The following is a 245,906-nucleotide window of genomic DNA, read 5'->3' as shown; positions in this document are numbered from 1 at the left end:
TTCACATTATTTTTCATTGATCAAAATTGCATTGAATAGCTGAAATCAGTTTAAAATTTCAGTAAATTTGTCAATGTACGTTTCTTAACAGATTCAGCGCACAATAAATCATAATTGTGGGTTGTGCAAAAAAGTTTTAGTGTTTTGTGTATTATTTTATTGTTTAAGAATGGGGTGCTCATCTCGCCCCATTTGAGATAAATTATTCTAATCTATTTAAGCTGGGCCAACATTTCACTGTGAATATTTTAATTTGCCCTAAACATTCTTTGATGACATTTAAGATGTGTAGTTGGTCAAGATTTTCATTAAAAAATACTTTTGTATTTTTTAACTTTATTTTCTAATGCTGATTTCTCATAAGAAAATCCAAGTTTTCACCAACTTTTGCTAATTTATCTGTATTTCAGATTTATATTATTTTTATAATATTTTTTCAGTCTCAAGTTTTTTGTTGGACTATAGTTTAACAGTGTGTGGGGTTATTTAAGGTGACTCGGGGAGGCACTACACACCGTGTTATTTTTCCTATCTTTTGTTTCTTTCTGCCATGCCTCGAGGTGTCGATAGCAATAGGTACCAACAGTTCTACGCTACGACCATCCTACTTCGGCATGTGCAGTCCATACTCACACCTATGCACTCACTCTTCTGCCATGTCTTGAGGTGGCGACTGCGGCTGCTACCCGCTGCGACACTCTTACTTCGACATGTGCAAACCTCTCATTCACTGCCCTGTCTTCAGCCTGTTTTCGCTCTAACTAACCAATCACAAGTTAGTCATGCTTGTCGACTGCTCCTCGGCGCGCCAGATTCTCTGCAAGCTGCAGGCAATCTAAGTGGTTGCAGTCGAAACTGCGTTCCACTTTTCCACCGCTTGGTACATCCTCGGGATAAGGGTATCCAGGGTTGTGTCCCGACCGCAAACGTCTAGCATAGCTTTTCTTTCGACGTCGGAACGAGGACATACGAGCAGTATGTGTTCTGCAGTTTCATCAACACCTAGGCAGTCAGGGGCAGACGGAGCCCTCGGCGTGCCCAAACCTGTGGAGGTACTGCCGGAAGCAGCTATGGTCTGACAGGAATTGTGTCAGATGGATGTGAACTTCCACATGGGGTCTCCCCACCCAGCTCGATAAGTTAGGTATCAACCGGTGGGTCCACTTACCTTTAGAAGAGTTATTGCCTTTTCGTACCTGCCGGATCGGAAGCGAAGCAAACACCAGTTTTACAAGGTTGCTGTCCGGCATTCTTGCACCATGCACTGCCACTCGTACCCTTCCGGCTTTAGGTACCTTCTAGATGCTGGATTCGCCATAAAGCTGGGTGAGCTCCTTAGCTGCCATACACCGTCTTCTTGCACACCGCCGAAGATGGTCCCCCCGTCTCTCCGAGTGCTTGCAAGTCCTTCTTGTGCATTGTCCAAGTTTCATGTCTGTACAGGACTACCGGTCTTATAAGCGTTTTGTACATGATACATTTTATGCGGGGATGAATCTTTTTTACCGAAATTTATTCTTGCGCCCGTAATAGGCCCGACTTCCACAGATATGCGAGTTCGTATGTCATGACTAACATTATTATCAGCCATTAGCAAGGATCCAAGGTAGACGAAGGTATCCTTGTCTATCGTAACACTGCTTCCCAGGTGGGCCCTGTCGCGCTCGGTTCCGCCCACAAGCATGTACTTTGTCTTTGATGCATTCAACAACCGTCCAACTTTTGTTGCTTCACATTTCAGTTGAGTGTACAGTTCCGCCACCTTTTTAAATGTTCGGACGACAATGTCCACATCGTGAGTTGCTGGATGGCATCCTTAACTTCTCTCAAAGTGGCGACTGGACCGTCCGCGCTGCGTCCTTATCTTCCTCCCCTGCACTCTTCGTCGAACCAATCGCTCCATCGACTTCGTCCCACAAATCCTTAAGAGGGATTAAAATCAAGAAGAAACTATGAAAACGACTACGAATATTGTTAAATATACATTTCACAAACCAAGAGTAGATAACATGTCGCGCACTTACTGCCCGTCCCTTCTGAGATGAATGAATTAAAGTTTCAGAGCTAGAAAGCCGAGCACGGATTTTTAGGCACAAATATGTGGATAAGACTCGAACAAGCCCGAGTTTGGCGACTTTTAATCGTGTTCAATATATTCTCGAAGCATAAAAGCTGAGTTATTCCTTTGGAAGGATTGGGTGGAAGTGGGAGAGCCCCGAAATTTAACCGTTTTTAATAAGAACACATTTTAGTTTACTTCCTGTTCGTTTGCACATCGTTCAAATTAAATATGAGTTTAAAATCGTACAGCACGTGGGTTGGAGCTAAAGATACATATAGTTACTGAAAATCTAAAATTAAATAAATTATCGGGGGGTTACGGTGCATTACTTTTCCGGATTGCGACAGTGTATAGCTCCGCCAAGCCCCGGTAACGATCCCAATGCCATCTAGATAGAAGTTTTTTTAACTATGTTGGAAAAAAAAGTTACCCAAATAGTGACTTTAAAGAAAAAAAGATACGATCACAAATTGAACGTCGAATTACGTAGTGTTTTGTGGTAGTGTGCTATACTGCCCCTGCTCGCACAACAGTCCCATTCGACTTTTCACTAGCCATTTTGAGTTAGCCCACCGAATAGTGTTGATTATTAATATACTTCCATAAATCATATTAACAATTGCAATTTTATATGTCCATGAGTGAAAAAAAAACAACTGTTGTGTGTCCTATATTGAAAGTATCCGCATAACAGCCCTATTAATAATTTATATGACCTGATTGCACAAAACTAAACAATGTTTCCAAAGTACTAAATTGTTCCACGGTAATCTATCGAATGACGAATAACTCGATGTTTCAATTTATAACAATTTTTTGAACTTTTATATGGAAGATGCGATTTGGAACTTCAATGGCTATTATATTATGCGGTATGGGACTGATATGCGAGTGGGGGCAGTACAGTGGATGCGATGCGAAATTCGATCATCAACATTTTGTGCATGTTCAAGCCGGATGGTTAATAGCCGAAATGTAGGAAATTTACTGTAAAATTAAAATTTCAACAGCTTGGCGAAATTAAATATTTTAATAGTTAAATGCATTGAATCAATTGTTTACAATAGTTGTGTGAAATCTTAGGGAGTTTATAAACTATATATTATTTATAAACCATATATTTATAAACTATTATTTATAAACTATATATATATATTGATCGATTGAAGCCAAAATCTCCAGAATCCGTTAAAAAACAGCTGATTTATTGGCTTTCGAGGCGGTCCCAAATTTTAAATTTAGGATTGACGACCTCAGCAAACGAAAGTGTTGAGGATTATAATAATAACACTTTATATTTTAAAACTCAGATAGTACAGATGCACAGCATGGGAAACATGTGATTCGTTAAATGTATGGGATGCAACTTCTTTCGTTGGGGTTTGAACCCACGACCCAAGTATGCTGTACAGGGTACAGGTGCTTTCTCAACTAAGCTACGTTGCCATCTGTTACTAAGCATCTGGCTCAGATATATTCTCCAACCGAGCTTCCACATCCATGTTATTTGGCGGTACATGACGGAATATGCCGGCTGAGATCTTGACATCAAGGTTCCACATTTTTTGCAAATAAACGGAAGAGAATTCTTCCGGCTTGTGCTCAGGGATAACCTTTTATAATGTTTATTTTGCGAGCATCCATAAATTACGTAACGTTTAGAGAGAATAGCGGGGTTGTTCAAAGTGTGACAATTCATAACATATGTAATATTACTCAGAGGAACGCGAAACAAAGAAATGCGGCACCGATTTCGTCGTTTCTTTTTGTCAACATGTTTAAAAAATTTTGTTAACATATTTAAAATCAAGGCCGATACAAATATTTAACAATACAAATATAAAACAATTATGTCCCCTCCCCCTCAGATTTTTTTGCCTAAAAATTATATTTTGAGGGTGCAACAAAATCTGAGGAGGGGGCAAATTCTACATAGGTGTATTAACAAACCCGAGAAGTTTTTTGATTTTTTTTTCATTTAATTATTTATTTTTTATCATTCCCCCGCCTTAATCTTCCTGAGACCAATAAGACATAATATTAATTAAATATTATTAACGGCCTAACAAGACATTGCATAGAAGAAAATTATTTCACATTTAGAGGAGAATTTTACAACAGACAAAAAGGGCACCAATGGTAATCCCCTGTCCCCTTTCTTGTGTGAGCTGTTCATGGCGAACCTCGAGAAGGATTTGAAGGAAAAAGAGGCTATTCCTGAACGAGGGTGGAGATATGTAGATGATATCTTCAGCCTCGTCAAGAAAGACGCACTCCCATCAATCCTAGAAGCCATAAACAGTGCACACATGGATATCCTGTTCACTTGTGTTGTGAACAGGAGAAAGACGGAAGATTACCTTTCTTGGATGTTCTGATAGTTAGAGAATCAAATCAAAAGCTAGACGGACACTCAAGTAGAACTAGTAGCCAATCATTGACAAACATAGAAAAACTCAAGGGGCAAGTAACTCTAAACTTTGTGATAATATTAATCATTGTCTCGCAATAGCATTTCGTGATATTTCTGGTATTCACGATTTTTGTCAACCAAAGAAACGGTTACTAGTTCGGTTGTTATGGCGTTTGTCAGTACACAGTGCTCCCCCGTATTGGAAACACCTGATTTCTACCTTCTACAGATTCTAGAAAACTTTCATTTCATTATTATATTTCGAATGGCATCAAACCACAACGTAGGCCCTAAAGATTGCTCAAAAAGTAATAGTAATAGTTGTTTAGTGATTTTTAAGAATTTAAAAGAGACTGAAATTATGTGTTGCCTAAAACTGGGTGGACTGTACGACTGGGTGGTGTTGTGTTTCATGCTTTTCCAACCAGGGCTCTTCGATCAATTTACCGTACACGGAGAACATTGGAGAACATATGCAATCTATCAATGATTAAATTGCGTTAATTGCAGGGAATGGATTTTTTCCGGTGACGTTCATGTTTTTATTTATTTTGATCAAGAGCAAAACATAGTAAAAAAATAAACAAGTCGAATATCGTTTTTATGATTTTATTCCATGCATAAATTTACAAAGACGAATGTCACTTTTTCGATTGCCTCGATCCCAGGCACATTCCAAATTATTAACAAGTGTTCACAGAGTGATGGCAGCGGAATGGTATTTTCGTCATCAATTGTGCCGCCGGCAGCGGATGCTTACGGAATCCTACTTCGATTTTGAGAGCAAATCCATGAGCCAGCTTTACGAAAAGTTTGGTATCCAATGACTGAGTTTGGGGAATGATGTACTTCTTCAGAACCGTGCACGATCATTTTGCGGGCACTACAAAAATCCGTAGCAATCCGTTGGCGATCAGCTCGATATGATGTTGCACCATGTTTGGTGACCGGAAAGCAGACTGCAAGCTTATATCCTGGGTTAGAGGTTATGATGAATGTTAATAATGAGATAAATTCTCTATGCGATAAAATCAATTGATGCGTTACCCGAGGAGCAAGCTGAGGAGAGTATACTGTCCGCTTCAAGTTGATTGGACATACTTGTCCTATCCAGGCCATACGCGCTACGCGGAACAAATTCGAAAAAAATCAAATTAAACGCGGCCTGGTCCGGTGCAGAAATAATGCTGAGTTTCAGGGCTGTAAAATGGAAACTTAAAAAGCTATAAAAGGAATAAATTTCAAGAAATCATTGGAATGCATAAAGTCATGATTATTTTATAAGCATCAAAAAGAATAAAATTTAAAAAAGCTTCAGAAGGGATAAACAATAAGCTAACTAGCTTTTTCAATGTTCTCCGTGTGCATTTAGATTTAAATTTAAGCTAACTAACTTATTTATTTTTATACGTGTAGATACGGCGTAGTTTTTCGCTAGTATTTGTTGGTATTTCTGGATACTGTCGAAAGTTTGGAGTTAGTTGCCCCTTGGAAAAACTCTATACAGAAAATCATTAACCACATTATCACCAATAACAAATTAATTGTGTCGAGTATCCGTAAACTTTGATAATTACTTAACTAGACCATTACGTTCTAAACTTAACCAACTTAAAACATTACTTGGAACCACAAAAGATCCCGTGGGCGCCTTGGGGAAATCTGAAGTTTTTAAAATATCATGCCCTTACTGTGACAAAATCTACATAGGACAGAAAAAACGAACATTAGACACGAGGTTCATAGAACATTTGGCAGAAGTCACAAAAGCAACCAAATATTATCATTTCACATCTAAAGTAGCAGAACATATATTTATCGAACCACTATTTAACTAAAGACAACATATCAATTCTCAGACACATCCAAAATCCTTGGAAACTTGACGTATCCGAAAGCTTAGAAATTGACAAACAAAAACATTTAAACTTACTAAACAATAATCAAGGAAACCTGGATCGGATTCACCTGGCTCTTGAAATTACTACCCACAAGACGACGACGAATCGATCCAAGCGACATGCCCGGCCCATCCTCCTAAATTTTTAGCTAATTAGGATGTAATTTGAGTGAACACGCGCGGGTTGAAGTTTGTATGAAAATTACTATGAAAACAGTAAATTTTATGGAAAACCGTTCCCCAACGCTTCCCATTAAGGTGTAAAAACATATTTACAAGGAAACAGGTCGTCTTTGTTGCGAAGCGATTTGATGCTCACAAGAAAAGTTATTTAAAGAAATACAGAATCGTGGGAAATTTAATTTAACACGTAAAAGAATAACATCAATATCAATAATGAGCATTTTTATTTTCTTCATAGCTTTGCTTCCAAACGACAAATCGCTTCGCAACAACCACTGCCTTTTAGCTTGAGAAGTATTCTGTGTCGTCAATTTATTGATTATATTTGAATAGTTCATGGGCCACCTCACGGAACGGTCTTTCACATAAGGGACAGTTTTCATAGTAATTTCCATACAAACTTTAAATAACGAAATTAGCTAAAAAAAATAAGAAGATTATTAAAATGGCAAATTCAATCGTTTAAGCATAGGGGGGGGGGTCAAAAAAGTCAAAATTTGAATCACTCTACTGCACTTTATATTTAAAGTTAGCAATCAATGTTTCAATCTTCAGTTTTCAAGTAGAAAACGGAATACATTTATGTTCATATAGCGGAAGTAAATGGAATAGTTAAGTATTTAAACCTTGTAACATTTCCCCTATGACGCTTAATATTAATTAATCAATAATTTATAATTACACGATCGTGTAAAAAAACAGGTTTCACTGAAATTTAAATAAAAATAAATTTAAATTCTCATGACGATTGTGATTACATCAAATTTATTTTATTTTTACAATTAGACACTGTTTTACATGTCGTTTAATTTTATTTTTTTTCTGTGATAGTGCAAATCGGACGTTTTTGAATCGATTAACTTTACGAATCAAACTATATGATTGAATGTTTTAATTAACTATATTACTTCCTCCTTCTTCTTCTTCTTCTTCTATGGTTCTACATTCCAACTGGACCTTGGCCTGCTTTTCAACTTAGAATTCTCGTAGCATTTCCTCAGCGATTAATTGGAAGCTTTTCTATGCCCGGCATTGCATGGTAGTATCATGCGTGGCAAGTATAATGGATACACTATGCCCATGGAGTCGAGAATTTTTCCCACCCGAAAACACCCTACACCGGACCGAGAATCGAACTCGTCATCTCCGAATTGGCAATCCTATTCCTTTGCATCCAGTATACCTAAATATGCTATTCATACTGTATTAGGCTAACTTTTAACTAATGAAATGCTAATTTGGAAGGATTTCAAAATGGTTCAAACCATGATACGCTTGTGCACTAGTTGAAACCATGATTCGATACCCTATAAGACATATAAACGATATACAAAACTCGAAAATCTTATGAAAATCTTGGGTTACATGCCCAAAATACATTTTCTTCCTATAAAATATTTTTAGTCATTACTATTGAGGACAAACGCAAGTTGTTTATGGATACGGAATCCATTTGATTATGAATCATTTATTTAATCTTATTCGCCTAATTTTAAAACAAGGGAAATAGGGGCAATATGGCCCACCGCACATGGAATGAACACACTGTCGTATTGAGATTTTTGTGCATGGTAGTATGAACTTAGATGACTTACATCACTCATCTCAGGAACTCGTCAAATTCTTGAACGAAAGAGTGACGGTAGCGCAGTTTCCCATATATTTGGGATGGAAGCCTCATATAAATTGCTATTCAAAAATACCAGTTTAAGTAATAAAAGCTGGTCAAATCCTACGCTGATTGCTCCGTAAAATTCGACAACTTTGTTATCGGCCACTCCAATCAGACAATATGAAATTTAAAATCAAAGCTATTTGTTGGAGCAAGATTTACTCGTATTACCCTGCTTCTCCCAATCGCTGCGATAAAGGTAATTCAATTGAAACTCGTACTGTTGGTAACGCGCAAAATCCCCTTCCATGCTGCTTAGTGAATGTACTGAAAGGATTCCAACAAGTACAGACTGCATACGTGGTGTGTGGCGTGGTTGCTAGGCTTTGAGTGTTTGGATAATTCACAAACATGTCGTTAAAGCCCAACCATGCTTAACTTCTAATTTTTCATTTCTTTTGTAGCCCTTAAGTGAAACGGACGCATTATGTTCCGGTTGCCAAAATTCATTTGTTTTTCGTTCTGTGGTATCCACTGGTATACATTTTCCGTCATTTTGGTCCTGCTAGGTTCTCTGGACAATCCTGCCAAAGCTCAAACAACCCAAAACATTAATGTTTGTAAGTAAACTGAATTTCATTATACCGGTCCCAGAAAAAAATACGAATAAGTTATTTCATACCTACTTATTGATGTTATTCATTTGCGTTATTATTAAAAATAATGTCAAGTTATAAAGTTTTTAAATGATTAAATGTTTATTTTTTTTATTAAATCTTCTTTGTATGGGAAACGACAGCTTTGGCAAGTTTTTTTTTAACTTTTCAAATTTTGCTCAACTTTAGATTAAACTTTTCATGTATATCAAATCGTTCGATTCTCTGAATGTTTAAACCAATAATATTTTGCTAACAATAACAGAACAAAGCCTGCCAAGGTCGTATTTTTTTAACTTATATGTACTTCATATATCCCAAAAAATAAAACGCATTTTGTCATTGACGTAATTTTCTGGCTACTTCGTACATAAGTTCCCAATCTCTTTCGTAGATGTATTGTACCTTGCAACAAAATGACAACTCTCGTGATCATTTTGTAAGGCTCTTATAGATGTATAAAATTTCTCCGCAGTACATACCTACAAATAGCACATATCCAAGCATTCACCGCAAGCATCGACCACGTGGCGGTCAAATTTTCAAAAATCTCGAAGTAGTTTTTTTTCTGGAGGTATGTTTTTCTTAGGGGCAAGCCAGAGTAAACGCGACGTGCGATGCGACGCGACAGTGCAATTTGACAGCCTGTTGATAATGATTGTTATTCTTTCACATGAGTCGCGTCGCATCGCTCGTCGCGTTTACTCTGTCAGGCACCTTAGGCGACTATCTGGCGCGTATTTTTTGTTGCGACTAAAAATGAGCGGAGGTGTAGATTTTTTTATGGGCGGTACAATACTTAGAAGCTGAATGAACTGATGAAAATGATAGAAGATCATAGTGTTGTTAGTAGATGGATGAAATTAGGCTGTGATTTTTCTTCTCCTGGGACATTGCCGTCTCGCAACTTCGTTCATCATGAGGCATACATGATAATACTTTTATGTCCAGGGAAGTCGAGAGAATTTCCAACCCGAAAATGTCCTAGAACGGACCAGGAATCTCTTAGAAATGGTCTTATTTTGTAGCCACGCATCTTACCACACTTCCTAGAAAAATCTTGTTGGTAGTGATTGTTGTTTAAAAAAAATCATAGTAAAGGGGTAGTCATGTGCTTAAGAGACGGACTACCGTGACTAAAAATTGGGACAGGCATCATCTATTAATACCACACGCGAAACGTGAAAAAACGTGAATTTCAAACGTGAATGAAACGTGAATTTCAAACTAGCAAAAATGCCCGTTGAACATGTTACATGGCATAGAAGTCAGTGATGTGGTGTGTTATTATCAGATTGGCTTAAGCCGTCTTCTCAAAGTGTAAACAAATTCCGGTTGAAAAATAGCGCAACTGAAAAGTTCTAGTAGAAATATACATAAGAAAATAGCTGAATATCGGTATGACATATGTTGAGCAGATTGATGGGCTTTGTCGCAAAATAATGTTGTACAGTGTGTTTATATACCCGTGTCCGGATGTAACCGAAAGTGATGTATAAGTGTTCGAAAGTGCCCCTTAAAATCGGAAGTGAAGCATGATTGATATTATAAATTCAGTAGAAAACCGAATTATAGCCGCTATCGAAATTGCATTTTTCTCACAATCCATACGTTAAACCTAATTTCGGAAGTGGTGCGCTGTATAGCACATCACCAAATGAAAACAGCGCACCACTTCCGAAGTTAGGTTTAACGTTTGGATTGTGAGAAAAATCCAACTTTGTTAGCGGCTATAATTCGGTTTTGCACTGAATTGATAATACATAATTAACCAATACGAAATAGAAAATGACTTATAAAGTAATCGAAAATCATAAGTGATCAAAAATAGCCCGAAACAAAAGTGAAGTGACCTTGGGTAACCGGAGTAACTATAAATGAATCAGATACAGTGGTTGGTTTCCTACCCGCCACTGCCGTATCCAGGCACTAACGTATATGTAAAAAAGGCCAGCAAGAGTTAACCACCTGAAGTTTGTAATGCGAAATAAATCTAACGCGGGTTTTCTCAACAGTAGGAACTTTTCACGAAACACTATTTGGTATTAGTTATGCAGGAAGGTGTCCGCTACTACGCCTGCTAAATAATTTTTCGAGTAAGGTGCTTATTTTCGATATATTAAACATTAGATGCCTTTCGCCATACTGAAAGTTAACTCCTAGTGTGCCGCTGTAAGCACGCTCAAAACAGGCGATTCATTACTCACAAACACAAACAGCGGAAGAGGTAAAAGTGAATGTTCTAGTGTACTTGACCTTATTAGTGAAGTGATCCACAAGTAGTGCTACCATGTGTGAATGCCTGAGACTGACTGACAAATGGAAGTGACCTGAATGAACGGGATTGGCCCATGGTTTTGAGCAAGGGCAAACAGCGATCGTCAACCAGCCGCCTAAGAAGGTAAGCCAGCTAGTGTAGGATTGGTAATAAATCTGCCCACGTGCGTAACCCTGCTTGCTCGTTGTTCAGCAAAGCTTGCCTGCCACCACTAGGTTTGCTAGTGTTCCAAAAGCAAGGATGAACCACATGCCTGTTTGTTTTGTGATCGTCGCCATTAACATTCGAATACGGTCAGTTGTTTCGAAACAAGTTTACAGCAAACGATTATTATAAAATCCATCGATTCTCAGCAGAAAAAGTATCAGCTGAATACCGCCAGAAACTAGACAAATGGATAAGTGACATCAACGTGCGCGACAAACTCAACGATCTAGGAAGATTTATCTATCCATTGATCAGTGAGCACAACATAATGGGTATAGGGTAGTGACATACAATACTCAAATGCAACCCAGAGCCTGTGAAAGGTTAGCAGATGGGAAGAGTGATTAAAGATACGGGACGTTTGTGTCAGCGTCAGGGTGCATTAGAGAACGGTACTACAAGAAAGGAAGAACAACCGAAAAACGACCCTTCTGTAGTAGCTAAAAGATATAAAGCACAAGAAAGACAGAGCAGATATGCGGAGAACAGAACGATATGCGGTTCTTTAATGAATCTGCAGGGAAGAACTATGACACCATCAATAGCCAAGAAGGGAAATTGTTGATACATAAAAGAGGCCGTCAATTGGAAAGTACTCTTAGAGTCTGCATTGAACGGTGAATGTGAATGCGTATTGGAGAATAAAATTAACTTTTGCTGTGAAGCTGTCTGCATCAAAGTTTCTGATAGTAAATACATTCTGGTCTACACTGCACTAGACTGTGGGAAGCAAGGTGTCCATTTTGAATCAATTTTCGAGTGCTTGCAAGCCCTCTTCGAGCATGGCCCAAGTTTCATGTCCATAGAGGATTACCTTATAAGCGTTCTGTACATGACACTCTGACGCGGGTGTAAATAATTTTTGACCACAGTTTTTTCTGGAGCCCGTAGTAGGTCCGACTTCCACAGCCGTTAGCAAGGATCCAAGGTAGACGAATTCATCGACCACCTCGAAGGTATCCTGAATTATTTTAAATAAAGGAAAAATAACTGTCGAATTAAATCAATTTTTTTTATTAAACTTGAATTGTTGAATTTTTGTAATGTCGTTTAATTAGGGCAAGATTTTAGTATAAAAATGCTCCAGATACTTTTTGCAGTTGAAAACTAAATTAATAAGAATCAAAACACAACCTTTAAGTAACAGGGTGCCACAAATGATATTAATGACTAAAGGACTTGTGGCAAACGAAAAATCCGTATCAATGATTTACACAATTTCGTATTCCATTCACACAAAACGAGCCTTTTCTGGCACAACATTAAGTGTTTATTTATTTTATTTATTTATTCTTATCCATCAACAGACTTAAAATAGCCCCAATGATGTGGGTAATAATATAAAACAAAAACAGAGTTACAAATCAGGTCAGCAAAAAAAGTAAAACAAAATAAAAATAGAACAGAAATAACAATCAACTACCTTGGTATGTTACACCCAACTAGCGACTGTTAGATTTTCTCACGATTCTGTATAAGAACCTACCAAAACCTGTATAAGAACTGGACATATGCGATGTAAATTATAAGATGTAAAAAATGTAAGTCGGCAAGCGGGTGGCAGTGGGTGGTACCCACACACCCCCAAACGGTGAACATGTGGTGCAAGCGAATGGGAGCTGTAGGGACCGAGTGTATGGGTGAGCACACAAGTAAGCCCCGCATGGTACGCATGGTCGGTAGTACTAGAATGACTGAAGTCTGGTGAGGCCTGGCAGGAGTGTCGGGGGATTGATGCTTCTGTGGCACCTCAGAAATTGGAGACGTGTAAGTTAAGTCCTTAGCCGTGCGGTAAGACGCGCGGCTACAAAGCAAGACCATGCTGAGGGTGGCTGGTTTCGATTCCCGGTGCCGGTCTAGGCAATTTTCGGATTGGAAATTGTCTCGATTTCTCTGGGCATGGAAGTATCATCGTGTTAGCCTCATGGTATACGAATGCAAAAATGGTAACCTGACTTAGAAACCTCGCAGTTAATAACTGTGGAAGTGCTTAATGAACACTATGCAACGAGGCGGCTCTATCCCAGTGTAGGGATGTAATGCCAATAAAAAGAAGAAGAAGTAGTTAAGTGGTGCCACTCCGTTGCAGGACGGGGTGACCAATATACTGATCGAGGACTATCTGGGCTACGAACTACCAACAGGGGGGTATCTCATGCAAGATACCCATACGGTGTCCCTGTTGGGTGTGAAAGTCCGGGTAGGTGAGCGTTAAATCACAAGTGATATGCCGGGTGTGCTACGCCCAAATAGATGCACAGAAGGTACACAAAGTGAAAACAAATGGGAGATGGGAGTATTACAACCCCCACGGAGTGAGAGACTGAATGTCAGGAGAGTGGTGCACAAGTGGTGTGAGCGAATGGGAGATGGGTGTATTACACGTAATACCCCCACAGAGTTTTTTTTCTTCCTAAGCAATGGAGGGGGAATCTGCTCAACAGACATCCTGGGTTGTCCAGGAACTGCTTTCTTCTTCTTCTTATTGGCATTACATCCCCACGCTGGGACAGAGCCGCCTCACAGCTTAGTGTTCATTAAGCACTTCCACAGTTATTAACTGCGAGGTTTCTAAGCCAAGTTACCATTTTTGCATTCGTATATCATGAGGCTAACACGATGATACTTTTATGCCCAGGGAAGTCGAGACAATTTCCAATCCGAAAATTGTCTAGACCGGCACCGGGAATCGAACCCAGCCACCCTCAGCATGGTCTTGCTTTGTAGCCGCGTTTTACCGCACGGCTAAGGAGGACCCCAGGAACTGCGGGGTTATTTATTTACCTCCAATAGCAAACGAGGGAGGCCGGACTGCATCCCCGACCCGCTAAACCGTTTCCGTTGCCGCCAAGCCCATCGTTTCTTCGGTACAACCAGAAAGTAATGCTTCAAAGGGGGGGCAGTGCATAACGCACCCTCGAGGTTAGCTGCGTGTCCTTGAAGCATCAAACATCGTGACTCGCTTTTTTAGAAGAACATCATGGTATCGTGCCAGCGCATTGCCGGCTTTCCAGGTGGCCTTACCACGCCCTATGTCCTCGGAAGGTGGGAAGGGTCGACTTCGCTCCTGCTTCCCTCTGCACGACTGGTATCAAGAATGATGATGCCGCGTGCACCCCAAATTGACCTCTCTGCGATAGGGCCTATTCGCCAGCACACAGAGGGAGTTGCCGACGCGGTGCCTACGCCTGCCCCAGCCTTGACGAGGACCCCTTTCCGTCCTCGGGCTCGGAACCCGCCAGGTTGACCGTCGCCGCGAAAGCGACGATACCATGTTGTTCTTCACGCGGCCACTAAAAGGATCGAGTTCGACCACAGGGCACCAGTATGACCCATGAAGCCGACTCCGAACCCTTGGACCACCTCTTATTTGCGCCTGAACTAGCCATTCCTCGAGTCCACGCGCCACCTTCTGTGTAGCTCCGAGACAATTTGAACGATAGCCGATAAAACGGCGTTCCAGCCAACTTCATCTTTACACATCCTCTGGACTAGGTTGTCCGGGGTAGTGTCCAGACCAAGTGGCAAGCATGTGGTCACGCATTGTGCGAAAACGCGGGCACACGAACAACACGTGTTCCGCCGTTTCCTCTAAACCTGCGGTTTAGGTACTGTCTGAAGCAACCATGGCCTGTAAGGACCTGGGTCAGGTGGAGAGTAATTTCCCCATGGCGCCTCTTGACCCACGTACCTATCTCCGGTATCAACCTATGTGTCCATCTACCCTTAGTGGAACTGTCCCACGCACGCTGCCATTTTACCATTGAGGCCAACCTGATAGTCCTACGGATGCCTCTCGTGCCGCGCATTTCGAAGCACTCTATGTCTTCACCGATAACGATGTCAATAGGCATCATACCGGTGATGACTCAAAGTGCATCGTGCGACACGGTACGGTACGCGCTCGCAACTCTTAGGCACATGAGCCTATACGTACTTTCTAACTTCGTTCTGTAGCAGTTAATACGCAGGGCCGTGCCCCAAGCTGGCCTCCCATACCTCAGTATGGACAGAGCAACGCTAGCCAGAGGCTTGCGCTTGCTGGCATAAACCGCAGAGCTATTGGACTTCATCCGGGACAATGCCACTATAGCTGTGGAGGCACGCTTGCAGGCGTAATTGACGTGGCTACCAAATTACCCCCAAGAGTTTGATGGAGCGTTCAGAGGTGACCGTGCAGTTGCCTGCCCTTATCACCGCTTGTTGCTCCGACTTCCGGTTGTTGACAACAGTTGTTAACTCCACAATTGCGATCGAGTGGGCTGGAGTCAACTCCACCTCTTCGATCGATTCGCCGTAGACCTCCAGCGTAATATCGTCAGCGAAGCCGACGATTACCACGCCCACCGGGAACTTCAACCTCAAGACACCGTCGTACATGACGTTCCATAACACCGAACCCAGTATGGAACCTTGCGGAACCCCTGAGGTTATGTCAATGCACTTCCGACCCGCCTCCGTGTCGTATACCAGTACTCGATTCTGGAAGTAGCTTCCGAGAATCTTGTACAGGTACTCGGTTCCGGTAATACCCACAGAGTGAAGGACCAAATGTATGGGTGAGCACACAAGTAAGTCTCGCATGGTACGTGTGGTCAGAGTGACTGCTTAGGCAGTAGTGTGATCCGGCTGTCATTGACGGATTGAGTGAAGTCCCGCTAGGCCTGGCAGGAGTGGGTTGATGCTACGGCGGCACCTCAGAAACTGAGACTCAGAAATAGGAGACATGAAAGGGTCTGCCTCGTAGCTGAGGTAGGAGCGGTATAGGAGCCACCAACCTAGGGTTGCCTCCGGCTTGGTAGACAAGTGGTGCCACCCTGTTGCAGGACGGGGACCATTCTGGGTGAGGACTGTCTATGTTGTGAGATGGCAGTCTTGTGCACAGGTGATGCATGGGGAGTACCAGGAGAGTTGAGGCGCATACGTGCACTTGTGTACGTCATGTAGGGGGCGCAATGCCTAATAGTCATCCCCCGATGTATTGCTAAATTGCGGGCCGGGAAAATGACTGGAGAGGAAGGAGTTGGTTTTAAAGGGTCGGGAGTGGTGATCCCATCTTCACACTACCATCGTTCTTCGCAGACATAAACAGACGAAGACAATGACTATGCTTGTTTAAATGTTTTATACCTATTTTGTATTGTCCCTTGACACCATCTTTTAATGTTCCCTTTTTTTAAAATACTCTACATCATTGGGGCCAAATGTAGCCTGTTGATGCAACAACAATAAAGACTACCTGGGTACTCCCCAGGTGTCTGGATGCAGATTTCTGTTACCTTCGTTAAAAAAATAAAACAAATGATATTTGTGTAAGAATCTAGCATTTTCGTATATGCCTAGTTCTTATACAGGTTTTGGTAGGTTTCCTATACAGAGTTTGTTAGAAAATCTAACAATCATCACAATTGGGTGTACTCATTTTAGTGTAACCAACGACTAACGATTTTAGATGAGTTCATTTCACACAGTACAATACAAAATAAAATAACAACTGTTTCTATACTTATTTAAAGGCTTTTCCAATTGTTTCGATGGGCAGTTTATATTCGAACATTTTTATCATTTCGCCATCGAAACAAGTAGAAACAAACCTTGCATCATTTTACTACAAGTGCTTGCAAGTCCTTCTCGGGCATGATCCATGTTTCATATCTGGAGGAACCACCGGTCTTCTGAGCGTTGGTTCGGGTGTGGATCTTTTTAAATCACAATTTCGTTTGATCCTTTCGTATTTCACGACTAAAATTATTGTTATCCGTCGCAACGATCAACGGTAGACCACTGCGAAGCTATCCTCGTCTAACGTAACATTGCTTCATAGGCGGACCTGACGCGCTTGGTTCAGTTCACTAACATGTATTATGTTTTTGACTCGTTCATTACCAGCTCAACTTTTGTTGCTGCAGGTTTCAAGTAAGAGTAAAGATCTTTGGTGCCGCTTTGAAATCAATAAACAGATGATGGCGGTATTTCTTCTCCCGAAAAAAGACTGGTCTGCTCTTTGCACTCCTCGTCGAACCAATCTTTCCGCCGTCTCCATTTCGTCGCCATGCGCCAGCACGCTGCCATTCTCAATACCGGCCCAATTGAGCTCATCAGGCTCCGGCAGGGTTACCTCAAGGTGCTCCGAATACGCATTGGCGACATCAGGTTGCTTCAGCCACTCTAGATCGAGAGTGGTCGTCGATATCGAGCATAGTTGATGACGGATTGTTTTGGGCGAAGTTTTAACCATCACCAGATAGTGTTCAGAGATAAGGCCACGATAGATCCTGTAATTTGCGGCTAACTATGCGATACACTTTTGTGCAGGGTCGAATTTTACGTACTTAGAAGACTTTTGATTAGTAAAGTGGACAGCGACACAATCAAGTCAAACAAAGACAACTCCACCTAGGTACATATCGTACCCATCAAGACATGGACCAACAATGCACACGGCGCCGACGATCCAGCTACGGGCTGAAAGTTTCTTTAATAGAGATAGAAAAAGTTGTCTCTCGTATCCGATGTGAGATCGGCGCGAAACTTATAAATAATCGACGCGAGAGCTTATCAGTTATCGAGAGCAAACGAAAACCAGGATCGTAACATCCTTAGCGATGCACAATTGATTAAACTTATATAAAATTCACAATGTTCTTATATAGCTGTATCCTTTTTTTATGGAAATTCCAGTGTTCGTAAATGAAGTTGGCAATGATTTGGCGCAAGTAGCCGTGGATGTCGCGTTGAACTACATAAGAAAGAACCCAAGTCTTGGACTATCCGTTGAGTTATTAACTGTCGAGGGAAACCGTACAGACAGCAAAGGATTATTGGAATCCTGTAAGTTTTCGACCAATATGTGAAATGTAATACCAACATTCTCTCCATAATAACTTATTTCTGGTTTTCATTTATAGTGTGCTCCAAATACTCTGAAGCACTTAACACAAACCGGCCTCCCCACGTCATATTCGATACTACGCTAACGGGCGTCTCCTCTGAAACGGTAAAATCCATCAGTGCGGCCTTGGGTATCCCAACAGTTTCGGCATCCACTGGACAGGAAGGCGATTTGAGACAATGGCGATCTCTATCTACAGTGAAAAGCAACTATCTTCTACAGGTTCAATAATCATTTTTTCGATTACCTTCAATAATACTATTTTTCATTAAACAACTATCCTACAGGTTATGCCCCCAACAGACATCATTCCAGAGGTTATCCGATCCATCGTTACATACATGAATATCACGAATGCTGCAATCCTGTACGACGAAACATTCGTCATGGATCACAAATACAAGGCATTGCTGCAAAATTTCCCAACTCGACATGTGATTACTGCTATCGGAAACGACCGGGATAGGGCAGAGCAAATCGAGAAGCTTCGTAACTTGGACATCAACAATTTCTTCATATTGGGGTCGTTCTCTTCGATTAAGAAAGTGCTAGGTGAGAACGGACAGTTGATGTTTCTGTGGATAGGACTGACTTTTTTTATTCCAGAATCCGCAAAGAGAGAATTTTTTGAGAGGAACTTTGCTTGGCACGCCATTACACAGTACCAAGGAGAGTTATCCAGCAATATTGAAAATGCTACTATCATGTTACTTCGGCCAGTCTCGGACAGCAAGAGTAAGGATCGTTTGGGGGTTATTCGAACAACGTATAACATGAAACAGGAACCGCAAATTACAACGGTGTTTTACTTTGATCTGGCGCTACGCACTTTTCTTGCTATCAAGTGAGTAACCTTTGGGGGTGTTTTTGATTTTCGTAGTGTGCTGAACTGCGTGATTACCGCTTGATAAATTAATTTTGCTTTTTAATTTAATTGCTATTCAGGAACATCCTGCAAGTTGGTGCATGGCCTCCAAATATGAAATACTTAACCTGTGACGAATACGACGGAACGAATTCGCCTAACCATACCATCGATCTGAAATCGGCATTCATAGAGGTGACGGAACCTACAACTTATGGACCGTTTCAATTTCCGAAAGGCAAAACAGCATTCAACGGGCACAGTTACATGAAGTTTGACATGGACATCAGCGCTGTGACCATAAGAGGCGGAGCTTCGGTCAGCACCAGGAATCTGGGTAAATGGGAAGCTAGTCTGGATAACGCGTTATACGTGACAAACGAGGACGATATGAAAAATCTGACGGCTGACATTGTATATCGAGTTTACACCGTGGTGGTAAGTGTGGCGTTGTCCTATTTTATTGCTGTATCTGCGAATCATGGTTCTAATCCATATATTTTTATATAGCAAGAACCATTCATTATTCGCGATCCTACGGCCCCCAAAGGTTTCAAAGGTTACTGTATCGACTTGTTGGACGAAATTGCTAAAATTGTTAAGTTTGACTACGAAATCAAAGAGGTAGAAGATGGCAAGTTTGGCAACATGAACGAAAAGGGTGAATGGAACGGCATCGTACGTAAATTGATTGATAAGCAAGCAGACATTGGCCTTGGGTCTATGTCTGTGATGGCCGAGAGAGAAACCGTGATCGATTTCACGGTTCCGTATTACGATCTGGTGGGTATATCCATCATGATGTTGCTACCAAGTACACCGAGTTCGCTGTTCAAGTTTTTGACCGTGCTGGAGACAAACGTGTGGCTTTGTATCTTGGCAGCGTACTTCTTCACCAGTTTTCTGATGTGGATTTTTGACCGATACAGCCCATACAGTTATCAGAATAATCGCGAGAAATACAAAAATGATGATGAAAAGCGAGAGTTCAACATCAAGGAATGCCTCTGGTTCTGTATGACATCATTGACTCCGCAGGGAGGAGGTGAAGCCCCGAAAAATTTGTCCGGACGTTTGGTGGCAGCAACGTGGTGGTTGTTTGGGTAAGTTTACAAGAGGCCATTGAACGAGACATACAGATCCGGATATTAATATACTTGAAACATTCAAAGATTCATCATTATTGCATCGTACACTGCTAACTTGGCTGCTTTTCTGACGGTATCACGATTGGATACACCGGTGGAATCGCTGGACGACCTCTCAAAACAGTACAAAATATTGTACGCACCACTGAACGGCTCCTCGGCTATGACCTACTTTCAGCGAATGGCGGATATAGAAGCCCGTTTCTACGAGTAAGTAAAGTAGGGTAAAGTAGGGTTGTATGTTCTACTGTTCCAATGGATCTGCATTCTAATTGAAACATGGCCTGCATTACAACTTAGTGTTCATTTAGCATTGCAAGATTTAGCAAGAGATCCTCCACGCACTTACTAATGACAACAGTCTGAGGCTGGTCAATTTTGCCGCAGCCATAACCAGAATGGCTATTTGTAGCACCTATTTTGCACAAGAGTACCAATATTCGAGAGTACATTTGGAGACACCCAAATGGCGATACTTGTTCTCTAATCGATCATGTTTTGGTGGACGGTCTGCATTTCTCAGATATCATTGATATGAAGACCTTCCCAAATATCGACTCTGATCACTATCTGGTGGTATAAGGACCGGATTTAGCCGGAAGGGGGCCCCGGGGCCGACGGTATGTGGGGGCCCCAAAATGTACAAAAAAGATTGGTTTTGGTACATAGGATTGGTGGGGGCCCGGGGCCACGGCCCCCCCGGCCCCCCCATAAATCCGGCCCTGGGTGGTATGTAAGATTCGGGTAAGGCTGTCCAGCATCACGGGTCCGCGACGTTAGGCATAAGAACGTTAGGCATGAGTACGTTAGGCATTATGGACTTTAGGCATAACGGGCGTTAGGCATAATGTACGTAGGCATATTGGACGTTTGGCATAATTTTACCTTCTTTATGTAATGGGCTGTTCTTTGGGCCATTTTATGCCTATCGTACTTATGCCTAACCTCCTTATGCCTAATGCAACGTACACACCAGTCAAGCAGTTTGACGAACATTGACTCCACCCCAAGAAAACGCTTCGGTTGCTGCTTTGTTGGAACGTGTGTGAAGTTGTTCGAACAACCATTTGACAGTTGGCAGCTCGGTTGGGAAAAATTAAAACGTTTTGATTTTGGTTTGAGTTGTCGAGGGTGGAGTCAAGGTTCGCCGAACATGTTTGAACATTTGTATTGAAGTTGCACAAACCCCCATATATGTTTTGATGGTTGGTGCTCAAGTTGGCACTTCGGTCGTTCGTGTGTGATATTGTTGGTCGAATAAATTGATTGTTCGTGCCGCTGTTGGTAAAACTTGATGGATGTTGGAATAAACGAAAGGTGGAGTCAATGTTGGTCAAACTGCTTGACCGTGTGTACGTTCCATAATGTGACATACCCCAGCATCACCGGTTCTAGGGGTAATGGAACGTACACACGGTCAAGCAGTTTGACAAACATTGACTCCATCTCTCGTTTATTCAAACATCCATCAAGTTTTACCAACAGCGGCACGAACAATCAATTTATTCGACCAACAGTATCACACACGAACGAGCGGGGGTTTGTGCAACCTCACTAAAATGCTCAAACATGTTCGGCGAACCTTGACTCCACCCCCGACAACTCAAACCAAAATCAAACCGTTTTAATTTTTTCCAACCGAGCCACCAACTGTCAAATGGTTGTTCGAACAACTTCACACAAGATGAATACACAGCTAGGTGTTGCAATGTGCTTAGTTTGTGGAAGAGAAGAAGGCGGGGGTGAAAAATTCATTTTCAGTGCAAAACGACAACAAACCGGCTGGCTCTCCCATACTAAAATCCAAGATGGCTGAATCGTGAATTTGGCAGATTGGAACACCTAGTGGTGTATTCATCTTGACTTCACACACGTTCAAACAAAACAGCAACCGAAGCGTTTTCTTGGGGGCGGAGTCAATGTTCGTCAATCTGCTTGACTGGTGTGTACGTTGCATAAGAGAACTATGTGGTCAGACAAACCATGTAAGGGAACAAACAACGACTGTTGGGCCAGGGCGTTGCGGGATAATTCGCACATGAGCTCGACAAACGAACCGAAGAACTCGCAATTGGAGAAAAATTGAATGCATTATGACAGTAATTTAAAAGGGCGGTCAATACAACAACCAAAGAGGTACATACGTGGTACAACACAAAAAAACAGCGTAGAGGCTGTTTTGATGTGGAGTGCCGAAGAGCGACAGATGAGATAAATCAGATCAGGAGTCGCATGCTTGTCGCGGCTACACACCAAAACAGATAATGATGTAAAAAACTATGGTCAGCTGAGAAAAACTCTACTGGTGTAAGAGAAGGGGACATGAACTCTATAGGCAAAGGAAAGCTTTTTCAGAAACGACGCACGAAAGTTATACGAATCGATCAACAACATGTGCAAGAAAAAGGTATCAGTGCTATGTTGACCGCTCGAGCATGGGTAGCTGCTAGATGAAAGGAGTACTTTGAATTGCGTTAATGTTGAATGAACAATCGGGCAGAGAGGGCACAAACATAATCTGGATTAGTAATGATGGACAAGCAGTGTAATCACGAAGCTAGCCGAAGTGAGGAAGGCTGTCCGAGACCTAAAGAACGGTAAGGCCTGACTGGGAAGGACGAAATTCTGGCCGAGCTTTTAAAAGTTGGGGGTGATCGGCTGAACAAAAGTCTCGTCTCGCGATCTGGAAGAAAAAGGCCTTCGAGCCGACTTGATATGTTCTACAAGGCAGAGACCTTTGATGGCGAGTACTAAAGTGGTTTTCGAGATGGACGATCAACAACGGACCAGATCCGGACTAAAAAAATATCAACACCCATTTAAACACATTATGCTGTCAGTTTTCAAATTTGTGCTGTGATTTTGTTTTGGTTCATTTGTATGGATTTGACAGTCGGATTAACGAGAGAAACCTCGATAGTCCGGCCATACATTTGTCGGATCAGCGGGGGTATACTGTATAATAGACTCTGGTTTGATCTTCTTGCCAACTGCCAAACACAGTGAATTGGAACGGACGTTCATAGAAAGAAACTTGAATTGTTCGACTTCTTGGAACGTCACAATGTGGATGTAGTAATTGTGACGAAACATGGCTACAGAAAAAAACATTCATTTTTCCACCCAAATCTCGCGTGCGTTTGGTTTAATCGAACCTCCAGTGATGCTGAAAGAGGAGGTGTCCAAATTTCGGTCCGAAGCTGGATCAAATTTACACAGCTCAATGTTTTAACCTAGGTCATCAGAAGCGTGTGTGTCTCAAAGCAGCTAGTCGTAACTACTTTATTCATTTCCCAGATTCTCTCACTTTCGTCGTAATCTTTCAGATCCGACTGAACAGAGTGTACCTAAATTTCGAAGCTATGCCAGTAATTGTTACCGCGGTGATCAAGTCCATGGCATTTATCGACCAGACACAGCTGGCTGGTGCCCATATTTCCCTAATTTGTCCGAAGGAAGTTGCTTAAATCATACTGAGGCTTAAGTCTAAAAAGTCTCCAGGTTAAGATAACATCTGAATCTGTGTGCTCAAAAAACTGCACCGAAGTACGCACATTTTGATCGTTAAAATCTTCTCCGCTTGCATCAATTTTGGGTAGGTACTTTCCGAATGATTTGTAGTGATGAACTTATATATTCCATATAAAAAATCTTTCTAATAAGATAAAAAAAATCCGAATGATTGAAAACACGCTGTTTTGGTTACCATTCCGAAGCCAAACAAGGAATCTACGAACGCGTCCAACTAATAGGCCAATAAGTCTATTGCCCACATTCAGCAAACTGCTCGAATGAATGTTTTTGAAACGTATGGAACAACACCTGGAGAACTGCTACATTATTCCTGACCAACAGTTCGGCTTTAAGAAAGGGCACTCATGCTCACCCCAACAACATAAACGTCGCGGGTGGGCTGCGGGGACCTCCGTATGTAGGTAGATATAGAGGTCATTGCGGTTCACGCGTGGCGTTTGTTATCGGGGTGCTCGTCTCCTACGCGAGTTTATGATACAGACCGATAGGTTACTATCATAGCATTCGACGGGTGGAAAGGTTACCACCCTTGAAGTCGATGTTGGGTTGAAACGTCGAGTGCGTTAGCATAGGCGTGAGCCTTATCAATAGTCCTCCCCTGATATATTGCTTAATTGCGGATCGAGGGGGGGGGGGGGTATACGGACTGGCGAAACAGTTTTTGGTTTTAGTGGGTTCGGTGATCCCATCCCCACACTACCTGAGTTAACATCTTCAGGTGTCTGTTTGCAAATTTCCATTTACCCTTGCTCAAGAAAAAAAAAGTACGAAATGAAATAAGGAAATTTTACACTGTACATCCTAAAAATGATCCGTTCCTTCCTGGTAAAGCGCAGCTATCACGTGTCCGTGAATGAGCAATCATCCAACCGGCAGAACGTACCATTGGGGGTTCCAGAAAGTGCTGTCTTGAGTCTTTACAACATCTTTACTGAAGACCTGGTGATGCTTGACGATGTTAAATACTTGCTTTTCGCACCCCAAGCATCACACTAAGCATAGAAGCGTTTTTGTGGCTTGTATACGACCAAATCTAGTTATACGTAAGCCATCGCAACAAAATCTGTCTGAATTGTGCTACTCTGGTGACGAGACCGCATTCGTTGCATCTCTCAAACTCCAATCGGCCCAAATCGCGATCGAAAACTACCAAAAAAAGTGGAAGATGAAGACCAACGCTGATAAGTCGCCGGCAATTTTTTCTACTAACAAACGCAGCCCACAAGCTTCCACAGAGTGAAATTACCATATTCGGACGCCAAATCCATTGGTCGGATGATACGAGACACCTAGGTCTTAATTTCGACCGCAAACTCACGTTCGCCACCCATATCAAGAATACCCAAGTAATTGCGCCAAACTCACCAGATTACTGTACCCGCTGGTAAACAGGCGCTTATATCTAGACGTTAATTCAAAATTGCTCATCTACAAGGCAGCATTCAAGCCGGCAATGGCTTATGGGTTTCCCGCCTGGTATGATTGCACAGCGAGCCACAAGAAGAAACTTCAGGTAAAGCAAAACTGAACTCTGAAGATGATGCTCAACTTGGGCCTTTTCCACCCTACTGAAAACGTCCACTAGTTTGCAAAAATTTGAGGAATCGATCAATGTCTCCATCTAGTACTTCCAATGTTATGAATAGGGTGCACCACTCAGCGAACCCTTTGCTTGAGACTTCGAACCTATAGTTCGGTAGTCTGTTATATTATCCCAACTAGCAATTACAAGTTTTTTTTAACCTTTTTCCATCAATTTGTTTAAATGCTTAACTTTCAACCTAAATACCACAGTTTGCTTCTAGAATTATTGAGCTGCTTGAAAGGTAGTCCACAACTCAGCTAAGAATAACAACTGCACAAAAGTATTGAATGCTAAAAAAAGAAATAAATTGGATTTGAAATAAACTTTGTCAACACTAAGTATTTGAAGGCCATGCAGAGAATGGGATAGCCCAAACGGTGTTGGTCTCATCGACAAATTCATATATCTTGAACATTCGGTTCAAAATTCCGCCAACAAAACCGTTTTTTTTAGAAAAAAATGCCTTATATGGATGAATATAATATTCTTACAGCAGTTTAGAGTATCTTTTAAATAAAAAAAATATTTTGTTGTAAAGTATACTTAACAGGGTTCATAATGCTCACTCAATCTCAGGAGCACATGATTTTCCCTCACGAAAGTTTTCGGGGAGAAATCGCTTTTCGGGAAAGAAAAACAGCCTGGAGAGTGATAACAATTTTTCGCTCACTTCGATTGCCGCTAAACGTTGGTTTGCTCTTTTCTTTCATATTCGAGTCTTTTCGTGGCATCATCAATGCAAATGGTAGTAGCTTATGGAACAAATAACTTAACGCTTTCATACAGATAGCGTGGTGGTGTGGCTAAAGTAAGCGCATACCCACAGCTATTATTGTTACTATTCTGGGTTCGAATCCGGCGCGGCCATACAATTTTGTAATTGTTCTGCGATAATTCTCGCGAAAAGTGAGTGAGAGATGAAAGTAATGAAACGAAAAAGGATTTTCATCTAAAAGGCAAGATTTTCGTTCATCTTCCAATGCTAATTCTAGAGAAAAGATTGATGGGGAAAGATGATCCTCAACATGAACAACGAAACAAGATTTTCCCTTGGCCCGAAAAACGCTGGCTTTGGTCTCATTGAAACGAAAAGTCGAAACCCTGATACTTAATGCAATGAAGTTTGTTTTGTAAAAGTAAAATGTAAATGAAAATTATGTAAAATTGAGATATACGTAATTGAAATTTCAATGATTTTCATTTACATTTACATGATCTGGTACACATTCTGTTACTGAAACTTAAATTCAATTATGAATTCCGTCGTGGCTAATTTTCATAATATTTTACGGTGTAGATCATCAGTTTATTTAACATTGCTCTAAATTCATTTTCATAATTTACAGAATATGGAAGGAGATGTCCCTCAACGATTCACTGACACCCGTGGAACGCTCCAAGTTGGCGGTCTGGGATTATCCTGTTAGTGACAAATACACCAAAATGTGGCAAGCAATGCAGGAAGCAGGTTTACCGAACAGCCTTGACGAAGCAGTTGAACGCATAAGAAACTCAACGTCGGCTTCTGGGTTTGCGTTTCTGGGAGATGCCACCGACATACGATATAAAGTGCTCACAAACTGCGATCTACAGATGGTCGGAGAAGAATTTTCTCGCAAACCGTATGCTATTGCAGTTCAGCAGGGATCACCATTGAAGGACCAGTTTAACAATGCGTAAGATTTCGACCATTACGAACTTCAGAATAGATCACGAACTGATCTAGTGTTTTTTTTTTACAGAATCCTCATGCTCCTCAACAAACGACAGTTGGAAAAACTAAAAGAACAATGGTGGAAAAATGATGACATCCAAAGCAAATGTGAGAAACCGGACGATCAGTCCGACGGCATTTCGATCCAGAATATAGGAGGCGTTTTCATTGTAATCTTTGTTGGCATTGGTATGGCATGCATCACACTGGTGTTCGAATTCTGGTACTACAAATATCGCAAAAATGTGAAAATCATCGATGTGGCCGAAGCTACAGATGAGAAACTAGCTCAGAAACCATCCAATCTAATGTTGCCAAATCTGAAAAGCGAATTCGGTCAAATGAAGGATGATAATCAGAAAACGCAATCGCTGCGGACTCGTACCCAAACCTTGGACAGCAACAATTTTAAGTCTCGATTTTAAGATATCGAAAACTTCATAAGTAGTAACGTGTTGTTTGAACTGAACGGATGGAGAGAAAAGATCTTGAAGAGTGCGCAACTTTTCTATCTCCAACAGTAAAATTCTAATATTCGAAATTTCTCCAGAACGTGAAGACTGTATTTTCAAATGCGAATCGCAGTTGGATAAAGGGTTATTGTAAAACGCAACACCGTGGCCTAACTGCAACGACTAAATGCATTTACTGTAACATCACTATTTTTATGTGGTAAAATGTGTTGCTTTCAATAATCCATTGGAGAAATTTAGAACAAAAAAAAACGCATTGGATATCAATTCTAAACACCCAGTAAATTTGTATAAAAAATATACCTTTGAGTCCCAGTTAACATGTTTGAAATGTGAACTGTGATTGTAACAAATTTTAAGAGACTGATTATGAAATCGTTCGTAATTTTCTCTTTGATAATCTTTACTTCCTGTCTCTACAAACATAAATGTCCCAAATTGAAAGGAATTTTGAATCTGGAACATTTACACACTTATTTTGATTTGCGTATGAATCAAAGAACGGAAAATTAATTAAAATGTCTTGATTAGCTATGTCATGTCGGTGCTGAATTTGTCTACACATTACATCAAATTGTTCATATGCTGTTGCTCTCATACTGACATCGTCCCAGATTTTGCGCTAAATCATGGCTACACATTTTTAATCAATGAAGGTGAGAGGAATAGCATGAAGGAACTGGATAAATCTGGGTAGCTTGCAAATAAAAAGAAAATAAAGTATTGTTTGCTTGTAGTGGCAGAATAATGATTGTCTAAACTGGCATTGGAATTGTTATCCAATTAAGAATCCGAAAAGTGTAGCAATTTAAATATTTTTGTTGTATTGAAAAATCCTTCCGGGAAGGATACAGCAAGAAGGAAGGAAGCCTCACAAATTAGGAAACATATCTACCAGATTTGTGATCCCCGTTCTTAAAACGACCGGATTCCCGAGAGTATGTTAGTTGGTTTCACGCGAGTTTTCGACAGTTTAATTCAGATAGTGGAAACTCCAGGAGAAGCGGTAGTATGGATTCCTCAATGAAAGTTAAGCGATTCACTAACTTGAAGTAAGTTGAAATGGTGCTAGAAAGTCAAAGACGAACTCGAAATTAATTGCAATTTATTTCCAGTTCTATTGATTTGATTATGGTTATAACTATTTGGGATCTAGCACATCTAACACATTTCTTTAAACTGTTGAAAATTAGTGGCAAATTACCACACAATTCGGATTTCGACGTTTCATTTGATTAATATTAATTATGAGAAGTAGTAACGTGTTGTTAAATCGCTACTAATATTATCCATTTGTTGAAGTATAGTAACGTGTTTTGCAAATTGTTTAGATAAGTTGAATAAAATAGCTATAAGTTCATCGAATTCAATGCCCCTTGATGCTTTTAAGAGTTATCCGAAATTTCCTGTGTATAATTTAAATCAAACATTCCATGATTATGCAAAAGATAGGATGGCAATGAAATAATCAACCCGCTTCTTGACTAACTAACTTGACTAAGTACTTTACAAACGACGCCACTTCGACGATACTTGACACATACGCGTGACATACTGTCGAAATGTTAGCAAAAACCCAATGAATGCAAGATGTATAAAAAGAATTTCATGGTTATTCATGTTTCTTTTAAAACCTCTATTCAAAATGCTATCAGTAATCAGGTGGGATTCGTTTTAGAAAGAGTTAAGTGCATGTCATTGCATATCATAATTGTGGTTATACTTAGCCTTTTGGAATGTGCTTTGTAGGGTATGTGGCGGGACTATCATCAGCATCATGTCCTCCTCCAACTTATTGTATCCCTCATGTACAACAAGATTGATTGTCCAGATTAAGGTTTATTCTTCAAAGTGATGTCGCTTAAAATAGAATTAGTAAAACATAAGTGGCCACATAACCATTTGTGGCCCACAGTCATTAGTTAATTGTTTTAACTGAGGTTTGATATAATTATGATGAATGAAATATAAAAATAATCATATTTGTCTAATTTATATACCATATGAAAGTATATATCATAGATAAGATAATCGGAAAATATTGAAGCGTTAAGTTTATTAAGTCAAAAGATATGAGCTGGCGAAGTAAAAAAGGCTGATAAAAATAAATTATTCCTAACTTTGGTTTGTGCGATATGAAGCCAATTTTTCTCCAAATATGAGGTTTTGCATACCATTTCAAAGCTTATAACTTCTGCTTTTCAACAGTTTGTTCTTTTTGCACGTAAAGATTAATATCAAAAAGTTGTAGAAGAAAAATTATCTTTATATTAATTTTTCGCTATAAATGGTCCCGCAAACCTAATGTCCCCAAATGTCCCCTCATCTGAAAATTGGGTAATGAAATATAATCCTAGTACCACCTTATAGTAAGTGATTTGCTTGCGCATATTTGCGCTTTTACAAGAAATCTACAAACAAAATTTTCTTGAAGAATGCGGTTTTTATTCTCTATACTGCCGTGAATCGCATATTTGTCCCATATGAATAGGAAACCCAGCAAAGATGGGACAGAGATGCGATTCACGGCAGTAAAACTTGTAATGTTTACATCAGCCCCCTGAAACGGCTGTCATCTGCATACAATATGATTGAAGCCGAAAACTTGGTGCTAAACTTGGTGCTAGCTGTCAAGCAGCGGCTTTAAGCACGGAACACAGTGACGCATGCGACAATATCGCTCGAGAAGAAATTTAATTCGAATAAAAAAAAATAAACAGTTTTTTTTAAAGCGCTAAAATATGTTTCATTAATGTATTGAAATTATCTCTATAGCTGATTCGTTAATTTCAGATACACATGTTTGGTTATAGCGCAAAAGTTATCAGCACTGTATTTGTCACAATAACAAATACCAAATTATTATTAACTAGTTGACTGCCTCTGATCGCATATTTGTAACAATCGACAAAAGTAGGCATGGGAGAAATGGAACGATGAAGTTTGTGATACGCATAAGTATGCAAATCTCAATAAATTTCTAAAAAATCCCAAAAAATGCACAAGCACTTTATTCATTTAAAATCTTCGGTAAAAACATTTCCATTACTTGGTATTTGAATGCAAACTAATTGCAAAATTTTTTGTACATATCGCATGGCGTACCGTCAACTGGGGGGAAGATGATCATTGAGGTGAAGATGATCATTTGATGTGTCAGTCAAAAGTGCCAGATTTTTATATGAAACGGTAGTCAACAATATTCTCCGTTCAAGTAATGTTACGGCTAGGTAGAAATCCGAGTTTTTCGATTATAATCATGAAAATGTATTTTGTGGAAGAAAGAGAGAGATAGTCATAAATGACGCTATTTTCGTTTCAAATATTGACTTCGTACACTTCTTTACGTAGGAAATTCAACATTCATACAAATAACCTAGTGTATTTTGACTACTAGGTCATAATGATTTTAGTAGAGCTGTCTTGATCAACTTCACCCCAAACCAGATTACTCAAAAAATGTGTGATAATTAATTTATTTTAATAAATGCGAACGCATTTCAGAAAACTAAAGTTGTTGATTATTGCAACGGTATAGCAGTACATGTTTTGAAAATATTTGTTTCGATTTAAAATGTAAACACACATTGTTATTGCATGTTTTGTCTTAAAAATGATCATCTTCCCCCCAGTTGACGGTACCGACAATAAACTTTTTCAGTGTTAGGGTTATGCGGTCACTTTGCTTAATGTTACAAAACAACTTGGTATTTTTTTCGAGTTTTTTGGAACAAACTTTCTTATTTCACCTGGTCAACTGGAAGAATTATCAATTTGGAGATGATCCATGAGCTTATCTCAAAATCGACAAAAATGCAAATCTTACAAATATGCGATCATGGGCAGTTGACCCAGCAGACGTTGTCCTGCATAGTAGGCGAAAATGCGCGTTGTGAACTGCCCATGCAAAATCCCCATACGAATCTTTATTTTAGTCTTTCACGATTTACTCAACTATACTAATGATTTTCGACTGAGGAAATATCATATAAACCCGTCGGAAACCGAATGTAACTGCTGAAGGAATGCATAAAATCCATCCAGTCGTTTTCGAGTTATGCGGATACGAACAGAGACCATTTCATTTTTATTATATAGATAACAAATTTGTCAAGTCTGCCTGATATCCATGTCGATATCTTAACGGTTTGATAGATGTCTGAAGTAATTTGACAAATATTTGGCATTGTGATAAAGAGTGGGCCTTTAATTTCTAATGCATCATTCTGTTAAAAAAACCATTTTTTGCAAGTAGAAAAAATAAGACTGCAAACCAATTAACTGATTGATCAGCAGTGATTTATTTTTCCTCCAAATTTAAGAACACTATTCTCGTTGGAATCTGAAGCAAAATAAAAAAACGCTGGTATCTCCCGCAGTTTGCTGTTCATGCTTTTGAATCTGAACTTAAATTAATCTGAGGCAGCTGCTGTGAGAATGCATGTTTCGAATCTTCTATATACATAAAATGAATTTCTGTCTGTCTGAACCTTATAGACTGGGAAACTACTGAACCGATCGGCGTGAAAATTTGTATGCAGAGGTTTTTGAGGCCGGGGAAGGTTCTTAAGATGGTTCGAGACCCCTCCCCGCTAGGGGCGTTCCCATACAAATGAAGCACCAATTTATTCATAACTCGAGATTTGATCAGAGAATAAATCAATTTTAGGCGAAACGAAGTTCGTCGGGTCTGCTAGTTCATATTAAAATTCAGATATCAATCAAATGTCAACAGGAGGGTCCAAAATATGCAGGGGTCCAAATCAAGTTGGTTACTCTAATTTTTCGGTAAATGAGACGGAACTTAATGTTTGGTTTCATTCTGATTCTGATAAACTTATTTCTCGAAGGACCTTAGCCTTAGCCGGCCCTGTAAACATACTGTGAAACAATATTAAATTTCCGGTCCAGGCATCCCTAAATTGTCAAAATCGAATGATAATTGTGGCCATCTACAGCATCTTACGGCCACTTATTTTAAGCTCTTCTAGTGGAATGTCTAGAAGTAGTTTGATTTAAAACGGAAAGCAGTACGGGGTTTGACTTTTCTCATACTGTGTATGTGTGATATCACAAAATAAAATTTGAAATCGAAAAATTGCGTTTATTATGCAGCGGAAGGAAAGTCCAGCCCCGTACTGCTAACCGCTTTTAATCAAATTGCTCCTAAAATTTTTGAGAAGAATTTTAAAACACTTCCCGTCAGAGTGAATGTAAATAAGAGTGGCGACACTGTCAGAATTGGAGCAGAATTCATCTGTCATTCCCATACAAAATCGTGTTCCAAAAGAGCAGGAGACCTGTCAAATGCGGCACATGTCGCCACTCTTAATTACATACACTCTGCTTCCCGTATGTTTCCTCGTGCATTTTTTTTTTCAAATATTATCCTTAGACTTTTTCTTCTTCATGCAACCCAGAGTGTATGGAACTAAGAGTGGCGACATGTGCCGCATTTGACAGGTCTCATGCTCGTTTGGAACACGATTTTGTATGGGAATGACAGATGAATTTTGTTCTAATTCTGACAGTGTCGTCACTCTTAATTACATACACTCTGATGCAACCTATATTCGCCAATAATGATAAATTCATGAGGACGCTGATGATCGCTGCGATGACAAACGGCACAAGACAAACGTCAGATAGATTACAGCTTACCAGAACATGTTGAATTGTGGCGGCTATCAAAATTAATTTATTGTTTTTTTTCGGTATTAATTTCGGTTGATTTTGATGATAATTATTTGTGGCAGCTATAACCGCACGTAAAATGCTGGATAAATGACGAAAACTGAACAATATAACTTAAGTTATTGAAATTTAAATTTTCACGATCGAAAATCATTTTGCGATACATAATTAAATACCCACGCGAAGTGTACGGTACAATATGAACGGAGCTTTAAACTTGAAGAACAGCACTAGCGCCACACCAACGAACGGTGGCTTCAAGAACTAGTGCTTGTTTCACGGGGTTGGATTACATAACTGAGATATATGTCAAATGACAATTCAAGAAAGAGACGACTATGTCGTCTCTCGTATCGCCTTTTCATGTAAAGGTTTCCTAACGAATAATAAAGATAAGAGCCGTCATTCCTATTTCGGTAACCAATCTGAAACCATTCCTTTAGAGCTCATCCGAAAGTTTCATCGCGTTAAAACCTACTTGACCATACAGTACAACTTGGCGACGAGTGGATAAATTTCCTTCTTCAAGAGTGAAATATAGTGGAAACACACCGACAAGTCGTGTTACATCGATCGAGCATTTGGTGGAAGCTGTGGTGTATCCTAGTGGATAGGTGTTACAAAACGACGGGCTACGACAATCAACAAGGCATCCAAAGCAGTGTGCTATACGGTGATATTCGAGCAGCTGTTAAACCGTGGGAATCAGAAAGCGCGATACATAGGGTAACCAGCGCACAGCGTTTTCCTTACGAAGAGACGCGTGATACTACCGGTAGTAGGTGAGATTTTGGACTGCTTGGTTGAAATTACAATAGAAATGGCTGTGAACATGAGTACAATAATTGAACCCTACCGCAAGGGCACACGTTTTGGTGAATGGGTAGAACGCTTAGAGTTTTATTTCTCATACAATAACGTGACTCCAGATGCTAGAAGAGCATGCTTTATAACGCTTGGTGGTCCCGTGATTTACCACGAGCTAAAACTATTGTCCCCGACAAATAATTTGACAACGGTGTCCTATGAGGACATGATAGAGAAACTTCGTGGTAGGTTAGACAAGACTGAATCTGACTTAATTCAAAGGTTGAAATTTAATAACCGAATTCAACAGCCAGACGAGACGGTCGAAGATTTCGTCCTCTCTGTCAAATTGCAAGCCGAATTCTGTTCCTTTGGAGATTTCAAGGAACTGGCTATAAGGGATCGAATTTTAGCAGGGGTCAGAGAAAAGTCACTCCGGGAGCGGTTATTGAATGAGGAAAAGCTCACCCTTTCGACAGCAGAAAAAATAATTGCAACATGGGAGCTAGCAGGGAAAAACTCCAAAAATTTGAATAATGATGATGGTCATTGTGGCCAAATAGCTTACTTGGCGCAACTGTCTCCGTCGGCTAGAGTCGGAGTTACTGCTAGAAAATTGTTGGCAACCTACAACGCAGCGAGGGCAGGCAGTAGCAGAGATCCGGGTAATTCACCTAGAGTGTCGGTGAAGGATAGGCTGGGTCATAAACCGTATGTTCGACAATATGATGACAATAGCAGAATCAGAAACCAGAGTTGGAGGCAAACAGAAAAATTTCCCCCTTGGGAGTGGAGACAGAAACCAAACTATGCAGACATGACTTGCAATTTTTGCGGGGTAAAGGGCCATATCAAGCGAAAATGCTTTAAGTTAAAAAATATGCAACGAGAAACAGTTAATTCAATTGACACACCGAATCAGCAGAACTGGAAGAACACATCGTAGACTTGTTGAATCGGATGCGAACGGAAGACTTGGACGATGAAGATGCAGGTGGAAACTGGAAACGTTCGCCTAATGGCTCATCGCGACCAGCTGCGACTAGCGACTGACCGTATGCTAACGAAACCAAACCTAACCGTTTCTCTTACGAAGTGCAATGGAGAGCTGCCTGCTGGCAGTCACGAAGAAGTATTCGAAGGGTTCTCGGAGACACAGCAAGATGATTCACGGAAGAGAAGAAAACGGAAGCGTTCGGAAGCTCCTATGGGCTCTACTCCTGTTCGACGATCGAAGCGAAAGCGTACGGCAAAGTACCGTGCTGTGCCCTTATTCCAATCAGCGCCTAATTCCGTTCACGCAAGACAAAATGATAAATAATAAAGAGTTTTTGTCTACAAATAGCAGAAAAATATCCTTATACTTTTCTATGGTTATGTATGCATGAAATGAAATAAAAACCAGCGTCATTTTTAGCGATTAATAGTGAAAATTTAAACAAAATTTGTTGGCCGTCACTACGAGCGCCATTTTGACTGTTTTCTTTAACCCACTTGCTAAGAACGTCTGTCATAATATTTAAGCATTTACAAGTGAAAATATGTCCTGGATTTCAAACACAGCAGCATAACAAGACAAAACAGGTAACATTATAGCGTATTACCAAATTGTTGCCTGTATTTTCTCGATAGAAAATGGTGAAAAGTGAAAAATATCTTGACCGGAATAAGGGTACCTCTAAATCTACTCGTTCCTTATTCCGTTCATTGGGTTTGGAGGATGGATTCCGAAAGTTCTGTGTTTTATAATCTAATCTATGAGCAAGAAAAGGTACATCGTACATGAAGCCATATGAGTGGTGAATGGTGAATATTTGAAATTCTATCCCACAAGCAGGCAGACCGAAAGGAATTCCGTTAACGACAGGTTATGGGACCTTTTTCAACTCGTGCCGGGAAAATACAGTTTTTTCAGTTGATGATTTAATGATGATTTATAAAGTGAATGCTGGACAATGTTAAGAAAGGGTTTCCGGAGAATACAGACAGTTTTAAACAGCACAATCCATAATTGTGGTGTTCTTGTTTAAAAGCTTTATCCGGAAATTTCTTGGCGAATTTCTATAAAAAAAAAAACACTGCCCTCTCTCAGATGCAAATAAGGTTATGTTTTACCGAAATGCGTGAATACTTCGTAGAAGTAGGGTTATCCGGTACTATAAAGAACAGGAACTTTCAAGAATATTCAATTTCAACGAAACAGTGGTACGAACAATTCCAAACGAACAGAGACATTGTTTTGGAAGGTTCAGGTCAGAATTAAAGGTCTAGTATCCAGGCTCTAGTCAAAATTATGTTGAGGTTAAAGTGTAAAACTCCGATAAGGAATAGTATCTGGCCAGTCAAAAAACAGTCAACTTGGCTATACTAAGGAAATATCATTCATTGTATTTTAAATTTGGAAGGAAATTACATTTTAAGCTTTTTATTTGCAATATTATAGTAAATGAAAAGATGGATTTGTGAGAAAAATGATGCCTGGTATTAGCATCTTCAAGAAATCAAATGTTTTTCGGGTGATTGGAATTAGGAACACGAATGAACGGAATTAGGAACAATGCCATTTCAGATGATTGGAATTAGGACCACATAATTTGTCAATGTTTTTTTCACTAGTGGAGCCTAAGTCTATGAATGCATCCCAACATATTTTATTTCAATTGTATATATCAAATGACACTATGTAGCGAAATTGCAGCTTCAAAATACTAAACGGGTATTTTTAGAGCTTTTAGACATAGCGCATTGTCTTAGGTGAACGGAATAAGGGCACAGCACGGTACTAATTTCCATTATGGTACGTACTAATTTCCATTATGGTTGATTGATACACATGAAGTGTTTTCTAAATTGAAAGTGAAGTGTTTAAATGAATTATCATTTGTATTGTTTAGAGTCATAGTATTATAAGTTGAAACGAATGCTTTATTCCTCTAGACCAACAGCAGCTTTAGCGCCACTCTCCAGGGGGGAGGCTGCTGAGGCGTTTTGGATTGCGCGGCTAAGACTCAATCTATTCGCGCGGGTTGATATGAGTTTCAAACACCGATCTCATTCTGACTTTCCAATCATGCAGCAAACCAAACTCAAAATCCTTTCATTTCCTGAATTCAAACCCGAATGAGTGGAGATTTAATCTAATTTAGGCGGGAAATAAAATCGGAACCGAATCAGACTACTTCAAGAGAAACGTCAACTCGAATCAGTTAAAAGAAGATCTTTTGTTGATGGTACCATGGTTCATATTTTTAGACATTCAAATCATCCAATTTTGCCTATTCTGATCTTCAGTTGACGTCAACACTAACTGTTCTGATGGTATAAAGGTTTTAGATCTTATTTCTAGGAAACTTAATAACTAGATGGGTCTGACCTTGTGGCTTCTACGACGAAAGCTTCTTCGATGAGCGGTAAACTTTGCTTGCGGGCATGCTGGGCTTCAACGGCAACGGTTCTGGAACCCACACGTCGATATTCACCGTTGGAAGCGCCAAGAGCTGCGGCAAACACGTGGCAGCTACACCGAGGCGTACGCGTGATAGTTACACCGTCGCAGAGTTGCGAAGGCATGCGTTTGGGTCTTAGTTGGCGTCAGTTCTGCCGATTCCCACGAGATGGCGTACAGGGGTATGCACGTGATGCTGTGTTACAAGCGGTAACAGCGACGGTAGCTACGGGTTCAAACACACGGTGGCGCTGAGGGGGCTCGGAGGCGTATACTACAGGCGTTACCCGGCCGACCCACAGGCTGAATGGTGGGTGGTAACTTTTGGTGGAAAAGCGTGGCTCCTGTCCGTTGTAGGTATCCGTAGATAGGGGAATGTGACCGCGTGTTGGACTCGTCTTGCGTCACGCCGAAAACTGAACGCTCTGCATAAACACCCACGTTGAACAGTGGGGGTTTCTGTACCTAACAGCTAAAGCTACACTACCTATTAAGGGTACTTTGAGAGTAGATTTAGTTTCTCACTTCAATAAATTGACCTAATTTAGAGTAATTCGTTTAAATTAAATCATCAGTTATTTGTATAAGCTGTGCAAAAACTCACTTCAACGACCTAGTGCAATTTGCACACTTAGCACTTTTAGGTTTAAGTTTTTTTTTCCAACTTTTCTAGAACGGCCACTTATTTCAACTTTTCCGATCAACGAGTGAACTTGAAATGGTCTGATATAATTTTATACAAACTCTCGACCGTCAAAACCCGCACACAAAGCCTACATCTCTCGACCTTGTAATCAACAATTAAATTCATATCCCTTCTCATTTGCACCAACGGGTTTCTCTTCGCTGCTGTGGCTATTGTCCGATTTTGAAATTTTGCGAAAAACAAAATAGCGAAATGGACAAAATTAGCAGCGAGGAGTGAGGTGGTTGCAGATGCCCAGAAATCTAAATGAGATCTGCCGTGGTACTCGTTTAAAGCTTTAAATCAAAAGCTCAACGGTCTCTGCACCCACAGGTAGGTGGCGCATCGGCTGCGTGGAGGGCTATATTTTTAAACATTCGTCGCATGATATGTATAACGTTACAAAGTAAATCATAAATTTATAAGATCAACGTTCTGAATTTTAAGAAAAAACTTCCTATAAAGGGGAGAGCTGAGATATATGTCAAATGACAATTCAAGAAAGAGACGACTATGTCGTCTCTCGTATCGCCTTTTCATGTAAAGGTTTCCTAACAAATAATAAAGATAAGAGCCGTCATTCCTATTTCGGTAACCAATCTGAAACCATTCCTTTAGAGCTCATCCGAAATTTTCATCGCGTTAAAACCTAACTTGACCAAACAGTACAGTAACGAACAACATTATTATCAGAAAGATGTTTTTTTTGACTATTTTATAAACTGCAATATAAGGCAAGTCAATTAATTCACCGATCAGATTAGAACGAGCTCAGTGCAATTAAAATATAAACGCAATACTTATCTGCAATTCACAGAGGATGTTGGGATTGTCCTTGAAGTAATCTCGTTGTGAACACAGACTTCCTGTATTGACGGTAGTTGTAGGTAGTATTAGTTATGAATACCACTGCTGATACCGGACTACCGGGATACCGGAACTCTCAGAATACCACTGCTGATACCGGAACTATGAGATTTTCTTGAATTAAATTCTTCATCATTGGTCGTCTGGAAAGAGGTAGATAAAAGAATTGGGCCGCTTTCACTTCCGGCCCGCAAAACATTAGTAAGTAATTAATCTTACTACAAAGACAAAAATACAGTTCGTATAATTCTGCCTTATTAATGGTTATCATACATGCATATCTGCTATTTAACTTAGCTAAAAACATATCCTCAATACTTAATAAAACGGTAACTGTATATAGTTTCTATTATTGTCCATATATACCTACTTTTCAATCTAGGATTCCAAATCGGATAAATTAATTCAGTTCCTAACTAAAAGCTTATCCTCAACGCTTTGGCTGTCAATAGTCTCCACAATATGAACCCTGAAGGTTATAACTTGTTCAATCCTACATCTGTTTATATTAAAACTCAATCCTAACTGCCCCGAAACCGCTTTCAACACACAACTGCCCCGAGCACAGCCACTACATGTGACCCACAGGACCCCAATCGTGGACGGCCATATATAGGACACTATACCATTACAACGCAGAGCTTACACTCTCTCCTGGGCTGTGTGACGCTGAAAACAAGCTCCTAACATTTGATACCTAAAAATATAAATAATTAAACTAATTACACCTAATCTACACCTTTGGTCGATCCCGGCTGACATCCGCATTAAACAATGTATTCCATGAGTGCTGATCACTTATGATAACGCAACGAATCGGAAAATAAATGCAGGTGTAACGCAAAGTTTAACTCCTCTCTTGCGCTAAGTAAGTAATCCTGAAAACCCAACTTCTAAAAATTTGATTCGTGGAAACAAATTACCTATACTGAAATTGTTGCGTGGAAAAATAAGTTATACTATTAGCTAATTTAGTTAAACCCTGACTACCCCATATTATCCAGTGGCACTTGGTCCTAACATTCGTTTTCTTTTTAAATTCTACAACATTTCATCATGCTTACCCCTCATATTAGTCATATGTACAACGAATGCTTGACTATTACTATACTAAGTATAGTAAAAAGTAATCATGGGACCAGCCACCACCTTAAAGAGTAACCGGTAAAGGGTTGAAAATTCAACAATCTTAAGTATTAACTACTTTTCAAAAAAAAAATAAGATCTATTTTGTGTGCTTTTAAAATTCTAGCCCTAAAGTGGCAGAAAATATTTAACATAAAATATACTCAATAGTAATGTTTACTCTTCTACACCTACCTGGGCAATTTGTATGATGCTGTTTTTTACGATGACGCTTCCACGTGATGCTGGTAATAATGAGATCACTTCAGGACTTCAGGATCAGAAAGTTAGCTTAATGTGTTTCGCTCGACGCCCTCATGTATAACGAAATGTAGCTGCCTTGCACAAATGTATCAGTTTTTCTCAACTTTAGACACACTATTTCATAAAAGTTGAATAAGTTGCATAAAAGTTGAAAGATTTCATAAATGTTTCAGTATCAATCATCGTTTTGGTTTTCCAAAAAGTAATCGGCCCACGAATTGTTGATGATGAGTATTGCATCTACTGGCAAACTTCAAGCTTGATTTCGGAATCAGTAACTTTCTATATTCGAGACATGTGCGTTCTGCCATCATCAAATCATGGAGTATTTATTTCAAAATTTAGCATCACATAAGCGCTAAAACGTAAGTACTACAAAGTTCCCTGGGCATTGTTTTGTTTACAATCCTTTGTTGAAATACACTTTTTCCGGTACAGTACCCTTTTTCTCCATTTCTTTATAGAACTCCGGCTCAAGTAACCGCATAGTGCTTGTACTTAAAGAAGCAGTTTGCGGAAATAGTGCACATGCCGTGGGCACCATCGCAGTTAGGCTGTAATAAAAAAAATCCAAGAATGTTAACTCCTAGTAGGGGAAAGTGGGGCAAGATGGCCATCCTAAGCGGTATCCCTTGTAAAATAGTGACACTCCTTCAAATTCTTTTGATTTGTCCATGAAACACCTTTATGATGACCCGTCTTTGACATAAGTATCAATAAACACTGATTAATAACGTTTCAGTATCTTATAAACTGGTTTTAAAAAAGGTGTTTTTATTATGCCTATATTTACCATATGGGGCAATATGACCACCCCGTAGGGGCAAGACGAGCATGGACCAAAAACTATATCAAAAGAGTGCTAAATTTATTTAGAATAGGGGACACATTTCTTGCACTTCTATGGATTATGTTCAAATGATGCTTCGTTAAAAAATGGCGTATTTCATGTTGAATTCTTAACAACTGGCACTACGACAATATCAGAATTTGCCTAAAACTAAATTTTACTGTTAAAACCATATCCTTTGTTTTAAATCATCTCTGATTCGTGCAGAAACTATTTTGATCATTTTTTAAATGCATTTAAGGTTTAGGCGACTCTTAATTATGGAGATGACCTTGTTCCTATATAGTTGGCAATACCGCCCAGGCCGACGTATATCCAAAGATTTATATCCTATCCAACCTAATTACTGTGAATCTCCTCAAATTATTATTGTATATAGGCTATAGTTATATAAAATCTTCGGTAAATATCAATTTGTCCTGAAAAATTATTAATTTAGGCTTCAATTGTTAAATTATGGAACTAGAAAATTATAAGAAAATTCGAATTTCAACTAAACCATCTTCAAATCAATATTACAATAGCAAGTGAGTTTGTCAAAGTGCATTTTTCAGATGTATAGCCCTTTTACATTCTTGTGAACCATCCCTTGTAATAATAATGTGAATATAATGGTAACTTAAGGCATAATTAACGTTGGCCGTCTTGCCCCATATGGCCATCTTACCCCACTTTCCCCTATAAAGCCTTAATCAAACTTTGGTTGTTACTTACAAGCATCCAACCACCATTACTTGGAATGGAGCATGAAGGAATGAAAGCCGTTTGAAAGATTTGTATGTTTCCAGTTTCTCCATGATGATCGGAAGAATCAGCATTCCAGGCGCGCACATGGCAATGCGAGAAAATATCACCTGCGGAAAAAAATGTTTCGATTATCATATTTTTTACATTCGGATACGTGTTTTGAACTAGAAGCGAATTCACATTGTTTTAACTAATTCCTTCACATGTTGGAAGTCCTCTACTAAACGTGTAAAAAAAATCATGCGGTTTCCACTTTCAATTTCCAATTTCCAGCACATTGTTCATGGATTAATCAGGTATTAGAATGTCGGGTCTGGCAGCTCATAAATTTGGAGATCTGTGAATCGCAAGACGGAAAGACGGAAAAAAATCAAGTAGGACATGGAAATAGGAAAGGGACAAGAACTTTGGGAAACCCGAAGGACAGGCACGGTTAACACTAAAGTAACCAAACAGATCTTAGAAGGACTGACCAGGATTTGAATAACGTATGCAGGTGTATCATCATAGTCCTTATTTAATTACCGAGAAATAAGCCATCTTAACTCGGCGTACAAATTTATATCCCGTATTCAGTTCAACAGAATTAGATTGCTTGAAGAACCCGAATTGTCGTTGTAAATACCAGGCAGGTTTTCGCGAGGGCCGATCGGCGACGGATCAAATGTTTTTCCTGAGACATATCGTTGAACAATTCCGGCAGTACAACTTACAGAGATAATGTGTTTAATAATTTCAAAGCATCGTTGTACAATTAAATTAAACAAAATGAATTATGACAAATTATGTAAGAACATAGTTTTCTCGTGTCACGTTGAAAATGAAGTGTAAGGGTTGCGGATGAAATTTCGACATCGTTTGTAACCTTAGATGGATTGAAGCAGGGTGATGCACTCTTGAATCTACTGTTCAATATAATAGCACTCGAGGAGTGACTAGGAGAGCCTGGTGTGAAAAGAAGTGGTACTGTTATCACAAGATCGCATATGCTCCTGGGCTTTGCGGGCCAAAAATCAGAATATGATTTCAGTAAAATTAATAGCTGAACTTCTTCTTCATTGGCACTTCCACAGATATTACCTGCAAGGTTTCTAAGCCAAGTTACCATTTTTGCATTTGCAGGCTAACACGATGATAGCGGACCGAGAATCGAACTCAGTCACCCTCAGCATGGTCTTGCATTGTAGCCGCGGATCTTACCGCACGGCAATTTGAACTGTTACCAGCAAATTGACCTTTAACTGAAATTCTGTAATCTCCTCCTTAATAACAAAGATTCCAGCAAGTCAGTTGCCGTATGTCATTGAAGCTTGTCAAATGTATATGAGCAGTTGTCCACGCTGGAGGAGGGGGGTATCTATACCTGACCAAAACCTGTTCACGTGGTATATGGACAGCCCCTAACCAGTTTATGACCCGTAGTCTGCGATCGAAGAGTTCGCGATTGAACCTGTTTTGTAGCGGACGCCGATACGGGTTTTATTTCTGTTTTGTGCGGTCGGAAAGTAAATTAATTAGCTAGCGATTGAACGTGTTTCGTAACGCACGCGGATCGCAGCTACACACTAACATTTTCCTCCTTTCCCAACTAACTGTGTTGAAACGTGTTTTTTGAGAATAGGTGGTAAATCTCAACCTTTATTTACTTGGATAGAAGTGCAATTTACATCAGTTCTAATCAAACAAAGAGTCTAAGCACAGTCAGTCTAAGCTAAGCCTAAGTCCCGTAGTCTGGAACGAAGACGAGATCCACGCTGTATACTACTTTGATTCTTCCGGTGGCTTTATACGGCCATTATATATTCTTTATCTTCTTATTGGCATTACATCCCCATTGAGACATTGCCGCCTTGCAGGTCGCAGGGTCAAGTGGAGGTGTAGAAAACAAGTTAAAAATATGTTTTTGACGTAAACTACGTCTAAGGGGAAGACTAGGATACAAGGTGTAAAATGAATATTTCAAAATTTAGAACCGTCACGAAATCATGTAAGATTTGTAACATTAATAGGTCCTTTATCTTTCAATGGATTTTAAAGATTTATATAGGTATCAATCGATTCGCAAACTCTCCACCAATTTGCCAGTGGGATTAAAACTTTTTAATATTAACGCTAAACTATTAAATTTTTTAGTTCTTTCATGCATCATGCATCTCCTATGCAGCGCGTTCCAATCCTTGATAATTGCCTACCTTTAGGGTATTATCAATTGTTGAACAGGGGCGTATGAATTAGGTGGCCCAGCTGCTAGACAACGGGGTCCCTACTCCCTCACAGAGTGGGAGATGCTGCTAAAGCTGGATAGTAGTGTCGGTGGGATAGTTCCTTGTCTTTTTTATAGGGCGGAATAATTGGTTCAGTCGTTCAGTGTACTATATTTGGTAATACGTAGTTTACGTCGAGCGGTCGTTGTCTTGTATACAACCCCGACAATTTTTTACGACTCAAACAAGCGATTAGGACAAATGATAACAAACTATTCATGTGAAAGATCTCTTGTTGTAATTGAGTGTGGGGAATGATAACATGAAAATACAAGCGGTTAACATAACAAATAAGCTTTTGTTTGAACCTGCTCTTCCTATATCGTAAAACAAATGATAATTACCTGACTGATTCCTTTAGCTGCCGCCACTCTACTTTTTCCAACGTTGTTACCATTTTCATCCTGCAAATCAATGCCATAAATAAGCTCATTCTGCCGCATAAGCGGAATATTAATGCAATTTGCCACGGCGACAGCTACAAATGGAACGTAACGCTGGAAAAAGGGACTAGCCGTTCTCATCAGATAACCTTTGTACCCAACGGCGGCGACTAGTGCCGAACTCGTTGCTGTAACATAGGATACTCCTAGTTGTGTAGTGGTTAAAGACGAATTAGCATTTCGGTTAGTGTAGTTAACTAATGCATTGAAAGATTGATTGACCCACTGCCAGAAGATAACAGCTGTATTAGTTCTGAAGAGACAAATAGTGAACTGCGGTTATTCAATTTTTTTGCACTGAGACAATAAGAAATATCATACCTATAGAACTGCAGCATGGCACCAGTGATAGCCATTCCTCCGGGCATTTGGAAACTCATCCGTCCGAAAATGTTCTGCAATTCTCCGCTGTCAGGATGGAATGCGCTTTCGTATAGTTTTTTAGCGTGATGAATCTCTTCTATAGATACGTTTGGTGGTAGCAGTTTATCCTGTCTGAAATATTTTTCAACACATTTTATTAAGCTTCAAACCAATTCTTTTTATTTTCATTAGAGTGTATTGTTTGCCTGTATTCAAACAGTTAGATCATGACAATTATGGAATTCCGATGAAAGACAATAACCGAAAATAGATCGTTTTTCCCGACGAATGCAAATAAATCAAAGCTAAGTTGAAAAAATCTCACATTTTTTGGGTGTCTTACGAAAGGCTGATACACATAAGACTGAATTCCCAGAAGTCTGAAATCTCGAAAGGTAGAAAGTATTAGGAGGCTGAAAAAGTATCATAAGGCTGTGAAATATCAGAAGGTTGAAATGCATCGATAGGCTGAAGTAGCAAGAAAAATAAGGAAGGAAGAAAGAAGAAGAAACCAGAAAGAAAAAATAATAAATACAACTCAAAGGACAAAGGAGAAGACAAGGACAAAAAAGAATGAAGAATAAAAAAATAGAAGAATCGATAACAAATGCCAGAACCAGGAACAATAAAAAAATCTTGTCGAGAGAAGTTCGCTTTATTTCAGTTCGTGCCCCTATTAACGTCAAATGAGAATTCAAGCATTAAAAATTCTTTCTCTGTTTCTTTTGTTATTACAGACTGTCAGGTTTGTACATTTTCAGCCTAAGGTGGAGGTTCCCATTTTTTGCATAGGGCGATATACATAACCATGGTCCTCACAAGCTACAATTCTCACACTTCCATGAATGACAACAGACCGCCAGTTAAGGGTTGTGTACTTAGCTGGTAGTGTATCCTGGGCACTGTTGTCCTTCTGAGATCAGCTAGAGTGAGGATGTGCGACCTGGGGTTATATCTAAGACGTGGTGGTTTGACAGTGGGCTCTGTTGAACTTCTATAAAAAGCACCATGTATTCGCAAAAGCAGGCCCTATCAAAACGACCGTGTGCCGCTCAAAGCGCACCAGCCTAGTCATGGAGTGGGGAAACTTTTATCGATCCTACATGACCGTCTGTTCCTTATGTTAGGAGCGGTTCAAAACAGCGTCTGACCCATAGCGGGCGGCTGAACAAGAAATGCGGTGTCACTTCAGCTAATCCTAAGATGGCAGCACGTGGCTAGGGGTCGCATCCCTGGTAAGGCGGCATACCAAAAAATCAACAATCAACCCAGAAAAATGTAATAGAAATATATAGGATAGGGTGGGACCCATCTAATGCATATAAATCAAAATTCTAATTCAACTTTTCGACATGGCTCTATAAAACGAAAAAAAATCCTTCATTTCAAGTAATTAAAGAAAATGACTAGGTGGCTCAACTTAGTATAGAGAAAACTTATTTATTGTTTTTTTGGATATGCCTTATTTTGTTCTATTTGATGCCCTGATGCTCTGAACAAATTTTAGCCAAATAGATCCAGGTTTGATTGTAACGAAATCTGGTCACATATAAATTACAGTAACTTATGTGGGACGTGTGCGCTGCTAGGGCTAGGTATGTTTCACTCTATCAAAAATTGCTGAGATAAGATGGGTCGAACAACACAGCAAAATGGGTCTGCATACTTTGACTTCTACAAACAAGTTTTCATTGAATTAATTGAATTACACACAGATAGATAGGCTTGAGGCAGCAGGGACTATGTCCAAGGGCTGGGGCTTTAAACCAATAATTACGAATAAAATAGAAGTTAATACGACTCGATACAATCTGAACGACGAATAGAGGATCACGATTGGAAGCTTGGAACGTGGAACTGCGCGTCACTAGGTTTCGCAGCTTGCGACAGGATAATCTACGAAGAATTTCATCCACGCAACTTCTACGTTGTAGCGCTGCAGGAAATCTCCTGAACAGGACAGGAAGTGTGGAAAACTGGGCATCGAGCGGCTATCTTCTACCAAGAGGAAAAAGCGCCAGCAGGAAGATCGAGACCATGAAGAGACGAAGCAGCTTTACCGCGCTAAAAACGCACGAAAGTATTATGAGAAGCTGAACCGTTCATGTAAGGGTCACGTGCCACATAGGTGTAAATACATAAACGGGAACCATCTTACGAACGAGCATTAGATGAACCGAAGGTGCGGCAGCACTACGAAAAGCACCTGAATAACGATGTGGCAGAGAATGATGGCGGCATGGTGGCAAACATGGGAGCACACGCGCAGGGCATACGTTTTCCGGTTCCCGATCTCGAAGAAATCCAAGAGTCGATTGGTCTACTGATAAACAACAAAGCTTCTGGGATTGACCAACTACCAGGAGAGCTAAGTAAATAAGGTGGTGATGCACTGGGTAATTATTAAGGTTTTGGAGGATGAGATTCTGCCGCAGGCATGAATGGAAGGTGTCGTGCTGATGTCGATATGCTGGATTGCAGCAACTACCGGTACTCTCCCAAATTTAATACCGTAGACCAGCGGTTCTCAACCTTTTTGATGAGTGGTACCCCTTGAGGTTTTGTCATTGCTTGAGGTACCCCCTAAGATTTTTTTTCTGCAAATTCAAACTGTAGCCGAATTGTGGCGTAATTTTTAAGTTACATGCAAACACACAAGGAAACTTACGATCCACAATGGTTATTCGCACTGTTTCTTCTTCTTCTTATTGGCATTACATCCCCACACTGGGACAGAGCCGCCTCGCAGCTTAATGTTCATTAAGCACTTCCACAGTTATTAACTGCGAGGTTTCTAAGCCAGGTTACCATTTTTGCATTCGTATATCATGAGGCTAACACGATGATACTTTTATGCCCAGGGAAGTCGAGACAATTTCCAATCCGAAAATTGCCTAGACCGGCACCGGGAATCGAACCCAGCCACCCTCAGCATGGTCTTGCTTTGTAGCTGCGCGTCTTACCGCACGGCTAAGGAGGGCCCCCTGTTCGCACTGTTTACTTAACTTTTATCCAAAAATATATAGAGTATCTGTTCCCATATTAATAACAACCCGTATGTTAATCCCAACTGTCGATAAACCAAATAAAAAATTAATTTATTTACAATTTCTCACATCGTATTTATTTATTTCTTCGTCTTGAATTATAAAACTCCTCAGAATGCTTCTTATCTAATATTTCTTATTCGATTCTTAAAAACTAGTTTAGACACATTAAAATCAAAAACAGCACTTGCACTATTAAACGACCGAAAACAGTTTTCCAGAGGGTTGTTAAAACCATATGACGTCCTGTGACGCTGAATCATAATAAGATCGCGTTCACGCAGATGCCGAGAAGGAGCGTAAAACGTAACGTTTTGCAATAAATATGGACACTGCACGACATTTTTTAAAATATCAAAAACAAACAGCCTTTGCAGATTAGTCCGACGAAGCGCAAGTGTCTCCAGCCCTATAAGTTTGCAGCGGCTGGAATAGTCCGGGAGGTTTACAGGATCATTCCAGGGAAGCCGACGGAGGGCGTATCTGATGAAACATCGTTGAACCTTTTCAATCCTGATAGATTGTGTCACGTGGTATGGGGACCACACACATACTGCATACTCCAAGATACTTCGCACCGTTGAACAGTATAGTGCTTTGAGTGCATAGATGTCCGTGAAGTCCTTTGTATTTCGACGAATGAAACCCAATGCAGCAAATGCTTTCGCGGTAGTCATGCTGATGTGCTCATTAAAACGAAGCATGGTATCAATGGTCACCCCCAAATCGCGGATCAAATCTACACGTTCTAATTGAGTGGGACCTATCGTATACCCATTTTCGATACGTGTATTTCGGCGAGAAAACGATATAGCTTTGCATTTGCTTATGTTGAGAGCCATTCCATTTTCCGAACACCACAGTTGGAGTTCGTCTATATCGGCTTGAAGCGCACAACAATCGAGATGCGATGAGATTACTTTAAATATTTTTAGGTCGTCAGCATACAGTAAATGGCCCGATTTTAGCCGACTACATAGGTCGTTTATAAACAGTACAAAGATTAAAGGTCCAAGTACACTTCCTTGCGGGACACCGGACGTAATGGTGAACGCGCGTGAACGAGAGCTATTCAATCTGACGAAGGCCTTTCTTCCACTTAAATATGAGTGCAGCCATTGCGTTATCCAGTCGGGAAAACCCAGATATTTGAATTTCTGAATAGTGAGCTCGTGGGGAACTTTGTCGAAGGCCTTAGAGAAGTCGAAATATATTGCATCTACTTGATGTCGAGCCTCGATCTCTTTCGAGATATAATTCACATACGACATTAGGTTCGATGTGGTCGATCGCTTCTTCACAAAACCGTGTTGAAAATCGGATAGCAGTGGCGATGTACACATGTACACAATAATGGATGGAACACATTCTTGAATGTTTGGAATATTATTCAAGATTTTGTTTAAGTAATGTTTTAATTCACAGGAATCAAATTATTAAAAGATAAAATTATAAAGCACTTTTATTTTCATTTTCCTACCTCTGAACTGATGGTTTGATGCACTGCTCGATTGCTACTAGCAGATTCATCTGTTTTCACGCCGTTGTTTTCCACTCAATTTCAAGCTAAAACAATTCTATCCCTTCAAAATTCACTTCACAGCACATAAAGCACATCACATTTTTCCTATGAATATAATTATATTTTAAAAACCAACGCGATTTCCTATAGTTTAATATAGGTTTATTTCAAACAACGTCTAAATTATCCTTGTCCGTATTCCAAACTGTTTACATGGCTTGCAGTACTCTCAAAAGTTGCCGAACTAGATTTTTATTTCAAAGCGCTTGAACGAACTTTTACGGTGAAATTCAACTCTTGTGTTTGTAAAATAAATTATATCGAAACGATAAATTATGACAAACACAAAATTGAAGTGATAAGATGGAAAACTGCAACAAAAACAGCAATTTTGTAATTATATTTCAACTCAAATACAAAAGATTGAAGAAATCGGCATCACTGCAATCATATCGTTACATATACACACAAGTAATAGTGTGCGTATTTTATGTTGGAAACAGTATTATTGATATAGGTACAGGCATAAGATTAACTATTTTCGAATGTTATTGAAATAGGTGCATGGCGGTGATGATGTTTTTTAGCTAAATACTTCTATAATGTGATGAAAATTTCATTTTTAAAGTTACCAAATTGATTTCAATTAAAAATTACATGAGCCGAGCATAATTATTCTCATGTTTCTTGATTATTATGTGAGAAATCAATGCATTTCATATGCGCATTGCCTTATTGTTATTGATATAGGAACAGATACCCTATGAACCTGTTCGTTATTCAGAGATATTCCTCTATTTAATTTTCAAATTTATTCTTAGACTGCCAATCACACTTCAAGAGTTTCTAAATTTCGAGCTGTTGAAATTTGAAAATTAATTTTCGATCATTTTTTGGCGATGTTGACAGAAAAAAAAAGAAAATAAAAAAAAACAATGATCAGTTAAATATAAGAAAAAAAAATTGAATCTTTATAAATCGTTTGGGACACAAATTAAAATTTCTAGGGTTTTGTTTCTTTGAAAATTTGCTTTTATTGCCGAACTTTGATTCTAATATGTGAGAGTGAAACACCCAAACGTTCCACGTTTTTAATGACATAATTAATGACATAATTTAATGACACATTAAAACATGTAAACGTTTTCTTTAATATGACAAACATACGTCGTTGGTAAAGGTGCACAGAGGCCTCTATTTTGAATGTGGTCAATTTTAGCGCATTAAAACTACGGAAAACATTTTAAAATAATGAACAAAATCAATACCTGCTGAATCAAAATCCGTTCGTTGTAAATTGATTTCAAATCAAAATATCAAAATTCGTACAGCTTTTATTAGACTGAATGTTTAAAAGTAGATCAATTCACTGGACCGCCACTTTAATAGTTCAATACGCACCTTGCGAAGGGATTTTATTTATATTGCGCTGATCTTACTCTATTCATTGCGATTTGCAGTTTAGGCACAGTCATTATGGTCAACACGCAAACATATGACAAAAGAAACTTTGCGTTTACTAGGTGCCGATTTGTTTCTGATTTGTGTTTCAATTACAAAGCCTACTTTTTACTTCAATGCCCAAAAAGTTTACTTCAAGTATTTTAACAGGATAAGATAAATTATTTACCAATAAATTACTTCAAACACCCTTTTTTATACATATACATATAGATATCTCATAAGATGGATTGATTTAGGTGTTGTATACCTCTCGGTACTTTCCACTTAACATTGTTTCTAAAAAAATAAAAAAGACAGTAGCGCCGTCTTCGACCAGAGGTCGTACAGACTGAACACTCAACACCTAGCATGAGACAACGGACATATAACACCCAGTGTACCAGTGGAGAATGTTTCGATCGCGAAAAGTTTTCTCCTTACCGGGGCGGGAATCGAACCCACACTCCATGTGTCCGTGGGTATATTTCTAAACTCTAGAACTGAGACATTGATGTTTAATTCAAAAATTTCAAACATCATCTATGTGCCAAAATGTGTTGTGGATGACATAGCCTTAATTTCGAAGAAAGCTTGCGTTGTGCTCCACTTTGTTATTTATTATGCTAAAAGAAGCTCTCAAAGTACCAAAAAATACCCTTCGGACGGTAAATTCCTTTTTAAAATTGACACTGTGAATTATTCAACAAGCTCATCATTTGCACAACTGCGTTAACATTGAAAATCAAGGATTTTTTCATCATTTTTTTTAAGTTCAAATGTTTACCCTGAGACAGATCCTTGATAAATTCCGGGAGAACAACTTGCAGACACATCATCTGTTTATTGATTTCAAGGCGGCGTACGATTCAGTGAAACGGAATGAATTATGGCAAATTATGCTTGAACATGGTTTTCCGGCGAAACTGATACGGCTGATTCGAATAACGTTGGACGGATCGGAATCAAGTGTAAGGGTTGCGGATGAAATATCGACGTCATTTGTTACCTTAGATAGATTAAAGCAGGGTGATGCACTCTCGAATCTACTGTTCAACATAGCGCTCGAGGGAGCGATTAGGAGAGCTGGTGTGCAAAGAAGCGGTACCATTATCACAAAATCGCATATGCTCCTGGGATTTGCGGACGATATCGATATTATCGGGATTGATCGCCGTGCCGTGGGAGAGGCTTTTGTGTCTTTTAAGAGGGAGACAGCGAGGATTTGACTCACGATCAATTCCAGCAAAACGAAGTACATGGTCGCTGGCAATCAACGTGGGTTCATTAGTGGTGGTGGTAGTGAAATGGTGTTGGATGGTGAAAGATTTGAAGTGGTGGAAGAATTTGTGTATCTTGGAACATTAGTGACGTGCGATAATGATATTACCCGCGAGGTGAAAAGCCGTATTGCAGCTGCAAATATGGACTTATTATGGACTTCGTAACCAGCTTAAGTCCCGTAGTCTGCAAACGAAAACAAAACTCGCGCTGTATACTACTCTGATTCTTCCGGTGGCTTTATACGGCCATGAAACATGGACGTTAAAGGAGGCTGATCGGAGAGCTTTCGGAGTTTAGGTGAGCGTTAGGTGCTGCGAACAATACTCGGCGGTAAACAGGAGAACGGTATCTGGCGGCGCCGCATGAATCGCGAATTGTACCAGGTGTATAAAGGGCTGGATATTATTAAGCTTATTCAACACGGCAGACTACGGTGGGCTGGTCACGTTGTTCGTATGCCGGATGAACGTCAAGCGAAGATAATATTTAGTAGAGAACCCGAAAGAGGCCGCAGGCTTCGTGGAAGGCCGCGTAAACGTTGGCTTTTTGCAGTTGAAGAGGACCTGAGGGCGCTCAATGTTCAGGGCGACTGGAAGCGATTGGCCCAGGATCGAGTCCAGTGGAGAAGGATACTCCATTCGGCTTAGGTTCATCGAAGAGCTGTAGCCCATCAAGTATCAAGTAAGTACCCCCTGAGACCAGGGAAGGTACCCCCAGGGGTACATGTACCCCAGGTTGAGAACCGCTGCCGTAGACTAACACCAATTGCAAGAGTGTTCATTGGGCAATGTCAGGCGGGATTCATGGGCGAACGCTTTACTACAGACCAGGTGCGTAATTGCGAGCATGATGCCAGTCGGGCTGGTCATCCGGGTTTCGAGCTGCGTGGCATCAGAGGAGTTCGCGAACGCATCAGGTTGACTTCGGTTGCCAAATGTCAGCGCGAGTGGGATAACTCTTCTAAAGGTAGGTGGATCCACTGGCTGATACCAAGCTGGGTGGGGAGACCTCATGGAGAAGTTCACTTCCATCTGACACAATTTCTGTCAGGCCATGGCTGCTTCTGGCAGTACCTCCACAGGTTTGGGCACGCGGAGAGCCCCGTCTGTGTTGATGAAATTGCAGAGCACATACTGTTCGTATGTCCTCGACGTCAAAAGAAGAGCTATGCTAGACGTTTGCGGTCGGGCCATAACCTAGGATACCCTTATCTAGAGGATGTGCCAAGCGATGTAGAAATGGAGTTTTTACTGCAACCACTCAGATTGCTTGCAGTTATCAGAGAATCTGGCGCGTTGAACAGCGAAAGAGCGAAAACAGGCTGAGCGCGAGGAGTTGAATTAGAGGTTTGCACATGTCAAGGTAATAGTGTCGCAGCGGATGAACCGCAGTCGCCACCTCGAGGCATGGCAGAACAATGAGCGCATAGGTGTGAGTATGGACTGCAAATGCCGAGGTAGGAGGGTTGTAGCGTAGAACTGTTGGTACCTATCGCTATCGACACATCGAGGCATGACAGAGGAGAGTAAGTAGAGTGAACATCCAAGTCAGTCTCACGTGGTATGTTAAAGGTGAGCACTCAAGTCAGCCTCGTATGGCATGTCAGAAGTGAGAACCTAAGTAATTCCCACATGGTGTGTCAGAAGGAGTGGCAGGGTGTATTGAGCGTGATGACAGGGGATCATGTGCGTAAAAGGTGAGCATCCAGTAAGACTCATATGGTGCGTCAGAGAGAGTGTCAGGGTGTGTCAGAGGGTATGTTAGAGAGAGCACCCAAGGAAGCCTCATACGGGATGAGTGCCTGTGTGAGCGTGAATGGGCGAGTACATTAAGTACTGCCCATTCTCCAGAAGTAAGGCTAGGATGCAGTTCCTGGGGGAACCAGGGTATTAGCAGACAAAGTAACTCAAGTAACCTTCCGCTACTTGGGTGTGTTTATTGGATCGGCCTTCTGTCAACCGCACTCCCTTAGAAATAATTGCAGGTGTCTGTTTGCAGGTTTGCCTTCATCACTCTATAAAAAAAGACCAGGTGTTCACCGTACGCCAGACATTGCATAAATGCCGAATACAACGTGCCCACAAAAAAATATAGGCTACAGCAATCCCTTTGAATGGAGACGTACCGAAAAAAGTATCGCATGTGTAAGTGTCTATGATTATATCCGTGCCCCGATCACGGAACGCAATATTTGAAATCGTTCTGGTGGATTTGCTGGCCCATTTGGGTGACGGATTATTAGAGTTTAGAATTAAGACAAACATATAATCAAAGTTAAACAATTCACAACCGTGTATGTTAGCCTATGACTATATCCTAGATATATTATTTTATAGTAAAAGTCTAACTCATTTCCCGAAATAAACTCATATTAAACGAACAAGATAGTTATGATATGAGAACACACTGTGCCATATTTCGTAATTATGAAATCTTTACTGTCACTAACCGCAAGTCGAGCACATATGTATATGGATCCCATGTACAGATGTGCTCGACTTGCGGTTAGCGGCAGTTTACTTCTATGTGATAAATTGTATTTCAGAAATCGGGTGTTTCTGTTTCAAATAATCATAGTATAACCAAAGTATCTGTTTGGTGTTATGTTCAAATTCTTATATGAACAGAATAATCAGTTTTTAAAATTACTTTATCTTAACTAATGAAAGAAATTAAAAAAAAAATATAATAACTTACCGTACTTTCAAAACCAATTCCTTGGCTTTATGCAGTTCTTCTTCTGGAGTGAAACATGTTCTGGCATCCGTCACCCATAAAAAATGCATAAACCGGCCGGCAAAAGTCTTCAGGTCCCATAACGGTTTGTCAATATCGATTTGTGCCATTTTGTGACCTAAAAAACATTATGATGATTAAATTAATGATTTCGTGTGTGTTACTTCTACGTGAAGTTAAACGATTTACAATGATATGACCAGTGGAGATATATCAGCTTCCACACTGATATTCTTCCCTCCCCCTTCATACGGGAGCTTGGCAGAAGGAAGGTCGTGTGATATGTGCCAATACAAATATTGCCCTCCGCTCGCTTTCAAATCGACTTCTATAAAAACATTCTTCATGCCTGCCGTATCCTAACGGAACTATCAATTCTATACTTTCGCCTCTAATGCTATCATGAACATGTACGTCCGAGTTTGGAAGATGATATTAGCATTTCCATATCATCATTATGATGATAATAATTTATTTTCAACGATAGAAGCCTAACAAATTAAAAAAAAGTCCTAATATTGAAAACACATGGACTTTGTTCTAAATGTTCTAAATGCTTATTTATGTTATCCCTGGAATCTAAATATTATGACAAACAATTGATTTGTTTTGGTTACATCATGAGGTAAATATATTCGTGCTGATGGATTACGATTATGTTCAGCAAGCAATGTGAATACAGTAAGATGTGTTAGAACGACAATGCAATATAACAGTAAGCGAATATTAATTAAACGTCTATGAATTTGTATTACTGACTAGTTGTCCTCCAGTAAATGATATTGAAAATTTCGTTTTCATCAAAATGTGTCACTATTTATACGATGTAGATAATCATAGATGCAAAATATGCCCTTCAAATGTATGGTTTTGAAGAGTTCGTTAATCCAATCCCCACATCGGGGATAAATTGGTCCTATTTGATACACAGGTATACGGCAGAGCATATACAACAGTTGCATAATAGCTTATTTGTATCCTTAAACATCACTAAAAATTATTACATAAAATCCCTGGTTAACTGACTATATCTTGTTAATTAAATTTCTTGATACACCATGTTTCGTATCATTTCTTCATAAACTGGATAACATACATAATTTGCATATTTTTTCTCACTATCAAATCGATTAAATTTAAAGCATGTACTAACGAGTGTACTCATTTTACCATACTTACAGTTATTATATTATGAACACACTGTTAAAATGTTAAATTATTACTTTTATAATAACTTTCACGAAAACTATTTGATTACTTTATGATTTTCACTAACAATATCGTTTTATTCTGCAGACAGTTTCGATGCACTGTCCTCCCTGTCAGACAGAGCACTGATTTATTTGGGCGAGCTTTCGAATAATGGCTTGATGAAAGCTCGCCTAAAGGTACACAGAAAACTTCTATAATCTAGTATGCGTGGCGAAATGACGTCAAATCACTCATCGAACACTTTTGAACCAATTTGAGAGAGCTGTACTGCCTTTGATCGCATATTAGTCCCATATGAAAAACATCAAAGGGAGAATATGAGGAACTAACATCAAGCCCACTTGTCCTATCTTGAAAATGACCGCATATGAGTCCCATTATCAAGTAAAACAGGAATAACATTTTTTTCGTTTTTTTTGAACAAGCATTATATTTAATACTACGTTTAGACAGGGCAAGTGAGTTGAACAACTCAGATAAATTCAATTGACTCGCCAAAAGATGAACTTGTTCAACTTTCTTTTCGTTCAATTCAAGCTTTCGATTCACTAATAATACTATGATATTAGATTACGCTTGATATTAGAAATCACGCGGAATTATTATGTTGAACATTTCCACTCCTTATGCAACGAAGTGCAAAAATCCGCTACTTGGGCATTTTACCCTTTACCCTTACCCTTTAACTTCACTTTTTCAGATTACTCTATCAAATTTAACACCGTCTGACTTTCTGACTGACTGAAATTGTGTCAACAACAAAAATAAATATATCAAGACAAAATTATTATATTAATCTAATTATATTAATATATAATAATAATATTAATAAATTTTGATCTCATAGTCATAGACAGTTTTTATAATCAAATTTGTGTAATGTAACTATAGTTAAACTATTGAAAACAATCAAGTAACTACTGATTTACAATCATAAACTTTTTTGCCTTTCTCGTATACTAAGTATACGTAAAGGCTATATGATCGCTCCAAAAACAAACTTTTTATAGAAGGCCCGGAGACCCATAGTGTTATATACCGATCGACTCAACTCGACGAATTGAGGTGATGTCTGTGTGTGTGTGTGTGTGTGTGTGTGTGTGTGTGTGTGTGTGTGTGTGTGTGTGTGTGTGTGTGTGTGTGTGTGTGTGTGTGTCTGTGCGCACCAACCCAAAAAAAATGTCACTAATTTTTCAGGTACTTATCCTTAACCGATTTACTCGCAACAAGTTGCATTCGACGCAGGATACTCTACCATTGTTTCCTATTGAAAATTGGTCAGATCGGACTATGGGATCGGAAGTTTTGGCCAAAATACCCCTCTTTTATAGAAAAATTAATTAAAAAATGTCACTCATTTTTCAGGCATTTATCCTAAATCGATTTGCCCGCAACAAGTTGTATTCGACGCAGAATCGTGTCCCATTATTTCCTATTGAAAATTGGCCAGATCGGACTATGGGATCAGAAGTTAAGGCCAAAATACTTTTTTCACGGAATAATCGCGTGAAAAAGTGTCACTCATTTTTCGGGCACTTATCGTCAACCGATTTACTCGCATTTAGACGCAGAAAAGTGTCTCATTGTTTCCTATTGAAAATTGGCCAGATCGGACTATGGGCTCATGAGTAATGGCCAAAATACTATTTTCATAATGCACGAGAAAGGCACCATCACCGCTAGGTGGATTAATCAGGGTTTTTCATTAGTCTTCAATGCGGTCTTGAATGAGGTTAGCGTTGGTTTCTCTTTCGTTTCGAGCGGCAAGCCGTTCCAGCAAGTGGTTCCAAATACCAGCAAGCTCTTGCCACTTGACGATGTGTGTCTAGGGATGATGAAGTTCTGAGTACGTTCTTGCTGTCCTCGTATCAGGTGTTGCGAAATGTAATCTGGTTGGTTACCGAAGTATTTACGATTTTTGTTTCTTTTTTTCTTAGTTGTGGATCTTTAAGCTTTGGAAATAGTCTTATTTTGGCCGCAGATACGGATTTGGCATCAGAACTTTAAGATTCACATGCATACTCTTGCCCCAACCGTTCCTGCGTACTTTTACCCCACAGTCCCAAATTTTATTCAAGTAATGGTTTTGACTTCTTGGAAAACCAACCGGATTGGTGTTCTGCACTATAAAGTACTCTATGCAATAGGTTATCGAAATGGTATATGGTTCACCTGATTGAACGTATGTATATGATAATGAAATACTAGTTGCGGAATAACAATTATTTTTAGCAAAATGACCAAAAAAATATCTTTCGCCATACCTCCCTTGTTGTTTATTCAAATCGTTCACAATTACATATAGTTGGCCAGAATACCTGTCAAACTTATGCAGTGCTGCTAGTTTATTCTTTTTTATTACTTCAAAAAATCGAAAACGTACTCTTACCCCACGCGCACTCTTGCCCCACTCTACTCTATATGCAATAAATGGTCGGGGTTCAGCCAAACCGCACCAAGCGGCTTTTCGACTGACTTGTGATATTTTGTTCGTAAAAGGAACACGGAAATAGTTTCATATCAATTCAAACGTACATTTGCAGTAGGATATCCTCAGTTATGGGGTTAAGGTATAGATAGTATATAGAATCTATAGATGAGTGAAAGCATGGCTGAGTCGATTTTTTGCCCGTGCACACGCGCATATGACGTCACAGCCCTTAACGTTTCCATTGAAATCGTGACGTCATGCTCGTCATGCTCGACTACCTCGACAGTTCGTTTGGAGACAGAGGATTCACAGACAAACAGACATAACACATTGAACATTCACTCATCAAATTCATCGTCATTTAAACACTAACGACATCTGTTGATTTCAGTTAGTTGGGCAAATCACAAACCAGATGGCGGTAATGAGCATATGTCAAACTCGAGCAAATCCGATGCGCGCGCCACTAGTGACCGATTGGCCAACTAATGATTATTTGAATTGACCAGTAAATCAGTGAACGATGGAAATTTGACGAGTGTTATGTCTGTTTGTCTGTGGAGGATTTATCTTCGCTCATCTATATATTCCACTATCTATAGGTTGAGGGATATCCGATACGATTTACGATCAATTAAATCAACAATCGGTAATTTTTCGTTGGCGCTTGGTGCGTTTTGGCTGAACCCCGACCAAATTGCCCCCAAATTGATTTTAAATGCGTTTTCAAACCAAAATGATTTTTTTTTTTCAAATGAGTGAAATGATGCGTTTTAGCATGAAAAATTCAAGCGTGATGCATTCCTTTAAAATCGCAGACGATTTCGTTCGCACGGGAGCGCTCGTTAATTGAGATTTATTAGTGATTTTACCAACACTGGTCGAAAGACAAAGTTGGGTTCACCATGATCCACTGTTGTTCGATGTATTAGTTCTGTTGAGTCTGGTCTGGGTTGGTCTAAGTTTTGGAGATGTCTATGACCTTCGCTAAAGAAGACGTTGAGTTCATCAGCGTTAGTTTCTTTGACAGATGAGTTCTTCTTCGTATTGTGGATTCCTTCTCTTCGCAGGTTATACCATCGACATACCTCTCGACGTTTTGCCACGGAATCCCGCAATGATTTGCTTCGGAATCCCTCGACGATCTGAATCCCACTAACGATTTGCTTCGAAATCCCTCGCACATTGCTTCGGAATCATTCGACGATTTGCTTCAGAATACATCGACGATCTGCTTCGGAATTCCTCGAAGATTTGGTTCGGACTCCCTCGACGAGTTGCTTCAACATCCCTGAAGGAACCCTTCGGAATAATTGGAAGATTCTTCACGGAATCCCTGGAGAATTAATGGTGGCCATTCGATTCGCTAGTGCGTACAGAACAATTTTGTCGGAGGCAGTTTTCGTTATCGCCAGAATAATCCCAATCTGCATAACTCTATCAGAGGATATCGAGTGCTACCATCGGAGAAGAACCAGTAATGTGACGACAACGGTGAGACTGGACTCTACGGTCAAGTGGCAGCAGAAGTTGAGCAATGCGGAGAATGGTGGTGGACTTATGCTAAATGTGTCGACGTGGGTGAAAGAAGGGGGTGAATTTTTACCTCACATAGTTTCTGTCCGTACACGGATGTTTTCGTCAATATCTGCACTGTTATGGCCATGCCGAATGCGTCAACGTAGAGGACTCTCCAGAGCACGTTCTATTGTCCGAGGTTGCCGGAATTTCGCAGAGGAATGCCTGTCAACCTGTTGAAGAAAGAAAAAGAAAGCAATTCGGAGAAGTAGGGAACCGTCAGTGCGGACGTCATCTACCACCGGAACTGTTGAACTACCTCTGCGATTGGAAGACGAAGTCGGCGCAATGCATGGAAGCGTCCTCTGCGATAGCCGTCAGTAGTTTGGGCGGTAGTTTGTGGCACGATCTCCGAGGAGAGATCGAGATAACGTAGCAGTGGATCAGCCAGCCAGTCGGCAAACTAGCATTAGCAATGGGCCGGAATTTTAGAAGAAGTGCATGAGTACAGAACACATCCCCCCGCTTCCCCTGGGGTTTTGTAGCTACAATAATGTTGAGAAAATGCTACTGAGCTAACTCTCCTATGTCGTTCGGATATCTTAATTAAAACAAAGCTATTACAGTTATGTACTATATGTATATACAATAATTTATTGTTCTGGTATTTTGCCCTCTATACTAGTCAACATTGTATTGCACTACGCTCATGATCACTTTGAACTATATACGGATAAGAAATCAACAATCAAACACAACAATTACTCAATCTACTTCAGTAATAATGTATATAATACTGAACTGTTTTGTTTTCCTCTATTACTTTTTTTCAAACCTATGCATCATTAGTTTCCTGTAGACGACTATGACATACTTTACAAATGCGAACCGGCATACGAATCCTCAGCTGGAATATAGTGGAGTCGAGGTGACAACACTTTCCACAAAACTCCTGCCCACAGCTACGACAAACATTCTTCCGGTCGTATCGGCTGAAACTGTGAATAAATAACTATTTTTTATATGTTTTCGCAATTAGTTTAAAATAGGGAAAATTACGGCTTTGGCAGATTTGTTCTATTATTAGAAAGGATATTATGTTACTAAAATTTCCTGAAAGTTGGCTAGATATGCTTTGACACGGATATCTCTAAAGAATTTACATTTCCTTTGAGGCATTATAACTCACGAACGGATAGGCCGATTTGCAAGATTTACGATTCATCTTAAGCCCTGCTGTGTTTATATATCCGAAAAGATAGAACATTTCGCTGGGAAAGTTGAAAAATTGATCACAATTTAAAGTATCTCTGAAACATCACGCGAAAGTGTATAGTCTCCTGTTTCATGTCGTGAGTTAACTAAAATGTTCTATCGGGGGGACGAAGGTTATTATGGTGAATGGTATACAAACCATTTACGGATGCAAGAGAAAGCTCCGAATTGCAGCAAACGCTTCAACTTTCAAACAGTTTCGGAGTCAAATCATGTCCTCATTATCTCTATAAACGCACATCGAGGTCGTGCTTTGAAATGTTGATTCGAAAATGATATGAACAACGATCAATCTTCGGGATTTGCATTGAACCTTGGAAGGTCATTGTCCACTTTTTCAAACTCCAGTAACATTCATATTGGTTTCAAACTGTGGCGTCTTGTACTCTCACTTTTTACATGTTCACCGACACAAGAGTAGAATAAAGCAATGTTTTGTTGGTTATCAGAGTCTACTTTTAACATGTATTTACGTGCAAAAATTTCTCGAATATGATTTTTGGACTAGGCAGCTTGTGGTTATGGAATAGCCACTAGTTTCAAAGCAGTTTTGTAGAGTAATTCGTGGTCTTATTAAAAATCAAAAGCGTTACTTAGGAACAAATACATACAAGTGTTCCCCGACCGCTCATTATATTGGTACAAAGCAAAAGAACTACACGTCTAATATGCGGAAACAACGACCATCTAGATTGGAAATACATTGAATTAATTGCTGTAGGTGTAGAGAAACTGAAAACCGCATACTTTTGAAAGGAACATCTTATGAAGTTCCTATACTAAAATCCAACTTATTAAGATCTATTCAGTGCCGAACTCATTAGTAGGTTTTATGAAAAATAGACAAACAGACATCTGATAGAAGTATATGACATCTTTATTACAAACACTTCAAAATTTGTGATTTCAAATGACAGTCTTGAAAAACTAAATAATTTGTCAGAAAGTACATTTTCTATTTCTATTTTCTAGCAGTTAAAAAAAACTCAAAAATGAGAAACAAGCCAAATTTTCTTCCATTCATTTCGTTACGATAGAATGAAAATGAGAGATAAATGTGTTATGTATTATCATCATTTTTTTTTCAGTAATTAATACCCTATGTGTCAAAAACTGATATGAATACCAATTAAATTTTCAAATACTAGTGGGGGATAATAGTTTTCTAAGTGGGCTAAGCCCCATCACCCTCCCCCCTTGTTTACGCCAATGTATTTTCTATTATATGATAATAAAAATTAGATAATTAAAAACAAAAAATCTCTTACGTAATAAGTGTACAGATTACATCACCTACAAAATATCTGTGTAAACCAAACAAAAATCCTAGTTTACCATTCATATTAGGGCATCAGGTATCAGAACGCCGGCTCCAGGGGTACCATTCATCTTAGGGTAAGACGGCATACCTAATATGCCCCCCAAGACAATATTTAAATAACTTATTACTTTTCAACGCAATTAATGCGAACTTTGTGTTGTTTTGTAGCCCAAAAATTCGCGTTGCCTGTAGTCCAAAAGGACGTAAAGGCATTGGCTCTGTCATATGAAAATATAACAGATAACACGTAATAAAGCTTGTTTGAAAAGTAATGGAAAAATGGCTTTCAACAAGTGCCTGGGCAAAACGTCTCCTTAATCAAAGACGTTTTATATTCCTTCATTAGTATTTTATCTATCCCATAATAAAAAGGATGCAAACCATTATGTGCTTGTCATTGAATAACCAGCACAAGCCCATTTAATCAGGTTTGAATTACATTTCGATAGTTTCCATATCATTTGGAAGCAACTGCTGGAAGGGAATATTTTCCTGCCTACACCGATTTAACCAGTGAAACATATTTTCGAAAAATATTTTTGAAGATGGAAGTCATTTTTCCCAGAAAAAATGCTTGCGATATAAATGTTTGACCCCTAGGTACTAATGTGGTTTATTTGTTGGCCACCGGGCGTAGAAATTAGTTACTATGGTTAAAAACTTAATTTGTGCGTGTGAAAGATTTCATTCGAAAAATGTAGTGAAGGCTACCCTAGGGTAAAACGGGGCAATATGAGCATAATACCTTCTCGACAAGCATGTTTTTTATATTACAATACGACAATTCTATTTGATGTCTCTTATCTAACATATGGACTAGATAGAACGCGAATATTGAAAAGAACGATAGTCCCGATAAATGTGACTTAACTAAAACTCTGTTTTTGACTTGTTCAAATATACTAAAGGGCAAATAGAAAATCACCTTTTCTAACTAAAATGTATTAGAGCACCAATATTAACAAAAACGAATAGCTTCTAATGTACATTGGCCATATTGAAACAATAAAACTGTTTTTGGGATCGATAAGTTATTATTTTTCATTGATACCATTAAACTGACATTGAATAACGGAAATCAGTTTGAAATTTCAGTAAATTAGATAATATACGTTATTAAACAGATTTAACGGATAGTGAATCATAATTGTTTGTTGTGCCAAAGAGGTCTTTTGTGTATTTATTTGATTGTTTCAAATTAGGGTGCTCATCTTGCCCGATTTGAGATAAAATATTCAAATCTTATTATGGTCAAAAATTGCACTGTAAATATTTTAAATGACTCAAAAGATAAGATTTTTATTAAAACATATTTTATGCTTTAAAAAAAAAATAAAAATCCATCTCCCTTTCTTCTTTTCTCCTTATTGGCATTATATCCCCCACTGGAACATTGTCGCCTCGCACATTGGTATTCATTCAGCATTTCCACAGTTCAAATGCAAGGTTTCTAAGCCAAGGTACAATTTTTGCATTCATATATCATGAGGCTAACACGATGATACTTCTATCCCCAGGGAAATCGAGACAATTTCCAATCCGAAAATTACCTAAGCCGGCATCGGGAATCGAACCCAGCCACCCTCAGCATGGTCTTGCTTTGTAGCCGCGCTAGGCTAAGGAGTGCCCCTAATGACATCTTCCATACACAATCAAATCCGGAAAGACTGAGTTGTGTAACAGCTATGCACAAACTTCATTAGCAAATGCACTGATCAGAAGGATGTTAGCCTCTTGTCAATTTGTAGCCACCTCTAGACCCAACCACATTGCATAAAAAGAGCTCGCCACTCAAGCCCAATTCATCTGGAATTGGGAAGTGAGTGGTATCTAACTGATGATATAACACATAGATATTAGATCTTAATGAAACTTATGTAGAACTATGACTGAGTGCTCACGAACTTGTATCTGTCTGAACTCAAATGTTGAGAGTATTTGGAATTGGAACAATTTTGAACTTACCGAATGTGGCATCCATTACAGCGATCACTAGGACCTTGCTTAACCCAGTTATCCGATAACACCTTTCCTGGTTGATCAGCAACACTCCAAGAGAAGATTCTGCCCCTCGCATCGCCTATAAAGCACAAGTAATCTAGCATCTGGCACTAACCGAAAATTTCATCGATAATTACCTACGAAAACCGTCCGATGATCATTCGATATAGCCAAGGAGGTGATGCTGGCTGGTTCCACATTGTCCTTTAGATCATAAGCAGTGTGCATACTTAGCTTGGTACGGAATATCAATTGACGTTGCCAGCGGAATGTTTTCTTCGTCTTCTGAGTGTCTTCCTTCGTGAGAAATTGCCCGTTGACGCTTGAATCGTACTTATCTAGATGGCGATCAATGGAGACGGCCTTTACATTCGCAGTTATTTTGCTGGATGATTGTATAGAAGTATTGTGCGAGTCCTCTGTGTTGCTCTTAGATGGTTGGTTACTGTCATGTATTGTGTATTGTTCATATATGCTACTAGTGGAGGATGATCTAACGACAGCGCCTATTGAATTAAATTAAATGTATTTTGGTGTTACTAGTGCACAGTATATACATACAAAGAAATGGCCTTAGAACAATTACAGAAAATTGTATCATATCGAATAGAACATATACAAACTTATTCACATTCAGCCCTGACACCAATAATTTTGTAATATAGGAGTTATCACGCCTATGTAGAGAGTAAGGGGCTGTGAATTCGAGTCCACCAAGATAATTGAATTCTTTCTCATAAAATTTGATATCAATTTGACTATTTTTGAAACATGTGTTATGCATATGCAGTATGCACATTTAGGTATAAGATCTTTAATGAACACTACTCCGATTAGATACAATTTGAATTAATAACCAATTGTTCGACAGCCAATGTGGTTGTATACTAAAAAAAGAAGTTAGAAGCATGCAAAGGAGGTACCACACACATGTGCATATTTTTCTACAATTTTTATTTCCACTTCATAATCCCAACTAAAAAAACACATTAAATAAAAAAGGAAATAGTCGAATCCTACCTAAATCTACAAAAGAAGAACATTCTCCATCCGATCCTCTATTATCGCCAAATTCTTCTTCGTATAGATGACTTTCACTACAGCTTTGGCGTTCCGTTGGTATTTGCACATGGTCTAGGGACCACATCTAGAAAATAAGATAATATTTACAAAATCGTTTGAACAATCATCTCGGTAACAACGGTGGTACCCTGACTACCCCATCGGTTGAACCAGTTATGATCACGTTATCATTATCCCATTCGTTCTTATGCGAAAACGTTACACACAAAATCTGCTGCATCCGATCAGCACAGCCGATACTCGTGTTAACCTTTGCCAAACAGTCTCCATTAATAGTCCAGACATATAACCAAGTAGCAGAACACGTAGCGATATCACCCTGTAAATTATTATTAGAAGTTTTTCAGGTGGTCATCGCAAATATTTGCACATGTAGTAAAATGAATCCATTAGACATTCGATTTTGAAACTGTAATCTACCACTTACCGTTAATTCATTAATGCTAACCGCAGCCACCACTCCCACGTGGTTTAACAGCTGACGTACATACTTGTACCTTGACATGTCCCAGATTATGGCCGATTTGTCCTTCGATCCCGACACTATGATGTTGTACGCTGTGCTTGCCGCCAACGATGTCACCGCGTCCGTATGCCCGTGAAGTGTCTGCTTCACATACAACTGTTTATGCTTAAAATCTATATCACAGACCGTTAGAATAGAGTTAGTGCCTGCCATTATTATTGTTCTAGCGTTCGGACAAACACATGCGAGGATTTCGCCCGAATCTGGGGCTACATTCTCGCACACGAACAGCGCACGATCTGAGTCATAAATGCCAACACGAATGGAATGATCTGCGTAGCCCCAGGCAATGTAACGGTTGTAGCTCGGTGGCATTAGAATTTTATTCTGCTCGACAGCTAGCACTAGCTTTTCCATCTGTATAATATGTCCTACAGGGCCTTTCACCTCTGAAATGGGAGATAGTTATCAGTGTTTTATTTGGAGAACACTATACGACCATACTACCTTTGATTGGTTGAGAGCTTGGCTTTAAGTTCTCTAGATTATGGAAAAACAGTTTATCGGTGTAGTTTATTGATTGTTGCAGCACTAGACTGGAGTCTATTATAGTATTCTTTGAAGACTGTCCACGTTTTGCTGGATGAGCCTTTCGGAACAATTGTTTGGGAATTTGCCCAAAGTTATTGATAAATCCGATAGTGGCATTTTTTTTCAGCGGGTCTTCGATACTGAAAAAATGGAATGAGTTATTGCTTCAAACAAACTACAACGGTTCCATAAATTTACTTGTATATATCAACATTGCCTTCGTAGAATAGATGATGAAACACATTACAAGCTTCTACGGCTGCATGCCCTCGTTGTCTATACCCAAATATCAAATCAATCCACTGAAAAGAAAAAAAAACACTTGTTAGTATAATTCCCCACGCAACACTAAAATGATTCATTTAGCGATTCTTTGTTTTTTTTTAAGAAAAGGAGTTTTACTAATCAATTGATATGAAGGTGTGCCAATTTAGGACCTGCTTCAAATATGGTGCTTCCATCGTAACTTAGGAAGTCTTGTAAATGTTGGAGAATCCAGCGGAATTTTGGAAAATTTTGGGTTGTTTTAAGAGATTGTGAAGAATCTGGATTGGGGCCATTCTTAGTAATGCGATAAGATATGCAGCTTCAAATCAAAACCATGCTGAAGGTGGCTGGGTTCGATTCCCGGTCCGATCTAGGAAATTTTCTCGACATCCCTGGGCATAAAAGTATACGTGTTAGCCTCATGAATCATGATATACAAATACAAATGCAAAAATTGTAACTTGGCTTTTAGAAACCTCGCAGTTAATAACTATGGAAGTGCTTAATGAGCACTAAACTGCGATGCGGCAATGTCCCAGCGGGGGATGTAATGGCAAGAAGACGAAGAAGAAGAATCTGGAAGTTCCTACGTTATCTTGCAAAATTTAGAGAAAACCTTTGGCATTTTGGAAAAAAAATCCGTGTAACATCCATATTGAATGGCATAACGAGTTGAATAGCCAGGGGCCATTTGGTATAAAGAGCATTTGGTAAAACAAAAAAAAAAATAATCACAATGACTTTCAGGTCCACGACCATTATTGGGGAAAATTACCATTTAGCATAAAAATTAAAAGAATTATAAAATATCCAAACAAATGCGCGTTTTACAATAGTCATCTGTTTCTAAATGATAAAATTAAGTATTATTCTGCTTTAATCCAAAAAAATGCGTATTTTTTCACTAACAATTCCAAAACCTCCCGTGGCACCTATGAGAGGTCGTAGAGTTCTCTGCATCTTTCTTAAGTAGGCGTCCAACTATCCTCAGCATTCAAAAGGACGTGGCCAGGACGTATCTCGACTATTGGAGAGTGCATTGCTACTCACATACAATAGTCTTGACTTGTCCCACCTACGAATTTGTGCGAATTACTCAATGCTAATAATTAATCTATCAACTAGTCATTATTTTTTGCATATATCTATTTATTAAATAATTTAGAAATTAAATTTAAAAATAAAATTTAAAACAAAGCAGCAGAACATCTTTTTATGACTGCTTTTCATGCAAAATTTATCAAAAAGCCCACAATACTTCCATTTGATCGCTTGAGATAGAAAAAGGCCCTTTGCTCTCTGTCTTATGACGATCACGACCTTTCGTAGAACTGAATTTCGTACTTTTAAAGAAGGGGTCAGCTACTATTTTGCCTTATTTTGGGTAAATGTGTAACTTTTGAAGAAAAAATCATACACTCTTCGCCTTACTCCGTGAAAATGCGTACTTTTGAAGAAGGAATCATATACTTATTCCAAGCAAATGTATACTTTTAAAGAAGACGTAATCTACTCTTTTGATTTATTCCGTACAAAGGCGTACCGTGCTGTGCCTTTATTCCAATCAGTGCCTAATTCCGTTCACGCAAGACAAAATAATAAATAACAAAGATTTTTTGTCTAAAAATAATAGAAAAATATCGAATGCTAAGTGAAACAAACGAAAAAACAGCCAACTTGGCTAAACTAAGGGAGTATCATTCATTGTATTATGATTTTGAAAGAAAATAACATTTTAAGCTTTTTATTTGCAATAATAATTAATGAGAAAAATGATGCCTGGTATTAGCATCTCCAAGAAATCAAATGTTGTTCGGGTGATTGGAATAAGGAACATGAATGAACGGAATTAGGAACAATGCCATTTTAGGTGATTCGAATTAGGACTACAGAATTGGTCAATTTTGTTTTCACTATTGGAACCCAAGTCTATGAATGCATCCCAAAATATTTTATTTTCAATTGTATATAGAAAATGACACTATGCAGCGAAATTGCAGCTTCAAAATACTAAACGACTATTTTTTAGAGTTCAGAGTTTAGACATAGCGTATTGTCTTAGGTGAACGGAATTAGGGCACAGCACGGTACTTCTAAAAAAGGGGTCATCTATCTTTTTGCCTTATTCCAGGCAAATGTGTACTTTGAAAGGATACAAATATGAAATACAAAAACATCTTTTGTTACATACCAGATGAAGATGGCGACTAACATAGTCGCTTTCCAAGGCTTCGCGATGTATCCTAATAAATTCTCTAGGATCATCTTTGGCCCACGGAGGCAACACAATATGGTTCAAAATATCTCCGTTCTGTTTCATCCCAAAATCAAAGTTGTTATCGTTGATCAGAAACTCCGGTAGGTAGAAGAATTCCGGAATCAGTTCTTTCACGTCAGCCATATTATGTTTAGAAGCCGAATGCCAAGCCTCTTTGATACTGTGAAACATCCGATCAGCCAAATCAAAATGTCCTCCTTGCAGCCGCAGAAAATGTTGTGTAAACGGTTCCAGCCGAACCAAGTACGAACAAACGATCATCGCCGAGCTGTAGTGCGTTCCGTAAAAGTACGGTGGTGTTTCGCCATGTGGATCATCCCACTCTTTGTAGCGCTTTTCAAACTGTTCTAGACGGTCCTTTGATTGAGCGCCCATTGGTTTGGAAAAATCACGGAACGATTTCGGATTGCTCAAATCCAGTCTGTCAGAGTCATAGTCAGCCAGAATCCATGGAAATACGGGATATTGCATCAGATCGTTATAGGACCGTCCCGCCAATGTATTCAAGTGCATCAGATATTGGAAGTTGGATATTTCGCCTCGCTGCGTAAATTACAAATCATTAATCGAGCTTATAACAATTGTCTATGGTAGAAGTACGTACCACCCAACGCTGTGTTACGGACGTTTCTCCGATCAAACTGCTAAATATACCAGAGGACTGCTCTACGTTAGCCGACCTGCTTTGACCTGCCACCGATTGTTGCGCATTATCGGCAATTGAAGTCGCTACAGACATGAGCCTTTGATACACCTTGTTCCTTACTTTCCTTGGGAAGCTCAGCAAAAAATTCCTACCATCTCCAGAAAACACTTCCAGCGCAATTGGTTGCAAAAGATATCTTCTTTTATGTACCTCTCTTATTTCCTCATAGGAGAATTTAGAATTCTGTCTCAATTCGTGAGAACTGCAAAAGAAACATGTATTCAATATAATACACAATTGACACGAAAAAAGAACTTCGATTACATTCTGGTATTTCCCGGATTTGGTAGAATGGGTTCGTAGCTTCCGAGTGGTATCGAATCAATATCACGGATCTCTCGATTCTTCATTAAAGTAAACCCATCAATAACGTAGCAGTGTTCTCTGCCAAATAGAAGTAAGCCTTCGAATGTATCCAACCCTTGTATCCTTGCACATCGAAATATGTGAGATATCTGTAAAAAAAAAACAAAAAATGAGCGTTGAAGATGATTATTATGAATTAGAACAACAAATATTGAAACAAAGACTGCAGGAAAACCCTAATTGGATTCTTCACATAAGCCAACGTATAAGTGAAATGTTACCTTTTCTTTTTCCTCAAGCAAACGGAGAAGTGTTTGATTGTCCGGGGTCGCAGATAATTCCTCGTCATCATCTTCCATATCATAATGTTGATCATTGTCGTTAGTCCTATAATGATAGTTGATTATCTCAAATATAAGTGTCACTCGTTAGTTGAATAAACATACTTGCTCTCTAAATTCGATCGACTAGAATTAGCTAAACTCGAAGATTGGGCTAATGGATTTTTAACCCCAGATTCCTGCTCCATTTGAAGAGAAAGAACTTTGGGCATTTGTTGAATACTGTTGTAGTACTTTTTACTGTCCAGACTTGTTGCCACTTTATACTTCAATTGACGCTATTGGCAAAGAAATCGTAAACTAAACAATGTGAATACAACAGGGGGAAATTTTATACTTACACTAGCTTGATCAGAGAGCTCCAATTCTGGCCGGTATGGGTAGTGGACATAGAAGAGATCATTTTTCATCATCTTTTTACGCATGCGATGCGGCCCTTCCGTAGTATCTAATATCCACTTTGTAAAGTTAATTGTACCCTTCGGGCCCCACAATCCTCTTTCTCGAAATAGTTCAGCTTCAGATTGAAGCCATTCCTGATAAACATACCGTTGAGTATGTTGAGCCATATGCATATGCTGAGAGCTTCGCAGCTCCCAAAAATCCTTAACTAAGCATAAATTGACTAGATTTAATTGGTACATCGTTTCCGTGTCAATTTCAGTTTTGCCCTTGTTTTGTTCATCTTTTTTCACCTTTGTGCGACTTGCCAGTCTCGTTAGATTTCCTGTCACCTTTTGAATCTTCGACTGTATATTATTATGTAATTCCCATGGTATTCGATCCTGAGCTCGTTTCTCCCCATCTATGTAGCTAAACCAGAGTTTGGTGGCAGATTCCAAAATTTGCTCCCTAGTTATTGTCATGTCAGGTGCTTTTGTGTTATTTATTGGTGGCGTCAAACTAATCTTGAACACCTCCTCGATTGCTGGCTTCTTGCAGACGTACAGTTCTTCCCAGACTCGAGATGCAGCATTTCCGATTAAGTTTGTGCCTTGGTGATGATTAAGTGAATCGTCCCCAACGTCATTTGAGTCATTGACGGAATTGATGTGCCAAGTAGTTGTGCGATCGGCATCTTTAGAATCTTTGATATCCAGCAGAATTCTTTCTTTAGCCGTTAACTGCATTAAACAGAACGTGAGGCATCCGATAAACTCTGGTTCATGGTTTCCTGCACCGAAGATCATCAGTCTATTTGTAGTAAGTTTGTGGAGTGCTTCCATTACCATCATTTGATCAGGAACGGTGTCAGTAGAGCGCGACAAGAGATACAGAATGCAGCGATTGAGTGAATGGTAAAGGTTGTCCAGTGAGATAGCACTTGATCGTCTCCTTGCTTGAGTTATCAATTTTATGACAAATTCGAATATTTCATGTGGGTCCTTATTTATACTTCCTTGCCATAACTTATCCACAACTCTAGCAGTTAGGTAAAACACATTAGGGGCTATATTTTGCACATGGGATTGCAGTAATGGAACTATCGGAAGAGCGGCCTGTTCCCCTACCAAAATATCAGCAGCCAGCAAGTGATCCATCAGGGTGGTTATGATTTCCGTCAAAAACTCGCATCTAGCATCGAATGAACTATTTTCCGGATACGCGTCTAGAATACAGTCAACAACCGGAGTGCACTTTCCGCTGTACGCCAAGCTTAGGGAATCAACAGCAACGACGCGTAAGAAATCAATAACAAACTTACGAACCGGATGTTCCGTCAACTTATGGCTTTCTTTTTCGGAGAAACGTTTCTCTATATCTTGATAGGACACCAACTCTCCAGATGGGGATGAAATACTGTTCGTTTCGGAATCGAATGATTTGATGCGATAAGGAAACATGACACCTATTAACGAGGTGATCACTTCTGCCGACATTACGACCGGCATGAAATCCGGCAGATTGTGATACAATGAGAAAAGGACCTGTACTAACGTATTCGGATGGTTATGAAGCCATTCGGCATTGTTTGTGGTGTGAACTATTTTTCTAATGATATTCAATAGTATGCATACGGCTTCCGGACATAGCGACATCTTTGAGGCAGACGATGCTGAAAATAGAATTAGAACGCAAGAGTGATTTATCATTAATACCGTACGAAGAACAAGTCGAGTTTTTGAGTAGTTAATAATGAATAAAGAATAAAAAATAAAGATAGAGAATAAGGAATACAAAATAAATAATATAGAACAAAAACAAATAAATTATGAAGAAAGACGAAAAAAGGAGAAATAAAGCAGGAAGAAGAAAGGCGGATTAAGGAAGAAGGAAAAGGAGCAAAAAGAGGAAAGAACCAGGAAGCAGAAGGAAGAAAGAAAAAGAATGAAGGAATAAGGCATAGGGGACAAAAAAGAGAAGGCGGAAGGATAAATAAGGCACAAGAAACAAGGAATGCGGAAGAAGGAAGAAGAAATAAGGCACAAGGGACAAGGAAGAAGGAAGGCGGAAGAAGAAAGAAGGAAGATAGAAGAAGGAAGGAGGCAGATGAAAGAAAAAATAAGTAAGAAAGAAGAAACAGGGAAAAAGGTGGAAGAAGGTAGATAGAAGACGGAAGAAGAAAGACGAAAATTTGAAGAAGGAGCAGGGAAGAATGAAGAAGCAATAGGGAAAAGGGAAGAAACAATGAAAAAGCAAGAAAAAAGATGGAATAATGAAGAAGGAATAAGGTAGAAAGAAAAAGGTAAAGGAAGAAGGTAGAAGGAAGAAAGAAGGAAGAATGCAGATGAAAGAAAAAGGAAGGAAAGCAAAAAGAAAGAATAAGGAAACAGGCTAAAGGATAAAGGAAGGAAGAAATAGAAAGAGGAAGGTAGAACGAAAAATTAATAAAAAGGAAGAACAAAAAAAGAATAAATAAAGAAGAAGGAAGAAAAGAGGAGAAAGAAGGAACGAGGAAGAAGGTAGATGGAAAACCGAAGGTTGAAGAAAGAAAGAAAAAGAGAGAAGAAAGAAGTAGGAACAAAGAAGAAGGGAGAAAGAAAAAAAGAAGGAACGAGGAAGAGAGAAGAAGAAAGGCAGAAAAAGCTAAAAGAGATACGAAAGAAGAAAAAAGAGGAAGAATGATAAAGGAAGAATAAAAGAAGGAACAAGAAATTAGAAAAAAAGAAGAGGAAAGATCAAAATAGGAAGTATAAAGACGGATGAGGGAAGAATAAGAGGAAAGAAGGAAGAAAGAATAAAGAATAAAAAATAGAAGTAATCTTGGCAAGAAACAAAAACCCCAAATGCAATTTCTGTTTATTCATGTTAGAAAAAGACTTCTGCATGAGAAGATTAAGGAATTCTACACCAGACTGTAGAGAGAAGCTAAGCGTCTGGCTGGACAGAATGCAGACAAATCCTGTGTACTACAGAGGCTTCTCTGCCCTTAGTCCGAATGAACTAGACCCTCGTTGTTCCATGAACCAATGATGTCAGATTGTCAGATAACATAACTGGGGAATTTAAGTAACACAACGTCACTAACTGAGAAGATTATAGGGTTAGGCGGGGCAAGATGGGTCACGGGGTAAGATGGGTCAGGGCCGTTTTTGAGCATCGTGTACATTTTAATGTGGAGATTATGACTTTGTAGGAGGAATAATTTGGTAAGGGGCCCTCCTTAGCCGTGCGGTAAGACGCGCGGCTACAAAGCAAGACCATGCTGAGGGTGGCTGGGTTCGATTCCCGGTGTCGGTCTAGGCAATTTTCGGATTGGAAATTGTCTCGACTTCCCTGGGCATAAAAGTTTCATCGTGTTAGCCTCATGATATACGAATGCAAAAATGGTAACCTGGCTTAGAAACCTCGCAGTTAATAACTGTGGAAGTGCTTAATGAACACTAAGCTGCAAGGCGGCTCTGTCCCAGTGTGGGGATGTAATGCCAATTAGAAGAAGAAGGAGGAATAATTTGGTTCTACTTTAACATCACTCGATTTGATGAGAAAATTTTATTTTGGTAGAGTATGGCAAGGTAAAATATTTTTCAGCATTGTTTCTTATGCAAAACACACTTTCTATAAAACGTGTAATCTCGTCGAGCAATGTAAAATTTAAACATTTTTAGTAACATAGTGAACGTATTATAAGTAATGTAGGTGATGTTATACTAACTGCGTTGAAATAAATAAATTTGATCGAAAATTAGACATTCTAACATGAACTTACGAATGGGGCAAGATGGGTCAGCACATACTGAAGGGCATAGTTCGTATTCAAAACATATTTTCCATTGCTGGTTTAAGCATTTTAAGGTTACTTTTGACATAATGATGTTAATTTGTTTATTGAAAATGTCTATTTTTTGTTTTTAAGAAAGCAATACTTGAACGGCTTGTTTTCATAAGAATTTGCAGACATTTTTAAATGTAGAGCCATTTCTTCATCCAAAGCTAAAAAATTATTTTTTATTCAATATAATTATTGGCAATAAAGCTATCTATCTGTGTGTAATTCAATATTGGGAATAAAAACAATATTAATTGCAGTATTTCAAGGTGACCCATCTTGCCCCGCTGTTTGACCCATCTTACCCCGCCGTTTTTTGATTGACAGAAAAATAGACTTCTACTTAAATGACTCGAAATGGAATAAAAAGCGGAGTTTTGTTATTTCATACCCCAGGCTTACAGATTATGAACTATTTTTATAGATCCATGTTGAAAAGTTGAATTAAAATGTTTCTGTTTTGAAATACTCAGGGTTCGCCTTAGGCGACCCATCTTGCCCCGTCATACCCTAAACTTGTAGTATCTGATCCTCTTGCTGATTATGTACACATTTTTTAAGTTTTTTTGCTATGTCCAGAAATCCGTTGAATTGTTTGTCATGAATATAAGATAAATGTAATCTACTTGAAACAAATACTCACCACCAAGGATTCCTGAAACTGGAGCACCCCACAGAAAAGTCCAGATGCGGTCGAGATCTACATTGATATGCTCCGTACCTAGTAATTTCACAGGCTGACCCATAATTAACGCCGTTAGAAGAAAATATATCTCAGGAATGCTGACGTGGTGCTGCAGAAGCCACTCTAGATATGTAAACCCCGAACAGTTCATGAACTGTGACTTGGACTCATCGCTAGTTTTCACCAAGGCAGAGGCTACCAGCTCCTGGGGCTTTTTCAAGTTAGTCGATGCGGTTGCGCTTTGAGCCGTCGACAGCAGCAACATGTCTTTGTTGTGTGACACAACTTCGGTATTCTTCATGTAACCACTATTCATGGTACCCTCGCGGAAACGTCCAATGATGGTATCGTTCGCACACAGAACAACCAAAATTCGCATAGCCCATATGACTGTGGTGCTGTTCAAGTGTGGTTGCATGAACATCATCAACCAGTCCAAACCAAGCACCTTCGAAATTTCCTCTGATAACACGGCATTAACTGTGTTTTTCGATGTGAAAAGCATACTGTGCAGAAGACAGAGGCCTTTATTACGCAGGAGTATCTTTCTGAGAGTTGTATTATTTTTATACAGCTCTTGATCAAGGATTGTTGTGTTTCCTTCGTTCGTGTAATCGGCGAGATTAGCAGTCTTGTCTTTGTCATCACCTGCCCCTGGCTGAGAATATGAAATGTAATTAACAATATTTTTGGTTTAATATTTCTGCTTACCTGCGGTATTTGATAGATCAAACTTTGTCCAAACAGTAGTAGATCAGATATCCGTGGTTGAGGACCAAGTAATATTTCCAATAGGCCATACAGAACCTCACGTGTATTTTGATCGTAAACATCCTCGACAATGTGTAACAGTTTTGATATGCACTTGAATGGGAAGAAGAGAGTATAATAAAGTATTGGCCCAGAAGCTGAAGTATTATGTACTTAGAGATATGTTTCCCATGTTTAACCCATACTATCTGTTCCGTACGGAATTACTGTACCGTGTACGCTACAAGTGAGTCAGCTAACGCAAACGTAAGTATATGCGTTTCAACAGGAAGCGAGAAGGACGAAAGAGGAAATTTGAAAACGGCACGGAAGCGCGCGCAACGGAAGGAGAACAACAATTTTAAATTGTGTTTGCCTCTATTTTTGTGCATCACTCTCAGTCCGAATACCAACGAATCTAGATCGGGATGCACCCCATGTTTAGTGTTTTCCCCAATGCGCTTAGATAAAATTTAAAGTTTTCTAAATACCATTTGAAAAGGGCAAAGACTAGAGTGTGCCTATTACAGAGGGATCACCCTTCTGAACTCGGTGTACCCAATTCTGTCGCGTGTTCTGTTTAACAGACTGAGACTACTTGAACAGGCTTCGTGAGGGCCGATCAACGACTGATCAGATGTTAAGCCTGCGAATGATCTTTGATAAATCCCGGGAGTAAAACTTATGTAAGGGAGTAAAGAAATAAGCTGTGGCAGATAATGTCCCGACATGGTTTTCCGGCGAAACTGATTTGACTGATACATGCAACGATGGATAGCTCGAAATCAAGTATTCCAATTGCAGATGAAGTGTCAACCTCGTTTATGACCTTAGACGGTTTGTAGCGGGGTGATGCACTTTCTAATTTATTGTACAAGATTGCACTCGAGGGCGCTATTAGGAGATCTGGCGTGCTGTGGAAGAGCACTATTATCACATGGTCGCATATGCTCCTGGGCTTTGCGGACAACATCGACCTTATTGGAATCGATCGCAGAGCAGCTGTGGAGGCTTTTGTGCCACTGAAGAGGGAGACAGCTAGGGTAAGCTGAACCATTAACTCTACCAAAACAAAGTACATGGCGGAAGGTAGAGATAGAGGAAGACCTACTGGAGTTGGTGCTGCGATAGTGCTTGATGAAGCAGGAAAAAGGAGGAAAAAACAAGGAGAGGAAGCAGAAAGAAGAAAAAAAGGAAGAATGAATAAGGTAGAAGAAAATCAAAAAAGAATGAAGGTAGAAGAAAAAAGATGTAGGAAGAAGAAATAAGGAACAAGGAAGAAAAAAGAACTTTGGATGAAGAAAGAATTAAGATAGAACAAAGAAGGAAGAAAGAAAATAGAAAAAGGAACAAGAAAGGGTTGAAACAGAAAGAAAAAAGATGAAAGCAGGAAAGGAATCTATACCTATCCTATACCTTTAAATTTCTTGTGCTGTACAGACAAAAAAATGAGAATTCTTATGAAAATTGGAAGCCTAGTAGTCGCAAGAAGGTTTTGGCTCATTTTAGTGTGTGTCCTATCAACGTAAAACATTTTAATTCTCCCACAAAAATCGGTTTACACGATTTTTCAGCCTTTTGTTATTTCAGCCTTATGTATTATAATTTTCCAGCCTTTTGTGTTCAGTCATATAAGTTTTCAGCCTTTTGTGGAAGTCCCGCCAAATCGCAGGTTATTTTTTTTACTTGCAAGCGAAGTCATCAAAAACTTCCACAAAGCGAAATATTTGATCGGGGTTTCCCAGTTCCATGTTCGCACGAGGTTTAATATTTATACCTCCGACTATCAATATACCAGAAGTTAACCTTCGCTCTCACATAAAGCGCAGTCTGAGTAAATGCGACAAACATTATTCGCTCATAAACCGATGTTCACATTTGGATATCAAATCCAAGATTCTGTTGGTGAATAAGCAAAGCTAATAAAAAGCAATTTTTTCAAAAAATAAAATGAAGCTAAATCAAGGTAAACCAATCGAAATCAGTTTATTTATCATGAATAACAACATGAAGCGAGCAGCAAATAAACCTTAGATATATCATAGTGTGTTAATTATTTATCATTTTTAAACGCATACCTGCATATCTCGCATTATACGAATATTTGTTCTCTTCTCGCTAGATTCCGATATCAGTTCCAGGAGGTGTTCTAACAACGACTTCAAAATGTCATTTGGTGCACCAAGCCAAATCTCAAAATCGCACAGTAAATCCTGGAATGGAATAAATGTTAATAATAACAACACCTGATATTACGTCTATGAAAAAACCTACTTGAAAAGACATAACATTCGGTATCGCCGATGTTTCTTGGCCACTATTGACTGTACCAACCAAGTTAAACGTTAGATGTAGAATATGTGAGTTCAGCAGATGTTTCTTTCTTTTAAATATCATAGCCAGGGTTTGGTAATAACGTTTTCGATCCATTTCATTTTGAGTCGATTTGTTCGATTTGATCACACAAGTCAAAGCTTTTACCCCGGCATATAAACTCTCAACGCTCTGCGACATTGCAATAATGCCCAACAGCACACTACAGCCTCCTACGGTGTAGATGATAGCCGATACTGGATTCGGACTAAAGCAACGAATGCCTAGATAACCGATCATAACGCCGCCTAAGGTACGAGCCGGTCCCGCCAGATGCCCGGCAGAATTGTGCAAAATCTTTATCGGGGTAGCGTTATCGTGGGAGTTCATTCCCAACTGCTTGGCAATCGCCTTACAGTCGACTCGGCTGTACACCTTTCTTATTTTCGATAAAGTTAAATTAGATACCGCCCTCGCATTCATGCCGAATATAACGCGCTCTTCTGGAACTATCGGACTGACAGATTCATCCACAATCTTCTCGGCATGTGGGGCCTGCAGCGATCCAAGGTAATGAGGACCTAGAGCATATATTTTGTTCACTGTAGAGTTGTTGAACACCTGGAATGATAGATTTAAAATGATTTGAACATAACAAATTCTACTAACAGTGCGCATAGAATAAGAATTTTGAAAACAAAATCTAATGTAATTTAATACACATTTAAAATTTCATATTTTTAATACACGTACGTCCTCAATGAGATGACAAACACCTTGCTTCCAACAAAGCCTGGAATACTTTCTCCAGATCGGTGGCGTCCCGATGTAGGCAAAAACTGACGAAGCAGGATTTGAGCTGCTAGAGTAATGGCTTCCAGGGCATGGCGATATGTATTGAATCTTTTGCGTGTGCATATGATGGCCATCTATGTAGAGTGAGAAGCTGGTACTTTTTCCAACCATTTTATTCAACACCACAACCAAATGATGCCACTGCCCTTCGATGAGCAAATCTGGACACCAAACTCTAGCACTATACTCCTCCAGGCAATCTGGTTCCCATTCCGCGACATCTGCAAAAATTCAAATATTTTATTGTTAATCGATCGTCCCTCGCTACGCTAGCATGCAGTTCCTACTTTGTTCCATGAGAATTTCTTGCGTTGATGTTATTATGGCTTTGTCCTTCGCAGAAAGCGAAATACTCAAACAAATGTAATTTTCCTCACGTGGCTTATTTACGGTGCGTACAATAGTCAACAGACGGATGCCATGTGGATCCGCGCGAGAGTCACTGAACTTTTCCACGCAAAACCATGTCGAGAAGCTCAGTCCACTGGATGGGGGAAAGTTCCTATCGCCTGTTCCGATGCCTCCTATAGCTTGGCCATCAGCTTCCAAACCAGCAGTAGCCGTTGTAGCCTGTGGCGAAAGGCTTGGCAGAAAAATACATCCAAATCCTTCAGAGTTCATGTCCATTTCTACGAACGGTGGTAGAGTATAAGAACCATGGGCCCGAAAATCTCTTGGGGTAGTCATCGACACCAAGGTCTTAATGCGAGTCAATGGTATTGATGCTATACTGGAAGCATTCCTGTCACTGATACTTTCCATTGGAAAACCCAAACGAAGAAATTCCCGAAATTCCTTGGGAAGCAACGCTTGTACAGCCAGACGTTCGAAAATGTACTGTAGAGGCAAATGAAGTATGTGTTGCTCTTCCAGTAGCGCTATCCGACACACTTTCAGCAAGGCGCCTGCCATACCCACTTCGCATAATATCTGTTGATTGCGTTCGCTTCGCACAAGACTTTTCAACACTTCAGCCAAGAAAAATTCCAGTGCCACACTGAGTTCTTCATGTCGACTATTGTTCAACGAAGGAAGAAGCAATAACATACACAGCACTGTTCCGGGATGCACAATAGTTGGTTCCGTCGCTGGCATAGACAAGTTTAGTGTGGAGACTGCTCCTTTTGTCAAATTTCCGGCCTTAAAGAATAATCAAAAATAGTATTTAAGCATGTATTGGAAGGATGAGTAAGTAGGTGAATCATTCAATAAAAAGGTTTGTCTGATTACAATTACATTTATGATTTGCAGTACAGTATGGTTAGTGGAAGATTTTGTACATGAATTTGTAACTCTTTTCAGATTTTCCTATTCGTAGAAAAAAGTCTACCCAGAGAACTGAAAGAGTATGCTCTTTCAAAGAATTCTTTTTCGTAGGAGAGTGGAACTACCTACTCACAAGAGTTGTAAAATTTGATGCAGAAATTATTCAATGTTGAAATGTTGGAATATTTCATATAAGACAAATATTTTAGAGTGTATTATTCACCAACAACCACAGCGTTTTATAAAAGATTAGTTGTGGTTGAATATTTAATTACACATATTTTACTCTTTAAAGCAGTTATCAAAAAAAAATTATCGAAATGTAAAAAATAATAATTGCTCAATGCTTTTTTTTATATTTAACTTTAAATCACTAATAAACACGCATTTAAGTCTATATTTTGGCCAAGGGAGATTGGTCCGTGCAGGCAGACGACATAGCGCGCTCGTACTCCTCCCAATCCGCTTCACTATGTTTCCTTCGGCGCCTTTTGATGTCCACGAGAGGGAGAGCGTTGGTAGAAATCTGCACAGGGTAGTGGTTACTACCGTAGAGATCGATAGCCGAGTTCATCAGTGCCCGTTGAAAAAGGTGAGGGCCCGTCGTTGAGTGTGACGAGGTACACAAAACCTTCCAGAAATGCTTCAGCTAAGACGGAGCCTCGAAGGTCGGACCTGGACCCTCCCCACATGGGATGGTGAGCGTTCATATCCCCAAGGAGAAGCAGGGGGGAGTAGCGTTTTCAACGAGGTTGATGATGCTTGATGAGCTTTTCGAATTTATCAATATATTCATTTTTCCTTTTCCCTATTTCCCTTCACTACCAAGGCCTAATGGAACAAAACCGGAAACTAATATTTGTATTAGGTTTGTACTCTCAAAAACGCGGTGAGCGCTAGTCCCATTTATGGACTCTATCATGATTGTCCTTAAATATGCCGCCGCACAATATAGCGCACAAGGGAAAACTTTCTGTACATATTTTTATTTATCTATGGCATCTAACCATGAAAGCAGTAGATATTTAAAAAAAAAAATGTAAATTGAACCGACTAATATTAATCATTAACTGTTCTTAACGGTAGACAGACTTACATTATCGTTATTGTCAACTCGAGACGATTTGGAAAGACTTGCGAGGGTTGAAATATTAATCGAGTTAGGGCCTTCGAAGTTATCCAAGGCAATGTTGTACAAAATACGGTAAACTACGCATGCAAAAGATAACGACAGAGGCTCGGGTAGTGCAGCACTGCAAATATAGCGTATTAGTAGAGCAAATACGTTAAGAACAAAAATTGATTATGTTATGCTTACCCCGGTTCTCCAAGATTGCGAGCAAATATATCGCTGAAAATCCGATTGGTCTCCTGTGGTGGCTTGAAGTGGGCTCGGATTTCTTTTCTGAGTATCGTTGCCGTGCTGAAGCATCCCAAAGAGCGCAGTGCGTTGCAAAACGTTGTAGTGCACAACTGGAAAAAAATTAAATAAATGCAAACGTTGAAAATACATTAAAATAGTAATAATTTATTTGGTTGATGTAACTGAACATTTTTCCTGAAAAACCACCCAATTCTTGCATGTTACAACTGTAAGTAATACAACAGTACTTTGGCTTAAACAAAAATTAAATACCTCTTGCTGGAAGAACTTGGCATTTGCCGGTTCGAAACGCATGGCCGTAGCAAGCGCTTGACACACCACATAGAAGAATTGTAAAAACGTGTGATATTCACATTTGTCGGCTTGATCGGAGAAAATGTCCTTCAGCGATTCAATAGTTTTTATCAGGTGGTTGAACCCGTTAACCTACAAAAAACGAGTTCAAAGATACTGTACATTATACTATGAAACAATTATCAATACTACCTTTCGGAATATGGTCCGCGTTCGATGACTATCCCGCAAGCAAGTTACAAGAGACCGGAGAATTACGATTTTTAACCGAACTTGACTCATCGGAGCTGCCTGCATAGCCTCTAGTAATCGAAGCATATCGTCATCTCCTCCGGAATTTAAAATCATCTCTTTGATTATTTCTGTGAATAAAAGATCTTCAAATTACGTAACATGTAAAAAATAAATATGTTACGTACTCAAAACGGTGTTACTACAGCAATCGAACTGTATCATGTCGTGTATACATTTAGATCCGCCGCTATCCCGAAAAACCGTAGCATTGCTATTATTTCCGCTCAGCAGAATTATCAATGCTTCTAAGATCATTTCTCCTAGCACCAAATTATGATCTAAAAATGTGAAACACTCATAAACACAATGGTTCAACAGTAGGTATTACCCAATTCGTTTACCTTTAGCGGAATTTGAATTGTCATCAAGCTGCGTCATCTCCAGCAATGCTTTGTATTTTTTTAGACAGTTAACGAAAACTTCCAAAATTCCTACTTCGCGGTATACATCGCAGAAGAGATTACTGTGTCGTAGCAGATTCAGAAGTGTCTTCATGCACAATATGCTGCACTCAACGGAATGGTTGGATTTCAGCAACAGAGACAAAGAAATTAACTCCTTACACGGAACAAAGTTCAACTGAAACACTATGAACTCCAGTAATCCGAAAAACTTCTCCCTGACTGGAATGCTTTTCAGGTGGATTATTTCCGAGAATTGACAGAGAGTGTTCTGAGACTCCAAGATGAAGTAATTTGCATTATCAGAATGATACACGCTGGATATGGCATCCAAGATTATGCAACATAGAGTTGTATTGTCCGATTTGAGAAAAACCGTCTGCAAAACCTGGAAAGCGTGAAGATTTCGAACACAGGTCCCTCTTGATGATACCTGTGGCATTTTGAAACCTTGCATTTGAAAGTGAGAATTGTTGTTGAACGTGACTTTCAGCTCGTTGTACCCACAGATACAGAGAGAAGCTGTCATGAGGACTAGATTTCGTATTGCTGCTTCTGTATCCACAGATTTCTGATCCTCTTGGTCCAACCTGAAAGTAAGAATAGACGAGTTCTGAGATTTGAGGAGAATTATTTGCTAAATGCACAAGGTTTAGGAATATTGTTTTAGTTTGAGTAATTTGTAGGTACTCGTGTTGGAATGTGACATAAATGAGTAGATCGAGTGTTTTGAAGTTTCATTTCTGGTAGATACATCTTCTTCTTCTTCTTCGTTGGCATTACATCCCCCATTGGGACATTGCCGCCTCGCAGCTTAGTGTTCATTAAGCACTTCCACAGTTATTAACTGCGAGGTTTCTAAGCCAAGTTACCATTTCTGCATTCGTATATCATGAGGCTAACACGATGATACTTTTATGCCCAGGGAAGTCGAGACAATTTCCAATCCGAAAATTGCCTAGACCGGCACCGGGAATCGAACCCAGCCACCCTCAGCATGGTCTTGCTTTGTAGCCGCGCGTCTTACCGCACGGCTAAGGAGGGCCCGGAATCCGGGCCCCGGATAGGTACATATTTCATCCAAAATCTAAATCAGATGGATTTCATTTTGAAGTAGGACTTACGTCTTTCTTTACTATACTGGGTGTCATTTAGATTTTTGGAAATCGAGAGCGTTACGCTGGAAGGGAAGTTTTTGAACGCTACTAGCGCCTTTATCTTTCGATGGATTTTTAAGATTTATATATCAATCGACTCGGACCTTTTTGCCTATTTTATTAAAACTTAAGATTATTAACGATAAGCTATTGAAAATTTCAATTCTTGTCAAAGCCAGTAAAAATTTCATATGTAACCAATCCCGTGCATTCCTAACACGGACATCAGAATGCGATATCAGATCAGATAAAAGAAGCAGTGCCTGCCGTGTGCGAGTCATTACAATTTGTGACAGCAGCGCGTACTGACGTGCTCATTTCGTTCGTTCGTTCGCCGTTTACCTACACAGTGACAGCATGCAGTCACCAGCGGTAGAACTGCCGGTTGGTCTGCGAATATGCATGAAAGAAGTGGGTGCATTTTTTTGTCATTCTGCGCTTGATGATGGTCTGATGCAGTGGTGTCGGTTGCGATGGATGCAATCGCTCGGAGTTCACGTAGCTCGGAGTTCGTAGAAGCCGATGATGGCTGAAGCAGCGAGGGCAGCGGTGGTGGATGGAGAAGAAGAAAATTAGAGAGATTTGGTCTCTCATCCACGAAAAATGATTGGTTTCATAATACACGAGTCATGTCATATGACTGACCATATGTTAAGTTGAAACTTCTCTCTCAATAGTGTCAATAAGAATTGACTTTCATTCAGGGTCGTATTTCCAATAAGATTATATTCCCTTCCCAATACCAACTCTGAGGAACTCACTGAATGGCGGGATTTCAATGGAAAGTGAAACGCTTACCCTTGTTGAAGACCCGAGTAAAAGCACGAGTGAATTAAAGCCTTTTCTATAAACGACTTCAAAAGCCCTCAGGAAGAACACAATTTTCGAAACGATCTTAGAAGGAAGAGGCCTGATGGCTCCTTCAATTCGAGCCCGGAGAACGGAAACAAGAAAAGTGAAAATTTTACCAACTAAAGGAAATGCTCGTGTAAATAATTCGCCTACCACTTTTTAAAATTGAACAACATTTTTGGTTTTATTGGACCTATCGGGCCCTAAGGACGTCACTAACTCTAGGGTATACTTGCGGTTGCTGGCCGGTAGTGGTCTGTAGGTTGCTCGTGGTGGCGGCGGCGTTTTGAACGGTGGTGGCGGTACTGAGGGCGGCGGCCTGGAACAGGCGGTGGCGTTTTTGTACCGAGGGCGGCTTTCTAAACGGTGGTGGCGGTTGTATACTGAGGGCGGCTGCCTTATACAGGCGGCGGCGTTCTTGACGATGGCGGCGACCTTGTCCAGATGACGGCGGTGACCTGGTACCGCTGGTTGCGACGTTCTTAAGGATGGCGGCGACCTTGTCTAGATGACGGCGGCGGCCTGGTACCCCTGGTAGTGGCGTTCTTGACGATGGCGGTGGTTTGTTGGTGGCAATTGTTGGCAGGTGGCAGCCAACGGGCTCTCGGCGGCGGCTTGATACAGATGGCGATCCTTGATCGAATGACGATGGCTTTGGACGGATGTTGGACAAATGAAAACAAGCGGCTGAGGAATCCGAAACAAAATGGCGTCGGCTATTCACACGCACTGGAGCTTGGATTGGTCGGCTGGTCTTTTCTGTTGTGCCATTGGCGTATTGAGTGGTTTTTTATACTGCAGTTGCGCTTCAAACGGCCGACCGAATTATCCTCCGCGTTTTCTGTGGGAAAAATGGAGTGGTTCTCGAAAGAAGCCCCAAAGAAAAAAAGGCCCGATGTTGGACCTGCCACATAGATTAGATACCCAGTTGTGACGTCCTTTTTGAATTTTCTTTACATGTTCAGTATCTATTAGTATAATTTACCTTTTTCCTTTGTATTTATATAGTTTTAACAATTTTTCCGTTTCTTTTGTTGTAACAAACTGTATGTACTAAGGAATAAACAATACAAAAATCTTCTAACCTCAACTTTTTTAACAATAGCTTCTTTTATTCACTTTTAAAGCCGGCACTAACCGTTTTATTTTTATTTTTCTCACACAGTACTATTATTTTACAACCTTTTAATAGCTTTAATGAGCTTTATCTACAACGAACACAAAATGATTAGTAAGATTTTCACAATTTAAATTATATATTCACTCCTAACCGATTTAGAAAATTACTCTACACACGTCGCGCACTGCTTCCTCTAAAGGTAGAACAGAAAAGAGATTTTTCCCGCTTTGGCTGAGTATTGAATAATTGTAACGATCGGTTACAAAGTTGTACTTGGTACTAAACGTCACGTACATTAAAACATGGTTATACTATAACAGTTCTGATTCCACAGCAAAAAATCAAATACACTGATGAAAATAAAAATTTGATTAAAATAATTACTTTCATTTTTTTTTTTCAGAAGGCATTAGCAATTTAAGATGCACAATCAGCAATAGTGTTAATATCCATTTTAGATTAGACAGTTTCGCTGTATTACATGTAAATCTTTTTAAAAAGTCCGAAAAAAATAACTTCCAGAAGAATATTTAAATAAACTTTATCTTATTCTTTGTTTTTCGTTTTCTGAGAAATTGTATTATTAAATTTGACGTAGGTGGTGGCTGGCCCAATTATTACTTCCGGTCTTTTACTATACTTAGTATAGTAATAGTCAACCATTCGTTCTACATATTACTAATATGGGGGGTAAGCATTATTACAATAGAAAATTTACAAACATACAAAAATAAACACTTAACAACTTCAACAAATTAAGATATCTGACGATCTCTCTGTGCCCCGAGAGAAACGTCCAATGTGTTGCCCATTGCGAGATGTGACGAGGTTTCCTTATATGATTTTGGTCCATCAGTCAAATCCCGCAAATGTGTTCTCTTTGCGTTTTGCACTTTGTCTACAACAGCCAAGTAGTTGTATTCATAGCTCTATTTGATGTAGGATTCAGATCCTATTTGGGCACCTTGAATTAATTTGTGCCATGTGGCATCAGCAATATAAAGTCTGTGTCTGTTTCCTCTATTTATAATTTTATTGCCTATCTTCAGGCCCAAACACAGAACATTCAGAAATGGAACGTTCACAAATCCACTTAAACAATTGTTACTAACATGTAAGATAAAATGAACCGTAACACAACCTTCAACCAACGGGAACGAAATTTTTGTGGATGGTCTAGAAGCATCCACAAAAATTTCGTCAATTTGATTGGAGGAAAGGTGTTGAGGAGGACGATTACTTCCTAATCTAACTTAAATTATGCAATCTCAAACAGATCAATCCATGCAATGATGGAACTTCGAGCATTGCTTTAGGTTACAGAAATTGATCTCTATAGATTGGGTTGGTCCAATGACGCGCTCGAAGAAAGGAAACACGGTACTACTGGTGATCGTTGACTGGATAACCAAATTTGTAATTGCAGAACCATTTCGCAGTGCTAATGCTCAACAGATGGTGTTTTTTTTGGAAAGCTACGTATTCTTGCGATTTTCTACCCCAAGGATAATTGTTTCAGATTCAGGATCACAGTTTCTGTCACAAGTGTTCCAGACACTTCTTAAACGCTACGACGTCACGCATATGAGAACCGCATTCTACACGCCGATGTGCAACGCAGCTGAAAGAACTAACCGAACGTTGATTACCTGCATCAGATCGCTAATTGACGGAGATCAGAGAGACTGGGATCTACACCTACAACAAGTGGTTTGCGCAATCAATACGACAAAACATGACACATTAGGATGCAGTCCATACTTCTGTAACTTCGGCCGAGATCATATAATCTTCACTGACGCTTATCCCATAGCCGAGATGAACATGATCCAGGATGGAAAGCAAGCACAGGAATCCCGCTGGAGAACCATCAGCAACATTCAACAATTCGTGACAAAACGCATCCATTCAGCACACGAGGATAGTAGGAAACGATACAATCTACGAGCAAGGAACAGAAATTTCGCGATAGGAGACATCGTTTGGCGTCGTTCCTTCGAGCAATCATCAGCGTTGGATCATCGTACCAAGAAGTTAGGACCTAAGTTTCACCCATGTATTGTTCGCCAACAACAAGGCAGCAACAACTATTTGGTAGAGGACATCAAAACCTCAAAACTTGGCGTCTACCACGCCAAGGATATTAAACCGGACTAAAACAAAAAAAAAATCATTCAACAGCTATGAAAGCAGCAGCAAAAAGCTGCTAACGATGAGCGATACGCCAAAGAAAATACATATGCGGGATAGACTTGAGGCCCCAAAAAATCTAACGAAACCTCGTCATCCCGCCACTGTAATGAAAGCCAATCAGAACCACAAGAAGAAGAGTAAGCAGATAACGATAACAGATCGGACGTCAGCTGAAATGGATTGTAGCAACACACATCACGCTCATCGGACTTCGCTCTTGAAACCCCACTCACTCACTAATTCTCACTCCTCGCAAAATATAAAGTGAATCACGCAAAAACGATTCAAAAGCACACACAAACTATCAGTATTAGCGTTATTGCATCAATGCGATCAGTATTATCGCCGTCGTAATTGCCGCGATCAATATCCGCGCCCTCAAGAAAAGCGCGATCGAAACAAGCGCTATCAGAAAAGCGCAATCGATATTAAAGCGTAATCAGATCACACGCTGTCAGAATAAGCGCTCTCGAAAACGCGCTATCGAAATACAACTTGAAATTAAGCACATATAGGCCTACCCTAGAACTACCAAACTACCAATGAACGGATGCCGATAGAAGCTCATATTAGTTTTAATTGATGTAGCATAAGTTTCTCCGTGGTGGTTACTATGGTCGCATTATCATCCTGCATATTTCTGGCACTGAATGCAGTGTAGGCAAGAAAACACCCTTCCGTATCTTCAAGATTCCTTTCGTTATTTACCTACACTTAATGAAACTGTCGTCGTGGTCCAAACGGGACATATTCTGTCGAGACAGATGAGACATCTAGGATAAGTCATATCATCTACCGGCCCTAGGGGCAAACAAGCATTACGAAATTTTCGAGAACACTGTTCTCGAAAATTTCTTTTCTCTTTTGGTGGAGTTGTATTACGATATTTTTTTCAACTTCGCAATACTTTGCTATAATTACAATTGCACCAGCCCTGAATATAGTTGTGCATGAGCCGATACGACAACACTAATTCTCCAAACTACTACGCTCTCACAAATGAGATAGTCCAATATAGCACACTAGAGCCAACCGCATCTACCTTTTGTTAGCTGCTGTCCTCCGAGGTGGTCACGATAAAGTGAAACTCCAGCAAAGTGCACGTGAGCTAAATAAGTTTCTAATAATCCCATCATTCCCACTGACGACGGAGTACCATCGACGGGAAAAGCATTAGAGGTCTAGTGTTCCACACGATCGGTGTGCGACACACCCAACGCCATTGCTGGACGTGCATCTTCCATCTAACATTCGAAGGGCTACAAAGGAGGCAGCAGCAACACTGGTAAAACGCGGAAAGTGATCGCCAATCGAAGGTGATCTAGTCATCTCGAACGACAAGAAGGGCTCTCAAAAGAGGGCCCTATTGTTGAGATTGCTGACTTCTACAACAGTCTGTCGCACGTGACCAACTCGGCTGGCACACGATTGTACATCGCATGGTCATTGGATGCGGCCATTCATCGCATCGGAGACAAATCTCGGCTCGTAGTGAGTGCGACCGAGCACACGGATCCTGCATACCGGCACCGGTGGAGACAGGTGTGAGGAGATTGCATGCTGCATTTGTGTCGTGGTGTGAAGAGCGTGGAAAGGGGACGGTCCGAGGAGTGATAACCCCATCGAGGTGTAGTTCTGCGTGGTGAAGACGGATCATCGTTTGCTTAAGCATGTGTGAGAGAATGCAGTCGCAGCATTAAAGCAACGTCCGAGCAGACGGACCACCAAATCAAGAACGGAAACCGGCGAGGGGCGCGGGGCGTCGCCAGCTAGTGAGAGGAGATTCTAGAGAAAACAATATCAGGTATGGTAGTTCTAAGGCCTATGTGAGAAGAGCAATATAGCAATATGAAATGCAATTGAATAGTTGTTGTGCTTTTTTGGCGAGTCGAGTCCATTGGGTTTACCGTCTCTAGTCGTGGCTTTGTAACGGCAATATTGGCGCCCAGCTAAAAACCCATTTTAATTTAGCAATCTTTACGCGATTTTGTCAGCGAGTCAGTGAGTGAGTAGTGAAGTGGTCAAATCAACCACAATGGAAGTGGAGCACTTAGCAGAGGAGGAGTTGGACTTCGAGTTGGCATTGAGAGGTGTGAAGGATCCGACAAAGTTAGCGATAGAGGTGAAATTTACCAAGCTTAGGAAACTGGTGGAAAAGGAGGTTAAAAACAACGACGCTCCGGCTTCAGCGACACATTTCATCAGTGATGTGGACAACATTTATCAGTGCCAAGCAAAACTTACACCTCTTTTCAAGTCTATGGAGCAGGCACTGCGACAGGGCACGTTGGAGGAAATCAAAATGAACCGATCCAGACTGCAGCACTATAGGTGGAGACTGAGCATGATCACGGATAAATTGATCACAGCGAATGCAAACAAGTCAATTACAAAAATCGAAACTTATCTAACCAGAGCCGAAGAGATTCTCAGCAGAAATACCCCAGCAGATTTGGAGACAACTGGAAAAGAGGATATACTTCCCTCGGATAAGAAAGATCTGTACCGAATCAAAAACAGTTTGCCTGATTTGGAAACCACGGAAGATGCAACGACTTCAGCGGAAAATGCAGACTATCGGAACTGCAAATTACAAATAGAGCAAACACAAGCACAATTGCTCAAACAACAAGAACAATTGGACCACATAATCCATATGTTAACACAATCCAACATACAACAGCACTCTCAAACTTCACACACAACCACACCATCCACAGGAGCCATCCATCGTAGAACCGTAGAAGATAGAGTACCATCATCCTTCGAGGACCAACATAGAAATCAGACGTCATCGGCTGGTTCCACGCCAAGTTTGGATAATCCAGAGGAGCCAGTTGATCATAGTATACCACCTAATCTGGTCAACGAGATGCTTCGTTTCTTTGTCAATCAGAATACCCAAAGCAGGACTCAAGGCACAACGAATGACCAGAATCAACACATTCAACGTTGCTCACAGCCAGTTCATAAATGGCCCTTCCAGTACGCGGGATCAGCGAACATCATTCAACTTGGTGAATTTCTTGGTCAAGTACACACATATGCGGACACCGAAGGAGTGGACGAAAGGACTCTTGTGCGATCCATAAAACACCTTCTCAAGGGACGAGCATTACAATGGTACAGTAGGTCGTACCAGTCATTTCGGACATGGAATGATTTCAAGATGCTTATTAAACGAGAATTTCTTCCTCCCAACTACTCGGAAATAATCAAGCAGGACTTATATCTTCGATTCCAAGGCCCTAACGAGCAATTTTCAAACTTTTACCGTGACTTAGTCGCAGTTTTCGAGATAGTTGAACCACCGATGCTGGATTCGGAAAAACTATTCATCATGAAGTCGCACCTCAACACGGATTTCATCTCCATTGCTACAGCATCACGTGCCGAAACGGTTGAGGAACTTGTTACCGTTTGCAGAGACTTCGAGATATCACGGTCGTACTCCATGAGGAACCGAGGCAGCACGCTGGCGCGGCCAACGCCAACTAAAAATGACAACCAACCGCAAGCACGTTCTTCCCATCCATCGTTTATGCAGCACCAATCCAACATTAGAACAAACCTAGGACGACAGCAAGTCAATATGATAACGGATGATCATCCAATCCAGGCAGGAGATTACGTTCCAACCAGCGTTCAACGGGAGCTACAACAGCTAGAACTTGCACTCAACGAAGAAGAAGAGCAAGAATTAGGGGAAGAGGTAAATGCACTACAAGCTCAGGTGCACTGGACAAGATCTACATCTGGCAGACCCGCAACAGCCACAACTGTCAATAATCAAGAGAATCGACAATCCTCGATAGTATAGTGGTCAGTATCCCCGCCTGTCACGCGGGAGACCGGGGTTCAATTCCCCGTCGGGGAGCCATATTACAATAAAAAATTTACAAACATACAAAAATAAACACTTAACAACTTCAACAAATTAAGATATCTGACGATCTCTCTGTGCCCCGAGAGAAACGTCCAATGTGTTGCCCATTGCGAGATGTGACGAGGTTTCCTTATATGATTTTGGTCCATCAGTCAAATCCCGCAAATGTGTTCTCTTTGCGTTTTGCACTTTGTCTACAACAGCCAAGTAGTTGTATTCATAGCTCTATTTGATGTAGGATTCAGATCCTATTTGGGCACCTTGAATTAATTTGTGCCATGTGGCATCAGCAATATAAAGTCTGTGTCTGGGATTTTCTCTATTTATAATTTTATTGCCTATCTTCAGGCCCAAACACAGAACATTCAGAAATGGAACGTTCACAAATCCACTTAAACAATTGTTACTAACATGTAAGATAAAATGAACCGTAACAGCATGATCAATTGTTATAGAATTTAAAAAGAAAACGAATGCTAAGACCAAGTGCCACCGGTTGACACCAAGCGGGCCAGTGTAATGTGGGGTAGTTAGGGTTTAACGAAATTAGCAAATAATATTTTATCATGCAAAATTTTAGGATAGTTTCTACGCATCGTATTATTAGAAGGTTTATTTTCAGTATTACTTAGCGCAAGAGAGGGTTTAAACTCTGCGTTACATTGCATTGATTCCCCGATTCAGTGTGTTACTTTACTAAGTAATAGCAGTTTCGGGGCGGTAAGGATATAATTTTGATAAACAAAGTTGATTTGATTTATTTTTTCCTGGTGGTGATAAACTGATAAGCTTTATTAACGTCTATCTCCCTTTATTTTGGTTACGATCTTTCGGTATCATAAGTGATCAGCACTCATAATATTACTCAATGTGTGGGGCATGGAACATATTTACGACGCGTATCAGCCGGCTGACCCGGGATTGATCAGGAGTGTTAGGCTTGGTGCGGTTATTCTAATTCAGTTTGATTATTTATATTCTTAGGCAGCAAATGATAGGGAGCTTGTTTTTCAGCATGGCGCGGCGCAGGAGAGGGTGTAAACTCTGCGTTGTATAGTGTGGTGTAGGTGGTCCTCGATTCGGTGCATTGCTGCATTGTCATGTTAAGCATAGTTGTCCCATGTCGTCGGGGCGATGGGAGGTACATCGCCCGTGGTGGCATGGGGCGGCCGTGCTTTGGGCAGCGGTGTGGTGCTGACATTTTCGGGACAGTTAAGCTCAGTTAACTTAACATAGAGTTTTAATCTTGATTTTTAATATTTGTTAAAATATTTAATTATATTGTGTTGTCTAGATGTAAGATTCAAATCTTTATTGTTTTATTCATTAAATTAATAGGAGCAATGTAGCAATGTGGTGTAATACACTTGAGATTCGAAACGGTTAGACCTGGGCTTAAAAATCAAATATTCTAATAGTAGTGGAAAATTCGGTAGAAAATATGTTCTCCAATTAATATCGTAAAAAAGGTCTATAGAACAATCACTAATGCTTTGGGGCCAATGATGGAGGCCCCCCCATTATTTTTTTGTTTCAGACGACCGGCTTTGAAGAACAGCAACATCCAACATCCAACAACAGAGAGGCATGATGGAGTTGGATACATGGATCTAAGAGATAATCGTTATCCATCTTCGTGGAGTTACTATACTAATCATAAAATCATTGTCTCGTTTCAGCAAACGTAATTCTTCTCAACTACATTTCCCTTTCCTATCAACTCTCTTTTCTTTTAATGTATCCGATACTTGTGGGACTGGTTAAACCCAGCGCCTGCTTTTACAGCAGTAAGCACGCATGTTAGCAAAAGGAATCAACGAAATTGGTGCTGTATTTCTTTGTTAGGAAAACGGAAAACTTTGTTCGGAAATAGCACATTTTGCCCAAGTTTGAAAATTTTATAAATAGCACACTGTCATCAATAAGAAATCTATAAATGCCCTACATTTGCTTGAGTAAATAAGGGCTTAAAAGTTAGAAACAAACCAATTCTAAGTATGTATTTAATTATTAGTTTTATATCCAGAAGTTTTGAATAAATAATTTGCTAATAATTCTACACAGCATGGTAGTTGTCGTTTCCAATATCAATACTATAATCAAACCCCTAAGGGGCCTTCCTTAGCCGTGTGGTAAAACGCGCGGCTACAAAGCAAGACCATGCTGAGGGTGGCTGGGTTCGATTCCCGGTGCCGGTCTAGGCAATTTTCGGATTGGAAATTGTCTCGACTTCCTTGGGCATAAAAGTATCATCGTGTTAGCCTCATGATATACGAATGCAAAAATGGTAACTTGGCTTAGAAACCTCGCAGTTAATAAGGAAGTGGAAGTGCTTAATGAACACTAAGCTGCGAGGCGGCTATGTCCCAGTGTGGGGATGTAATGCCAATAAGAAGAAGAAGAATCAAACCCCATAGATCCAAAAGTTAGAAGTTAAATGTAAATACGCTACGTTTATACAAGTCCTACGTCTACTCGCGGTTATGTTCAAAACATTATCCATTGTTCGTTTTTTCCTTCAAATGTATTTAATATTGATTAAAGTGACATAATTTTCAAGGGCGATTGTTGCAAATTAAATTTAATGCAGCAATTAGGTAATAGGGTATGTCACGGTATCAAACTATCAGGGCTCCAACATTCTCAAGAACGATACAGTTATTAGATGTTTCTAAGGTATCTACGCTATTGACTTTTTTTAATTACTTACTTGATTAGAAAGTCAACCAGAAACAAGTATCCTTGGCATGATTTGAAATCATCCAGCAATATTTGAGACACATCACTGGAATCTTTCAGGAAGCAGAATACGGAAACAACCATTTCAACTACCTCCAGAGGCTGCAATTGCGATGATCGTTGCATGTTATCCACACATAGCGACATGCAACCTTTAGCTGAAAATCACAACTTGATTGTCGTATCTGCTTTAGTATGCTAACAAATAAAAGCTGTACTTACTATGTAAATAGTCCACTACTTGATTTGTCAATCCATGGCGAGATAAAGTTGTCAGAACTTCGGATGCCGATTTTCTCCATATAACATTGTACGACGGACATTGAGACGTGATAGCCGAGAAAAGCAGGAATAAATCATCCATCCGGGCTAATTCGTCTGCCGGATAAGGGTGCGAGCATAGGCGTACCAACACCTGAAAAATGAGGCAAGCATCAATAGCGTTGTTAACATCTTAAATAATGTTTCATACCTGTACAAATAGTTTCTGTAATAATATTCGTCTTTCTTTGCTTGTAAATTTACTAATTTTGCTGTTATCATCCGTTTCACTAAGCTCGGGCAAGTCGAAGAATAAATATAAGCATTTGACAAGAGTAGAGGGAATCGAAGCATTCGTCATTATCTGTAAAGAAACAGTTTAGAAATGCGAACATATGGTATGGAAAGTACAATACCTGTATGAGTGCTTTGTCACCAGCCGACATGATGTTGATTGTTGTCAATAGCATCCAACCATTACTGATTTCTTCATTTTCGTCAATTTCTAAGAAATCAACTATTTTTTTAGAAGCAGCTTCTGTACTTTGATTGGATCCACTGTAAAGAGCAACAAAACCCCGATTAAACATCTGGCAATGTTAAATGGTAAAAAGTATAGTATATGAGAAAAGTCTTAAATAGCACTGATAGATAAACAGATCTTATTATATATATTTAGTTATATTTTTTGCAAGAATCCCAGTCGAACGTAACTTTTTGCGAGCAAATCGTATGCTTAATACTCATTGAGTATGTATCAAAAAGTAAGTTTTTCAATACACTACCTTCAATACAATCACCCGCTTTAAACCGACTTTAATGTAATTAGAAATGAATCTTCATATAACAATCACGATGTAAATGCTCTTAACCTTGATTATCTTGTTGTTCAATAATACATTCCACTTACCGTCTTTTTATCTCCGTAACCATCAATTTAGACACATGTAGACAGAACTGTTGCACATCCGGAAACTTCTCCACCATCTCCCTTGGGTGACTGGTATCGAACATTTTGATGAACAGGGGCAACATATTGTATATGCGGAACTCCTTCTCCTTATCTCCGAGGGAATCCTTGCACTGAGCAAATTCTCCGAACAGTTTCTTCAAATGCATGATACCCAGCTGCCGAGCATTTCTTTCGTCCTCGCGGACATTGCCACTGGCGGAGGGAATCGAATCCATTTTCTTGATACTCATTTCAGTATCACTTTTTCAGATCCTTCTGCAATGGTAAACAAATGAAAATATCGGTTTTTCCGTTCGTTCAGCAGGGAAATGTACTTACCAGCAATCTTTACAGATTCATTGACAACTGAAAATCACACTAATCACATTTTCTTCAGTATTCTGAGGCTTATTTTTGGCGAAAATTTGAAAAGAATGATTTTTGTGCAAATTTTGCTTCGATAGTCTTTTATTTATTGATTTTTTCGAGTCCGATAAATCGCACCACAGTTGACTTCAATAGCCATATGGAGTTCTCTCATTAGTATGAGTTTTCGCGTAACATTTGAAAGAGGCTTCACTCATATATTAACTTATAAGTTAAGCTTTCAGAATTTTAATAAGGCAATCCGTTATTCGGGTATTCCTCAGCTGATCAACTGATGATTTAATCTTCTCAATATCGTCCAATCAAGGCTTTCCTTTTTATTTGGCTTCCAAGCCCTTATAATATAATAAAATTCTTCATATAGATGAATTTCACCAAAGTTTATGATATTTATTTTGGAGTCTATTATTATCAGAGATTCAAGATAAATATGCAATAAAATTAATCAGCGTTTGCAGAAATCGATCTTAAAATATAACGAACAACGATAAAAGAGAGGCAAAAACCTTTTCGGATCATAACAAGCCATGAAAATAAAACTATCGCACTTGTATACAAGTTGGGGAAAAAACTGATTCGGATAGGCGGTTTTATCAAACCGAACGCTTCTCTTTTTCGTTAATGAGCTCAACTTCTCTGAAGGTTGAAGGTTAAACGATTCAGCCAATCAACCTGAAACATAATGAGTCAATCGAATTCACCGAAGGTCTTTTTCGATCATGTCTGGACCACATAATTCACATACTTTCTCAATTTGTCCGTTCCTGTGTTTCTTGGCCAGCTTGGACAGTTGTTGCATTTGATTGTTATAGAAATCGCTGCATTTTCCTGGAGTTTTGGATTGATAATTGCCATCAGCTTCTATTTCGATTTCGATCATGAATGAATAAAATTGAAAAAAAAAAATAACCTGTCGAAATACTCCGGTCTTTCCAAATAATGATATGGAAGTTCCTCCAACAATTGTTGCATCACCGTGACTACAAGCACAGTCATATATTGTAACGCTTTGCTCTCGCTCATTTTATGTTGGGGACCACATTTTTTTCGCACAGCTTTGTAAAACAAGTTGAAATGCATCATCAGAACCGGTGCCCTCTGCAATTGGGGTTTATTTAAAGAAATTTATCATGGGTTGTAGCCCCCCGAATCAGTTCATGATTGACAACTGTTTGACGTCTAGAATGCGTTGCAGTTATCGAACGGCATTCGTTAACTGAAAAGTAAACATTTTGCAGTTATCGAACGGCTACTGTAAATGCTTCCAATATCGAGTTTATTAGGGTTTAGTTGTTAAAAAATGTTGTAGCTAAAAAAAGATTTTCTTTCAAATTAATGAGAAAAATTAATTTGTTTTCTATTTGCATGGTATAGTGTGAAGGAATTCAGACGAAATTATTCAATATTTAACTTTGAAGGTGTTTGACGAACACACTTAAAATAAATCGCCGAATTCGGTAAAATTTTACCGAAATCTCAACAGCAGAACTGTTCGGTAAATAATTTAACTGAGTTTCGGTGATTTTGACAGTTGAGCAATGGAAAAAATTACAAAAAATCTGTAAAATAAATTACCGAACAGTTCTGCTGTTGAGATTTCGGTAAAATTTACCGAATACGGTGAAATGAGTTAAGTGTGAATGGTTAATCTTTTTTCTAATCTCTTTTGCCCGAATTGTCCGTGCTTCCCCTAAATACTTTGACGATACTTTTTTGAAAACTACTGTGGCAGAAGCATGATAACAAACGTCACAACAAAACTCTTCTGGAACAGCAAAAAAAAGTAAACATAGCTGTTTCTGATACATGGTGACGAAGGATATAGAAACAAGTTTTTGGCTGATAAAATAAGGCTAATAATGAATTCTTCATTTCCCTACGTTCATAGTTGTGATCTCAATCAAAAGTTACAGATAAAGATGTGAGTATACTGAAGAATTATCCGGAGTATAAACTTCAAAATGTGTTTCTTTCGTAGTGGCACTTTGGAAGGGGAGCGACGAGCTCACCCCTACGAAAAGTTGCTGCAGCAGCCGATCCTTAAATTTTCCGGGTTGAACTCCGAAAAATGCCCTCCATTAAAAGTCAGTGTCCAGATCTATGACGAAGGTAAAAAAGTGGGCCTTCCTGTAACATCGTCGTATAAGAGCTTCCTAACCAGATGGAGGTGAGTAATCCAAGGATTTGTATATAATACATACCCTGTTGATTACATTTGTATCCTTTGGTCGTGTCGTGTTTGTTGCAGTGGTTCCCAAACCACTCTCAGGAATTGGTTTTTAATGTTTTTAATACACATACAATGTGTGAATGTACCTATCTTTCCTAAAATGTAAAATAAATGATAAATGACAGATTCTAGGTGGTGGCAAACGGTTACCGTATTAAATGCGTTTCTAATTACAGTTGGAACGAGTGGTTAACTTTGCCAGTGTTGTTCAGTGACTTATCGCGTAGATCAGTGCTGGCAGTTACAATATATGACTGTGCTTGGAGTCATGGTGATGCAACAATTGTTGGAGGAACTTCCATATCATTATTTGGAAAGACCGGTGTATTTCGACAGGTTATTTTTTTAAACATTTTATTCATTTCATACGCTCAATGAGGCGATTCACTTTTAGGGATTATACGATTTGAAAATTTGGACCGAAGTAGAAGCTGATGGCAATTATCGATCCAAAACTCCAGGAAAATGTAGCGATTTCTATAACAATCAAATGCAACGACTGTCCAAGCTGGCTAAGAAACACAGGAACGGACAAATTGAGAAAGTATGTGAATTATGTGGTCCAGACATGATCGAATTTTTTGTTTTTTGTTTGTCTTTATTAAGGAGACTTTCAGCCGAGGCTGGCTCGTCTCCGATGATCGAAAAAGACCTTTGGTGAATTCGATTGACTCATTATGTTTCAGGTTGATTGGCTGGATCGTTTAACCTTCAGAGAAGTTGAGCTCATTAACGAAAAAGAGAAGCGGGATTCTCAGTTTCTTTATCTAATGGTAGAGTTTCCACAATTGACACTTGCGGATAAAACGGTGAGTAATACGTGAAAGACGTTAATTGCGTGCACATTGAACTTAATTTGTATCATGAACCTAATCATTAATTCATCTGCATTGCATTGTTTTTGTTGCCACTTCTGTAATTCGTTGAGACAATGGTACTTGTTGTAGAAACTAGAAGAAGGAGAAAATGTTTATGATTAATTTTTAAATATTCAAATACCTAACTCAAATCAGGGCTTTATTCTGCATTTTAATATTTTAATACTCGCATTTATTCTCAATTCGTATTTTGTTTTTCAGTGCTCCGTTGTATACTACGAACCAGATGGAGATAATAAATTTCTTTTCGTCTCCAAACCTAAATTAGTTACTGTTCCAGACACTGAGACGTTGCAAGTGAGTTAACTCATCATCCAACGATAAACCAATTTAATTGCTTTGGGATCCCTTCCCTTTTTCAGGAGAATTTAGTTGAACGAAAACATCATCGTTTATCGCGTTCAGCAAGATCTGGACTATCAGACCGAGATGCAAAGCCAACGGCAAGGTTTGTACAAGTATCCACGATATATCATCCTTCATCATCGTTAGGCTTCACACTAAACTTATTCACATCTTCTAGTGTTCGTGACTTGCTGCATTCGATAGTACACCGATATTCACCGACATCCACGCTGAGTAGCGAGGAGCAAGATTTGATATGGAAGTATCGTTTCTACTTGAGTGCGCAGAAAAAAGCGTTGACTAAGTTTCTAAAATGCATCAACTGGGAGACAGGGACTGAAGTGCGCCAGGCCCTGGCTCTTCTGGCCAAGTGGGCTCCCATGGATGTAGAAGATGCCTTGGAACTGTTGAACTCATCGTTCAACCATCCCACAGTGCGACGCTATGCAATTTCCAGATTGGATCAAGCACTGGATGACGATCTGTTGTTGTACTTGCTCCAGCTCGTACAAGCGCTGAAGTACGAACATTTCGATGAAATTCTAGTGAGTTGTTAGTTGAGTATTTAATGCGGGACTTTAAAATAGTCATCTGCTTCGTTCCAGAAATCTTATGCTAACCTTCCATTGGAAAAAGATATGTTGAAATCTGTTGAAGAAAACCCAGTGGACACTAATTTTGAAGTGTTCACGGAATCAGATGGTGAGTAACGGTATTTTTGAAGTCACAATAGACCGATTGGAAAGCATACGCTAAATAACACATATGTACCTTATCATTCTGATGTGCATAAAAGTTGCAAAGATTAGCCTTAATAGTTACACAGCCGGCCGCTCTACAATTGATTTGCTGTATTTATCACGGACAGCATGGCGAAAAGATTCATAACAGCAGAGTAATCACTCCCTCTATATACCGTGACCTGGCCTAATTCCGCGCATACCGTGGTTTTCATCAAAAATCAGTACCTGACTATCACGGACATCATATTATTTGGTGAAATGTTCAAACAATATGTTTGAACATTTCACCAAATAATACGATGTCCATGATAGCCAGGTTCTGATTTTTTATGAAAACCACGGTATTAGGCGATGCGCGGAATTAGGGCAGGTCACGGTATATGGCAGCTGCTTTCAATAAGTTAAAACCACTGCATCGCTGTTGCTATTGACAAATTTCAAGTTTATTGACTTCCGTCTTTCGACCTAATTTATTAAACGAAAAACGATATCAAAGAATGATAACATGTGCATGATAATTGAAAGGTGCAGCGCAAGCGGGTTTTACGTGAAGATGACATAGGACTACGAAGTTGTATGTAATGGGTGTTATGTAACATAAATCTAATTGTATTAGATTTAAATTCTGATTTAGGTGTTCGCTATTTACTATGCCTGAAACTCGATTTATGCATATGCACAACATGTGATAGATTTAGTTCGGAAAAGGTATTGGAGGCTGGAGGGTAACCACTCCCTTCGGTGGGGTTTGATCCCACGAAACCAGTACGCTAGAGAGGTGCTTTCCCAACAAAGCTACAAAGGACCTCCGTCGTCCTCCGCAGCTTAGCGGGTACTGATGAAACTAAATTCCCAGCACCAGGCACGTAGCCGAACTCTCGCAATCCATTTTCAGAACTAACTCTTTCATATGTATTTTTGTACAATGCCAACCAAGTAGGATGAGTATTTAGTATTATCTGGCTCCTACACACTTGCTCCATCAACAACTGCGCTCGATGAAGTAGGGTTGTGTCAATTGATTATATCGTGTCTCTTCAGCCTTCCAACAAAATATAACAGTTTCTCTCTCTTTCGGACGTGTACGAACAACGTACGAATCGTAACCAGTTGGACATTGTCCTGATGATGGGTGACATCGCACCAGAAACCGGTCGACAGATAATGTAAATTTTAACTTTTGTAAATTTTAACTCGACTCGACGACGAAGTCGAGTCAAGTACGAGACACTGAAGACGACCTTACTGTTGAGGTCGAAATACGTATCTGTCAAGATACAATTAAGTGGTGGAATTAAATGGGATTGTACAAACTCGTCTTATGACAAGTGTATCCATTGTGTTTGGCCCATTACTCTCCCATCTTATTCCGGGCAAGTGCATAATTTGAAAGAAAAAAAGTAATTTACTCTCTCGCCTTGTCCCGGGTAAGTGCGTTTGTTGTATTTAGCGCATTAACATTATTTGTTGCTAAAGATATTTATATCCGTTCCATAAACAGTACATATATTAAAAAAACCCTGATTAATCCACCTAGCGGTGATGGTGCTTTTCACGTGCATTATAAAAATAGTATTTTGGCCATTACTCTTGAGCCCATAGTCCGATCTGGCCAGTTTTCAATAGGAAACAATGGGAGAGTATTCTGCGTCGAATGCAACTTGTTGCGAGTAAATCGGTTGAGGATAAGTGCCTGAAAAATGAGTGACATTTTTTTACTCAATTTTCTATAAAAAATGTGGTATTTTGGCCATAACTTCCAAGCCCATAGTCCGATCTGACCAATTTTCAATAGGAAACAATGGTAGAGTATCCTGCGTCGAACGCAACTTGTTGCGAGTAAATCGATTGAGGATAAGTGCCTGAAAAATGAGTGACATTTTTTTACTCAACTTTTCTATAAAAAAAAGTGGTATTTTGGCCATAACTTCTAAGTCCATAGTCCGATCTGACCAATTTTCAATAGGAAGCAATGGTAGAGTATCCTGCGTCGAATGCAACTTGTCGATCGGTATATAACACTATGGGTCTCCGGGCCTTCTATAAAAAGTTTGTTTTTGGAGTGATCATATAGCCTTTACCGTATACGAGAAAGGCAAAAAAGAAATAATTGCTTATACTGAAAGTCATCTCTATTGAACATTCCGATTCATTCCGTTCACGTTTTGAGCATGTTAAAGTGATTTTCAAGCTTTCTAGTGCATAAAAACACTGTTTCCCCTAAAAGTCGTTGTTTTACAAAATGTTTGAATTTATTACAAATTATTGCTAATTTATTATATTATCATCTCAATTTATCATAAGTAAGCATCAAATATCATCGAAAACATTTCGATGTTCGAATAACTTGTTTCATTGTTTGAATAAATTGTCTGAAGAAATCCTCACGTGTAAATGTTTGACAAAAATGTTCAGTTTCAAATTTTTTAAGAATTTTGTAATCCGTAATGTGTCTTAGAAACGGAAGTTTGTTATATCTCTATAAATAAAAATGAAATGGTCTGTGTTCGTATTCGCATAACTAGAAAACGGCTGGATGGATTTTCTTTATTCCTTCAGCAGATATGTTAGTTACTATTTCCGACGGGTTCATATGATATTTTCTCATGCAAAAATCACGAGTTAGGTTGAGTAAATCGTGAAACACTAAAATTAAGATTCGTATGGGAATTTCCCATAGGCAGTTTACAACGCGCATTCTCGCCTACTCGCCTGGATTGTTGAAGTATTATGATCCGATGGTCATGGGGTTGGAAGCATCAGATCAAGCTTTGAAGGCAGATATCGTAAAATCGAAAATACTGCACGATGTTAAAATGGAACAAGGTCCACGGAGCGGAAGAGATAAAGGAGCACTCTATACGAGACGAGCCAGCCCAGGGCTGAAAGTCTCGCTAATAAATACAAAAAAAGCATTCTATAGTGGAACGGAACGTGAACAACAACGACGACGGAAGAATTTTAGCTCGGGGTAAAACAAAGATGATCGCACGTGTTACAATTGTCAGAAAGTGGGACATTATGCAGCAAATGGTCCTGAAAAGCTCAATTCAAAGAGCAGCAAGGGAAGAGCTATGTGTGCGGTTCAAGCAGTTGGTAATGTGGACCAATGCGAGTGGTACTTCGATGGAATCGACAACCCGAGCAGCACAAGTCAGACAAAAATGGTTGCAGCAACCTGATTGTGTCTAAATCTGGTCACATATGAGTTGCAGCAACCTATATGAAGCATGTGTGCTGCTAGGGAAGAGAAGCAAGAGATCTCGTGTCAAGTTGGAACTGCAAACAAGAGTAATATTACAGAGAAACAGACGTCTCACTCAACACATGTCCCATCGTTCACCTTTTTAACGGTTGATTTAATTTTTTTGTAGGCGGTCAATCGGCCACCGATGGCGCTTGCATCGATTTTGCTTGCGTTTGACGTTTGCGCACTACCGCCATTTGGTTGTCGCTTGGCCAAACACAGTGATTTTAGCATTGGGCGACCATGTTTCCGTATCGATGATTTTGATTGCATTTTGTTCTAAGTGAGACGTATGTTTCTCTGTGGTAATATGATGGCGTAATAAAAGGTGTCGTAGGCAGAGGGTAGTATGCGGTGCATCGCGCCTCCTCAGCATGTAGTATGAAGCGAATGTAAATAAACAATCCCACATTTTTTTTGACGTAGGATTACGTCTTTCTGGAACATTGGGGAGTCATTCTGCAGTTTCAAATTAGAGACCGTCACGAAAAGTAGTCAGGAATAACTCAGCCGTCTTTCAACCGATTTTAAAGATTTTGGTGCTAATTGATCGACGAACTCTTTAAGATTTTGCTCAACTATCGAAAAAATGCATTCAAAGTGCGGAACTATTGTAAAATGGAATTTTACTAGGCACTGAAAATCGGTAAACCAATCAATCGCGTAATTGCATCGTAAGCACAGACATCAAAATCGTGCAACCTGCGGGTTCGGCTCCAATCCTCAGTTCAACTAAATTTTCTCGGAGAGCGGGCACAACTATGACGCCCGTAGGAGCAGTCTCAGCAGAAAGTGGAACATCGAGAGGCCATCGCTAAAAGCAACAATCTTCGGACTATCGTTTAGTTACTGTTAGTGGCGCATTTTGGAAAGAAAACCGGTTCTTCTCAGGACCAAAATTTTATTAGAAGATAGAGTTGATTGCAAAAATGGCAGCGATTACGGTCCCCGCATACCAGTGGCGTCACTGAAAATGTTTAGTAGTAAAATTCTTCTTTATTTAAAACATGTTTTGTTCTACAATCATTTTATACATGTACAGTGATCGGCCGGCTTGGCCCTCCAACTTCAATTTCAATTATTGTTATTATTATTATTATTATGCTATTACTTAATTTTTAAAATACAATGTATCATGACGGCCTTTAGGAGGCGCTGGTGTGTTTTTAAAATTTGATAACCTAACTACTATGTACACTAATATTTACAATAAAAAATTTGATAACCTAGATTGGAACTAGCGCCCTAATTGGTGCCTGATCCGAATGCAAGCAACGGACCCTAAACTTTTCTTTACACTCACCAAAGCGTTCATGTAAGGTTTTTATTCCGGCCAGACGGTGGACCTCGGATGTTCTTGTCCTGGGAGGGTGTTGAGGATCATCCTCAGGAATTTGTTTTGAACCCGTTGAAGTTTGAGGTGGTGGGTTTTAGCGCAGCTCTCCCAGACCGGCATGCCATATTCGATCACAGGGAGGATGATTTGCTTGTAGACAGCAAGCTTATTTTTCAGGGACAATGACGACCGGCGGTTGATCAAAGGGTACAGTAGTTTCAACAAGACGTTACACTTTGTCACCGTTTTGTCAACCTGTTGCCTGAAAATAAGCTTGCTGTCGAGGGTCAAGCCAAGGTAGCCGGCCTCATTGGCCCATTCCACAGTCGTGCCATTGAGGATGATTTTACAGTCCCCAGGCGGAACAAGTTTAGGGCATTTGGAGTGGGGGAAAATGATGACCTGGGTTTTCGCCGCGTTGATACAGATCTTCCAGCTGGTGAGGTACTCTGTCAGGGCATCCAGGCCTCGTTGGAGTTTTGCCACTAGCGCTCTGATCACTCTACCGTTGTAGACGATGGATGTGTCATCTGCGAACAGAGACAGAATGCCGCCTTCTGGAGGTTGTGGCATGTCGGAGGTGAACAGATTGAAAAGCAGGGGCCCGAGGATACTGCCCTGGGGAACGCCTGCGACGATGTTGTGCGCATTGGAACTCGCTCCGCTGATTGAGACACGGAATGTCCTTGCCGACAGGTAATTGTTAATGATTTTCACCAGGTAGCTGGGAAGATTGTAGCGTTGTAGTTTGTACACCAGGCCATCATGCCATACATTGTCAAATGCCTTCTCGACATCGAGTAAGGCCATGGCGGATGTTTTCGAGACAAACTTGTTCCGTCTGAGGACGTTGGTAACTCGGGTCAGTTGGTGTACAGTTGACCGACCGCGTCGGAAACCAAACTGTTCCTCGAGCAAGATGTTGAGATTTTCGGCAGACTCAAGTAACCGGTGATGAATAGCTTTTCGAATAGCTTGGATAATCCTGAGAGAAGGCTGATGGGTCGATAACTTTTGGGGAGGAAGGATCCTTCCCAGGCTTCCGGATGGGGATGACTTTCGCTGACTTCCAGGACGATGGGAAGTAGCTAAGCCGGAGACACTGATTAAAGATCAGCGAGAGGTGCTCAAAGAACGGAGCACTCATGTGTTTGAGCTCGAGATTCAGGATGCTGTCGAAGCCTGGGGCCTTCATGTTCTTCGACGATTTGATATAGGCCGTCAATTCGTCAGCTGAGATCTCCAACTCCTCCGAGAAGTCGTTGGGAATCAAATGGATGATGTTAGCATGCTCGTTGACGGCTGCTTCGTGTGGACTGACGATGTTCTGCCCAAGATTGTGTGAGCTGACGAAGTGACGACCTATTTCAGCGACCTTCTCTGCAGGAGTTATCAAGCGATCCTTAGAACCATTATTGTCTAGTGGGATCAAAGGTGGAATGGGCCGAGGCTTGGATTTTAGTATTTTGGTCATTTTCCAGAACGGCTTAGCATAATCTGGGAGAGTGCGGATCTTATTCGAGAAATCGTTATTTTTGAGGTCCACCATTCTGGACTTGATATTTTGTGATTCGATTGCAGCGTGTTTAAGCTCAGGCAGTCCAGTACGCTGAAACTGCCTGCGAGTGACATTCCGCAATCGAATCAAATCTTTGGTGAGTGTATCGATGTTTAAGGAGTTGCTTACCTGCCGAGCCGTCGGTACGTGTTGCTCTCGGGCCGCCGTGATCGCCTCCTCGATAGCGCACAGCTGGCGGTCGATACTTTCCGGCGTCTCCGGACGCACCTCGTAGTCGACGGTGTTATCGACGCACTGCTGGAAACGCTGCCAGTTCACTCGGTGGTAGTTCCGCCGTAACTGCTGGTGCCGATTGACCGAGGAGCCCAGTTCCGCCACCACCGGATAGTGATCCGAACTGAGCTCCTGGTATACAACCGGCTGCGAGACGTGGTCACTCAGGTTTGTTACGTAGAGGTCGAGCGTTGCGTGGGCACCGGACCGACTCAGCCGAGTGGGGGAATCCGGGCTCAGGATCGTGTAGTGGCCTTCCTCCATGTCGTTGCTCCAGATGGCGCCGTTTCGATTGCCGCGACTGTTGCCCCAGGCTTGATGTTTGGCATTCAAGTCGCCGGCAATGATATACTGGCCTTGCCTCCGCGTCAGCTTGACGATGTCCCTCCGAAGGGCAGCCGATGATCCATCGCCGGCTTTGGCTTGCGTTGGACAGTACGCCGCGATGAGCGCGATTGTGCCGACCGAAGTGGTGATTTCGACACCGATGGCCTCGATGACACTGAGCTGGAAGCTTGGAAGCAGACGACAGTTGATGTTGTAGCGAAGAGCGATGGCCACACCACCTCCCTGGTCGGCCGGTCGAGTCGCACGATGCGGAAGTCCGGGATGTTGACGTTAACCTCCGGTTTTAGGTGCGTTTCGGTGATGAACGCCACGTCTATTTCCTTCTCCTCAAGGAAATCCTTCAGCTCGATTGATTTGCTCTTTAGCGAGCAAGCGTTCCAGTTGACCAGGCCCACCCTAGCAGCCATTTTCAATGATGAACATGCCAAGTGTGAAGACCTGGTCGAATCGGTTTGCAGCCGCGCAGTCGAGTGGCGAGCTGCGCGAAGATCGGCATCAGTTGCTCCGGAGTGTACAGCGGGGCAGATTCTTCCGGTGGGACGGCTTCGTTCTCCGACTGCCGACGGAACCCAGGAGGAGGAAGCGGGGGCCATTCGCTGGTGGATGGTGCCGACGATGCTGGAGCTTGGACCGATGTAGCTGCCGCTGCCAGTCGCTTGTGCGGCTGTAGCGGTGGGAGTATTGGAATCACACGACGGGGAGCCGGGATGGCTGGAAAGTTCACCTCGTTGATTACAGGAACACGGTTCTTCTTCGGAATGGTCCTGGTGGAAGCCTTCTTCCGGATTTCCAGGAACTCGGCTCGCTTTGGGCAGCCCTTTGTGGTGGCCCGATGTTTGTCGCCACAGTTGGCGCACTTGGGATCGGCCACCTCCATTTTGTCGCACTCGTCAGTCGGATGGGGTTCGCCACACTTGTTGCAGCGCGGCTTCATGCGGCAGTTCCTGGTGCCGTGCCCGAAATTGAAGCAGTTGGTGCATTGCGTGACATCGCGGTGTACTGGCCGATATCGCTCCCAGTCAACGACGGTGTAATTTATAACGCCAACCAGCTTCAGGTCCTTCCAGATAGTGGAGCCGTGCTCCAGATGGATCAGGTAAAGCTGGTCGCGATATTTCCTCGCCTTGTCGTGACGAGCGATCTTGTGGACGGCTACTGGCTTCAGTCCGCAACTTTCAAGCTCTGCTTGGAGCTCTTCCTCCTTCATGTCGTGAAGTCCTCGCAGCAAAGCCTTGAGCGGCTTCGTGCCGGGGTGGTCATGAGTGTAGTACTCATACTTGTGGACCTCGAGGAACTCCACGACGGATTGATGATGGTCCCTGTTGGCCGGCATCACTTTCACGCCCTCGCTGCAGAGCCGAAAAGTACATTTCAGCCCCTTAGCGATCAGCTGGCGAATTTTGGGCGTAAATCCGGCGGATCGCCCTTCACAAACACGGGCGGGCACTTCTCCTTCCGCTCCGGTTGCACCTGCGGCAGCTGCGATTGCTGCTTCTTCCTCTTTTCGGCGGATTGCCGGCGTCATCAAGCGGCAACGGCGAGAACACGTTGCTCTGCAAAAGCTGCTTGGAGGGGTTACCCGCGCCTCCAAGAGCAGTGCGCTTAGGCACTTTTCCAGCGACCGAATCGGCCACCGAGTCTCCCATGACGGGTCCGGGAGAAAATAACGCCAACGCGACAAGCGAAAACGTAAACAGCGAACGAACGAGAAAAAACACTTCGAAAAAAATGCACGAGCAAAAAACACGTCCGTACGTGTTGCTGTCTCGAACTGGAATCTGCGTGTCTGCTAGATGACTGAAAATGTTTTCTTAATAGTGACTATTTAGCAGAAAAGTGAAATTTTTACGCAAGATACGGACTATCGTTTGTTTGCTATGATTGATTAGAAAGGCGCATTGTGGATCAAAATCAATTCTTGGCAAATGTACTATTGAGAGGTAGAGCCAAAATATTTTCTTCAAAGTGCACATCATAACCGCTTGGCGACGGTAGAAAGTTGGAATCTGCTATCTATTAAAAGTGCGGGAATTAAACAATGATGACGTCTCACATCATTGAGTTGCGTCAAATGTGATTTACCCAAGATTCTGATTTCGGCGTACTTGCTGTTTATTATTGGAAAGGCGCGTCATTGGAAACAAAATCATCTTTTTACACGGGAGAAGGTTGAACCGAGACAAAAATCTGCAAAAAATGCAAATCATAATCGCTTGGTGACGGGCAAAGTTCTTTGGCTGTAGCAGCCGATGCGCTCCTTGCATGGAGACGTTCCAAAACAATGTATTAGGATGGATGACTTCTATCGTGTTCCAGCGGCAAATTCTTAATTGGCTGACAGTGCATCAGTAGTGGAAATTCATTACAAAATTTTGATTTCCGGCGTGCACGGTACGAAAATTCCTCTCCTCTTTGAGTGAGACTGTGGCCCTGAAAAGGGCCGTTTTAAGTGAAGCTACTTCCTCGTTCATTCATTAGGAGCTGACTTACTTGGTGACGACTTTGGAACCCTCCGAAACGGCGGGCTTGGCCAGCTCGACACGCACGAAGATACTCGACGCCCTTCTTCTCAGCCTTTTCACCGTCGGTGATTTCTGGTCGGCGCTGCGATGTAATTGTCCTGCCGAATTTCCGAGAAGTAGTAGTAGTAGTTTATTACTACTGATGAGACGCCCTTGATGATGTTTCTTCTCAGCCTTTTCACCGCCGGTGATTTCTGGTCGGCGCTGCGATGTAATTGTCCTGCCGATTTTCCGAGTAATAAATTGTCCTGCCGATTTTCCGAGAAAATCAGACTTCGGCTGGTCAGAATACGTTTGCATGGACTTCGAGGCCCCGCCCTTTGAGCGCCGTATCATTGGCATCGGCTTGCTTGCTCCGCCTTTCTTTCGTTCGATGCCAATGCATTCGTACATAACAAGGGCCTCTTCTTCTCCTTCTTCTTCTTCTTCTTTACAAATCAAATTGCAAATTATGATCGCTTGGCATCGGCTTGTTTGCTCCGCCTTTCGTTCGTTCGATGCCAGTGCTTTCGAACATAACCAGCGACTCTTCTTCTTCTTCTTCTTTACTTTAAAAGTGCAAATTACAATCGCTTGGCGTCGGCAGCAGCGCAAGCGCTCTTCGGAGGGATGCTGCGAAAATTGATTCGCATGATGGCGTATGTCGCGTTTTAGCGGTAACTTATCGAGCGGCTGACATTGGGGTCGGTAGCAATGAAATGAAATTTTTCTAGATTCTGCTTCGGTTTTGTTGCTGCTTGTGATTGGGAAGGTACATTATTGAAAACAAATGGGTTCTTTTCAGAATCATAATTTCACACGAGAGAAGATTGAGCCGAGACAAATGTTTTCAAAGTACAAATCATAAGCTTTATTGCTGCTTGTGATTGGATAGGCGTATTGTGGAAAACAAATTGGTTCTTATAATAACTATCATATTACATGGGAGTATTTTGAGCTGAGACGAATTTTCTGCAAAGTGCAATTCATAATTGCTTGAGAGCAACAGAACAACGCCGTATTTAAATAAATATGAAAATTGCTAACATTTGCGTAAATTTTCAATCGAATATCATCTCTAATCCCAGCACCTACTAAACAGGGTATTCTTGAAATAAACATTTTCTCACCAGGTTCAACTTGGCATTCAATATGCATGCATTCTCTAGCACAGACATCACTTTTCAATAGCTAACGTGATGCAATTTTCATATTTTTTCGATATACAGTTAGTGTCTCGTATCACATCGGTGAAGTGAGAAACATTAGTTGTGCTTAGAAGAAGTTTATTCGATACTAGTGAATACAGTGCGATGTCGCAATACTTGGCAGCGAAGTATAAACGCAATTCCAGGAAGCGTGAAAGGGATCAACAATCGGACGCACCCTCAAAGCTTCCAAGGACGGACGCTGAACGGGCACGGAGTTATCGGGCCAAGTTGAAAGCGGCCAAGGGTAGTACGTTGTCGGCTACCGGTTGGGACGCTGGCGAAGGGCCCTCAACTCGAGGTAGGAAGTTATTATTAGCAGCAAATGTGTAAATACATATCAATAATGTGAACTAATCTTCAAATTCTATGATGACAGTATAGAAATTTTGCATTTTATCATTTTATATAGCAGATTTATCTATAAATGTGAAATTATCAACGAATATTTTCTATTACCTATTTTCTATTACGAATACCTCTATTTCTCTTTGCTTGTCGTCGAATGTATTACATTGTTATTACACATTATTTATATATTATTTTCAATAAATGTAGCATTGACAACATGGTAAGTACTTTTAACGGCTGAAGTTCTTCAAGTACTTCGAAATATATACTGCAAATGTTTACTTATTAGCTTATTTAGCCTGAATTGTTTGTTGGGTTTTTATAAATCGCTAAACGATAAATGGAACAATATAATTCCAATCCCAAAAGCCCAAAAGTTCTTAGATATTCAATTTGTTAATATAGTTCCGAATTCATTCACTTGGTAGGTTACATTAGCCTGCCAGTAGAGTTGAAATCACACAATCGGTAAGATTTGGTCCTTTGATTTGGTGTTGAATTAAATTTGCAAATCGATTGTGTTTGAATTTTGCATTCATGTATTAATGGATAAGATTTGAACCGAATTTCTATTTTGTCTTGAGTTTGAATTTCGATATATTTTTCGGACATATTATTTAATTGTTCTGAATTTGAGTATGATTCGGATTAAATTTGAATTAAATAGTTGGAGCTTCTCAAATATTATTTTTATTTAATGAATTATTGGGTCGTATTAAATCTACGGTGTCTTTTACTTGTTTATTATTTGATTCAATTGAATTTTGAATTTAATATTTGGAACAATAACATATTAGATTCCAGCGAATCGCAAAATTTTAACAAATAGATTTTTATGACATAAAGTTAAGATTTACTTAAACTTTTGGATAGTGTGTTTTGTACAAATATATCCTAAACACATGCTACTTGAATTTTATATTACTATGCTATTGTTGTTTATAGTACGCTTGGCAATAATTTTTCATTTCATCTTTTATGTTTTTAAATGTCTTATTGTACTTGGTACAGTCATTTTAAATGCGAATGCATCTGTCAATTATGTATATCTGTCTGTCAATAAGGATTAATCTTCCCGTGTTACAATTTCTTCGAGTAGAATTCAACTTAATCCGTGCTGATACGGTCGTAAACTCTGATCATGAAGATTCCGACGCCGGTGAAAATGTTGTGATGCAGTCCGCAAGAGCAGATGTCGATGATGAGCGTGGTGACTTTGAAGAAAACGTGTCTGCTGTCGATGATGATGGCGAACATATTTCTTCGCTTTTAACACAAGACAAACCCAATTTCGATCGGGCTGATCGGGAGTTCCAGAAACGTTTCGTGGAAAACGATTTCGGTTGCGCTTGTGATGTGTGTGCTAGAATCTGGTTCAGGAATGATTTGAAACCAATCTCCGACTCAAATGTGCCGTGTTACTGGCGACAAATTATTTCGAAACGGTGGAAGGATTTTTGGCGTGTGCTACATGTCGAACAAGCCTGAACCGCGGATCAATTCCCACATTGTCGCAATCGAATGGCTTTACATATCCCAAGTTTCCGTCCAATTTGCCTCCGCTAGACCCTCTCACCACAAGACTGGTGTCTCCCAGGATCAATTTCATGCAGTTTCGTCGTTTGCGGCATACTGCAGGTTTGTGGAAAAGTTATTTTAACTTAAATGTATTACATCAAATAAATATATGATTTTCCTAACCTATTTTCATTAACATGCAACAGGTAGTTTGGCAATAATCGGCCAAATTATCAACATTCCAGTCGACGTGGCCCAGATGGTAGGCGAACTTCCCCGCCACCTGGATGACGACTATGCTATCAACGTGTGCATCAAGAAACACTTCATACACAAATCAAGTTACTTGTCCGGCTACGTGAAGAAAGGTACCGTTAAAGCATGGCTGAACTATCTGGTTACTACACCGCTCTACAGGCGGAATGGAATTGTTTTCAATGAAGAAAACTTGGCTGCGATCGGACAAACAGAGCAGACGGATATTTCGGAGGAACGTAGGGCAGTAGACCTTGAAGTCGTCGACGAGATGAACGAGGTAGAAATGATGATTGGACAACAACATACGCTCATGTGGAATGAAGACAAGTGTCTGGAACTTGCACCGGCACAAAATCAGAAACCGCTTTCCATTATCTACGATGAGTTTGCTGAGGAGCTGTCTTTCCCCGATATTTATCTTGGTCATCCGAGATGCTTCAACCGTGAAGTCCATGTGACAGCGTTCATGATGGCTACTAGCGAGGTGCGACGTCGGGATCGGCGGGGCGCGAGACCGGAGCATATTTTGTATATGGCCATGAAAATCATGCGGCTGCGGGTATCGGAAGGATTGAACAATACCTTTAAATGCATGGGCACGGCCAACATAACAAGGGCGCAGTTGCAAGATCGGGAATTTTGGAAAGCTGTATTGAGCGTAACCTCTCTTTTCTGAAATCTATTCCGAACTCCGTTCAATATTGGCAGCAAAGAAAACGGGATGTTTTCGCCATGATCCGGCAGCTGGGGAAACCCACGATGTTTTTGACGATGAGTGCAAATGAAATTAGATGGCCTCACCTACTAAGCATTCTGCGGAAGCTTTCTGGTGGCTCTAACATTGCGGAAATGGACGATATTGTGCAACAGTTGTCTGCACTCCAGCGTGCTACACTTGTCAGCGAAGATCCTGTCACGTGCTGTGCATATTTTCACAAGTTGGTAAACATCTTTCTGCGCCTTCTGTCATCGACCAGGTTGAGCCCGTTCGGCAAATACCACGTTGTAGATTATTTTAAGAGGATCGAGTTCCAGCATCGTGGCAGCCCGCATGCACATATTCTGCTCTGGCTGGCGAACGATCCCCGTGAGGATGTTTCCGAAAGAATGCCCGCTACTGTTGAGTTGATCGATTTTCTGTGCTCCATCAGATCGGAAGATCTGCCTGAGACCTATGGCAATCAGGTGGGTTTAAATTTCGCATAGTTTCTAGCAAGTAATCACTCACAATGTCAAACCCTTTTAGGTTCATAAACACACGTTTACGTGTTTCAAGCGAAACGATAAACGTTGCCGGTTTAATATTCCGTACTGGCCAATGGATCAAACCAGAATTCTGATCCCCATTACAGCCGGGGATGGCCGACTTCAACAGCTAAACAGAAAGGCAGCAAAACTGCGGGAAGCTCTTGAAACGAAGGTCTACGATAGCCTTGACGCGTTTCTCGTTGATAGCAGTTGCACGTACGATTACTACTTGGACGTGATTCGCTCTTCCATTCGCCGACCAACAGTTCTGCTGAAACGTTCCATGACGCAGCTTTGGACCAATCCATTCAATCCTTGGATCGCTGAGAAGCTCAAATCCAATATGGATTTGCAGTTTGTGCTGGAGGAGTTTTCATGTGCTGCTTATGTTGTGGAATACGTAAACAAGACCAACAGAGGCATAAGTAGTTTACATCGTGACCTCATAAAGCTCCAGGAAGAGCATCCAGACCAAGACTACAATGGATTGTTGAAGAAGGTCAGCATAAAATGTTAAATTCCGTGGAAATGTCTGCCCAGGAGGCTGCTTGGTATTTGCTTCGGCAACCGATGTCAGAAGCCAGCCGCAAGGTACCATTCATCAAATGATATAGTTTTCACAATTTAGAATTCAATTTCGTTTTAGGTTGAGTTTATTGCGACAATGTGGCCACAAGAGCGAATAAAATCCAAGAAGCGGAACAAACAGATGGACGAAGAGGATCTCGACGACAATTCCACCGATGTGTGGACGCTAAACATCATCCAACGGTATGAACTGCGCCGAGGAATGGATGATATCTGCTTGGCGGATTTCGCAGCATATTATTCGGAAGAAAGATCCACGAAGCATTCATATAGACTCCGTTTAGTTCCCCGTGTATTGCGTTGGTGCTCATACAGTATGGCGGAAATGGTCGACTATAAGCGTGAGATGGTTCTCCTCTTCCTACCGTTCAGGAATGAAGTCTGCGATGTACTTGATCGGAACAAGTTCCTGAAGTTGTATGAAGACAACGAGGCCGCCATTTTGGCAAAGCACAAGGAGTATGACTGCGAAATGAACTTGGATCAGGTTGTGGAGGAATACATCCGCATATGCAGCGAAGACGACGAGCAGCAGGTGATTGCCGACCAGAAGCGCGATGAGTTCGTCCGCACGATCGTCATGGAGCCGAATGATGACGATATTCACAACTTGCCAACAGGACCCTTGGCAGCTGTCGTCAAACAGCGATCAAATGTCTTGTCAAAGCAAGAATATTGTGAAATGGTGCGTGCCACGAATGCAGAGCAGCGGGATTTGATTGTGCAAGTAATCCACAGCTTGCATTCCTCTGAAGAAAACTGCAAACCAGTGCAAATATTCTTCACTGGCCCGGCGGGCTGTGGCAAAGCGTTCACTTTGCGCATTCTAATGGAGACAGTGAACCGGTACAGCCAAGCTCATAATAAGCAGCACAACGCTTATGTAGCATGCGCATCCACTGGAAAAGCAGCGGTTGCAATAGGTGGAACAACAGTGCATTCCGCATTCCGGATTTGCATGTCGCGTAGGCAAAGCTCAAAGCTGAGTTTCGAGGCATTACAACTGTACCGGAACGCCTTCGCCAACGTGAAGCTCATCATTATCGACGAAACAAGCATGCTGGGTGCTGATGTCCTCAACACAGTACATGTCCGGCTTCAAGAAATCACGGGGAACTACGACGATCCATTCGGTGGAATGCCGATCGTATTTTGCGGCGATCTTCGTCAATTGCCACCGGTCAATGCGCGGGCGGTGTTTAAACCGAGCATAAACTCCATGCATGGCGCCGTTTTATGGCAATCTCTCGACTTCTACCCATTGGTTCAAGTTATGCGACAAACCAACGAGCAGTTCTCCGGCATTCTCACAAAAATTGGCAACGGTGAGCGGATGTCGTCTGAGGAAATCGAGCTTATTGAAAGCAGGTTCCGTACGGAGGAGTGGTGTCGGCAGCATGTCCCTCGAGGGATCCGGTTATTCCATCGGAACGCTGATGTCGAACGGTATAACTGTGTGGCGTTGATGGATCGAGAGGCTGTCGAATGTACTGCAGATGACCTATACTCTGGTTATAAGGACAATTCCCAGCTGGCCAGTGCTCGCACAAAGGTGCATAAGATGAGTGTAGTAGAGACTGGTGGCTTACCGTATCTGTTGCGTCTTGTTCTTGGTACACCTTATATGCTGACCACCAACGTGGATGTCGAAGATGGCATCGTGAACGGAGCGATCGGAGAGCTCATGCATGTTGAGTACAACGAAGGAAACTCGCAGCAACAGGCAATCACGAGGCTTTGGATGGCATTCGAAAATGAGTCCATTGGGAAGATGTTGAGAGTGAAGGCCAGACCGCTGGTGTATTCGAGACCTGGGGTGCTACAAACAGGCTGGACTCCAATCGTCAAACGATCGGCGAACGTAACCCTTAACGGTGATGTTAAGTGCAAAAGAGTTCAGTTTCCCGTTGTAAGTGCGTGTGCCCTCACAGTCCATAAGTCCCAGGGAGGCACATTCTCGGAAGTCGTATATAATTACGATAAGGGTCAGGAACAGCAGCTAGTTTACGTTGGTCTTTCCAGGGTTACATCAATCGACGGATTGTATCTGACGAATGCCAGTAACTCATTCCGGTTCCACCACGGAAAGGGTTCTATGACCCCTAGAATGAACGACCTTCGGACGGAACTTGAACGTTTGAGTAACCATCGTATGCGCACCATTACAGACGATATCATGGAAGCTATAACCGCAAACAAGTTGGCTTGTACGTTGATGAGCATCAATGTACAAAGTTTGAATGCACACTCGTCGGACATTGCAACAGATCGGGTGCTTACCGCCGTTGATTTGCTTGCAATGAGCGAAACTTGGCTTGACAACGGCACAACCACAAACATCAATGGATACCTTTGTGTTTGTCAAGAGAAGCGTGACGGAACAAGAGCGGGAGGAGTGGCAATATTTGAACGTGCTGGTTCGTCGACTATGGCCGTTTCTCACGCCATTACGAAGCTCAATGAAAGCTATGACCCAGCATTGAGTGTAGCAGACGAATATGGGGACTGCTGTGCTGCAGAGGTTTCAATCATGGAAACCCGCACGTTACTGTTTGCGGTATATATTTCACCAGGTATAATCAAATAGTAGTTGTGTTTGTATTTAAGTGTGTTGCATTAAATTTTGAATATTTACTAGGCACCACCCTGAAGCAAAAGAAATATTTCTTAGTGCGCAACCTCATAAAGTACACCCATGTTGCCATGCCCGTGGTAGTGTCGGGAGACTTTAATATTGATGTGACGAAAGAGGAGAACAGAGATTTCATCTGGTTCATGAAGCAGTTTCTCTATCTGGATTGTGCTTCGGATCCAACTATAGCGACTACTCTGGGTGGCACATGTCTCGATCTAACGTTCACCCGGAACGTAAGTGTGGAATGCAGGAGATACTGCACGTACTTCTCCTACCACCGGCCTATTTTGTCGATTCTTGCGGTGTCCCGAGGTAAAACTAATGATTTAGAATTAAACATAGTTCTCTTCATCAGTTATGTTATTTTATTCTAGAACCGATGCCATCCCAGTGAAGTGAATTAACGTCACTGATCGTCGTTGGTCCGCTAGTTCATCTGCCAAAACGTTCGATTTCAACCAGAATGACCAATCATTGACATCAGCCGGACAGTCCGTAGCAAAAATAGATAATTGATCCTGAAAATGAAACTTGAGTATTTGGTAATTAAATTTATATTTAGATCATAATGTATTTTTAATATGAAACATTCTTTCCGTTTTGTTCTTTTCTTTGTTTTCTACAGATTCAGCCCAACAGTGGATTGATGCATCCTTTAACATTCATCGGGACCACGGCGTACATCACTTCAAAAGGCTTCAAGCCAACATAAACAAACGGCCCTTTTCAGGGCCACCAAATATTCATGGAGGAAGATGTTGTTGAGGCTGTTGTTTACCGATCTTCTGTTTCTTTAATACTCTGCTTATAGTTATAAACCGAAATGAGTTTATAGTAACAATCGGGTTTTCGCCCATTTATTTCCAGGATATGCGACATGTCGAGGATATTCCAACCCAGATTGAATATACAGCCCCATCTTCAAAAATCAGCACCAAGAAACATATTTAGAGTTTCAAAATAAAATCTTCTACACTTACGTAATCCTACGTCCAATTGGCGGTCGTGTCTCGGATACAACCTTCTACTTTTTCTTTTTGTTAGTCAGCAATAGTGTAGGTTAGCTAACATCCTACAAGATTCCAATTCGAACACTGTTACACTTGCCAAACGGGGTGGCCCGCCTTTTCCAAGCGGTGTGGCCCAGATAATACATCTTATGGAACGTACACACGGTCAAGCAGTTCGACCAACATTGACTCCACCTCCCGTTTATTCAAACATTCATCAATTTTTATCAACACCGACACGAACAATCAATTTATTCGACCAACAATATCACACACGAACGACCGAAGCACCAACTCGAGCACCAACCATCAAAAAATATATGGGGGTTTGTGCAACTTCACTACAAATGCAAAAACATGTTCGGCGAACTTTGAATCCGTCCCGACAACTCAAACCAAAATCAAACCGTTTTAATTTTTCCCAACCGAGCCGCCAACTGTCAAATGGTTGTTCGAACAACTTCACACACGATCAAACAAAGCAGCAATCGAAGCATTTTCTTGGGGGTGGAGTCAATGTTCGTCGAACTGCTTGACTGGTGTGTACGTAGCATTAGGTAGGCTTGATTTGTTCGTGGATGACAGGCTTACTCCCCCCTGGTCGTAGGTCTTTTCTTTTTTTTTTTTCTTCCTAAGCAATGGAGGGGGAATCTGCTCAACAGACATCCTGGGTTGACCAGGAAGTGCGGGGTTAGGGATCACCGAGGGAGGCAGGACTACATCCCCGACCCGCTAAACCGTTTCCATTGCTGCCAAGCCCATAGTCCCTTCGGTACAACCAGAAAGTAATGCTTCAAAGGGGGGCCAGTGCACAACGCACCCTCGAGGTTAGCTGCGTGTCCTTGCAGCACCGAACATCGTAACTCGCTTTTTTAGAAGAACACCATGGTATCGTGCCCGCGCGTTGCCGGCTTTCCAGGTGGCCTTACCACGCCCTATGTCCTCGGAAGGTGGGAAGGGTCGACTTCGCGCCTGCTTCCCTCTGCACGACTGGTATCAAGAATGATGATGCCGCGTGCACCCCAAATTGACCTTTCTGCGATAGGGCCTATTCGCCAGCACACAGAGAGACTTGCCGGCGCGGTGCCTACGCCTGCCCCAGCCTTGACGAGGACCCCTTTCCGTCCTCGGGTTCGGAACCCGCCCGGTTGACCGACGCCGCGAAAGCGATGATACCATGTTGTTCTTCGCGCGGCCACTTGTTCGATAAAAGGATCGAGTTCGACCACAGAGCATGACCACCGGTATGACCCATGAAGCCGACTCCGATCCCTTGGACCACCTCTTATTTGCGCCTGAACTAGCCATCCTTGAGTCCACGCGCCACCTTCTGTGTAGCTCCGAGACGATTTGGGCGATAGCCGATAAAACGGCGTTCCAGCCAACTTCATCTTTACACATCCTTCCAACTAGGTTGTCCGGGGTAGTGTCCAGACAACATGTGGCAAGCATGTGGTCACGCATTGCGCGAAAACGTGAGCACACGAACAACACGTGTTCCGCCGTTTCCTCTAAACCTGCGCACACCAAACACTCGGGCGAGGCCGAGCAAGCCAGCTGCGTTACCTGCACTGTGATTTTGCAGCACGCTTAAACGCCGGGCACATCGAACCCCCCATGGGGTGCTTGCTATTCACAGCTTTGCTGGAGCAAATCAAACAATTGGGAGGGTTCGTGCAGCATTGTGCCTTATGTCCCTCCAATCCGCAGCGTCGGCAGAGATTGCTTCTGTCAGGGCCTTTGCAGTCCCATTGATTGTGCCCCGGTTCCAGGCACTTGAAACAAACTTCGGGTTGCTCGTTTATGCCCACAGGGCATACCGACCATCCCACCTTTACGCTCCCTAACTTGACTACATTGGAGGCGTCCGCTGCAGTTAGCCGAACCAATGCTACCTGCGTCCCTGCCGGACCTTTCCGTAGCCGAACGGCTGCGGTGGACGTCTCCACTTCACACTGTCGCCGCAGTGCCGTGACGAGCTCTTCGACTTCGGTGATCTCGTCCAGGTCTTTAACCCTTAGATTCACCTCCGTAGTGAGTGCCCTCACCTTGACCGTCTCGCCTAGAACTTCCTCCGCCAACTTCTTGTAGGCGGCGCCCTTTTGCGAGACGCCCCGCTTCAGCTCGAGGATCATCTCGCCCATCCGGGTACGTTAAACTGCGTTAGCGTGACTGCACGTTTGATGTGTGAAGGCATCGAATTGAAAACATTTATACCTTTAAAAAACAAAGAGTTTTGTGGAGCGCCATACAAAAAATAGGGTGTTCGCACATTATCCGCGTGTCTAGTATTATATCTATGAATATCACTCCCTCTTTCAATTCGATCACTCAAATATCGAGGCAGTAAACCGTGTTTTAATCGACAGAGCATTCCATACTTCTTGGCTATTTTCTTGATAACATTGTCAATATGTATGTCAAATTTTAGCTTGTCATCAATAATCACGCCAAGATATTTAATATCGCGGACGCGATCAATTGTCTCATCATCAATTTTAACAGAGACATCCTCATTTACTCGGGTTCGCGAAATTACCATGTATTTTGTTTTATTAATATTCAATTTCAATTGCTTGTATTTCAACCATCTACTTAGAGAGTGTAAATCCTCGTTCAAGCATGAAACGGCTGCTTCGATGACGCAAAGTCGATGATGGCGTCCAGCTGATCCGTCGCCACCTCGAAGGCCGAAAGCCCATCGCGTTTGCGGTTCATCGCCTCCACAAGCCATGGGCCGTCAATAACCCCTACCGGCGTTTTTTTAGCCGAGAGGAAGGTTGAGTGACCCACGCTGGCGCTGCCCACTGAGCTGCCGACTATTGCCTCTGGCCTCCTAGGCGGAGACCTGAACAACCCACCTCTTGCGAAGGAGTTGTCGCCTACACTACTACCACTAATTGAAGAATTGACTTGGTTTTCCATTTTGGTCCCACGAGTTGCTCGGGAAAAGAGGTCCACCACGCCAGAGCCCAGCATGACGCGGTAAGGGACAATTACTGTGGAGGGTGCCCAGGTACCCCACAGGCTCCGTTAAAGGCCTAGCTTATTATTTCACCCCCTGGCCATGCATCCCCTCGGCACGGGTCGCTTGACGCCTTGGGATTAGGGGTTAGGGACGATGGTCCCGGTCTAACTCGCAGTGGCCATGGGGAGGGGTCGTCAAGCCCTTGGACAAAGTCCCTGCTGCCCCTCCTGGTCGTAGGTCTGGATTGCGTTGAAGGTTCCGTTGAAGTGCAGAATGTACTGGAAGTTCCGGGTTTGGCTGCGAATCTATTATCAGTCAGCAAGATTTGTAATATGCGATTTATTGTTACGTTTAGATAGAAAAAGGAGAAGTATTTGCTTCGGGCACAGCAGTTGGTGGATTATATCAATTGAATCATCAAACTCAGAATGCTTTCATGTCAACAGAGGTAATGGTATGGCATAGGAGACTCGGTCATTTGAATGTTCAATGTTTGAAGCAATTAAGCAGAAGTCAAATGGATTCGAATTGAAGAATGTTGAGGATTGAACTGCATATGTCTCCAACTCCAAGGCAAACACTCTCGCGAAATTGTTTGCCGGTAAGTGAAAGTAGAGCAACTGAACGACTGAAGTTAGTACATACATATTTATGCGGACCATTCGAAGTACCATCCTTGGCGGGCAGCTGATATTTCGTTACTTTTATTGATGATGCGACTAGGAAGGTTTTTGTTTATACACTGCAATCGAAAGATCAAGTTTTTGAGGTATATGAGGATTTCAAAGTAATCCCAAGTAACATTTTTATGATTAATTATTTTAGAGCGTCTTAGGGGAAATGATACAAGGTTAAAAGACTACTAAAGTGAATAGTGGAAGTAAATGGAAGAATAATAGTCTTTTAACATTTTTAGTTTTATGATGGTCTTGGAAACCATTATTTGCTCTACATGACTTCTATAAAACCTGCATAAAGCCAGAATGTTACTTGGGAATGGCTAAACGACAAACTGGTTGAAATTTGAAGACTTTGAGAAGCGATAATGGACGATAGTGATATAAATCAGTCGGTATTAATTGTGATCATAGGTTGTTTCAACAGGGTTTTATAATGCCTTTTACTTTCACAGTACCTACGCCATTCTGGAATACATTGTTGTATTCCATAGAACAACATGTCAAGTAAAGAATTCAAGTTGATAGATATGCAAACTTTCCTTCCAATAGCGTGTCATAATAAAGTTCCATTCTGAATTATTGTATGCTGATGCCTACAGTTGCCTTTGTCATTTTTAGAAGGGGATTCAATGCATCTGGACGGTCACGATATGATAGGATCTAAATCTACCATTACAACCGAGAACAATTCTAATGGTAATGAATCTAATGTGAATAACATCGAAGATGTACCGGTACCTTCCAACCTTGCAATGTTTCTAATCCAACGAGCGTGCAAAAATTCCACATTGGCAAACTATCTATATTGGTATTTGTCGATAGAATGTGAAGAGGAAACAATAAGGAAGCAAGACGAGCGTGTGAGGAAGATGTATCGCACAGTTCTGCAGATATTTTTGCGACAGTTGTCAACAGGTGCGTATGGATGTCACGTATTAAGCGTTTTTATTATCATATAATTCCGTTAAACAGGGAGTCCCGAACTCAGAACAATACATCGCAGCTTGAAAGAACAACAAAAGTTCATCGATAACCTTGTAAAACTTATCAAAATTGTCGCCAAGGAACCAGGAAATCGAAAGAAAAAGACCGAGAAATTCCAAACGCTGCTCTCTGATACAGATTCATTGAAAATCAACTTCTCCAAATTTGAACCACTATCGTTTCCACTGGATCCCAACGTTCGCATACGAGGAATAATTGCCGAAAAAGTAACTCTATTCAAAAGTGCGCTGATGCCTTCAAAGTAAGTTCGATTGTTTTGGAAGTTTTAACTTCCAAACTGAACTAATATCACAATTCGCTTTCATAGCTTCATGTCAGTATGTATCCGAAATGCTATGCATAAAAACAAAAAATGTGTAAAACTTATGCTTTTATGCATCAAATTTTATTGTTTTTGTCCCATTCTCCCGCAAAAGAGCATACTTCTCCCAACACTTTTCCTCGAAAAAGCATACTTTTAGTTTTTCGTGTAGGGAAAGAGACCCCATTACCCATACCCGCACATAATTAAAATTATTATGTTTTTCTTGTACGGAATTAATGCCGTACAATGCGTCTCCACTTCACAGAAGTTTTCGCGCTCACTTCCAAAGTTCGGAGTAAAATACCGTTCTCATGCTTCCCAAGAAACATTTTAAGTTTTATAACGCTCTTGAAGACCATGATTTACTCTTTAAGAGTGTTATAAAACCAGCATAAAACCACAATGTTACTAGAGTTTCCTTAAATCTCTTAATTTCCAAGTAAATCCGGATTCCTAATTAGCTTAGCCTAATTAGCTATGTAATACCATTATTTTTTTATTTATAAGACTTTATTTCATAACACAAGGGTCTACATGCAAGATAAATTAGTTTCTATCCAACATATTTTTAGATTAACATTTCTGACCACTGGATCAACAGAGTATGTAGCGATCTTCAAGCATGGCGATGATTTGCGACAGGATCAACTTATATTACAAATGATAACTCTAATGGACAAATTGTTACAGAAAGAAAATTTGGATTTAAAACTAACGCCCTATCGCGTACTGGCCACCAGTTCCAAGCATGGATTTATGCAGTACATCGATTCAATCACAGTGGCGGAGGTTCTTAATACCGAGGGAAGCATTTTGAACTTTTTCCGCAAACATCACCCATGCGAGACAGGACCGTACGGCATAGTGGCGGACGTAATGGAGACGTACATAAAAAGTTGTGCCGGCTATTGTGTCATTACATATCTGTTAGGTTGGGTTTGAACGTATTACATTTTTTAAACTTTTCAACAGCAGTTTATTCGCAGGTGTGGGTGACCGGCATTTGGACAATCTACTGTTAACGAATTCCGGGAAGTTGTTCCACATTGATTTTGGGTACATACTTGGAAGAGATCCCAAACCGATGCCTCCGCCGATGAAACTCAGTAAGGAAATGGTGGAAGCGATGGGCGGTCTCAACTCTGAGTACTACCAAGAGTTTAGAAAACTTTGTTATACCGCCTTCCTGCATCTGCGGAGACATGCCAATGTTATGCTGAACCTCTTCGGATTGATGGTGGATGCATCCATTCCGGACATTGCTTTAGAACCCGACAAGGCTGTTAAGAAAGTGGAGGATAACTTGCGGCTTGATTTGTCAGATGAAGAAGCTGTGCAGCACTTACAGAATTTACTCGACATTTCAATTACCGCTGTGATGCCTGCTTTAGTCGAACAAATTCATAAACTAGCGCAATATTGGAGAAAATAGTTTTATTACGTGTTTTGCGTATAAATAACATCCTGCATGTTAACACTTCTAATAAAGTATATTGACTGAGAGTATGAGATAGTTGAATGTGCTTTTACTTATTGACAGAAATATTCTAACTTTTTAACTTTGCCTTATCGAAGCGGTGGTAATTGGTTCCTGGTAATGCCTACCTTCGTTCTACCTTATACCGGGTCCCAATAAAGAAGATAAAGAAGAAGGTAAACTTTTCCTAAAAGCTCATACTTCTTAACGCTTTGAACTATTTTTTAATTTAATAATAATAAAAAATCGAAATAAGCCTGAAAAAATATGAGTTATTTGGGAAAGTTGACCTCAAATGAGTCAAAGACTGAGACAATGAAACGAGAAACACTCCCGGCCAGTAAATAGTAACAGATTTATATCAGAACTTGTTATTCTTTTACAGAAGTTTTTCATAACAGCGGTTGTTATAAAACATGTACCAATAGTAGTTAAAATAACAAAAAATGTTACAAAGTCTCTTTTAGTTTTAACAACAATATTACTAAATATGTTATTAATTGAACAAAAATATAACCCGCTGTGTTACATAAAACGTGGTGAAAATAGCTTTACTATAACAAATTATGAAAAGATTATGATTATCCATAATGTAGGCAATTAACTCATCCAGCTGGTTTAACTTTGATTGTAGTTATACTGAAGGTTTTTTTTCTAATTCCTATCTACCAAAAATGTAGGCAATTTTTGTTCGGTAAAAATAAACAACACATTATGTTATAATCATGTTATAACGATCATGAAATTTTCTTTCCTCCATCTTTGGCAGAAAATTTATAACAAAATTATTGCAAGTATTGTTATTTGTAACAATATTGATATAATTGTGATAAAATTGTGTTATGACTAACTGGTCTAGCTGGGATCGCTTTTTACGCGGTTGTTTATATACGGCTTGCGGAGATTCATGCGAATTTTCTAGTTTACGCGGTTTTCGGTATTTACACGGTTTTTTACCCGTATTTTTCACAAAATTCGTTTTCTACGCGTATCTTCAAAAAAGTCGAAAGAACTCGAGAAAAACCGCCAAAAATCGATTTTGTAATTTGCAAAACTACTTTAGTTCTCGATAAAACAGGGGGTGATCAAGTCTCCCTGGAGATTAAGTCTCCCCACCTTCCTCTATATAGGCCTAGGTTCAAGCGCCGTTACTCGCCCTCTGAAACGAGAAAGAAAAGAAACAAAAGCGATGAAAAAATAATCGATAACCATAAGACGATAAAAATATAACCATTTTACCTACAACAATTCCATATTTTCCGTACCTGGAATGGTTCCCCGAATCTCGATTATCCCCGTCAAAACACAACTTATCTCCAACACACTTGCATTGACTATAACTTATAAAAGAAGGGGGGCAATATGCCCTATCCAAGCAAAAACAGCTTGATTATCCTGATGGTAACGATTCATTTTTAAGTATTTTTACCTTATGCAAGAGTTAAACAACGTATTTCACCGAAATCTATCTGTTCGGCAAATAATGCATGAATCACGAGTAGCACATGTACAAAAATGCAGACGTCGCGACGGCAGGCTTTTAAAATACGGCACAATCCAGTGGGCTGGACATGTAGTGCGTATGCCGGAAGAGAGAGCATAAAATTGATGTTTAGCAGAGAAACTGGAAGAGGTTATCAGCTCCGGGATAGACCCCGCACTCGCTGGCTGTGTGCAATCGAGGAAGAAGTGCGTACGGCCGACCTGTGTTCAGGGAGCGGACTGGTATATTACATTACATTCGGTTTTGCTCCGGACAACACGGTTTGTACGACCAACATAAGTAGGATTGTGAAGGTATATCGTATGTAAATATATGTGTGAAGCCTTAAAAGAGTCTTGATTCTACCGCCATCCCTATGTTCTTCTTTCATAAACGATTTGATCACTTTACTCCTCCACTACTCGGAAATTGTTGGTAGCCACAAATGGGTGTCCTCTTCGTATCAACTTCACTAGCATTGTACCACTTTTATATTACAATCTTACCCCACCTTGTGTGTTTTCTTCATACATTTAGTCGTTTCTTAGTAAGCTTTGTATTCATTAAATCTCGGACTCTGCACCCCTACAGGAGTTCACCCCTCCCATTGCTATTTGAAGTAAGACATTCCCATAAATAAAGAAAACAAAATAACAAATGTCGCATTTTTGGTTTGTCGGTTCAAGTCTCTAATTTCAGCCCAAGAGACCAACCACGATTCTTCTCATTCAACTGTTATCAAATGTAAACATTTTCGCGGGTTAACATTTGCATCGGAACCATTCGGATCCCCAATTCATTACCTTTCTCTTCAATTCTTCTTGCCCATGTACCTATAGGGGAGAACAATGCATAATGCACCCCCGGGGCAAAATGGCCTCACTCATAAAATCACGCATATAATCTTTTGTAGGGCATTATCACATTAGGACATGTCACATTAATTAACGGATATTATTATTACAATTCAATATTAGTTATTCATTGTTGAGCTGCAGTGGAAAACATGAGCAAAATCCTTTAATTATCACTCAAATTTAACGATTAGCGAATCTTTTACCTCACCCGTAAGATTGTCGACCCAATCCATTAAGACAAAACAAACAACCATGCGTTCACCATTATTTCACATGTAATTGAGTCATTTTACACCACCATTCGGGCGTTTTGCCCCAGGCTCATTTTTATAACATAACATACTAGCGTAAGAAACCCAGCTTTGCCCGGGTGTTGCAAACGTCACAATGAAGTATTTGCAGCACCGCACTCTAGATCAATTTCCGTGCGTTTGTTTTGTTTTCCTCAACAGCTGACCCAAAATTGTTTTCTAATGATTTTTTTTACATTTTTCCGTTAAATTCATCAACCTTTTGCATATACAAACCTCGCGACTCCCAAAACGAATCGATTAGGGAAAAAATATTGCAAATCGGTCAACCCGTTCGCGAGTTAAATCGTCAGGAAGGAAATCTCAACTCATTTTTATTATATAGAAGATTTTAAATGCGTTTTTTTTTTTATTTTTTATTTTTTTTTCTTTCTTTTTTTTTATTTGCTAATTATCTAATACATGCATTCATCTCTTAGACTAGGTGTTCCGTGTTTTCTTAACACTATCATCCTTATTTGCTATGTTATATTTTTAGTTATTATTAATGCATTTCAATTGCCTCTGGCAGTTAGAATTGTCCCTTTGGTTGAATTGAACCATGTAGGAATTACAATGTTTTCAACTTAAACTAAACTTAACCTAATTTATACTAATGGTACAAGGAGCTAATCGTTGCAATAGAAGATTGCAACGATTTTTGTCTAAAATTGGAAATTATTTTGTTGGACATTTGTTGTAATGTCTCAATATTAGAAATTCTATGAAGTTCATTGGTACTATACCACGGAGGCAACTTCAGAATCATTTTCAGAATTTTATTTTGAATCCTCTGAAGTGCCTTCTTTCTGGTATTGCAGCAACTAGTCCATATTGGCACAGCATACAACATGGCAGGTCTAAAAATTTGTTTGTAAATCAAAAGTTTGTTCTTAAGACAAAGTTTTGATTTTCTGTTTATAAGTGGATATAGATACTTAATATATTTGTTACATTTGGCTTGAAGGCCTTCAATGTGATTTTTAAAAGTTAATTTTTGATCTAGCAGAAGTCCTAAATATTTAGCTTCGCTAGACCAATTAATTGGAACCCCATTCATAGTGACAATATGTCTGCTAGAAGGTTTCAAATAAGAAGCTCTCGGCTTATGTGGGAAAATTATAAGCTGAGTTTTGGAAGCATTCGGGAAATTTTCCATTTTGCAAGTAAGTGGAGAAAATATCCCAACTTTTTGCAATCTACTACAAATGACACGAAGGCTTCGCCCTTTGGCTGAGAGACCTGTGTCATCTGCAAACAAAGATTTTTGACACCCTGGTGGTAAATCAGGTAAGTCAGAAGTAAAAATGTTATACAAAATGGGCCCCAGTATGCTGCCTTGGGGGACACCAGCCCTTACAGGTAATCTGTCAGATTTAGAATTCTGATAGTTTACCTGCAGTGAGCGATCTGATAAATAATTTTGGATCAGTTTAATAATGTACAGAGGAAAATTAAAATTCATCAATTTTACAATCAAACCTTCATGCCAAACACTGTCAAATGCTTTCTCTATATCAAGAAGAGCAACTCCAGTCGAATATCCTTCAGATTTGTTGAGCCGAATTAAGTTCGTAACTCTTAATAACTGATGAGTGGTTGAATGCCCATGACGAAAACCAAATTGCTCATCAGCAAAAATAGAATTGTCATTAATATGAACCATCATTCTATTTAAAATAATCTTTTCAAACAGTTTGCTTATTGAAGAAAGCAAACTGATTAGGCGATAACTAGAAGCCTCAGCTGGATTTTTGTCCGGCTTCAAAATTGGAACAACTTTGGCGTTTTTCCATTTATCTGGGAAGTATGCCAATTGAAAACATTTGTTAAATAAATTAATCAAAAAGGATAAAGAGCTCTCAGGAAGTTTTTTGATAAGTATGTAGAAAATACAATCATCACCCGGGGCTTTCATATTTTTAAATTTTCTAGTAATAGATCTCACTTCATCCAAATTAGTTCCCAACGAAGGGTCAAAAACATTCTCTTGATTGAGAATGTCTTCGAAGCTTCGTGTAACCTGATCCTCAATTGGACTAGTGAGACCTAGACTAAAATTATGGGCACTCTCGAACTGCTGAGCAAGTTTTTGAGCCTTTTCGCCATTTGTTAATAAAATTTTATTTCCCTCTTTAAGCGCTGGAATTGGCTTTTGAGGTTTTTTAAGAATTTTCGTTAATTTCCAAAAGGGCTTCGAACTGGGATCCAACTTCGAGACATTATTCTCAAAGTTGGTATTTCTCAGAATAGCGAAACGTTTTTTAATTTCATTTTGCAAATCTCGCCAAATAACTTTCAACGCGGGATCGCGAGTTCTTTGGTATTGCCTTCGCCTCACATTTTTAAGACGGATCAGTAGCTGAAGATCGTCGTCAATAATAATGGAGTTGAATTTAATTTCACATTTAGGAATTGCAATGCCTCTGGCTTCGACAATTAAATTTGTCAAAGATACGAGAGCATTATCAATATCACTTTTGGTATCGAGAGGAATATCAACATCAAAATTCCTATCGATATACGTTTTATATAAACCCCAATCAGCCATATGATAATTGAAAGTAGAGCTGATTGGATTAAAAATGGCTTCTTGTGAGATTTCAAACGTCTCAGGAAGGTGATCAGAGTCAAATTCAGCATGAGTTACCAATTGGCCACACAGCTGACTTGAATCCGTTAAAACCAAATCAATTGTCGAAGGATTTCGAGTGGATGAAAAACAAGTTGGGCCATTGGGATATTGGAAAGTAAAATATCCCGCAGAACAATCTTCAAATAAAATGTTGCCGTTGGAATTGCTTTGAGCATTATTCCATGAACGGTGTTTGGCATTGAAGTCACCAATTACAAAGAATTTTGATTTGTTGCGAGTCAGAATTTCAGCTTTCAGCTTTCAACAAATTCTTTTGCTGCCCATTGCATTGAAAAGGCAAATAGGCTGCAATGAAGGAAAATTGGCCAAAATTTGTTTCAACAGAAACTCCCAAGGTTTCAAAAACTTTGGTTTCAAACGAAGAAAATAATTTATGTTTGATACGTCTATTGATGACAATGGCGACCCCACCACAGGCGCTGTCAAGACGATCATTTCTGTAGATAAAATGATTTGGATCTCGTTTAATGGAGAGTCCTGGTTTTAAATAGGTTTCAGTTATAATGGCAATATGCACATTATGAACTGTTAGGAAGTTGAATAATTCATCTTCCTTACCCTTTAGAGAGCGGGCATTCCAATTTAGAACTTTCACACAATTATTTAGATCCATTAAAACGGAGTCCGATAACAATTCTTTTGTGTGTACTTTATACCAACCTGAACAGCTTCTGGTATGGTATTTGCTTTGAACATTGCATCAATCATGTGATGCAATTGTTCAGTTAAAAAATCAAAGTCGGAAGCAGTCATGCTACCTGAATCGGCAACATGACCATTATTTTCCGTTGGGACATGGGTATAAACCTACCATGGGTATTTTGTCTACCAGCAGCGATGTTTGCATACGTAGGTACATTCGAAAAATTGGAATTTACTGAAGTGCTTGCTACCCGTTGACGAGCGGCAAAATTTGTTTGTGAATTGTGGTGGGTATGAATTGCTCGACCGGTAACCGGTTTCGAAATTTGAGCGTTTGAAAAATTTCTACCCGTCGAATCTGGGATCCGATTGGAATTTCCCGTCATCAATTTTGCACGGGAATTCAAAACTTTTTTACGTGAAGGGCATTCCCAGAAATTGGATTTATGATTCCCCCCACAATTTGCGCACTTAAATTTATTGGAATCTTCTCTCACAGGACATGTGTCCTTGGCGTGAGAGGTTCCACCACAAATCATGCATTTAGCATCCATGTGACAATGTTTGGTTCCATGACCCCACTTTTGGCACTTACGGCACTGGGTGGGGTTTTGGAAATTTCCCCCAGGCCTGCGGAAATGTTCCCATGTAACACGGACATGGGACATAATACAGGCCTTTTCCAAACTTTTCATATTATTTAGTTCACTTTTGTTAAAATGAACTAAATAAAATTCTTGAGAAATGCCCTCTGGGAAGTACCAGAGTGGGATTTCTTTTTCATCTTAATTACTTGGACTGGTGAAAATCCAAGTAATTGAGAAATTTCAATTAATCTCATCCAGTGATTTATCATCACTGGGGAGACCTTTCAAGACGACTTTGAACAATCGCTCAGTTTTGTCGTCGTATGTGAAGAATTTATGGCGCTTCTCAGTTAAATACTGAAGAAGACGTTTGCGATCGTCAAAGGATCCCGGCAAAACGCGGCAGTCACCCTTCCTAGCAATCTGAAATGAAACCTTGATCCCCTGAATGTTACTCAAAATCTCATTCCGGAAGCCAGAAAACTCGGCAACAGATACCACAATTGGCGGAATCCTTTGCTTTTTCGCATGAATCGAATCACCTGGGCCAGAGGTATATTCGATTTGCTCAATTTCATCATTAATCAAATCGAACTGATTGCTCAGTTCGATTGGAGAAGAATTATTTCCGATATTAGAGTTAGAAGGAATATCTGAATTCTCCAGCTTCCTTCTATTTTTTCCGCGCTTTGGCAGGACGGTCTTGAAACCTTGTTTCTTTGAAGGAAGTGAGAATTCAGAGACTCCCCCTTCCTCTTGTTTTTATTAATGCTCATGGCTGAGCGTGGAGACGTGACCTTCTAAGAGGTTTTTTCCCAGAACGGTGTCCCTGCAGGATTACCACCGCTTGTCGGAATTTTACTTCCGCAAACGGGTCCAACGTAAAACGAAGGCACGGGTCCTTGCAAAGATCGTAACGGGATCAGTGGGTACAAATAGCGCTAAGAAGCACCGTTGAAATTAAAATAGCTTCGGGTAGTATTAAAAACTTCCTTCCGCAAAGAGAGAAAGAACCGCACAGCACGAAAGCACGATGCGGTCTGATTTTAAATGCGTTAGAAAATCATAAAAACTTTGTTGTTCTGAGTAGGAGATCGTTGTAAAAGTTAGCTAGTTTTGTATATTTTGTATATACACGTTGAAATGGTTCGACTCTCTTGTTTATATACGTGGAAACATCGAAAAAGCTTAAGTGATGCATTTGAACCGACCGAGCGCTTGGTGCTTCAATTATTTTAACTTTTCTCAGCTATTTTCACTATATCGTAATCTTGACTAGCGGTAGATTGTCATCGGCACCCGTGGAAGCTATGTTCAAGCGATTTTAACTATTTTCATAGTTGTTGGGCCACGGCCCAGCATAAAAGCACTGTCAAAATCCAAAAAACAATATATCTACATAAGGGTTGCTGATGTTTAATCATCTTTCTCTTTCAAGCGCATGGGAAGGATTGGATTTGTTTTCATCGGGAAACGTTTCCCGATGAAAACAAATCCTATTCTGCCTATGCACTTGAAAGAGAAAGATGATTAAACGTCAGCAAGCTCTATAGTCATTAGCTAGGTCGAAAAGATGCTAACGCATTCCAGTTCGAGACAGCAGCACGTACGGACGTGTTTTTTGCTTGCGCATTTTTTCCAAGTGTTTTTTCTCGTTCGTTCGCGGTTTACGTTTTCGCTTCGTCGCGTTGGCGTTATTTTCTCCTGGACCCGTCATGGGAGACTCGGTGGCCGATTCGGTCGCTGGAAAAGTGCCTAAGCGCACTGCTCTTGGAGGCGCTGGTAACCCCTCCAAGCAGCTTTTTCAGAGCAACGTGTTCTCGCCGTTGCCGCTTGATGACGCCGGCAATCCGCCGAAAAAGAGGAAGAAGCAGCAATCGCAGCTGCCGCAGGTGCAACCGAAGCGGAAGGAGAAGTCCCCGCCCGTGTTTGTGAAGGGCGATCCGCCGGATTTACGCCTAAAAATTCGCCAGTTGATCGCTAAGGGGCTGAAATGTACTTTTCGGCTCTGCAGCGAGGGCGTGAAAGTGATGCCGGCAAATAGGGACCATCATCAATCCGTCGTGGAGTTCCTCGAGGTCCACAAGTATGAGTACTACACTCATGACCACCCCGGCACGAAGCCGCTAAAGGCTTTGCTGCGAGAACTTCACGACATGAAGGAGCTCCAAGCAGAGCTTGAAAGTTGCGGACTGAAGCCAGTAGCCGTCCACAAGATCGCTCGTCACGACAAGGCAATGAGATTCATTCGCGACCAGCTTTACCTGATCCATCTGGAGCACGACTCCACTACCTGGAAGGTAGGGACGTTCCGATACTTCAAAATATCGATATTTGATTCGATACGATAATCGAATCAAAGTATCGATATCACCGATATATTGGAATGAAAATATCGATATATCGAATAATCATATGATATTTAAAAAATTAAAATGTTTAGTATATTTTTTGTTGTAATTATTCAATTACTATCGTATTACCGCGTTATCTCTTTACAATAATGATCAGAATAGATTTTTTTCTATTACTTAATCCAATCTGCTGCTGACCTCACTATTTTCCGTTCGTTCGAAAAATCAACTAAAGATTCAAGAAATTTGCTAAAATTCCACTGACAATTTTTCTATATTTCTTCTCGGCTTATTCTGATTCTTGACAACACAAAATTATCTCCTCAGAATTTCCTCGTAGATATATTCTAAGGACAATCCTCACGGAATCCAAATTTAAATCTACTCGCGTTTTAAGGACACACCACTTAATACTGAAGTAACGCACAACTGTAATTTTTATTATTTCGGCTTTGCTGCATCGCAGCATGCGTGAATTAAAAAAAATTAAAGTTGTGCATTGCTGTGGTGTGGTGTGCCCTTGAAAACGCGAGTGCATTTAGTTTTGGATTCCGTGAGAAATGTCCTTAAGAGAATTCTCTTTAACTCCTACGGGGAATTATTTCGAAGTAATTTTTAAATATTTTCCAATTCTTCTAAATTCTAAATTCCACAAATTACTTCCTAATTTCTATAGTAAATTTATCTAATTAGTCATAGGAACACGTCAAATATATCATTGAATTCGCATAAGAATTCAAGGACCAGTGGTATGACAGATCTTGCCCAACCATCAATACAAAGTGTCGAGTTGCCAAAACTATTTGTTATGGCAGTGCACACCTCACACCATCCTACCGAGAAAAATCCTCTTAACCATTAAAAATACGACATTTTCGATCCAGTTTGAAGTATTTTCTTTAACAAAACACAATACAATTGTTATTTTTGCGTTACTTTATTCTGATTCAATATATCGATATCGGAAGCAAAAATATCGATATGACCGATATATTGAAAGAAAAATATCGATACAAAAATATCGGATATCGAAACAAAAATATCGATATTCCGATATATCTAAAGTATCGGAACGTCCCTACTGGAAGGACCTGAAGCTGGTCGGCGTTATAAATTACAACGTCGTTGACTGGGAGCGATATCGGCCAGTGCACCGCGATGTCACGCAATGCACCAACTGCTTCAATTTCGGGCACGGTACCAGGAACTGCCGCATGAAGCCGCACTGCAACAAGTGTGGCGAACCCCATCCGACTGACGAGTGCGACAAAATGGAGGTGGCCGATCCCAAGTGCGCCAACTGTGGCGACAAACATCGGGACACCACAAAGGGCTGCCCAAAGCGAGCCAAGTTCCTGGAAATCCGGAAGAAGGCTTCCACCAGGACCATTCCGAAGAAGAACCGTGTTCCTGTAATCAACGAGGTGAACTTTCCAGCCATCCCGGTTCCCCGTCGTGTGATTCCAATACTCCCACCGCTACAGCCGCGACTGGCAGCGGCAGCTGCATCGGTCCAAGCTCCAGCATCGTCGGCACCATCCACCAGCGAATGGCCCCCGCTCCCTCCTCCTGGGTTCCGTCGGCAGTCGGAGAACGAAGCCGTCCCACCGGAAGAATCTGACCCGCTGTACACTCCGGAACAACTGATGCCGATCTTCGCGCAGTTCGCCACTCGGCTGCGCGGCTGCAAAACCCGCTTCGACCAGGTCTTCACTCTTGGCATGTTCATCATTGAAAATGGCTTCTAGGGTGGGCCTGGTCAACTGGAACGCTTGCTCGCTAAAGAGCAAAATAATTGAGCTGAAGGATTTCCTTGAGAAGAAGGAAATAGACGTGGCGTTCATCACCGAAACGCACCTAAAACCGGAGGTGAACGTCAACATCCCGGACTTCCGCATCGTGCGACTCGACCGGCCGACCAGGGGAGGCGGTGTGGCCATCGCTCTTCGCTACAACATCAACTGTCGTCTGCTTCCAAGCTTCCAGCTCAGCGGAGGCAAGGTCAGTTTATCATTGCCGGTGACCTCAATGCCAAACATCAAGCCTGGGGCAACAGTCGCGGCAATCGAAACGGCACCATCTGGAGCAACGACATGGAGGAAGGCCACTACACGATCTTGAGCCCGGATTCCCCCACTCGGCTGAGTCGGTCCGGTCTCTACGCAACCCTCGACCTCTACATAACAAACCTGACTGATCACGTCCCCCAGAAGTTATCGTCCCATCAGCCTTCTCTCAGGGTTATCCAAGATATTCGAAAAAGCTATTCATCACCAGTTACTTGAGTCTGTCGAAAATCTCAACATATTGCTCGAGCAACAGTTTGGTTTCCGACGCGGTCGGTCAACCGTACACGAACTGACTCGAGTTACCAACGTCCTCAGACGGAACAAGTTTGTCTCAAAAACATCCGCCATGGCCTTACTCGATGTCGAGAAGGCATTTGACAATGTATGGCATGATGGCCTGGTGTACAAACTACAACGCTACAATCTTCCCAGCTACCTGGTGAAAATCATCAACAATTACCTGTCGGCAAGGACATTCCGGTTCTCAATCAGAAGGGCGAGTTCCAATGCGCACAACATCGCCGCAAGCGTCCCCCCAGGCAGTATCCTCGGGCCCCTGCTTTTCAATCTGTTCACCTCCGACATGCCAGAACCTCCAGAAGGCGGCATTCTCTGTTCGCAGATGACACCTCCATCGTCTACAACGGTAGAGTGATCAGAGCTCTAGTGGCAAAACTCCAACGAGGCCTGGATGCCTCACCAGCTGGAAGATCTGTATCAACGCGGCGAAGCCCCAGGTCATCATTTTCCCCCACTCCAAATCCCCTAGATATGTTCCGCCTGGGGACTGTAAAATCATCCTCAATGGCACGACTGTGGTTTGGGCCAATGAGGCCGACTACCTTGGCTTGACCCTCGACAGCAAGCTTATTTTCAGGCAACAGGTTGACAAAACGGTGACAAAGTGTAACGTTTTGTTGAAACTTCTGTACCCTTTGATCAACCGCCGGTCGTCATTGTCCCTGAAAAATAAGCTTGCTGTCTACAAGCAAATCATTCTCCCTGTGATCGAATATGGCATGCCGGTCTGGGAGAGCTGCGCTAAAACTCACCACCTCAAACTTCAACGGGTCCAAAACAAATTCATGAAGATGATCCTCAACACCCCTCCCAGGACAAGAACATCCGAGGTCCACCGTCTGGCCGGAATAAAAACCTTACATGAACGCTTTGGTGAGTGTAAAGAAAAGTTTAGGGTCCGTTGCTTGCATTCGGATCAGGCTCCAATTAGGGCGCTAGTTCCAATCTAGGTTATCTAATTTTTATTCTAAATATTAGTGTACATAGTAGTTAGGTTATCAAATTGAAAAAAAAAACATACTAGCGCCTCCTGAAGACCGTCATGATACATTATATTTTAAAAATTAAGTAACAACATAAAAATAATAATAATAATTAAAATCGAATTGGAGGGCCAAGCCGGCCGATCACTGTACATGTTAAAAATAATTGTAGGACAAAAAAATGTTTAAATAAAGAAGAATTTTACTACTACTAGGTCGAAAAGATGACCCAATCACTGAATTACGACTAAAGGCTGGTTTACAGTTCGAAAAACGTGTCACGGGATTCGGTCCCCCATGCATTTTTAAAGGAGAGCGATTTGGGCACGGAACAACGAAATTCCCACCCCTTTGAAAATACATGGGTGACCAAATCCCGTGACACGTTTTCTATAAATCATCCTTAACCAAGATAATAATAATTTATTTCTTATCTTATTCTACAGTATAACCTGTTCGGTAATCCGATGCGACTCTGTTTGTTGCATTTACACATTGCACATGTTCCAGCAACTAGGTATGAGAGGAATTTGTATGCTGGCAAAGAAAAGCTCCAGCATCACGTGTAAAGCGTGAAAAGCTCTAGCCCCTCCAAAGATGTGTGCGTAGAAAAGTCTGAGTCCTTTATCATCGTATCGATCAAAACAACAATCATTTTCCTTATCGAGGTGCAGCGGTGTTTAGATGTGCAGATATTTTTTTCCGGAGTCGTTTTATAATAACGTTCTGATTAGACCTGAGCATCATTTATGTTTTGTCGGTTTTGCAAGGATTTACCTATTTTTAATGTTATTAAGTCCGTTGGTGTGAGTGATAGAGAGACTCAGTGATAAGAAAATGTTACGGAAGCTCGAGAAAAAATCATCTGCATTCCATATGCGGTTTTCGCAGTACTGATAAGCTTAAGGTATCGTGTTTTCTTTAATCATGTTTTACAAACCCCTTGGACATCAAACATTAATAAAGTTTTATTAGAAAATGTGAAATATAATTCGCTTTCGGTTAGTTATCAAATTTATGTAAAGGAATGTGAGATAACTACAATTCATGAAACTGATAAAAATTGCATGCACATAATGCCGAAGAAAGTGTGAACTTGTCCGGGCATGCGTCCTTGATATCCTTTTTGTGTGAGTGTTTACACATAGGACGAAAGCGTTTTCCATACCGTAGGAGAGCTCTTATATACTAACAAAGATGATAAGAACACATAAACTGGGAGGTGATCAGTCTTATCAGTTCACAAATTTTCCGAAAATTTTCTCTTGAAACGCATTTTCCTGTTCGATTGTTGTAACTAAATGTATTCTGTAATTTCAATAGGTGAGTACTTCCTTGGCATATTCGTTTCTATTTGTGAATGTCGTGTTATCAATTATCATGAAAAAGGATGCTGAAATGAGAGTTTTCTGCAGCTACAAAGCAAATCTAAGAGACAATGATATCAGCTCAGACATTTTGGCGTGAAAATTTATAGTCCTTGTATGAGAGTGCGATTGTGTGATAAGAACAAAGCGGCTCCCTGAAGTGGCTGCGATAAGAAACCATGTACGAAGAAAAATGTTCAATATTCATCCCAAGGATATATCGAAATGGATGATGCGAGATTGAAAGGGGAACTGTGCGGTAACAAATTCGGTCATTTGATTCTTATCAGTACGGAAATACAAAGCCAAACAGATGGATCATTCGAATCATTTTTGCAGCGCTGTTCTCCGTGTCAGATTTATTAATGATATCAGAAGATGAGATGCCTTTCATTTATTGGCATCTTCTGTTCGTAGAGCGGCAAAGCATTCGTGCACAGCTCGCTGCTGAACTCAAAAACGTGCAAAGTGTGATGTGTTTGAACATAGCAAATGCAATTATACGGCAAAACGTGGTCGTATAGTAAATTGATGAGGATTAACAGCAGTATTGAAAAAAGAACAAATTTAGTCAGATCCTCATTTATTGGATTTGCTTTGAAATATATGATTGCATCAAGTGCATCAATCTCTACATAATTATGAAAAACTATTTCAATAAAATTAATTTGCTGTGTCTCTTTGTACAGTGGGACAAGATGGTAAAGTAAATCGTGTAGTTCAGGTTCATTAAGTCATAAAAGTTGAATATAATATCAAATTCGAATATGCTAATGGTAAGATTTCTCAAAAATACTTTCAAGATAAAAAATAATAAAAAACCAAAAACCCATTTGATTTTTTTTCACAAATGACTGTAAAAAACACTTTTCCTGTTTCATGTATTTCATGTGAACGTTAATTATAATAAAAAGATCAAGTTCTGATCTATATTATTCCCCGGGCGGCAGGCAGGCGGACAAACATATTTTCTTCATTTTTTCGAGCCAATAAGATGTTTTTAAGGCTCTTTAAAGATAGGACACTATAATGTGCCCTCTATTAGTAATCAAAGTAAATATTTAAAGGTATCAATAAAAAATTATTTAGGCGGGGAATACCGAAAAATCGTCTTTCACCAATGATTGTTTCACTTTTTTTTCTAAAGTAGATACATAAGATAAGAAAACCCAACAATTTCAGATCCCTACGAGTTATAGTTATTGAGATATTAGTTATAAAAGTTGAGAGAAGGTAAATAACGCAGAAAACATCAAAATCTTGCATCATTTCACACCATTTTAAAAGTTTTTTTTCTGAGACAATACCATATAAAGCATTGTAAAGGTAATTAAAAGACCTATCATATCGTATTAATAACAATCGTAATATGAAAAAGAAAAAAAAATCAATATAATAAAATCAAGATAATAAGATAATAAATAGTTTGAAATTCAGCACATTTTTCCTAGCATTTCCCGCGAATATCATATTTGGGATGTATATTTTCAGATTCCAAAGGAAAATCTTGCGCAATTTTGAGAAAAAGCGATTTGAAAAAAAGTTTTGGCCATTTTTATGCAAACAGATTTCTTATAGTCTTTTTTTGCGATGGAGAGCTTCTACAACGCTTCTGGTTGCCCTTACAAGTACATTACAAAACAAAACAATTACTTACTTACTTGTGGGTGTTGTACACGGTGGTGCAAAGGGCCGAAATAAAAGATTTCCATTCTAAGCGATGTCCAGCTATCGCCTTAATCCTGTTGACAGGTTAGATTTTGGTCAACTTCTTTCATTTCTTATTTGAGGCTTCGCCGCCATGAGCCTCTGCGCCATGTCCCGCTGAGTTCCAGTATCATGCTTGTTTACAGATTTCGTTTCCGCTCCTACGTAAGGTGTGGCCGATCCAGTCCTACTTTCGATTCCGAATTTCTGTTGCTATCGACATCTGGTGCAAACGATGATGGAGCTCGTTGTTTGAAACTCAGTTGTGAGACCACCAGGCACGAATTATGAACCGGACATCTGTTGATGAACCCCATGATAAAAACCGCGGAAAGCCATCTTAGATTTATTCTTCTCAAAGTTCCTAAATTTTCATCGGCCACTATGTTACTATGCTTACTAGTAAGTTATACCATGTTCGCACTACGGCCTGAATAACATGTTATCCAAATTATTGACAAAAGAAAGCTCATCAAGATAGCCAAATAACATATGATGATGATAACATGATCCGTAATATAGGGTAAAATGCCCAATAGTGGACCCCCTAGTAGCGAAATTTTGCTCTTCCTGGCATAAGGAGTGGAAATTTTCAAAATATTAATTCTGCGTGATATCTAATATCAAGCTTCGCATCTCCTCTTCACGATCCATACATGAAACACGCAAATACTTGAAATTAACATTTTAAAGTCTGACTGAATTCGCCCTATAGTAGACCCCCTGGGGGTCCATAATGCAACGTACACACCAGTCAAGCAGTTCGACGAACATTGACTCTACCCCCAAGAAAACGCTTCGGTTGCTGCTTTGTTGGAACGTGTGTGAAGTTGTTCGAACAACCATTTGACAGTTGGCGGCTCGGTTGGAAAAAATTAAAACGGTTTGATTTTGGTTTGAGTTGTCGGGGGTGGAGTCAAGGTTCGCCGAACATGTTTGAGCATTTGTAGTGAAGTTGCACAAACTCCCATGTATTTTTTTGATGGTTGGTGCTCAAGTTGGCGCTTCGGTCATTCGTGTGTGATATTGTTGGTCGAATAAATTGATTGTTCGTGCCGCTGTTGGGAAAACTTCATGGATGTTTGAATAAACGGGAGGTGGAGTCAATGTTGGTCGAACTGCTTGACCGTGTGTACGTTCCATAATAGGAAATTGCTTCCCTATAGTCGACACTTCATTTGATTTTTATGTTCCGTTTCGGGACGTTCTTCTTCCCTATTATGGACCCTCCAAAATATTCCTTTAATGGACACTCTCGTGTTTATTTTTTATAGAATTGTAAAAAATCATCTATTTTTACTTTTCATATCATTTCCAATACATGTAATCAAATCATAGAACTGTAAGGTAGGTTCTCCCGATGGAATTTCATAGCAAAATGTTTACATTGTGCTGAAATAATGCAAAAATGGCTGGAGGGTCCACTATTGGTTGGGTGTCCACTATTGGGCCCTTTATCCTAACAAAAGTAAAAATGTAGCACATTAGACACAATCTGTTGAAAACAGCGAAACTTTGATGCGTGATTTGATGACCTGAAATGGGAAATGGGAAGCCTCCCCATTTTTATTTTTTTTGCTCGTCCTTCTAATTTTTCGGACGTATCGATATAGGGTAAATCACTACTTGGGCCTATGGACCCGATTCCCGGCTCACTGCACAGAAAACTAAGGATTCATACTTTTTGGAAGCCGTAGGTTTATGATTGATAACTTGTAAAAAGTCTCCCATTTATTTCGCACAATACTCAATATTTTCCAGCTATTTATTTCAGTCCTAATTGGTCCAATTATAGAAAATAAAAATGTAGATTCCGAACATTCGCTCTCCGTTGCTACACCACTGAGCCAAAGTGAATCTTTCCACTTTTACAAAACGGTATTTTCATATAAACACCTACCTGAAAATCGTCACAGTTCTCGATACAATCATTGCTTCAATCCGTTAATCACCACACAATAATTCTAAACTCGCGCACTTTAATCTTTTCTATTTGTTCGTTTCACTAGAACTAATATAAACATATTAGAATATATTTAAAAATGTATCCTCAAACCGAACAAAAATTCACTCCGGCCTAAGAACTTCTAGCCGCACCGTGCTGCCAGAAGGCCAGGAATATTTTTTAGTATGAAAAAAATTCTTCATCGTTTATGGGAAAACTATCTCATTAGTTGACGCTATCATAACGCTATCATTTATAATTAATTCTCTCGATTTCAAAAAGTGAAACAAGTATAGTTTTTAAGCGTTTGGAAGTAATTTGGATGAGTGAATATATCTTTTCAACCAAATAAAAATTATTATAAATAATACCATCTGGCATCATGTCGGCGTTGAACGTGCATATTTTTGTTTACGTCGCATTTTCTTCCGTCCCGAGAGAGAATGAGAGTAAGATGTTGAGAGATTAAGCGAAATTTTGTTTAGGCCGGAAACTGGGTTGGATGTGGGCCGGATATGCAATCGCTATGACTGAAATGAGTGCTGCACATCATTAATTTAAATCAAATGAAAGCTTTTTCTAACGATATTTACCAAGAAATGCTATTTTTAATCAGAAGTGAACCCCTTTGCAGTACTGCACGGCCCACGAAATTCAGAAAAAGTTGCTTCCTGTCATAAATATCAATTAAATAATGCAGTCGTATGCATGTTAGGCCGGGAATGGGGTAAGAAACCCTATCGGAATGTCGATGTTTCAACGCCGATATTTTTCGGCATCGATATTTCGACAATAAAAACATCGATTCGGCAGTATCGATATTTTCCCGAAAAACGCCCATTCCTATACGGCCTGAATAACATGTTATCCAAATTATCGACAAAAGAAAGCTCATCAAGATAGCCAAATAACATGTTACAAGGCCCTAGGGCGAACATAGTATTATCCATTCATGTGCATAAAATTCATGATTTCTCGCTTAACTTTTCAAAAGGTACTAAGTAACATTTTTTTCATGATTTAATCTGAATAATGCAATCAACGTATTTCATGTTTGATTGCAATACTCAAATTAAATCATGAAAAAAATGTTACTTAGGACCTTTTGAAAAGTTAAGCGAGATTTCATAATGTTGGGATATTGCTCCTGGGCGTCATCCCATAGCTACTACAATTCCATGAAAAACAAAGCAATGAAAAGGAATTTGATTTGGTTCTTATTTTTGTGATTTTTTGTGCAGCTAGCAAAAAGTAACGATGAAATTTGTTTTGTATTTGTTTGTTTCGATGTAATATGAACATGTGAATGTATCGAAAATTTCGTGCAAGATCGGCACAAGGAAAATGATATAAACTTTCACCTGACAAAGACCCAGGTCGAAATTCATAATATATCAAAAGTAATATGTATTTCAAAATTTGATTTCTGAAAATTTTCAGTCTTTTAGTTGTGTCTGTATTGCACGAAACCGTCGATATGTTCACTGTTCAGTGAAATGAAAAAAAGGAACATTTCCCTCTATGAATATACTTTGAAAAGAAGAACCATTTTTTTAAGTTTTCTAAAGAAAGTTATTTTCTAAAATTCTTAATAACGTTGCTAAAGTTTTCCACAACAACAGAGATTCCTACAGTAGACTCATAAACTTGGTGAGTCGAAATAATTCTAAGCTTAAGAATTAATTAAATAGTTTTCTATCATAAAAAGTTCCCTTTCCGCATAAAGGTTTCCCCACACTCCAAATAATCTAAACGTTGTTTCCACATGAATTTTCAGGTACATTTTACGTGCACACGTAACAACAAATGCGACGCGATTCTACATCTTGGCGACAGCGATTCTGCCGCCGTTGGTATGGAAAATAGATGTAATAAATTATAGAAGACGATTGTCGCTGCGGTTCCCTTTGTTATCGTTCCCAAACATGTTGGGTACCTATCTGTCAAAACGTGCTGATTTTTCCTTTGTTGACATTTAGTGCCCTATCTTCGTCAGCAAAAGATGTTTCGCCAGTGACGACAGCGACAATCTTCCTCTATAGTTTATTACCTCTATTGTATGGAAACGTAAGTAGACCATTGCCTGCAGCGACCCAACGATAGAATCGCGGCGTCTACTTGTCGCCGTCGCGACGATGAAATCGCTTAGATCTGGGGGAGCCTTAAAAATCAACTTTTGTCGCTGCAACTGAATTTGAAAGTTACTGTTTCTACTTGCCACTAAGTCACTATTTTTTCCGTCAGCGTTGGTCACTAACGTCACTATTTTGATCAACATTGATCGCTAACAGCGCTGTGCTTCGATACGATTTTTTTAATGTCTCTTACATATTTCATACAGAATAGATATATTAAAATGAAAGGGTTCACAGGCGTGAAGGGAACAATACTTACAACGGCACAGCATTATGAAGAATAATTTTCTTTTGCCATTAAAAGCTATCATTTTGTGCCTTTTGTCACTGAAGGATTCTGAACTAAATAAAAGTGTTTTTTCATTAACTAATAAGCATTTTACTTCATATTTTCACCATTCATATCTTAGAGGCTTTTTTGAAGTTGACCCAAAATCGGATACAATTTACAAAATACAATTTTACAATTTATTTGATCATAAATCAACAGTTCATATTAGTAGCCTTTTTTCCGTTTGTGTAAACCAATATAGTTACTTCGGAGAAAATGTAGCTAAGGTGTGTAGCTTTCAATTGATGTTAATATTACTGCAGAATTTTGACTTGAAATAAAGTTTTGAGCGTAACACGAAACTAGGCCCTCAACCAAAGACACTCCCTTATACATAACAATGAATTTCTGTCTATTTGACCCTGATTACTTCCTTACTTACTTATGAATCCTGTACACCTCCGGCGGTGCAAAGGGCCGACTTGAAAGATCTCCATCCTGAGCGTTGCCCGGCTTCACTTTAACCTGTTGCCAGGTTAGATTTTGGTCGACTTCTTTTATGTCTTTATTAAAGCTTCGCCGCCATGAGCCTCTGGGTCTGCCTCTGCTGCGATGTCCCGCTGGGTTCCAGTCTAATGCTTGTTTACAGATTTCGTTTCCGCCCCTACGTAGAGTGTGGCCGACCCAGCCGCATTTCCGATCCCGAATTTCTGTTGCTATCGGCCTCTGGTGACAACGACGATGGAGCTCGTTGTTTGAGATCCAGTTGTGAGGCCACCAGACCCGAATTATATACCGCAGGCATCTGTTAATGAACACCTGCAGCCGTTGAGTGTTCTCCACTGATACACACCATGTTTCGCTATCTTTCTCCAGGTATCATCGGTTTGTTTTCTCCGGGTGCGCAGTTCGCTCAGATTGTTTTTTTGGCTGGTGGCGATGAAAGCATTCTTGATGGCGGTCCATTGGTCTTGCACGCTGCCACCTTCCGGAATATCTGCAGCACGCGTCACCAGTTCTTCAACGAAGGACTGTTTCACCGTGGCAACTTCCAGTCGGCGTGTGTTGAATCGTCCTCCTGCCGACGAATTCGCGCAATGCGCAGGCGTATTTCGCCGATGAGGAGGTGATGATCAGACGCGATATCGGCACTATGTTTATTCCGTACATCAAGAAGGCTCCGTTTCCATTTTCGGCTGATGCAGATGTGGTCGATTTGATTTTCTGTAAAGCCGTCACGGGAGACCCACGTGACCTTGTGAACCGGTCGATGAGGGAAGAGCGATCCCCCGATCACTATGTCGTTATTACCACAAAATTCTGCGAAAAAATCTCCGTTTTCGCTCATTTCTCCGAGACCATGGCATCCCATAATGCGCTCATGGTTCGAGTTGTCGGATCCGATCTTCGCATTGAAGTCGCCCAAACAGATCTTGATATCACCCTTCGGAATTCTATCTACGACGGCATTGAGTTGGCTGTAGAAGTTCTCTTTATCTTGCAGATCGGCAGCATCGGTTGGCGCATAACATTGGATTATAGTAAGGTATCTGACCCGTGTTCTAAATCTGGCAACGATTATTCTTTCACTTATAGGTTCCCACTTCATAAGCGCAGAGTGTGCCTGAGCGCTTAGTAGGAAACCAACTCCGCGATGCCGGGGAGCGTGTTCACCTCGTAAACCAAAGTATAGCAGAACTTGTCCCGACGGCGTTCTGTGTTCTCCAAAGTTTGGCCAACGGATTTCACTCGGTCCCAGGATCTCAAGCTTCATGCGGTGTGCCTCATTGCCAAGTTGTGCCAATTTACCCTGCTGGGCTAGGGTTTAAAACGTTCCATGTTCCTATTCATATCCGTTGTTTCGCGCTAAGAGTCGTCGCCGTAAAATCAGTCCGTATTCTTTCATTATCGGATTCTCGAACAAATTGATGTTTCGGGAACAATAGGTTGTTGGCCCAAGGCGAGGCTCAAGGTTCCCTATCCACCGGGATGGGGCTGCCATCTTAGGTATAGCTTCCGGGGAATAGCATTTCATACTCAGCCGCTGAATGCCAGAACAGACGCTGTTTGAGCCGCACCTCCTTGGTGAACAGACGCTCGATCAGTTGGGTCAAATTGTTTAAAGTCCCACCCAACACCAGGACTAGGCTAGTGCGCTTTGAGCGGCACACGGTCGTTTTGATAAGGCCTGCTTGGGGACACATGCAGCTTTTTATAGAAGTTCAACAGAGCCCGATGTCGAACCCCACCCTCCAATCTAGATGATGTCAGAAGGACAACAGTGCCCAGGCTACACTACCAGCTAAGTATGTTTCGATTTTCATCAGATTCAGTAAATCTATTTGCTTCGCGGACGAAATGGACATTGTCGGCCGAACATTTGCAAAGGTGGCAGAACTGCACACCTGCCTGAAACGTGAAGCAACAAAAGCTGTTCTGATAATGAATGGATTGGAGACAAAGTACATGCTTGTGAGCAGAACCGAGTGCGACAGGGCCCGCCTGGGAAGTAGTGTTACGAAAGACGGGATACCTTCGAGATGGTCGATGAATTTGTCTACCTTGGATCCATACCAACGGCTGATAATAATGTTAGTCGTGAAATACGAAGGCGCGTCATCTGCCAGGGCAGCAGGGACTATATCCAAGGACTTGACGATCCCCCCATGCCATCTGCGAGTTGCGCTGCCTGCCTAGGATGTAGTGGGGTTTGACTGTAGGCTCTGTTGAACTTCTATAAAAAGCTGCATGTATCCGCAAATAAGCTCCACCAAAGCGACCGTGTGCCGCTCAAAGCACACAAGCCCAGGTTCTGGTGCTAAGTGGAACGCTGAACAGACCTGACACGACGGCCCTCCGACGAGACATGAGGTTTGCGCAGGTCCAATAAGCCGCCTATAAAAACAACCATTACGAACGGCATAGAAGATAATACGACTCGATACAATCGCAACAACCTAGGTGACGAATAAAGGATCACGATTGGAAGTTTGAAACATGGAACTGCAAGTCACTAGGCTTCGCAGGTTGCGACAGGATAATCTACGATGAATTACATCCCCGCAACTTCGACGTCGTAGCGCTGCAGGAAATCTGCTGAACAGGGCAGAAAGTGTGGATAAGCGGGCATCGAACGACTACCTTCTACCAAAGCTGTGGCACCACCAACGAGCAGGGAACCGGCTTCATAGTGCTGGGCAAGATGCACCAACGCGTGATTGGGTGGCAGTCAATCAACGAAAGGATGTGCAAGCTGAGGATAAAAGGCCGTTTCTTCAACTATAGCATCATCAACGTGCACTGCCCAGGGAAACTCGACGAGAGAAAGAAGCGTTCTATGCACAGCTGAAGCAGACATACGATGGATGCCAATCGCGGGACGTCAAAATCGTTATCGGCGACATGAACGCTCAGATAGGAAGGGAGGAAATATATAGACCGGTCATCGAACCTGATAGTCTGCATCAGGAGCATAAACTTTGCAGCCAACGATGCATAAACTTTGCAGCCTCCCGCGGAATGGTAGTCCGACGCACTATCTTCCAACGCAAGAATATCCACAAGGCCACATGGAAATCACCTAATCAAGAAACGGAAAATCGACCACGTTCTAATCGACGGTAAATTCTTCTCCGACATCACGAACGTACGCATTTACCGCAAAGCGAATATTGAATCCGACCACTACCTCGTTGCAGTATGTCTGCGCTCAAAACTCTCGACGATGTACAACACGCGTCGGAGTCGTCCGCCGCGGGCTAAACATTGGGCGGCTACAAGACGGTAGACTACGCGCAGCGATGCGCCCGGATCAGAGAAACGACTGGTATGACGGCGAATGTGAGCAGTTAGTTGGAGAGAAGCGTGGCGCAGCATGGCGAGATTGCTGCAATACCGCACGATGGCGAACGAGGCACGATACAAACAGGCGCGGAACAGACAAAACTCGATTTTTCGGAAGGAAATGCGCCAGCAGGAAGATCGAGACCGTGAAGAGACGGAGGAACCGCGCGAATAACGCACGAAAGTTCTATGAGAAGTTAAACCGTTCGCGTGAGGGCCACGTGCCACAGCCCGATATGTGTGAGGACATAAACGGGAACCTTTTTACAAACGAGCGTGAGGTGATCCAAAGGTGGCGGCAGCACTGCGAAGAGCACCTGAATGGCGATGTGGCAGACAACGGTGTCGGTATGGTAATGAACCTAGGAGCACGCGCGCATGCCATACGACTTCCGGCTCTGAATCTCCAGGAGATCGGCCGACTGAAAAACAACAAAGCCCCTGGAGTTGGCCAATTACCAGGAGAGCTGTTCAAACACGGTGGTGAGGCACTGGCTAGAGCGCTGCCAAGGTTTGGGAGGATAAAATTCTGCCGTAGGAGTGGATGGAAGGTGGCATGTGTTCTATCTACAAAAAGGGCGATAAGCTGGATTGTAGCAACTACCGCGCAATCACATTGCTGAACGCCGCCTACAAGGTACTCTCCCAAATTTTATGCCGTCGACTAACACCAATTGCAAGATAGTTCGTAAGGCAGTACCAGACGGGATTTATGGGTGAACGCTCTACCACAGATCAGGTGTTCGCCGTACGTCAGGTATTGCAGAAATATCGCGAATACAACGTGCCCAGACATCATCTATTTATCGACTTCAAAGCCGCATATGATACAATAGATCGGGACCAGCTATGGTAGCTAATGCACGTAAACGTATTCCTGGATAAACTGATACGGTTGATCAAGGCGACGATGGATCGGGTGATGTGCGTAGTTCGAGTCTCAGGGGCATTCTCGAGTCCCTTCGAAACGCGCAGAGGGTTACGGCAAGGTAATGATCTCTTGTGTCTGCTTTTCAACATCGCTTTGAAGGGAGTAATACGAAGAGCAGGGATTGACACGAGTGGTACGATTTTCACGAAGTTCGTCCAGTTATTTGGTTTCGCCGACGACATTGATATAATGGCACGTAGCTTTGAGAGGATGGAGGAAGCCTACATCCGACTGAAAAGCGAAGCTCAAAGGATTGGACTAGTCATCAACAAGTCGAAGACGAAGTACATGAGAGGAGGAGGCTCATGAGAGGACAACGTAAGCCACCCATCACGAGTTTGTATTGGTGGTTGAAGAATTCGCGTGGACCCTCCGCAGACTGCTTGGTTGGCGACGTGCAGCCAATGGACCGAGCTGAATGGAGAAGACTTTTATGTACAGCACAGGCCATTCGGGCTTTAGTCTGGTAATAAATAAATAAATAGAATCATCTGTGGAAGTCGGGCCAACAACGGGCTCCAGAAGAAACTGTGCCAACCAAATGTGTCATGTACAAGACGATGATAAGACCGGTAGTCCTCTACGGGGACAATGCTTGAGAAGGCTTGCAAGCACTCGTAGTATTCGAGAAGCGGGTGCTTAGAACCATCTTTGGCAGTGTGCAAGAAGACGGTGTGTGGCGGCGATGGATGAATCACGAGTTCGCCCAGCCTATGGCGAACCCAGCATCCAGAAGGTAGCTAAAGCCGGAAGGGTACGATGGGCAGGGCATGTTGCAAGAATGCCGAACAGCGAGGTGGTATGACCAGATACAGAACGACTTGGCGAGCGTGGGACGCATTCGAGGATGGAGAAAGGCGGCCTCGAACCGTGTATTGTGGCGTCAAATTGTTGATTCAGTGTTATCTGTTTAGATGTAAGCTAAATTTATTTAATAAATGAATTGAATCTAAACGACTTCGATTTGGCTGATGGTATTACTCTACTAGTGCAACAGCGCTCTTATATGCAGAGTAGGCTGATCGACCTGGTCGAACGCTTCTCTACGGCGGGTCTCAGAAAAAATCGTTGAATGAGTGAAAGAACGGAGACGAAATTTGCAAGCAAGCGCTGGACTGGGATCCGGCACGACATCGCAGCAGAGGCAGACCCAGGGGCTCGTGCCGACGTGGCATCAAAAGTAAATAAAGGACAGGTGGACAGGAATCTGACCTGGGTGAAGGTCAAGGCTAGCAGGCGTCCTGGATAGAGATCTTTTACGTTGGCCCTATGAACCCCTAGGGGTGCTGCAGACACATTGTGATGATGATATATAAATGTAACTACTCTCGAAAGAAAACAGCGAAAAAATTGTTGGTGAACGTTGAGCTTCCGGTTAATGGCCGGTCAAGAAGGGGAAAGACGGCTTTGGCAGGTTTTGTTCTATTATTGGCAGGGGGGTTATTGTCGACCAAATTTTATAAAATTTGGTCACAATATTCTTGGATATGCAAAGAATGCTTAGGCCAAATTTGAGCATAGTCAGTCATACGATATGTAAACTGTTCTCTAAACTTTTACATTTCTTTGTCAAATATGACCGCAACATCTTATTCACAATTAGTTCTGTGGGGTCGATACTGTTACTGCACCTTAAAATACTTTTCTCATGTCAAATGCTTGATTTCCATAAAATATTAAAAGTCAAGAAATATAAGAACGATTGACTCTCCAGTTAAAAAAATATCCTTTTTTGAAACTCCGTTTTGGGTCATATTTACCCCGACATCTTACTAAGATTCAGTGATCCTAGCACAACCTAAATTTTTCGTTTTGGTATTTTGATGGCAAAGCACGGAAAATTGCAAAAAGTTTCGCCTGCCAAAAACTCAGGTCGTAACTCTAAATCAAAAGTTATGTACATTTCAAAATTGACCGATTTTTCGAAAAGTTAGATTTTTTGAAGTTTTGTTGCTGGAACATACAAAATTCAACACATGTAGAAAGATCGGTGGAATCCGAACCTAGCATCAGTTTCTTTTTTGAGCCAAAAATTTGGAACATTTTTTTCTGAACATTTGCAGTTTTCGAGTTGTGCCTGTATTGCACGAAACCGTCGACATAGCTGGGGCCTCCAGTTAGGCTTGCGAGCAAAGGCGTATGATTGCCAATCCGGAGATGACAAATTCGTTTCTCGGTCTGGTCCAAAGATGTTTTCAGGTGGGGAGCATTCTCCGCTCCCTGTGCATAGTGTATTCATTGTGTTTTTCACACAAGATACATATTCATGCAATTGGCGGGAATCGAAAAGCTTTTAATTAATAACTGTGGAAATGCTTATATGTAGAACACTAGGTTGAGAAGCAGGCCTAGTTCCAGTTGGAATGTAGATTCATTGAAGAAGAAGACAATACACCTAGCTTATTTTCATTATTTTATTTATTGAACTCACATTGTGTTTTTCTATTACAGATTATCCGACATTTCAATCATGTGCAACTCACCAAGCGTCTCCATAGATTAGAAAATGAAGCAATTGGTGTTGATCATCAATGTTGATTTTATCTTATGTTTGTTGAGCTATGTGTTAAACGTCAATGGACGAGAATTGTTACACCATGGTTTTAATAGAAATCACCAAAGGTACCATTACTACAATCTTGATGATTGTGGCCATGAGATAAAATTTGTCGAGAAACACGGCAACAAAAGCAGCCGGCATGTCCAGAATTATCTATGCCAAAGCATGTTTACGTTGAAGCACAAACGGCACGGATTTCAGCAATTCCATAGGAATCGATACTTCGTACGCCACGGTGGGAATGCCATCGTAGAGGAACGAAACAACACCAAACAACCCCATGTTATCCACTGGCCGGTTAAGCGAGAGGCTGTCGTTGAAGGGGACCTAATTCTGGGTGGCCTGATGATGGTGCACTCCAGAGAGGATTCCGTAACATGTGGGCCTATCATGCCACAAGGTGGCATACAAGCGTTGGAAACTATGCTGTACACGCTGGACAAGATCAACGTCGACAACCTCATACCCAACGTCACCATTGGGGCCCACATTCTAGACGATTGCGACAAGGACACTTACGGGTTAGAGATGGCGGTGGATTTCATCAAAGGGTCAATCAGCAATATAGACGAAGCAACCGACTACAACAATTGCAGCAGCAAAGGCCACAAGAAGAAAGTGATTTCTGGTGTGGTTGGAGCTGCTTCATCAGTGACTTCCATCCAAGTGGCCAATCTGCTACGACTTTTTAGGATTCCACAAGTGAGTAAACATGCATTATAGTTTTACGCAGTTTATACTCAATTAATCAATGTGCTCAAATCAGAAAATTTTGAATTATTATCAGAAAAACTGTACCTTCGTTTTACATATTTCCGACATCTATTCAACTTCTTTTCAATCGCAGGTGTCATATTTTTCCACTAGTCCTGAATTGAGCAATAAACAGCGATTCGAATACTTTTCTCGAACCATACCTTCTGACCATTATCAAGTTAAGGCAATAGTAGACATCGTTCGGCAACTGGGCTGGAGTTATATATCTATAATCTACGAGGAAAGTAACTATGGCATAAAGGTAAGTGCTTCATGTGATAATTTGTGGGTTTGTGCAGTGTTATCAAAGGTCTTTGATCAATATATTCAGTTTGGTTTTAATTCGCGCTTGATAAGAGTAATGCATACACCCAGCCACACTATATGTCTGATTTTCAGATAATGTTGTTAAAAAAAGCTTACGATTTTGCAAGCTTATATTTAGTGTATAAGAATCTAGCAATTTGCTATGCGCTGTTTACCGATTTTGTTAGGTGCTTATACAGAATTGTAAGAAAGATTAACAGCAGCAGGTTAGGTGTACGTTTCGAGAATATGCAATTCTGTGCAAATTGCGAAAAAGGCAATAGGTGGTGAGGTTGTGTTGCCGAGAATCTCATGAAGGAAAAACGCCTTTTCACTGACATTTCTTGAAAAGCAACGCCCACGCGTATATTTTTCACATTTTAGTATAAAGTGCATAAAGCATGGAGGCGCGTGGTACAATGATTGTTGTTTGTGCAAAAGTGTTGTTCCATCCAAAAGTGGAAAATTTCAATTTAGAAGCCTTCGTAATACTTAATCTAGTTTGGCTAAAAATCGAACTTGTTTTATTTTAACATACCTACCTTACCTTTGTATTTTCTAGGCTTTTGAAGAGTTAGATGATTTACTTGCCAAACACGGAATATGTATAGCGATTAAGGAGAAATTAGTTAAAGATTCAGGTGTGGCAGAGAAAATCGCTTATGATAACATAGTGATTAAATTGCTCACAAAACCAAGAGCCAAAGGTGGGTAACCCTCGCGTAAAATGTCGAACCATATTCATTATAACTCACTCATTTACAGGAGTGATAATTTTTGGTTCTGACCAAGAAGTGGCTGAAGTTATGCGAGCAGTTCGGCGACAGAATGTGACGGGAGTGTTTTCCTGGATTGGTTCTGATGGTTGGAGTGCGCGGAACCTGGTATCCGATGGTAACGAAGCCGAAGTCGAAGGAACTCTCTCCGTTCAACCACAAGCCAATTCTGTTATAGGTTTCGAGGAATATTTCTTGAACTTAACAGTAGAGAGCAATTCTCGAAACCCGTGGTTCATCGGTAAGTTTGGCTAATGCACGTTGTTCACCAGCATTCAGCTAATAATATTTTGGTTCAACAATTTTAGAGTTTTGGGAGGATCATTTTCAATGCAAGTATCCGAATTCGCCTCCCACACCATACAACAAGGAATACACAAGACTTTGTTCTACAACAGAGAAGCTAAGTAGACACACCTTGGACTTTGAAGATCAACTACAATTTGTGAGCGACGCAGTTATGGCTTTCGGATATGCATTCAAGTAATAACTGTGAGTAAATAAGTCCGACTATAATTCTGACTGTTATCTGTCTACACTACAGGAATATGCATCAAGAGCTGTGTGGCAATAAGCCAGGATTATGCGATGAAATGAACCCTACCAAAGGAGCAGACCTGCTAAAGTACTTAAGAAAAGCGGATTTTATAGGCCTAAGCGGCGATAGGTTTAATTTCGACATTAACGGCGATGGACCGGCCCGTTATAATATTATTCATTTCAAACAAATGGAACCCGATAAGTACAAATGGATCAAGGTCGGCGAGTATTACCAAGGAGAACTGCGCTTGAATATGGAAGGTAAAATCATTCATAAAATGATGTTGAGTATGTCAAAGCCAACATAAGTTGGATAGGCGGAGTAACAAGAACTATCCTAATCTCTACAGTGTATTTATTCAGTTAATTATTTGTCTTGAAATGATCCGTCAAATAACAAACTGTGTAAGGGGCCGTACATTCATTACGTGAGCGATTTTTCTGCGTTTTTAACCCCCTCCCCTTATGTAAGATTTATTTTATACAATTTTTTTTAACCGTGTGGAGCGTATGATAATGACAAACCCCCTACCTCTCAAAACATGCAAGTGACTTCAGCGCTAAGGAAAATGCATAAGCGACGAACCTAGCCTATTTTGTGACAATTCGTCGAACTTTTGTCAACCAATCAACTATCGCCTGTCATCAGTCGATTGTTGATGTAGTGAACTATAAATGGGGCACATGAACAGCCTGATACAACTTTAAGGCTCCTCCAGACCTAAGCGATTTCATCGTTGCAATGGCGACAACTAGTCCGAGATTCCATCTTTGGGTCGCTGCAGGCATTCCGCAGTCGCCAAGCGATGGAATCGCGTCGCGTGCATTTGGGGGAACATTTACTGTCGACTAGTGAATTAATTATGCTTTTTCTTTTGTATTAGTTACATTTTATTATCAATTCAGAGCCTATTATTCAACCATATGTTTTTAAAATATGGTTACTCATATAAAGCTGTGTCAGAATAATGTATATATTATATTGAATTTGATTGAATAATTTCATGCGATTGTTCGAAATAATCTTATTCCAGATATTCAGTTCGGTATAAAGAATCCAAGTCCACCGGAGTCAGTCTGCAGTCGACCATGTGAACGTGGTCAAGCAAAAAAGTATGTCGAAGGCGAAGGCTGTTGCTGGCATTGTTTTAACTGTTCTCAATATCAGGTAATTGGACTCTAGTACAGATTAATCAGTTTAGGATTGATGCGTAACCTTTTGTAAATCTATCAGATACGAAATCCATCCGACGAAACACACTGTATAAACTGTCCCAGAGGAACCATACCGGATATTTACCATGAAGCTTGTCAGCACATACCAGAAGATTATCTTAAACCAGAATCACCCTATGCAATTGGAGCAATGTCGTTCAGCAGCCTCGGAATCGTGATGACTCTTTTCGTGGTTGGAGTTTTTCTAAAGTAACGCAATTTATTTACGTCTTTCAAGAAAACACATGCCTATAAACATCATTATATTATTTACAGAAACAACGATACACCAATAGTTAGGGCTTCAGGTAGAGAGCTAAGTTACGTCTTATTGAGTGGGATTCTCTTATGCTACGGTGTCACATACGCATTGGTATTCAAACCGAACGATATAGTATGTGGCGTTCAAAGGTATGTGGAAGGCTGCGCGATTGTTTCAACACGAAAAATCCATCGCCCTTTCTTATTTTCAATATCATTCACCATAGAACTAGACAGCTACCAATATGTAAAAAATGGGCGTAGATAGCACCTTTTGCATCTGGCCGGTTACATTATTTTCACATTCAAACTGTACCTTCACAGATTTTGGTCCGGCTTTTCGTTCACCGTAGTTTACGCAGCGCTGTTAACCAAAACCAACCGAATCGCACGAATATTTAATGCAAGCACCAAATCCGCAAAGCGACCTTCCTTTATTAGTCCCCACTCACAACTAGTTATATGCGGCATACTCATATCCTTCCAGGTAAATAGTCTTTAGAATAATTATTAGTTGTTACCTTCACCACCACTTTTTGTTTTTTTTTTAGATATTAATAAACGCCGTGTGGATGGTTGTTTCCCCAGCCCACGCCATGCATCATTATCCCACGAGGGAAGATAACCTGGTGGTTTGCAATTCGTACACCGATGCCTCGTACATGGTTGCATTCTTCTATCCCATATTCCTAATCATCGTTTGCACCGTGTATGCCGTGCTCACTCGGAAAACACCAGAGGCATTCAACGAGTCGAAATACATAGGTTGGTTCATCGATTCCTGGTCGTTACATTACACATGGTTTTGTTTTACGTTGTTTACATTATCTCAATTTTTAAATCATCTAAAAATTGTATAGCCTGTTGATTACCATCAGAGTTTTCAATGATTTCTTATTGGAAAATTTTGGGACCATAAAAGGAAGGAATAGACCTCCTCGCGTAATAAGAAACAATGGGAAGGGGAAAGGCCTGTCATTTTCTCATATTTACCCCTAACGTATTCACCCTTTGCGTAAATTTCCGATCGTATAACAAACTTAGTAGTAAACGGAAAAAACCAACCTAAAAGTTTTGCGAGAAGTTAAAACACTCACGCAACCCGGAAGGAAGGACAGCAAAAGAATATCAATTTTTGCAATTAATATATGAATAACTGAATAGCAAAAGTTCAACTAAATGGACGCAGTGTTTCTACGCCCCAAAAAAAAAACGATTAGCAAAATCTGATATTAGTTAGTTTGATATAGTTGCCAGGTTTGCCACTACTTTCTGGGAAATGTCTGGCATGTTTCAAATTCAAATTCTGGCAAAAATCTGGCGAAAGTTTTTGGTAATATCATTATTTAGATTAAGTGTTTCTTACTAGGAATGTCACCTAATTAATGTAACTAACATTGAAAATATTATTTTTGGAACCTTTTAATGCTTTTGCTTTATGTTTTCAACATTTCTAGACCAACATTTGAAAAGGGAGTAACAGACAAACATTGGGTTCGATTCCCGGTGCTGGTCTAGGCAATTTTTGGATTGGAAATTATCTCGACTTCCCTGGGCATAAAAGTATCATCGTGTAAGCCTCATGATATACGAATGCAAAAATGGTAACTTGGCTTAGCAACCTCGCAGTTAATAACTGTGGAAGTGCTTAATTAACACTAAGCTGCGAGACGGCTCTGTCCCAGTGTGCGGATGTAATGTCAATAAGAAGAAGAAGAAGAAGAAGGAGAAGGGATTAGCCACGAGCCACAGGTTGAAATGATTAAAAACACAAAATGGAAACTTGTCGTCAAATGATTTTCGGGGGCAGGGTAGGTAGGGGTTTTGAAAATGTTCATCAACATACAGCAATACCTCGATTTTACACACTTCTATTTTAAACATATTTTACCTCGATTTTAAAAACATTTCGAACCCGATTTTTTAAATATTAGAATAAAATACAGCATTTGTATAATACCATTCAAAAGTCAGTATTTCGGGCCCGGAATGCCCGATTGAATGAACTTTTATGTAGTTTCCGAATGATTTATAAGGAGTTAGCTGGTTAGGTTGTGTACATTGTCATGAAAAACGTGTGCATGTTATCAAAGGCGACTGTGATATGTTTGAACGCGCGTCAAACCACACATCACAGGCACTTTTGATTGCATGCGCATATTTTTCATGGTAATCAATGAATTCCAAAGTTCAAAATCCAACGCCAATTTATGCAACAAGCGATTGAGCTGAAAATTACAGAGATTGTTTTTCTCACCCAAAGGCACAATCCTGGGGGGTGCCCCATAGAATTCGACAACTTTTCATATTCTGGGCCAGTCTACTGTATCAAGTATCAGGGATCAGAACGTCGGCTCCACGGGCACGTTCTTCTCAATTTGGGAGATTTGTGTCATCGCCTTCACAGCCTTTTTCATCACACACCTGACGGAAAAGGAAGTGAACAAAAAGCAAAGGAATGTGGATGGGAGAACAAAGGGAATGTTTGGAAAAGGGCCCTTGAAGAGGGCATATAACGCAAAAGCGTACAAGAGCTTATAGATCCTTACCAGAACGGGTTATGAACAACAAAATACTCTGAAGGTTCAGGTTTCTGAAGTCAATTTCACTAAGTAAGTGTTTACCAAATATTTGGAAGCGCAATTGTGCATAGACTAGGCAGTTACATATTAGATGATAATAAGATAAGATAAGAAGTTCCATAATCGGATTCACAACTATCACAAACAGATGATTCAACGCGTTGAATATTTGCCATGTGATAGTTCAGTCGGCAGTGACCTGTGAAGGCCTTGACTAAGACACTGCAATTCTGTTTAGACAGATTAGCTAAATAGCTTGCTACTACCGGAGATGGCTCCCGGATGTATAATTTTGTTTGATGACATGAATCCAGACTACTCCAATGCCATTTGTGCTGAGTGACAGACCAAGAGTTGATCAAAAGCTTCACCCAACACTTGGATATTGGAATAGCTGGCTCAGGACCAATAAAGTCATGCGATGCTCCATTACGAGCTAACTCATCAGCCAATTCGTTTCCAGCTATGGAAGAATGGCCAGGTACCCATATAAGGTGTAAAGTTTTAACTGAATTCAGTTCCTCAATTTGAGTTCGACATGCGATTACTAACTTCGACCTTGAGTTGGCCGAGGCGAGAGCTTTAATAGCTGCTTGGCTATCTGAACAGAAGTAAATTCTTCTTCTTCTTATTGGCATTACATCCCCACACTGGGATAGAGCCGCCTCGCAGCTTAGTGTTCATTAAGCACTTCCACAGTTATTAACTGCGAGGTTTCTAAGCCAGGTTACCATTTTTGCATTCGTATATCATGAGGCTAGCACGATGATACTTTTATGCCCAAGGAAGTCGAGACAATTTCCAATCCGAAAACCGCCTAGACCGGCACCGGGAATCGAACCCAGCCACCCTCAGCATGGTATTGCTTTGTAGCTGCGCGTCTTACCGCACGGCTAAGGAGGGCCCGCAGAAGTATATTACTTTGCCCATAATGCGTTGCTGCAGTGCAGATTGCTCTCCACACATGATGGCAAATATTTCCGCTTGAAAAACAGTGCAGTGTGTACCCAGTGAGTGTGACTGTTCCAATCTCAACTCACGCGAATAGACGCCTGCACCTGCTCTACCTTCGAGGAGGGAGCCGTCAGTGTAACAAACAATGCTGTCCGCATACTTCTCTCCAAATAGCCAGATGTCCACTCATCCCGCGAGGGGAATCGTGTTGAAAATATCGTATAAGGAAAACTACTAACGTGTGTGAGATCACTTGGAGCAAGGAAAATTTTGTCCCAATTTACCATAAGCGGTAACAACGAAGTGTGTGTAGAACTGCGGTTTACATGATTCTCTTCCATAAAACCGAATACTCATAGTCGGTAAGTACAAGAAAATGCTTCTTGTTTGAGATGTATGTGTAGTGGGGCTACGTCGGAGAGAACTTCGAGAGCAGCCGTGGGAGTTGAAGAGAACGCACCAGGCATTGCCATTAGGCACATCCTTTGAAGATGGCCTAATTTAGACTGAATTGTCCCCACTGCACCCTTTTTTTTTTTTTTTTTTATTTTGCTTATTTCATCTGACTGTGTCGTCTACATGAAAACTTAAAACTAAAGGTCAGTTGATAAAAAATCTGTTTAGCCGTTGACGAAACTCTGATGAACTGATGTTGAAGTCGAATTGGTCCGACACCTCGTTGAAATGGCGGATCATAGCGACAAAGCAGCTATTGGCAGCATAATTAGTGTTATGCCTTTCTTCAAAGAGCAAATCTCGAGGTCGAAGGGATCGTGAGGGTGCATACAAAGGAATTTTTCCAACAAATCTGGCACGTCGTACTCGGATAGCAGAAGTTTGGCGATGAAAACGGCTTGCGCCACGTTTCTCCGCTTATCAAGAGCATCTAGCCCCAGCAGACTACAGCGATCAGCATACGGTGGTAAATTCAGCGGGTCCGTCCATGGGAGATGGCGCAGGGCATATCTTACGAACTTTCGTTGCACAGCTTCGAACCGATTTTGCCACCACTCAAGACATCCATAAGCCAAAATTGGTCGTACAACTGTTATGTAAATCCATTTGATATATTTGGGTTTAGGACCCCAAGTTTTACCAAAGATTCGTCGGCATTGGCCGAAAGCCATACACGCCTTTTTGATTCTGAACTCAATGTTAGGAGTCCAGGAAAGCTTTGAATCCAAAATTAGACCCACATACTTTACTTGATCAGTTACATTGATTTCAGAACCAAAAAGATGAAATGGACGAATACCATTACGGTTACGTTTTTCCGTGAAAAGAACAGTAGATGTTTTATTCGGATTGACCGAAAGGCCATATTGGCGACACCAACTTTCAACTACCTGAAGAGCATTTTGCATCAGGTCGAATAAGGTAGTAATGCACAAACCCACTATCAATGTTAGATAGTCGTCGGCAAATCCATAGGTAGGAAAACCGCCATTATTGAGTAACATCAATAACGTATCTGCAACGAGATTCTACAAAAGTGGAGATAATACTCCCCCTTGAGGGCATCCGCAGACACTTAATTTCCTAATCGCTGCTTGACGTAATGTCGAGTAGAGATGTCGGTTTTTAAGCACCTGGTGAATCCATTTGGTAATAACATTAGGTAGCCCATGACAACGCGCGGCTTCCAATATTGCATCGAAAGACACGTTGTCGAAAGCACCTTCAATATCTAAGAAAGCACCCAAGCACGATTGCTTTTGAGCGAATGCTTTCTCGATATCGTACACAACCTTGTGTAGAAGAGTCACGGTGGACTTTCCAGATTGGTAAGCATGTTGATTAACATGAAGAGGCATGTTTGTCAAACAGTCATCACGATTGTGATGATCGATAATACGTTCTAAGCATTTCAGAAGAAATGAGGTCAGACTGATGGGTCTAAAACTCTTTTTTTTGCGTGTCAAATAAGTGCTCTAACAATTCTTCATCAGAAGAAGTGTAGTTGCCTTTTGGCTTGCGAATTTCGCCAACTTGGAAATCCTTGGATCTCGCAAGAATTTTATTCAATCGACTGGCTTCATCGACTGTGATACGTTTGAACGCGCGTCAAACCACACATCACAGGCACTTTTGATTCAAGAGGCTCGGAAACCTTTTTTCAAGATCCTTTCAAGAGGCTCAGATGCCTTCTTCCAAGAAGCTCTAAAGCCTTTTTCCAAGAGGCTCGGAAGGCTCCTTTCGATAGCCCTCTTTTCAAGAAGTTCAGAAGCCTCCTTTTAAGTGGTTAGGTTGCCTCCTTTCAAGAAGCTCGTATGCCTCCTTTTAAAAGGCTCAGAAGCCTCCTTTCAAGAGGCTCGGAGGCCTTCTTCCAAGAGGATCAGAAGAAACCTTTCAAGAGGCTCGGAAGCCTCCTTTTAAGGGTCCCAGAAGCCTTTTCCAAGAGGCTTGGAAGGCTCCTTTCGAGAAGCTCTGAAGCCTTTTTCCAAGAGGCTCGGAAGGTTCCTTTCGAGAGGCTCGGAACTCTCTTTTCGAGAGGCTCGGAAGCCTCCTTTCAAAAAGCTCGGAATTCTACTATCAAGAGGCTCAGAAGCGTCCTTTCAAGATGCAAAGGAAGCCTCCTTTTAAGTGGCTCGAAATTCGTCTTCAAGAGGCTCGGAAGCCAATCTACAAGCCTTTAATCAAGAGGCGTGGAAACCTACTTTAAAGGGATTCAAAAGCTGAAAGGAGCTTCCCTTCAAAGGCCTCGGGATTATTTTTTCAAGAGGATTGGAAGCCTACTTTCGAGAGGGGGTACCTCAATTAATGCATAAGTTTGAAGGGGTACCTCTCAAGAAAAAGGTTGAGAACCGCTGCTCTATACGGAAGCTTTTGGTGTGCTCTACAAGTCTTGTGAACAATGCAATTCGTTCCGTTCACGTTTTGAACATGTTAAAGTGATTTTCGAGCTTTTAACCGTTGTGTGGCCGGCAAAAAAAACACCCTTAACAGGCCGGCAGGGTACCCGGGTACCCATGAAACTAAAATGCTTATATCTCTGGAAATTTACAACCGATTTCAACAATTTTGGGCTTATTCGATTCAGAATTTTCTCTTCTATAAAGATGTTATCAGGATGAACCGATCCGGTCAATTCGATTCCTGGAAAATCCGGATTTCCAGGAACATGTCCTGCATAAATGATACTGATCGTGGATTTCGGTAGCTAATCAGCTATATGGGTATCAAACTTCTTGAAATTTCATCACTAGATTGATTTTTATCGATTTGAGTCCATCAGAAGTGCAGACTTTCGATTGGCCATTCCAGAACAGGTTCCTCGAGGGGTCATAGGTGGCCATGAACATTGTTCAATGGAACATCAACAATATGGGTATCAAACTTCATGAAATTAACTCTTGCGTATATCCTTCATGATCCTACACACTTAGATTAAATCGCCGAATTCGGTAAAATTTTACCGAAATCTCAACAGCAGAACTGTTCGGTAAATAATTTTACTGATTTTCGGTTATTTTGACAGTTGAACAATGGAAAAAATTACAAAAAATCTGTAAAATAATTACCGAACAGATCTGTTGTTGAGATTTCGGTAAAATTTACCGAATACTGTGAAATGAGTTAAGTGTGTAGGCTCACCAGACAAGATGACCCCGGAGTGGACATTCTGGAACAGGTTCCTGGGAGCCAGGGGTTGACCAAAAACATTTATCATTGGAACCCCAACAATATGGGTGTCAAACTTCTTGAAATTGTCTCAAGCGTTTATTTCTTGTCTATTTGGGTTCATCAAGGTTCCCTGAGGAGTCAGGAATGTTCATAAACATTTTCAGAGCCGCATTTTGTTTTAAATCAATTTATCTAGCAATGTGAATGCAAAATCAATGCAAGGACCACTCATCGACGCCGGGTGACCAGCAGTAGACCCACCATAAGATTCCGGACACTCGGAGATATGATCGATTCCAGACATTATTCTAGACAGATGTGACTTTCCAAAACCGTTTGTTTTAACATTGTCACATCAAAACCAATACATGCACTACTCTTCGATTCTAGGTGGCCTCTATCTGATACTACGAAAGTTTGTTCTAGAAATTTGCGCCTTTTTTATAAACAATCCGTTGTAAAGTAATGCCCAGGACCATCAATTGATTCCAGGTGGACACTAAGTTATCCTTGGTAAGCTCCGAATCGTCCGGAGCAGTAATTAATTCTTGAAATTCGTCATTTGTTGTGAGAGCAAAATTAATGCAAGGGGTACTTGGTGGTCCCCAAATGGTGCTCCAGAAGTGCAGGGACATCCAGAGCAGTGGTCAATTATTGCAGTTCGTACTAGAAACTTTCGAAACTCTGAATCCACTGATAATCTGTGTGAAAAAAAAATCTGTAACTAGATGCGCTCCCTCAGTAGATAATGAAACTGGCTAGTCTTATAATTTTTTTCGTTCCAGTTTCAAAATCTACCTGTCTGGCCGTGAAGGCCGATCAACGACGGATGAGATGTTTAGCCTGAAGATGATCCTTTATGAATTTCGGGAGTACAACTTGCAGACTCACCATCTGTCTATTGATTTCAAAGCAGCGTACGATTCAGTGAAAAGAAATAAGCTGAGGCAGATAATGTCATAACATGGTTCTACGGCGGAGCTGATTACGATGATACGTGCAACGCTTGATGACTCGAAATAAAGTATTCGGGTTGCAGACGACTTATCAACCGCGTTTATGACCGTGGAGAGATTGAAGCAGAGTGATGCGCTTTCAAATTTATTGTAAACTAGCAGACCCGTCGACTAAAATTAATTTATTTTCTGCTTAGATCTCGAGTTATGCAGAAATTTCTGTTTCATTTGTATGGGAGCCCTCTTTCCAAAGAAGGGAGGGGTCTCGAACCATCTTAAGAACCTTCCCCGGCCCCAAAAACCTCTGCATACAAATTTTCACGCCGATCGGTTCAGTAGTTTCGGAGTCTATAAGGTTCAGACAGACAGAAATTATTTTTTATGAATATAGATATTGCACTCGAGGGGGTGATTAGGAGATCTGGTGTGCAGAAGAATGACACTATCATCACATGGTCGCATATGCTCCTGATGTTTGCGGACGACATTGACTACATTCGATCGCAGGGCTGTTGTGAAGGCCTTTGCCCTAATCAAGAGGGAGCCGGCGAAGATAGGCTAAATCATCGACTCTACCAAGACGGAGTACATCTTTACATGACATGTGACATGTGACAATAACGTTTCCTGTGAAGTGACGTAATGCTGCTGCGAATCGGGGCTTCCTCGAATACTGGAAACGAAATTTGCTATGATTCGTGAGGATGTAAAAAGAGGCGGACAAGAAAGCTTTTGACGTTTTCGAGCGAAAAGTGCTACGTACAATTCTCGATGGAAAACTAGAAAAAGATGTGTGGCGCGAAAAAATGGGAATCGTATAAAATACGGCAAACTCCAGTGGGCCGGTCACTTAGTGCGAATGTCGGAAGAAAGAATAGCAAAAACAATATTCACCAAAGATCCGGATAGAGGCCATTGACTTCGCTGAAGGCCACGAACACGCTAGCTGCTGCACGCGGTGGAATCGGACCTAAACGTTTATGAAAACTGGAGGAACATCACCCAAGATTGACAATTGTGGAGCTCTACAATACGTCAGTCAAAGGTTGTTTAGAGCTTCTAGTGGAGTGTCTTCACTTGTCATAATACGATTTCGTACTATCCCATTTTATTCCATCACTTGAAGTGAACGAACGATTTATTGAAAGTCGCAGCATTATTGGATGTATTGTGGCTATCCGTTTAGATTGCATCAATTATGCTCTCACATTTCTCAACAAGCGATTTCTAAAAACTCACAACTTTCTAGGATGACTTAAAAATTGGCACATCATCGAAAGTTCCGAAGCTTCCTGATGCTCACCTAACGGCCACACGGTGTCAATGAATGATCCTCCAATTATTTTTATCGCACACAGCTACTAGGGCGAGTTTCTAGAATTGATTACCTTTTAGGCTATACCGGAGCTTCTGGAGCACCAATTAGTGGCCTCCCGGAGTCAACGTTCGGTTCTTGAAATGATATTGGTCTATTGATATTGATATTGATGCATAAATCGTTTTGTGAAACAGTACGGTTTACGAGGATGAATTTAAAAATTGGCCCTTTTCTCAGAATGTTCCGGAGTTCCCGGAGGACTATTTAGCGGAGTTTTCACATTCATAACAAATCACTGTATTCTAGGAAGATTTTCAAGAATTTGTCTTTACTATGAGTGTTCCGGACCTTCAGTGCCAGATGACCAATGGTGGTCAATGCCTTCTTCATGCAATGATTTTACTCTCACAATGCTACAACAAGTAATAGTTTTTAGGGCGGATTTCCAGAATTGGCATTACGCCAACAATAGATTTATAAAAAAATCGAAACTTCAAAATATAATCTTCTACACCTGGTCATTTCTCCTGATGTTCCAGCACTTTCTAAAAACCACTTAGTGGCCATCCGGGATGAATGAGTAGTCCTTGTATTGATTTTGCTCGCTCATTGCTACAACACTAAAATTCTAAAAAGTCTCAGTTTTCTAGAATAAACTTTCAGAATCGGCAACTTCTCCGGATGTTTTGGAGCTTTCGGTGGTCCACTTAGTTGCCTTCTGGTGTCAAAGGGTGGTCCTTGCAATGATTTTGCTCTCAACACACGGATTACAAAAAACTGCAGCTTTCTATTTTTTTATTTATATTTATTTATATTGACAAGTATTTATGGCCACTTAAGACCCTACGGGGAACCTGTCCTGGAATGGAAACTATAAAGTCAGCACGTCTGGTGGCTCTAAAACAATCAGAAACAAACTGCTGAGGCAATTTCAAGAAGTTTGATGCCCATATTGTTGAGGTTCCATTGAAAAATTTTTATGACCATTCTTGGCCCCACTGGGAACCTGTTCCGAAATGGCCACTCAAATTTTCACACATCTGTTGGAACCAAGATAATAAACAACAGTATGCTGTGGAAGTTTCAAGAATTTCGACATCCATATTGTTGGGGATCCAATCCCCCCCCCCTTCCACACCCGGGAAACTTGTTCCAAAATGGTCACTCCGGAGTCAACTTGTCAAGAACACACGCTGGAAATAATTTCAAGAAGTTTGATACCCATATTGTTGATGTTCCCTCGAAAATTGTTCATGGCCACCTATGACCCCTCGAGGAACCTGTTCTGGAATGGCCCCAATTGAAGATCTGCACGTCTGATGGACCCAAATCAATAAAAATCAACCTTCTGATGAAATATCAAGACCGGTCCAATCCTAGAACAGCATGATAAAGGACAAAATTCTGAATCGAATGAGCCCAAAACGGTTGAAAACGGTTAAAAATTGCCAAAGATATAAGCATTTTAGCTTCGTGGGTACCCGGGTACCCTGCCGGCCATTTAAAGGGTAAAAAAATGTCGGAACCCCTCCCTCCACCCCTCCTTAATCAAAATTTCAGTTAACCCGTACAATCGATTTTGGCCGTCATTATTGTGGATATGACAGAGTTTCAACCTCCTACTATGAAAATTCATTTAGATATCGCGAATTGAATTACAAAAAGGTACCCGGGTACCCAGCCGGCCACACAAGGGTTAAGTGCATAAAAACACTGTTTCCTCTAAAAGTCGTTATTCTACAAAATTCTTGAACTTATAACAAATCATTGCTAAGTTATTATATTATTATACCTATTTTTTCCCTGGACATCATTTTCTGGATTTCGGCAAGTTGTTACGTGATCTGAAAGCAAGTGTAGCGAAGCTTGACGAGCAAGATGCAATTTGTTACCTTTTGTTAACGTCACAAACAGTCTAACAGAACTGGCTCAAACGGATGTTATTTATACTGACATCTCTGCAGCTTTCGATAAGATTAATCACTCATTAGCCATTGCAAAACTGGACCGATTCGGAATCAGCGGCAGTCTGCTGAACTGGTTCCATCCATATCTTTCTGACCGCTATCTGACGGTAGCTATTGGGGAATGCACCTCTAAAAGTTTTCATGCACCATCCGGTATACCACAAGGGAGTCATCTAGGACCACTGATCTTCCTGATCTTTTTCAACGATGTACACCTCGTTATCAAATGTCCTCGGTTGTCTTACGCAGATGACTTTAAAATCTTTTTGGAAATACATAGTATCGCCGATTGTCAGCTCTTACAACGTCAACTAGATCGCTTTGTGGATTGGTGCTCTCTAAACCGAATGGTGGTAAACCCGGCCAAGTGTTCTGTCATAACGTTTTCACGAAAAAACAGCCCATCGTTTGCAACTACAGCCTTCTTGGTACAGAAATAGAGCGAGTGAGCCATGTGAAGGACCTCGGCGTGATCCTAGACTCGCAACTAGTATTCAAGCAACACATCTCATTCATCGTCGACAAAGCATCCAGAACTATGGGATTCATCTTCAGAGTTGCGAAGTATTTCACCGACATATACTGTTTAAAAGCTCTCTATTGCTCCCTGGTGCGGTCGACTCTAGAGTACTGTTCTGTTGTCTGTAATCCGTCTTACAATAACGGTGCGGAGAGAATCGAATCTGTTCAACGCCGTTTCCTTCGATTCGCGCTTCGTAGACTACCTTGGCTGAGTCCGTTTCGCCTACCGAGTTACGTCAGTTGATCAACTTGGAGCTACTTCGCTCAAGGAGAGATGTCGACAAAGCCATTACCCGAGTAACACACATGTTGTAGAGCAGTAACAGTAACTCAAATGCAATCAAATTTGGTCACATTTGAGTTGCTGCAACTAATTCAGCATGAGTTGTGCTACTAGGGTATGATCGCCGATACCCTGCTGGCACATGCTCCGTAACAGCCATATGTTGAGGCTGCCCTTTTGTCGTACAAATTATTGCATGCATGGAGCTATATGTGGCCTACAGCGTGTCTTCAACAGAGTCGCATCACTCTTCGATTTCAACGCCACACGGAGCATGTTACGCCGAAGATTTTCATCGTTCTTCGCATACATAAACAGACGAAGACAATGACTATGCTTGTTTAAATGTTTTATACCTATTTTGTATTATCCCTTGACACCATCTTTTAATGTTCACTTTTTTTTTCAAATACTCTACATCATTGGGGCCAAATGTAGCCTGTTGATGCAACAACAATAAAGAATAAAGATAAATATCATACGATGCGCTAGTTATGGCACTGGATACAGTGGAGCTGGAACGCTTGACCTTAGAATTCGTACGTACACGTCTGCTAGATGAAGAAACTAGGCGAGCAAACAAGAATGCAAGTGAAAGTTCAGGAAATACAGAATCGGCTTTCGTTAGCAAGAAATGGAATTTCAAGTGCTACAATTGTGGAAAAATATGCCATAAACGATCGGAAAGAAAAGAAAAATCAACGGATAAGAGGAATCGTAATCAAGAGTAAATAGATCTGTACCATATTATGTCGAAAATATGGGAAGACGAGGGAATACCTGCTAGCTGGTTGGACGGCCTCATTTACCTTCACTTTAAGAAAGGGCACAGACTGGAGTGCGCCAAATACCGAGGAATAATACTCCTTAATTTGACGTACAAAATTATATCCCGTATTCTGTTCTACAGATTGAGACCGCTTAAAGAGTCCTTCGTCGGCGAATACCAGGCAGGTTGTCGCAAGAGCCGATCAACGACGGATCAAATATTTACCCTGAGAAAAATCCTTGATGAATTCCGGAAGTACAACTTGCAGACACATCATCTGTTTATTTATTTCAAGGCGGCGTACGATTTAGTGAAACGGAATGAATCATGGCAAATTCTGCTAGAACATGGTTTTCCGACGAAACTGATACGGCTGATGTGTGTAACATTGGACGGACCGAAATCAAGTGTAAGTGTTGCGGATGAAATATCGACATCATTTGTTACCTTAGATGGATTGAAGCAGAGTGATTCACTCTCGAATCTACTGTTCAATATAGCAAGGCAACGATTAGGAGAGATGGTGTGCATAGAAGCGGTACCATTATCACAAGATCGCATTTGCTTTGAAGAGGCTTTTGTGCCTTTTAGGAGGGAGACAGCGAGGATTGGACTCACGATACCTCAATACCAGTAAAACGAAGTACATGGTTGCTGGCAATCAACGTGGGTTCATTAGTGATGGTGGTAGTGAAATAGTGCTGGATGTTGGAAAATTAGAAGTGGTAGAAGAATTTGTGTATCTTGGAAATGTTCGTGCGTGCGATAATGATGTTCCCCGTGAGGTGAAAAGGCATATTGCCAATAGGGCTTATTACGGACTTCGTAATCCCGTAGTTTGCAAACGAAGACAAAATTCGCGAGGTATACTACTCTGATTCTTCCGGTAGCTTTATACGGCCATGAAATATGGACGTTAAAGGAGGCTGATCGGAGAGCTTTCGGAGTGTTTGAGCGAAAGGTTCTGCGGACAATACTCGGCGGTAAACAAAAGAACGGTATATGGCGGCGTCGCACGAATCATGAGTTGTATAAGGTGTATAAATTATAAAAGTTCTCATAAGAATTTTAGAAAATCTTATCAGAATTATACAAACCGTTATTAGCTACTGTATTTGTAGTAATTCCTATTAGATTTTTATAAATTCCAATTACAGGGTACAATTTTAAAATTACAAATTACTAAATTATTTAGAATTGACTTTTAAACTCTAGTTCACTGAAGCATCTTATTGTTTTCTGAGAATCATTCATATGTTCAGTAATTTTATTCATAGTATGACATGTTCATATCATAATCAACTTAAAATATCTACTCACCCCATTCCACTATGTTGTTATTCCAGGTTTTACGATGTATACAACCTGTGTTATATGGCTGGCCTTCATTCCATTATACTTTGGAACCGGAAACAACGTTCAACTTCGCATAGCGTCGATGGCTGTAACGATAAGCCTATCTGCGACTGTTACTCTCGTTTGCTTGTTTTCTCCTAAGGTAACGATGACGGCACTATATTAAGATTATGATGCACGAACTTTCACTTTTGTATATCTCCCGAACAGTTGTACATAATTCTTATTCGACCGGAGCGCAACATAAGGCAGAGCATGATGCCAATACGATACAGCACCATCAACAAAACAACCGGATCGGCACAGTCGTCGGTGATGGCAGCAGTGATAGTTACCGCAGCTACTTGCAATGAAAACGAAAAAGTGATAAAAAATGTTTCAAACGAAAATATTACAGGCGCGTATTAGGAAACTACAATAAGAATTGTAATTGCACTATTCTAAGAACAAAACAGGGCCGTAAAATTCGATACAAGTACAGCGAGGAAAATCGACAAAAGAATTATTTTAACACTTGTATGCATGGCCTGAGAATAAAATTGACTATCAAATGCGTGGGCCTTTTCGGAGATGTTGAGAAACCAAAAAATGTTGATTAATGTCGTATACATTGCAAATCTTGTAGGACCTATTTATTAAAAGTAGTTAGAACTAGATACTAAATTACCTATATTTAAATGATTTTTCAACCGATTTTCATGATTCTTTTACAAATATTATAAATATCGCCTCTCGCTTTTTGGCTGTAACTAGTGATCGTGCAATGGCGTATAGCTTTAATGTCCCGTTGTCGGTAGCACTATTGAGTAACATTCATTGAAATTTAAAATCATTTAGATAATTTTCATTTTTAATAGCCGGAATGGCTTTTAAAAAATACAAAAATCGGTTGTAAATCCGCCATATAGTTGGAGTACCATTTTCGAAACAAACAAGCTTCTAGTTATAAAGACTTTTAATGTATTGCGGTTACCTATACAAAAGATCTAGATTCGTCAGAAAGCAAAAAAAAAGTATTACCTACCATTTTGTTTCTGAATATCTCTTTGGCCTAAGGTTGTTCTCATTTTTTTCCGAAATTATACTATGATTCCTTTCACTTTAATAGTTATTTCTATATTTTCTCGACTGGTACTGCGGTTTAAATATTTACATTTTAAAATAGTAAAATATTTATCAAAATTAACTGCATAACAACGTTTGGACTTTGATTTATTAGTTGCACGTTTTATTACGTGAAGTTGCAGTGACGACGCGTAGAAGGCAAACAAATCAATAGTTCAACGAGTCAACAATGGAACCGTCTGGTAAAAATTCCCCATTTGTGACCAGAATATCAAGCAACTCTTCACTATTGCTAACATTGCTGGTGAAAGGAAAGAACGAGTTTATGACGGGCAGTCTTGAGCCGTCCACTTCTTCACTGGCGTTAGTTCCTTCTTTGTCAAGCAAGTTTTCCTCGCTGTTGCCTCCACCCAGCAGTATGTTTTCGTTGGAAGCAGTCATGGCGCCTGTGTTTAATACTTTCATTAATCTGTTGATGCCATTCAACACCGACCGGTTGAATAGATCAATCTGCGGGTATCCACCGTTTTTTATCTCCAAGAATGGTATCCAACGGTAGTAGCACTGGTGCCAAATTTCCATGTCCCTCACAGTACACAGTGGTTCCAAGAATGCCGGCTGTAAAGAATAAAATCATGTTCAGTATCAGGTATCAGGTATCAGAACGTCGGCTCCAGGGGCACGTTCACCTCAATTTGGGAGATTTGTGCCATCGCTTTCACAGCCTTTTTCATCACACACCTGACGGAAAAGTAAGTGAACAAAAAGGAAAGCAATGTGGATGGGAGAACAAAGGTAATATTTGGAAAAGGGCCCTTGAAGAGGGCATACAACGCATAAGCGTACAAGAGCTTATAGCTCCTTACCACAACGGGTTATGAACAACAAAATACTCTGAAGGTTCAGGTTTCTGAAGTCAATTTCACTAAGTAAGTGTTTACCAAATATTTGGAAGGGCAATTGTGCATAGATTGGGCAGTTACATATTAGATGATAAGAAGTTCCATAATCGGATTCACAACTGTCACAAACAGATGATTCAACGCGTTGAATATTTGCCATGTGATAGTTCAGTCGGCAGTGACCTGTCAAGGCCTTGACTAAGACACTGCAATTCTGTTTAGACAGATTAGCTAAATAGCTTGCTACTACCGGAGATGGCTCCCGGATGTATAATTTTGTTTGATGACATGCATCCAGACTACTCCAATACCATTTGTGCTGAGTGACAGCCCAAGAGTTGATCAAAAGCTTCACCCAACACTTGGATATTGGAATAGCTGGCTCAGGACCAATAAAGTCATGCGATGCTCCATTACGAGCTAACTCATCAGCCAATTCGTTTCCAGCTATGGAAGAATGGCCAGGTACCCATATAAGGTGTAAAGTATTAACTAAAGTATCAGTAAGAATAAAATGAACAGTATTTTCAGTTATAATAAAGTTGGATAATTAATAACTAGATTGTATCATTGGATGGCAGACTATAGACTGCTTCAGAAATTATAAGCCCACTAAAATAATCCGGCAAATTGAAATGCATGTAATGTTCCATGAAAATTGCATCTTATAGGGGAGCTGTTCCGATTTCCATCTCACTGAACATATATTCATCTCATCGCAAAACGAAGAAAAACAGCACCGAGCTCGTCGCTTCTTTCTGCTAACATGCGTGCTCACTGCTGAAAAAAAACACAAAAATTAGAAACAAACCAAATTCCTTCTCGTTGCTTTGTTTTTAATGGGATTAATATAGGAGCTATGGGATGAAGTGCCGAACCGTTTCCCTAGACAATGTGATGTGATGTATTTTTTTAAAATATTTTGCGTAAAATTTAGAAAATATTTGGATTCTATTTTGGGTCAGAAAAATTGGTTTGCACAAATTGACCATTTTTATGGTGCTTTTTTCAATCTTCTTCTTCTTCTTCATTGGCTCTACATTCCAATTGGAACTTGGCCTGCTTTTCAACTTAGTATTCTATTAGCATTTCCTCAGTTATTATTTGAAAGATTTTCTATGCCCGCCCTTGCATGAGTATGTACCTTGTGTGGCAAGTACAATGAATACACTAGGCCCAGGGTGTCGAGAATGTTTCCAACCCGAAAACATCCTACACCGGACCGAGAATCGAACTCTCAATATCCGGTTTGGCATTCCTACGCCTTTGCTCGCAAGGCTACTGGAGACCCAAATTTTTTAAATCGCCTAGTAAAAATGTAGAGCTATCAGCTGTATCAGTCGAATTTTCATTGGAAGTGTAATAAAGAAATGTTAGTCTTGTCGTCGAGAAGTGGTTGCATGACCTGCGTTCGCGTGTTAAAGTTTCCTTTAAAATAATAAAGAACTCCTCCAACAGTTTCTGAATGAATACCGGAAAAGCCAGAAAAAATCCTTAGATTTTTTAGTGGATGAAATACACTCTAAAAAATCATCACGTCATATTCACGTGAAAAATCACGTAACTGATCTGTCTTGAACAAACGACGATTGTTACGTGACGTTAGTAATGCTCACCTGAAATTCACGTAACTTTTACTAAAAATCTTGGTGAATATGACTGTATATCCACGTAAATAATTTATGTGAGATTGTGTAAGTGTGATTGAAGCTTCGGCATTTGCGAAAGCCCGCCATTGTAAACAAGAATGAATGATACATAACCTAAACATAATGAGACTTCGCGGGCGGAGGTAAGTGATATTACAGGTGCATCTAGGCGGATATTTTCCGTGCCTGAATTTCGCCTCTTTGGAAAAAAAGCAACGGAGGTTGGACAAAATGACGGCATTCCCTGTATCAATGCATCAACAACGCGAAAAAGATTCACTTTTATGGGCGGGCAGTCCCTGTCCATTTTTGCATTCATTCGAAAATCACTTTATTGCAATACATTTCAAAACATGTAGTGGTTACCTGCTGCCTTGTAACTTTCACTTAAATTTCACGTAACCAGTACGTACAAATCACGTCAGGTTCACCTGATCAAACACGTAACTACTTTCAAACTTCACGTCATTTCTACTGGAAGATCCAGTCAGAGTCACCGGATAAATCACGTAACTCAAGGAAACTAAATTTAGTTCAGGTTACTTATCATTCAGGTCACTGTTACGTGAAAAGTAGGGTGGATGAGAACCACATTTGTTTTCAGGTAAATATGACGTGAAGATTTTTCAGAGTGTAAGTTTACTCCGATCCCACGCCGTCGCTGGCTAAAAATGATATATCACGTCGCCGCCGATAAAATTTTAATTGGCGCACAGTTCTAGTCAACATATGGCCCAGAAAGTACGAAACTACCATAGAATATCATAGCTTTGAAAATCATGAATATTTATATGTAGCATGATGGGGTTTGCTTATTTTTCAAAACTGACCTATGAATTGGTACCCGATAAACCTGTTTAGCAGTTCCAATCGGTTCAAATATGACCCAGGACGTACAAAACTGTCATAGAATGCCACAACTGGAACCGGTACAAGGTAAAACCGTTTACCATTCCAATTGGTTCAAATATGGTCCAGGAAGTGCAAAACTGTCATAGAATTCCATAACTTATGAGATCATGGAGAGTTTGATATGCCGCATAATAGAATTCGCTTGTTTTTTTTTTCAAAATTATCTGCTACCGCAAATGGGCTCAAATATAGTCCAAGAAGTACATAACTACCGTAGAATGCTTTTGAAATCATGAAGTTTGATATATCGCATGATAGGGTTTGCTTATTTTCCAAAATTGTCCCTTGCACCGGTTAAAGATTAATTTACCGGTTCCAATCGGTTCAAATATGGTCCAGGAAGTACAAAAATACCATAGATTGCCTTAACTTTTGAAACCATGAAGTTTGATATGTTGCATGATGATATTCACCTATTTCCGTAAAGTGACCCCGGAACAGGGTCTCCAGCAGACTTGCGAGCAAAGGCGTTGGATTGCCAATCCGGAGATGGCGAGTTTGATTCTCGGTCCGGGCTAGGATGTTTTTAGGTGGGAAACATTCTCGACTCCCTGGGCATAGTGTATCCATTGTGCATGCCACATAAGTTAAATACTCATGCAGATGCAATGGCAGGCATAGAAAGCTTTCAATTAATAACTGAAGAAATGCTAATAGAATAAGTTCAAAACAGGCCAAGTTCCAGTTGGATTGTAGAGCCATAGAAAAAGAAGACCCCGCAACAGATTCCGACGAAACGTCAGTCATACTTTGAACCGATCAAATTTGGCAAAGTTTATGCGTGGTTTCCATTCAAAACATCTAAACTGGGACTTCCACATAAGGCTGAACACGAAAGGCTGAAAAAGTAAAAATCTTACATAAGGCTGAAACTCGAAAGGCTGAAAAATCGCGAGAAACAGATTTTAAGGTGACTTGCGGTGGTCGTGAGAAACTTGACACATTCAAACTTGAGGCAGACAAAAATAAACCCTTTTTTGTTAACATCCGATCACCGGAAACATTGCATTAATCGAAACATTGCATTGTGATCGATTTCAGTCTGAGTTGCACTCAGAATTACGCAATACGGTTTAACCATGTCATAAGCTATCGAAATGTGTCCGAAAATCAACAGATTTGCTTTGATTTACGTTGATATTTATGTGTTATGTTTTGATTATGCTAGCTGTTTATGTTCACATCTTGCGACATTGATGCCAGCTCTTCAAACACACAAATATCATAGTTGAAATTTACTGCGTTTTCTCTTTCATTTTTCAAGACGTTCCAAAGTAGAATAATAATGATATAATTACGACATTAGTAGATAACAGGTTGAAAGGAGATTTATTATTTTTTCGATATTTTACATGTTTTCACTATGATTTCACAGTACCGTGAAGTACCCTAAATCCGCGCACTTAAGATCTGACAAAGTTAAAACGTTCATTAAAAAACATGTAGTGGCCATTTGGAAACGTTTGCTACTGCATCACGTAGTAGAAGGATTCTAGGTTCTCAAAAAAATGTTACTTGCAAATTTTGCTGCTATTTAAAAAAAATTGGTGTATGAATCCGAGACCGTTGTATGTTCCTTATTTCGCGCAATAAAATAGGATAGTTCCTAATTTCGCGCAAAAGTTTTCCTAACTTCGCTCAGTTTGGAATTGAATATCGTTATTGGTTTGATGAAATATAATCAATTAACCAATAGAAGCATGAATTCATTGTTCAAAATATGCAGATAACGGTATCAGACAGCCGTCAGTGGCCCATTCTTTAGTCGAAATGGTAGGTACCTATATTTCGACCCTGGAGCTTTGATTAGATTTTACTTCATGAATTTTAGTTGACACAAGTAATAATTTTAAGAAAAAAAAAGGCATTGCATGAGCAATGTTTAGCTGGCGTATAAAAAAAAGTTTAAATTTTCGAGACGTCATGAAAGAAAGTCTTAAATTCCGCTATCTCTTACATAGTACATCTTCAAATATGTGTTTTATTTAGCATCATTTTACACATCGCACATTTTAGCATCATTTTACACATCGGATTTGGTAGCTATTGCAGGCACTGATCTATAAGATTTTTCAAGTCAACATTAGTCGATGTCGGTGGTTATCCTCCTGAAAATTAGATAAAAAGCGTATGGGAATGAACTTTTCGGGTTCTATTCAGTGTAAAACTGTCCTGTGTATTATATTGGTTTTGTTTCATTAGAATGTTGCAAATGAAACTACGCAACAACAATAAACGAAATTAGGTACCATAATTACTCTCATATACCTAATTTCGCTCACAAAGCGAAAGTCTAAATAAACACAAAATACATACAATTTTACACTTTTCAATAGTAATGACGAATAAAGATATCCAACAGAGCATAATGGATACAAATATTTTCAAAAAGTAGCCAGTTTTGTACAGTAAAATCATTTGTTTACTTGGGTCATGTTCTTCGTCGTTGTGCTAAGCACAAGCAAATATGGCGGTCGATAGGAGGATCAAATTGAAATAATTTTATTTGGTGTACTAAACCAAGTTTGTTTTTCAATTTTTTTCGTGAAAAACATTCAACAACAATGATATTTTGTAATCCTACAGATTTTTCAATTTTGCCTGGTACCTAAAAATTGAAAAAAATAAATGATTTTATAATGCGCGAAGTTAGGGTGCGCGCGAAATTAGGGCACATCACGGTATTTTATGTTGACAGCACTGTCTGCTGCGATAGGGAATGATCAATGATTGCTTGCATACGACGCTGCCGGCAACGTGCAACCGACGACAACAAACGCATCACCGCCCATGCGTTGGAGGAGGATTTTTTTTCACTTAGTTTTATTTTTATTGAATCGACGCTAAATAAGCGCTGAATGATTCGATAATTTACCAACATGTAGATTGAGATTCAAACTTAGTTCTGATACTTTTTCTACTGAAAGGATAATCATGTGTAACGGAAATAAGCTGATTAGTGCTAATAGGAGTGAGAAGGGTGGTAATTGTAAGATTGTGTGACTGTTTGGATTTTTTTTCTTGCCAGTATTACTTCTATATTTTCTGTTATTTATTCTTCTTTCTTCATTTTTCTTTCATCCGTCTTCCTTTTTCCTTCTTTCTTCTCCCCTCTTTCTTCCTACTTCCTTGTTACTTTTTTTTTATCCTTCTTCCTTTTTTCTTCCATCAAACTAAGCTTCTCTATCTTATTTCGCCTTTCTTCTTTTTTTCTTTCTCACTTCTTCTTTCTACCTTCTTCCATCTTCCGTCTTTTTTTCCTTTTTGCTTTTTCTTTTTCTCTTCTCCCTTTTCTTGACTTTTTTTTTCTTTCATCTTCCTTCTTTTGTTTTACTTCTACTTCCTGTCTTCTATCTTCCCCCTTCTTTCTTATTCTTTCCATCGTGTTTATTTATTCTTATTTTTCCCTTCTTCCTTTTTATTTCTTCTTTCTACCTTTTTCACTCTTCCTTCTTTCTTTCGTCTTTATTCTGCCTTCATTCAACCTTCTTTCTTTTTTATTTTTTCTTACTCCTTCTTTCCATCTCCTTCCTCCTTTCTTCTCACCCCTTTCTTCCTCGTTTTCTTCTTCCTTCGTTTTTATCTTTCCCCTTTCTTGTTCCCTTTTCCTTCTTTGTATTCCTTCTTCCTTCTTCCTTTTGATTTTTCCTTCTTCCTTGTTCCTTCTTCTTTCTTCTTATTTATTCTTCCGTTTTTCTTCTTCCTTCTTCCTTCATCCCTATTCCAACTAATCTCTTAAATATTTGTTCTTTCTTCCTTGTTCCTTCTTCCAACTTTCTTCTTCCGTCTTCCTTCTTTTCTGTTTCTTCTTCTCCCTTACTTATTTTTTCTTCCATCTTTCTTCCTCCTTTTTTCCTTTTTCCTTCTTATATCTTCCTTCTTTCATCTGCCGTCTTCTTTTTTCGTTTATGCTTCTTCCTTTTTCTTTCCTTCCTAACGGAAGAACCTTGTTATTATTATTCTCTTCCTTCTTCATTCTTGCTTCCTCCTATTTTTCTCCCTGCTTTGTTCTTCAATCTTGATTTTCTAATCTATTCTTTCTATTATTCTTTATATATTTTTTCAAATTCTTTGTTCATTTTTTTACCTTTTTTATAATAAATTATACGTGATTTATTATTTTCAAATCCTTATTTTTAATTCTACATTCATTATTCACTACTCAACCACTCAACTCGTCATTGCATCCCGCCGATTTCGTACATTTATAGCCTTCTGATACTTTACAGTCTTTTGATACTTGCAGCCTTGTTAGACTTACAGCCTTTCAAGATTTCAGTCTTTTTAATTCAGCCTTATGTGTTTCAACCGTTCGTAGGACACCCTCTAAAATAATCATTTCCGCAATATGGGCTATGAAAAATGGCCAAATGCTAACACCTGTTTTTAATCCGGGTTAACTCAGAAACCGTGTGGCAAATCCTAGAAATCAGTTTAGCTTCTAAAATTTGAATGAATTCCACTTCTTTTGGTGAAAATTGCGAAACAAAATGTTGAGAGACAAAAAAGTTATTTTTATTTTCGTCTTCAAAAGGGAGGTAACGGAAGGGTTATAACCAGTACTGGAAAAGGTCGTGATCGTCATAAGACAGAGAGCAAAGTGCCTTTCTCTATTTCAGGCGACCAAATGAAAGAATCGTGGGTTCTTTGATCAATTTCGCATGAAAGGCAGTCATGAAAGGATGTTGTGCTTTATTTTATAAATAATATTTCTAAATTATTTTTATAGATATATGCGAAGAATAGTGATTAGCCGATAGATTAATCATATTTCTTTAATTCACCGGGCTGATAGTTGTAATAAACACAAAAATAAAGCAGATATTGCACACTTTCATGCACTGTCACGGAACAAATATTTTTTGAGATTTTTGTAGCATGCCATTCATCCTTCGCGTTTCTATAGATTTTGAAAGGGGCAGATATGTAAATATCGATTGTACGACATTTCGCGGTAAAACACTGAAACATAAGGTCTGCCGGGAAGTATTGAACCCGATCAATCCCGAGTAGCTGAAGGGAAATGCGCACAAATAACTGAATCCAAAGCAATGTTGTTTGAAATTTTACATTATTTATTTCCACTTTTCTTCCCCATCCTTCCTTCCTCCATTTCCTGCCCTTCACTTTCCTGATTCCTGCTTCCTTTATCTTTTGCCTTATATCTAATATAACATTACTCACGTTGAGTCACGCACCCCGAACCCCGTTAGCCTCGGCGCCGCCACCGTCACCGCCTTAATCGACTTGAACGGTCTGTGCGTAGGTGCAATTGCACTGGGGATTTTCTTCTGCACGCCGCATGCTCGACGCGAGTGTCATCAGCGTACCAAAGCTCGTCAGCTCTGGCTTGTTGTGGCACCTGTGAGCTACTCCGCGATGTCGCCACAGTCACCTGGCGTGCCGCAAAGACCGTTGACCGATGCCACGATGATCCTGCGCCGCGAGAACGACGCACTCACGAATGTCCTTCACGTGCCCTTGATCAAACGAAACGAAGTAAGAGAAAAAGCCCCTGATAAGGGGCTTCCGGTTCTCTAACTCTAACTTTGTTGCGCGAGGGTAGGTGTCCAGGCCAGCAATACGCCTATTCTGCGCCACGAGTGTTTGATAGCGGTTATGGGAACACTTTATCCAGAAAATTGATCGTCCACTGTTACACGATGTTACGCCAAAGCGCGTGGCTTGACCTGCCTTTAACTGTCTACCGGCACAAACTTCCTGACAGCGAATTTACGTTTCGATTCTGGTTTGGTGATTAACGATTGGATATTTTATTTTTGCAATGCACGCCTAGTGCCTTACAAGCTGCACTATCTACACCCTAGATTGGACACTGACCAAAGTCTGATGTGCTGGCAGCCTCACGAACCGACGCGCACTGATGCTCACCCGTCTTCTGCTCGCCAACTCGTCTATCTAACCGAGCGACGTTTTATGAGCAAGGGGAAAGGACCGATGAGAGCACTCTCTACTCTCCCGCCTGTCTCGATGGAGTACCCGCGGTGGGCGTCGATCTCTCACACGATCACTTTGTGTGGGTTTGACTTCGGTTGCTTGCATCTTATCGCGATTGTTAGTGCATCCCTCTCCGCCGTAAGTTGTGTGTGTGACGAATGTGACTTTTAAAGATGCGTCGTTTCTCTTTACCTCCGTCTGTTGGCGACACTTTGATGATCGTCGTTCCCGGGCTAAGTGTTGGTGAATTGCTGTTTGCGCATCTGCTGGATGCGTTGTGGGTTCGAGGTGGCGTAGATGGACAGGGGTTTACAACTATCAGCTCGCAGAGCATTTACCTTAATTTGGGCCGCAACGTAAGGTTTGTGGCCACAATCATAGCTTCAAACAACAAGCAAAACTTATACGTAACTCAGCATTACCATGACGGCATAATACTTCTTTCAAAGTTGTCAGAGACGAGTCCTATCAATCTTCAACTCCAGAGACGAGCTCTAGACATAAACTCAATCTAAATGCTTAACTAAATCACAAATCTCAATAAATGTACCAGCGACTCCTGGCAAATTTTATATCGTACCAGCTGAATTCTGGCAAATTGTCTCTGACTTCTAGCTTCTCATGACTAATCGCCGCCATGGCAGACATTCAACTTAATCCTAAATAGTTATTGGGCTAAACTAAGTGGATTAAACATTTAACGAGAAACTATATTAGTGTTGGATAGTTTGGTTGGCTTTAATTGTTATCTTGGGCTAGGGGCAAGAAGCATTTCCTCAACTCTAATCGTCATGAGCCCATGTTAGGAGTTTTACCGCGCCCCGGGTCACGTTACTTTCAGTGGATGATTTTCATGACGACCCCCTAAAGATAACTAATGTTGGTGTTTCCTTTTGGATTCTGTAGAGTATCTCTGGATTTCGCTTTAGTGCTACTATCACCAATCCAGGCAGGTGAAGATCTTCCGCTTCGCGTATTTCTCCTCGGGGAGGTTTGTGGCTGGTGCTGCCCATAGCTTGTGGTCGAAGTTGGGAGGTAGACTTAATGTTGTTGTTGCTCGCCGAACTCGCCTGCACGATTTGTCTCGATCGGCTAACGGATTTGCCACAGAGTGGGTGTTTTGTTGGTTGTCCTCAGGCTTTCCTGTCTTCATAGCTTTTTCATCTTTGTCGTTGTCTCTTCAGGTTGAATTTCTCTCGATGCTCCGGTGTTGATTAATAATCCGTTTTAATGTCCTTTGCGTGATATTGGCCCTTTTTGCCAGTCATGACATCTTCTACTTCGTACAGGTTCACGCCTAGAATCTTCCTGATGACTGCTGGCTTGAACTTGGGTTTCAGCTTCTGATTTACGTTATTCGCCTTTGACGATATCTCAAATGTACGCCGCCAAACTACGTCTCCTTCCTTGTATGCCACCAATCGCTTTCTTAAATCGTAACGCCTTTTGGACCTTTCGTGGTTCTCTTTTATCCGTTGTACAATGAAATTCTGGATTCTTCGGATTCCTGCCAATCGTCTATCTTGAGCCTTTTTGACTTCTTCATTTGTGTTCATGTCCTGCAATTGATATTGCTCCGCGTGCAGGATCAAGTCTCTGCCGAAGTTCGCGTAATGCGGACAGACTCCCGTGACCTCGTGCTTAGCGGTGTTTATGGCCGCTGATATCGATGGTAGGTGTTCATCCCAGTTTCGATGGTCGTCATCAATAAGGGAACGGATGCAGGTTATTAGGACCCGGTTGACCCGTTCGGCGTTATTGACCATGGGGCAATAAAATGCCGTTCTCATGTGTTCGATGTTGTGACGAGCTAGCATTGAGCGAAAGACTGCTGATTGGAATTGTTTTCCGTTGTCCGAAAGAACGATTCGCGGGTAGGAGAACTTCAAAAAAACTTCATTTTCCAAGAACTCCACCGTTTTTGCCGAGTCTGCTGTGCGCATTGGATGTATGATTACATATTTCGTCACCCAGTCTACCACAACCAACATTGTTGTGTTTCCTTGTTTTGAGCGAGTGAAAGGGCCCACAAAGTCTATAGAGACCAACTCCCAAGGCAGCTTTGCTGGCTTGCTTGCTCCCATTTGCGGCATTAGTGTTGAATTCGAAGCTTTGCTGGCTTTACAGGTATCACAGCTCCGTACATAATCGTAAATGTCGTCTTGCATCTTCGGCCAGTAAAAATTTGATTTAACCTTCTGCAGCGTTTTGTAAATTCCCAGATGAGCTGCTGCTGGTAAGTCGTGGAAACGATGCATGATTTCCCTGCGTTTTTCCTGTGGAACCACCTTTCGCCATTGATGAATGAGAGCTCCTGTTTCGTCCGTGCTTCTACAATTTTTGTATAGCTCATTATTTAATACACGAAACTCCGAATAGCAGTCCGGATTCTTACACACTCGCTCGACAATTTGTTTGTACCACTTGTCAGTCGTACTTCCTGTAGTGTACCTCACCATGCTGATGATCCTTGATAAGGCGTCCGGTACAACGTTTATTGAACCCTTCCGGTATTTGATTTCAAAATCAAAGGCGTTGAGTCGCAACAGCCAGCGACTCATTAATGCTGTGGGATTTTTCAAAGATTTCAGATAACTTAGTGCAGCATGGTCACAGTAGACTGTAAACTTCACGCCTTCGATGTACCCTCTGAATTTTTCTATTCCTCTTATCACCGCTAGACATTCTCTTTCTGTTACCGAGTATTTCCGCTCCGACGACGACAGCTTCTGTGAGAAATAGCAGACCGGGTGCTCCTGTCCCTCAACTTCTTGTGTTAGCACAGCTCCGATGGCTACGTCACTTGCGTCGCACGCTACACTGAACGGTCTGGAGTAGTCAGGCATGATTAGCACCGGGGCTGAGACCAGTGCTGATTTGAGTTTTAAAAATGCCTCCTCTGCTCGGCTTGTCCAGTGGAACTTGATTTTTGTTTTTGTCAATTCGGTTAGCGGTGCAGCGACTTCAGCAAAGTCCGCAATGAAGCGTCTATACCAGTTGCACAATCCTAGGAAGCGTTGCACGTCCTTTCGACAATCAGGTACTGGAAATTTAACGATGCATTCGATTTTATCATTATCAACTTGCCAGCCCTTCTCGTTCAGCACGTACCCCAGATATTTGATTTCTTTCCTGCAGAATTTCGACTTATCTGGCGATATCGTGAGCTTTGCGGCTCGGAGTCTACGCGCTACTTCTTCCAATACTTCCAAATGTTCTGCGAACGTTCGTGAGCATATTACAATGTCGTCGAGATAGTGGAAAACAAATGGCTCCATGTCTGCAAACAGATGCGTCATGACTCTGGAAAGAGCTTGGCTGGCAGTACAAAGTCCAAATGGCACGACCTTAAATTGAAAGTGCCCTCTGGACGGCACGGTGAAAGCCGTTAACGGTCTCGATGTTGGGTGTAGAGGTAGTTGCCAGAATGCGTCCTTCAGATCGATCGTGGAGATGTATGAGCATCCCCCAAGGTTACCTATGATCGCAGAAATTTGTGGGATCGGATAACCTTCATTCACCATCACCGAGTTCAAATAACGTGCATCCAGGCATACGCGAAGTTTTCCTGTTTTCTTTTTTACTGCCACCAGTGGGTTGTTCCATGGTGAGAATACGGCTTCTTCAATCACGTCCATTGCAATCATCCTGTCGATTTCTCTTTTGACTTCTTGTAACACGTACTGTGACATTGGGTAGTATTTTTGTTTTTTGGGTATCGTGTTTCCTACATCGATACGGTGCTCATAGATATTTGTCCTACCCAGTGTGCCATCGCTTGCTTTCGGAAACCGTGCTACCACCTCGTTCAATGATCTGCGCTCTTCCGGTAAAAGATCTTTCATTGGCTCGTTCCCATCTGTTCTTATGTCTTCTTCTGTTGTCCTGGCCTGCATTGTGCAACATATCGGCTTTACGCCGAATTTGTTCCAAAAATCCATGCCTAGAACTGTACAATCCGGAATCGACGGAACAAGTTGAATTGATATCGTTTCGTGTTTATTGTTGTAGGCTATTGGTAGCCTTACATAACTGCTGATGTGGTGATGCGTACCATCCGCTGTCATTATGCTGCCTCGTGTCGTCTCTTCCTTTAAACTTAGCTCTTCCGCCAATTTCGCGTTGTTTCCTCCAAGTAAGGAGCAATTTGCGCCGCTGTCCAGTAATGCCGTGAGCTCTCGTCCCAGAACGCTGATGATTGCATGTGGCCTGTTGTCCATGCCGGGGTTAATTATGATGGTATTGAAGTGTTGAAAGTGGAAGTTTTCGGAGGGTTCTGTTGGTCGCAGCGGAGAATCATTCCCCCTTATTGTTGGTTCCCCGCCTGTTGGTTTCCCGCTTCCGTGCGGCACGTGAAGCAACTCCGCAGAGAATAACCTTTCCTTCCACAGCGGTAACAAAATAGAACGGCTTGAGGCTTCGGGCAATCCATGAAGCGATGTCCTTCTTCGTCGCAGTTCCAACATGTCATGGTTTGGCGGATGTTGTTCTCCCTAGGTTGCTGAAGTTCATTTTGGTTTGTCTCTGGCTGACATTGTTGAAGCCATGCTGGCTGTTGATGTTCTGGAGTCCATATTTGTTGGCGCAGCGGAGCCTGACGCTGCTGCGTCGCCTGCATCGAATGACCAGGGTGGGACTGTACTTCGTCTTGTCGCCATCCGTCCTGCTGTTGTCTTACATTTGATTGTTGGCTTGAACGCCATCGTTGATGGTGGCCCACTTGGATTTGGTTTTGTGTGGTGGATGCTGTTGACTGTCGTCCTGCAAGGTAATGACCCTGATTCTGCGATGAATTACTATTTGTTTTCGAAGATCTTCGGTCGAATTGGCCTTTTAGAGCATTAACCTGCTGCACAAGGTGGTCCATTTTCGTCTGCAAATCCTCTTCTTCGTCGTAACCGGCGCCTTCTTCAGCATTTGTAGAGTATTGCATCGTGGATGGAACATCATTCCTCTCGGTGCGTTCCAATACATTCACCCTTGAATACCTTGGAGGTTGCGATTGGAGGGAGGGCTTCGCAGGGTTACCTGGAGTTGCAAAATTCGGTTCTAGTAGAGAGTTGTGCGGGACTGGGATTCTTCGTTGTCGATTTAGCAGCATCCTGGTTTCGTCGTAACTTGTGCACACCTCGACCATTTCTTGAAGATCTCTCGGTCGCGCTGCCGTAACAATCGCTGCGTAGTCCGCGTTCATGTTCTTCTTAACTATGAAAAATTTCTCCTCTTCTGACATCGGTGGTGATATGAAACGGAAAAGCGCTGCAATGTCTCGGTAATACTTAGCGAACGATTCATTTTGTCCCTGGAAACGGAAACTGGCTTCCAGTCGAAGTATCTGTGCGTACCCACTCGGTAGAAATTCTCTTCGAATCTGATCTTTAAAGGCCTGCCATGAGTGCAACCAACGCTGGGAGAGGGCTCGAGCATACCAATCTAGAGCGTCGTCTTGTAGGAGATGCTTGATGGAAGATAGTAGTGTTTCGTCGCTCATACCTTCGGATTTGGCGAATGTTTCAACCCTGTCTAGAAAAATGTTTAATGTCGTAGTGTCCTTTTCTCCTCTGAACTTAAATGGCCAGTTGTGTACTGCTTTTGTCCAACGTCGTTCTTCTGCTCGTTCTGTAGCCGGTGCTCTCGTGAGTTGTTCCCTCCGTGCTAGACGTTCCACCAAATCTGCATACAGGCTCGCGTTATTGGTGATGATGTTTCTAAATGTTAAGTCGTTGTTGACATTCGTGTAATACTGGTTGTTGCTGACATTATGCCGAGATTCAGCTGCGTCCTGTTCTGCGCTATCGGTTGTTCTTCCTCTGCCGCTTGTGTTAGGATGAAGATCTTGTAGTCCTCTTACCGCTAGGCCTCTTCCCCGATGGATTCCTAGAGGGGAACTGGTTGCTGATAGGTGTGGGTGATACGTTTCTCTAACATTCGTGTTGTGTGGTGTCTGGTTGTTGTTTCTTTCTTGAATTAGGTCCTCCCTTGGCGGCACGTCGTTAGCGCTTCCTTCTTCGTGTTGCCACTCATTGTGTGTTCCTATTGCCGCAGTGTTTCTATCGTCTAGTGTAGAACTGTTGATACCCAAGCGTGAGTATGCACCACACATGTTGGGGTGCTCAGGCTGCTGCACAGGTTGTTCTTTGTTACATGCTGCTGCCGTTTCGCCTGAAGAAATTGTGTTCACTACACTTTCACTACGATCCAATCGCTTCCCAAACCTCGCAATGGCACTTTCTACTTCTTCCAGTAGCACTTTGACAAGTGAGCACAATGTTTCCTTCGTGCTCATAAAGGTAGACAGAGGCTGAATCAATTCCAGTCTATTACGATAATGAAGAAGTCGCGAACGTAATTGCATTATGACAAAAGAGTCTTTAATTAGTATTGCTTCATCTACCAACTTCTGAATCTCCTTGATCTTTGTTTGACATGTTTCTATGTTAGTAGTTGAGCTCATTACGTGATCTGAACTACTATGTATGGGTTCTTGTAGCGTGTCTTCTTTCGCTATCAAGTCCTTCAACTTCAGTACTTTGTTTCTGTGTGTTGAAGGTCCGAGATTTACTACGAAGCGAAGAGCTAGTTCGTAGTCTATCTCTTCATTCGATAAATGCGTCAAATCCATCGCGATTTGCTAAACAGATTAAGAACACACCAAGCCAACTAAGCTGCAATCGAGCTAAATAAACTATCCAAAACAAAATTAAAAGCCGTGGCAAAAAAAAAGCTAATGCTGTGTGGGATATTCAGTTGGGCGCCAGTGAAACATAAGGTCTGCCGGGAAGTATTGAACCCGATCAATCCCGAGTAGCTGAAGGGAAATGCGCACAAATAACTGAATCCAAAGCAATGTTGTTTGAAATTTTACATTATTTATTTCCCACTTTTCTTCCCCATCCTTCCTTCCTCCATTTCCTGCCCTTCACTTTCCTGATTCCTGCTTCCTTTATCTTTGCCTTATATCTAATATAACATTACTCACGTTGAGTCACGCACCCCGAACCCCGTTGGCCTCGGCGCCGCCACCGTCACCGCCTTAATCGACTTGAACGGTCTGTGCGTAGGTGCAATTGCACTGGGGATTTTCTTCTGCACGCCGCATGCTCGACGCGAGTGTCATCAGCGTACCAAAGCTCGTCAGCTCTGGCTTGTTGTGGCACCTGTGAGCTACTCCGCGATGTCGCCACAGTCACCTGGCGTGCCGCAAAGACCGTTGACCGATGCCACGATGATCCTGCGCCGCGAGAACGACGCACTCACGAATGTCCTTCACGTGCCCTTGATCAAACGAAACGAAGTAAGAGAAAAAGCCCCTGATAAGGGGCTTCCGGTTCTCTAACTCTAACTTTGTTGCGCGAGGGTAGGTGTCCAGGCCAGCAATACGCCTATTCTGCGCCACGAGTGTTTGATAGCGGTTATGGGAACACTTTATCCAGAAAATTGATCGTCCACTGTTACACGATGTTACGCCAAAGCGCGTGGCTTGACCTGCCTTTAACTGTCTACCGGCACAAACTTCCTGACAGCGAATTTACGTTTCGATTCTGGTTTGGTGATTAACGATTGGATATTTTATTTTTGCAATGCACGCCTAGTGCCTTACAAGCTGCACTATCTACACCCTAGATTGGACACTGACCAAAGTCTGATGTGCTGGCAGCCTCACGAACCGACGCGCACTGATGCTCACCCGTCTTCTGCTCGCCAACTCGTCTATCTAACCGAGCGACGTTTTATGAGCAAGGGGAAAGGACCGATGAGAGCACTCTCTACTCTCCCGCCTGTCTCGATGGAGTACCCGCGGTGGGCGTCGATCTCTCACACGATCACTTTGTGTGGGTTTGACTTCGGTTGCTTGCATCTTATCGCGATTGTTAGTGCATCCCTCTCCGCCGTAAGTTGTGTGTGTGACGAATGTGACTTTTAAAGATGCGTCGTTTCTCTTTACCTCCGTCTGTTGGCGACACTTTGATGATCGTCGTTCCCGGGCTAAGTGTTGGTGAATTGCTGTTTGCGCATCTGCTGGATGCGTTGTGGGTTCGAGGTGGCGTAGATGGACAGGGGTTTACAACTATCAGCTCGCAGAGCATTTACCTTAATTTGGGCCGCAACGTAAGGTTTTTGGCCACAATCATAACTTCAAACAACAAGCAAAACGTATACGTAACACTCCGCGGTTAACCATTTCACGGTGTACCAGTTCGCGGTCTACCATTTCGCGTTCAGTATCATATCGCGGTATAACATTTCGCGGTTTATATTATTTGGCGGTATACCATTCCGCGGTTAGTACTATTCCGCGGTGAAACTTTTCGCGGTCAATACCAATTTGCAGGTTTAATTTTACTAATGTTACAAGTAGTTAAATAATGTGTTCTTTAACTTTGTAAAGCCTCAAATTCACCAAATTATTATGTAAAGTGAATAATCATTGAGTTTACACCAGACTCATATAAATTCAAATCCCAACAAAAAAAATGTTTTGAAGCAAAACATATTTGCAAATACGACTACCGCCACCGCACCGGGAGTGACAATGGGTCTGGGGGTGAGAATGGGTCATCGCTTTCGCCGACAGTCAGGAGGTCGAAGAGCAAAATCGTCTAAAAAGGTCTCTTATCTTTTAATCTTCTTGCCCTCAGATGCATTCAATCCAATCTACAAGCATTCTAAGTGGTTGAAACAGTGACCCATTTTCACCCCACTTGACCCATTGTCACCCCGATGACGGTATGCAAAGAATGCGAAACAACACACTTTGCCTTATACCGGGCAAATGCAAACATTTAAAGAAAGTAAAACATAACATTTTGCTTTATACCGGGCAAATGCAAACATTTGAAGAAAGCAAAACAACAGATTTTTCGTTATACCGGGCAAATGCAAACATTTGAAGAAAGCAAAACAACACACTTTGCCTTATACCGGGCAAATGCAAATATTTAAAGAAGGCAAAACATCACAATTTGCCTTATACCAAGCAAATGCGAACATTTAAAGAAGACGAAACAGCACATATTGTCTTATACCGGGCAAATGCGAACATTTGAAGAAGACAGCACATGATATTTAGCCTAATACCGGCTAACATTTAAGGAAGATACTTTTTATGAATAATTTTCTGTCATTCCTTCTTCTGAATTCTACCAGAATACCATAGCCTTTTAAGGTATTAAGACAGCGACCTTTATCATATGATATAGTGTATCTTGATGACAAAGTTCACACATCTAATATCGACAATAATGTATACTGCCCGTAACCGCATAGTTGTCCCATCTTTGCTGGGTTTCCTATTCATATGGGACAGTTATGCGATTACAGGCAGTATATGTCTTTTGAAAATAACATAAAATAATGCGTAAAAGAAAAGAGAAAAATACTTGAAAGGGAAACGCAATGAAAGAAACGGCCATATAAAGAAGAGAAAATTAATAGTTGGTAGAAAAGAATGGCAAACTCTTAAAAATACAAAAAAAAAGTTAAAATGATAAGCTAAGCTTGAATACCGCGAAACGGAGCACCGCGAAATTGTAAACCGCGAAATAATATATACCGCGAAACGGAATACCGCCAAATTGTATAAACCGCGAAACAGATTACCGCCAAATGATACAGACCGCGAAATGGTACACCGCGAAATGGTTAACCGCGGAATGTTTTACCGCGAAATGTCGGACAACCGTAAATATCACGTGACATCTCTAATTGAAAATGAGGAATTCCAGTACTGGTTATAACTGTGGAAATGTCTGCAGGTCGCGAAAAAATTATAGAGTAAAACAATGTCCTATGTATATTGAAAAAATAATATAATGATTATATACATACCGAATCAGTACTTTGCGCTCCAGCTGATGTGGCGGATGGACTCAAAGCTGATGCATTTGTTCCTGGTAAGTTGTGTATTGCTAAGTTATTGCTATCCTTCAAATCGTCGATGCAAGGAAGACGGTACGCTGTTGGTGGTAATCTTGGCTTTTTCTCCAATGCATGTCCCGTGTCCGGCGGTTTTTTGTACAATGGATTGGTAAATAACGCGATATCTTTGTCGCTGAACTGTTCACCCCAGTCCCATACAGGCCTCAGAATAATGTGGTCATTCAGTTGAGCAATCTGCCTTTCAGTCTCCGAGTTGAACTGGAAAGTATCGAATATGGGAAGGAACACTGAGTCCCACAAACTTGTGAGGAATGTTTCGGAAAACTCAAACTCTTCCGGAAACTGCTGCAGCAACTGCCACACACAGTCCAAAAACAGTAGAAAGAGCGGACTACGTTCGATTGAGTTTCCATTATAGATATGCCCCATACGTTCACTGAATGGATGACCTAAATTAACCCATTCCTTCTGAATTAGTGTCTGAAAACCGCTCATAGTTCGGAAACTATTATCGAGCAACAATTGCACCAGACTTGAAATGACGCTACACATATCCCGACCGCTGATTTCCTGCAATACCACGGTGCGACCGCTTATCAACATTTTAGCAGCTTCTACCGATTGCTTCAGGCACACCGAAACATACAAAAGCCAATAGGTTTTATCGAGCAGCGAATAGAACCTGGAATCTTGTTGCTGAAATGAAAGACAATAATTAAATTATTTTTGCTCATTAGACTAACTTGCATTATGTTAATAACCATGAACTCTCGGTCATTCTCTGGTATGCATAACTTTCGCAGATTGAGGTAACTCAGGTTCACGTCTTGAATACTGGGTAATAGTTTGGTGAGCTCCATTAAATGTATAGGCTTCTTTGACGGGTCACATCTGCGTACGTGTTCTAGCATCGCGTTTTCGATAGTAGCACTGGCAATCTCAGGATTCAGTTCTGCCATTCGTACCAGAGCAGCATTTTTAATACTCCAAACCTGCAATAAGATCAAATAAGATGGGAAGCTTTATCACTATGCACTAGTTTTATTCAATCATCTAATTTTACCCATATAGCGCAGCGACAATTCCTGAAGCTCTTGGAATTATTGAGGTATTCTATATCCGACAAATGCTTAGGTATTACATAATGCATGGGAAGAGTGCTTTTAACCTCCATGTTATCCTTAGAGAACACTCTCCAGCCGGCCTCTCCCCCACATCGCTGCAATTCGTTGTCCCAGTCGCATTTTTTATTAAACATGCAAACTGATCGGCTCGAATTATAATACTTCTCTCTGAAACAGAACAATCATGTAATCGAATGGTAATTCAAAAAGCGAGCTATTTTGACTCGTACTTGTAGTTGTAGAGGAACAGCAGACTATGTTTGGCAGGAAAAGCAAATTTCACCAGTGCGTCAGCGACATACTTTCCTTTGCCTAACCCAGCTTTTCTAAATCCGAATGTAAATATTCTAAAGTTCTGTAAAGAAATATTCAAATGAGTAAGTTCAATGTCTAATGGACAAAAATGGTGAGATATAATTCATGAATTCTAAACTATAGTATCTATTTAAATGTATAAAATTTAGAGCAACAAGCATAGCGATGTGCAACTATGGACCGAGCAGAAACAAGCCACGTCGGCTTTACCCTGGTAATAATATTCAACTCAACACTTTTACCTGTCCCATGTTTTATTAGAGAAAAGCACCATCACCGCTATCAGGTAATACTTACTTTACAAACGATTTTTATGATTTCAATCTTACTGCTGTTTTTCGTCTGCGGGTTCACCACGCGTTTTTTCTTGTCCGTTACTTGGTATATTTTATCAATGTTCAGCAAAGATACGTCGTATTTACCAAGGAATGTGTTTCTCTGGTAGGCTGAAAGCTGCAATGAAAGATGTTTCGTCGTAGTGGATGAGTGTTAAAATCTCACCTTATTTACCTCTTCAGAATCGCTTTCAATGCACAAAAAGGAAAGGCGGAAGTTAGTAATAATGAGAGCTCCCTCCTTCTCGTCTATATATTTATTATCTTTGATACAATGGGTTGTGTACATGCATACATTGTTTACTCGGGCAGCTTCAAGTTCACCTTTAAGATGAAAAAAATGGCATTTACTATGGAAATGAAATAATAGATTTAAACTTGCCTGATAAGAATTTTAATTGTAGTCCGTCCGAAGAGAAACTATCGTTGAAGCCCTGTTGAAATGAAATGTTTTAGTTTTTTCTTCATATTAGTCAGCGGTGTAAATGTTTTCATCGTATATATATATTTTAATTCTTATTTTTATGTATGTTTTCGAAAATAACTTTTTTCGCTGCCATCGCAAGTATCGCTTTTCTATCAGCGAGCAACGCCAAGCTGACACGTTCATTAACCTAGGATAGCATAGCATAGGGGATTGCACACATCGTGGGAGGGGTACAATGCTTAACTGAGCAATTTACTGTATATTTTCGCAAATTGATCCTATACAGAAGCAGTTGTTGCCGGATTTAGCCGAAAGGGGGCCCCGGAGCCCACAGTTTGTGGGGGCCCCAAAATATACAAAAAAGGTTAGTTTTGGTAATAACTGTAGGGGCCCGGGGCCGCGAACCAAACACCCCCCCCCCCCCTAAAACTGGTCCTGGTTGTATACCTGACCACGTCCTCACAATCACGGAAGGAAGGAAAGAAATGTTCAAAATCTACTAGTGAAGATGGAGGGAACCCATACTACCTTCATAGATGTCTCGGGAAGGAAATTTTGTATTAGGTAGTAGGTTGGGTAAATAATAAGGAACTCTATTCAATAATATAGAGCGTACCGTCAAACGGGGTGACTTGCAACACTTTGGTTTTTTACAAGTTTTTGTTTTTGCCTTTCTCGTATACTAAGTATACGGTAAAGGCTATATGATCGCTCCAAAAACAAACTTTTTATAGAAGGCCCGGAGACCCATAGTGTTATATACCAATCGACTCAGTTCGACGAATCGAGGTGATGTCTGTGTGTGTGTGTGTGTGTGTGTGTGTGTGTGTGTGTGTGTGTGTGTGTGTGTGTGTGTGTGTGTGTGTGTGTGTGTGTGTGTGTGTGTGTGTGTGTGTATGTGTGTGTGTGTGTGTGTGCGCAAAACTACTCAAAAAATGTCACTCATTTTTCTGGCACTTATCTTTAACCGATTTGCTCGCAACAAGTTGCATTCGACGCAGAATCCTGTCCCATTGTTTCTTATTTGAAATTGGCCAGATCGAACTATGGGATCAGAAGTTATGGCCAAAATACAAATTTATACGAAAAAATCGCGTAAGAAATGTCACTCATTTTTCGGGCACTTATCCTCAACCGATTTGCTCGCAACAAGTTGTATGAAATTGGCCAGATCGGACTATGGGATCGAAAGTTATGGCCAAAATACAAATTCATACGAAAAAATCGCGAAAAAAATGTCACTCATTTTTTGGGCACTTATCCTCAACCGATTTGCTCGCAACAAGTTGTATTCGACGCAAAATCCTGTCTCATTGTTTCCTATTTGAAATTGGCCATATCGGACTATGGTATCGAAAGTTATGGCCAAAATACAAATTCATACGAAAAAATCGCGTAAGAAATGTCACTCATTTTTCGGGCACTTATCCTCAACCGATTTGCTCGCAACCAGTGTTGTTGAAGAGCGAAAAAATCGCAAAAGAAAAACGAATTCCACTCGGTCGAGTAGCAGCGACTAGCGAAGAATTCATTTTGCCTTTCTTGCGTTCTATTCTTTAGCAGGCGAATGAATGCTGAAAACGAACGTTGGTGTGGTTCATTCTTCATTTTTTCGTTTCCCTTTGCGACTGTCTAATGACTTTGGCTCGCCCGAAGATGCGTATCCTGTTTGCCGTGCGGCTTGCTCTTCGCGAAGAATCATAATTCTACTCGCATCGAATGCAAGAATCGCATTGGTGGCAAAGACTATCTGAGACTGAGACATGATGTAAACACTTTCTAGCAGATATTTGTTTATGTTTACATTTTGCTTATTTTATGCTAGTATTGCCGGATAGAGTTAAAATATGTATGTAAACGGTAGGTTTCAGAATGTAATCGATATATTGAGACTTAGCGTTTTAATAAAACATTTATATGACGTAGCATGATCGGGATTTTGGCAGGAAAAAAGAAAATCATTTCATATCAATTCATGCTATGCTCAGTTACGCAGTTGAGTTGAGGGATATCCGATACGATTTGCAATTAATTAAATCTGCTAAACAGAAGCTTTTTCGTTGACGCTTGGTGCATTTTTTCAGAAACTCGAACACATGCCATAGCGTTATAAATGACGTTATTCGGGATCGTGTTTAATGCATATTTTGTGATCAAGAATGTTTACATGGATTTTAAAATTTGCGCGGCACGTTACGTTACACCGTCTTAACTGTAATTAATCAAATGTGTTTGAATATGGGCGCTACATGGTAAATGATTAAGATGTGTCAGTGTAGACATGTGGAATTATCTTAATAAAATGCTAAATAGGAAAGCGCAAATTTGATGTGAAAATTGAATATTTTCAACAATTAAATAATTGTGTGACATCAAAAACGATTGAAAAGTTTTGATTAAAGCCAAAATCTGCAATTTTCACTTTCCCTTGATTTTTAACATACATGGGGCAAGTGGGACATATTTGAACATCATTTTTGATAGAGCCATTTTACCTGTTTTTAGATTGTTGTCTAGTGAAAAATTACTTCGACACTCATATATCATATGGATTTGAATCAAATGCAGTTGATATCGTTGGTTTAGTTGTTAAGAAGTAGTGTACAGTTGATTTACCAAATATGTATGTATTATACTTTCTGAAAATTATCCCCCTCATGGAAAAGGGCAATGGTTATAACTATGCAACATTTTCCGTTTACAGTGCAAACAATCTACTTATTCTACAATAGATCAACAGGTTTTGTCTTGTGTTTTGTTATTTTTAAACTTCGCATCAGATTAACAGATTTTAACATAAATAAAGTGCTTAAGACATAAATTGGCTATTTCGTTCTATTACAAATTTACAACACCGCCTGAATAAAAACGTTCCTTTTGAGGTTCTAATTTATGTAATAATTTGTGTTAAACTGAGGAACATTCATTCGTAAAGTGAACAAAGATTTGCTTATCTCTTCCATCTAACACATTCGGTAAGAAAGTAAGGTAATGTAAAGCCAGACAACAGACAATTAAACTGTAAACCGGCTGTTATCTTGATTTTATATCTGCTAACATTGTAATCCCTTTCTTTTACGAAAAACAAAAGTCTGACAAGCAATAAACCTCCATCCATGATCTGAAATACTACAATTCAGAAATTACATGAGCATTATATCTGCATTTTTCAAATTAGTTTCGTTCGACAGTATAGAGCAGAATAGGTCCCACTTGCCCCGTTTGAAGGGGTAAGTGGGTCCCACAGGTAAATTTATTTAAGTCACTACCAATATTTTTGTAACTGAATAAATGGCTTACAACACGTCTACACTTCAACAACGGAAGCATATAATGATGTATCCGTGGTAAATGTTCTGAAATACACTGTTTTCTAAGTATGCTTTTGCGATTTTGCTGAACTAGCGTTTTTTTAGGTCCCACTTGCCCCGGGGTACCTTACTTAATTTCGGTGATTTTTCTATAACAAAATAAGTCGGGACCGATTTGCGATTTGGGCGTAACTTATTTTGTAAACAAACTTTGTCGAATTCCTGTTATAGCAATCATTTCCTGCGAAAAGTACGGTATGTATCCCACAGAATAAGCTTTACTCTGTAAGGATAAAAACGCTTGCATTCTACAAAATCCGTAAAACATTATTTGTTTACAAAACAAGTTACGCCCATTGGCGTAACTAAAGGGTGGCCTGGCCCTCCCCCCAGAATATTTGAAAAGTGAATTCTTAAATAGTAAGTTTTCATGTATTACAAACATATTTCATCATTCCTTATTGCATCGTATGTTTTCTATGATCAATTTTTCGGCAAAGTATTGAATTTGTCTTTGCAAAATGTCAAGTGCAAGTCATACAATTTTCACAGATTTTTCATTTGAATTTTCATACAGATTTTTCAGATATTCAATGCCAATCACTTTCATTGCCAGTATGTGTTAGCAATGTGTGACAACATTCTGGTGTATTAATTGTACCAAGTTCAAAAACCAGATTGTTTGAAGAATTATACATTCCTGTTCTGACTTCCATCTACGATTAGATTTAAACGAAGCTGGAACATGTTTTTTGGGCTAGAACTTAATAAACAATAATCGTGACTGTCTACACATATTCTTGGCCCCATGATTGTATGCTCCTAAATCCAACCAATGGGAGTTAAAACGATATTTCTTTTGTAAACCTTTCCAAAATAGAGATTAGAATCAATTGAAAAACAGGCCAAGTTCCAGTTGGAATGTAGAGCCATTGAAGAACAAAGAGAATATGCCATAAAACAGTTAATCAAATTCTCATAAAGTTCTTTTTTTGGAGAATGTCCGTACAAGTCCAGATGATATGTTTTCGATGTTCAACGAAACTCGGCCTCTTAACTTAAAAGATATGCCTGTCCCAGTCTTATTACTGAGAACGGAGAACGTAGATCTGAACAGATACAAAGTTGTGGAATACGGAAGAATAGTTCATTTGTTTGAGAAACTGCATAAGTCCATTTTACACTATTTTGAGAAAACAACAAAAAAATTTTTTTCGTGTTTTTTGCCAGAATACGTATTTTTGGACGAGGATTCAGAATATATAAAAATCTCATTTTGGCCAAAAATGTTACATATGCAGTTTCTCAAACAAACGGTTCAGTTCTTCTATAGACTAGTTGAATGGTGAGAGCTAAAGTTATAAAATAATTTAAAAAAATCGGTCTAGTTAAAAAGAAATAGTTGATTGATTCCAAGATTTGTTCATTTTAGAGTCCTTCTGAATTCCCACTTACTATGCGTAATTACAGGAATTTTTAACTCTTTCGAAAACCTATTAGAATTTCCAACAGAATATTGTAGTTCCTATTAAAAACCGAAATGAGTTTGGATCTGAATTCTTCCGGATCTAAATGTTTCCAGAATAAAAAACAAAGAAATAATTGACAAAAATCTCGCAGAATCTCAAACATGAGTGTAAATATAAGGATACTTTAAGTTGATTGTTTGTTTAGTCGTGTATGACACTTTGTGAAACCCCAATTTTTCAGTATGAAAATATTATGATCATAAACTCATAATAATGGAGATTGCATTTAAATTTCCTTATTATGGACCCCATAATATCAACAAATCATCTTCGTTTCTACGTTTATTACATGAGGGATTTTCTGGGCTCCTCGTCTCACAATGTAAGATTTTTTCTTTTAAATTATGTTTGTTTATTTATTATTTATATGGAGCGTGAGACAATAGAACTCCTCCTTTCCCCAACAGCCGTTACGTAATTAGGGCACGGCCATAGCAATCTTCAAAGTGCTCTAAAACATAAATAAAAATAACATAAACCAAACCTTGTGCATAAGTCATTACAAAAATAAATACGCTCAAACTAGATACTAGATACAATTAAAGGACATCCTGATTAAGAATCCTCAGTTTTCACCAAGCATTTATCTATAATAAGCACAATTAATATGAAAATTAGACACGTATTGATTCAATCACACCATTACTCCAATTTAATTGTTCGCATATTGAGTGATGTTAACAACATGAGCAGCAAAAGCACAAAAAGAACCTTGAAAGTCCATGCGTGCAGTGCTCTATATTGCCTCAAGAAATATCTCTCATCAGCTGGGGCCATGGCCCTCTTAGACCGGGACTCTAGTTACGCGTATGGTTACGCCCAAATCGCAAATCAATCCCGTTTACTAAATATACAAATTGTAGACAGACAAATAAGTTCAGAACAGATAGGCAAAATTTTGTCGAAATTCTAACAAGGCTTCTTCTTTTTCTTCAATGGCTCTACAATCTAACTGTAATTTAGCCTGCTCATAAACTTAGTATTAATTTAGCATTTCCACACCTATTAACACTCGAGCACGCGTAGTGTTGTAATTTGTACAATACATGTGGATTTTCAGCTGTCATTCTATATCTAAGTCAAATATCGACATGAAACCAACGTGTATTCCTCAAATCACTTACCTACAGCCAACAAAATGATTTTTGGTCTTTTTTGGCCATAATTGGGTGACCACAGGACAATTTACTGAATCGGCCTCCGGAAATGCGATGATACGGAGTGATAGTTGAAATTTTTTACCACCATGACCAGATATCTCGAAATTTATAAGGTTTAGAAAACTGGCATCTCCAACGAAGTTTTCTGGAAGGTAAAAACCTTCATGATAGAATTAAGTTAAGTTTGGTATTCATCCGCTTGGCAGCGCTAGTATATGAGTAATTATTTGTTAGGTGAGATATCTCGAAATCTGTGAGATTTAGAAAGTTAGTGTCTTATTTGTTGTTGTTCAAGTGGTAATACTCAATATGGAAGCAGTTATGGAATTTATCAGCTGTGCTGCGCTAAAGTATGAGGAATCACTTGTTGGGTTAGCTATTGCGAAATTTGTGGTCATAAGAGAGGTGACATCTTCAACAAAGTGGTTCGGTTGTTAAACCTAACGAGTGTTCGAAATATGTGTCTGTTCGGTATTTGAATCAAAACGGTACTAAAAATGTGTATGTTCACTGAAATTGTCACACTCTTCTGTTTTGGTAGATTAGTTAGTCATATTCTTCACGATAATAAATTTCTAAGATAGATATCAATAAGTAAGATTTGTTTGTATTTATAGAAAAAACCATAGCGGAAATGAACCCTGAAATTGCATAAAATGGGCTAAAAGGATTTTATTTTGCGACAAAATTTGGTTCATAATTCAATACGCATTGAGTGAAATCAGATCAAATCAAATTAAATCAGATGACAAAGTATTTTTTTTGTCGCCCAATAAAACTGTTACTCAAAAACATCTCAGCATATCTAAGAAAGTTTTAGACAACTTCTGCGGTTTATCAACAGGACACTGCCCAAATAAATATTATTTCAAACAACATGTTAAATTTTAGATGATACCTGTCGTTTTTGTGAAAGGGACATGGAAGATTCGGAACAATTATTTTGTACCTGTGAAGCACTAAGAAACACGCATTTTTTTGATAAAGAATTGATGCAACCGTCAGATGTATGAATGACTTCTCTAAGCAAGGCAATACATTTCATAAAATATGTTTTACCTTACTGGGATAACGTCTACAAGGTCATAGTGACATGACACATTGCAAGGCACACACATTAAAACAGGGACTGCCACAATAAGTCAATCAAATGCTCGCAGTGCAAAATGTACCCAACAGGGAAAAATTCGGCGGACCATAGGTCGTTGCGCCAAAAATTGTTTGTACTACTTTTACATGGCCGGGATTCTGCTAATACGCATCAAACGCCAATAAAAAATGGCAAATTTTTCGTCCAAGTTTTCATGCAAGAGATTCAATTCATCACAAACCATATCGGATATTCGTTAACCCCTTAAATAAGGATATCCTACAACAAATGTTCGCATGTACGTATTGATGTTAATTGAATTCAGTTTCCGTTTTATAAACTAAACATGTCAAGTCATTAAAATAACCACTTGATGCGGTTTGGCAGAATTCCGATCATATGTTACGTCCACCAAATTCACGCGACATTTAACAAAATTAGTCCGATACGGCTTCGCAATTGTTGGCACAAGGTACTAGTGAAATCAAAGTGAAACAACGAGAGCTAAGATTTGGAAAGTTGCTTGACTGAATCGTTTTAACATCTTCAGTCAAGCTGTAAAATGTAAAATGGGGAAACAATTAAAGTCTAATTTAAGTCAACTGAATTAATCAATAATTATTCAATGCTTATTAAAACTTAACATAAGCATTCAAACATCATTTAAATCACACTGAACGTTAAACAGCTTAGGCGCATATCGCCATCGCACGGGTGTGTAGGTATTGCGCTGGGTAAGGTAATGCGTAAGCATGCTGTTGTCCATTATGACTTCGACTTTGCAACAATCGCCGCGCTATGAAGCACACGAATGAACAGCGGAAAGAAGATCCAAACAACCATCGAGGGGCAAGTATTTGAGTTCATTCCTTTTGATGTTCTTGTTCACTCGCTGGTGTAATCATTCGCCGATTCGAATACCATTCGCAGCGAGTCGTTGGAAAAACGAATGTGGCTGAATGGTGAATCGCGAAGAGTCAAAGATTACCACTCGCGAAGAAGAGCCACAGCAACCCTGCTCGCAACAAGTTGCATTTAACACAGAGTCCTGTCCCATTGTTTCCTATTTGAAATTGGCCAGATCGGACTATGGGATCGAGAGTTATGGCCAAAATACAAATTCATTCGAAAAAATCGCGTAAAAAATGTCACTCATTTTACGGGCACTTATCCTCAACCGATTTGCTCGCAACAAGTTGTATTCGACGCAGAATCTTGTCCCATTGTACCTATTTGAAATTGGCCAGATCGGACTATGGGATCGAAAGTTATGGCCAAAATACAAATTCATACGAAAAAATCGCGTAAGAAATGTCACTCATTTTTCGGGCACTTATCCTCAACCGATTTGCTCGCAACAAGTTGCATTCGACGCAGAATCCTGTCCCGTTGTTTCCTATTGAAAATTGGCCATATCGGACTATGGGATCGAAAATTATACCATTTTTTATGGGAAAATCGCTAAAAAAATGTCACTCATTTTTCAGGCACTTTTCCTCAACCGATTTGCTCGCATTAAATTGCATTCGACGCAGAATGTCTCATTGTTTCTTATTGAAAATTGGCCAGATCGGACTATGGGCTTAGAAGTTATGGTAAAATTACTATTTATCGTGAAAAAGAGTTCAAAAAAGTCTAGCTCACTTTTTTAGCACTTAGACTTCATCTTAGACTTCATCACGTTCAACAAATCTGGTTGCAGTAACCATATTGTGACTGAATCCGGTCATATATAAGTTACTGTGATTGATGTGCAATATGTGTGCTTCTCATGTCGCTCGCAACAGATTGCATTCGACGCAGAATCTTGTCCCATTGTTTCCTATAGAAACTTGGCCGGATCGTACAATTGCGTCAAAAGTTATAGCGAAAATACTAATTTTAAAACTACAAAATAAAATGTCATTTTTTGCTCTTATGCTCATCCGATTTGTTTGCAACAAATTGCGTTTGGCGAGAATTTTTTTTATGCATATAAACAAATATGAAAAATGAGACCAATCCACATATTAGTGTTATTTTAGATTTTTCCAAACCTTTTGAACGAACGAGAAAGGCACCATCACCGCTAGGTGGATTAATCTGGGTTTTTTACAATAGAAATATACCTAAACATCGACCTGTGTCATCACGCATCCCTAGTTTACATAGTATTTGTTGTGCCTAGTTGGTATTTAGATGAAAACACAGAGACGACTCACTATACACATGTTCCATCGTTCATCTGTTTAACGGTGGATTCATTTTTTTGTAGGTGGTCGATGGCGCTTCCATCGGTTTTGCTTGTGTTTGACGTTTACTCACTATCGTCATCTGGTTGCCGCTTGTCCATCTACAGTGTATTAGCATTAGACGATAATATTTTCGTGACGATGATTTTGATTGCATTTTGTTAAAAGTGAGACGTCTGTTTCTCTGTGGTGAAAATATAACTCACTGTTGTTTTTTTTGTATTATTTTGTGAAACTGTTTCGTTAATTGAAAGTCGAACGTCGTAAATCGTAAGTTCGTGTAGCAAATTGAAAATAATTTAACCAAAATCGATCCCCTCTCCAGTTTCAGTACCTAATTAGGTATGCAATTCCGCAAAAACTATAAATTAATAAAAAAAATTGTTATAATTGTTTGCATATTTTATATCAACTTTTTTTTGAAATTTGTTCCCCTGCGGACTTGCAACAGCTGATACACGATAATTGTTTTTTCAAAAACAGCTGATTCAGTTTTTAAACTTTTTTTTCAAACTGGCATTGATTTTATGTTACATAATTCCTTTATCATTCCGCGAAACTACAAGAAACCTGCAGGAAGTCGGATGTATGCTAATTTTCCAAAGAAAACTTTGATGAAGGTAGCGGTAGAAGTTAAAAAACAAATTGTTTATCCGGGAAGTCGCTTGGCGGTACGATTTGTCCCTAACAACAATTTTACATTATCCTAATACAGAAAACAGTAAAACTAAGACTTGACGTGGTCAAACAGTGTTGAATCCCCAAGACGATCCAACACTTGTGGATGATCTAATACTTGCTGCGGAAATACCTTTTAAAATAATGATCTTAATATAATCGTGGTAATTTGGATGGCGGGAAAAGAAAGGAAAACCGTTTTAAAAACAACTATCCAGGGAAGGGTGATGGTGCACACCATTCATAAACCGACATAAAGCACTTTCAAACCGATGACTTAAAAATATCAATCTATCCGTTGAAATCGTAAAAAAAAATCGGTATGAGGGGAGGGGGAATCCCTCAAGTAAGGTTCCTGCATTGACAGTAGTGAAGAATGACCCAGGATGAAAAACTACTAAGATTAAATTGTTCTAAAACATGTTATGATTGAATTCGATGAAGTGTTGCAAGTCACCCCGCAGTAGGGGTGGCTTGCAAAACCCATCATTTTGATATTATTTTTATATTTTTATTATTGTTATATATATGATTATATGTCTAATCACTAATATTAAAAGTATCATGTACTAGCAGAATGAATAAATCCTTTTAATTTAGAATTATTGAGAGAGAAACTTGAGAAGTGTTGCAAGTCACCCCTTTTGACGGTATGTTAATAAAAATATATAATAAAAAATTATAAAAATATATTCACAAATTTACTTATACATCCGATTCTGTTTTTACACGGATTTTTTTTACACGGCCGTGTAAAAAAAATCCCATAAATTTTTTTTGCAAAGCTCTATTTTGCATGATTTGTCGAGAAATATTAAAACTTTTTTTACACGGATTTTTAAATTTTGAACTGAAAACTTTTTTTACACGGAACGCATTCCCCGTGTAAAAAAAGAATCGGGTGTAAACCGTTTAAACAATATTATTACTGAACGCGCAAAAGAAAAAAAATACCGGATTGCGCAAATGTTCCGCGTCCTATACTGCCGTTGTACGCATAACTGTCCCATGTATAGGGAATCTCAGCAAACATGGGACAAATATGCGTATGGCGGCAGTATACAAAGTAAGTTTAATCGTACAATATTATTTAGTCACCGACCGCACACTATTCAAACTCGAGTTTCACGACTATGCCGCGTCCTAATACAAACATGTCCAGTAGAGTGATTAAAATTTTGACTTTTTTGACCCCCCCCATGCTTAAACAATTCTCGGGTACTTTTTCAAAACGGCGTATGTCGCAAATTGTAAACAAACCCGTTTTTAACAACATATGGCATTGAATTCATCTAAAAATGTGTATATCTTCAAAGCTACATGAAAATGTGTTTTTAAAAATGTAAATAATTTTTTTTCAAAACGGTGTAACATCATTGCACATACACCGCTTAGCAGAAAATGTACTTTGAAAAGTTTTTTCGAACAACTATAGTTTAAATAAATAGTTTAAAACATGCGTCTGCTTGTACTTTTTCTTCATTGATTTCAAAATTAAGCATGTTGCTTGAATATTCTGATTTTCGTTAAGAAAAACATTTTACGTTGTTTTTCTGCAGCAAATGTTGTTACGTCGTGTTGTAAGTGTTGCAATTTTTTTGTCGCATGTGCGTGAAACGTTTCAACTTGACGCAACATTTCGACGTATCAACAATGCAGCGTAACATTTCGACGAAAGTAGCATGACCTCGGTCATGCTGACGTATCAAAACGACGTATGTGATTTATCTGTTGCAGAACGTTGTAACATATATTTTTATCAAAATAACTGAAATGTTCACACGCAGTGCAGATTTCAGGGTCAGTGACGATGAACCTTTTCATAATGTATCGTTGAGGTGTATTCAATTGCAATAAAAATGTTTAGTTTCTAAATAGGAATAAAAAAAAATCTGAAAACTTCCAAGCTTATTTTCTCAGCTTGATCAAAATGTTACATACGCCGATTTGAAAAAGTTCCCGAGAATTGTGTTTACCATTTTAATAGACTGCCCACATTTTTAGCTAATTTGGATGTAATTTGAATGTGCACACTTCATTTGAAGTAAGTATAGAAATTACTATGGAAATCGCTACTTATGTGAAAGACCGTTCCGTGAGGTGGCCCATCAACTAATTGATTATAATCAACGCGTCGACTTCATAGAACACTTCCCAAACTGAAAGTCAGTTGTTGTTGCGAAGCGATTTTACTTTTGTAAGTAAAGCTATAAAGAAAACAAAAATGCTCATTATTGATATTGATGTTATTCTTTTACGTGTTGAATTGAATGTTCCACGATTCAGTATTTTATTTATAACTTTTCTTGCCAACGTCAAATCGTTTCGCAACAAAGACGATCGGTTCCCGTGCTAAATTTCATACATTTTTAGAGTTTAATGGGTAACGTTGCGTAAAGGTTTTCTACAAGAGTAACTTCATATTAAATTTCATACAAACTTCAAACTGCTCGTGCTCAGTCAAATTACAACCAAACTAGCTTAAAAAATTAGGAGGCATATTAAAATAGGAAATGTCATCGGTTGAGCGTAGGGATGCAAAAAAGTCGAAATTTGAATCACTCTAATGTCCAGTCGCGCACTCGACCTCGACCTCGACTCGATCTATCTGCATACTGGGCAGAAACACGATAAAACACGCACTGATTAGTTTTCATTTCGACCGCACAAAACCCAATATACGTTTTTTAACCCAACCCCAATATATCGCTTGAGCAGCTCTGGGTGAAGATAAAAGCGAAGCATCGAACATTGAGCTTAGGAGTTCTATATCTTCCACCTGATAGAAAGAGTGATTTACATTGCATTGAGAACCACATTGATTCGATGGGAAGTGTGATGTCGCGACTTGAACCAAATGATCTCGCTTTGATCTTCGGAGATTACAACCAACCCCACCTGGCTTGGCAAACACTAGCAAACAAGAAGCCATCTCTGGACATTCTACATTCAAGCATATCTCCAACCTGTGCTGCTCTTCTTGATGGGTTCAATCGTTTAATAGAAATTCTCGACTCCTCGATTTTCTTTTGGTTAACGAACCAGCCGTTTCGGAATGTTTGATAAACGAAGCCATCGAGCCACTAATAAGTCTCGATGCCGACCATCCGGCATTGGAAACCTACGTCAATTTGCCAACACCGATCTGCTTCGAGAGTGATGATGATCTGGACTGTCTTGACTTTCGCAAAGCCAATATAAGTGGACTGAGACAAACGCTAAGTCAATTTGATTGGCGGTATTTCGGTACCTTATTGAATGTAGAAGAAGCTGTGAAGTACTTTACACTTGTCATCAATCGCGCAATAGCTGAAAATGTTCCTGTAAAACAGCCACCGTTCAAACCAGCATGGGGAAATGCTTAACTTCGTCGCCTAAAACGCTGGAGATCAGCGGCATTGAAGAAATATTCTCAAAACCGGAACCCATCTACCAAACGACTGTTTTCACAGGCCAGCAATGATTATCGCTTATACAATCGCCTACTTTATCGCCGCCATGTACGTCGAACTCAGCAAAACCTTCGCTCAAATCCTAAGCAATTTTGGTCGTTTGTGAACACCAAGAGAAACGAGAAAGGGCTACCGGTTGAAATTTTTCTAGGAGATCGTCAAGCTAGTACGTGTTTGGACAAATGCAATCTCTTAGCTGACAAATTCAGGAGCGTTTTCTCGGACGCATCTGTCTCTGACAATCAGGTCAAAACAGCCTTGCAGAATGTTCCCAATGATGTATTCAACTTCGACGCTTTCACAATAACTCCGGAACAAGTTAGACTTGCCATTGAGAAGCTTAAATTTTCATACGCTTCAGGACCAGATGGAATCCCTTCAAGTATATTGAAAAAGTGTGCTTCTGAGATCATTACCCCACTAACAAACATTTTCAACCTATCCCTGAGGCAAGGCATTTTCCCCGAAGAATGGAAATTTTCATACATGTTCCCGATTCATAAAAAAGGCGACAAACGAAATGCAGAAAACTACCGTGGGATCACTTCTCTTTGCGCGTGTTCAAAAGTATTTGAGATGCTTATCAACAATGCGCTATTTGCAGCATGTAAAAATTACATATCTCTAGACCAACATGGCTTTCATCCGAAGAGATCTATCTGTACAAACCTTGTACCGTTCATTTCGTCATGTTTACGGAGCATGGAACATGGAGCTCAAGTCGACGTTGTATATACCGATCTAAAAGCCGCTTTTGACCGTGTGGACCACCGAATCCTAATTGCGAAACTCAACAAACTGGGCGTATCAGATGTGTTGACCAGATGGTTCGAATCTTACCTTGTGAACCGAGAGCTTTGCGTGCGAATTGGTTCAGCTGAATCGAACCACTTTACTAACAATTCCGTCGTCCCACAAGGAAGCAACTTGGGACCTTTGCTGTTTACTTTGTTCTTGAACGACGTTGCACTGATTCTCCCGCCACAGTTCCGTACGTTCTATGCCGATGATGTAAAAATGTACGCCGTAATACGCTCTGTTACTGACTGTATGCATCTCCAGAATCTAGTTAGTACCTTTGAGAACTGGTGCTCCACTAATTCTCTTACGATAAGTGTGCATAAATGTAGCGTCATCACATACCATCGCAACAAGAATCCAATTTTATTTGGTTATACTATGAATAATCAACTTCTCCTTCGTGCTCACAGTGTCCAGGATCTGGGGATTACCCTCGATGCTGGTCTTACATTCAAGCAGCACTATTCGGACATCATCGCTAGAGCAAATAGGCAGTTGGGATTTATGTTTAAAATTGCCGAAGAATTCCGTGATCCATTGTGTCTGAAAGCATTATATTGCGCGCTCGTTCGATCCATACTAGAATTTGGCATGATTGTATGGTGCCCATTTCATTCTGTTTGGATCACAAGACTGGAATCCGTCCAATGAAAATTCGTACGCTACGCCCTACGGTTTCTCCCATGGAATAACCCGGAAATTCTTCCTCCATATGCCGACCGGTGTCGACTGCTAGGCCTTGATACCCTCGAAAGCAGGCGCGTCATGGCACAGGCGACTTTCCCCGCCAAAGTTTTGATTGGAGATATCGATAGTCCTGCAATACTGGGTCAACTGGGAATCTATGCTCCAGCACGAACTCTGCGCTCTAGAAGCTTCCTTCACCTGGACTTTCGTTCCGTCAACTATGGGATACATGATCCGATCCGATCTATGTCCGCGCGTTTCAACGAATTTTACTCACTCTACGACTTCAACGGCATCACATCATCTACATTCAGGAATCGAATTCAACATGAATTACTGGATCGAGATCAACGACCTTGAATCTCACTGGCCTCCTCTTTGATGCTGTATTATGAGTAGTTTTGTATCCAGTTCTAGATTTTACCTTATTCTATAAGTCAATTTGTAACCTTTATATGTCCTGTTATGTTTTTTAAAAAGATGTGGGGTTTTTACGCATTTTCGAACTCGGCAAAATGTGGCTGGATCAAGTATGCTTTTCCCCATCATATATCATATATTACTTAGTTAAAACTATACAAGTCAGATGAAAAAAATTAATAAATACAAATACAAATACAAATCTGTTTATTGTTTATTATTATTATATATCAACCGCCCGCATCCCGAATCCTAAGTACCGTCCAACCTTAAAATTTGTAAATCTACTTTCTTACCTTGGCTTCTATTCCCCTCTTACTAATTTGATAATGTACCGCTCATAAAAAAAATCTACTCCTCCGCTCATTTTTAGTCGCAACGAAAAATACGCGCAAGATAGTCGGCCGAGAAAAACATATGTACCACCAGAAAAAAAGCAACTTTTATATTTTTAAAATTCTCGTCGCTATATGGTGTATTCTTCCGGTGGATGCTTTGATAGCACATGCTATTTGTACTGCGGATGAATTTTACACATCTATGACAGCATTAGAAAATAATCACGAAAGTTATTTTGTTGCAAGGCACAGTAGTAAGATGATACTAATTATACATATCTCAAAGAATCGTGGCTCCGTAAAGTGATATACACGCCTGAGCCTATCGAATAAAGGATGAAGCCTTTCCCGCTTTCTTAAATGTTTTTAATTTCAAAAGTTCCTATTATTACCACTCAACACAAATTTATGATAATTACGAGTCGTTATCAAACAGTATCGGCCGTTCTACGCATAATTGTCCCACGTTATCTTTGATGAAAAATCCAAACTCGCAAATACGCAGAGGGTTACGGCAAGGTGATGGTCTTTCGTGTCTGCTATTCAATATCGCTTTGGAAGGGGTATTACGAAGAGTAGGGATTAACACGAGGGGTACATTTTTCAATAAGCCCGTCCAGCTATTTGGCTTCGCCGATAACATAGATATTATGGCACGTAACTTTGAGAAGATGGAGGAAGCCTACATCAGACTGAAGAGGGAAGCTAAACGGATCGGACTAGTCATCAACACGTCGAAGACGAAGTACATGAAGACAATGTGAGCCACCCAGCGCGAGTTTGCATCGATGGTGACGAAATCGAAGTGGTTGAAGAATTTGTGTACTTGGGCTCACTGGTGACTGCCGAAAATGATACCAGTAGAGAAATTCGGAAACGCATAGTGGCTGGAAATCGTACGTACTTTGGACTCCGCAAGCCGCTTCGATCGAATAGAGTTTGCCGCCGTACCAAACTGACAATCTACAAAAAGCTCATTAGACCAGTAGTCCTCTACGGACACGAGACCTGGACGATGCTCGTGGAGTTTTCGAAAGGAAAGTGCTGCGTACCATCTATGGTGGGGTGCAGATGGCGGACGGTACATGGAGGAGACGAATGAACCACGAGTTGCATGAGCTGCTGAGAGAACCATCCATCGTTCTACCGCGAAAATCGGACGACTGCGGTGGCCCGGGCACGTAGCCAGAATGTCGGACAGTAACTCGGTGAAAATGGTTCTCGACAACGATCCGACGGGCACAAGAAGGCAAGAAGGCAAGGTGGATCGATCAGGTGGAAGATGACTTCTCGAACCAATATTTCAGATGTCCAAGTCAAAGAGTGATTGGTTCAATAACCTCCGGTTGCTGCAGGCATCCTTTCTTCATCGGTCAGGAAGTCTACCCATGCCCGCCTGTCCTGTCTTCAGCAGCGCCCGACTCCTCATCCTTCCTCATCCTTTGCTTCTCCACGCTCCTCAATCTTCCGTCGGGTTACATCTGTGATCCACTCTTTTCGCTGAGTGAGCAGCTCACCTAAGTTTTTCTCGTCGATTTCGATAAAAGCATTCTTCACTGCACACTTATCTTCTACGCTGCCACCTTCGAGAACATCTACTACCCAAGTTCTAAGGTCTTCAACGAACGATTTATTCACAGCAGGATCTTCTGGTTGGTCTATGTTGATTCGTCACCCGAGCCTCCGTTTTCAGCTGATGCATTTCCAGAGGAGTCAAATACTAGTCCAGCCAACTAAAAACAGGTCTGGGAAGTAAGCCAAATGTTGCTGGCTGCAGACGTTAGAAGCGCTCGCGGGTTCACTCCCCGGTCGACGATGCGATGGGGGGAAACCCGCAACAACCGGCGATATTCATTTCCTCTTCAATATTTTACAACGCCTGAATGAAGCAAGGACAAATCCGTGGTTGATAGATAAAGACGCGACATGTCAGTCACTCATCGATCCAGTTGATCAGCTGAAACGTTGGCTCGACCACTTACAACAACTTCTTCTAGTTTTGACAACCTCTCCTAATTCAGATATAAGGGAAGGTTGACAATTCTCCGACGGCAGCAGGCAGGATTCCGCCTCGGACGATCATGTGAGAACCATTCTGTCACGCTTTGCAGTACCCTGGAGCAGGTCATTGAGTTTCAAGAGTCCCTCCATTTGGTACTAATTGACCACGGAATCGGTGCATCGTTCATCGTAGTCGGCGAAATCATGGACCTCTCTAGCAGTCGCAGCAGCAGAACATGGAGATCCAATCTGTCCAGGCAATGCACCAAACCTCGAATATTCAACTCTAAGGTGAAATCTGTGATGTTTTACGCCAGTAAAACTTGGTGCATATTGGCAGAGACCACATAGATTTCAAGTATTCATCACCCGAAGTCTATGATTTACAGCTCGGGCCTGGTGGTTGCACAACTGGATCCCGAATCCTGAGCCCTATCGACGATGCCATCGAGATCCAATATCAACGGCAACTCCACAGTGTGAATGGGCGTAGGCCGGACACAGACAACGTAAGAGCAGAGACGAAATCTGCAAGCCAGCGCTGGAATCCGGCAGGACATCGCCTGGCGGCTAAACCCTAAATAAACAAAGTCGATAGGAGATAGGAGATCCTTAACGTTGGCCCCATGTACCCGAAAAGGTGCTCAGAACACAAGAGTGGGTGTGTGAGAATTGGATTTAACCTAATGAATGCCACATGTACATGGGTGCTGAGAAAGTGTAAGGATTGGGAAGTGCTCAGTGCCAAAATTACCTCCTTACAACAGCCGCAGCTGATCCACGCATATTTCTTGGATGAGTAAGTTCAGCGTCCATTGCATCCTCTCTACGGGTTTATCCGAGGCCGTTAACAAGTAGCATGGCATTTCAATACTTTTAGGAACGTGAGCATGATATGACGAGCTGATATCACGTGCTCCACCGATTCTACTTCAAACTTCACATATCTATTCCGTATAGTCCGGGAAGTCTGTAATTCCGAACCTGCATAAAACATCCATGTTCAGATAACACATCTCTGATTTCAAAAGTACACCTGACCATTGCCCCAGTACAACCGATTTGAGGTTCATACTTGACTTGAGTTGACTTGACAAAAGCTTATAACTCTAGCCGTACTTTAAAAATGTTGGTGTTATGGATTCAACAGTGAGTCCATCAGCAAAAGCTATCCCAAAAAAAAACCAAAATTTCTTCAGAAATAAGTTCCAGTACTTTTTAGTAGTTTTATTACTGCTTAGTTCATTACTGGATAACTATGTAACAAATATTCATATTTTTCGCTATCATTTTCCATTAAAATTCCAAATTTTTCATGCAATTATTCACATTTTGGACTTTTTTTTGTTTCCTTGATATTTTTTTTTATTCCAGCTGTTTTCCAACAGCTGTCGGACATAAAATAAATTTAATATTTGTATCAGCCTAAAGCATAAAAAAAGCTTCTTCCCAGAACGGCTCAGCTTTTCAAATGAACCGAATTGGGATTTGTTCTTCCAACCTCAACTGGTTGTATAAGCCCCTTGGTGAAGAACTTTCTTCTTGTTCGAAAAATTGCCGAACAACGGCATAACAAATGCTGCGAATCTTCTTTTTCTATGTCACAGTAGCGATCATCTTGAAGTTTCCCTATAAGCTCCAAATGATATCGACTTGGACAATGACCTGTTATGAGACCCGTATAAGTGCTTAGGTCTCTTTTAGATATTTCTAAAATGTTGGCATTAGTAGTGTTCCTAAAATTGGTTTCTATTTTCATAGAATCCCATACCTTCATCTCCATACGAAAAGAAGAAGTTGGCAAGCTGCAAAAAGGTCCCGGCCCTGTTAACTTGAGGATCCGAGTCTCGCCAGCATATCGGCTTTTTCGTTACCATTTATTCCACAGTGTCCTGGAACCCAATATAGATTGACTTGGTTGCGACATGACAAATTTTGGAGGGACTTAATGCATTCCCAAACTTGTTTTGAAGTGCATGTTGCCGACTTAAGAGCATTCAAAGCTGCTTGGCTGTCGGACATTATGCATATATTTGAGTGTCTGTGGTTTTATTTATTTATAGCCGAGACTTTATGATATTTACAATCGATATCATCTTATTATCAACAGTTAGCAAGAGAAAAGGGCATAGACCAAGATACTCGTGGCGACTCGAGGTTTGATTGCGTAATTTCAGGACGGGCGAGTTTGGGATTTAGGTTTGAGGTATTACAGCTGCTCATCCGGGTATTTGAGCATCGTGCTCGAGTTGTGAATCGTCAGGGAGCATCTTCCGGATGGTCATAGCACAGACAAACAGACATAACACTTGTGAAATCCTCATCGTCTACTGATTTACTGGTCAATTTAAAATATCATTAGTTGGGCAATCGATCACTCGTGGCGCCAACATGATTTGCTCGAGTTTGACGTTTGCTCACTACCACCATCTGGTTCATGGTTTGCCCAACCTAGTGAAGACAACTAATGCCGTTAGGGTGTTTACGACGATGAATTTCATGAGTGAATGTTCAATGTGTTATGTCTGTTTGTCTGTGGTCATAGAGTATCTGTAGTTTCTACGCAAATATATATAAGAACACTCTAGAATTGCGCGAACTTTCGCTTGGAATACAGATGGCCAACTTCCCATGGGAATCGATATATCTATCCCAGGGCCAGTAACTCCTGCTCCCACTTCGTTGTTCAGTTTTGAACCGTCAGTATAAAACGTAATGAATCGCCTGCTTTGAGCGTGCTTACAGCGGCACACTAGGAGTTAACTTTTGGAAATCAGTATGGCGAAAGGCATCTAATGTTTAATATCTTGAAAATAAGCCCTTTAACCAAAAAATATTTGGTAGGCGTAGTAGCGGACACCTTCCTACATAACTGGTATCAAATAGTTTTTCGTGAAAAGTGCCTACTGTTGAGAAAACCCGCGTTAGATGTCTTTCGCAATACAAACTTCGGGTGGTTAACTCATGCTGGCTATTTTCACATATACGTTAGCGCCTGGTGCTGGCAGCGACGGGTAGAAAACCAGCCACTGTATGTAATTCATTGATCCTGAGCAAAGTTTCGGTCCTCCATTTAACCATGTATTGCGCCCAGGATCAATTACTTTGAACAATCGATTGAAATTGTACTTCTTCTCCATCCTGTCTTCATTGTTTTGTACTAGGGATTTTATACTGAAGTTTTTTAGAATGCTAAGATAACCCTTAAGGTCACCTCCTAAGAGGTTTTCGGATCTTCTGACCTTCAAAGCACTGTTTCCAGCTTCTAATTTTACAACGGGCAAGACCATGCTGTGGGCGGCTGGGTTCGATTCCCGGTGCCGGTCAATTTTCATATTAAAAATTGTCTCGACTTCCCTGGACATACAAGTATCATCGTGTTAGCCTCATGATATACAAATGCAGAAATGGTAACTTGGCTTAGAAACGTAGCAGTTAATCACTGTGGAAGTGCTTAATGAACACTGCGAGGCGGCAATTTCCTAGTGGGGGATGTAATGCCAATGAAGAAAAAGAAGAAGAATTGTATAATTTGATGCAGAGCTAGCATGTACAGTGAAGCATTGCACATGTAATTGATATGGTCGCTAATCGTTGAAGTTTTTCGAGCTTCACCTGAGCATTTTTCTCTTTCGTCCTCGGCCACCAGACCAACGAGCAATAGGTAATTCGTGGTTTTACTATCGCTGAATATATCCAATGGATCATTTTCGGCTTAAGCCCCCATTACCTACCAAAAGTTCGTTTATTAATCCATGGAGCATTCGTCGCTTTAGTTTTAGATGTTCTAAATGCTGTTAAGTTTGCTATCAAGAACTAAGCTAAAGTATTTGTCTGCATTAGAAAGTTCCAAACTTATAACTTCAATATCATGTTGTTTTGTGAGAATTTTCTCCTCCTATTGTGGATTTGGAAAAAAATACACACAATCCTTCTCTATCGCACCACGAGGAGACATAATTAGGAGCAATTTGCATTCTGTTGGCGATAATGTCATTGTATTTGCCTCGTACTATTATGACAATATCGTCACCGAAACCAATTACTTTGAAGCCCTGGGATATAAGGTATTTGAAAAGATTATCTACTATCAAAGACCACAGTGAAGGTGATAATACCCATGCTTGTGGGCACCCTTTGATTGCTTTAACACTAATGTCGAGGTTAGCTGATATTTCTCTTTTTGTTCTTTAATCCGATCTACTTTTCATTTTTAGAAACCACGATTCGACATTGCCTTTTTTATGGAACTATGAGAAGCTCTTGTAACTTGGTTAGTAATTTTTGTAATGCTGGTAGTATAAAAAAAGAATTTGCACACATACGCCCACATACATGAGGATAAGTGATCTATTAGTGTGCTCACATTTGCTATCTAACTTCCACTGAAGAAACTTTTACGTGTTTGCTGTTTTGAGAAGATTTTTTTGTGTATGCTTCTATAAGAATCATTTGTTATAATTATACTGTCAATATAAAAGAGAATTTGTTTCAAAAAACAAACATTTTATCACAGAGAAAATTGTATTTTATAATTTATAATATGTATCAATAGATTAATATGTAACACGCCCGTGACGCAGGATGATACTCCGATAGGATGATATGATACTTTTATGCCCAGAAAACATCGAGAAAACATCCAATCAAAAAAATTATAAACAAGAGCGGGAATCGAACCCGATCTCGCTTTGTAGTCGCGCATCTAATCGCACGGTTAAAGAAGGCTCTTGTTTTTAAATTCAATATTCATATTTATTGTATAACGCAACGAGAAAATCGATTGAGGATTGGTTTATAAAAACTGAGTCAATTTTTTTATCATTTCTGTGTACATACACACGGACAGACATACATTTGCTCAGTTTGTTGACTGATATATAACACTATACTAGTGAAATGATAGCTTTCCGATACAGCATTGAATTGTTTTACGAGAAAAGCAGAAACCTGACAATAGAACAAGAACTATCAAATCCGTCATTTCTCATGCAACACTCTACCGGTAATATTGATCATATTGCTGCGTATAGTAATCACATTTTATAACTAATAACAGTTATACCGCAATGCAATGAATGGCCTAGATGTTTAGTTCTGGTTGATCTCCTCTGATTTCTGACCTACATCCGGATCACACCTGCCGTCGATGAATCAAATACCAAACCTTACACGAAGCACTAATTAACTTGCCCTAGCAACATTGACTAAGTTAATTTTATTCAACTAAATCTTATTGCATTCTTTGACCAGATAAATAATTCAAAAAACATAGAAAAATATTTTTGTTTACCTCCTTCACGTAACTCGTGAAATTTTCCTTCGGTTTGTGACGAAGCTCGTTCATCCTGACGCAGAACACATCTGAAATGAGGTCAAACCAGATATTAGATACCAGTTTAAAATATCCCAACGTATGCCCGTACGACAATGGAACGAAAGTACAACTTACCAAGTATATTTCGATTAAAATAAATAGAATTTTCACGAAATGCACTTTTTACAACACGTCCAACATTCTTTTTCTCTGGTAAACTTTTGAGAGAATATGGCGAAAGGTGAGCGATTTCGAATTTTCTAAAAGCAAAACATGTCAAAAAGTATACACTGATGGAAAAATAACTATTTTGTTTTGCTCGATGAGATTTCCAGCCACTGCTTATGAATGTGCTTAGATTCATTTTCTGAGTTCGGTAAACAAAATTACCGAAAAAATCCTGTAAATATTATTTTTACAGACTTTTCGGTAATTTAGCATTATTTTACCGAAGATCAGTAAATATTATCGAAGTTGCGGTTCTGACAGTGTCAATATCGAAATTGCTGTCAGAAAATCACCGAAACATCAGCAATTGGGCAAATACCCCGAATTCTGTAATGACGGATACCGGACGGAGTGAACAAGGCATTAATTACCGAGAATTCTGTAAACTAGCACGCCGTCCGGCACGTCCAACCGTCCAAGCTGCGAAAAACAGTTTCAACTTTTGTTCTGTGCTGTATGCTGAAACAATTCCACATTGCACGCATTGATTCAATTCAGGTAATTAAAAATCTTCCCTGTATATGGTGCGAGTATGAATTGTTTATTATTTTGCAGGCATAAGGACTCGTCATCAGTATAACAGCACGATTGACACATGTAATAGAACATTGCTGGAAAATATCTCTTACGGAAGTTTTTCTTGACATTGTGGTCTCGATGCATCTTCCCGGACGGCATCGAGAATACCAACCGAAACTTCTTCGACTTCGAAAGTTCTTCCCGATTTGTATATTCCTGGCTTTTGCATGTTTTCTGCGCTGGAATACGTTTTGTGAAAATAAATGAATTTATCTCTTATGTTTTTGTTTTCATTACCAAAAAAAAAATATCTAACCAAAACAGAAATGAACAAAATATTCATCATAACCGACCATTTCGGTAACGATGAAAAATTTACCGAACTGCTCGGTAATTTTGACATATCATGGGATGAACCAGGTTACCGATCGTTCTGTAGTTTCGTTGTTTACCGAACAAGTTACCGAACGTTCAGCTGTTGAGAATTCGGTAAACGAATTACCGAAGTCGGTAATTTATTCTAAGTGTGTAATGCTGATCATGTTACTCTGCTAAAAATAACTATATATATTTAGTATATGTGTCGCCATTATCCAGCTTTTTACGCTAGCCATAATTCAACTATGGTAATAGGAGATCGTCAGTTGCGTTCTAGCAAAAATTCCGCTTGAGGCCCTTCCTAAATATTTTAACAACAGCTACTACACCTGACGGTATAATTGCAATACTTCCATTATCAGGCGACAGGTGGTGTTGCTGTGTGTTTGTATCAATGTAATATTGCATATACACTAGTGACATCTGCTGTTCGATATCGTAAGCTTTCAATGTTCCTTCCACACACACGAGGTGGAGAACAGTCTTGAAGAAATAGGAGATCGTCAGTTGCGTTCTAGCAAAAATTCCGCTTGAGGCCCTTCCTAAATATTTTAACAACAGCCACTACACCTGACGGTATAATTGCAATATTTCCATTATCAGGCGACAGGTGGTGTTGCTGTGTGTTTGTATCAATGTAATATTGCATATACACTAGTGACATCTGCTGTTCGATATCGTAAGCTTTCAATGTTCCTTCCACACACACGAGGTGGAGAACAGTCTTGAAGAAATTGAAAGTATACAGCTAGAATTTAGTATGGAGGTACAATGAAATCTCTTTTATTGTTTAGAACTGTAAAACAAGTCGTGGGAACAAAAAATCTAAAAATTATTTGTTGCTTTTTGACCTAGCTTTCATATTGATGCGATGCGTAGTTGATGAGAACGGATGATTTGTCCATACAAGGAAATTCATTTTACTTTAAATGTTGTGGCGCCATCTCGTTCAAACAGCACCTTTGTCTTTGCCTTATTGAAAGTATACAGCTAGAATTTAGTATGGAGGTACAATGAAATCTCTTTTATTGTTTAGAACTGTAAAACAAGTCGTGGGAACAAAAAATCTAAAAATTATTTGTTGCTTTTTGACCTAGGTTTCATATTGATGCGATGCGTAGTTAATGAGAACGGATGATTTGTCCATACAAGGAAATTCATTTTACTTTAAATGTTGTGGCGCCATCTCGTTCAAACAGCACCTTTGTCTTTGCCTTATTCAAATTTGACACATGGTGTATACAGATTTTATAGGGCAGTCATAGTAGCCTTAGTGGCGTGCTTAAAAAGTAATATGTCAAAAAAATTACATTGTTTTGGAATCCAAACAGATTTAGTATAATCGTTTTCATTTTCTTTCAGATGTGTTGACGAATATTTAATATTGTCTGTTTCCTTGGTAACAAAACGCGCCGACCATTTTTTAGGCACTATCAAAATCGTCGCCAATATCTTTGTTCTAAAATAATGTTAGTTTTATTAGAAAATAATGTCAATCTGCATTAAAAACAGGACTCAATTTTGGGAAATAATGTGATTATTGAGTATATAAAATTTTGTTCACAGTTGATTTGACAGATCTTATGGCCATTTCTGCTGGCGACGATTTTGGCGTCAATTTGTTTTGCGACGATTTCAAATCGTCGCGGCCGATAAGGTGGGAAATTGATAATACGTTTTTATTTTTAGGTGGTTATTAATTCGAAGCTTTTTCTGCAGTTGAGCACTGAATATAATTCATTAGAAAAACATAACCTTTAGATTTGATATTTGAATATGAATTGATGAAGCCCTTGGGCGATTCATTGGAAGAAAATTTTGTTTTCTTCTCACTGTGAGATCTGATGCTGAAGCAAACGAATTTCTAGATTGCTTTGAGAATAGGTCGTATGTGCAAAAGAGAGGCTCTCTTCGTTCACGCTCTCTTTCGCTTGTACATAAGCTAGTTTTGCATATTTTGCCACATTTTCACTTCAGAATGCTAGACAAAGCTATAATCTTTAGATATCTGCCAAGAAATCTGAAGTAAACTTGATTATAGATCTGTAATAATCGAAAGAGAATGGAGGCAAAGGGAGACTCTCTTTTGCACATACGACCTATTCTCAAAGCACTCTAGATTTATCTTCAATGGGCAACACCGCTGCGGAAAACGAGCAATATCGAGAGCTGAAGCATGGGCCTTGCGTTTACAGCCGTATAATTTCGAGGTTAAGAGAATTCCTGGTAACATGAATATTGCGGATGCAGTTTCAAGATTGGTAACCATTAACTGCCTTTTTGCACCTCGTTTTATATATTTGAATGGTTTACCTATTTCAGATCCAACCCGCCTCTACTGAACCGTTCGATGATACGTATGAAAAACATTTGCTATATTATCTCGACGTTGATACAATGGAAATTTCGTGGGACGAAATCACAGTTGAATCCGAGGTAGATTCAGAATTGCAAATGGTTCGGGATGCAATAGCTTCCGGACATTGGGGACCAGGACTGCGCAGATATGAGTCAGAAGCGAAAAACCTGAGAATGTTAGGACCCATAGTGTATAAGGATAGTAGAATTCTCGGTTAACTTTTCAAAAGGACCTAACTGACATTTTTTTCATGAATTAATTTGAATAGCGCAATCAACAGAACAATATGAAAGCTTTTGATTGCAGTACTCAAATTAATTCATGAAAAAAATGTTACTTAGGTCCTTTTGAAAAGTTAAGCGAGAATTGTACTTCCTGAAAAATTGCGAGCTACTGCATTGCAATCTGCACATCAAGGACATATGGGCGCAAGCTCTGTAAAACGTATCCTACGCGAATACTTTTGGTTGCCAGGATTGGGAAAAGCAGCAGAAGCATATGTTACAAAGTGTGAAACATGTCTTTTACTATCGCGTAGAAATCCACCAATTCCACTTTCGAGTCGGGTTTTACCAAAAGGACCGTGGGAAATTATTCAAATTGATTTCTTCACAGATAAGGATTTCGGTAATGGAGAATTCCCGATATTTGTACGTGGTTGAAATGCGCAAAATTGATGCAGATGCCACGAATATTGCTTTAAATCGGATTTTCGAGGTATGGGGGTATCCATTAGCTATTCAAAGTGATAATGGACCCCCATTTTAAAGCGAAAAATTCATTAAAACGTGGGAGGACAAAGGCGTGAAAGTGTGGAAGTCAATCCCTTTAAGCGCTCAATCAAATGGCGCCGTAGAACGACAAAATAGAGGAGTGAAAGAGACTCTCGCTGCATCAAAAATCGACAAAACCAATGAATTATTGGCAGTGGCTGATTTTCTACCCGCCGCTACCACATTCAGGCGCTATCGTATATGCGCAAATAGCCGGCAAGAGTTAATCGCCAGAAGTTTGTATGGCGAAAGACATCTAACGCAGGTTTTCTCAACAGTAGGAACTTTTCATGAAAAACTATTTGGTACCGGTTATGTAGGAAGGTGTCCGCTACTACGCCTACCACATATTTTTTCGATAAAGATGCTTAATTTCGAAATATTTAACATTAGATGCCTTTCGCCATACTGATTTCCAAAAGTTAACTCTTAGTGTGCCGCTGTAAGCACGCTCAAAGCAGGCGATTCATTGGAAAGCGTCGTTGAACAGATATGTGCATATGCACAATAAGGTTCGACCTTTGACTCGGCTGGGTGTGACCCCATTTGAATTACTTGTGGGATGGAAATTTCGTGGCACATTTCCACATCTCTGGGACAACAGTATAGAATTGGATCGAACTGATATTCGAGAAAAGGATGCGTTGTCTAAGTTGGAAAGCAAGCAGTATGCTGACAAGAGGCGAGGAGCAAAGCCATCAGATATTGCAGTTGGCGATATGGTCGTGATAACGAAAACAAAACGTTGCAAGAGCGATCCTATCTTCGGAGCGGAGAAATATACGGTGATTGCACGTGATGGAGCTAAAATCGTAGTGCGTAGTGATCGTGGGGTCCAGTTTTCGCGCAATGTACAAGATGCAAAGAGGATATCTGATGCTTATGAGCCGATTACACCAGAATCACTTGTAGGGGAAGATCAAATGATGGATGTATGCGATGACGAAACACAAAGAAAATCAAAACGTGAATTGAAGAAACCGGCAAAATTCAAGGACATGCTGCTGTACACTATATATGAATAATTACACGGGAACTTACAACTTGATTGTTAAATCTGTCTTAACATTATTGAATTACAGTAGCCGTTCGATAACTGCAAAATGTTTACTTTTCAGTTAACGAATGCCGTTCGATAACTGCAACGCATTCTAGACGTCAAACGGTTGTCAATCGACGTCAGATGCAATAAAAGTGCATCAAAATGTGCAGCGCAATGCAGCTGTCATTGAATTTGACATCAGTTTGAAGTTTAGCGGTCCGATAACTGCAAAACTGTTGCAACTATCGAATTGCAGTTAAAAAGCATTGCAGTTAAATGACTTGCAGTTATCGAACGTCTACTGTATAACAAACATTTATAAGAATAAATAATCGCATTTTTTTAAGAAATAAATAAATAGGAGTAGACATGTAGGGTGATGTGAGGAATAAGAGAAGACCCATTCATTAGCTTAAAAAATCTCTATAACAACGATATCACGATAATAATAATAAAAGAAAATTATGCACCTCTATAAATAAAAGCAATTATAAATAAGCAGGCGTGTAGAAAAGGTTTGTTTGAAAGCTCTAGATTGAAATCAGTTATTGGTCTAATCTTGGTTCGGAAAGACATCAATGAATTATTGGCAGTGGCTGATTTTCTACTCGCCGCTGTCACATCCAGGCGCTATAGTATATGCGCAAAATAGCCAGCAAGAGTTAACCGCCAGAAATTTGTATGGCGAAAGACATCTAACGCGAGTTTTCTCAAAAGCAGGAACTTTTCATGAAAAACTATTTGATACCGGTTATACAGGATGGTGTCCGCTACTACGCCTACCAAATATTTTTTCGATGAAGGTGCTTGATTTTGAGAAATCGAACCTTAGATGCCTTTCGCCATACTGATTTCAGAAAGTTAACTCCTAGTGTGCCGCTGTAATTACGCTCAAAGCAGGCGATTCTTTGTCAATGAATCGCCTGCTTTGAGCGTGCTTACAGCGGCACATTAGGAGTTAACTTTCTGAAATCAGTATGACGAAAGGCATCTAAGGTTCGATTTCTCAAAATTAAGCACCTTCATCAAAAAAATAATTGGTAGGCGTAGTAGCAGACACCTTCCTACGTAACCGGTACCAAATAGTTTTTCATGAAACGTTTCTAATTTTGAGAAAATCCGCGTTAGATGTCTTTCGCCATACAAATTTCTGGTGGTTAACTCTTGCTGGCTATTTTGCGCATATACTATAGCGCCTGGATGTGACAGCGGCGGGTAGAAAATCAGCCACTGCCAATAATTCATTCTCTACACTTTCATCGGGTGGGTGCTTGCATAGTGATCGTGTGTGAAAAATACTTTCTAGCAACACAAGCGCCACTTTCATTATCTGCGTCAAGATTCACAAACATCATTCGGACGGTTCGGACAAAATCACATGACATGTGTCAAACATGGGAAACAAAAAATATTCATTTTGATCTTGTGACCCGTTTTGCGCTGGTTGGTTGATTGGTGTTTTACGGACGGAAGAAAAACTTGCAAAAATGTCGACCAAGGATAGAATTCCGATTTTCCCATCCCGAGGGTAGGTTTCCGATGATCAAATACATAGTATGCAGATGATTTTAACAAAAATGATTATGCTGTTCCATTTCTTACAGTGCTCAGATGCAAATGAAGGCCCGTTTGGCAGGAGCCCACAAAGGTCACGGGTTACTGAAGAAGAAGGCCGATGCCCTCCAGATGAGGTTCCGTATGATCCTTAGCAAAATTATTGAGGTATGCATTTTACGGGAAAGACAACTGGAATGAACATTCGTGATTATCGATGCCCCTTTCTAGACCAAAACGCTGATGGGCGAAGTGATGAAGGAGGCTGCCTTCTCGTTGGCCGAAGCCAAGTTCCTGTCCGGAGACTTCAATCAGGTGGTGCTGCAGAACGTAACCAAGGCTCAGATCAAGATCCGCACCAAGAAGGATAACGTGGCGGGTGTCACACTGCCCGTGTTCGAATCTTATCAGGATGGTAGCGATACCTACGAGCTGACAGGTCTTGCAAAGGGTGGCCAGCAAATGCAGAAGCTGAAAAAGAACTACCAGAGCGCAGTGAAGCTGCTGGTAGAGCTTGCGTCGCTCCAGACGTCCTTCGTGACTTTGGATGAAGTCATTAAAATAACGAACCGAAGAGTGAACGCCATCGAGCACGGTGAGTACCATACTTGGATTGGGTGGTGCGGGTTGGCTTAATACGCATAGGGTTATGGAAGATGTTCGAGGGTATTTGAGAGGGACAAACTATTCGAAAAAGAACTAATAACACTTTAGTATATTTATTCTTGAAAATGTGATATAATTGGGGATTCGTTTAAATACCTCTTAATCAGACTAAAAGTTCTAGGGAGTTGAATTTTTATTTTTAGAAGTAGAAATAAACTGACTCGTATTATTGAACACTTTAATTTAGTGTGAGGTGACAAGAAAATTTAAAACATTACGTATAAACTGCCATATTGAGATCTATTGATTGTGTCCCATGCGGCTATGAAATTGATAGATAAAAGATACGTGGGCACACTCCCGACATTTCTGCAGTATCTGACGTGTAAACCGTGTAGAACGTTCTTCCACGAATCCCCTTTTTGCAATTGGTATACTGAGATCTATTATTGAGATCTTGGGCTGGAAAATTATGTCCTGTGTGTAATTATGTACTGTGTGTATGTCGTCTCCATACCGCATTTGTTGTCAGTCACATCGTAATTCAGATGCTCTCCATAGTGATGCGCCACCTCTGGAAAAAATGTGGTTAATTTTAAATTCATTCCGAGATTATTTTTATAACCTTATTACAAAATAAGACCTAAAAAGTACAATAACGACGACTGTTAAAGTGAATGAAAACGAAAAAAAAATATTAATGATGACGGAGACCTAGAAGGAAACATATAATACTGAAGAAAATGATACTAAATATTCCGGAGGATTTGTAAATCATTTAACACTTAAACTAATTCACATTTTTATAGTAATTATTCCACGTATTGATCGTACATTGGCGTACATTATTTCTGAACTGGATGAACTGGAACGTGAGGAGTTCTACCGTTTGAAAAAGATTCAGGTAAATTTGATTGCCTTAAAAATATTGTAATTCAATACATGGGATTTTTTTAGGACAAAAAACGAATTGCAAAGAAGAAGGAAGAGGCTCGCAAGGCAGCTCTTTTGGAGAAAGGAATCGATGTGCGAGCGCAAGCTAACCTTCTCGACGAAGGTGACGATGATATTCTGTTCTAGATAGCTTTTGGTTCAAACAAGCGGCGTACAAGATAGACAAAAGCTAACTATTTCAAACAACGCTAAATAAAAAAACGCTAGAAAGGAAAGTTCATTCCCCTAAGAATAGTAAACGGTTTTGAGTAGGCGAAGAAACGGCGTGGTCTAGAAGATGTATATGTATCTTGTGCATTCATTTATATTTTTGTTTTCTTTTTCAATCTAGGTTTAAAAAACTAATACGTGCAAAGTACATCATATGAAATACAAAGCGATTATGGAATAAATGTTATCGATAAATGTATATTCTTGGTCTATTTACTGTTGACGACATTTCCATGCCATATAGCCTGTTCAGAATTCAGATTACGAACTTAATGTCATGATAAACAGTATCTTGAAATTTATTTCATCTTATTTTCATTTCATAAGATATGACGTAAAATACCTCGTAAATGCCCGTAATCAGAATAGGCTATTAGGCATAGCATAGTTACGGTGTACTTCGTAGATTGGACACTAGTGATACTCATGTTTTTCTTTTGAAATCCTTGTTCTGATTGCTATCAGAAATCAAGGTGGGTGTGGTCCTTGATTTCAATCTAGGATAAAAATCACAAAAGCATGAGGATTACTACTCCTGGCCACGCCCATCTTCACCGTAACTTGGGAGGGGAAGGAAGTGTTGGTGTAGTACTTGCTTAACGAGAGGCCCCCGACTCAGCGACACCCTCATAAGTACCACGGAGTTGGATATTGGGAAAGGTATTCGTTGGGTCAGGATTTGCCTGTAGCTAACAATGAGATCTTACACCGTAACACACCACGCAAATGTGTCTACCCAGCGTTACGGGGGAGTAATCTGAATAGGCTATTAGGATATAAAAAGTCAATCCGGCATTTCCCGCAGCTATTAGGTCAAGGTTTCTTGTACGTGATAGCACAGACAAATAGACGTAACTTTTAGTGAAAATTTCTCGTCATTGAAAATACTAGCGCCATCTGTTGCGCAACCTACTCGAATCAATTGCGTTTGACTTTTTTTTAGAGGTTTTGTTCTATTATTGTCAGTAGGTTTTCGTTGACAAAATTTTATGTAATTTGGCTACAGTATTATTTGATATGCAAAAAAATGTTAAGGCCATATTTGAGCATAATTAGTTGTAGAAAACCCCCCTGAAATAAACTAATGTTTCGATTAGTGTTGATTATAAATAATAACGATAATGGAACAACGTACAGCTAATCAGCGAAATTTGATTTTTTCGAACAGGATTCCGTAAGTAATGCGTTTTACCAAATGAGAAAATCGCATTTTATCAACTTATAGATTTGAGAAAATCCAACTTCAAATGACGACTTCCAGTTCGCAAATATATCCTATAAACTCCACTTGTCATAAGACGAGTTTGTACAATCCCATTGAATTCCACCACTTAATTGTATCTTGACAGATACGTATTTCGACCTCAACAGTAAGGCCGTCTTCAGTGTCTCGTACTTGACTCGACTCGAGACACTGAAGACGGCCTTACTGTTGAGGTCGAAATACGTATCTGTCAAGATACAATTAAGTGGTGGAATTCAATGGGATTGTACAAACTCGTCTTATGACAAGTGAAGACATTCCACTAAAAAGCTCAAAATAATTTTCTTAACAATCCTATAAACTCCTTATTTAGATCGTGTACAGAGAGACGAGCAAAAAATATAGGTTATGGTGGAGAAAATTTCGTTAGGTTCTGTTGCCAACACGGCAGCAGCCGGAACATGTGACGTTCGGCGTCCAAAATAAAAGTTTTCACGGCATCCACGACTGCCGCTTCCACGTGTCGTTATGGAAACTAGATCAATAACGATCAAAGTAAGTCATGCTTGTAAACAAATCGATGCCTCCTAAAGGTTAAAATGCAGAAATAGAAGTTAAATTTCATTATATAAAAATAACATTTAAAAAACCCAGATTAATCCACCTAGCGTTGGTGGTGCCTTTCTCGAGTATTAAGAAAAATAAGAAAAACACATAAGAGAGGTCGAAATAGCACTTTATGGGGATAGATTTTACTTTTTCTATCAATTCATATCCATTTGCGGTCATTTGAGTGCAGTGCTGCAATCTTTGAAAAAAAAATTTCCGTTTTTGAAAATTTTTCCCGAGGGGGGACCCTTGGCAAAAAAAAAATGTTTTTTTTTTTTAATAACTTTGGAACGCAATGACCGATTGGGCCAATTTTCAATAGGAAACAACTAGACCGCAATCTGCGTCGATTGTTGCGAGCAAATCGGATAATGCTAAGTATTTTGTATCGGACTAAATAAAAGTACGTCCAACTTGACTGATGGAAAATACAAAATGATTCTTTATTTCTAATCAACAATTAATGTAACTATGAAGTTGCTATACAACAGTAGTTCTTGACCTACTACGGTAACCACGGTTGTGGAACACGCGACATCACATCTTCCCCGCAAGCTATTGCCGGTTTCGAATGCGCACCATTCTATTGCTTGTAGTGACATGTGTTCATCCTCACGATAGTGGCCTCGTTGTGGTAGAGCTGGAACTGAATCTTCGAAATTATCATCCTCTGCCGACACATATTCATCATCAAGAACAACTACTTGATCTTGATCTCTATCGACAATTTCGCGTCTATCAAAACCATCGGCTTCATAATCGTCATAGCTATATTGCAGCAGCTGATGAGTCCTCCGTATGAACGTACCCAGTTCTATTGCATAACATTCATAGATATTCACACCTTTTCTTCGAACAATCTTTGCTTTAATCCAACGTTGTATGTCAGGATTTCGATAGTCTCTTGCATATACTATATCGTCCACAGAGAAAACAATGTTCTTCTTATCATTTCCAAGTCTTAACAGTATGCCTCACAACACTTTCCTTCCGTAGGAAGTCAAATCTTGTGCTCATCTCACGTCCAAACAGTAATTTGAATAGAGTCTTGTTGGTAGTATAATGCGGTATAGCTCGATACGTTTGGAAATAATTGTTCAACAGGGTAGTGAGCGACTTACCACAAGCTATCCACAAGCATCTTCTTAAACGAGTTTTTTAATGTCTTGACTGCGTTTTCAGCTGCACCATTTGAACATGGGATGTATGGCGCAGAAGTCAAGTGCCTTATTCCTCTCTCCTTACAAAATCCATCGAATTCCACTGACGTGAAAGATCTACCGTTCTCGGACACCAAAACATCACAATTTCTGAATCGACCAAAACAATCTTCAAGTTTCTCTATTGATTCTCTCGTTGACAATGAGCTGACCATGTAAATTTCTACCCATTTTGAAAAACTGTCCGTTACAATCAAGAAATTCTTATTTTTCAAAAATAAATGATCGATGTGCACTCGCTCAAATGGACGCGAACACAATTTCCATGGTGAAATAGGGACTTTTGCTGTGTACGGTTTGCACTGGATACATAATTCACATCGCTTACCCATGTCTTCTATATCCTTATCGATGTTTGGCCACCAAAAATAATTTCTTGCTAATGATTTCATCTTGACTATACCCAGATGCGTTGAATGCAATTCTTGCAGCAAAAACTGTCGGAGTTTAGTAGGCACCACAATACGATAGCCCCACATCAGCACACCTTCTTCAACAATAAGTTCCGTTTTTCGCACGTGAAACTTTTTCAATTCAGGATCTTGCACATTGGTTGGCCAGTCAGACTTTACATATCTAACCACTCGACTTAATACAGCATCCCGTCGACTTTCAATTATCAGTTGTTTCCGTTCTACCAATGATCTTGTCTCAGATTCTATGAACTGCTGGAACAAAGCGTTTTCGTCATTAACTTCGTCATTTGCACAGCATTTCAGTAGTGATCGCGACAGAAAATTTGCTACCTTGTTGTTGGAACCCTTGATGTACATGATTTCATAATTGTAATTTGCCAAGAAGACGGCCCAACGCTTTAGCTTGCCAAACACAATATCCGGGATTCCCTTTTCTTCCAAATGGTGATACCAACGGTTGACGGTCAGTTAGGATAGTGAAAGATCGTCCCAATAAGTAACCACTCAATCTACGGACGGCATAGTAAACGGCCAATGCTTCAATATCCAGTGGAGCGTACTCTTGTTCATGACTTTTGAGCACTCTTGAAATAAAGGTAATTGGTTTTTGATTTCCATCTGGATAAACTTGTAGCAGCACAGCGCCAACACCTTTGCCCGAAGCATCCGTCACAAGCACCACCGGTAAATTAGGATTATATGGAACCAGTACATTTTCAGAACAGAGCATGACCTTAGTATTCTCAAACGCATCCTCGCACTCTTGTGTCCAATCATATCTTTCATCCTTCTTCAGCAATCGGTATAGTGGAGCCAGTATAACAGATACATTTGGAATGAACTTGCCGTAATATGTGACCATGCCAAGAAATTCTCGAAGCGTTTTCACATTTGATGGTCGTGGAACATCCATAATTGCTCGTACCTTTTCAGGGTCTTTGTGTAATCCATCGCCATCAACGATGTGTCCTAAAAATTGAAGTCGCAGCTTGAAAAATTCACACTTCTCTCGATTGAGCCGGAAACCGGCTTCCAATAACTTTTCCAAAACCCTTGACAAATTGTTTAAGTGTTCTTCGACAGTTGCACCAGTTACCAGCACATCATCCAGAAAATTCACACAACCAGGGCAATCTTGCAATAACTTCTCCAATATTTCTTGAAAAATTGCACAAGCCGGTTTCGTTCCAAAGGGCAATCTGTTCACATAGTAGATTCCCTTATGCGTACTCCATGCAAGCATTTTCTTCGATTCGTCGTCAAGCACAAGCTGGTTGTAGGCTGATTTCAAGTCTAGCTTCGAAAATAATTTGCCGCCGTTGAGTTTGGCAAACACATCTTCGACCACTGGCATTGGATAATGTTTGTCTTCCAAGAAAGGATTCACAGTCACTCGGTAATCAGCACACAGTCGAATAGAATTATCCTTTTTCAAAACAGGAACTAGAGGCGTTCACCAATCAGCAGATTCGGCTTTTGAAATTATTCCGGTTTTCTCTAACTTCTCTAACTCTTCTTCTACTTTCGGCTGGAACGAAATAGGTATTTTCCTCGGTTTAACGAATTTTGGAACGGAATTTGGCTTTAGTTGCAGATTGACTTTCGCATGCTTATAGCAACCCAAAGAGTCATCAAATAATTCCTCATAGCAGGCTAACGCCACACATTGGAACAACTTAGAAAAAAGACGGTCAAAACCTCATTGTGGCGTTTAATACAGATTTAGATTCATGATTTTTTGATAGAATGTGTTCAAAAAGCTGTCCGACAAAATCTAGACCGTGAAATTCACTATTATGTTTTAATGCGACACCCGAGCAAAAAAAAATTCCAAAATTTTTTTTGGTCGGGTTTTTGACAATGTTTTAGAATATTGTGTTTTGAGAAATTTTGCTAGAGGTACTGTATGTTTTCTTCCTAATTTTAAAGGTTGAATCGTTGTTTTTCGATACTGCTGTCCAAAACTCATATAAAAATCGATTTTCAGTATTTATAAAATAAATATACAACATATCAACACGTTTTATATCACAAAATAAAAAATGGCACTAATATACGATGGTTTTCAGATAATATGGTCTTTCTGATTTGAATTTCAGTCAAATAGAACGGTTTTACTGAAAAAATAGGCTAATTTCTTGATTAAATATCAGCCTTATAGGCACATTTTGGCAGCTAGATTTCCGTTATTCTAAAAGCTGATTTTGTATAAAAGAAGCCAGTGGCTAAAGCTCAGTTGGGTCTGATGATGCTCACTGATTTTTGTTCCAATTTTTACAATGTAGTTTTCGATAAATATTTCTCTTTCTCATCATATACTCATTTCATCGGCCTTATTGTGGATCTATTTATTATTTCTATAAGTGGGGAGAGCGTACCCTTTGCTTATAATTCAGTGCCTAATTTAACCTACTTTTGAAAAACATTGTTTTCAAACAAACGATTGGTTTTAGAAGTAAATTTGGCTAAATAATAAGTGTATCTGTGTGTGTATGAGTGTGTATGAGAGCTAAAGCGTCGCCAAAACTTCTAAAATATTTTTAATATATGCTCGAATATGGAGATATGGCCAAAAATAGGTACTGTACCCGTATAATACCTTATTGGTTAAGATACTTGCACCTTAATGCAGAAATAACTGCTTAATAATCAATTAAAGGCAAATTAAATTAAAACAAGAAAATCAGTATGCTTATATTTTACATACTTATCTTCCATATCTTCAGGGGTATATGGGGCTCTTTGTGAGCGGGAGCTATAGCATTTTTAGTACTATTTTTAGTACAAACTGGATACAGGTGAAACAAAACCTATTTTTTTCGAAAATAACACTTTAAAAAATTGGAACAAAAATCAATGAGCCTCATCAGACCCAACTGAGCTTTAGCCACTGGCTTCTTCTATATAAAATTAGCTTTCTGAATAACGTAAATCTAGCTGCCAAAATGTGCCAATAAGGGTGATATTTTTTCATGAAATTGACCTATTTTTCCGATAAATGTGTTCCATTTGATAGAAATGTCAGTAAAAAAAGGCCATATTATCTTCAGATTAGCGTATGTCAGTGCTATTAGCCATTTTATAGAAAGCTCAAATGACAGGAGACCAAATACTAATATTTACATTTTACAAGGAACATTTGCGAAAATGAAATGAAATGATGATGATGATGACGAAATGATGATGGTTTACATGCAAATTTACCAAAACAAAGACCGAGCCGTCCACTCAAAATTTCGATCAGCTGTTCGAATCTGTCTCATAAAATGGCTTATTCAATGTTTTGTGATATAACACGGGTCAATACGTTGTATATTTAGTTTCGAAATATTGAAAATCGATTTTATATTAGTATAAGACTGCAATATCGAAAAACAACGATTCAACACTTAAAATTAGGAGAAAAACATAGAGTATCTTTGGCAAAATTTCTCAAAATACAATATTCTAAAACATTGTCAAAAACCCGAACAGAAAAAAATGTGGAAAAAAAAAATTTTGCTCGGGTAAAACATAATAGTGGATTTCACGGTCTAGATTTTGTCGGGCAGCTTTTTGAACACATTCTATGAAAAAATCATGGATCTAAATCTGTATTAAACGCCACAATGAGGTTTTGACCGTCTTTTTGCTGAGTTGTTCCAATGTGCAGCACTTTCTCCACTCCCTTGTGTTCAAGATCGTCGGGGTAGTTGCGGGCAATTCGCCAACGCGCTCTTGCTGGCACTACCCACTTCAAACTATAGTATCCGCCCTAGCTACACCACTGGCTGTCTGGTACAGCAGTGGCAATCGAAGAAATAAAAGATCAGTTTTATCACTGACTGCACACCCGAGCAGACGCGCGTTTACCTGTATCACTTACAGTATCACAGTCTCGTTAGTAATTAGTTTAAAGAACCCAATCTCCCACGAGTATATTACAGTGGCGACGAGGTGGAGATTTTGTTTTCGCGTCCCGGGAAGTGCTAATTATAGTGCAAGTAGTCCGGTTTCCCAGTGAAATTTTGGTGTTTTTCACTGCTGTTTGGACGAACCTGCGAGCGAGCCATTCATCCGTTCGGCGATTGATTGGTTTATTGCCTACGGAGGAGCAACAGTTTGCGCTGCGCGGTAGCAGTACCTACACTGCAGGAGTTGGTTTGTTTTGCTGTTTCACACAGGTTTACTGCAAAGTGTCGAATAGTGGAAATAAACAGAGAAAATCGTGTTTTACTTTGCATGCGTTAAAGTGTTGAAATCAGTTTATGAGCCATTTTCTTGTGCCTAGCAAGCAAAGAAATTGTGTTTCATTTTGTTTCCGTACAGTGATCTGGCTTTGTGTACATAAATAATAGCTAAATAGAACTTGTTTCGTCACAGCCGAAGAGTTTGTCACGTACGAGAGTTTGTTTCAACAACAGTGTAGTGCAACGCACAGTGTATATCAGTTTGTTTGCAACTTGTTTCGCAACGCTGATACTGTTGTATTGGTTTATGCTCATGTTTAATAGCAACTACAGTTTATGCTTGTGTTGAGCAACACCATCGTTTTTGTTTGTTTGTGTTTCACGTTTGGTTTGTTTCGTTGATAAAGTTTGTCGTTGAATACGATTGATCAGAAACGGTTGAAGTTTGTTTGGTTTGACACAGAAAGCAGTTTATGTTTTGTACTGTGGAGCAAATCGTTTAAAAAGTTGAACAAAAAGGTTTAAAAAATAGTTTTGAAAATTTTGTTTTAAATTTGTCGACTGTTTGTTTCGATCAAGTTTATTGGATTATTACACTGAAAAAAGTTTTTAGTTTTGTTTTGTGTGATAATTTAACTAATCGTTTTTCACAGTTTTCGTCGTTTTCATCGCTGTCAGTATGCCGTTAGTGAATCACGTTGAGCCGTACATACCCGGTACGATTCCGTTTAGCCAGTATCTGGAGCAGATGGACTGGATTTTCATCGATAACAAGATGTCGGATGCGAATGAACAGAAGGCATCGTTTCTGGCGGCATGCGGAAAGGACGTTTATAGCGAGTTGAAGCTTCTGTTTCCTGGAAAGGACTTGAAGTTGGTGTCGTTTAAGTAGATTACCGATGCGTTGAAGAAGCGATACGACAAAACTGAAAGCGACATGATCCAGCGTTACAAGTTTTATCAACGAATGCAAGGTTCTACCGAAAGTGCGGAGGATTTCATTCTCGCGGTGAAGTTACAAGCGGAGATGTGTGAGTTTGGCGAATTTAAGGACATCGCAATCCGCGACAAGCTTGTGTGTGGCATTCGCGACCCGGATGTTCAACAACGTTTGTTTGATGAGGAAGGTCTGACGCTAGCCAAGGCGGAGAAGATCATCATCAACAGGGAGCTAGCTGGAGTGAATCGAAAGCTGGTTTCTCGAGAGTCCGGACGTGTGAGTGTGTTGAACAGGCTTGGTAAGCGAGAAGAGCGTGTTGTGTCACGTAGTAGATCCCGTGGTAGAAGTCGTGGACCAAATAAGCGTTTTAGGAGCCGTAGTCGTTCTGGTTCGTTTGATCGTGGACATCGTTCTTCATCCCGATCGCAGAAGTTTCACTGCAGTTACTGTGGCAGAGATGGTCACACACGTCGCTTCTGCTATGACTTGAAGGATAAGGTGAAGAAATCTGTGAAGTTTGTGGATGCTCCAGCAGCAAAGCCGAAGTTGACAGAGTACCAGAAGAGTTTGCGTCGTCGGTTGAACAGATCTATCTCGGATGATGAGGAGATGGATTGTATGTTGATCTCTTCCATCGGAAAAATCAACGAACCGTGTTTCCGTACAGTTTTGGTTGAAGGAGTACGAGTAGATATGGAGATAGATTGTGGAGCTGCAGTTTCCGTCGTCAGTAGAGAGACGTACGAGGGAGAATTCGCCGATATTCCGTTGCAGAAGTGTACGAAGAAGTTGGCAGTGATCAATGGAAGTCGTTTGGTTGTTGAAGGACAAATTCCGGTAACGGTTGAGCTAAATGGACGACGTCAGGTCGTTAAACTGGTTGTTTTACGCTGTGGAAGCTCGTTTACACCGTTGTTAGGACGAGATTGGTTGGATATCTTCTTCCCTGAATGGAGGAAAACGTTTGGCAGTGGTGCAAACCTGAACCAGCTGTCTTTGCCGACTTCAGAGGAACGTGTCTTGAAAGATATCAAAAGTAAGTTTGCCAATGTGTTTTGTAAGTCTATGTTTACTCCCATCAAAGGTTTTGAGGCAGATCTAGTGTTGAAAAACCCTGATTAATCCACCTAGCGGTGATGATGCCTTTCTCGCTCGTTCAAATGGGTTGACAAACATATTAGAAAAGTCTAATATAACACTAAATAGATCTTATTTTTCAAATTTGTTTATGGCAGCCCTTACTTTGTACCGTTAAATGTACAAAAACGATCCATAACTAACATCTGAATGTTCCATAAAACGCTACCTTAAATCCAAAAAATAGTTCAGGCTTATCCATAAAGAATAATTTTAAGATCCATAACTAAGCATAACTAAGCTAAAAAAATATATCAAATAATTGTAAAATAAGTATGTACCTTTAAACATGATCAAGAAAAACAATATCATTCCTGCTATTTTCCCATGAACGTATGACAAATGATCCATAAATGTTTGGAAAATTATTCATAGAAAACTACATTTAATAAAAAATACAATTTTGCGCAATTTTTATCGTGATTATGATCCATAACTTCGGTGATATGATCCATAATTTTGGTCAATTGACAAACTTTTTCTGTTTTGAAGTCAGAATCCAGCTTAGGCTTCTGGCACCTTCTGAAATAGTATGATTCTTCATCATATAGATAAGAATTCATTTTTTGCTGATGAGCAGTTCCGTTTTTGTCAATGCCATTTAACCACTTTTCAATTAAGATTTACGATTTTGATCCGACTTAATAAAGTCTTAGAAGAATTCTACTAGGGTTGCTTTTCTTCATATAGAGAGCATTTCGGCATTTCTCAGCTTTTCCCACATAATCCGAGTGCTATTTGAAATCTTCAAACAGATATGTTGTCGCTATGAATGGGTTTCCAATTAATTGGTCTCGTGAAGTCCAAGATTTAGGATTCATGTATAGCATGAATTAATTAACTATCAAAAACACAGAAGGTATGCAAACGAAAAGGTACGATTATAGTTAGTTAAAATTTATAGAACATCAAAACCATTTACTAAAATAAATTGTTTTATTTTCAAACTAATTGTTAGCCTAGCCATGTTTTACATATACTGTGCCAATATGAATTATTTGCTGCAACGCCAGGAAGAATGCATTACAGTGAATTCAAATCAAATGTTGAAATTGATTCTGAAGTTGCTTCCATGCACACCAAAACATTATGAATATTAGGTGACATATCTGACATCTGACATTATGACACAAAAGCACATGACGTAAACTCAATCGTATATGTTTTTCAACGTCAGATGATTTAAATATGCCACGGAACCTAAACACAGCACAGGTGCGTTGCCGCACGAATGTTACAAGCAACCGATGATCAGTGCAAATTGAGTATAACCGGTTATACTTCGATCATCACATATCCAAGAAGCGGAGAGAGCCGAGGGGTAACGCTTTAGGCTGTCACTCAGCGGGTCTATGTTCGATGCTCATCCTGACTCTCTTTTGTTTAATGTTAAATTTAAACATTTTTTAGTTAATACCAATAAATTTTATTCATTTTTTTTTCCATAGCTCAATACCAAATTTTTAAAACGAAAAAGTCTGAGAGACGAGAGCACTCCCATGCAATCCAACACCACCAACAGCTAGCCGAAGTATTTACCTATATGTTAGACACACAAGGATGTTATCGATCATTTAGTAATCTGCGTTCGATCATTTAGTAGTTTGTCTATAACTCATTCCAGAGGCTGAATTCCAAAATGTGTTATACGGTGGACTTCTGATGCGAAGGTTTTTCTATATATCTGCCTAATATATCGATGTTTCAATTCCACCATTGAAGGAGTTACAGTGTTAGTTGCAGTGACTTATACCAAATGATAACAAAATTCCAATCATTCAGTATAAGCTACTGCTACTAGCTCTATAGCTCTATTACCAGTATAATTGAAACATCGAACTGTTAGGCAGAGTTGTAGATAAACCTTTGAATTAGCAGTCCACCATACTACACATTTTGAAATCTAGCCTCTGGAATGTGTTATTGACAAACTACTAAATGATTGAACGCAGATTACTAAATGATCGAAAACATCCTTGTAGTGTAGATATGTAGCCTACATGGCTTTTAATCGAAATAATGAAACTTTCATGTTACCAATCTAAGAGAAAATTAAATTTCGAACCCGAAAAATCAAACTATTTTCGGCTAAAATGTGTTTCAACGTTTTAATTATCATTTTAAAATTGAAGCCCTATATCCCTTGCCGGGTGAAATAAAAAAGCATCATCCGGCCCCCATTTTGTTTACTTATACTGACTAATAATAACTAATAAAAAAATAATGTTATTAACAGTATAAGTTATTACAAGCTAGTGTTTCATCTCTGTTATTAATTAAATTAATACAATAAACTGTAGGACAGAGCTGTCGAAAAATATTCGCACCAGAAGTCCACCATAAAACACGTTTTGAAATTTAACCTCTGGAATGAGTCATCGAGAAACTAAATGATCGAATTTAGATTACTACATGATCCAAAACATGTTTGGATTGTAGAAAAGTTTGGATACATTTTCATTGACTTGCAAGAATGAAAAATTTTCTCCGAATCACTCCGAAACTCAGATTCTCCCACATAATCCCAGTGCTATTTGAAATCTTCAAACAGATATGTTGTCACTATATGAATGTTACAATTAATTGGTCTAGCGAAGTCCAAGATTTAGGACTCATGTATAGCATGAATTAATTAACTTTCAAAACCACACAGAAGGTATGCAAGCGAAAAGGTAGGAATAATACTAAATTAATATTTATAGAAAATCAAAACCATTTACTAAAAAATTGTTTTATTTACAAACTAATTGTTAGACCATCCATGTTTTACATATACTGTGCCAATATGGATTGGATTGGTGGATTCAAATTAAATATTGAAATTGATGTTGCACACCAAAACACTATGAATATTAGGTGACTTATCTGAATGAATTGACACAAAAGCACATGACGTAAACTCAATCGTATATGTTTTTCAACGTCAGATGATTTAAATATGCCACGGAACCTAAACACAGCAGCCGGTGCGTTGCCGCACGAATGCACAAGCAGCAGATGATCAGTGCAAATTGCGTATAACCTGTTATACTTCGATCACCAATCTTTCAAGAAGTAAAGATAGCTGAGGGGTAACGTTCTAGGCTCTCACTCAGAGAGTCCTGTGATCAACGCTCGTTCGGCTCTATTCTTTTTTTTTTCAAAAACATATTTTCTAGTATAATACCAATGAACTTGAAACAATTTTTATTTTAACTCAATACCAAATTTTTAAAACGAATTCTCTGCGTTTGTAAACAAAGATTAGAACATCGATTCGTCAAATCTAAGAGGCGAGAGCACTCCCACGCAATCCAACACCACCAACAGATAGCCGAAGTCTACACCTTTATATCAGGCTACATATCTACACATGTTGTTTAATCGAAATAATTAGACTTTCGTGTTGCCAATCTAAAAGTGGCAGTGCGAGTTGGCTCTTGTTTCGGACGGCGGGACGATCGCGCGATTTGCCGAAATTTTGTGTTTTGCATTGCGCGGCCGGTAATAAAGTTAACCAGTTCAGTGCGTGTTGGCTCTTGTTTCGGACGGCAGAACAATCGCGCGATTTGCCGAAATTTTGTGTTTTGCATTGCGCGGCCGGTAATAAAGTTAATTAGTGCAGTGCGTGTTGGCTCTTGTTTCGGACGGCGGAACGATCGAGCGGTTTGCCGAAATTTTGTGTTTTGCATTGCGCGGCCGGTAAAAAAGTTAATTAGTGCAGTGCGAGTTGGCTCTTGTTTCGGACGGCGGAACGATCGCGCGATTTGCCGAAATTTTGAGTTTTGCATTGCGCGGCCGGTAATAAAGTTAATTAGTGCAGTGCGAGTTGGCTCTTGTTTCGGACGGCGGAACGATCGCGCGGTTTGCCGAAATTTTGTGTTTTGCATTGCGCGGCCGGTAATAAAGTTAATTAGTTCAGTGCGAGTTGGCTCTTGTTTCGGACGGCAGAACGATCACGCGATTTGCCGAAATTTTGTGTTTTGCATTGCGCGGTCGGTAATAAAGTTAATTAGTGCAGTGCGAGTTGGCTCTTGTTTCGGACGGCGGAACGATCGCGCGATTTGCCGAAATTTTGTGTTTTGTTTTGTTTTTCCGTAGGACGGTTCGTAAGTAAATTGATGAATATATTTTATTATTTTTACAGCATATACTGTTATTGACAAACGCTCTATATTGTCGAATAGAGCTCCCTATTATTCACCTTTCCCACTAACACAAATTTTCCTTCCCGAGACATCTATGAAGGTAGTATGGGTTCCCTGCATCTTCACTAGTAGATGTTGAACTAACATTCCTTCCTTCCTTCCGTGATTGTAAGGACGTGGCCAGGTATACAACTGCTACTGTATAGGAAAAGGTACTAATCCCAAGTACCAATTTGCGACAATATACAGTAGATTGCTCAATTGAGCATTGTATAGCCACCCACGATTTGTACAATCACATATGCTATGCTATGCTTTCGTGTTGCCAATCTAAAAGTAAATTAAATTTCGAACCTGAAAAATCCAACTATTTTCGGTTAAAATGTGTTTTAACGTTTTAACAACCATTTTAAAATTGACGTCCTATATCCCTTGCCGGGTGAAATAAAAGGCATCATCCGGCCCCCATTTTGTTTACTCGCTTTCGTCAGGGCCATGCGGTGTGTTGGTGATGCTTCCTTCTGCGATATTCATCCGACGGCAAGCGAATGAAGCGAATGCAGTGCCGTTCGCTCCCGCCGAAATGTGCTTGCATAGCGTCCTCACGCACATCAGCTGCGCTCCCATACGCTGATTGAACGCCGCTGATCGAACTCGTATGTAGGGTATGCGAGCGCATGATAGCAAAATAATATAAAATTGGGCCTGATTACGTTTAGTAAAGAGAAACGTTATTAATTATTGAACACATTTCTTTTCGTTAAAGGTTACCCAAATAAACACTTATAAGGCGATCATGGCCTCAGTGGAGACAATGGGGTCTTAATAATATTGTTCATCATTGCATTACTTAACGTTTGCTTTACTTGAAGCGACACGTTGTAATTGTGCCATTATGAATATTAATTGAAAACAATAATTTCTCCAACAAATTGGCTTTCCTACCTATATACTGCCGCCGCAAGCGTAACTGTTTCATATTTTCTTCCATGCAAAATCAATATTGGACGATTATGCTTGCGACGGCAGTATAGTGGAGCTCATTTTACCTCCAAGAAATTTAGATTAATTATTAAGACGAAATGAATCCAATTTCATTTCTAGCAAATTCAAAGTTTGTCTATTTGTTAATGCATTAAAACTATCAATTTCGAATTATCAAATATATATTTTCTTTCATTGATTCAATAATACTTCCAATATTGGCACCGTTACCCTAGCAGAGTGAACTCTGTGGCTTTGAAAAGAAATGCACACATACTAATTTGATAAATACTGTACGACTTCGGTTTACTCATACCATGTGTGTTCCGATAGTTTTGTGGTATGGCAAGCGCCTTCCACCCCAGAGGTCAGAAGTTCGAATCAAGGTGTATTCAGTTGAGAACATTTTGCTATTTTTTTATTCGCAAAAACAGTTTTTTGGCCATAACTCCAGATTGCGATGAGCTATTGATCTAATTTTCAATAGCAAACAATGGGACTGAATTCCGCGTCGTCTGCAACTTGTTGCGAGCAAATCGGACAATGGGAAGTTCAAAAAAGTGTGTCTACAAAATTTGTACACATACACACATACACACACACACATACATACACACATACAGACATCACCTCAATTCGTCGAGCTGAGTCGATCGGTATATAAAAATCGGCCCTCCGGGCCTCCTATCAAAATTTTGTTTTTGAAGCAATATTATAGCCTTTACGTACACTTAGTGTACGAGAAAGGCAAAAGGAGCAGCACCGATTTTCAAGCGTGCCTATGACGTTCCATTACGTTTAAAAGACAAAGTAGTCGAACATTTAGAGAGTTTACAGAAAGATGGCGTCATAACACCGATCGATGCAAGTGAGTGGGCATCACCGGTGATTGTTGTAGTGAAGAAGGATGGCGGAATCAGGATGGTGATCGACTGTAAGGTTTCGATCAACAAGGTGATCATTCCAAACACCTATCCGCTGCCGTTGGCACAAGATATGTTTGCTTCACTAGCTGGTGCTAAAGTGTTTTGTTCCTTGGATCTGACCGGAGCGTATACACAGTTGTTGTTGTCGGAAAAGTCGAGAAAAATTATGGTGATTAATACAATCAAAGGTTTGTTTTTGTATAATCGTTTACCACAAGGTGCTTCTTCAAGTGCTGCTATATTTCAGCGAGTCATGGATCAAGTTTTGAAAGGCATTGACGGAGTTTATTGCTACTTAGACGATGTTTTGCTAGCTGGTGAGGATTTTGAAGACTGTTTAAGAAAGCTTAATTTGGTTTTAGAGAGACTTTCTAAATTCAACATTAAAGTCAACTTGCAAAAATGCAAATGGTTTGTGACTAGTTTGCCATTTCTGGGTCACGTGGTGACTGATAAAGGTTTGCTGCCGTGTCCAGAAAAGGTGGAGACAATTCGTAGAGCCAAGGTTCCGAATAATGTCACCGAGTTGAAGGCGTTTTGGGCTTGATAAATTACTACGGTAAGTTTATAGCCAATTTATCCTCACGTTTAAGCTGCTTATATGGTTTACTCAAAAAGACGTTAAGTTTGTCTGGACTGATGAGTGTCGTCGTGTGTTTGAAGAAAGTAAGCAGTCGTTGTTGTCTTCAAAACTTCTGGAGTTTTTGATCCGCAAAAGCCTGTAGTTGTTGTGACAGATGCTAGCAGTTATGGGTTAGGTGGTGTGATTGCTCACGAAATCAAAGGAGAGGAGAGGCCTATTAGTTTTACCTCCTTCAGTTTAACTAACTCGCAAAATCCTACCCAATATTGCACTTGGAAGCGTTGGCCGTTGTGAGTACCATAAAGAAGTTCCACAAGTTTTTGTTTGGAAAGAAATTCACTGTGTATACCGACCACAAACCGTTGATAGGCATATTTGGTAAAGAAGGCAAGAATTCGTTGTTCGTGACGCGTCTGCAAAGATATGTAATGGAACTGAACATATACGACTTTGACATTGTTTACAGACCGTCATCGAAAATGGGCAATGCAGATTTTTGCTCAAGGTTTCCTTTGCCTGATGAAGTGCCAGTTTCGTTGCAACGGGAGTTCATCAAGAGTTTGAACGTTTACGATGAGTTTCCTTTGGACCATGTTTTGATTGCATCTGAAACAGAGCAAGATGAGTTTATTCAAAGAATCGTTTCCTACATGAAGCGTGGTTGGCCAAAGAAGTTGGAGCGTAGTTTATTGGATGTTTATGCTCAGCATCAAGATCTTGAACTGGTCGATGGTTGTTTATTGTACCAGGATCGTGTGTTTATTCCTGCTAGTTTACAAAAGCAGATGTTGAAGTTGTTGCACAGGAATCATTCAGGAATCACCAAGATTAAGCAAATGGCAAGGAGGACAGTTTACTGGTATGGCATGAACAGTGACATCGAGAGTTTCGTCAAGTCATGTAGTGTTTGTTGCCAGTTGAATGCAGTTACGAAGCCAGTTTCAAATTCTAGTTGGATTCCTACGTTTACACGTATTCATGCAGACTTCTTCTACTTCGACAAGAAGGTTTTCCTGGTTTTCCATTGTGGACAGTTTTTCAAAATGGATTGAAGTTGAATACATGAAGTTTGGAACAGATGCCAGGAAAGTCAAGACCAAGTTTTTGAACGTTTTCGCAAGGTTTGGGTTACCTGACGTAGTTGTTACGGATGGCGGACCACCGTTTAGCTCGAAAGAGTTGATTGATTTCTTCGAGAAGCATGGAGTCAAGGTGATGAAGAGTCCACCGTATAATCCATCGAGCAACGGTCAAGCGGAACGTATGGTCAGGGTTGTGAAGGAAGGTTTGAAGAAATTTCTGTTAGATCCGGATTTGGCTGGTTTAAGTACTGAGGATATGGTGTCGTACTTCTTGTTTGGCTACCGGAATACTTGTTTGGAGGATGGATATACGTTTCCTTCCGAAAGGTTGTTTAGTTTTAAGCCGAAGACGCTGTTGGATTTACTCCATCCAAAGAATAGTTTTAAGCATCATTCGACGAAACCAAAGGAAGTGGATAAATGTGTTGTAAATAGTCCTAGTCCCAAGAAACATGACTGGATTGACAAGTTGCGTCCTGGAGATATTGTTTACTATATGAATTTTAGACCTACGGATATTCGTAGATGGTTAGAAGCCAAATTTCTCAGACGTATCTCCTCACGTGTTTTTCAAGTTTCCGTTGGAGGGAGAGTTTACTCCGCTCATCGAAATCAGCTAAAGCTGGTGGGCACCCCAAAGCGCCGAGGTTTGTTCTTGGGGAGGAGCGAGAGGGTCCAGCGAAGAAAGCGTGCTATAGAGGACGATGACGAAGACGTTAGGTTAAGCGACGACGAAGACGACTTTTATGGTTTTCCTTCGGATTCTTTCATCTACGGTGACGGGGATGGTCGTAACGGGGTCACGGGTCGTGGTCCTGAGGCGAGGTTTGGTGTTTCGCGCCGTCGAAGTGAGTCGTCAGTGGACGATGATCAGCGAGGGTCGTCGAGTTTGCCGCCTGAGCAGGTTGATCCGCAGGCTGGCCCATCGAAGCGAGTGAAGAACCGATCGTCACCATCGAAGAACCGTGTGGAAAGTGTCCGACGTTCGGAGCGACTAAAGCGTCTCAAGAAAGATGTCGAATTTAAATATTATTGAACTATTGTATGTTTAAAAAAAGTTTAACTGCCACGGAGGCAGTCAAAAGTGGACTAGTTTATCGGTAGTCATGTTTTGCCGAGTTCTGATGTTGTTTAGCGGTAGTAAAGTTTAGCCGCTTGTTGAAACGTTTACGGCAGTCGAGTTTTGCCGATTGTTTTATGTTTAAGCAGTAGTGAAGTTTTGCTGCAATCGATTGTAAATATGTTCAAACTAAAAGGGGGAGAACTGTAGTATCCCTAGTAGCACAGTTCAGTTCGATTTGGTTGCAGCAACTCCAATGTGACTTGATTTGGTCGCATATGAGTCACTGTGACTGTTATGTGACAAGTGTGCTACTCGGGATCCGCCCTAGCTACACCACTGGCTGTCTGGTACAGCAGTGGCAATCGAAGAAATAAAAGATCAGTTTTATCACTGACTGCACACCCGAGCAGACGCGCGTTTACCTGTATCACTTACAGTATCACAGTCTCGTTAGTAATTAGTTTAAAGAACCCAATCTTTCACGAGTATATTACACAAACCATCACTACATTTCCTCATCACGCCCTCGTTCTTCAGAACGTATTCATTGTGAATCTACTTATCCCGGTTATCTACCGCAGATTTTGACAATACCTTCATCATCTCGAAAAACGCTGGATCTTTTCTTTGTAATAATTTCAACCATCCAACCAGCCACGAACACCTGTATGTGTACATATGTCGAGTTGGAACTCTGCAAGAAATCGCTGTCAAGTCGGAGTAGTATACTTTTGGTGGCAAACTGGGTGGTGCGAATAGAATCGATTTGGTTGTCAAACTGAAGCCAAACTTTTCTATTGTGCCGGAGCCAAACATTGAAGATTGTGGTTATGTTCGTTTCTGATCTTATATTGAGAAGTATTGTTATTATTTGTGGAAAAAATAAAAATAAACTTTGTTTGAGTTTTGTATTTTTTGTAACAAATATTTCCACATTATATTTCGAGTGGAAAATTAATAGGAATGCTAATAAAAAGCACTTGTGTCGAATTTTCACGAGATTCAGCAGCTGATTGGAGCAGGAATGTATGTAAACAATCGTAAAGTCATGTAGAGTCTAGAGCATTTGTGCGCTCTCATGCAGCATGGAAAGAGAAATTCGAAAATGTTTGACAGTCAAGTAACTGCAATATAATTTTGTTTATGGTAGTGATTTCAAAATATCCCGCTACTCGCTTGAGTGCAGAAAAACGGCTCTATCCGCAGCACCCAGGTGGCAAATAAAATATGCGTTCGAATTGGAATATTGCCACCAGCCACGGACTTTTTAATCACCATCTTCTTCCCATTGCTGTAGAGAAAAAAAAACGTATCCTCATTGTTTAGGACTTACGTCTTGCTTTACTATATTGGGTGTCATTTAATTGTTTTGGAAATAGGCCAAGCGTTATGATTCACACAAAAAAAAACCTTCCATACAAAAAGTTTTACGTGGGGTAGGGTGGGGGTACAAAATCATCAAATATGTCGTTACGTAATTTGTGAAAGAACCATTAAATGTTTTTCTATTTTTTTTTACCAATGAAAAAAAAACCAACTTTTGATCAAAAATTGATTGATTGCTTGTTTTTTTTTATATATTTTTAGAAAAATAGCAATAATAATATTTGGGCTGTTATCGTCAATTTTTTTTTATCTAATGTCCTACGTCTACTTCGCGGCTATGTCACAGACCTTACCCACTGTTCGTTTTTCAACGTACAGGGGTTAGACAAAAAAGATATTTTGTATCTGATTCTGTTATAAATTTCTAACAAAATATGTTATTTTTATGATAAAATTGTATCAAAATTTGATAGTTTTTTGTTTCAAGTAGTGTAATTTTTGATAGAAATTTAGATATTTTCACAACATCCTGCACAATGTTTCTAACAAATTTTTGTTATAAAAAAATATTATAACATAATAACATATGTTGATATAGTTTTGATATGGCCTTCTAGTCGCGTTCGCCGATGCCCACGTAGCGGTTTTTCAACGCCACGTGCACGCAGCGTTAAAATAACGCTGGTGTGCATCGGCGTGGTGACGCTGCGTTACCGCTTTTTCCCGGTGCACACCTGCGTCTTTTTGACGCCACGTGCACTCTGCGTTGAAATAACGCTACGTGGGCATCGAAATTCAAATCAGCATAACTTTGCGTCGTAGAATAATCCGACTTTGATAAAACCAGGATTATCAGAAGCGGACACTCTTAAATGCAAACCTGCAATTGGTTCCTGCCAAACCTGAAATTGGTTCTTGACCACCGGAGATGTTCCAGGTTTTCCGAGGGTATGTTCAAGATGCATTTTTTCCACTGCTTGTCATTTTATGTGACGTTTACTTTTATCATGTTTTATGCTTTCTTCAAAAACTAAAACTAATATGCCGACCAATGGTGGCTGATGATCGAGAATCCATCAAATCTACACAGAGCTATGGCCATTTCCGTAAAAACGGTTCCGGGAACATGATGAAATGATCGGAATAATGCAAATATGAGTATCTAACTTCATGGCTTTGCG

The 245,906-nt window shown here is 40.2% G+C and overlaps 9 protein-coding genes and 1 non-coding gene across 13 annotated transcripts; 7 read left to right on the top strand and 3 right to left on the bottom strand.

Moving 5' to 3' along the window:
* The first annotated feature begins 8,642 nt into the window (after positions 1–8,642).
* Positions 8,643–28,887, top strand: LOC134227235 (ionotropic receptor 25a). The gene is made up of 10 exons (XM_062708584.1): positions 8,643–8,790; positions 17,993–18,142; positions 18,220–18,425; positions 18,491–18,755; positions 18,810–19,047; positions 19,149–19,506; positions 19,579–20,171; positions 20,241–20,426; positions 26,682–27,011; positions 27,078–28,887. Exons 1-10 carry the CDS (start codon positions 8,658–8,660, stop codon positions 27,472–27,474), a joined length of 2,856 nt encoding a protein of 951 aa, XP_062564568.1. The 5' UTR covers positions 8,643–8,657; the 3' UTR covers positions 27,475–28,887.
* A 5,122-nt stretch (positions 28,888–34,009) lies between these two features.
* LOC134224245 (uncharacterized) lies at positions 34,010–35,272 on the top strand. The gene is made up of 2 exons (XM_062703570.1): positions 34,010–34,268; positions 34,506–35,272. The coding sequence occupies exons 1-2, from the start codon at positions 34,037–34,039 to the stop codon at positions 34,967–34,969; spliced, it is 696 nt and encodes a 231-aa protein (XP_062559554.1). The 5' UTR covers positions 34,010–34,036; the 3' UTR covers positions 34,970–35,272.
* A 5,435-nt stretch (positions 35,273–40,707) lies between these two features.
* Positions 40,708–56,445, bottom strand: LOC134227227 (sideroflexin-2). Its single transcript, XM_062708577.1, has 6 exons — positions 56,285–56,445; positions 55,067–55,223; positions 45,035–45,208; positions 44,615–44,966; positions 41,974–42,113; positions 40,708–40,963 (listed from the first exon to the last, which is right to left on the bottom strand). The coding sequence occupies exons 2-6, from the start codon at positions 55,213–55,215 to the stop codon at positions 40,810–40,812; spliced, it is 969 nt and encodes a 322-aa protein (XP_062564561.1). The 5' UTR covers positions 55,216–55,223; positions 56,285–56,445; the 3' UTR covers positions 40,708–40,809.
* A 4,441-nt stretch (positions 56,446–60,886) lies between these two features.
* On the bottom strand, positions 60,887–96,995 carry LOC134227224 (WD repeat and FYVE domain-containing protein 3). Of its 2 annotated transcripts, none has more exons than XM_062708573.1 (32): positions 96,853–96,995; positions 96,472–96,789; positions 95,978–96,119; positions 95,773–95,925; positions 95,523–95,715; positions 95,272–95,458; positions 83,294–83,943; positions 83,078–83,230; positions 82,851–83,020; positions 82,617–82,790; positions 82,299–82,453; positions 82,077–82,233; positions 80,002–80,854; positions 79,613–79,935; positions 78,821–79,480; positions 78,625–78,759; positions 76,508–76,660; positions 75,755–76,454; positions 71,243–72,957; positions 71,007–71,179; positions 70,842–70,947; positions 70,519–70,709; positions 70,153–70,456; positions 69,462–70,091; positions 67,202–67,305; positions 66,920–67,143; positions 66,374–66,861; positions 66,074–66,265; positions 65,884–66,010; positions 65,001–65,369; positions 64,828–64,942; positions 60,887–61,264 (listed from the first exon to the last, which is right to left on the bottom strand). In XM_062708573.1, exons 2-32 carry the CDS (start codon positions 96,762–96,764, stop codon positions 61,102–61,104), a joined length of 10,152 nt encoding a protein of 3,383 aa, XP_062564557.1. In that variant the 5' UTR covers positions 96,765–96,789; positions 96,853–96,995; the 3' UTR covers positions 60,887–61,101. The 2 variants fall into 2 exon arrangements, with proteins under 2 accessions (XP_062564557.1, XP_062564558.1); XM_062708574.1 differs by having other exon boundaries at positions 65,001–65,201.
* On the top strand, positions 92,481–92,552 carry Trnad-guc (transfer RNA aspartic acid (anticodon GUC)). The gene has a single exon. It is a non-coding gene; the product is annotated as a tRNA-Asp (tRNA).
* Positions 96,996–98,663: 1,668 nt separating the features above from the next.
* LOC134227209 (phosphatidylinositol 3-kinase catalytic subunit type 3) lies at positions 98,664–125,599 on the top strand. Its single transcript, XM_062708556.1, has 13 exons — positions 98,664–98,821; positions 98,879–99,067; positions 99,307–99,466; positions 99,525–99,674; positions 99,817–99,939; positions 100,210–100,305; positions 100,371–100,456; positions 100,532–100,898; positions 100,959–101,055; positions 123,403–123,699; positions 123,757–124,030; positions 124,666–125,024; positions 125,080–125,599. The coding sequence occupies exons 1-13, from the start codon at positions 98,760–98,762 to the stop codon at positions 125,523–125,525; spliced, it is 2,706 nt and encodes a 901-aa protein (XP_062564540.1). The 5' UTR covers positions 98,664–98,759; the 3' UTR covers positions 125,526–125,599.
* On the top strand, positions 116,949–119,153 carry LOC134227211 (uncharacterized). Of its 2 annotated transcripts, XM_062708559.1 has the most exons (4): positions 116,949–118,064; positions 118,130–118,438; positions 118,501–118,668; positions 118,752–119,153. In XM_062708559.1, the coding sequence occupies exons 1-3, from the start codon at positions 116,957–116,959 to the stop codon at positions 118,518–118,520; spliced, it is 1,437 nt and encodes a 478-aa protein (XP_062564543.1). In that variant the 5' UTR covers positions 116,949–116,956; the 3' UTR covers positions 118,521–118,668; positions 118,752–119,153. The 2 variants fall into 2 exon arrangements, with proteins under 2 accessions (XP_062564543.1, XP_062564542.1); XM_062708558.1 differs by having other exon boundaries at positions 118,130–118,668.
* A 12,670-nt stretch (positions 125,600–138,269) lies between the features above and the next one.
* Positions 138,270–171,288, top strand: LOC134227208 (metabotropic glutamate receptor 2-like). 2 transcript variants are annotated; one of them, XM_062708554.1, is made up of 14 exons: positions 138,270–138,698; positions 152,442–153,252; positions 153,398–153,568; positions 154,175–154,319; positions 154,378–154,629; positions 154,697–154,871; positions 154,933–155,189; positions 155,963–156,096; positions 156,163–156,353; positions 156,420–156,554; positions 156,729–156,891; positions 156,956–157,169; positions 170,726–170,877; positions 170,946–171,288. In XM_062708554.1, the coding sequence occupies exons 2-14, from the start codon at positions 152,497–152,499 to the stop codon at positions 171,141–171,143; spliced, it is 2,943 nt and encodes a 980-aa protein (XP_062564538.1). In that variant the 5' UTR covers positions 138,270–138,698; positions 152,442–152,496; the 3' UTR covers positions 171,144–171,288. The 2 variants fall into 2 exon arrangements, with proteins under 2 accessions (XP_062564538.1, XP_062564539.1); XM_062708555.1 differs by lacking the exon at positions 138,270–138,698 and adding an exon at positions 139,007–139,114.
* Positions 171,289–171,829: 541 nt separating this feature from the next.
* On the bottom strand, positions 171,830–216,581 carry LOC134227210 (myotubularin-related protein 10-B). The gene is made up of 10 exons (XM_062708557.1): positions 216,452–216,581; positions 216,293–216,363; positions 193,257–193,308; positions 193,050–193,198; positions 192,837–192,992; positions 192,455–192,579; positions 192,164–192,392; positions 191,862–192,092; positions 191,050–191,796; positions 171,830–172,418 (listed from the first exon to the last, which is right to left on the bottom strand). The coding sequence occupies exons 2-10, from the start codon at positions 216,344–216,346 to the stop codon at positions 172,008–172,010; spliced, it is 2,154 nt and encodes a 717-aa protein (XP_062564541.1). The 5' UTR covers positions 216,347–216,363; positions 216,452–216,581; the 3' UTR covers positions 171,830–172,007.
* A 6,402-nt stretch (positions 216,582–222,983) lies between these two features.
* Positions 222,984–225,138, top strand: LOC134227199 (V-type proton ATPase subunit D 1). Its single transcript, XM_062708540.1, has 5 exons — positions 222,984–223,143; positions 223,220–223,337; positions 223,401–223,764; positions 224,585–224,679; positions 224,733–225,138. The coding sequence occupies exons 1-5, from the start codon at positions 223,103–223,105 to the stop codon at positions 224,853–224,855; spliced, it is 741 nt and encodes a 246-aa protein (XP_062564524.1). The 5' UTR covers positions 222,984–223,102; the 3' UTR covers positions 224,856–225,138.
* The last annotated feature ends 20,768 nt before the right edge of the window (positions 225,139–245,906 follow it).

The sequence above is a fragment of the Armigeres subalbatus genome, chromosome 3 (assembly GCF_024139115.2).
Source record: "Armigeres subalbatus isolate Guangzhou_Male chromosome 3, GZ_Asu_2, whole genome shotgun sequence".
Taxonomy (NCBI): domain Eukaryota; kingdom Metazoa; phylum Arthropoda; class Insecta; order Diptera; family Culicidae; genus Armigeres; species Armigeres subalbatus.
The sequence above is the reverse complement of the archived record's forward strand: the minus strand, read 5'-3'. Positions and strand labels throughout refer to the sequence as shown.

Excerpts from the sequence above, each read along its gene's own strand:
- LOC134227210 (XM_062708557.1), bottom strand. The coding sequence starts at position 216,346 with ATGAACGAGCTTCGTCACAAACCGAAGGAAAATTTCACGAGTTACGTG. Across the intron at positions 192,993-193,049 it reads TTGAAAGCGATTCTGAAGAG|CTTTCAGCCTACCAGAGAAA; the intron begins GTAAATAAGGTG and ends CTTTCATTGCAG. Across the intron at positions 172,419-191,049 it reads GAGCGCAAAGTACTGATTCG|CCGGCATTCTTGGAACCACT; the intron begins GTATGTATATAA and ends TATTCTTTACAG.
- LOC134227208 (XM_062708554.1), top strand. The coding sequence starts at position 152,497 with ATGAAGCAATTGGTGTTGATCATCAATGTTGATTTTATCTTATGTTTG. Across the intron at positions 154,630-154,696 it reads TCGAAACCCGTGGTTCATCG|AGTTTTGGGAGGATCATTTT; the intron begins GTAAGTTTGGCT and ends CAACAATTTTAG. Across the intron at positions 156,892-156,955 it reads GCATACTCATATCCTTCCAG|ATATTAATAAACGCCGTGTG; the intron begins GTAAATAGTCTT and ends TTTTTTTTTTAG.
- LOC134224245 (XM_062703570.1), top strand. The coding sequence starts at position 34,037 with ATGGCTGTGAACATGAGTACAATAATTGAACCCTACCGCAAGGGCACA. Across the intron at positions 34,269-34,505 it reads CATGATAGAGAAACTTCGTG|AAAAAATAATTGCAACATGG; the intron begins GTAGGTTAGACA and ends TTTCGACAGCAG.
- LOC134227227 (XM_062708577.1), bottom strand. The coding sequence starts at position 55,215 with ATGGCACAAATCGATATTGACAAACCGTTATGGGACCTGAAGACTTTT. Across the intron at positions 42,114-44,614 it reads CAGCTAAAGGAATCAGTCAG|GTGATATTTTCTCGCATTGC; the intron begins GTAATTATCATT and ends TTTTTTCCGCAG. Across the intron at positions 40,964-41,973 it reads GTAATGGTGGTTGGATGCTT|CCTAACTGCGATGGTGCCCA; the intron begins GTAAGTAACAAC and ends TTTTTATTACAG.
- LOC134227209 (XM_062708556.1), top strand. The coding sequence starts at position 98,760 with ATGAATTCTTCATTTCCCTACGTTCATAGTTGTGATCTCAATCAAAAG. Across the intron at positions 99,068-99,306 it reads AGCTTCCTAACCAGATGGAG|TTGGAACGAGTGGTTAACTT; the intron begins GTGAGTAATCCA and ends TTCTAATTACAG. Across the intron at positions 124,031-124,665 it reads AGTGCGCTGATGCCTTCAAA|ATTAACATTTCTGACCACTG; the intron begins GTAAGTTCGATT and ends ACATATTTTTAG.
- LOC134227199 (XM_062708540.1), top strand. The coding sequence starts at position 223,103 with ATGTCGACCAAGGATAGAATTCCGATTTTCCCATCCCGAGG. Across the intron at positions 223,144-223,219 it reads CCGATTTTCCCATCCCGAGG|TGCTCAGATGCAAATGAAGG; the intron begins GTAGGTTTCCGA and ends CATTTCTTACAG. Across the intron at positions 224,680-224,732 it reads ACCGTTTGAAAAAGATTCAG|GACAAAAAACGAATTGCAAA; the intron begins GTAAATTTGATT and ends GGATTTTTTTAG.
- LOC134227224 (XM_062708573.1), bottom strand. The coding sequence starts at position 96,764 with ATGAGTATCAAGAAAATGGATTCGATTCCCTCCGCCAGTGGCAATGTC. Across the intron at positions 83,021-83,077 it reads CTGTAGTAACACCGTTTTGA|AAATAATCAAAGAGATGATT; the intron begins GTACGTAACATA and ends TTTTATTCACAG. Across the intron at positions 80,855-82,076 it reads GAGTTGACAATAACGATAAT|GCCGGAAATTTGACAAAAGG; the intron begins GTAAGTCTGTCT and ends TTATTCTTTAAG.
- LOC134227211 (XM_062708558.1), top strand. The coding sequence starts at position 116,957 with ATGGATCGAGAGGCTGTCGAATGTACTGCAGATGACCTATACTCTGGT. Across the intron at positions 118,065-118,129 it reads TGCGGTATATATTTCACCAG|GCACCACCCTGAAGCAAAAG; the intron begins GTATAATCAAAT and ends AATATTTACTAG.
- LOC134227235 (XM_062708584.1), top strand. The coding sequence starts at position 8,658 with ATGTTCCGGTTGCCAAAATTCATTTGTTTTTCGTTCTGTGGTATCCAC. Across the intron at positions 19,048-19,148 it reads CGCACTTTTCTTGCTATCAA|GAACATCCTGCAAGTTGGTG; the intron begins GTGAGTAACCTT and ends ATTGCTATTCAG. Across the intron at positions 20,427-26,681 it reads ATAGAAGCCCGTTTCTACGA|AATATGGAAGGAGATGTCCC; the intron begins GTAAGTAAAGTA and ends CATAATTTACAG.